Raw genomic sequence first — 271,903 nt, 5'->3', positions numbered from 1 at the left:
ATTAAATATAATAAAGTTTGCTGTATATAAATTATACCTCAATGAATCAATTTTTAAAAATCTACTTTTAAAAATATATTTAAAATCTTAGTAAATAAACTTTTAGTGGATATTTACATTTTATAACTGAACCATCTGTTTCACAAGAGCAGTCTCGGTAACTGGGACACCTGTCATAGTGACTACCAAGTCTAAAACATTGAATTCACTTTTTTTTCTCTGAGACCTTAAAATAAAGAGACCAGGTAAATGGCACAATAACTGGAAATCAGGGCACAGGGAACATGATCAGCAATCTGAATAATGAAATTCGAAAGCAGATCCTCTCTCTCTTTTTTTATTTTTATTTTGTATTTGTTCTAACTTGTTGTACATGACAGTAGAATGCACTTATACATTTTGATAGACTATACATAATGCAGTCTAATCTTTCATTTTTTTGATTATACATATTGTAGGATCACATTGGTCATACAGTATACATGTACATGAGGTAATAATGTCACTATCCTTCTTACCCCCATATTCCTTCCCCTCCCTTCAGTCCCTTCTACCTAATATAAAGTAACTCTATTCTTCCTTATCCCCATCACTTATTGTGAATTAGCATCCACATATCAGAGAAAACATTCAGCCATTGGTTTTTTGGGGTTTTGCTTATTTCACTTAACATGATATTCTCTAACTCTATCCATTTACCAACATATGCCATAATTTTATTCTTCTTTATACCTAAAATATGGAACCAGATCCTCTCTCTTAAAGTAGTTCTTTGCCTGTTAGCTTCCTAAGTCCCCAGATATCATTATCCTGTGATAAAAAGATTGTTGAGATCTTACAGAGTTAGAACGAAAGGAAGTACTAAGGCTAGACTAAAAGAGGCAGAAATATCCTTGAACCCAACCACCATCTGCAATCAGATCACTTACTTGAGCTCCAGAATACAGAGAAAATTTCCTCCCCAGGTCTTTCAAACCATTGCCTCAGTGCCTGCCAGTAGTTCAGCAATGCTGCTAAACCAGCAATAGACACCCACCGCCACTCAAGTCCAAGTCGGCACTTTGTTTACCAGAGTTTACACCTAGTATGTGCCAGCTGAACTTTTCTTCCTACCAGTCCAAAATCAATAGCCTTTGACAGAGAAAACAGCAAACCTTCCACTTTACGCTCTATAAAATCTCACATGCTCAAATATATTTGCACCTTACCTTAGAATCACTTGAAAGATCTCTGTGTTCTGTTTGCAGCAGACCTGTTCCAACATGACATGCCCTAAACTGAGGTTATATCTTAGCCAAGGTGTGTTTCATCACATACTTCCCTTGTATCTTCCGTTGACATCATGCTACTGCTGGAAAAATTTAGGGGAATTCTTGTTCTTATTAGTAGTCATACCCTGCAAATTACCCATATAAATATCATTCAGAATTTTCTTTTTTCACTCCCAACCCTACTGAATATCATCTATTTAATTCACCTATTAGTTCTGTTTTCTTGCTGAGAGTTCTACTATATTCAATTTAGAGAAAGACAAAGGGAATGCACATGGAAATAATTTAAATATAAAACATCTTAATGTATGATCTATTGAAATGTATAAACACATTCTACTGTCAAGTACAACCAATTAGAACAAATAAAAAATTAATTAAATGATTTTAATAGTTTTTAAAGCTTTCTAACTAAATAGACTTTTTTTTAATTGGAGGAAACTAGTCAAGGTTTAGGCATCCTCTTTTGGAAATTATTTATCTATAGGAAATTTTTAGAGAATGTGTTCTTAGAAGGGCACAACTACCACCAAATGCAGAAATAAAATGCAGGTCACAATGTATAAGCTTAGAAGTAGAGGCCACAGACAAACTCCTGAACTGTCCTTATCCCATAGAAAGCTGTGCTTAGTGCAGACACAGCTGGGCACTGTGGTCAATGTTCTGTAAAGAAGGCCCCGTGCTACTGTAATGCCCTATGTATTTACGGGATCAACAGAAACACTTATGTGACCCTAAAACAAAGATAACTCCACTGTTGGTTGTAGCCTGTACTGTTCAGCTAACTGGGACCTACTGAGTCATCTCTCTGCTGAATAAACTGAAAGGAGCCTCAGAAACAAGGACATCCCTATGTTTTCCTTATGAAAACTGACACTTAAGGGATGGATGCATTTTTCTTTCCATGGTTAGTCACTACCTGGGGGAATAGTGAAATACTATTTGAGGCAAGTCTCCATTTTAGTAGCAAGAGATAAAGTTCCTTACTATATGTCTCAAGGCCCTACCCACATTCAAGGGTGGGGCCATTTAAGGCTGAAAGAGTTCTATCACTTCCCTTGGAATTTAGCATGACTAATATTTCCTGCCTCAGAATAATTTGCTTCACAGATGTCCAAAGTTGCTATTCTTTCATTCTTGTAAACTTTTGAGTTATTAATAGTTTCCAGCTAAATAAACCTGCTAGGATTTGGATTGAAAATAACTAACATGTTAAGACTTTCAGCCCACAACCAGAAGTGCTGCTCAGTTTTCTTAGCTTATTTTAATTCAGCTGATTACTCACAAGGATAACAACATCTTTTTGGATGTTAAGGGTTTCCCTTTCTGACAATCACATGGTAAACACTTGTCTTAGTTGAGGACCTTGGGAAACTGACTCTAAGATATAAAACTGTGTGTAGGGTTAATTTGCTGAGGGCATACCCTCAGGATTAACACCAACGGTCAAGTGAAAGAAGTAGATTTAGCAGGAAAAATTCTTGAATTATAATAGAGTCACAACAAAGGTTAATCCTACAAGAAGCTAGAACTGTCCTTCAGGGTTGTTGGGCCTTGAGGCAAGGGTTCCAGTTCTGTGTTCCACCACAATTACCAGCCATTGGTATAAGCTGCCTTTGCACATGAAGAGGGTGCATGAATGATGATGAGGGCGCTTGCCATGACTGAAGACCACTCCCAGAGACACTCTTAGCTGAGAAACGTAACTACCAGTTCTCCCAGCAACATAGAGGATGAGCATCTGAGAACTGAAGGAGGTTCTGGGTGGCTCGTTAGAGCATCTACTGCATACCACTCAGAACACTAGGGTTTTTTAAAAAAGCTTTTGTTAGTGGATTTTAATGTTAAGTAATAATGGGCTCTCTGGGGTTGTAGCTAGTGTTAGAGCACTTGCCTTGCATGTGTGAGGAACTGGGTTTGATCCTCAGCACCACATAAAAATATATGAATAAAATAAAGGTACTCTGTCCATCTACAAAAAAAATTTAAAAATACTTCATTTTAAAAATGGGCTTCATTTTGACATATTCTTACATGCATGTAATATTTGTTTTACTTCAATCTCGAGTATTTCCACTTTCCCTCCTGACTCCAGCCCTGCTCCTTTCCTTTATTCTAGTGATCTTTCTTTAGTTTATTCAATGTTTTTTAATTGGTGCTTCAAAGATATATTTAAAATTGTGATTCATTGCGATATATTCATTTTCCATCTTGATCCCCTTTATCTCCTCCACTGTTCTTCCTTCTGTCTTCATGGAATCACTCCCTTTTAAAAATTATTTCTCTCTAGCTTCTGCATTGACTTTTTGAGTCTGGGTTTTTTCAAGTAGCATGATGTTCTCCAACTCCACCCATTTACCAGCAAATGACAAAATTTCATCTTTATGATTGAGTAAAACTCCATTATTATATATAGCACATTTTCATTATCCTTTCATCTGTTGATGGACACCTGGGCTGATTCCATAATGTCATTATTGTGAATTGTGCTGCTATAAACATTTATATGAATGTATCATTATAGGATGATGATTTGGTTTCTTTTGGATACCAAGGAGTGGAACAGCAGGGTCATATGTTGGTCCCATTTCTAGTCTTTTGAGGAATCTCCATACAGTTTTCCACAGTGATTGTTATTATTTGTAGTCCCATAACAATATTATTATCTCTATCCTTAATGATTTCCATTCTAACTGAAGTGTGTTGAAATCTTGAAATAACATTGATTTGCATTTCCCTGATTCCTAGGAATATTGAATGTTTTTCACATATTTGTTGGTCATTTTTATTTCTTATTTTGAGAAGTGCCTCTTTAGTTATTTTGCCCACTTACTGATCTGGTTATTTATTTATTTTGTGTTTGGTTTTGCTGTCAAGCTCTTTAAGTTCTTTGTATATTCTGAATATTAATCCCTTGTTAGAAGAATACCTGGCAAAGATTTTCTCCTATCGTGCAGACTCTCTTTTGGTGCTCTGGTTTTCTTTGCCATCCTATTTTATTTCTTGTGCTTTAGGAGTCTTGTTAAGGAAGTTGATACCTGTTCCAGTAAGTTGGAATGTTCTCCCTATTTTTTCTTAATTCAGACTTTTTTCTCCTTAACTTGAGTACTGTTCTAATGAGATTCATTCATTCACTCATTCTGATGTTTTTTCATCTCTTTTGTATCTAATATTTCACTAAGTATTTTCTGGAGCACTGGCTTAGTGGTCACAGATTCATTCAGTTTCTGCTCATCTTGGAAGATTTTTTTATTTTATTCTCAATTCTCAGGAATAACTTTGTTGAATATCACAATCTTGGTTGGCACCCACTATGTTTCATAATTTAGTATATGTTATTCCATGTCCTCCTGACTTTTAGAGACTGAGATGAAAGATCAGAAACAAGTCTAATTGGTTCACCTTTCCATGTGTCACGCCATTATTTTTCTTGCAGCTTTTAAAATTCTATGCTTACTCTGTGTATCAAAGATTTTTAATATAATGTGTCTTGGAGAGGATTGTTTATTATTTTACCTCTTATATTTGCGTTCCCACCACATCTCTAAAGTTCAGAATTTTTTCTGACATTTTTTGCACAGAAAAGGTTGTGTATTCTTTTAGCTTGTATCTTGGTGCCTTTTTCTGAGCCAATGATTCTTATGTTTGATTTCTCAATGTTATTGCAGATTTTTTAAATATTTTGGTTGTGGTCTCTGCTCTTCTTTATTGCTGACTTTGTTTTCAAGATTATAGACTTTCTGTTTCTTTGAGGACTGAAAAATCTGTCTCCTATGTGATCTAATCCATAGGGGATGCTTTCAACTGAATCTTTAATTTGTTTTATTGAGTCATTTTTTCCCACCTTTTCTGCTTGATTCCTTTTCAGAATTTCTATCTCCTTATTGAAATGTACTTGTACTTCCTAAATTTTCTCTCTTCGTTCATTCCTTAGAATTTTTTTTTAATTCATTGAGTATTTTGACTATGAACTTTCTATATCAGTGACTAGGGGTCAATAACTCTTATGATAAACATACAATTTAGGCCAAATGAGATTAGATAATGCTTCAAAAATAGACATTTTCTTCTCTGGGACCTAAGATAGACACCATCCCTGCCAGCTTCATTTTCATTTCATATAAAGAAGGGGGAGATGTTGGGGGCTCTGCCATTCGACTATACCAAGATGGCACCAGGCAACCAGCCAGAAGTTGTTTGGATCACATGGGTGGTGAGGAAGTCGGTAAACATAGACACACCCAAGTGCCTGGGAGATATAAACTGGATAAGGCCATATTTAAAATTAACAACTGAAGACCTGTTTCACCTGGAGCACAGAGTAATGGAACTGGGTATCTATAAACTGACACCTCTGAAACCATGAGCACCAAATAAACTTTTCCTTCTCTAAAATCATTCTTGTCAGATGTTTTGGCCATAGTAACAAAAAAGCTAAACAACACACCCCATTATTTATTCAATATTTTTTTCTGAATCCTGTTCTGGGATTCCAATTATGTATTAGACTTCTTGATCTCTTCTCATAAATTGTCGTGTTCCTCGCCCGCAAGAAAGCACGACACAGGAATCTTCCTTCAGCAGTTTAATCAGGACCTTATTATTATAAAACCATGGTTTTTCTTCTTCTCCTCCTTGAGCCGAATTCATACACTTTTATACTCTTGCAATAGCCAATCTCCTCCTGCCACTTGGCCTATGTTCATAGGTGCTCCCATTTGTAACAGTTGGCTCAACCAAATATGGGCTTGTTTACCTAGAAAACACTTCAGGAAACCAGCGCCATCTTATCATGGCGGCATGGCGGCTCGCCACAACTCCCCCTTCTTTATTTTATGAGCACATTTAATATACAACTAGTGACCATTTCACAATTACCTTGACACTTTTATCTTACCCAATTTAGTTTTTAAAGAAAAATTTAGACTCTGTAACATAGTACAATACTCTTAACAGTTGTTTAACCATAATTGGATAAACCCCAATTTTTAAGATTAATTGCTCTAAAGAAAAAAAACTTAATAGACACAAAGTTAAGAGTAAATTAGTGTTTCTAAGAAATCCTTGTCATTTTACCATATAGATTAAGCTTTGGTTTATATCAACACATTAGTATTTCACCTTAGGAAAAACCTTTAATAGCTTTAGCTGTCTCACATACACACAACCAACTTAGTTACACAGACTTGTTGAAACTTGCCCTTTACTTACACACAGACTTTTTTGGCACTTACTTAGACCCTCATGTATTCCATCACACAGGCACTTTCTTACCCAGAAACATTTTCTTTTCCTTTTTATTAAATATATTTCCAAACCCAGAACCTTTTATTCTCTCTTTCCTATCTGTTGATCCCTTTTTGTTTACATTCTGAAACAACTCTTATGAAATTTCTGAATTTAGATAAATTGTTCTATTTTAATAAGATTAAATATTTTGTTGTTTATAGTACTGTAATTGAAACACAGTTGAAACTTTTGGGACCCTTTGTATATAGAATTCCACTTGTTAGGACATAACTCTTAGTAATCTTGTTTTTAGTTTAGTGATGACACAAAGCAAGTTTAAACCCTTTTATTTACCAACCTATGAAAACACCAATAATGTTTAAGTATGATACCCCATGGAATTTGAGGAATTAAGAGTACTTGATGTTATTTAACAATGAGCATTTTAATTTTGCAAATTAATCAGATGTCACCAACAAACACATTTGAGTAATCCCATACATGTTAACTCTAGTTCACTTATTCTGTAAAAACCAAGAAAGCAGACAAGTGTCCTGAACAGTATTTGTTGTCTCTTTCCTGTTGAAGAAAAGTCCTAGGAACAATTGATATTAGACATTTTATTAACATTGATATTTTATTTGCTTGACCACCTAGAGACTTGTGAGTTATTTTCAAAGACATTTTACTTTCATTAGTTTACCCAATTTGAATAGAACCTTTAAATCACGTGAATTAAAAGTATCTGGATCCATTTTTAAATTTTAATTGTAGGAGCGCTCAGTTTTGATACAGACAAAACATGACACCAGACAACACGACATACAAATAACACAAAATCAAAGGCCTTGTAACTTTATAGGTGAATCTCCATTGCAATGTAACAGATATTTAAAAACTCTAGTTGAATAAAAATAGAACTGATCAAAAAGAAAAAAAAAATCATTAACCTAGGTATTCAGGATCAAAATTATGAGCTCAAAAATACAGCATTAGAGAAAAACAAAACAAAACAAGAATCCTAGAGAATGAGTTAGTTCTGTGTAGCAGCCCAGAAGTTTAAAACGGACACCCTTTTTTTTTTTCTTTTTTTTCTTATCTTCAGGTTACCTCCCTTTCCCGCTGAGACCGCTGCAGCCTACATTCCAATGCAGGCTTCAGCAAGGCCAGGCAAGGGGGAGGGAGGATCACCCAGGACTTTTTAACCCTTTTTCTTCCTGCTTGAGAAATCAGGTTAATAGCATTTCTGCATTTTCTTGTACATTGTTCATATACTAATTGTTTAATTAAAGGCATAGCTGCATCAGCATTCCCGAAGATCTTTCCTGCTGCATCTACCATTCTAGCCACGAAATCTGAAAAAGCTTCTGTGGGACCTTGGGCAATTTTTGTTAAGTTACCTCGCACTTCTCCTTTATTAGGAATTGCTTTCCAGGCAGCAATGCAGATCTGATTAATTTGTTCATAAACCTCTAATGGAAAGCCTGTTTGCTGATTGGCAAATCTGCCCTGCCCCAGAAGCATATCCACATCCCAGGCAGGTTTGCCCATAGCTTGGTTGCATGCAGCCTGTTCATTGGCCCCCTCTAACATGAAGGTTATCCAGTCTAAATATTTACCCGGGGAAACACAAGCTTTCACTAAACCGGCCCAGTCTGAGGGGGTCATGCAGAATCTATTGAGCCCCTCTATTTGGGCAATAGTAAAAGCAGCATCCACACCATAAGTGCGGACAGATTCTGCTATATTCTTTATCGTTTTAAAGTCTATGGGTTCTTGATGTCTTCCCCCATCATTGTCCTGGAATACAGGACAGGCAAGGCCCCAACTCTACATGGGTAGCCCTCCAAGCTGCAGAGTTAAAAGTTCTACCCATGCCTGGAACCCCTCCCACATATGGGGGAGGATCATAGGCTAGAGCTGATTCCTGTTCTTTCTTATAGTCCTCCTATCTAAAATCTTTTTGCCTCTTAGTTCCCCCTTCTTTTAACCTCACCTTCCGTAAGTGCTGCGTTAGCTCTTTCACTTCCTCATCACCATCTGATTCTGACTCCCCTGTTTCTTCTGGTGTTCTAAGGGCTTTTAAATCTGGGTATGGTCTCCTCTTTGGAATAGCTCCATAAACCTGCTCTCCTGCACTATGTTTACTGGAAGTACTCATAGAATCCTCAGACTTCTCCTCATGTAGTTGTTCAAGAACTTTCTGTCCTTTATGAATAGCTTCCTGACATCTACCATCAAGAATACATCCTTTTATTAATTTCCATAGTGGTATTACCCCTTTCTCCAATTGTCCCTGCTCCTGAAGGAAATCCAAATCTCTTCCCAACTTATCCCAACTGGCAGGAGTCAAGCTTCCGGAGACAGCAAACCATGGGGCCGCTTTATCAATTCTTACAATGAATGTTTGTAAAGTACTGCGTTTGACCCTGAGCTCTTTGGAGCGCAACAAAAAATCTAAAGGCTGTATTAATGAACTAGATGGAGAATTGTCCATAATGAAAGCAGCGTTCAGAGCAAGCAGAATGAAAGTGAAAACAAGTTATCTTTCTTTGTTGATCGACTATGCAAGGTCGATTATATTTTTCTTTGTTGATCGACTATGCAAGGTCGATTATATTTTTCTTTGTTGATCGACTATGCAAGGTCGATTTTTGCTCTCTCTTTATCTACAGAGGAGCGCCCCACTATGTGTGGACCCCACTTACCTGTGGTACTTACCAGTGCACCCCCTGACCACTGAAAGTTCTGATTCCCGGGTTTCGGCACCACTTGTCGTGTCCCTCACCCGCAAGAAAGCACGACACAGGAATCTTCCTTCAGCAGTTTAATCAGGACCTTATTATTATAAAACCATGGTTTTTCTTCTTCTCCTCCTTGAGCCGAATTCATACACTTTTATACTCTTGCAATAGCCAATCTACTCCTGCCACTTGGCCTATGTTCATAGGTGCTCCCATTTGTAACAGTTGGCTCAACCAAATATGGGCTTGTTTACCTAGAAAACACTTCAGGAAACCAGCGCCATCTTATCAAGGCGGCGTGGCCGCTCGCCACAATAAATCATTTAGTTTATGTTTTCTTTTTTCATATTTTTCTATTTGTACTTGCTTTCAAAGAGATTTGTTCCTGTTTTCTAAAATCTCCAAAATAATCAATTTCACATATTTGTCATATTGATTATTAATATCATATTATGTGTTATCTCATCAATGCTAAAATTATTTTTCTTTAATGTTGGGACTTCTGATACCAAGATAATAACAAGTGAGGAAAGCTGCTACTACTTTGGCAGAGGTAATTTTTATGCTTGTGTCAAGGAGATATAGAGCTAATGTTACATGATGGAAACAGAGAAGAAAATGTCTATTTTTGAAGCATTATCTAATTTCATTTGGTCTAAATTGTATGTTTATCATAAGAGTTACTGACCCCCTAGTCACTGATATAGAAAGGTCATAGTCAAGAATTTAAATTTACTTTGAAAATCAAATCCAATTTTCATAATGACATTTGTAGTGAGCTAGTTTTGTGACTCTTGTGGTAGATAAGCTCTTGATTAGAATCACACTTTCCTTGAAGGCAACCTGTAGCATCTTTTATGAGAACAAAGTGACAATCAGAGTTAAAATAACTATGATAATTAGTACCCGTTCTTGAATGCTTAGAACTTGCTGATGGGATTGTAATGACTTCACAGAATGATCATTTGCCGATGTGAGGACAAAGTCAAATTTTTACAAAGCTGGGATCTACACAGTTTGAACTACTAGTTCAAGGGACAGTTAAGTATCAAAAAAGACCTATGAGAAGAATGCATCTGGGAGAAGGAAAGACAGTGGATTAGAGGAAGGATGCACTCCTCAGCAGTTCCTCAACTCAAAATTTACACATATACTGGTTCTCAGTGAGGTCAGTGCATAAGGGAGTTCACTGAACTCAAACATTGAAGAGTAAAATAGTCATAGAGACACAGAAAGTCAGAAAATTTGAAGGTAAAATTTGAACCTTATGTTAGAGAACCACCAGCTTGACCTTCGGTGGCAGCATGCAAGCTGCCAGCCCACTGCAGAGGGGAGGGGGAAGCACAGGCAGAGAGGAGAGTATGGGGAATAAAATAGGCCTGGGGGAATCTGGGGAATAGAGAGGGAGGCTGATATTAACTGACACAGAGGTGGTGGGGAAGATTGTTGGGCGATAAGTGATCAAAATTTCTTGGTCAACAGGCTGAAAGTCTGGCGGGAACCAGAGAGCCACAGCTGCAGGAAGCATCTTCAAGTGGCTGCACAGCAGTGAGCAGAGTGGGAGATTGGGAATTCATAAAGAAGTTGCCAGCTTGACCCAGCAGTCACCTCCTGTGGCATCCAGAGTGTGCCTGGACCATTAGGATTGAAACAGAAGCAGAGGATTGTGCCTAGGGCAATCCAGGCTGAGGACACCAAGGAAAGAGAGCCCCCTGTGTTGCTGGTGTCCCATACCAGCAACTGGGAACATGCCAGTAACTGGTCAAACAGGTGCCTCTGCACTCCAGGTTGATGCTGGGTAACTTACATTGGGGGACGTGGTATATGTAAGGTCTGAGGAGTTGTAGAACCTCATCCTAAAAGTGGAATATTCTGGAAGCCCCAAAGACCCAGATGTTCAGAAGAGATCAGCATCTGCCCAGCAACAGGGGGATGTGGATCAAATCTCTACCACCTGCAAACAGAGTTCCATAAACATAGTCAAGACTAAACCCCAGCTGCTGGAACTTGCAACTTGGAACTCTGCACCAGTCCTGCTATGGGAGCATGCCATCTGTCAGCATTACCTGGTCTCTCCCGTCTTACCCTGTGGGATGCGAAGCTGAGAGCTACTGCAGCCAGCTTTGGCTCCTGATCAGATGACTGGCACCTTGGTGAGGAACAAAGAAGTAGGACTTCAAAACCCAAAGACTGTGACTCAAGGTTTACAGATTCCAGAAATAAATACCAAAAAATTTTGAAAAGGCATGACAGCATAAGCAATGAGCATCCATTCTTGCCAACAGTTTTGACCACCTCAGTGGAAACAAGCCCTTTATTTTTAAATTAAGACTCTTTTCCTATTACCCCCCTTTTCCTGTTTTCTAATATTTGTTTGATTTAGTTCATTTACTTACTTGTTTTAATTTTTTTTCCATTCTGCATTATTGTGTGTGTTCTTGCTGTACTTGTTGTTCGGATATGTTAGAAATGAATTATATTTATTTCATTCATTGAATTGCTTTCTTCTCACCCATTTATTATTTAGCCTTAATTAGACTTTGTGAGGTACAATTTACATGGGATTGACTTCTTTTTGACTTCTTTTGGACTTGTTTGTTTATATGTTGGTCTTTGTTCCTTTTTTTACCTATTACTCACTTTCTTCCCTAATAGTCAAATTTTTCTGTTCCCTCTTCGTCTTTCTTTGTTTCCTTACTTTTAGTTATATCTCACTCATCCTTCTTTATAGCCATATCTGCTACCTCACTCATGATTCTCCTCTGTTCACTTTTTAATTATTTCAAGCTTTATCTTGCCTCCCTATCCTGTTTTCTCCTCACTTAAGGAATTGTAATTCCATTATCTGATAGAATTATATATTTTTGTATTTCCTAACCCATTTTTCTTGTTGTGATTATTAATACAGGAGATGACATAGCAGACACCTGCTCTTTAATGTCTGATTTAGTTCATTGTTCTTTATCATTGGTGCTGATTTTAAAAGCGAACCCATCATTCCTCTGCAGCTGGCAATAGATGTCAAAGTAGATGCTGAACATTTATTTATAGAGTTGCACATTTGTTGGTAACATTATTGTTAACCCTGGCTCCCTCTTTCTCCAAGAGGGTCTGAGAAGTAATTGGACACTTTAAATACATGGAGTAGATATACTTGAGCAGAGAATACTCACAACTCTGCCAAGTAATAATGAACTTTACCCCACACAAAATTAGCCCCATTCAAATCTCAATAATATTTTGGCACACAGAATAGGGGAGAGAAAATCCCAAACCAATGACTAGACCTCAAGTAGGAACAACTAGAGGATGAACTCACATCCCACTCCTAGACATTTAGTCATACAGCAAAAACAGAAAGAAACCCCTAGAACAAAAAAAGTTAAGTAAACACCAAAGGGCAGTTGTATAAAAGAGGAAGAGAAATCCATCTCAACATATGGGCAAGTCCAAGACCTCTGAAAACATGAGGGAATAGGCAAATGAATCTCTCTGCAAAATTCACAACTTCCAAGAAAAGAAACTATACATAGGTAAATGAATAAAAATCCAGAGAAAGACTATGAAAAACTGATTATTAAGAATTATTTAAGAGAACAAATACAGGTGGTGAAAGACCTGTAAATTTTCAATAAAGAAATACAGATAGTGAAAAGTTAATCAGCACTCTTGGAAATGAAATGCATGATGAGTCAAAGATTGACTTGAAAGCATCACTAACAGTTAAGAAGGCACAGAAAATAAAAACTCGGGCATCAAAACAGAACTTCAGGCCTTGAAGACAGGATATATGAACTTGAACATTCAGTATGCAACAAAAGAAAACAAATTAAAGGCCATGATTACAACATACAAGAACTCTGGGACAATATCAAGAAAACAAAACTGAGAATCATTGAGATAGAAGAGGATATGGAGATACAGGATAAAGACATTAAGAATCTCTTCAGTGAAATAATAGAAGGAAAATTTCCTCAACTTACAATTGAGATAAACATCCACATATAGCATATAGCATGCACATAGAAAACATCAAAATAGAGAACATCATAAAAGAACCTGTCCAAGACACATTATATTCAAAATGCCAAATGTAGAAAATAAGGAAAGAATATTAAAAGCTGCAAGAGAAAGCATCAGGTCACATTTAGAGGCAAACCAATAAGGCTTACTTTTGACTTCTCAAATCAGACTCTAGAGTCATGGAGGGCTTGAAATAAGATATTCTAAACTCTAAAGGAAGCAGTTACCAACCAAGATTGCTATATTCAGTAAGTGTTGTTTCAAAATCAATGGAGGGATAACAATTTTCCAAGATGAGGGTAAACTAAAAGATTTCATGACAACTAAGCCAGTACAAAAGATAATACTTAAAGATATATTATAACATAGAAATAGCCTAAAATAAACCCCAAAGTTCCAAATAGATGAAGTTCATTAGAAAAGCAACTAAGTAAATGAAAATCAAGGCTGAATTAATACAGCAGAAAAACCAAAATGGCATAAAATAACAGTTACCCATAATAACATTGAAAGTAAATGGTTTCAACTCCCCAATAACAGAAATCAATTAGCAGAATGGATTTTTTTAAAAAAGATAGAAGTACATGCTGTTTGCAAGAGATTCATATCATAGGCAAAGATACCACAAGCTAAAAGTAAAAGGGTGGAAAAGACATTGCAGGCAAACAGAGTTCATAACCAAAGAGGAGCATCTATCCTCAAATCTGACAAGTCAGATTGGGACATTATACTCCATGTATGTATAATATGTCAAAATACCTTCTACTGTCATGTAAAACTAAAAAGAACAAATTTTTACAAATTAAAAAGAAAAATAAAATCTGACAAGTCAGATTTGAAACAAAAATTAATCTGAACAAATAAAAGGCCACTACATATTAGTAAAGGCAATAATCCAACAAAAGATATTGTAATAGTAAATATTTATGCCCCAAATATCAGTGCATCAAATTACATTTTCAAATATGCTTCTCGACATTAAATCCTAGATAGACCCCTATATAATTATCCTAGGTGATATCAACATACCTTTTCATGAATAGACAGGTCATCCAAATATAAAATCAATAAAATTATTTCCACCTAAATGATACTATAAATCAAAATAACCTAACTAATAGAAGCAGAATATTTCATGCAGAAAAAGTTGAATTTCACTTTTTTCTCATTAGTTCATGGAACCTTTTCCAAAACAGACCAAGAAGTCATAGAGTAGGTCTTAGAAATTACAAAAATATTGATGGAATCCTGTGCATCCTATCAGATCATACAAAATGAAACTAGATATCAACAGCATGAAAAAAATATAAATATCACATAAACACATGGACATTGAACAATACTATTTAAAATGAGGACAGCATCATAGAAAAAGTGAGAGAAGAAATCACAAAATTTTTGAAAACTAAGGAGAATAGAGATACAACATATCAAAATCTCCTGGACAGTTTGAAGACAGTTCTAAGAGGAATGTTTATAGTATTGAATGCCTACATTAAAAAAAATAGAAAGTTTCCATGACAGTAGAATGAATCAGATATAACATTCCTATGTTCATATATGAATACACAACCAGTGTAACTCCACATAATGTACAACTACAAGAATGGGACGTTATACTCCATGTATGTATAATATGTCAAAATACCTTCTACTGTCATGTAAAACTAAAAATAACAAATTTGTACAAAATAAAAAGAAAAATAATATAAATCTACATTTATTTGTGCAAATTTTAAGAACATGCATCCACTTGCACATATTACTAGAATGCTCCCCAGGGCCTTTGAAGGGACCTGAAAGGGGCCATGAAGCTGAAGGCACAGCATGGCTTGTTGAACCTTTCTCTTTATTCTAAGGGGCCACTTTTTTTTTTTTTCTTGCTCCATCAGCACCTACAAACCAGGCTTCACATTCAGCTCTGCCAGACACTCTACCCACAGTTGCACCACACAGTCAAAACAGGGCTGGAAGTCAGGCCATAATTCCAAAAAGTCATCCTGGAACTTCACCTCATGCCATTCACTCAGGCAATATTAACCGGGTTTCTACACCGGTAAAAGAATTGTAAAAACTAAAGTTCTGCTCATTCTTTATGTATCTCTATATTGTTTACTTAAAACCATGTTTGAATACTTTGAATACTTACATAATATTTGTAATTAATGTCTTAACTTGTGGATAAACTAATAAAAGAAATGATTAAGATGTGAAAAAAGGAAAGAGTCCAAATAAATAATCTAATGTCACTCCTCAAAATCTTGGCAAAGGGAGACCAAAGTAATGCCAAAAGCAATAGAAGACAAGAAAATAATTAAGAACAGAGCTGAAATTAATTAGAAAATTAAAAATGCAAAGGATCAATGCAAAAGAGTTAGCTCTTTGGAAAGATAAGAAAGGTTGATAAATACTTGGCCAAATAAATCAAAAGAGAGAAATGGCCTAATTCATAAAATTAGAGATGAAAAAGGAAATATCACCACAGAAAATTCTGAAATCCAAAGGATCATTAGAAACCATTTTGAAAATTTTTACTTTAGTAAACTGGAAAATCTAGAAGATACTGACAAATTTCTAGAGGCATCTGACTTGTAGAAATTGAACAAAGGAAACAGAGAAAATCTAGGCAGACATCAAGCCATGAAATTGAAAAAGTAATCAAAAACCTCCCAACAAAGAAAAGTTCAGAACCAGATGGATTCTCAGCTGAGTTCTGCCATACATTGAAAGAAGAAATAACACCAGTCTTCTTCAAATTATTCCATAAAATTGACAGGGAGGGAATGCTCCAAAACATATTATATGAATTCAGTGTAACCTAGATACAAAAATCAGAAAAAGATACATTGAGGAAAAAAAAGTACAGATCAATATACCTGATGAACATAGATGCAAAAATACTTAATAAAACATTAGTAAATGCAATCCAAAAAAAAAAAAAATCAAGAAGATAGTACACTATGACGAAGTAGATTTCATCCCTAGGGATGAAATGTTGACTCAACATTCACAAACTGACAAACAAAATATATCACATAAATAGAGTTAAAGACAAGAATCACATAATCACCTCAATAGATTCAGAAAAGACCTTTAATAAAATCTATCACCCATTCATGTCAAAAGTGCTGGAGAAACTAGTCATAGAAAGAAGTTATCTCAACATTATAAAGGTTACATATGACACACCCAAAGTTAACATCATATTGAATGGAGAATAACTGAAAGCATTTATTCTAAAATAGAGTCTTGACAAGGATGTCCACTTCCAACAATCCTATTGCATATAGTTCTTGAGACTCAAATCAGAGAAATCAGGTAAGAGGGGAAAATTTAAGGGAAACAAATAGGAAAAAAAAAAGAAGTCAAACTATCTATTTGCTGATGACATGATCCTATACCTAAAAGATCAAAAAATATACTCCAAAAGAAGTCTTCAAGAACTGATAAATTTAAAAAATAGCAGGATATAAGATCAACATTCATAAATCTATAGGTTTCCTAAATTCCAATAGTAATTTTGCTGGAAAAGAAATAAGAAAAACTATCCCATTTACAGTAACATCAAAAAATATCCTCAGGAATTTATCTAACCGAGGAAAGAGATGAAAGACACTTACAATGAAAATGATAGAATACCAAAGAAAGAAGTTAAAGGAGATCTTAGCAGAATTGAAGACCTCTGAGGTTCTTGAATAGGCAGAATTAATATTGCCAAAATGGTGATATTACCAGAAGCATTCTACATATTCAATACAATCCTCATCAAAATACTAATAACTTTCTTCACAGAACCAGATAAAATAGTCCTAAATTTCATTTCAAAGAATAAAAGACCCAGAATAGCCATACTCATAAATGAGTAGGAAGAGTTATGCTAGAGGAATCATAATACCCAAACTCTAATCATTCTACAGAGTTATGTAAGAAGAATGTATGGTATTGGTATCATAATAGATAGGAAAACCAATTTAATAGAAAAGAAATTATAGAGACAATTCCACATAGTATGATCGTAATCACTCAATACTTGACAAAGATGCCAAAAATATATGTTGGAGAAAAGATAACCTTTTTAACAAATGGTGCTGGGAAAACTGAATACTCATGTAGAAGAATGAAACAAGATCCCTATTTCTCACCTTACACAGAAGTCAAATCAAAATGAATCAAAGACTTAGGAATTTCTAGAAGAAAAAAAAGACTCAATATTCCAAATATATAAGCAGAGGCATCAACTTCCTTATAAAAATCTCTAAAGTTCAAGAAATAAAACAAAGAATCAATAAGTGGGATGGCATCAAATTAAAAAGTTTCTGCTAAGCAAAGAAATTGGTTAAGAACATAAACAGAGATTGGGAGAAAATTTTTGGAAGTTATTCCTCTAATTGGGATTGAAATCCAGAATACATAAAGAACTCAAAAACCTTAGCAACAAAATAAAACAATAAAAGAAATAACCCAATTAATAAATTGGCAAAAGAACTAAACAGACATTTCTCAAAAGTAGAAACACAAATGGCCGACAAATATGAAAAAAATAAAAAAGTTCAATGTCCCTACCAATAGGGAAGTGCAAATTAAAGCTACATGGGAGATTTCATCCCAACTCCAGTCAGAATGGAAATTATCAAGAATTCAAATAATAATGAATTCTGGTAAGGATATGGGGGGAAAATGTAAACTCATATATTGTTGGTAGCACTGAAAATTAGAAACAACTCTGGAAAGTAGAATGGAAAGTCCACTTAAAAAGTAGGAAAGGAACCACCATCTGACCTAGCTATCTGACTACTAACTATTTCTGTGAAAGAATTAAAATCAGAATACTCTAGTGATCCAGTCACCTCAATATTTGTAGCAGCACAATTTACAAAAGCTAAGTTATGAAACCAACTCAGGTGTCCATCAACAGATGAATGGATCAAGAAAATGTGGTGTACATACACATGAAGTGTACATATTTCAAGAATATGTAGTATATATCCAATGGAATGTATATATACCATTTACTGAGACATAAAGAATGAAATTATGGCATTTCCCAATAAATGGATGGAACTGGAGAATATCATGTTAAGTGTAATAAGGCAGACTCAGAAACTCAAGGGTCATATGCAGAAGCTAGATGGAATTAATGGGGGAAAAGGAGGGGTAAGATATCATAGGGTGGAGGGAACAACAATGGAGTAGAAGAAGGAGATTGAGGGGGAGGAAGGAGAGAGGGGAAGGGAAGAAGATATGGAAATAAATTTGACAAGTTATACTAAGTGCATGTAGAAATACAACCCAGTGATTTCCACTTTTATGCGGTATCTATAAAGCACCAACTAAAACTAAATAAATTAAGAAGTATATAAACTAAGGAATAACATTAGAGTGGAGGAAGGCCAATAGGGTGCAAGAAGACAGGAGGGAAAGAGGAGGCATCAGGGACTAAAATGGAGAAAATAAATTTCATTGATGTATGATTATGTCAAAATGAACTCAATGGCACATGCCTGAAATCCCAGAGTCTGATGTATTACACTTAGCAGGAGGCTGAGACTGGAGGATCATGAGTTCAAAGTCTGCCTCAGCAACTTAGCAAGGCTCTAAGCAACTTGGTGAAATCCTGTCTCAAAATAAAAAATAAAAATGGTTGGGGATTATAGGGAGTGGTGATGTGGATCAAGTGTCTGATTGCTGTTGTGATGCACTTGTGCTGGGATCTCCTTGTGTAAAAGTACCAGTTAACATTGCCCAGTTGCTATGATGACACCTGCCCACAGTAACTGTACAAAAGCTTAGAGTTATCAGTTTTTACCTTGAAACTCAGACTCTGGCTTCCAGGAATAGAGGATTCTGAGCATAGCAAGATAACCAAAATGTCTCCCTACCACTGTGACCCTCAAGCCTGCCTGTTATTCCAGGAACTCTCTCACAAATAACTTTTTGATGATAAAAATCTAAATATTAAATGTGCTCACTTAACTCTAGGTCATTGCATCACCATCTGTGTGTAATGTCCCACCTGGGTTCAGTTTTCTCTTTATGTGTGTCTGTTTTTTTTAACACCCATTGCCTCTCTGCTGGTTTCTGAATTAATGGCCATGCAGGTCACAGCAGGGGATGTGGCTCAGTGCTTAAGCACCCTGGATTCAATCCCTGGTACCAAAACTAAATAAATAAATAATCTAAAAAGAACACATGGAGTATTTCAAAAAATAACTATCAACTGAGTAAACTGAGGGTGTCAGATCCCACCATTAGTTAAATTCTTGATGAATGGCATTCTGACCTGTGTGAGATGAAGTATCAGTTTGTTTGGTTTTTGCTTTCCTAATTACTAATGATGTTGAACATGTTTTCATATTTTTTTTTTTTTACTGTGGAAATGAAATAAAACCTTTATTCTTGCTTTTATATAATTAATTTTTTATTGTTCTAATTAGTTATATATGACAGTAGAATGCATTTATGCATTTTGATAAGTCAAAATTATTTGGAGTATAATTTTTCTTGTTTTCATATATTTGTTGTACATTTGTGTTACTTTTGAGAAGAGTCTGTTTGATTCATTTGCCCATTTATTAATTGAATTATTTAGCTTTTTTTGGTGTTAAGTTTTTTGAGTTCTTTATATATTCTAAATATTAACCTTCTGACAAAAGCGTAGCTACCAAAAATTTCCTCCCATTCTCTAAGTTCTCTCTTCGTATTCTTAGTTGCTTTGTTTGCCATACAAATTTTCTATTTTGAAATCTACAGCTTTGGAGGATTTCTAGGAATACCCATCCATCTCAATGGATTAGATATTTGGGGATTAAGAGTAAATGGTATCTGCCTTTGAAGTTGAAAAATATAAATCCAATGATCAACTCTCCCATGTTTTACTGTGATATGAGTTACTTACCAGTATCTAATAAGATCTTTTCCTTTAAGCCTCAAAGATGATTTTTCTCTAATGTCTTTCCAGAAGACCAATTCACCAGGTTTTAGATCATAAAGAAGTTGTTCAGGTGGATGTTTTAGAAACAGATTTGCATCTGCTGAAGTCAAGGTTGGAATTATCATGTGACTCCTGTATTTGTTTGCACTAACTTATTATAGAGTAGAACCTAGAATAGGAGCCTGTAATTAACTCATGAGTTCACATAAGTTATTTCCTTTCTTCTGTTACTTCCAAAGAGAAGTAAACAACCCCAGCCATTTCATTTCCTTCTTTAGGTAAAGGAAGAAAGTCAACTGAAATTACATCAAGCAACAGTGAGTGATATGTGAAGCAGATAGGATGACACAGCATTTTGAAGCATATATACACTGTGGGATGATTAAATCTAACTGATTAACAAATACAATACCTCATGTAGTTATCATCTTGGTGGTGAGAACATTAAATATTGTCTCTTCTCTCATTTAAAAAAATACAACACATTGTCATAGCCAGCAATCCATCTTTGAGTGCTTGAATTTATTCTTCCCATCTAAGTTGAGTTGTTAATTATCAACTTTTCTTAATCAATAGACAGGAATTTATACTCACTACTATATATATATATATATATATATATATATATATATATATATATATAAAATATATATACACTCATATTTATATTTGTTTAATTATTATGTGAAGCATAATATTAACTATTTTAACTATCTTACAAGGAAAATAGCTTCATTTTTATTCCAAGCACAAAAGAAAACCAGAGAACAAAAGCCAGAATGTCACAGAAAGATAAATACCACATAATCTCATGAATGAAATCTTAAAACATGAACTCATAGAAATGGAAAGTAGAACCAGAGGTTGATGGGGTGGGAAATGGAGAGATATTGGTCAAAGGATACAGTTTCCAATACACGGGAGGAAAAAATTTTTGAGATCTATTGTTCAGAAGGTTGAATATATCTAATAATTAATGTATTGTATACTGTATTTCAAAATTACAAAAAGTATATTTTAACTATTCTTACCACAAAGAAATGATACGTTTGAGAGGTGATGGATGTATTAATTAGTTTTATTTAGTCATTCCATAATGTATATATGTCATAACATCTCATTGTACCTTGTAAACATGTACAATTAATATTTGCCAAGTAAAAATAAATTTATTTTTTAAAAAGAATATTGGAGTTGTTTAGCTAATTTTTTACCATAAGCACTTATTTCATATTATTTTAACAATTTTGAGGGAGCAAAGTAATCAAATATATTTTCAAATAAATAGCATATTTATATATTTTGTGCATTATATATTTATTTGCATAAAATGTATATTTTTTATATATTAATTTACCCAAAAATTACATATAGTTATATACATATTTTATGAAACATACTAATACATTTATGTGTAGTTAGCAATATCATCCAAATATATTTACCTATGTTGTTAATCGATTCTCATTTTAAGAAATAAAAATTATGTTGATTAGCCAGTGTTTTGTTTCATTTTTTTTAATTTAGAAGGTATCAAGACATTTAAATTTAATTATACCATGAGATCTAGGGTCTTAAAGTTAGCTAAGAAGATACATTTCAATTAACACCTTAGATCTTTATAATTTGAAATGTTATAAGAATTTCATGAAATCAAATGTTACAACATTCAAAACAGAATCTGTCATTATCATTTGATTTAGTTTAGTGCAATTATTTATAAAAATAAAAATATATATGTATATGCAAATATACGTATTTGTATATGTATATATATGTATATATATATGCATAATATATACATATATACTTTAAATTTTTAAGTAAATTATAAGACAACCTATGGAAAAAGTTGCAAGATATTTAGGAAATTTAAATAATAAGAAATTTAACCCTGGTCTTCAACAAACCATAATATCAGATCTAGACTCAGGTGAGCTTACCTCCTACCTATGAACAGGTATTCAAACAGATAGGGATACAAGGGTCTGAGGAATGTGCACAAAGAAGATCCAGTACAATGCAGTGGGGGCTTCTGCTGGATTTTGAATCTCCACTTCTTTCGGTGCTGTCCAGCTAAAGACCACCAGTTATCCAGTTATACACTTGTAGTTGAACAAGTTTGGTTTATTTTTCTTTGCACTAATGGAGTACTATGGGGCATCTCAGTTAGATGATTTTAGAAAGGACTTACAGAATCTGGATTGTGCTAGTTGATTTGGAGGGATAATTTAAGGATGTAGGGACCTATTTTGGATTTGAAGTGGGAGTAAGTTTATAATCAAAAGTTTAATAAATCTTATCTAAAATAAGGGAATACTAAGCCAAAGCAAATAATTGGTAATAAAGCAGCATTCACTCATTAACCAAGATAAGGAAATGTTTGGAAATATTGTGTCTGGACAATGTTCTTATTTATTGCCTGTGTTCAGCTGTGATTACAGAGAGATCTTTCTCTCTTACTCCATCATGATCATATGGTGGTCTTATTTGATGTGGCTTTTCCTTAAAAGTGTTTATGTTCAACAGAACAACACAAAGGCCCAGACATAGCAGGCCAGAACCTAGATGTCATGGGTAACTTTTATCTTATCTTCAACATTGTACTAGAAATTCTAACCAGTAAAATAGGCAAAATATTTTTTTAAATTAGAAGCATTTATATTGGAACATAACTACTAAACAAGGACAGTAAGTTTGCAAAATATAAGATCGATATGGAAGAACCAATAATTTCCTAATACCAATTAAAATCTTAAGAATCAATAAATGGGACAGATTCAAACTAAAAAGCTTTTTCTCAGCAAAGGGAACAATCAATAAAGTGAAAAGAGAGAGAGCCGACAGAGTGGGAGAAAATCTTTTCCACACACACTTCAGACAGAGCACTAATCTCCAAATTTATAAAGAACTTACAAAAACTTTACACCAAAAATACAAAGAACCCAATCAATAAATGGGCTAAAGAACTGGGCAGACGCTTCACAGAAGAAGATATACAGGTGATCAACAAATATATGAAAAAGTGCTCTTCATCCCTAGTAATTAGAGAAATAACCCTAAGATTTCATCTGACTCCAATTAGAATGACTATTATCAAGAACACAAGCAATAATAAGTGTTAGTGTGGATGTGGTGTAAAAAGAAAGCAATAAAAAATCTATTCACAATATAAAAAAATAGAATACTTGGAATGTTTGAAAATATGCAAGACTTCTACACTGAAAACTATATATAAAACATGACCAAGGTATTTAAGAATCTAAATAATTGGAGATCAATTCCATGTTCATTAATTGACGTATCAAAATTATATGGCAATTCTTCCAATTTGATCTGTTTTTCAATATATTTCACACAAAAATCCCAGCAGACTTTTATTTCAAAAATAACAAAATGATTCTAAATTTAAATGGAAATATAAGGACTTCAGAATAGTGAAAATTTTTTGGAAAACAACAAACATGGGTGACTTACATTGATTTTTCTGCATATTATAATATTTGATTAACTAAGAATGTGTGACACAGGGATACAAACACAGGCATATAGAGCACTAGAACAGAATTTAGAGTCCAGAAACAAACCCTCTTGTGATCAATTGATTATTCACAAAAGGTACCAACGCATTCCACTGGGGATTAGAAGTTTTTAACAAATTGTAGTGGAACAACTTGATATCCTGACACAAACTGTATGCCATACCATTCAAAACCCAAAAAGGATCTTAGACTTAAATGTAAATACAAAGTTTAAAACTTTTTGGCACAAAACTTTTGTATCCTTGGGTTAGGAAAAGGGTTCTTGAATATAACACTAAAAAAAATGATCTAAAGAAATCTTAATAAAGGAAATGTCATCAAATATGTTTTGAAATTTCACATATTAAAAGAAACCCTTAGGGAGAAAAAAAAGAGACAAACCACAGACTGGGAGTAAATATTTATAAGGCCTATATCTGATAAGGACATAAAATATGTATATACAGAACTTTCATAAATCAATAAGAAGGCAAAATTCATATTAAAAGTGGACAAAAGAATTTAGTAAATATTTCACCAAACTGTATACATGAATACCTAGTTAGTACATAGAAGATGTTTAATATTATCAGTCATTAGAAACATTCAAAGTAAAACCAAATTGAGGACTATTTAAAATATTACAAAAATAGCTACATTTTCTGATGAAAAAAATAGCAGATTGGCAGAGATGCCATCGTACATTAATAGTGGGAATATAAACTGATGAAGTTTCTATGAAAAAGTTTGGCAGTTTTTAATAATTAAACAAATTCAAACATGCCATATGACCCAACACTTAGAATGCAACGAAGAGAAATTAAAGTAGGCTCACACAGAAACTAGTACAAAAACATTTGTAAGAAAATGATTTGAAATATTCAAAAGCTGAAGACAACAACTAATATTCAACAAGTAGTGAATCGGTAACCAATAAAAGTATATCTATATAGGGTCATATTATTCAGCATTTAAAGGAGTAAAGAGAACAGGGATCACAGGATGAAACAGAATGTGACAAAACATTCTAACTGCATTATGATTTATATAAATAAAAACCTTATAGAAGTTATTGAGAGAAAAAGTTGCTGAAAATGAATGGAATTTGTAAGACTAAACACAAAAGAATCTCACATAAGCACTGTGCTCTTGTGGATAAAGTTGCTTCCCACAGGGGTGCAGGCTAACAATTCTAATATCATTACTCATGTACAATGCAATTAGTTAAGTAAGTGGAAGGTAGAAGCTGGGAAGCAGGCTTCTCATTATCAGAGTGGGAGTTTTCAGATAAGCAATGGGAAGATCCTAGAATGATCCATGTGATAATGAGAGTTGATGATATCAGTATGATCTCATTTTAGCTTATTATAGCTACTGGAGTTTGCAGATCAAAGTATTTACAAATACGTGTTGTTCACAGGTAGTATACAGACATGTTCCTTGTTCCATCAGCTCACAGGGCCTAGAAGAACAATACCACAGAAGCAACCAGCATGCCTAATAGATGGATCATGGTTTCTATTACAACTTTTTAATAATAGAAAGCAAGGAACCCTGCAAAAATGACTAAATCTAGGGAAGAGGCTAGAAATATACAAGAGAAGCTGCAAGTACCATAAAGTAAGGAAGCACTGAAGAGCAGAAGAACAACAAAAAGATTGGGGCATGTCAAGGGGACTTAGTTGTCACCTTTAAAGAGCTCTTAGTGACCAAAGCAGAACAATTTAAGAACAAAATAAAGTAGCATCATATTGCAACCCAACCATAAAACAAATATCTGCGCATCATCAGTGATACTAATGATCAAGTAAATGTGGAAAAAGAGAACAATCTCCCATGGATTAAAATTCCAAAGTGTAAAGCAAAGTCCAGGACCAGACAGCTTCACTGCTGAATTCCACAGAACATTTAAAGAAGAACGATTAATATTTCTTGTTAAATTATTTCAAAAAATTGAAGAGGAGAGGATTTTTCCAAATTTATTTTATGAGACCAGCATTAGCAAGTTGCCAAAAAGGGAAGGGAGTATGGGGCAGGGGGAGAATACATTACAAACCAAAATATCCTTGATAAACAGAGATGAAAAAATACTCTACAAAATAATAGAAAATCAAATACAACAGCACATTGCAAAGATTATTCCCCATGATCCTGTGGGGTTTATTCTAGGAACACAAGGTTAGCTTAACATATAAATCAATAAACAGGCTATACCCCATCAACAGACTAAAGGACAAAAGCCAAGCATTCATCTCCACAGATGCAGAAAACCTAGCATCTCTTTATGCTTAAAACTCGGAACAAATTAGGTACAGAAGGAATGAGCCTATACAATAAAGAAATGAATAACAAGTTCACAGCTAGCGTCATACCCAATGGGGCAAGTTGAAAGCCCTCTCTCTTAAATCTGGAACAACACAAAGATAAAATGCACCTTCAGCCCCTTTTATTCCCCTTAGTGTTGGAAGTCCTGGCCAGAGAAACCAAGCAAGATAAACAGATAAAGGCTACTCAAAACAGAAGGAAGAAGTGAAGTTTGCAGATGAAATGATTTTATACGTATAAAACCTTGAATACTCTACCACAGAATCTATTAAAACTAATGAAATTGCAGTTTATAAAATCAACATAAAAAATCTGTAGCATTGCTTTATGCCAATAGAAAATTATCTAAAGAAGGAATCAAGAAAACAATATCATCTACAACAGCTAAAACAAAAATTGATCTTAGATCTTTTGTGGTATGTGATAAAAAGCAACACAGAGACTAATGGAACAAAGTTGCCAAGAATGTTCATGGGGTAAAGAAGAGTCTCTTTGGTAAATGGTGCTGGGCAAATTGGATGTACACACGGAGAAGAATCAAACTAGACCCCTGTCTCTCACTACATCTGTGGTTACCGGAGGCTAGAGGGAATAGGCTGGATGTAGGGATGGAGGCAGGTTGATTGCTGGGTACCGAGGTAGAGTTAGATAGGATTAATACTCCTGTTGCTCATCCGGGTGACTACACGTAATGATAATTCTCCATGTGTTTCAAAAAAGCTAGAGAAAAGGATTCTGGATGTTTTCACCACAAAGAAAAGATGAATGTTTGAAGAGATAGATATCCTTCTTACTCTCATTCGAATATTATACAATGTATACATGTATTAAACATCACATGATATCCCACAAAAATGTGCAATTTATGTGTCAACTAAAAACAAATTTTAAAAAATTCTAACAATCTCTGTGAATACTCTCAACTCAAGAAGGTGGAGATTGACTTCATATCTTACCTACAGGCTACTTGTAGTGATTTTTTTACAGGGTATACTATGAACAGAGGAAGGAAGAGTAAATTTGCTGTGTAGAAACCTGCACAACACTATCTGTCAGGAGATTAGAATTTATGTCAACTCTGATATCACAGTGACACTGTCAACCCTTGACAGGCTACAGTGAGAATGGCACGTGACCTCTGTGACAGTTCTAAAAACAAATGAACAAACAAACCCCTATGTCCATGGCCTAATCATGAGAAAAAGGCTTTAAATTTTTAATTGAGGGACGTGGTACAAACTGCCTGACTAGTACCCATAAAGACTTCCAAAACCTAAGAGTCTGAGAAAATGTTAGTTAAGAGGAGTCAAAGTGACAGAAACATTAGATATACTATTGATACTTAAGTGGGGTGTTGAAGCAGAAAAAAGACATCTTCTGTAAATCTACAGGGGTTATAATAAGTTTATGAAGTAAATAAATGATCAAGCTTCTACCTATAAAAATGAATAAACTACCAGTACATAATATACATGAATGAACCACGAACACTTTGCTAAATAAAAGAAGCCAGATGCAAAAGACTACATATTATCTGACTCCACTCACATAAATTTGTGGAAAAGGAAATTCTTTAAGTAGAGAAAGTAAGTTAGTTGGTACCAAGGTTGAGCACAGGGACGGACTTCAAATGGGTGCAAGAGAATTGTGGGAGATTTAAAATTGTTTTAAAACTATTATGATTATTATTATTGCACAAATCTATAAATGTGCTAAAATAACTTAAATGTGCACTTATAATGGGTCCCTTTATGATATGGAACTTATACCTGAACAGAGATGTAACACACACCACGACAAAGTAATGAGGCATAAAAGTAACAACAATGTAACAAGCAATGGGGCAAATGGGAGATGATTAGCTTTCTGATAAAATGCTGTAAAGGACACAACTTCACTTATTATTTTTGCAAAACAAAATCAGAACTCAATATAATCATGAAGCGACACCAAACCAACCCATATTCAGAGATTCTATGACATAAGCAACCTACGTTTCTGAAAAATGACTGTGTCAGGAAAGATAAAGTAAAGCAGAGGAACTAACTTACAGATAATAACAAGATTCAAAAACACAATCAACAAAATGCAGTGAGTATTTTTAAACTAAATCTCAAATGAGAAAAGTAAATTTGAAAAATTTAAAAGACATTCTTAAGGCAACTGACAAAACTGAAATGTGAAGTAGACACCCTGGTTTTGGATCAATGTTTGAAATCCTAAATTTTTTAATTTTTTTTGGTTTTTACAGACTGCCTTTGATTCATTATACACATATGGAGTACATCATTTCGTTTATATGGTTGTGCCCAATGTAGATTCATATCATTCGTGAAATCATACATGTTCATAGGGCAATAATGTCTGTCTCATTCCACCATTTTTCATACCCTTCCTCCCTCTCATTTCCCTCCATGTAATCTGAAGTTCCTCCATTCTTCTCTCACTCCCCATCCCCCCTCCCCCATTATATATCATCATCCACTTATTAGGGAAAACATTTTGTCTTTGGTTTTGGGGGATTGACTTATCTCACTTAGCATTATATTCTCCAATTCCATCCATTTATTTGCAAATGCCACGATATTATTCTTCTTTATGACTGAATAATATTCCATTGTGTATATATACCACAGTTTCTTTATCCATTCACCTGTTGAAGGGCATGGGATGGATTAAACTAAAAAGCGTTTTCTCAGCAAAGGATTCAATCAATAATGTGAAAAGACAGGCTACAAATCAGGAGAAAACCTTTTGTCATGCACTTCAGATACAGCACTAATCTACAAAATTTATAAAGAATTTATAAAACTTGACACCAAAAATACAAAGAACCCAATCAATAAATGGGCCAAGGAACTGGACAGACACTTTACAGAAGAAGATATACAGGCAATTAATAAATATATGAAAAAGTGTTCAACATCTCTAGTAATTAGAGAAATGCAAATTAAAACAGCTCTAAGATTTCATTTTACTCCAATTAGAATGGCTATTATCAAGAATACAACAATAATGGATGTTGGCATGGATGTGGGGAGAAAGGCACCTTTTACATTGCTGGTGGAGTTGCAAATTGGTGCAGCCACTCTGGAAAGCAGTGTGGAGATTCCTCAGAAAACTTGGAATGGACCCACTTTTTGACCCAGTTATCCCACCTCTGTTTATACCCAAAAGACTTAAAATCAGCATATTATAGTAACACTGCCACATCAATGTTCACAGTAGCTCAATTCACAGTAGCTATATTATGGAACCAACCTAGATGCCTTCAACAGACGAATGGATAATGAAATCCTAAATTTGATAACTGTCCTATGATCTAATACATGAGAATGCCCTTTTCTTTTACGAAATTGGTATTGAAGTATTAAAGGTAAGGTAACACCATGTCTGCAATTTATTATCAACTGGCATTCATATACTTGCTTTATTGAACATTAGAGCATTGCATTTTTTCAAATTGAAGGTTTGTGGCTACTATATGTGGGCAGCTATCAGAGCCATTTCCCCAATATCTCAGATAATCATTGACATTTTTAGCAACAAAGTATTTTTAAAATTAAGGCCCCTACATTATTAGACATAATTCTATTACACACATAATAAATTCTATATTGTATAAATGTAGCTTTTATATGTACTACAAAACTATATATCTATATATACTGTAAACAATAGTACATTCATTTTGATGAAATAATTTTTTATTATTATGAAGCATCTTTCTTTATCACTAGTACTGATTGATAAAACCTACTTTATCTGATATTAATATAGCTACAACATGTTTTCTTATATTATTACAGTAAGTAGAATATTGCCCATGGACAGAGATGTTTACCTCTTCATTCTAAAATCTGTGTCACCTTTTATTATAAAAGGAATTTTGTAGATGGATATAGAAAGAGGGAGAGAATCAAAGAGCATACAAATGCTTTTGACTTACCATGGAATGATTTCCCAATAAATCCATCATAAGTTGAAATTATCATAAGTTAAAAATGTGCTTAACTCACTTCACCTACCAAACATGATGGTTTAGCAACACACAACACTGTGGAGGATCAGTTGCTTACTCCTGATTGCATGGCTGACTTGGGAGCTCCAGGCTGCTGCTGCTGCTTAGCAACACAAGAGATTATCGACCCAGATATCACCAGCTCAGGTAAAGATTAAAATTCAAAATTCAATGCTAGAGTTTCGAGCAGATTAAAAGTAAATATGAAAGACATTTGTGATGGAAATAACAATTATTTTAGTTTCATGTTGATGTTGTAACAAAATACAACAAACTGGGTATTTATTTTACAGTCCTGGAAGCCAGAAGTCTGAGGAGGGTCTTTCAAAACTAAAATCAAGGTACAGGTAGGTCTGCATTTTTCAGTTTCTAGGGGAGACTGTATGTTGGCTTTTCCAATGTCAAAAGGTACTGCTCATGGCTGCATCTAATCTTGGCTTCTGTCCTCTCCTTTTTTTCTGACTTGGACCCTCTCAGAATCTGTTTTCTTTTTTTTTATTTATTTATTATTTTTTTTATTTTTGAGGACTGCATTTTGATTCATTGTACACAAATGGCATACAAATTTTTGTTTCTATGGTTGTTCACGATGTAGAGTCACACCATTCGAGTAATCATACATGTACATAGGGCAATGATGTCTGTCTCAGTCCACCATCTTTCATACCCGGGCCCCCTCCTCCCTCTCATTTCCCTCTACGTAATCTAAAGTTCATTTTATTTTTTTTGCATTACTGGGGATTGAACCCAGAGGTGCATAACCACTGGGCAACATCCCCAGCCCTTTTTTCATATGTTTTATTTGGAGACAGGGTCTTGCTAAATTGCTTAGGGATTTGCTAAGGTGCTGAGGCTGGCTTTGAACTTGCACTCAGTCTCCTGAGTCACTGGAATTAGAGGCATGCGCCACCACGCCTGGCTTTAAGAATCTCTTTTGATTACATATAATCCTATATAGATAACCCAGGATAAGATCCTCATATCAAAAGATATAATTTAGTGTTCCCTTTTGTACTAAAAGATAACATATTAACAGATTTCAGAGATTAGTACGTAGATATCTTTACCAATGAGCAACACAGTCTGCCTACCACAGTAATCATAAGAAAACTGTTCTGTCTGCATTAATATTAAGTTAGATTTTATCAATATATATTACTGGTCATAAATAAGGATATTTCACGATAAACATAAAACTCCTAAGAGTGCATTAATAAAATAATAGAACATCAAACCACTTAACAGACTGACAGGGTAAGAGTAGAAATACACCAATTCACTATCAGAATTGGAGAATTTGACTCTATTTCCTCAGTTATTTACAAAACAAGTAGGCAGATCACGTAAAATACAGAAGATATTAACTACGCCAAGGGCTAGCTAACTTCTGAAATGTTCAGATAGTAAATATTTCAGGCTTTCAGGCCAGTCACTGTCAATCACTGAATTCTAATTCCGTCATGTGAAAGCAGGCCGCAATATGAATGTAAATGACTTAAATGAATGTATCTGGTGGTCCATTAACATTTCATTTACATAAAGCAGCTGGCCAGCAGGCCATAGATTGCTCAGCTCTGAACTTCATTATTAATTACACTCACCTGATTGAAATTTAGAAAAAATTATTTTAGAATTTATGCTGTATATTCAACCAAGTGAACCACATTCTGGGTCATAAAATGAGGCAATAAATTTCACAGAAGTGAAATCATACAGAGCATGTCGTTGGATCCCAGCAGAATTAAATGCAAACTCAATAAGAAAAACTTGCAGACAATCCCAGACTATGTGGAAGTTCTGCAATACCTGTTAAAAGTGACTCAGATTAAAAACAAAATCTCCAGGGTAATTAGAAAAGATTTAAACTGAACAATAATAAAAATGCATCATAAAATATTTGTGAGAAGAAACTAAAACAGGGCTAGAACAGAGTTTTAAAAATATAAAGACATATTTAAAAATATAAAATGATAAGGAACTTCAGGTTATCTAAATTCGCAACTTAGCAAAGAAGAAAAAATAAGAATGAACATGGCAAAAGGGTGGAAGATTAATGCAGGAATTAATGAAATAGAACAAACATACTGTTAAGGGGGGAAAAAGTCAAAGATCTGTTCTTTAGAAAAATAAGATATAAAAATCTAAAAAGAAAAAAAAATCACAAAAGTTATTACAATCAAGAAAGAAATATGGACTGGGGACTGGGGATGCAGTTCAGTGGTAGAGCACTTGCCTGGTATGCATGAGGCCTCAGCTTTGATCTCTAGCACAGTCAAAGGAAAAGAGGAGATAGCACTATAGTTCATAAATATAGACAGGACATAATGAGAAATTTTATGCCAAACAATTGGCAAGTGAATAGTGAAACAGAAAAATTATTTAAGACACACAAGTTACAAAAATAAAGACAAGAAGAAATAAAAATCTGAAGCATCCTATACCTATTTTATAAAATTTGAATTCAAAATCGAAACTTTTGAACAAAGAAAATTCTAGCCTTGATGCTTTTATTTGTGAATTCTATCAAATATTTAAGAAAGAAATAGTACTAATTCATTCAGAAATTCCTGGAAAGGGAACATTTCCAATGTGGTCTATGATGACATTATAATCCTGACACCAAAGAGTTGACAAAAATACCACATAAATATGAAAGACCTCCAGGATTAGTAAAATGTCTGCATAGAGGTGCACAGCACTCACCTCCCTCTAAAAAAGAAGACCCAGAACAAGAAATGGCTGCACTTAGCCAGGCAAGGTGGTGTACACCTCTAATCCCAGAGGCTCAGGAGGCTGAGGCAGGAGGATTGCAAGTTCAAAGCCAGCCTCAGCAATGCTGAGGCACTAAGCAACTCGGTGAGACCCTGTCTCTAAATACAATACAAAATAGGACTGGGAATGTGGGTCAGTGGTTGAGTGCCCCTGAGTTCAATTTCTGGTACCCCACCACCACCAAAAATAAATAAATAGCTGCACTTTGAGGTGAGAGACACTGAACCCATCAAGGTAGACTTGGGATCCCTGTAAGATGTGGAGGCCTGGGATAGTGACATAGCGCACTCTCAAAACTGTAGGTCTGGTTCCCCAGAGGAGGAAACTTGCCCTTTCAGGGGGAAAGACGAACAAGAGAAACCCAGTGGGATCCATCTGCAATTGCCAGCAAGCCTAGTGACAGGAGAGTTCCACAGTCACCGCTGTCTTGTAGCCCAGTTGGGGAAGCTACCTGGAGATTGCACAGTAGTTTTACTTCATAAAGGGAACTTGCCTTGTCTCCTTTCCAGGTCCCAGAGCCCAGCTGCTACAGCAGGTGACATGGGGAGCAGAGCTGTGCTGCCAGCTTCTCATCAGTCCTGCACAACACCAGGCCAGAGAGCCACATGTTAATGCTACATGCTCGCCAGAGCCACCGCCTACCACAACCAGTCCACAGCTGGCCCAAGTCACCACTGGACCTGAGGGTGTGCATTACACACACACACACACACACACACACACACACACACATACACACACACACACACACATACAGAGCTTTCCCTGATGCGGATACACTCACTCCAGTCTGTAACCCCAGAGCCAACACTCTCATTACTGGAACAGCCACCAAGTGGTTGTACCACCCCACTGCTGTGTGTACCATGCTGACCTCAGGTTCTAGAGTATTCATCACCCACATGGCCACTGGTGGAGGGAAGGGCTCTTTGACCCTGACACACTACATACTGTGCCCAAAATCTGTAATTAGTTCTGAAAAAGTTAGAGTAACAACTACATTGCAGTACCCAACTGGAACCAAAGCTAATGTAACCTACCAAAGAGACACCCTAAGACACGGTTAGGAGAAATCTATACCCCCAAAAGGGATCTCATGAAATTGGCACAGACAACTGACACCTCAGATGCACAAATCTCAATGTACGGACACAAGAAGTATGAAGAAAACAAAGTCTCATGATGCCTCCAAAGGAGCTCAGTAACTTTCTAGCCAAGAATATCCATGAAATGCCTTATAAAATATTTAAAAGAATGACTATAAAGAAACTGAGATTCAACAGAATACAGAAAATAATTCAGTAAAAGTAGGAAGATAATTTGTGCTATGAATGAGAAATGTGGTGAAAAGACTGAGAAATTAAAAAAGAATCCAAGAGAAATCTTCAAAATCAATACACAATTTAAAAAATAAGTCAAATAAAAAATACATTTGAAAACCTCAACAGGCAAGATCAAGTAGGAAAAATAATCTGAACTTGAAGACAGGTCTTTTTGTCTTTTGAAATATCCTAGCCACACATAGAAAAAGAGAAAAAAATGAATACAGCCTCCAAAAACTATAAGATACCATTAAAGGAATACATATTTAAATTTTTGATGTTTTTGAAAATAAAAGAAAGGGAAAGAAATAGTCAGTGAAATAACACCTGAAAACTTCCTCAGTCTTGGGAAAGACAGGACCATCCACGTGGAGAAGGTCTCTAGGACCCCAAATAGATATTCCTAGAAAAGATTCTAACCACAGCATGTTATAATCAAACTGAAAAACATGATAAAAATAGCAAGAGAAGAACACCAACTCACACTTAAAGGAAATTCCCTCATACTAACGGTATTTTTCTCATCAGAAGACTTACAGGTTAGAAGTAAATGGAGTGATTTACTACAAGTTCTGAAAGAAAAACACTGCCAACCAAGAATGATTTACCCAGCAAAGCTATCTTTCAGAAATGAAGAAGTAATAAATATTTTCCAAGATAAGCAAAAATTGAGAGATGTCAACACTACCAGACTGGTCTTACAAAGGCTGTTTAGGGGAGTCTTATATCCAGAAATGAGAAAGACAAGAACTATCATGAAAACAGGTGAAAGTATAAAATGCACAGAACAGAAGATCCACATGAGAAATAGAGAGGAATCTAACGACCTCAAAACATTAAAACACAGACCATAAAGATGAACAGGAGAGGAAGGAAAAAACAATCAAAACAAATAGGAGAAGATCAACAGGATGACAAGAGCAAATCATAGCTTATCAATAATTACCTTTACTGAAAACGAATTAATTTATCCAACTATGAGATCCAGATTGGCTAAATAAAAGAATAAACTGGTGCAGAGGCACACACCTGCAGTTCTACCAAAACAACAGCAAACAAACAAAAAAAAAATAAGCAAGACCCAATAGCATGCGGCCTAAAAGAGACTCACTTCATGAGTAAAGACACAAACTGAAAGGATGGGAAGAGATAGTCCATGTGCCTAATCCTGAGGCATTTGATAAAATTCAGCATCCTTCGTGATAAAAAATGCTGACCTAATTAAATATACAAGGAGTGTACTGCTACATAATAAAGGTTACATGTGACAAATCCAATGCTAGCATCATACAGAATGGGGGTTAGCTAAAAACATTTCCTCTAAGATCTGGAATAAGACAGGAGGTCCATTCTCACTGTCCTTAGAACAATGAAGTTTTAGCCAGAGTAATTATGCCAGAGGAAAAAGAAAACACAGATAAATAAGGTGGGAAGAAGTCAAATTATCTTTATTTGCAGATGATTGTATTCCATATAGAAAAAAAGGATTCACCAAAAAACTATGAGGACTGATGAATGAATTCAGTTAAAAAAAAAAGCCTGTATTATTTATATTTTCCTATAATGAACTTGATGAGAAAGAAATCATAAAAGTGATCACGTTCACAATACTTAAGAGGAAAAAACAAAACTAGGAGTAAATTTAACCAAGGATGCCCTCTCTTAATGAAAATCACAAACCATTGATGAAAGAAATTAAAGACAAAAACAATGGAAAGACCTCCTATACCCATGAATTGAAAGAATTAATATCGCTAAGATGTCCATACTACTCAAAGTGACAGATTCAATGTAATTTCCATCAAAATAACAAATACATTATTCACAGAAATAGGAAAAAAACATTTTATTCGAAGTACAAAATAATCCAAAATCAAAACAATTTTGAGCAAAAAGTTCCAAGCTGGAACATTATCTAGCTTCAAAATACACCACAAAGCCATAGTTACCAAAAGATCATGGTGAGGGCACTGAAACAAACATACAGATCAATGAAACAAAATAGGGATATAAAAATGAACCCATACATCTTTAGCAAGCTGGTTACTGAAAAAAGTACCAAAAACATACCTCAAAGGAAAGATAACCTCTTCAGTAGATGTTGCAGAGAAAACTACATATCCATATATAGAAGAAGGAAATTAGATCCCTATCTCTTGTTTTGTACAAAAATCAATTCAAAATGGATCAATGACCTGAATATAAGAGATGAAACTATAAAATTGCTAAAAGAAAACATGGGAGAAACACCTCAAGACACTGGTAGGCAATGATATTATTAGTTATGACTCTAAAAGCACAGACAACAAAATTTTAAAAATAGGAAAATGGGATTATATTATCCAGTCAAGATGCTTCTGAGCAGCAAAGGAAACAATCAATAGAGTGAAAAGACGACATGTGAAATGGGATAAAATATTTGGAACTATTTATCTGACAAGGCATTAATATCCAGAATACATGAGGAACCCAAAAAGCTTAACAAGAAAATGCAAATAATCAATCCAATAAAAAGATGAGTAAATTACCTGATTAGATATTTCTCAAAAGAAGAAATGAGAGTGGCCAAGAAATGCATTTAAAATGAGGACTACTATTAGCAAATTGAAACCACCATGAAATATAATCTCACCTCAGAATGGTATCATCAAAAAGACAATAAACAAATAAATAACAAATGCTGGTAAGATTGTGGAGAAAAGGAAACTTATACAATTTTTGTGGGAATGTTAATTAATTAGTATGACCACTATGGAGAACAACATGAAGGTTACTCTAGAATCTTAAAATAGATTTGCCATATGATCCAGCTGTCCTACTATTTGGTATATATCCAAAGGAAGTCAAATCAGCATAGCAAAGAGATGGCTGCACTCCCATCTTATCGAAGCACTTTTCACAGCAACCAAAATATAGGGTCAACTTAGGTGTCCATCACGGAATGAATGGACATTAAAAAAAAGTAAGAGATATGTATCACAGTGGAATATTATTCAGCCATAAAAAGAATGAAATCCTGTCATTTCCATTAAAATGGATGTAAGTGGATTATGTAAATTATTAGGTAAAGAAAAAGACAAATACCACAAGTTCTCTCATATATGTGAACATTTAGAAATAGTCAATATGAATGTGGATCAGGGATGACTGGAAGTTGGGAATGATGGGAAGGGTTATAGAGGGAGTAAGAGGTATCAAAACATGGTTCGGTAGGTAGAATAAGTTCTGGTGTCCACAGCACGATTGGTAACTACAGTTTATGGTTCATAGTACCGTATTATATATTTTACAAAGAAAAATGAGAGAGGAGTTCAAAGTCAACCAACAAGAAATTTGATGAGATGAAAATGCTAACCATCCTGATTCAATCAGTGCCTCTATATGCCTATAGGGGGAAATCTGCAATACCCCAGATCTGCACTGCTAGAGGGGAAGATACAAGAACAACATGAAAAAACAAGGGAAGAAAATGATCCAAACAAATCTAGATTCTATATTAATAGAATTCAATGACAGTATGGTAGAAGAAATATCAGAAAAGGACTTCAGATTATACATGATTAAGAAAATTCATGAAGCAAAGGGTGAGATAAGAGAGCAAATGCAGGCAATGAATGATAATACCAATAAGCTGAAAGAGCAACTGCAAGAAGCAAAAGATCATTTCAACAAAGAGATAGAGATTCTCAAAAAATACCAAATGGAAATTCTTGAAATGAAGGAAACAAAAACCAAATAAAAAACTCAATGGAAAGCATCACCAAAAGACTAGACCACTTGGAAGACAGAACCTCAGAAAATGAAGACAAAATATTGAATCTTGAAAATAAAGTTGCCCAAACAGAGAAGATAGTAATAAATCATGAACAGAATCTCCAAGAACTATGGGACATCATGAAAAGACCAAATTTAAGAATTATTGGGATTAAGAAAGGCACAGAGATAAAAACCAAAGGAATGAACAACCTATTCAGTTATATAATATCAGAAAATTTCCCAAACCTGAAGAATGAAATGGAAAATCAAATACAAGAGACTTACAGACACCCAATAAACAAACTCACAACAGATCCACACCAAGGCACATTATAATGAAAATGCCTAACATTCAAAACAAAGATAGGATTTTGAAGGCCGCGAGAGAAAAGCATCAGATTACATATAAGGGGAAACCAATACAGAGAGCAGCCGACTTCTCAACCCAGACTCTAAAAGCTAGGAGGGCCTGGAACAACGTATTAGAAGCTCTGAAAGAACATGGTTGCCAACCAAGAATCCTATACCCAGCAAAACTAACCTTCAGATTTGAAGATGAAATAAAATCCTTCCATGATAAACAAAAGTTAAAAGAATTTACAACTAGAAAGACTGCACTACAGAATGTTCTGAACAAAATATTCCATGAGGAAGAAATGAAAAACAACAATGTAGGTCAGAAAAGGGTGGAATTACCTTAGAGAAAAACCACTCAAAAGAGAAACCAAGCCAAATTAAAAACCAAAAATAAGCCCAAATGACTGGGAATACAAATCATTTCTCAATAATAATCCTGAACATTAATGGCCTACACTCATCAATCAAAAGACATAGACTGGCAGAATGGATTAAAAAGAAAGACCCAACAATATGCTGCCTGCAAGAGAATCATCTCATAGAATAAGAAATCCCCAGACTAAAGGTGAAAGGATGGGAAAAAAACTACCATGCACATGGACTCAGTAAAAAATCAGGGGTTTCCAACCTTATAACAGATAAAGTGGACTTCATGCCAGTTACTCAGAAGGGATAAAGAAGGACATTTCATACTGCTTAAGGGAACCATAAATCAGGAAGACATAACGATAGTAAATATTTATGCCCAAAACAATGGTGCATCCCTGTACATCAAACAAATCCTTCTCAATTTCAGGAATCAAGTAGACCACAACACAATAATTCTGGGTGACTTCAACACACTGCTGTCACCACTAGATAGACCTTCCAAAGAAAAACGAACCAAAGAAACCATAGAACTCAATAACACAATCAATAATCTAGACTTAATAGACATATATAGAACATTCCATCCATCAACGAGCAGATTCACTTTCTTCTAGCAGCACATGGAACCTTCTCGAAAAGAGACCATATGTTATGCCACAAAGCAGCCCTTAGGAAATACAAAAAAAAAAATAGAGATACTGCCTTGTGTTCTATCAGATCATAATGAACTGAGAATAGAAATCAATGACAAAATAAAAAACAGAAATTACTCCAACACCTGGAGACTAAATAATATGTTATTGAATGAAGCACGGATAACAGAAAACATCAGGGAGGAGATTAAAAAATTCTTAGAGGTCAATGAGAATGATGATACAACATATCTAAATCTCTGAGACACTATGAAAGCAGTACTAAGAGGAAAACTCATTCCATGCAGCGCATTCTAGAAAAGAATGAAAAGTCAACAACTAAATGACCTAACATTACAGCTCAAAGCCCTAGAAAAAGAAGAACAGAATAACAGCAAAAGTAGCACAAGACAGGAAATAATTAAAATCAGAGTTGAAATCAATGAAATTGAAACAAAAGAAACAATTCAAAAAGTTGACAAAACAAAAAGTTGGTTCTTTGAAAAAGTAAACAAAATAGACAAACCCTTAGCCACACTAACAAAGAGAAGGAGAGAGAAAACTCAAATTACTAAAATTCATGATGAAAATGGAAATATCACGACAGACACCACTGAGATACAGAACATAATGAGAAGCTACTTTGAAAATCCAACAAAATAGAAACTCCCGAAGACATTGACAAATTTCTAGAGACATATGCTCCTCCCAAACTCAACCAGGAGGACATACACAATTTAAACAGATCAATATCAAGCAATGAAATAGAAGAAGCCATTAAACACCTACCATCCAAAAAAAGCCCAGGACCAGACAGATTCTCAGCCACGTTCTACAAGACCTTCAAAGATGAACTCATTCCAATACTTCTCAAAGTATTCCAGGAAATAGAAAAGGAAGGTACCCTACCGAACTCATTCTATGAAGCTAATATCACCCTCATACCCAAACCAGGCAAAGATACATCAAGGAAAGAAAATTTTAGACCAATATCCTTGGTGAATATAGATGCAAAGATCCTTAACAAAATATTGGCAAACTGTATCCAAAAACATATTAAGAAACTCTTTTTGGACATTTTCCAAGTGGGGTTCATCCCTGGAAAGCAAGGATGGTTTAACATCTGTAAATCAATAAACATAATCCATCATGTCAATAGACTTAAGGATAAGAATCATATGGTCATTTCAATTGACGCAGAAAAAGTGTTTGACAAAAAAGAACACCCCTTCATGATCAAAACACTAGAAAAAATAGGGATAGTAGGAGCATACCTGAACATTGTAAAAGCTATTTATGCTAAGCCCATGGCCAACATCATTCTTAATGGAGAAAAACCGAAAGCATTTCCTTTAAAAATGGGAACAAGACAGGGATGTCCTCTTTCACCACTTTTATTCAACATTGTCCTCAAAACTCTAGCCAGAGCAATTAGACAGACTAAAGAAATTAAAAGGATATGATAAGGAAAAGAGGAACTTAAGCTGTCACTATTTGCTGATGACATGATTCTACATATACAGGATCCAAAAAACTCCTCCAGAAAACTTCTAGACCTCATCAATGAATTCAGCAAAATAGCAGGCTATAAAATAAACACGTGTAAATCTAAAGCATTTTTATATGCAAGCGATGAAACATCTGAAAGGGAAATGAGGAAAACAACTCCATTTGCAATAGCCTCAAAAAAATAAAATACTTGGGAATCAATCTAACCAAAGAGGTAAAAGATCTCTACAATGAAAAGTACAAAACATTGAAGAAAGAAATTGAGGAAGACCTTAGAAGATGGAAAGATCTCCCAAGTTCTTGGACAGGCAGAATTAATATTGTCAAAATGGCCATACTACCAAAAGTGCTTTACAGATTCAATGTAATTCCAATTAATATCCCAATGAGATACCTTACAGAAATAGAGCAAGCAATCATGAAATTCATCTGGAAGAATAAGAAACCCAGAATAGCTAAAGCAATCCTTAGCAGGAAGAGTGAAACAGGGGGTATCGCAATACCAGACCTTCAACTGTACAACAAAGAAATAATAACAAAAACGATATGGTATTGGCACCAAAATAGACAGGTGGATAAATGGTACAGAATAGAGGACATGGACACAAACCCAAATAAATACAATTATCTCATACTAGACAAAGGGGCCAAAAATATGCAATGGAGAAAAGATAGCCTCTTCAACAAATGGTGCTGGGAAAACTGGAAATCCTCATGCAGCAGAATGAAACTAAACCCCTATCTCTCACCCTGCAGAAAACTCAACTCAAAATGGACCATGGACCTTGGAATCAGACCAGAGCCACTGCATCTTATAGAACATAAAGTAGGTCAAATCTTCAACATGTCAGCTTAGGATCAGACTTCCTTAACAGGACTCCCATAACACAAGAAATAAGAGCAAGAGTCAATAACTGGGATAGATTCAAACTAAAAAGCTTTCTCTCAGCAACAGAAACAATCAGCAATGTGAAAAGAGAACCTACAGAGTGGGAGAAAATCTTTGCCAATCATACTTCAGATAGAGCACTAATCTCCAGAACATATAAAGGACTCAAAATGCTCTACACCAAGAATACAAATAACCTAATCAACAAATGGGCTAAGGAAATGAACAGACGCTTCACAGAAGATCTACAAGCAATCAACAAAGATATGGAAAATGTTCAACATGTCTAGTAATAAGAGAAATGCAAATCAAAACTGCCCTAAGATTCCTTCTCACTCCAATTAGAATGGCGATTATCAAGAATACAAGCAACAATAGGTGTTGGAGAGGATGTGGGGGGAAAAGGTACACTCATACATTGCCGGTGGGGCTGCAAATTAGTGCAGCCACTCTGGAAAGCAGTGTGGAGACTCGTGAGAGAACTTGGAATGGAACCACCATTTGACCCAGCTATCCCACTCCTTGGCCTATACCCAAATGACTATAAATCAGCATACTACAGAGATACAGCCACATCAATGTTCATAGCTGCTCAATTCACAATAGCCAAATTGTGGAACCAAACTAGATGTCCTTCAATTGATGAATGGATAAAGAAACTGTGGTATATATATACAATGGAATATTACTCAGCTATAAAGAATAATAAAATTATGGAATTTGTAGGCAAATGGATAAAATTAGAGAATATCATGTAAGAGAGATAAGCCAATCTCAAAAAACCAAAGGATGAATGATCTCTCTGATAAGTGGATGATGACACATAATGGGGGGTGAGAGGGGGGCAAGAATGGAGGAAGGCGGGACTGTATAGAACGAAAAGAGGGGTGGGAGGGATGGGGGATAGGAAAAAATGATAGAATGAATCAGACACCATTACCCTATGTAAATGTATGATTACACAAATGGTATGCCATTACTCCATGTACAAACAAAAGCAACATGTATACCACTTTTTTCAATAAAAATAAATTTTAAAAAAGAAAAAATAAATTTCCATAATCTATTTTTAAATTTCCACTTTTTGTTGTAGCTCAAAAAGACACCCCCATCTCCCCTTTTTCCTTCAGTCAAATTATAAATTAATTGATAAAATAAAACTAAGTAGTAGTAAGGAGACCAAAATATTACTTTTGTAAAAAAAAAAAAAAAAAAAGGAAACCTGGAAAGTGCACCTAACAGCAATGGGCAGGTGAACTTTCGAAGAGTAAGCAGAGGACCAGGCAGGTGGGGCCATTCCCTCACAAGTCCTGCACTGCCAGATCCACACCCCCCAGAGAGGTGGCCAAGGACCTTGGGGGCACGTGCTGTTTGCAGGCTGCCCAATTCCCAAGGAAGAGCTCTGTGGCTCTCTGCATCGGGGACAGGACAGTTCTCTTCCCACCATCATGACCCTATTTTACAGAATCAAATTTTAGATCTTTTCCTTTGGGTTTCCACCTGGGACAACCAACAAACACAAACCGTCCCCGAGAAAGCTCTTAATCCTAAAGCATGTCCAACAACCAACTCGTTTTCTTACCCAAGATCTAAACTAATTGGGAAGCAATACAAAGATCAGGCGTACTACAGATGGAAATGTCGTCTCTTTAAGTCAATGGTACTGGATGAAGTAACCCATGGGTGTGGGACAAACCCCAGCAGAGCGAGGAGTGTCCTGCCCAGGGACAGGCCGTGATAGCCCCTCTGTAGAGATGGAGACTTGGCTCCTAAACCACCTGTGGCTGAAAGCAACTGAGAGCACATTTCCTCTGTGGGCCGCCGGTTCCTTAGATCATGGGAAGAAGGTTCAGGACCTCACAATTCAGTTCCTGATCTCAACTGCTTGCCGAGGCGACTTGGTGAGGAGCGAAGACAGAGAGGTCGGGCTGCTCCTTTCACAGGGAGGAGAGCTCAGTGCTGAGAACACACAGCCACCACGACCACCCCACTCTTTCCCCTCCCCAGCAACTCTGACCCCCCATATTGCTAAGCACTGGAGTCACTGCTGGGGCTCCTTGTTAACAATGAGTTGTATAACAGATGTCCATACACATCGCTGTCATGCCACACCTCTGATGGTTTCGGTAGAAATACTTTCCACAGGCAGCAATCCTGGGCTCGCACCTTAAGGCTGTTCACACACTGTCTCACCATCCTCAGGAAGGACAGACGTGTATGCAGAACCATTGCATTACGCCTCCCTGTGAGGAAGAAACAGGCCTTGTGAAGCTAAGCCCGTGGGACAAGGGCAGTGTTCAGTGCCAGACCAGCTTTATTTTGCCGTGAACTCAACCGCAGTCCAATGCAGCAGGCGCTGTCAGTAGCCACCTAAGAGGCAAAAGCTGAGGCTTGGCCAGGTGAAGGCACCTGCTTGAAGCCTTGTGGCTGATGACTAGTTCAGACACTCAAATGCAAGCTTTTCTGGCCTCCTTATCATGCTCTGGATCACAATTGTTTAAAAAGAGATTTGCAGGGATCACATCATGGTTTAAGTCCCATGAAGTACAACAGGTAAAGGAGGTGAAGATATCTCACCCCAAAATATGCCGCTCTGGCATATGATTATTTGGAGCTGAGGCACATGATTATTTTGAGGGGAGAAACAGCACATGTGACAGCTCCACTTTACTATCTAGGTAGAGGTCATAAAATTTCCCAGGAGAGAAGTCTCCTCTGTGTACCGTGAGGAGAGTACCCTCACCACAGTGATGCCAAAATGGACCCGTGAGGACTCGCTCACTAAAACAACCCTGATCTTTCCTTGTACTCCTCCACCCCATAGATTCCTGACTCACTGTCCCTCAATTTACTGCCCCTGGCCAAAATCCTTTATCTTATCTCTTCACAAATGCATAATTTCTTTCCTAAAAGGCAAAAACCTTTCTGTGCTTGTCATTTCTTTGGGTCTTCATTCTCTTTCAAAAACCCCCATATACATGTAAAAATTACAAGATATACATGCTGTTCTCCTGTTCATCAATCTTACGTCAGTCTAATCGTTAGACCTGACTGGAGGCCTTAAAAAATTAGAGAGTTTGAACGAGAATCCTGCTTCTCAAGCTGGAGGCTCAGCTCCTTCTTGGCTCTGTGCCTGGAAGTACGGTCTACTTATCATTTATTCATTGAGATAAAATTCTTGGAACCAAGAGTACTGCTGGTGAGAAGGAACAGAGCCATTGGCAAACAGGTGGCACTCAAGGACAGCCTGGGAAAATCCCTTCCTCCCTGAATTGTTACCCACCAAAAACTTTCCCATTCTCCCCATCCACTTAGTGACTCTTTCCCAGTTCCATGGACTTCCCAGTTAAGATTTCACCTCACCCAGTCAGAAGTTAAAAGGAAAGAATAATGAAAATGAATATGACTCATTCTCCTAAAAATGAAATCTGGTGGACAAGTGTGAAGGTCTTGCACCCTTGAAAGAAAATTCAGTCATTCTTTCAAGATTAGTTAATTGTGACTTGCCTGGCACTGTGCTGCGGATAACACAGTGAGCAAGATCAGGTCCATTCCTGCTTTCTGGAGTTATTGGAAAAACACAAATCTCTGAGAGCTCAAAGTAATTGTTGGGTGCTGGAGACCTCACTGAACAAAGTCAACAGTGTGTGCAAAGGTCCTGTGGTGGGAAAGAGCATGGTGGAGTGTCAGGGAAAAAGCACAGTGGGTGGAGCCCAGAGAACAAAGAAGAGGGAGATTTGAGATGAAATGAGGCTGTAGGGGGAGCCCACAAATGGACTAGTAAACTGCTTTCAGGGGTTTTAAATTTATTCAAAACAAGGAAACACTGAAAGGTTTTGAATAGAGTGTAGGATGTGGCAGTGATGTGCACAGGTACCCTTTTGAGAAGGCTATGGTGTTAGCCAGGCCTTTGGTGTTAACCTATATTCCCTCAGGTCTGAAGCCCGGTTGAGAAACCCTAGTTTTCTATGTGGGGGGTCTGCAGTTAGAGGGGAAACACACACACACACACACACACACACACACACACACACACACACGAACCCTCTGTCCCCACTTTTGAACCTTTTAACTTAAAAAGTCTAAACCAATATTTAAAAGTTTTCTTTTTTTCTAGCAGAAAAAAATCACTGGTTTTATTAGAGCCAGGCCTCCCCTCCCACACTGTGACTCAAGTCCCTGGAGTGTTTTCTGTCTCCATATAAGGGGCAAGCGTATCCCAAGGCCTTGTGACAGGAGGACTGTGCGACCCCAAGAGAGGGGCTTCATTTTCTGCAGAATCTCCACAGTCAGGGCAGAAGGAAGAAGAGAAGGAGGGAAGAAGGAAGGAGAAAGAAAGAAAAGAAGGAAGAGAGAGGAAGGGAGGGCGGGAGGGAGGGAGGAAGGAAGAAAGATAAGAAAGATCAGCTGAGACTGATGCTTCCAAATCAGACATTCCTCCCTTTAAATTTGGTTTTGCTGAGGGTACATACTGAGGGTTGACATATTTGACTCCATGTAACTGTTATACGCCAGGCTATATAGGCAATGACTAAACAGACTCCATTTTACCTTGAGATTCCATGTAGGAAATGCTTCTCCCATGGGAACGCCCGCCTCTGTACCCATCAACAGTTGCTTAGCAGGACTTGTTTGGCAATACAAAATGATGAAATGTCAATTCTTGTATAATGAAAAATTGTTCTCTTTTTGATTCCTAGTTTCCTAATCAATGTACCATGTTAATGGTAATGTCAACAGTGATTGTTTAGATGTTAGCAACCATTCTTTAGTTTGTACCTAAGTAAGGTCATTTTGACCTACTGCCCCCTCTGCTAATAATTACAGATCCCATGATGCTAATTTGTCATTTTGAATCATAGCAACAGACACTTATGATTGGTGTACTGACTTATGGTGTAAAAACACCTAGAACCCTATGGTTGGGGTTGTTCTCCCAATAGCCATTTTGGGGGGGCATTGTGTGCAACAGTCGGCCAGCTTAATAAAGACTCTAAATTTGGACTTCTCAGTGGGGATTGGTCTGTTCTTATGTTGCACCCCATAATACTAAAATTATAGCATTGTAATTAGATATGATTTTGCCAGGGCCAAATCAATCATAGCAGATAACCTCTTGAGTTTTGATTCTCTGAATTGCAAATTAGTTCTCTTTGCCAAATCTGATAACTCATTAGCAGGCGTTTTTAATATATTCATTAGGAACATCTAGCCCAGAATAGAACGAAGTGGTCAGGTCTCCGGAGGCCTGATTCCAGGTTGTCATGGTAGCATAAACTAGTACAAGTTCATAAACAAAGGACTCCCTGTACTTCCCCAAGAGATTTTAAATCATGTATTTTTGAAACACTGATAGGAAAAACTTTGTCCTCAGGAGTCACCACATAATTGGTGCCACATAACTAATTAACTGATTGATCAATAAATTGTCCCAGACTGGTGATCAATTAACCCTGAAATACAGGCAAAGCAGGAGTCTGACACTCATGACTTGATTGTACACCCACTGGCTCCTGCTATGCCCACTTCTCTCCCCAGGTATCCGGAGCTCATCCTTCACCGGGCTGAGTCCCCTCTGACATATAAGGGCACATGGGTGGGTGTGCATTTCATTTACTTTTTCCACCTTGAAGGAACCCCTCATGCCTGCCCTTCCCCCTGAGCCCCACAGCCCTCCAGCCCCTGTGGGAACACCGTAGTCTGTCCCCGGGACCAGTGGAGTCTCATCCATGGTCCAGACCCAGTCTATTTTTTGTCCAAGTAGATCTCACCTCTCCAAGAACCAGTCCCCTCTTCTTCACCTAGCCAAACCTGTTGTAAAGGTGACTGATGTTATTCCTGAAATTCTGATTTATTGCAATCTTAATGTGTTGCAGAGGTTCCCAGCATTTCCTACACATTGACTTTGTACTATCCCTCTTCTCAGACCCTGTCTTCTCCCATTTTCTAAGGAAAATTTACTCATTCTTCCTGTCCAGCTCAAATCTAACCTTCTTTAGCAAGCTGTCTACTATAGTTCCACTTGATGCGATGTATTCCTCCTTTATTGCTTAGGTGAGCATCTAAATTCTCCACACAAATAGCAACATTTGACCTGCCATGCCTTGCTTTCTTCATCTGCAAAATTTCATAGAAATGCCATGAAGATTAGATCACATTAGAAAGTTCTTTGCACCTGGTTTATGTTCACAAATAAAGGCAACTATCAGTATCATTCATATCTCTTACTAAAATGAGGCTCACTTGTCATGTTGTTTATGGATTCATCTCTGCTTCTTCCCCCACTTCCTACCCCTCCTCCATTGTGAAAAACTTGGGAGACAAACTGACAATTCATCATCAGAAGCCCAACCTCAAAAAGGGGCTGGGATGAAAAGTGTTAATTATTACTTTAAAATCTGAAGTTTTCTAGAATTCTGGAATCCAGAAGTTCCCAACTATTTGTGGTTTTCTATATTTAAAATTAAAATTGATCCAAGTTAAAATTATGTTCCTCAATCAAACTAGCTGCAGTTCAAGTGTTCAACAGCCACATGTGGTTAATGGCTAACATTTTGGACGACACAGGTTGAGAACATTTTCATCACTGCATAAAGTCTTATTGGGCTGGACTGGTCTAAATGCAAAATACAATGACATACCACCCCGTGGTGGGCCAGACTTCCAGCTGCCCCCAAACAAAGCAAGGTTTCCTCCTGGAAACCCGCACCAGAAGTCAGAAGACCAGGTCTTCCCGTCACTCGCTGCCATCTGACCTGGGACAAGGAACTCAACGCTGAGCTCCAGTTAAAAGAGAACCAAAACATTCTGATTTCAGAGTTTACAATATTAGTGGTACCACAATACCACATCAGGCTTAAATAGTAATGTCTTTCTTTCAAGGTCTTGAACTCAGTCCAAACTCTTCACCCCACCTTCTGCCCCAGGGGGAATAAGGGAGATGGAAGGAAATTAAACTGTCCCATTCCCACCTGGACCACTCATGGGGGCAGAGAACGAACTGTGCTGGCAACTATGACACCTGCTCTGAGAGGTTATGCAAGGATGGGCCACTCCTCAGATGGACTAGGAAATCCATGGGAGACATTAAGTCCTGTTTCCCTCTGAGTCCCCTCCTCACATGCAGTGGGCACCCACTGAATGCTTGTCGAGGTGACGGTGAGGAAGGAACCCAACCCCCAACCTCAAGAAGCTTGGGCACAGGACGATGATGAGAAAGAGCACTGACCTTGTAGCTGGGAGTCTTGGGGGTTCTTAGTCCTGCCATGAAGTCCCCCCCGAGGACCTGGGGAATTGCTGGCCGGGTTCCTTCATCTGTAGAGTGGAGGTCCTGACCCCTCTCCCTCAGTCCCACCCTGGCCCAGTGGGTGAAGACAGTGAGAGAATGGGGTGCTCTTTAGACTATAACTGTGGCCTGGCTGCAGCGCCTGGGATCCACCAGCATCTAATCCTCTCCATTTGTGAGTTTCAAAAAATGTTCAATTATTGACAAGATACTTAAAATAATGATAGCATTTCCCATCCCTTCTTGAAATGAGATAGGACCATACCATTAAGTTCTAAGCAACAGGCTATTAGTGGAAGCGTTGTGTGGCTTCCTAGGAAGCACACCCTGGAGTATGGAAAGAGGCAAGGGCTAGAGCTGAGCGGCCGTGTTGAACAAGGAGCAGGTGAGAGAGCAGCAAGGTCAAAGGTGCCCAGTGCCTTAAAATTTGTGAATCACTCTACAAGTCCTGCTCCATCCATCTCCTGGATTTGGCATGAAAAAATATTCCTTCTTAAACTACTTTTTAAATTTTGTTTATTTTTCTTGATTTATTTTAGTTACATATCATTAGAATATATTTTGACATAATCACAAAAGCATGGAATATAATTTGCTCTAAATCAATCCCCAGACCCTCCCCCTTCTCCCCTCCCTCTACTCTACTGATCTTTCTGCAATTTTTTGATAGTTTTCCTTTCATTTTTAATCAGTATCTTGTGGATATGCTTGATGTTGGGATTCACTGTGCTGTATTCCTGTGTGGACATGGAAAGTTGAGCTAGATTCATTCCACTGTTCTTCCCTTTTCACAACTTACTCCCCCTCAGCTACTGATCTTTCCTCTATTTTGATGAAATTCCCTCTCCCTTTTTTTTCCTTTTTCTCTGTCTCCCCTACCCTCTTTATTTTGGATCAGCCTCCAAATATCAGAGAAAACATTTACTGGTTCTGACTTATTTCACTTAGCATGACAGTCACTTAGCATGACATCCATTTACCAGCAAATGCCATAATTCCATTCTTCCTTGTGGCTGAGAGACCTCCATTGTGTACATATACCACATTTTCTTTATCTATTTGTCTGTTGATGGACACCTTGGTTGTTTCCATAAATTGACAATTGTGAATTGTGCTGCTATAAATGTTGGTAAGCACGTATCCTTATAGCATGTAGATTTTAGTTCTTTAAGATGAATACTACGGAGTGGAATAGTTAGTTATATGGTGGTTCCCTTCTTAGACTTTTGAGGAGTCTCCATACTGATTTCCAAAGCAATTGTATTAATTTGCAGCCCCACCAACAAAGTGTAAGTGTTATTTTCTTCACAGTGAGCGTTAGATGCTCCTTGGACAGCTCTCCAGAGCTTTCCTTGTTGGAGAGGTTACAGATTCTGCTTTCCAAAGAGCTGGTGACAAAGTGGAGTGGTAGAGACTCAGGCCACCTCCCAACATTTCTTGAGGCTTCTTGGGTCTGTGAGATTTGTTGGGACCAAGTGGCTCCACTGTTCCAGGGAAAGCCTGGCTCAGAGCCAGGTGGAGCTGTCTCACCCACACAGAGCAGCTAGGAGAGGGACAGCAGCTTCTGTGGGTGGGGCACTCCTGTGCCACCCCCTGGTCTGAACTTCACTCGTTTTACACCTGTGGGTGACCCTGTCAGGTGGGTTGAGCTGACCCCTCTTCACATACAGAGAAGTTGAGAATGAGGAGTGAAAGTAAGCAGCCCACTCACACGCCTGATGAGTGCAGGGGCCAGGCGTGGGTCCAGGGGTGACTGACTTTAAGGCCCTTGGACTTGAATCCTCATGCCTCTTCCAGCTGTGTCCTAACTCCTGCACGAGTCTGCACCAAAAGACTGCAGGGGGCTTAGGATAACTTAATCTGCTGCACTCTAGAGCTCCAGGCATCTCGTTTCACAGAGGAGGAAAGGCATGGAGACCTGCCCAGGATCCTAGTGAGCCAGGGACAGAGACAAGGCTCAATCTCTGCCCCTTGAGCCTTGGCCAGATCAGTTTTCCCTGTACTTCTGCTGCCTTCTGCCACCCGGGCACAACGGTTCCCATCTGCAGTGAGCTCTGCTCTCTCACAAAAAGTGATGTCGGCAGGAGGACGTCTGACACCAGGCACTCAGCACCTTTCACCTGTCCCTGCTCTGAGTCTTCAAGGAGCCTCCGACTCAGGATCTCAGGTCACAGGGATCCAGCAGAGACACTGCTGCCTGGAAGTGCTCAGCATGGGGACCGGCTGGACCCGTGGTGCCAGTGCTGAGAGGGGGACCCAGCGCCATGTGCAATCAGGTGGGAGCTCACCTCCTGGGCTTCAGGGAGGGCAGCCGACAGCAGCCAGAGGGAGGCAGGAAGGACAGAAACCTCTGCCAGTCAGGGGACACTGGGGTCCTGGGTAGAGAGGGTGAGGGGGTTGCTGGGGCCTTTCATACCCCTGGCTCCCTGCGCAGAGCAGGAGCTCATCTTCAGACTTTCTTGCTCCAGGCCCTGCCTGGCCTTCCAGCCTCCTTTCCAGAATGACCCCAGGCTAGACCATTCTCCCCCTTTAAAGCACTAGGTCTTGGGACACATGAAAAGCCTGCCACAGACCCCCCCAAGCTCTTCTCCTTTGACTTGATATGAGGGTGAAAGAGCCCACCTCCGCCCCAGACAGAGGGGAGCCCCAGAGAGAGGGGAGCGGGAAGGTTTGCCACATCACCTCAACAGTTTTTTCCAAGGCAGAAGCCTCTCTCTGACTCTTAAATGGACACATCTTCCTATGAGACAGCTGTCATTTCCATTTTACAGAAGAGAGGAAGAGGAGAGGGAAACATAAAGTGCCTTGTCTCCTTCACCTGTTGGAGTGTGAAGGGCCCTCAGGGAAGCTGGGCTTGCCTGACTGTAAACTCTACACTCACCATTACTCCACGGTTTCCCCAGACAAGCTCCCAAGACAGACTGCTCCCCTCTCCATGTCTCACACGCACACACCAGGCGTGTGCACACACGTGTGTGTGAGAGACAGCCCATCACGCTTGTGCATGGCTGTAGCCAATGCCAAGACCAAGTCCCTGATCCATCAGCAGCTCAGTTCTCCCACGACTCTGGAATTCAGTGACCTCTTCTAGATTCTGTAAGTTGAGGCCTCACACCTATCAAGGTGGCCTGCTGGTTGAAATCTAAGAAGACCTCCACTGTCCTTTTCATGCATGTGACCCACATCTAGTCTCACACATCAGGAGGGTGTTCGTGTGTGTGTGTGTGTGTGTGTGTGTGTGTGTGTGTGTGTGTGAGCCTCTCTCATCTGTGAATGAACTGTAGTCCAATGCGAAGACCTCCTCTCAACCCACAAACTCCCTAAGCTTCTGTGTTTTACCATCAGACACTACTTCCTCCTGTCTTTGTGTGTGTGTTATTTCATTTTACTTTTTCCCAGCTTTATTAAGGTATAATTAAAAATTAAAAACAAATATATTTAAAATGTGATAATTAGATACACCAATCTTGTGTTGGAAAATGATCATGTCAGTCTACACACTATCCCTGCCTAGTTACCCTGCTATGTATGGTAGAGCGCTTAGGCTCTGCTTTCTTGGCTAATTTCTGATATACAATACAGCATGATTAAGCACAGTGGCCATTGTCCTTGTTCGTCCTGCAGTTAACGTCTGTGCCCTCCTCCTGTCTTGAGAAACCTGTTTGCCCAGGTGTGTGGGAGCATGGTGTCCTGTGGCAGCAGGGACAGAACCTCATTCTGACATTGTCTCCTTTCCCACCTGACCTCTGGGCCTGGGTAACACTGCACTGAGAGCAAACTCTCTTTCCTCCATGACCACACATTGCAGAGTGTCTACTGTCCCTCAGAACCCAAGGCCCAGGGGACTGGAGTGAGATTTCAGGACCTCCCCTCCCTGCTCACCAGGGGTGGAGCCAGGGCTCATCCCAGCCTTACCTGAGCTGTCAGGGCAGTTGTGGGAGGTCAGGCCAAAGCTGCGACGTCCTCGGAGCTGCCCAGGAGCCTGAGACTGGGACACTGAGCCCCAGGTAGTTTTGAACAGCCCAGGTTGTGCAGTCAGGGGTCAGTCAGGTCTGGCAGAGGTAAGTGTTCAGAGAGCAGAGCCTATAACTCTCCTTCATTTTCTTCTCTTTTCTCCACCCCTGGGCCTGGGTGACCACCTTTCTCAGTTTTACCCTTTTGCACAATCCTCCCTCCCTCTTGATAGCAAGCATCCAGCCTGTCTGCACAGGCTGCTTTGATCTTGCTTCTCTGTGCAGCCCCAGTGAGAGAGCACAGGCACTGCCTCATACAATGCTGGGGTGCCACTGGCATTGTGTTCTTGGGGAGTGGTGCCCCTGGAGTTGTGGAGTGGCATGGACTGACACAGCAGAATTACACGGAGCTGTGTTGGGATTTGAACTGAGCTGAACACAGGTATGTGACAAGAATAGCAGGGAAGGAGGGGTGAGTGAGGTTAGGGTGGCAGGAGAGGGGCTGACAAGGGCTCTAGAACTGGGGCTCAGAAACAAGGCTCCTGTCCCAGCCCAGCCACTTCTGCACCCTGCTCAGAGCTCCCATCTGAAGGGGCAACACAGCGCTGATTCCTATACCTCCAGGAGAGATGCCTCTTCCAAATTCTCCCTCCCCCAGGTAAGGCCAGGAGGGAACAGACAGTGGTGTATGGGAGCTTTTAGACTCTGTCGAATTTGACTTTAAAACCCAAACCATGGACACTTGCCAGGGTGGAGGCCAGTTGGAAGTACAGAGAGACTGCCCAAGATTCTTCTTGGGGAGAGAAGCATTGGCAGGAAACAGGGGAGCACACAGGCAGCAGTCAGAAAGAAGCTCCCTTCCATGTAAAAGCCGATTCTGCAGTGTGACTGAGGCTGGCAGGCGAGGACCACTCTGCTTGCTCAGCAGCTGAGGCACTGAGCTCAGGGCCTCACCTTCTCTGGCCAGAGGCTCCCCTCTGACCTATCCTGGTGCCAGTGTCCTTCCTTGCTTCTCACACATGACTCCGTGCAGGGAATGAGCGCTGCCTGCACTGGGAACTGAGGAAGGGGCAGGACCACACAGTGGAGGCAGGACCCCAAGGGAAGGGGCGTGGGGAGCTACCCAGGTCAGTGTGTGCCCAGCCCAGTAAGAACAGCCAGGACCACCCCGCTCCTCCCCTCAGTCGGTGCCCATCCTTACCAATACCATTGCACCAGCTGCCTCCTTCCTCATCATCCCCCATGGCAGCCCCAAGAGGGGTTTATAGAAAGTAGGTCTCACCACCCCGTCACTGACTTTGTCACTGGGGACATAAATTCAAATAAGACTGCAAGGACCTTGGAGGACTCACACCCAAGGCAGAAAAGCCCCAAATCAGCAGTTACAGAGAGATAAGTGGGGAGTAGTTTGGGGTTGTGGGTGTTCCCAGGCTGGGGGTCAGAGAAGGCTGAGGAAGGTCTTGGTGGAGGATGCAGAGCCCACCAGGACCCAGAGGTGGGGGAGACGGCACTTCTGGGAACCCGTGGAGTAGAAACAGTAGCAAGGAAGTGCAAGGAGGGCTCCAACCCCAACCTGAAGGGCATGGGAGAAAGCTGCTGTGGAGGAGGGTGTCGCAGGGCATAAGCTGCAGACACCTGCCAGTGGAGCGCTTGGGAATAGAGAGCCAGGTTCACCTGGCAGAGGAGAGAGGGCGGGGCGGACACAGCATGGAGAGGGTAGGAGAATGGGAAGCACAAGGTGCCCAGTGGGACTGGCATTTGGGGTAATGACCTAAGAGGGCAAGGCTGTGAAGCTAGAGGGCTTTGCTGGTCCTAGGATTCCAAGCAGAACTCTGGTTTCCAGAATCACTGGTAAGGGCAGGGCCCAAACCCCAGGGAATACCCAGGCTGTGGATGCCAGAAATAGGGCCTTGTCCTCCATGTACTGTGAACCACAGGGGGACAAGCTGGACCCAGGTGTGAGCCTACTAGTGATCTTCTTAAGCCACTGGTTCAACGGAGTACGCATTTTCCCTTACCCCTCGATTAAAATTCAAGTAGTTCTGTGAGTTTCCTGCTTACCACTGAGTCAGATTCTTTGGCTCTCTGGTATCACATTGAGTCTGAAAACACACTTTCAATCTACATATTATTCAGAAATTGTAATGTCAAGCACCTTAGATTATTCAGCACTTCAATCTTCACTCTGAGGCAAGCCTTCCCCCAAAGGCCCTACCCCCAGTTGGGGCTGGCTTCAGCTCTCTGCCTCAGGAAAAGGAGACATTGTAGGCTTGCTGTTTTCCATTCACCTCCTTTGCTCTTGAGGAGCCCTACTTCCGACCCCTAGGAGCTGCAGTGTGAGGAGGAGGGAGAGGTTTGGGGGAACAGGAAAGTTCTGACTGGTGTAGGACTCTTCTAAGAAGGTCCTGGCTCATGGACTGGAGGAGGGAAAAGGTTGACCCTTTCCTGATGACACTCCCTGTGGAGTCTCCAGGATCCCTCAGCCCAGCGGGCTCCCCAGTCAGAGCACCAAGTATTCTTCCACAGCCTCTGGAATCCAGGGTTCACTTTCAGATTGTGTAGGCTGAGGCCCTGCTCCATCAAGGTGGCCTATGGACAGGATTTAAGATCCCCCACTGTCTTTTTCATGCACGAAATGCACATCTAGTCATCACACACACACACACACACACACACACACACACACAATCCTTACACTATTTTTGCCCAGCCCAGGTTGCAGGTCAGTTCCAAATCAGCACCTCCCAGTTACACCACAGCTTGAAGTTCCTGCCATTTCCATGTCTCAGGTTGGAGTCAGACCCTGGTCCTTGCGACTGAGGGTCCAGAAGCTCTCCAGGTTTCCCTGCCACAGCTCCTGTGTGCCCAAATCTGCTCGTTTAGAATTAGGCCAAATGTGCAAGTGTTGAGGCTCAGTCTCAAGAACCCATGAGGTGGTAGGTGACAGGGTGCATGCAACCCTGAGGGTCAGGTGGGCCCTTCCTGGTGGGGAAGGCAGAAGGAAGTGCAGATTCAGTGCCTTCTTCTGCTATACTCTTCTTCCTTCTCTTCCCTTCTTTCTTCCTGGGAGGCTTCTCTATGGCATTCTCAGTGATCTGAGCTCAGACCTGTCTTTCTCCCTCCCTGATTAACACCCAAGGATCTGCCAGCCTCATCTCCCTCTGCTCCTCCATACAGCTCACCCCCAATCCCGGGGCTGTCAGAGCAACCCTCTATGACAGCTGGTCCTTCACATTTTCCTGATGTTGCTAACTCTGCTCCTGTTCCCCTTGCTCCTCTCATTTATCTGAAAAACTCTTATTCATCATCAAACAGATGCGAAAGACATTGCCTCTGCAAACACTCTGAGCTACCTTTCTGGCATCTAATGCCAATGGGTGCTGGATTCTGCTGGGCCCTGTCCCAGCTAGAAACTAACCTAACCTTCTCCAAGATCAATGTCCTTGCTCCTTGGAGTATAGCTTGGCCTATGCCTGGAATTCTGGTCAGGGTGTCCTGGGAGTAATGGCCAGTTCCCTGCCTCTCATGTTTTTTATCTTACAAAGGGAAGGAGTCCCCTACCCAGCCCTGGGATTCTCATAGGATGCTGGGGGTCCCATAGGTTCAGGGCCAGCAAGGATCCTTTACCTGCTCCAACCTTGGTCTCTGACCTGTGTATGTAACAGGTGCATGTAAGGCGATACTAGACTGAAATGTCCCAAATGCAGCTATTTTGGAAAGACTAAGTAAACAGGCATGCCTCATGCCAGACCTCTGGGCTCCTTGGCTAGATGGTGGTCCGTGTTAGTTTCTCCATATTAACCCCAAGAGCATGCAGTAGCTCAGGTTTATAGAGGGTCTCAGATGGGCATTGCAAGGCAGACCAGACACAGGTCACATTAATGAGGACACCCAGGCTCAGAGACATTCAGCAATTTGCCCAAGGTGGTCTGCACTTTGGTGAGAGGTGCAGCTGAAACTAGAAGGTAGCTACCTGAGTACTCAAAGCTGGTCTTTCCTGGACCAAGGGAATTCTATGTCCTCCTCAGGGAAGGCCCACCAATTCCATCCATCTGTCACAGCACAGGAGAGGCTGTATGGACCCAGCATCAGAAGATGTGAACTCTGGTCCTGCCTTGTCACAGAAGGTCCTGCTCTGTTCCTTAGAATAACGCTGGTCTCTTCCTGGGGCTCAGCAGCCTACTGTAGGAAAGGGAACATGAGACCCCCACAGGTTACACAGAGAGTTCATGAAGTACTGGCTGCCTTGCAAGGGTCCTGGTGGCCACTTCCACTCTCTTCCCTCATCTCCTTCCCACTGGGTGAAGGGAACGTGCATCAAACAGATGATTAAGAGACCTGGATTCCAGCCCTGCTTTGGCTCTACCTTCCTAGGCCTCAGTTTCCCTCCACACAGTGGGAACTTGAACACCTTGATTTCTGAAATCCCTTCAGGCTCTTGGGTTCTATGACTTTGCTCCTTTTCTCCTCCTCCTCCTGCTCCTGCTTCTCTGAGGGTGGTAAGGGTGTGTGTGCATGTGTGTGTACCTGCGTGTGCATCCGCAGGGGCAGCAGGGAAAGGGAGGGAGGGCAGGAGTCCTGCAGGGGATGGTTGGCAGTTGGGAGAAAAGTGGGCAGTGACTTATGTGCCAGCCTCAGGGCTTTCTCAAAGGCTAATGGAGCCTGGGGTTGATTAATCATTAAAGGAAAGGAATGAAACCAGGAGCACCTCAAAGTCCAGCCCGCGGGGCACTGACTCCAGCAGATGAGGCAGCGCTGACAGCAATGGAGCCTGGAGCTTCAGGGGCCCTGCTCAGGACCGAGGCAGCTCCGCGCTCAGCACCGGGCTCTGAAGTTAGCCTGCACGCCTACGACATCGGGGTGGTGGTCACCTATTTTGTCTTCGTCACTGCTGTGGGGATCTGGGTAAGTGGGGCATGAGGCCAGGGCCTGGCAAGGGAGGCTGGAGCTGGGTGCAGAGGTGGGAAGAAGGAAGAGGATCACAGAGCCATAGGGAAGTGAGGTGGAACTGAGTTCAGGAATCATCCTCCCCAAACCCAACCTTCCAGAAAGAAGGAAACTGAGGCCCAGAAAGGACTTCGGCCTGCCAGAGGTCACACTGCAAGTCAGAGGCTGACCAGGCCTGGAGGGCCTATGTCCATCTTCCCATCTATGCATCTGACATTTTCAGTGTCCATCATCCCTGGACACTGAGCCTCACTCTGCCTCTCCAACTCAAGACCCCCATTGTGGAGAAAGGTTGACTGCAGCCCTCTCTGAATACTATTAATATCTAGGTCAAAGAGCTGGGGCTCGTGTATTCTCAGGGAAGGGCACCAAACATATTCCAAAGTCCCTCTGTTCTCCATTGTTCCCAGGATCTGTGGCCCTGGGCAGGAGCTGGGCTTTGATGTCAGGGATCCCCTAGCTCAGGTCCTAACTCTGGCAATCAGAGTCACGTGACCCTGGGAATGTAGAAGGCTGTGTGATCTTCAGTTGTCTCATGTGAACATGGAGAGTAAGGTCGAGGCTGTAGAAAGTTGTGATCATTCGGCGACAGGACACATCTAAGCATTTGGCACAGTGCCTGATTGCTATCGTCACCATAACATTCTGCAGAGAGGCCAGCACCTTATGACAGCTGCCAGGTAGACTCTGATCCAATCCCATTTAGTCACCTCCTGGGCTGTAGCTATGTCAGGAACACTTTCTGGGTTTCAGTCCCCTCCCATGTAAGGGGAGGTGACAGTCCCTGCCTCCCAGAGCTGAAGCAAGGAACAAGCAGGCAGGCAGGTGCTCAGTGGCTTACAGGAGGCGGCCAGAGGGAAGTGCAGACTCTATTGTGAGTTGGACGAGCTGTTTCCTGCCCCATGGCTGCATTTCCTCATCTGTGAAATAAAATTGTGTGCTTCCTATGGCCTCCAGTAGGATCAGAGGTGACACGGGAAAGCTCAAGTAAAAGCTGAACAAGCACAAGGCCCTCTAGTCACCAATTTCCTTCCCAGTTTCCTTCTTACCATCAAGGATTTTTTGCATCTCAGACCCAGTCAGAGAACCACTGCCCTTTGCATCAGAATACATGCTTTGAGTTCAGCCTTCCCTGCCCAGTGCCTGCCCTGGACCAGGATGCCCAGAGAACATGTTTGCATTCCTCACTCCCCTTCCTTCTACAGAGCACAGCCCAAACAGGCTGGCCACCTGCTGCTTCCCACCATGGTCCTGGACAGGGCTCAGTGTTGCGGTCTGACTTCAGGCCAGGCTAAGGGAAGCCCCCAAACACAGCCTGTCATCCTAGCCGAGGCCAAGAATCCCCATCAGAAGGGGTCAAATGGCTGTCCCTCTCCAGAGTGGGAGCCCAGGAGAGAGGAGAGGAGAGGCAGTCACCATGCACCAAAGACTGAGATTCCAAACCATGTCCTGAAAGCAGACTGGGGGGAGGAGAGGGAAGGGACACTGATTACCAACGGGCACGCCCGCACAGCACTGGCTGTTGGTGAAGACCTTGAACATCCTTTACTTGCTTTGCTCTTCACACCAGATCTGGGGGAAAGGTGCCAAGGCTCACAGAGAGGAAGCAGCTCTCCCAAAGATGCATAACTTAAAATGGCAAAACCTGCCAGTGCTCAGGCAGCTCCACCCTGCCTCACTTCTCACCCTCTTCAACCCCTTAGCGCCTGAAGGAAGGGCAGAGGCCTGGGACAAACTCAAGAAGTCCTTGTCTCTTGCCATTTCCTTTCCAGTCGTCTATACGTGCAAGCCGAGGGACCATTGGTGGCTACTTCCTGGCGGGAAGATCCATGAGCTGGTGGCCTGTGAGTGGACCTCCCTCCTTTCTCTCCCCAGGTGGAGCTTCAAAAACCTGCCTCCTCCCACTGATCAGGAACTCCTCTCAGCCTCTCTTTCTGGGTCAGTGGAACAGCCTCCCACTCTGATCCACCCTGCAAGCAAGTGACCCACTAACACACCCCTCAGACAACTATCCCATGGGCACCTCCTAGTATGGGCACCAGGGCTTTTGAGAGCTCAGAGGAGGCCCCAGAGCTGCAGGCAGTGGCATGGACTGGAGGGGGAGGTAGGAAAAAAATTTTTTCAGGACAGTGACACATCAGCGTCAAGTCAAAGAGCAGGCAAGTGAAGAGAATCAGCAGAAATCCCCAGCCACCTCAAGAAACTGGACACCAAACCTTCACAAAAACCCCAGTCTCTCCCATTAATCCACCCCACATTTCCACCTGTCCTCAGAACCTACTTCCTCCTCCCAGACTGGCAGGGAGGGAGGTAAGCCCTGCCCAGGAAAACTAACAGGAGAACCCTCAGCCCAGTGGAAACTGGAGCTGTCTGCACACCCAGGCAGGTCCCACTCATTCACCTGTGAGCACTCACACCCACAATTACACACTCAGTCACATTCACTCACACATGCACTCCTATCCCTGCTCATACATTTGCACTTTCACACTCACATTCTCACAATAACACACTCAGACACACTCACACACAGCACCAGCCATTGTCCCACCTGTCCTGGTTCTCACCACCTCCCCACCCACCACCTCCACACCTAGAGTGGAGGAAACCCAGGAGGATGCAGGGCTCTCTGCTAGGGTTGGGTGTCTGAGGTAGGAAGAGCTAGAGGCAGGGACCTCTCAAGCTGTCTCACTTGCAGAGGGCAGAGCTCTGGGTCCCTCTGTGGGTATAAGGGAATCCACAGGCCTTCCAGCAGAAGGAGTGTCCCTGGCAGGTTCCTGTGTGCCCACCCCACCCCCCACCTAGTGTGGGAACCCATGAGGAAAAGAGGATGTGCTGCCCAGAGCTGTGAACTGTGCCTTTGGCACCAGAGACCTGGGTTCAGCCTGAGGTGAGGTCCACAACCATCCCTCAGGTCAGGGACGCTCTGTCCACTACTGCTGGAGCTGTGTGTCTGGCTGTCCACCCAGTGCTGAGACTGTGCTCCAAAAAGGGCATGTGGCTGGAAAACCACAAGATCTGAAGGAGCAGCAGCCATCCCTGCTTTAGAAGCTCAAATGTTCATCCTCCCCCATGACCTCATCCAAATCTTCTGGACGGGGTGAGGTGGACATGCCTCACTGCTCATGGGAGACACTCTTCCTCGGAAGCAGGGGGCCCAGTCCTCTCTGCTCTGGTTAGGTGGTCCAGCCCAGCCCTGAGAATGAGAATGAGTGTGTGCCTGAGTGCATGTGAGTGTGTGCATAGGTCCATGCTTTGTGCATATGTGTGCGTGTTTGTGTGCGTGACTGTGTTGTGCACATGTGTGTGCACGAATGTGAGTGTACATGTGAAAATGCACGTGAGCACACCCATGTGTGTGGAAGTGAATGTGTATATGTAAGTGTGCATGTAAGAATGTTTTTATGTGCACACATGTCTGCAAGGTGTGCTCATGTGTGAGCATGAATATGTTCGTGTGTGTGAGTGTACATGCAAGTTTGTGAGTACATATGTGTGTGAGTGTATTACATGTGTTTGAGTGTGTGCCTGTGAGTGTATGAATACAAGTGTGTGCACGTGTGTGTTTGTGCACGTGTGTGTGTGTGACTGCATGCACACATATTGGGGTGGAGGCAGCACCAGGGCCTCAGCCACATCGGGCCGCACATCTCCATGCCTTTACCCTGCGCTGTCACCTCTTCTCTGAATTTCTTGATCCTTTTCCCTTCTTATCACTTTCTATTTCCCAGCACCTCTGGGAACAAGGTGTTGGGAAGAGGTGAGTGTCCAGATTTTATAGCTGAGGCAGATGAGGTTTTATGAGAGAAAGTGATTTTTGTTAAGGTGACATGAGTATGAAACTCTAGATCTTCCCTTCAGCCCCCAGTCTTGTCCCCAAGTTCTCCTCAAGCCTCTTCCCAGGCCTCAGAGGCCCTCCCTCTGCCCTCACCCCCTCCCACCCTCCCAGTCCTGGATCCCATCTAATAATAAGACATAACATTGAACAAATGTTTATTAGGTGTCAAGCACCATTTGTCTAATGGTTATAGGAGACAGAAAGCCAGGATTTGAATCCTCATTCAGTCATTTATTTGTTCTGGGACTTGGGCAACTTACTTATCTATGCCTCAGTTCCCTCATCAGTAAAATGGGGATAATAACTGTGTTAATCAGTTTTGTGTTGCCACAACAAATATAGTACAGAATCAAATTATCAAGGAAAAAGTTTTATTATGGTGCACCTCATGGCCAGGAAGCAAAAAAGAAAGGAGACCAGGGTCTCATAATTCCCTTCAAGGGCATGTTCCCAATGACCTAAGACCTCTCACTAGGCCCGGCTTCTTAAGATTCCACCACTGCCCAATAGTGCCACATGTTGAGGACACATAAACCTCGGGGGGATTTTTATTTGAACCATAGCAATTATAGTACCCACCTCACTGGGTTGTCATGAGGATTAAATGAGAGACTGTATTCATAGAACATGACCTGTTCCTGGCGATGCTGTGCAAGCACCAACTGCTCTGATGATTGGTATCATCACTGCCATTATTATGCCTCTTACTGCCTTAGAGAAACTGGCTGCCCTCCTGAAGAAAGAGGAACTCAGTTCAGAGACTGGCCTGGACTGTGCTCAGCCTCTCGGCCCCTCCCTTCGCCTGGCCTGGCCCTGGAGTCAGCAGGAACTAGGGGTGTGGCAGGGCCTCCTGGCCTCCTGTGGGAGTTTCCTGGGCTTGCAGCCTCCTTCTCCCTGGACACCCTTAGGCTGAAGGTCCTAGTGCCCTTCTTATACACGCCTGCTTCCCCTGGCTTCCCTTCTTTCCTACTTTACCATGTATTCACTGGGTGATCTGGAGCCAGTGATTTCATTTTTCTTGGCATTATTTCTTTCTTTTGCAAATTGGGAAGATTAAAATCCTTCCTCTAAAATTATGGAGATTAACTGTATCGGGACATATGAGGTGCCCAGTGCAGTGCCCAATAAATGTAGCTCCGTGCTTCCTCCTCACTGATCATGGTCCTGGTCCCAGATTGATTCGGATTAGCCCTGACCCTTGACCCCATCTGTGTCTTGCAGATTGGAGCGTCTCTGATGTCCAGCAATGTGGGAAGCGGCTTATTCATCGGCCTGGCTGGGACAGGAGCTGCTGGAGGCCTTGCCGTGGGAGGCTTTGAGTGGAATGTGAGAAGCTGACCTGGATGCTCTGGGATATTGAGGGTCTAAAACTATCTCCATCCCTGGCCTTAGGGCGAGAGAAACAGAGGTGCTTAGAAGTTTGCATGGTAAATTGAGAAAACATTTTATAGATGAGAAAAACAAGACCTGGAGGATGCAGAGGGACTCACCTGAGATCGCCTGGAAGGATGGGTTTGGGCGCCAGGTCCTCTCCCTCCCCGCTCAGGGTTCTCCTTCTGCACACACTGCCTCTGGGTAGCAGGCTGCCCTCCACCTTCCTTCACCATCTGGATCTTCTCTCTGCTCTCCCAGGCAACCTGCCTTCTCCTGGCCCTCGGTTGGATCTTTGTCCCTGTGTACATCGCAGCCGGTGTGGTCACGATGCCTCAGTACCTGAAGAAGAGATTTGGGGGTCAGAGGATCCAGGTGTACATGTCTGTCTTGTCTCTCATCCTCTACATCTTCACCAAGATATCGGTGGGTACCACTCAGGGGCCCAGCTTGACCCTGAAACTGCTGATTTAGGAACTTCTGAGTGTATTACCTTGGGCTTGATGCTGAGAGGAAACTGACAATCACAGATTGAATGGAAGGAAGGGAGTGGTGGAGGAGGAAGGAAGGAAAGAATGACCAGTGGATAGATACAAGGAAGGAAGGGTAAAAGAGAGGAAGGACAGACCCATGTATTTTAACCCTTGTGCTCCCTCAGCAGTGGGGCAATCAGAGATGAATGATGAACGTTTGAATTGAATGGCAGCCCCAACGTTCAAAGAACTCACAATCTAGAGTTCCTCCATTCGGTGATCCTTTCATTGACTGATTCTCCATTTAGAAACTCTTCATTAATTGCCTAGAATGTAAACTCGGGAAACAAACCCAGACAGGTCAAATGACTCACCCAAGTTCACCCAGAAGGCCAGACCTGGAAGTAGAACTAAAGTTTGAGTTCCTTGACCCAGTCCAGGTCCTTCCGCTCTCCATGTCGTAGACCTAGATGGGTTATAAAGCATGGGATGTAGTCAGCGAGCTTGGACTAATGGCGACTAAGTCATTCGGTTGTCAGGTCTGGGGCTGAAAAATCTTTAAGGCCTCTTCTTCCACCAAGCCTGCCAGTCTAGGCACAGGCCACCCCCTCAAGTCCTCTAATAAACCCAAACATGTAGATTACCCAGAGCTCACAGTCACCAGCACTAAGCCTCCTGCCACACTGAGTCACCTATGGGTTCATTCAGCAGCCAAGTGGACCTCTGTTCTTTTAAGGAGCATCAGCAACCTGCTAAGTTCCTACTCTCTCCTCCTAAATGTCCTCTTCTTCTCCTTCCCTAGCTCCCACCCTCACTTCCTCAATCTTCCACTTCATTTCTTACCACTCCCTTCAGGGCCAACAGACCAGCCTATCAGCCAATTAGATTTTTCTTACTTTCAGAGCTTTATGCAGTACTTCTTTGCTTTAAAGTATCTAGAGCTCCTCAGTGTCTACAAAATCAAGCCCATACTCCTTATTGTGGCGCTTCAGGCTCATCTTCATTGTGCAAATGAAGGCTGAGGGTGCCCGGTATGCGGAACTGGTAGGTGGCATACCTACAGCTGTCTTGCCGAGGGCCTTCGGTGGCCTTGACTTGTGGGTCCTGGTTCTGCTCCTGTAGACTGACATCTTCTCTGGAGCCCTCTTCATCCAGATGGCCTTGGGCTGGAATCTCTATCTCTCCACGGCGATCCTGCTGGTGGTGACAGCTGTCTACACCATTGCAGGTAGGGCAGAGAGGTCACGTGGGTGCGCAGAGACTGAGACACACGGATAGAAAGAGAGAGGGACAGAGGACAGAGAAAACCAATCCTGAGAGAATGAAAAAGAGGGAGAGAAAGAGACAAATAGGGGCTGAGACAGAGATGTAGGATAAGAGGGAAACTCAGAGAAACAGACTGAAACACACAGCAGGACACAGGAAGAGGGGATGAGAGGGGAAGAAATGGGGAAACAGAGCCACGTAGATAGTCCAGGAGAGACAGAAAGACTGAAAAGACCACCTGTGTCAGGAAGCAGGGCACAGATTAAGGAGCTCTTGCTGGACCAGAGTCACCATGAGCAAAGGCTTCAGACCCACCCTCTCCTGTTTCCTTCGAGGCATCTCGCACAAGGTTGTGCACCCAGGGACACTGGCATAGGACGAACTGACTTACGGCTAAGTTGGCCTTGAAAGACAGGAGGCATTGAGATGGGCAGTGGGAGGGAAGGAGAGAGTGCTCCTGGTAGAGCTAACAGCACAAGAAGGAATGGAGTGGAATAGTAGCAGCAACAGTAAAAGAAGCTGTGGCACAAAGACCACAGTCAGACTCTGTCAGGTGCAGAAAAGCTCCATATAAATACAAGGTCTGTGATCAGCCTCCATCCTCCCAGGGTGGGACTGAGAGGAGCTTTAGGTGTAGGCAAAGGCAGGTGGCCAGAGTCCATTGCTAAGAGGGCTCTGTGTCTTCTTGGGTCTCCCCAGTGTGGCCAAGCACAGGGAAGCCACCTAAAGAGGAACACTCTGTGTCGCAATGACTAATGAGGCTTCTCCTTGTTCCCCAGGGGGCCTCACAGCTGTGATCTACACAGATGCTCTGCAGACAGTGATCATGGTTGGGGGAGCCCTGGTCCTCATGTTTCTGGGTAAGGAGGAGCCCTAAATACATCCCATTCTCACCCCAGTATTTCTCTCTGATCTGTCTTTGTCAGTTGTATGGAACTTTCCTCAGCATGGAGCCATCTTCATCCATCTAATCCAGGGCTCTCATAAAAGCAGGATTCTCTCTACTCTGAACCAGGAATCTTGATCCTAAAACCCCAATCTCCCTTCCAGCTTCCAATCCTTCCAATCTTCAACCAAGGAGAATGCATGGGTCTGGGAGCTGGGAGTACAAGCTTAGTGGGGTCTCAGGACTGTTTCTCTCACTGTGTCTCTTCCCACAGGTTTTCAGGAGGTGGGCTGGTACCCAGGCCTACAGCAGCGGTACAGGGAGGCCATCCCCAATGCCACAGTGCCCAATACCACCTGTCACCTCCCACGGCCTGATGCCTTCCACATGCTTCGGGACCCTGTGAGCGGAGACATCCCATGGCCAGGTCTCATTTTTGGACTCACGGTACTGGCCACCTGGTGTTGGTGCACAGACCAGGTAAGGGTCCCCACCAGGCTTGGCCTGACCCACCAGGAATTGGGATAGATTCCTGCCAATAAAACCAAAAATCAAAACAACAACAAAAAATGGGTACCTGAATACACAGAGAGCTGGACCTCAATCTGGAACTGAGTGGGGACACAGGCAGTGACCAGTGTCAGGGCTCACCTGTGGCTGACCTGAGCCTCTCCCCAGTGTGAGCAGCACACCTCCATTGCTGCCATTTCAGGTCATCGTGCAGAGGTCTCTATCTGCCAAGAGTCTGTCCCATGCCAAGGGAGGCTCAGTGCTGGGGGGCTACCTGAAGATCCTCCCCATGTTCTTCATTGTCATGCCTGGTATGATCAGCCGGGCCCTGTACCCAGGTAAGAGCTCTCTGGGCTTGGGGATGCAGTTTGCAAGGGGTTTCCAGAGGAGGTGCTCCTGGGTAAGGTGGGGCCAGAGCAAGGACTAGAAAGCCTTTTCTATTTTCTATTCAGATCACACAGTAAGCATTTTAGGTTTTGTGGGTCAAACATGTAGTAAGTACTTCGTCAGAAGAAATTTGTATCCGAGTGCCATTTTTATATCCTGTTTTCCCTTTTTATGGGAATCAAAACCAATCAAGGCATTCTTGGTCCCTTCAATATATAAGACCTAAAACCCAAAGGAGTCTATCATGCATTGCTATGTTGTTCATGGGCAAGAAATTTTCAAGAAACCAGATACCACTTGCCTCTTGACCTTCTAGACAAGGTCAGAGTCTCCAGTGAACCCTACAGTGTCATAAAGCAAATAGTGGTCCAAGCTTAGGAGGCACAGGATCCTACAACTGACTACCATCCATGATTCTTCAGATGAGGTGGGCTGCGTGGACCCTGATGTCTGCCAAAGAGTCTGTGGGGCCCGAGTGGGATGTTCCAACATCGCCTACCCCAAACTGGTCATGGGTCTCATGCCCATTGGTGAGTCCTCTCTCCCTGCCCACCCACTAGCCTCCTCCAATATCCACTGTCTAGTAGAAATTGCCCTTCAAATGAATCAAATGGATAGGAAGAGGGAAGAGAAAGATCAACCTCTGCACCTCACACTCTAATACACACACACACACACACACACACACACGCACACACTTTCACAAATGTTTGTCATGTGCTTCCCCTTGTCCTGGTGTCAAAGATGCAGAGATAAAAGAAAGGAAGGTCTCTGCAGTTCTTAGACTCACTGGGGTTACTAGTGTGGCAACTGCATGAGACTAAGGGAACGCTGAAGAGCCACAGACCCAGCCTGAGGGGGAATGTCAGGAAAGATTCCCTGAGGAAGTCTGGGAAACGGAGCTGAACTCCAAGAAATGCCTCAGGCAAAGATGGAGGGACAGGGCAAATGTTGTAGGGAGGAGAGTTTGCTTGTGCAAATGCCCAGAGGGAGGAGGAGAGAGAGCATGGTCTGAACCCAAAGCAGCCCAGTGTGGACTCAGCAAGGAGAAAGGGGATGGCCAGGTGAGCTCTGCAGCCTGTCCTTTTCTCTGAAGGCAGTGGAGGGCTCTGGGGGGCTAAATTTGTGCTTTAAAAGGATCCTCTCTGTGGAGGATTCGGCATGGAGATAGGACTGGGGGAGGCAAGGAGACGTCAGGGAGGGTCTTCATTGATCCAGGTAAGTGGCACTAATGACTTAACCAAGGCAGAGGTTTTAGAGATAGAGAGAAGCCATTTAAAGACAATGGTGAGGCAGAATTGGAAGATCTTGTTGACTCACTGTATTTTTGGAGCAAGAAAGACAGAGGGATCAAAGAGTCCCAGGTCTTGGTCTTTAGAAAGTGGGTTAATAATGATACTGAGACTGAGGACCTCAAAGGCAATGAACGTGTAGAGGTATTCCCTCCCTCTGGTAAAATGAGAAGTAAGAAATAGTAGGGATGGTGGGAAGCCCAGCTAGGTGCGAGCAGCCAAGGAGGGGCCGATGGATGGAGAGGGAGCGAGAAGTGGAGGTGTCTCATGGGGGAACTAGACAAATATTATTAACTGCAGGGGAAAGCAGAGGGCCCAGAGGAAGATGGACACCTAAATTTGGAACCCTGAGTCCAAGGCACCTGTGAGTCTTCCAGGAAGTGATTAAATATATGGACCTTGGGGTAAAGAGGCCTGAGGTGGGACCAGGGCTGGGAAGTTGTCTCCCCCAGTGAGGAGTAGCTGTATTTCCAGAAGCTTGTCAGAGAGTCAGTGGGTGACTCTCTCTTTGTTCAGGTGGGGGGAAAAAAGCACAGGACACAAAAAGAGTGAGAGAGAAGTCCAAAGACCAATCATTTAGTTAGTTACTTGCTGAGCCAGGAAACAACCCAGGCTTCTATTTCCTGGGCTAGGATTTAGCCCAGCACCACCATGTGGTCATAGAAAACGCTTTCTTTTAAAAAATAAAATAAAAACAAACAATTATAAATATTCACCTTCCTGCCTCCAGTCACAGGGACCCAATAACTGTATACAGCTGTGAAACCCAGGCTGAGACATCAAAGCTCCAGAGAACCTTAAAGATCACCTAGTCTCACACACACCTTATGATATGCATAAGGAAACCCAGGCTCAGGGAGGACAGATGAGTCACCCAAGGCCGAGAGACCCTGTAGAAGCAGAGGCTGGTCAGAACCTGGACTAGGGCATCATGGATATCCTGATTCCATGTGTGCTAGATGGGAACCTCACCAACAGCTTTCCTGTCGCATCCCCAACCCAGACGCCTGACTCTGACACTGCTGCAGCCTCCATGGTCCTGACAGAGCACATACTGGGCCAACTGACCACCAGCGCCTGTCTCTCCCCAGGTCTGCGGGGTCTGATGATCGCTGTGATCATGGCGGCCCTCATGAGCTCGCTCACCTCCATCTTCAACAGCAGCAGCACCCTGTTCACCATCGACGTGTGGCAGCGCTTCCGTAGGAAGGCAACAGAGCAGGAGCTGATGGTGGTGGGCAGGTGTGCCATCCTTCCTTCCACCCTCCCAGGGCACCCCCTTTCTGTAGAAGATTGTCTGGGGCTGGGCCCTGGACTGGCAGCCAGAGCACTAGGTTCTAGGGCTGACTTTCTATGGGACCTCGGGTAAGTCCCTCTCCATCTCTGGACCACTCTTCCCCTTCCAGAATAATGGAGAGAAAAATCTCTTTTCTGCCCATTTGACTTTCTCTTGGAATGGATCAACAGGGTAATTGAGAGAAGATGACAGAGCACTTAAGAAATGAAAAGGAAACTATGTAAGTGGGAGGAAAGTCAGCATGCGGCTCACCCTCCAGGGTCTTTCAGGTCAACTCTGGCTGTCATCCCCAGGTAACAGGAATGCTGTGAATCTAATCCATCAGTCTCCCCGCCCCCCACCCCGAACACCACCACGTGTCACACTAGGATGAGTCATGTGGTGACCCTGGCTTCAGGGTGCTCACCGTTTCATGAGAAGGGCAGAAACAGAGATAACACAGTGAGGGACCTGCATCAAGGGAGATGTTCAGAGGAAAGTTGTCTCCACATGATGCAGAGCCTTGAATGTGGTGCTAAAGAATTTGAACTTTATCTTGTAGGTATCAGCTTGTGCTTTTAAAAGCATAACTTGGTGGAGAATTTTTCTAGTTCTCAATAGGCTGGTGATTTATAGTTTGATAGGAACGGTTAAGGGTCCTTTTTTGAAATCTCTGCTTCATAATTTAAGCCTCCCTTACTCAGGTTTCTGCAGTAAAGTGTGTTCTCCCTCTCTGGTGGATAGGCACATAGGTATGTGAGCTGAGACATCTTGCTCCTGTCTTTGTACTCACTGTTCCTTCTGCCTGGATGCCTTTGCTCTGTTGGAGTCCCAGCCCTGGTACAGGAAGTGATCATTGCTAGATCTGAGAGTAGGGCAGAGGAGGAGGGCGAACAACAGGGAGGTGACTCTGGTAACTGCTACTCTAGTGGGGGCCGAGAGAGGGAAAATGGGAGGAAAAGGAAAGAGAAGGATAAGTACATAGAGCCCTTCCATAAGTGTTCCTTTATCTTTTATTCTCCAACTGCCAAGTTTTGCTGCCATTTATTTAATTCATCAGTGGGGTGTGGGCACCATCTCCTGGTCACATGTATTATTGCATTCAGCACATCCAAAAAATTTTTTTCAGCTTATTTGCACATCTATAGAGAATGCTTTGGGGATTTAAGACTGAGCAGGATTAGTCAAGGGAGAGAGAGGAGAAAAAGGTGGAGTTCTTGCCTTAATCTTAGTGAAAATGTAAAGGGGAGGGTGTGTTAGAGTTGAAGGAGTCTGGAGAAGGGAGAGGTCCTTGGAGGCTGGAATCATCCTGGAGGAGGGAGCTATCCTGCACTGAGGCTGGAAGGCAAAGAGCAGGAAAGGTATGCCACACACACAGAGCCCAGAGTTCTGACTGGGGTGGGTGTGGGTGATCTAAAAGGCATCCAGCCGAGCACTGTGGTGCATGCCTATAATCCTAACAACTCAGGAGGCTGAGGCAGGAGGATTGCAAGTTCAAGCTCAGCTTCAGCAACTTAGCAAGACCATGTTTCAAAATAAAAAGCACTGGAGATACAGCTTAGTGGTAAAGTGCCCCAGGTTTAATCCCAAGTGTCAAAAATAAATTAATTTAAAAAAAGACATCCAATATGCAAATGCTGAGGTTTTGCACTTCTGAGTCTCTTGGATTCTGAAATTCTGATTTATGGAATTTTCACAGTCTAAATTCCAGAATCTTAGTATTTGAGATTCTGACCTACCCTCTGATCCAGAGGTCATGTGTTCCCCTCTCTTCTCCCATCCTGGTGTCTGTGCATCACCTTCACCTGCTGCAGGTCATGCCCACCTGTGAGTGTGCCTCACACACCCTGTGCTCTCCTTGGCAGGCTGTTTGTGGTGTTCCTGGTGGTCATCAGCATCCTCTGGATCCCCATTATCCAGAGCTCCAACAGTGGACAACTCTTTGACTACATTCAAGCTGTCACCAGCTACCTGGCTCCACCTATCACTGCTCTCTTCCTGCTGGCCATCTTCTGCAAGAGGGTCACAGAGCCTGTGAGTGCAGTCCTCCTGTCTCTTCCTGTACAGTGGAGGGTCTAGAGTCCTGTCTGTCAATCTGCTGGTCTCAAAGACCTTGGGCAAACACATGGGCCCTCTAGGTTTCCATTTCCCTGAACATAGCTCCAGGTCTAGATTCATTCATCCACTCCACAGTTATCAAGCTGATTATGACAGTTCCAGGGATGTCATCATGGTTTACAAGGTTCACATAGGTCTGCCTTCGTGGGGCCAGCAGGGAGAAGCTGTATGATGTACTTAAGCAAAAATAATTAAGTACAATAACGTCAGAAAAGAAAAGTGCACATCCTCTAACCAATGGGATTCCTGGAAGAGGGGTAGGGAAGACTTCCTGGAGGAGGGGAAAAGCTGAGACCTAAAGGATTAGTGGGAGGGGATGAGCATTCTGGACTTGAGGAACATGGTTTGTGAGAGCAAAAAACAGACCAGAGGATCTCTAGGCTGTCTTTAGTCTACAACACTGGAACGTTCTACATGTAAGCAAAATAACAGCAATGATAAGAATGATGCCAAAGTGTGGCCTTCCCAGGGTGCCTGCACACACATCACATGTGTGACTGCACTGAAACCTGACAGAGGTTGGGGGAGCTAGAGATACTGGAACTGGAACCTTGGTTACTCCCCAGGGTCGCCTGGAAGAGACAGGCCCAACTCTGCTGGCTGTACCATGGGACATCACGGTAATGATTCCCCAAGACCAATGTGAGAGCTGAAGTCCATCATGAAGGAGATCACAGAGACCCCTCCTTTGGTGGCCTGTGTAAGCACGATGTCTGCTGTTGGCTGAGGCCTCACCTTGCTGATAACCATGGTGCACAGCAGGACAGTTGAATTTAGGGTGTGTCTATTCATTCCTGAGTTTTAAGGTCAGGATTGATGTCTCATTTTAAAATTATACAACATCTGACTGTTTCATACTTGGAACAGGTACAGGGTAGGGACAAATGGAAATATAATAAATGGGTGGTGCCAGAGTTTTTCTTTAAAGAGAGAGAGAGAGAGAGAGAGAGAGAGAGAGAGAGAGAGAGAAAGGGGGAAATCTCTATTCTGATTTCTGATTTATCATAGTGTCAGGTTGAGAAGAGGTTACTAGTGTTCCTGGCATATTACAAAAGCACATCCCATTCTACTTGATTTCCGACCATCTATTACTTAGAATTTATCAATTTCGGTTTTCATATAACACATGGGAAAACTCCAAACCAGCAAGGTGGAGGCATTGGTTCAGAGTCACTCAAAATGGAGCCTCAGTTCAAATCATAGTCCAGCTTTAAGGCCCTAAGCCTCTTCAGTTCACTCCTCTGACTGCCTCTTAAGTCAAGACAAAGTCTCAGCATTAATGGAGAACTCGCTAAGATGGGCTTGCTGAACACTGTAATAAGCCAGTGGGGGAGAGATTCAGAAGCACAGCAGTTTTTAGGTTCCTGGGGCACCCCCTCTGCTGCTCCCCCAATCTCACCCCTGCCCATGTCTGCCGTCTCTCCACAGGGAGCCTTCTGGGGCCTCATGTTTGGCCTGGGAGTGGGGCTTGTGCGCATGAGCCTGGAGTTCTCATTCCCAGCCCCAGTCTGCGGGGAGGTGGACAGGAGGCCCACTGTGCTGAAGGACTTTCACTACCTGTACTTTGCCCTCCTCCTCTGTGGACTCACTGCCATCGTTATTGTCGCCATCAGCCTCTGTACAACCCCCATCCCTGAGGAAAAGGCAAGTGGTATGCTCCTACTGAGGCCCCCAGAAATGCTTCCCTATTCCCATCCCCTGAAATTTCCTGGGTTTTTCCCTGTTAGGTGAGGGTCTCCCCTGCTGCCATACAGATGTCCTTGGGAGGGTGGGAGCTCATTGGGTTATGAATTCCCAAGAGAAAAGTAACTCATCCAATTCAACAGTTACTCAGTGAGTACCCTCCATGTGCCAGATAGTGTGCTGGGGATAGAAACATGAATGGTTGCTATTAGCAACTGTCCACAGGGGGAAGAGAAACCACCACAAACTCACAAACTGCTACTATATAAAGACAAAGTGCAGAAGGACCACAATCGATGGGAGGATCCATGCACGGGAGGGGAGGCAGCCTCCACCAGGATCAGGGCAGGATGCACTGATAAGGCCACTTTGAATTGGACAGAAAGGAGTAGAGATTTTTTTGAATGATCAACAAGTACACGGGAAAATAGAGAACTTTCCAATTAAGAACACAACTTGGAATCCTCAACTCTTCCAAGTTGACTTTTACCAGACCCTGATCATGGATGACCAGTCTTTTGAGGCCTTCTCCTCCTACAGACTGCACTAGCAAGCATGCTAAGGCAGTTGTCCTCAATACCACAGACTGGGTGGCTTAGACAACAGAATTTTTCCCACGGTTCTGTAGTCTGGAAATCTGAGACCAAGGTGCTAGCAGAGCTCCACTTTATGATTTGTAGATGACCGTCTTTTCCCTTTTTACATGGTCATCCCCCTGTGTCTGTCTGTGACTTTATCTCCTCTTCTTTTAAGAACCCTAGTCACATTGATTTAGAGTCCACCCAATCACCTCATTTTACTTTAGTTGCCTCTTTAAAGACTCTACCTCCAATTGCAGATTTTATGGTTGGGATCTGAATTGTCCCCAAAAACTCATGTGTTAAAGACTCAGTCCCCAGTGCAGCAATGTTCAGAGGTGGGGCTTGTGGGAAGCAATAGGATCCTGAGTGCTCTGGCCTTACCAGTGCGTCATTGACAGAGCAGCAGTGACAGCGGGCTTGGAGGTGCTGGAAAGTGTAGGCAGGTGAGGCATGGTTGGAGGAAGTAGGTCCGTGGGACCATGCCCTTGGGGCCCATATATTGTCCCTGGCCCCTTCTCCCACCCCCTGTCCCTCTCTCCTTCCTGGCTGCCATGAGCTGAGCCGCTTTCCTCCACTATACACTTGTGCCATGATGTTTCTGCCTTGGATCCAGCCAAACAAGGATCAAAACCTCTGAGACAATGAACCCAGATAAATCTTTCCTCCTCCAAATTGTTTTTCTTAGGTATTTGTCATAGTAATGAATAACTCACAAATTATGTTAGCAATGGTCCTATTATGAAACACTGGAGTTCAGACTTCAGCATATGAATTTTCAACCTATGACAGAGTCCATGCCAGAAGTTGGTACCTGAAACACTGGATGAAAATCATGACTAACACTTTATAGGTGATTGATTGATTGACTTTTGTGTGCATGGTGCTGGCAATTGAATCCAGTAGTGATCTACCACTGCACTACATATCCAGTTCATTTTAAAATTTTATTTCAAGAGTCTTGCTAAGTTACTCAGGGCCTCACTAAGTTACTGAAGCTGGCCTCAAACTTGTGATTCTCCTGCCTCAGTCCTCCGAGTCACTAAGATTACAGGCATGTGCCACCATAAGCCAGGCCTGTATGGTGCCTTAGAGTTTGCATGACAACTTCACACTACTGGTTTCTATGAGCCCTACAAACAAGCAGGACTCTCACAGATGAGCCTCAGGGATGGGCTCCTCCAGAGTTCCTTCTAGAAGCCACCTACCGCTGAGTCTTCTGCTTCTCCTCTGTCTGTCTTCATACTCTTCACACTGAAGTCTTTCCCAGTTTAGAATCTCTCCCTGGATCCTATAGTTCTGCCTCCCTCTCTTTCCTCCTCTTTTTTCTCCTGCTCTTCTGATCACTCTCTGACTTTTTCATGTTTTTGTCCTTAGGAACACATTTGTGGCTTACAAACCTTTTCACTCTTTATGAATTCAGCAACTTTCTATATTTCAGTTCTCCATCTCCAAGCCAAAACCCCTCTCCCAAGATTCAAACCCCCAAATCCAACTGGGTCCTGGTGACATAAAGTGACTCCATCTACAGGCTCCTAGTGACACACAGTGCAAGTAAGATTTATTGTGAGATGTGTATAAGCAAAGAAGCCACCCAGGCTTATAGAAAGGCACATTTGGACCTGGCACAGCTGAACCCACAGAGGAAAGGAGGAAGCTGGGAGCAGAGCAGGGATACCTGGTTCAGCATTCGAAAAGACTCCTGACCAGGGAAGAACCTGGTTGGAAGAGAGGTGGTTTTGAACTCAGAGAGTCAATGGGTCCAACACCACTGGTATCAGCCAGAGAACTTGCTGTGTGTGTCTGCTGGGCCACCAAAGAGGGAGAAAAAGGAACACCCCCAGGTCATCCAGGGGAGGACATGGGTTTTTGTTCCTCCTCACTGAACTTCTTCACCTGGAAGTTCTACAGACTCTTCAAGCTCAGCATCATATTCATGTCTCTCTCTCTCTCTCTCTCTCTCTCTCTATATATATATATATATATATATATACATACATCACACACACGTTCTCTTCCTTTCTCTCTCTCTGCCCATCTCTCACCAGCATGAAAACCTGATCCTGTTCTGTGTCTTTTATCCCCGAGAAGGAATAAGACCCAATTGATCATCCAAGGCAGGAACCCATGGGGCCGTGGTAGCCTCTCCTCTGTCCCTCATCTGATTCCTTCAACAGGTCACTCTGTCCTGAAGACTTTACCTCCCTAACATCCCTTCAGACTGCTCCCTCCTATCTGATACCGCAGGAAGTCAAGGTTTCTTGTTTCACTTTTGCAACAGCTTCCAGGTTGGGTCCCTTCAATTTACCTCAAGAGATCTTTAAAAATCTCAGAACATACTTTCCTGTCCCTTTGTCTAAAATCTGTGGTGATTCTCCATGGCCTACAAGGAGTTTTGGTGGTTGTTTTAAAGTATCAACTCCTCAGTCTGATCCTTGAATCCTTTTGTGATTAGGCTCCTGCCTCCCTGTCCAGCCTGGTTTCTCTCCATCTGTAAGTTCTCTGGGGTCAGGTTCATGTCTGATTCTGGTCTGTATATCTGCACCCAGCACAGGCCTACTGGAGAGCCTGTGCTCAGATTTGAAGGGGCAGTCAGGGCTGAGATCCAGACTCCTGACCCTTAGTCCTGGCCTTGTTCCTCATGTTCCTTGCTGTTGCTCTGAGGACCTCCCATGAATGGGGCCACTCTTGCTACAGGTGGACTTTCCTTCAAAGGCACTGACTCCAGATTGCATATCCTTTCCCTCCAGCTTGTTCGTCTGACCTGGTGGACAAGGAACTGCACCCCCTCTGAGCTGGATAAGGAGGCCTATGAGAATGAGAAGGAAGGCTCACCAGGGCTGGCAGAGAGGCGAGCTGGGGAGTGCCCTGCAGGAAGTGGAGCAGCAGAGAACCCGATGGAAGGCTTGGAGCAGGTTGGAGGTAGGCTGAGGGCATGCCAGGGATGAACGTCACAGAGAAACAATAGGGACGGATGCCATATCTGGGGCCTCCCAGACATCATTTGGGGGTCATTGAGGATGGGGTCTCTGAGGGAGCCCAATAAATATTGTCTTCTTCCCTTCCTTTGTGACCATCAAACTATTTGAGAAATAAGTCAGATTAGTAAGACAGATGAGACCAAAATATTGCCCTCATTACTGACATAATGTATGTGGCAAGATTTGGTTTATATCCATGGGGAGGTGTGCTCCCTAATATTGAACTCCAGCATTAGACTGAGGTGCTCTCTGGTCACCAAGCAGACATAATCAAATAGCCCAGCCCACCCTCTGAAGGAGAGTGGCTGAGCCAAGTGTGCCCACTTATCTTTCCCAAATCTGCCAACAGGAAGGTCCTTTCACCTCCCTGGGTTGAAGGACTATACAGCAGAAAATCACAAAGAGTACTACACCTACAGAGTTCTCTCCACATGGAAGGGACTATCAGGCACAGCAAAAAAATACCTGCCCAGTTCCCACCAACACTTACCCATTTCCCACTGGGTTTGGCACTTCTGCCTATAGTCACATAGAGGCATGACTGTCCCTGGTGGGAAGAGAGCAGCCATGTGTCCATAGAGTTGTTACTTTCTGCATGAGTTGCCCCAGAACAATCCTCACTCCTGGGGGTTCCCCTTGAAATGCTGATGGGCTTATAAACTGGGCCTCCCAGAGGTCCTGAATTGTGCTAGAATAGTACATTAATTTCAATTATTACAAGAGAAAACACACCTGTTTTAGACATAATGGAGCTCTCTCTTTCCTGTAGTGAGATTAGATAATATTAAGACATTCTCATGACAGAATGACATTATTGAGATTTCTCAATTATAATATTCCCAAGGAAAATTTTAAAATCCAAAAAGTTGTATCAGTTTGCAAGTTAAAATACAAAATCAATCTGTCTTGTTCTTATGAATTAAAAATTCAATGAAATTTAAGTCCCACTCAGAAGGTGTCCCAGTGCCTGGATGGAGTTGGGGTTCCTTCAATAGATGCTTTCCATTGGAATTTCAGAGCTCTGTCCGGCCTCAGAAAAAGTCTTAGTCCTATACCAGACTCCGGGATGCCCAACTTTCCATGATTCTGGCAAGTTTGACATAGACAAGAGCACCAAAGCATAATTTGGTTGGCAATGCTCTGCCACTGGTTCTTGGGCCTTTGCCAGGTTCAGGGGGCCTTATGCTGTCCCTGAAGATCAACCATCAATGTAAGAAGTAGACACTTGCCCAGAATTAATCAAAAGTTCTAGAACCCCACCCAAGGCTAAGGTTCAAAGCTTCTTGCCCAAGCCACAGCAGTTAAATGTCAATGACCCACTATAAAAAACTGTCAATAAAGCCGGATAATCCTTTACAAACCTCCACAAGTCAAAACACACATGGACTCACTTCAGAAAGCACCATCAAAGATCAAAGTCGTACTTCCTGGTCTTAGTGGTTGACCCAAATACTTCAGTTGTATTTTTCTTGGCAAAATGCAACTCCTTGTCTCTTTTTTAAGTTTGTGGCCAAAGCACTAGATGTTGGGGTCTCAAAATCACCTGCCCTCATCACTCACAGGACCAGGTCCTCACTCCTATAAAGCTTCTGACATGGGAAGAACATCGGACAAGGAGGAGCTGTGCATAGGTGAGGCAGCTCCCAGGAGAAGGAGGAAAGGGGAAGGGGATGGAGACACAAAACATCTCCCAGAGGGAGCGAGGAGGAGGCAGCCCACAGCGGAACCCACACCAGGCAGACGGAAGCAGTTAGGCAGACTCATGTGCTCCCTGGATGGCCTCCTGGCCCAGGGTAGAGCCATCCCTGGAAAGCTGTGTGGATGAATGCTCACTCCCAGAGGAGGAAGAGAGGGCTCTGAACAGACACAATACCCAAGGAGAGAAACTGATGCCCTTCCACACAGGCCACTGGGAAGAGGGAAAGGGTAGGGAAGGCCCTGCTGTGTGTGCCGTGTGCAGTCTCCTTCCTGGGAAAGAAAGGAACATCAGGAATCAGGAAGGCCCTTGGAGAGGCCCCCTAGCAGATGTAGGCCACAAAGTATAATTTTGAGTCAAAAATTGAAATTTAAAGAACAATGAATAGATCGGAAAGACATATAGACAACCCAGGTTTTAGCTAGATTTAGGTTTGTTTTTGCACACAGTGTAGTAACTACTTAGGTGAAGTGGACTCTTTGGGACTGTGAATTCACACATGAAACCTTGTGTGTCATCCACCTCAGGGACCACTGAAAAAATCTAAAGAGCGAGTGTAGGGGTCAGCTGGCAGAACGATAAAGCCCAGCACCAATGAAATGTTGAGTTCATCTTGTTCTTAGTGCAGTTCTGCGACTGTGACCTTCAACAGGTCTCTTCCCTTTCCTGAGCACTTTTTCACCTTTATATAATGAAGGAGACAGGCCAGATGACACCCAGGCTCTCAGTGTCTCTGACCCTCTGTGGTTATGCTGAACTCACTGAGGGCTCCATCCCAAAGCCATTTGGATAATAATGTGCTCATTCCTGGTATGTTCTTTGCCACCTCCATGAAAGCCTTTTTATATTATTTTTATATGGTATGCTTTCAAAAGATTTACTTCCTTTATTATTTCTTTTAAACTCGGGCTTTTTAATGAACCATGCTAGCTTTGGCCTCCGAGTGGGCCCTGTACTGGGGAGCGTGTGCCTTGGCCCTGTGCCCTGTGCACTTCGAACATTATAATTCCCCAGAGCCATTTCTCCTTGTTCCAGCGCCAGCACTTTCTAAAGTGCTGCCGAATCTCCATTCTCCTTCCATGCCCAAAACATGGGCATATGTCACTGAGGTATTCCAGGGAGAAAGCACCTGCAGTTCAGAGGAGTGCATCGGCCTCACAATCTGCTAAGGCTGAGCTGACCCTGAGCCAAGAGTTCCTGACCTCTCTGCAGTGCCTGTCTGTCCCCATAGCAGGGGCCACAGTTTGTCTGGCTCAAATGCTTCCTCCTTCCTTGTAAGATAATATTCTTCCTCTGTCCTCATTCCGGACTTAGACTCTGAATTGGGGTGAATTGTGCTGTCCTCCCACCTAACACACCACCCCGCTGTAAGAAGATGGCACATGCAAAGGAGGAAGGCAGACGCCAAGGCAGCAGAGAGGTTGTGGAAAATGAGGATTTAGTTTCAGGAACATTTACTGGGGTCAAAATGTAAGATATAAATTGTAATAAAAAGATGCTTCAGCATCGTGAATGAATGCTGTGGTCAAGGCCAGAGCTCAGCCTGAGATCCCAGCTCAGTACAGCCTGTGGTTTGCACAAAGGGCCCCTCCCCCACTGTCAGGGCACCCACCCACTCCAACTTCTCACCATCTCCCACCCCGACTCTCATAGCTTCCTTTTCTCCAACCTTTCTTTGCCTCCCTCCACCTTGCTCCCCTCCCCCTTCTGGCCTTCTCCTCCCAGCCCCACGCAGGTCCTGGGGAAAGCTGCTCTGGGACTGGTTCTGTGGGCTCTCCAGGGTCCCTGAGCCAGCTTTGAGCCCAGCAGAGAAGGCTGCACTAGAGAAGAAGCTGACCAGCATCGAGGAGGAGCCATTCTGGAGAAGCGTCTGCAATATCAATGCCATCCTCTTGCTGTCCGTCAACATCTTCCTTTGGGGTTATTTTGCATAACTTCACAGATGTCATTTGGCCAAGACAGAGTCAACACAAAAACAGGCTCTCCTTCCACCTGCTATCCAAAATGGAGGCGATAGAGGCTGGGGGCACAGGAACACCTGAAGAGCATCTAATCCAACACACCTGGCAAGTGGAGAAATGGAGGCCCAGAGAGGGCATTGGGTTTGCTCAGGCTGCACAGCAGGACTCACAGTGCCTTTCCAGACTCCAGCTCTTTCCCTTACACTGCCTTACATTCCTACCTCAAAAACACTGGTTCAACCCTCTTGTTGAGTCTATTCGGGAAGGTTTACTGTATGTGAGTCTTGAGGTTAGAAAAGTGCAAAATACAAGAGGAGTAGCAGCGAAAAATTTGCAAAGTCAAGTGTACCTTCCCCAAGTCCCTTTTCTTCTTTCCCCTTCCAGTGCCCCCATGTCTTGGTCTATTCTCAATACCTGGTGATCCATTTGTAGCATGAGTCTACAGAGAAGGGCTTTATATGTCCATCGATAACTCCACAGTTGCAGCTATCAAACCCAAAGGAGTGAGGGGCCGAGGGTGGAATTTAGATATGATGGCAGATGGCACTGGGGGCCATCTTGGAGAAGGCACTCTGCTTGGCATTACCCCAATTCTTTTTTTTTTTTTTTTTTCTACTCTTAAACCTAAACCTGCACACAGTCTCCATGGCTTCAAGGAATTTGAAGTCCAGTTGGAGAGAGGTGACCTGTTGAAAGCAAGAAGAATCAAGACATGTTGCTGTGCGCCTCGGGGTAAGCCCTCAGGGGCAGCACACAGCCCAGGAGCCACTGCCTGTGTGCCTCTGACCCCTCCCTTTGCCTGGCACCCGTGTGCCTACCCTGGAAACACTGTGACTGGTTTAAGTGCCCCTTCTCCAGGAAGCTGCCCTAACACCCAGCACAGTCAAGGCCACCCTCCTATGCTCACAACCCCTGGATCTGCTTCTGTCAGGACACTGATCACAGTTGTTGGTGATATCTCGTCCTAGACGGTGCACTCCAAGGGCAGGGGTCAATGACCATGCCCAAAGTGACTTTGTACTCAGAATAACAGGTGCCAATAAATGCTTGTTGACCTAATAAATCCTCCAAGGTCTGGTGGGCTTTGTGCTGTGACTGGTCAGGCAGAGACTTGGGGAGTCAGCAGGTAGGGAGGTGTCTCCTTAAAGTGGAGCCCACATGACTGGGTGTCAGATGGCAAGAATGAGCTTGCAGCTCCTGCCATTAACAGGAACCAGGTGAGAAGGACCCACCTTCCCCACCTGCAGGGGCTTCCCCACTCTCCTCTAATCTCCTCAGTGCTGCCTTTGGTCATCACTGCATGCCAGTCTCTGATCACAACAGACACAAATACAATCGAGTCTCCAAGGTATAGATACAGCCGAGTCTGTGACTACCTCCTGTTCCTACTGCTTCCACATTTTGACTTCCAACCTTTTGACCTCCCTGGTGAGACGTAAGGGCACTGATTAGCTGTCTGATCGCTGTTTCTCACTGGCCCTGAGAACTCAGCTTTCCCCCCGATTTCCCCCCAAAACATTCACACAAGTCATTTGTGGGCAACAGCTTATAATGAAGGATTGGGCGGGGAAGGACTGTAAATTGCAGAAGCACAATCTAAAATGGAATATTGCTCATCCTATTTTTAAACATTCCTCAGCAGAATTTCTCACAGGTCTCCTCCACCTCTTCTCCAACATGCTACTGCAGGAGGGTTCTCAGTCCTCCCTCCCTGCAATTCTCCCATGTCTCCCCCTTCCTCCATTTCTGGCTCTCCTTCTCAGAACTCTCCTCCTTTATTATGTGGAGCCTCTGCTGGACTCCAGACCCACATCACCTGACCCACGTATCCATGGGCTCACTGTTGAATGCAGTGGGACTGAAGGAAGGACAGCCATCCCTGTGCCTGCTTAAATCCTACTTGTGCCTCACATTTCTGCTCAAGTTACAACCTAAGAGAAGCCATATGTTATGGTTTGGATATGAAGCATCCCCCAAAGATGCATGTGTTGAAGACTTGCTCCCCAGTGCAGCAATATTCAGAGTTTTGGGAATTGAATGATTGGATCATGAGGGCTCTGACCTCATCAATGGATTAATCCATCGAGGGAGTCACAGCTGATGGCATTATTGGTTGGTGATAGAAGCTTCAGGAGGAGGGGCCTAGTTGGAGGAAAGGTCACTGGGGGCATGCTATGGAAGGGTATTGCTTATCCCAGGTTCCTTCCTGTCCCTCTCTGTCTCTGTCTCTATCTGCTTCTGAGTGGTTGTAAGGTGAACAGCTTGCTCTGCCATGTCCTTTTGCCAAGATGTTCTGTCTCATCTCAGGCCCAGAGGAAGGAAGCCAGCCAACCTTGTACTGAGACTGTGAGCCAAAGTAAATCTTTCCTCCCTTAAGATGTTTTTCTCAGGTATTTGTGACAATGAAAAAAATTAACTATCACACCTCACTGTCCCAGTCACAATCCACCAATGCCACCTATATTGCAGAATAGATAAGTCCCCAACACCCAACATATAGTCTTATGGTCCAAGGACATATTTGTGTATGTGTGTGTGTGTGTGTATGTGTGTGTGTGTGTGTGTGTAACAGGATATATAATGAATATATAATATATATAGATATAGATATAGATATTGTGAAAAGAAAAGTAGGAAGGAAGGAAGGAAGGAAGGTAGGTTAATCCTTAGCAGAGAAAACTAAATGATATAAAAATTCTGGAAGGTAGGGTGCACGTAGGAAGGTCCCTGTTAGTCCTTATGGCTTCTTTGTTCAAATGAGCAAAAGGTATCCTTCCTTCTTGGCAGGTATAGCTCCTCTCTGTAGGGCTAGAGGTGGCAGCCAGAGCTCAGGCTCACTGCAGCCCCCACATTGTCCCTAGTCAGGTGTGTGAGTGGCAGAGGTGGGCAGTGGCTGGTGCCGTGACTGGAAGTTAAGTAGGTGCCAGCTAAACTTGGGGCTTCACCCTCTTACCTACTCATCTCAGCAGCCCCGTCTCTTATATTTGTTCCCAGTTTTTCTTTTCCAATTCATCCTACCCAGCTCATAAAATCCCCGTTTTTCATGGAAAGGGAAAACTGGAGACTTCTGGAAGGAATGGGACTTCTCAAGGTCATACAGAGAGTTAGCAACAATTTCCCAGGCCTTTCAAGATGAAAGGTGTTTCACAGGTGGTGTGCAAGCCAGATGTGCGAGAGAAGGGGCTGGAGGAAAGCAGACATTTGAAGCATCTATTCACCACCAGGCCTGGGTTTGGCCTACCATGGCACACAACTCTCACAGCCATTTATATCTTCATAGACGTGTCTGTCGCATTCTCACCAGTTAGAAGGGCCTCCAAGTTCTTGTCCAGTCTTCCTTCACCTATCCAACACCATTGTGCACATGGCTCCTTTTTCCGAGAGCATTCAGCCCTGACTTCCTACATACTGCCCATCTCCTACTCATCTCAGGAGTCATCTCTTCCAAGATACTTCCTGAGGCCTCCCCAGCCACCCAGTTTGCTTTGTCCTTCCTCTGAGTCTCCACAGCTCCCCTCTATCTTTCTGCCATAGCAAGTCTCATGTTAGTGCTCTATTTTTCTCCCAGCCACCAACTGGTGCTCTTTGTAGAGAGTCACTGTGTTCACCCAGGGACTGCACATGATGCCAGGGAATTCAAGAAGTTTTCAGGAAACATCCAATGAATGAGTTTATTAAAAAATGTTAACTTCACTCCATAATATTTTGATTCTGTTAATTCACAACCATAACCGAGAAAAAATAACGAACAGTATCTCTACAGACTTTCAAGTCACAAGGCCCTCCCAGGTATGAAGTCTCATTAAATTCCTATCACTCCCAGAGGCAGGTTGCAAGTATCTCACCTTTTTCAGAGAGGCCACATCTGAGCTGCAGGACAGCACAAGGTCAAGGAAAAGCAAGCCGGCATCTTCTGTCTTTGAGTTCCAACCCCTCCCTCTTCGCATTAGAATGACCAGGGATTTGAGAGGTATCTGAAGGCAATGTCCACCATTTGAGCCTCCGTTGCCCCAGTGTCCAATGCAGCTCATCAGCCTCAGTGCTCCTGTGGCCCTTTTCTGACACTGTCACCTTTATCACACTCTCTCTCCTTCCACCAGGGTGCTGTTTTCAGGCTAATGTCTCAATATCTACCTGCTAAGGGGTAAGAGGTCACCTGGCCTGTTCAATGTATACTTCAGCAGAGTCTTTGGCCCTCTGTGGTGGTGAGGGGGGATGACTTAATTGCAGGATGATGCCAGATACCCAACCAAGCCACTTGAATGGAAACTGCCTTTCCATTGGTCCAGCTGGCAGGTACCGAGTTACACCAACTCTTTATAATTTTTCAGGGTTATGAACCCAATTCACATCTCTGCATGAGGCTGGGATCAAAGCCTTGTATTCTAATTTGAATTCCTAATTTTGCTACTACATGCTTTGTGACCCCTTCCCATACCTCATTTTCTTCAACCTTAATAAAGGGGTGGGATGCAAAGTTTTGACCTTTCTAATGTTGACATCGTGCACTTCGAATTCAACTCCACATTTGTCTTCTTGGGGCAGCGAGTGGTGGGTGGGTTGACGTGCCAGCTTGAGTGGCAACAGCACAAATAGAAAACACTGAAAAGTCGTTTTCAGAGAATTGAAATGGGTTTGCCATGAGCAATAACAACATTAAGAAGTGGCTTTGGACTATGAAAAGACAGTGTTTAAAAACAAATAGTGTTTTTTAAAATACCATGAAGAAATGTATTTTAAAGTGATCCGCAATTGAGTTTGGATCACAAAAGTACTCAATTTAACACATGAGACTTACAACTATGTCCCTGGGTGTGAGAGTTCACATCAGTCAGAGGCGGGTGGAAACTGCTGGAAGCCCAGGCGAAAGTAATGTCAGTTTTCCATTAACCTAAAACGAGTGTCTCTCTAGAATTCTAGCTGTAAGTAAGATGACTATAATTTCTCTTTTTTTCCCTCCAGGGTGAAAAGTTGGAAGAATTTTAAAGGTTATATATAAATATAAATCCTAGAGACTTAAATTGAGGCAGTTACAGTTTACTTTCATATTTCAAAATCAAATCTCAGCTTTAGCACTGATTCACAAAGTAGAAATGTCAGACTTTTACTGTGATATTATATTGCATCTACAGCTCTCACTTCAAGAAGTTTAAGAAGAAACAAACCTTTATACCTTATCTCTTGAGTAGAATTAAAAAAGCTTTGGTCCATCTCTCAGTATGGTTTGTATGTAAATTTTAGAATTACCTATGTTCGGTATGAGAGGAACCCCAGAAGCAGACTCCTGCAGCCTTCCTTTCCTCCTGGGTCCGGGTCAATACTTTCTCATCAGCCTCAGGCAGGTGGGTTAGTCAGCCCTGTCCTTGTACCCCTCCTATGATAGGGAACTGACATCCTCCCAAGACAAGAGTGTCCAACATTAAACCACACTCACAACTGGAAAGTTCTTCATCAGCTAGACTCTGCATCCCTGCAATTTTCAACCACTTATACAAACTGAACAATATGAAAATAACTCAAATGAATCATTTGCTCCAAAATTACACTCTATTTGTGATTTCTTCTTAAAGGAATAATTCACAAAAGTGAAAACTCCCTATAGAAGCACAGGTTCATCTGTGATGACAAGTATAAGAAGACTAATCAAACTGGTATTTTAAAACAGCCTTACTGTTATTGTATAAAGACGTTTCCACATCAACCATTTCATTTAGTCCTCAACACCACTCTAGGATGGCAAGTCGTTTACAAATGAAGAAACAAACTCAGAGAGGTGAAGGACTGTGCCCTAGTCCTGCCACTTAATGGCCAAAGTGGTCCTTGAACTTGGACTTCCGATTCCATATTCAGCTTTACCCCCATTTATGCAGAGTTCTTTTGGAATACTACTCTTGACTAGGCTTATTGAATAAATATGAAAAAGAAATCTACAGTTCAAAAATAGGTCATATAAAAAAGGCCGGCAAGTAAGCAAAATTATTGCAGAGAATTACAATAAAGACTGAAACTAAAGGAAGGAACAAAAATACTTTGGGAAAACAGAGAAAGGAGCAAAGAATTAACTGGTGGGATTGGGGAAGTCTTCTTGGGGAAAAGACATTTATCATGAATTTTAAAATTTAACTCTACTTTGTGAGTAGAAAAAAAATGAATTATTCCAGACCCCCCCCCAAAAAAAAATAGTGCCTCAGAACAAAAAAAGTACAAAGCAAAACAAGTAGGCAAAAGGGCATGGCATTGGGAGGTCAGTGAGGTAGATGGTGAGGCAGATGCATAGGGCATACAGGAGTGTAAAGGAGACAAGCCTGGGGAAGAGAACAAATATTGCAAGATTCCAATTACATGAAGTACGTAAACTAGGTAGATTCAGAGAGACAGAAAGGAGAGTAGGAGTTACCAGAGGGGGAGGGAAGGCTGGGATGGGCACAGAGTTACATTCAGGATGATGAACAGGTTTGGGTGTGAACAGTAGTGATGGTTATGCCTACAGCCAGGGGCAAGGAGGGACCAACTCTCCCACATTATATGTCAGCAAGAGAACATATTATTTTGATTTTTTAAAATTAGTATAATTATAAAATATTATATGTTAACCCATTAACATGTACACCTTTTATTTTATTTTATTTTTTTTGGTACTGAAGATTAAACCCAGGGGCACTTAACCAATGGGCCATTCCCAGCCCCACTTTTTAAAGCATTTTATTTAGAGACAGGGTCTTGCTGTGTTTAGAAGTTTTATGCTTCTATGTACCATTAAAAATAAACTAAAAATAAAAATTAGTACTATTACAAAAACATAAATGTCCTTTGAACTAGGGTCTATAATTAGGACAGACTAATGGTGAAGGTGGGGAAGGATGGGGGAGAACTGAATTTAAAAGGCACTTCTGAAGTAAAATCTACAGACTTTGTGTCTCCAGGGGAAATGAGAGAATCAAGAACAATTCCCTGGCTTCAGACCTGGAGTGTGGATTCCTTAATGCATTCAGAAGCAGAAAATAGATTTGGTCTTGAGAGGGAAGAAAAAATGATGAGTTCATATTTGAGCACATTGATTTTGAGGTACCTTTGGGATATCCCACTGGCATTGCCAAATAGTTATTAGTACATCTATAGCCTGGTGAAGGAATCAGGGCTATATGCCTTCCTTATAATTCCTGCTTGGGAGAAACACTACCTACCCTTGTAGACAGTATTAGAACTATGGTTTTGTGTCGGGTTGGTGATGGTGTCCATGATGTATACAATTTGGGGACTAGTGAGTTACTCAAGACTTTATTTGGGAGAAATTGGAAGACAAAGTGTGAAGCTTCCCTTTGTCTGGTCAGGCTTCTGCAAGTGGGACTGGATCGCATCTGTTATGATAAACTTGGGGGAGAAACAAGGACAGGGTGACATATCCTCAAGGGAAGACATGTTGCCCCAGATGCTGGCTGTTCAGTGGAAAGGCAGCCTCTAATTCTGGCCTTATCAGAGCTTGCCTCACCTTGCCAGGAGAGTGGTACTGGCTACTACAGCCTCATGTGAGAAACTAATGGGCCATTTTAGTGCCAGACCTTCCCACAGGTTTGATCAAAGCTACTGTCAGGCCAGCAGCTCAACTTCAACTTCTCCCTGTGCCCAATTCCTTGTCCTCTTTCCTCCCACTGGTATGGATCCAAAGGTACTCCCTAATCAACATCCTGCACACAAATCCCAGTCCCAGTCTGTGACAGGGGTCTAAATGTCTAACCAAGCTCCTTCAACTTTGCCTATTTGTAATACTTGCTATAATCCCAAGGTATGCCGATGAGATCTCTGCAGACAGACTCTAACTGAATCACAAACCTCTCTATTTTCTCCATGTACTGGGGGGTAACTAATAGCTCTTTTCTGTTTTACAAGATAGAGTAACAGACTTCAATTAATCCAGTTAGACAAGTAACAAAAAGACTATCATGGGTTCAGCAAATAACTTCATCCAACCTGCCCCAAAGACTCCCATAGCAAAAGCTATTAAGTCTTATGTGTTTTATTTTCTTTCTTCTGCAACCCTGAAGTGTTTTCTGACATCTGAAGTCTGGTAATAATCATTGTCCCCCAGCCATGTTTCTGAATCTTCAGCCAAATTCATGGCTGTCCCATTTTCCGAGTCAGATCTTCTAATCAACTAACCCATTCTAAATAGCCTTGCTCCTGGATATAAAAGGGGAAGAAAAAATAAACCTCTGTAAGCTTCAGGGTCACAACACTGTTGGAAAATATTTCCAGTGGAAATACTGGATGGTCACAGAAGAGAGGTCTTAATAAGAATAAATTTATTTGGGACTCCCCTGTTCAATAGCATGAATCAAATGAACCAAGGTTGCGGGGTGGGGGGTGTTCATTTAAAAATGCTGGAAAATTTAGTTTTTTGTTTTATTTTTTCTTTGGTTTGTTTTTGTGTACTTTCTACCCAACAAATTTCGAAGCCAAGGAAATTAAACGAAGTATGTCTTGCTTTCTACTCAAATTAATTTTGGGAACACATAGATTTTTTTAAACAAAGAGACATGCATAAGCTTATAAATAAGAGGAAATTAAAATAAATTCATTCTTTATAATTACAGCTGCCTAACAAACAGTAGCTAATATTCACTGGGCCCTAATATGTGCCAGTCACTATGCTAAATTCTTCTAACCCCCCTGAGTTAGGTAGGGTCTTAGTGCACAACATAAGTGGTGCCTTTCACAGTGGGACAGCATGGCAGCCCTGGGGCTAGGTATTATTTCAGATAAGGAAATAGGTACAGCATAATTCACTATGCCTCCAATTCATATAGTTGCTTCTTAATACTGACAGGACTCAAATCAGACTGATTTGACCAGTCCATGAGTCTTACTACACTACACTGTACCTCCTACTCTGCCATAAGACATAAGAATTGTGGTAAGACAGATAGCATTGAATTGGTAACCTGGTCCCAAGTCTACTATACAACCTAAGTAGCAAATCGGAGGGGGAGAATAAATTCTGAAATAATATGTGCCAATTGGCAGCCAGGAAAAGAAAAGCACCAAGTAAATATTAATGCTAAAAACAAAATTAGACTGAGACATATTAGTATGGAGAAGGCGATCATTACAGACACAAATGACTCTATCCTACCTCAAGAGCCCTGCATTGGTCCTAGCAGATACACTACTGTATTAGTTAGTCAGAATCATCCAATGTATACATGTATGGAAACATCACATTGTATAGCTTAAATATATACCTTTTGTTATTCAATTATACATCAGTAAAGTTTAAAAATAAAACATATTCAGTATGTTTAAGGAGAATAGAAAATGTGATGAATTTAGAAGATATTTGAGTTAATATAGTTAAAAGAACAAATTAAAATAAAACTCAGGACAATTTGAAAAATTCAGATATTCAGAATACTCTTTAGAGATCACATAGGAGAGGTTTCACTGCTTTAGGATTTTGATAGAGAATATAAAGTCATTTTCACTAATATTTTTTAAAAATAAGGCAAACTTTCTGATGACATTAGATATTACCACCTTTTCCAATTCAGATTCAACATAAACATTATTACTTTTTAACTAGCTCACCTCTGAATATAAAATAACATGAAGTATAACATAAATTATCTTAAAAACATTTGAATGGTGTAGATAATCCTGACCAGAGACTTTCTGTTGAGAATATGGTGGGGTGTTGCTAAAAATAACGTGATGATCTGATTTATTTTTCCTCCCCAAACTTTCCACCCAGTCTTTGCATTTGGTTTAATAATCAGTGCTAAAGAATTGCAATTTCTATAATGTGTGGTGTTACCAATAACATCAATACTATCTTAATTATAATTGTTCACATCTAATAAGACTTTGGATGTCATTAGACACGTTTTCTCCTCATACCTCACAAACCTGAGGACTTAAAGGCTAATTCCCTCATAATCATGTATGAGATAACATGACAGAGTGTTATTCAGTGTTTCCAGTTTGCTGTTCTACCTTCTGACAAATTTCATAGAAGAGAAGGGAATAAAACTAACTTGCATTACATACAAGATGTTGCCTCCGTAAATGCCAGAAAGAGAAGCAAAATGAACAGTCGGAACATATGGCAGTTCCGACAGCATAAAGAAACTAGTTATGCCTGAACAACAAGGAACATCTTGAAATGTTCAAGACATATGTGTTTTAGGAAGAAGACTGAAGTGTTTCATAATAGAAGCAGGACAAAGTGAACCATGAGTGCTGAATAAAGTTTTAATTAAAAATGGGTTTTTAGTCTTCAATGAATATACAATATGCTTCACAGATGCATTTTATATTTAAGCCTTATCCAAACCAAAATAGTAAGTGAGACAAATAAAGCTTCTGAAAATGGCACTGAAGCTAAAATATATGTAAACAATGGAAGGTTCTGGCACAAACAAACAAGGAAGGAAGAACAACCCTTCTGTTATCCATTTTCTGCTTGCACACTGCATCAGTAGATCAGATGACCTACCTTTGGTGCAAAATGTTTCTCTCCAACTTAAACACACATGCACACAATATGAAAAAAAAACTATCTGATAGAAGTAGGGTGATTAAATTACTTTATGGTATATCAATGCAATAAGAGATAGTAAGAAATGCATTCATGTATCTTTTTAGAAAACTATGTAGAAATTATCATGTACATTAAAATTATAGGATACAAAATCTTTCAAAAATGTTTAGAATATTGTAGTAAAATACATAAAAATATTACTGAGTTGTCTCAATGCTCATACTTTCAAATTACTATTTCTCTGAACCTTCTAATGGTTATGCAGTGCCATTTTTAAAAAACAGAAAATAACTTGAAAAGTCTAATTAAACTTGAAATACTTATCCAGAAAGACTTACAAAACAAGGATTCTAATTTTATCATCAACTATTTTTATATTAATCTTTGATGATTAAGAAATGGGGGCTCTTTTATGAATATAGCTTCATTCTCGACCCAAGACAAGGAAGAATTATCCTTGCAAATTAGCATTTGCAAACAATGAATGATAAATCTCCACTAAATACACAGGCATCTAGCAGATGAAGATGTGACAGTAATGCTACTTTTGTGCACACAGGGTCAAAGACTTTAATTTCCTATTTTTTGAAAAAAATAAAGTTTAAACCAAATGAAAAAAGCTATCTAAAGCTCTTTCCAATGCATTTAAACAGCATGGGTTTAAGCTGGAAAAATCTCTGGCAATGAGTGTAGTGTCTGAAAGTATATTACTGCCAGGAAATACTTTTATATTAGCTGATTTTTATTTTTAAAAGTTCAGCTGAGGTTTGAGTTTTTCTGAGATCTTTAGGATGGATTTAATCAATTCAGAAACACAAGATTTGTGAAGGTTTCCTTTCTTTAGAGGCCACATTTCCTTACTGTCCACACTCACTGACGGGTGCCTGACACTCCAGCTCTAGCCAGTTATCAACTCATGGTTGCGCCTTTACCTAACCCTTATTTCTTTATGCTGCTGTTCCATCCATCTCTTGAAGTACTTTTCTCTTTTCCACCTGAACCAATAACTCTGCCCACTTTCTGTACTCTCAAAGCCTTTTCAGACAAAGGACTTTAATGGTCTCTATCCTTTGAGTTCATACTACTCATGATTCCTCAGCAAGTAAAGACTCCTTTGATATCTCTTGTTGAATTTTCAAATATTTGTTATCTGACAAACTAGACTGGAAGTTCTGTGAGACCATTTAAGAAGTCACCATTTTTTTATTTATTTACATTATTCAATGCACAAATACTCACTGAATATGCCAACAGATGAAAAATGGTCACATAAGCACAGGCCACAAAACACTCCTTAACCTTAAAATAGTATTTGGGATGTCAGATACATCTGCTTAATGATACTAAGAGAAAGAAATGACTTGAGTATTCAAGGACTGTTTTGGGAAGAGGGAAAAATTCAAATTCTATCATAAAGGATCCAAAGAAGGGCCTTGATGTGACTTTTCAACATACATTTCAATGTTATCTTGGACTGAAATTTCACTATGTATTTTAAACCCTAACCACACTGCACTTCTTACAGTTTTCTGAATAAACTATGCTTCCTTGTGCCTTTATTCAAGCTCTAATACCCTGCCCCTCTTCTAAAAAATACACCTCTTAAGATTAAGATGAAGGGTTGATTCTCTGTGATATCTTCCTTCACTTTTAAGAGGTTTCTTCCACATTCATCCTACTAGGTATCCTGGTAACATCTCCATCATGCACATTTATAGTGTGCATATCCATAATACACCTAATGTTTTACAATACCATGTCATGTGTTTGTGAGAAGTCATGATATAGCTTCTTATTTGTTTTATATTTGCCCAGAGGCACTCATAATTTCTAGTTCTTAGAAGGTAATCATCTTTTGCTTAATGCATAAATGAATGACCTTGTTAACTGCTTAAAGGTGAAGAATTTAAAAGTCAGCCATGGATAACCCAAAATAAAGGTGGAATTTAAAAGTTAGCCATGGATAACCCAAAATACATATAATTCCCATGGAAATCAAGGACCAACCACTTTTTCCTTGAATTCCAAGTCATTTTGTTCCTATTTGTCTAAAAAACAAAAGATCACCCACATGATAAAGAGGCTACGACAATGAAAATGTTTTAAAAGGAGAAATTAAAACCAGGAAAAAAAAATCCTAGACAAGCATTACAACCATTGAGAGAAATTTCTTAAAATATAGATTTAGATTTTCTGCACCAAGATCTCTAGAAGTTGGGATTTTTAACATGGTTCCTGAGTGAGTCTGATCAGTTAGGATTTGGAATCACTAATCTTGATATAAATAACCAAAAGCCTCACAGCTTTGGTCCTGGCTGTTATATAGTCATGCACATTTCACTAAGATTAATATCATATATGTCTCAGATATTCTAGTTCTGAAGCTATTCCTAGAAAAATATTTCCAAATTATTATGATTTCCTATTATTTGTGGTAACCAGATCACTGGATTTTATAAGTCCTGTAGGTTCTTCTGTACTAAACCTTTCTAGTACAGCCACTAAACAAGTTACAAATTTACTAGTTTAATTTCCCTCCCTGTTCAATGTAACAGAGATGGGTTAATAAATAGCAGAACTGACCAAAAGAGGCAGGGTTAGAAGTATAAAAAGCAAACGTTTGGAGTTATTCACAAACATAAACATGTTCTTTTTATAACAATGGAAAACAAACCTCCTCCACTATAGAAATGGATAAATCACTGTGAACCAAATATCAATGCTTAAAATCCAACATTAAATCAAATGCCTAAGGAAAATCAAATGATAGTAGGGGAAAACTAGAATATTTATGATAAATTACTAATATTAGGGTGTAAGCCCTAGTTCAATTCCTTACACTCCCACCATTACCTGTATATAGTACATACTTAACCCAAACTTGAGTATTGCCCCTTGACAAAATGTAAGCTATAATTCCTCCCCTATCTAATTCACAGACTCTGAATCTAGCGGTATGATTGCAGCAGTCAAGTACGTAACATATTGTAGAAGGATACAATGAAATAATGTAAAAACTACTTCAAGATGATAACTGGTTATATAAAACACACACTACTACTTATTATAACAGTTTAGTACAAATAGCCTTTCCAAAGCTTTAAATGTTTGTTAGGTAAAATTCAAAAGTCAAATGTTTTTTTCTTCTACGTTCCCAACACAAAATATGTCTTAACTCAAAAGCTGGCACCTTTTCTCTCATTTGGCAAAAACAATTCCCCGCTGGGTTTCCAGTGGAAGTGAAACGATTTTGACTGTTTTTGTTTAAGATTATCAATACAAATCTCTCCAAATCATGCAGCTTCTATGCCAAAACACATTCTTTATGCAGCACATTTGTAGGAATATATCATATGTGAACAACTGCTGGGCCACAGAGAATAGGATGGCATAATTTTCCCTATATTTTAGAAAAATTCAAAATATTTTTAACATGTCCTTATTGGGTAGAGTGGTAGATTTCTTTTCAATATAACTTTTATTTAGCCACATAATTGATTTAAAATAGGGAAGGAAAGGAATACTAAGTAATTGTTTCAGAACACAAATATTTTAGGTGAATGCAATACATTGTAAACTATATAACAACAACAACAAATGTCATTTCTAGAGCTCTTAGGTGCTAAGCATCGTTTTAAGTACTTGGTAATTGTTTTAAGCACTTGGTAATTTAATCTTTGAAATAACCTATGGAATTGATAATATCTTCATTTTATAATGAGCAAACTGCAACACAAAAACATCAGGTAATTTGTCTAAGGTCACACAGCTAAGTGACTGAACCAGGATCTGATCATGACTATGGATATCATGTATACAACCACTAGGTTACTTTTCTGGGGAGTAAGTGATTCATAATTAATATGATAAAATAGCTAAAATATAATGCTCACATGTGTACACATACACACTTACAATTTAAAAATTCACTAAAAATTCTTAAGTTATAGAAATCTTCATCTAGTTGAGATGGTCCAGGGTCACTTCTGTTAAACTAGGCTGATTAACTTCTAACTCTAACATCCTCTAAGTCAGAAGAATATGGTTAATTTTACAAAACAACAGTGCTAAATGCAAAATAGACAAACTTCCCAGGATTAAAACTGGTTTCAGAGGACATAGTCTCAAAATGAATTACTTTTATTTTAAAAATAAAATTTTAACTAATGAAAAGTCACACATAAAGTTCAAAGGGACAATATTTTCAGAGACTGAATTAATGTTTAGTTTCACTAAGTGAAGTACAAGGTATATAGCTTAACAGAATTAAAAAAAAGAATGACGGTGGAGGAGTTTCCATGCCTGGGTGGATTTATGTGTAAAACACTGAAATTATTGAGAGGAAAAAGGAACTAAATCAATTTTTAGGCATCTACTGTTTGTAAGATACAATGCTAATCACTTTGCATCTTCTACCTCATATAGTTTTTATAGTACTCAGCCTCAGGGGACATTATCCCTCTTTATAAGTAATAAAATTAAGGTTCAATACTTCTAGTTTTACCACAGTACAAAATTCACACATAGGTATAAATTGTCCTTTCCACTATATCATACAGCCTATATAAATTAACAAGAAAACTTACAGAGCATACAAAATACTGAATAATTTGGGCTTATCCCTTAAAATAATTTTGCATGTTTTTCTGTATTTATTCACATGGCTCATCTCCACTATTTTCCTCTACTGAGATCCTTAAGATCCTCTAAAATACTCTCTCCACTGACCTGGAATCTTAGTAATCTCAGTCACCCTTTACTGAGCCTCATTGCATTGCATCAGATGCTCTGCGCATATTATTCTTTAAATGATCACAACAACTCTATGAAATAGCTTTCCTTTTACAAGTGAGAAAACATATTCATAAAAGTTAACTTTTACCTAGATGTGACAAATTCAGAAAGGTAACCACAGTTCTGTTCAGCCCTAGAGAATAGTTTCGCTTCTAGGCAAAATGGAACACTCTGTAACTGCAGACTCAGTTTCCCAGATCATTCATAAAAGAAAGGTATTTTGATGGTGTCTAATATGTGTCTGGGAATGGTCACAGATGCTCATTTAGTTCTAATACTTCTCTGAAGAATGAAGGGCAATAGTTATTAACATTCTATTTCATAAGTAGACAAAAATGAAGTTCAGAAAAGTTGGAAATACTTTTTCCTACTATGCAACATTGCTGTCAATTCCAATGGAAGTACAAATATATTAGTTGAAAAACTGCATATGCTAAATCCTTCTCCAATCTTTTGTTTGCAAAAATCACCAACCGTACTTAAAAAAACAACAAAAACTTGAATAAATTAGTGAAGAATAAGTTTCACTGATAAACAGAAATCACGAATAGGATACACTTGCTTTCAATTCAGTTATAATATGTTCCAAGACACTGTTTTTTCGTTAAGGTTTTTTCTCATATCTTCTGAACTATATCATAAACCCAGAAATTTCTTTACACTTTTACTGTAACAGAAATGTAGTGATGGCTGACTATGTTGCTGCTCATCTAAAGAGCATGACTGGGGCTCTAAAGGAAGCATATCCCAAATCCTGTATGTGGAGTTATCCTATACATTAACCATGGTCTCATGAGCTCTTGGATCAGTTAAAATACATCTTTGGTCAACTTTCTTTTATATACTTCTTCCCTTAGTTCATGAGATGATCCCTTAGTTCAATTTTAGTGTTTAGAAATTTCCCTAGATTTTAATGCATTAATGTGAGTTTTCATTTGAATCCACTTAGTTCTTAAGTTCTTTCTTAGTTCTTAGTTCTTTCAGCTCCAACATTTTGAAACATAAACTACAACAAGCTGAGTTTTTTAACCACTTACCTATTAGAGAGACGGAGTTGGGTTTAGATCAAGTCCAACCTTACCATTTACTATCTGTATTTACCACTGACCAATCACAGTAGTTTGATCTTCAGTTTCTTCATCTATAAAACTGAAACTAAACATACCTTCCCTAGGTCACAGATATGTTGTGAAAATCAAGTCAGATAAGGTATGCAAATCACTGAGTATAGATGGCAGCCCTGAATGAATATTAGTCTAATTTTGTTGGTTTAAGGACTTTAAAAAATATACTAAAGAGGTATGGGTACTAAAACAAAAACAAGCACTTTCTCACTCCCCTCAAACCTGCAAATGTTCAAACACTATACAAATCCAAGCAGAAGGCATCCCCTTCCATCAGGCTCATATACATTACTTAACTCAGCTTGAATACAATATACTAAAATTTAAGATATATAAAAGATTGCATTTCATTGAGACTATTTTACTTAAATATTCACATTATACCTTTTGTGTGTAAGAATGCTAAGCACAGTTTCTAGATTGAGTAGGCTGGTTATGTATGAAGGCAGGAATACAGAATTATAGAATTCTTCATTCAAAAATGAACTGCTTTGTGAATTACAAAAGATAAGACATTGGAAAAATGATTTTTAAGGCTCATCTTGGGAACTAAGAAATTTGCATTTCATAGAAGGGATTTAAATTCCATTGGAATATAAGGTGCCCAGAACAATTGTAAATAATTTCTTCCTTGATCCATTGCCTAACACTATACTTATCACCCCTTGCAGTAGCAGTTTAGGAGCTGGCCCTACTCACATAATAAGCTCTGTGAATCTTGGTTAGCTAAGTAACAAGAGACAGACAGACAAAATGGCAACATTATGCTTTTTTTTTTAATTCAAGAATATTCTTTTGAAAAAATAGACTTTACTACAGAAACATTAACTAACTGAACTGAGGAACTATTGCTTTTTTCTTGGGCATTATGGGACAAACTATATTTTTTCTCTCTTCTTTCCCATTTTTATGTCTCTTGGCTACAAATATAGTTTAACTTGCTGATAGTGAAGTGTTGTCTGCCAGGACTTCTCAACTCTTATATCCAGATAGTTAAACTTTGCATTGCTTTTAATGGCCCTTCATGTATTTTTTTTTTAAATCAGTGATTCAAAAAATATTGAACATCTCCTGTGAGCCATGGGATGCAGAGATAAATGAGGTGTCACATCATTGACATAGAAAGAGATAAGGAATTCACTGATAAATTGGTTTGTTAAGTGCTATGAAAGTGTTATAATAAAGATTTGCCTACTTTGTGGTGCTGGTGATAAAGAAACGCACCTGCAACACAAAAGCCTACACAGAATATGCAAAATTAAGTCAATTCATATGCCTTTTTTTTAACTTATCTGTTCCCCCATCAATACTCAGGGTAGGCTCCTTGAGTTCAGAAACCCATTAGGTCCAGTATACACTGGAAACATTAGACCCTTTTACCAATATCACCTCATTTCCTTCTGCACTCTAATGGCTCTCAATCACCATCTTTATGTCCTCCTCCTCCTATGAGCTTATTTTGGATTTCCATGTAAGTGAGATCATGCAGTATTTTTATTTCTGTCTTGCTTAATTGCTTTGCACACTTGTCTTCCAGCTCCATTCACATGAACACAAATGGCAAGATTTCCTTCTATTTTAAATGGTGAATAGTATTTCATTGTATATAAACAACTTACTTTATTCATTCATCTGTTGATAGATACATAAGTTGATTCCATATCATGTCTATTTTTAATAATGCTATAAGAAACATAGGAGTGCATATATCTCTTTGTGATCCTGATTTCAATTCTTTTGGATATAACTCTCAAACGGGATTGTTGGGTCACATGGTAGTTTTATCCTTCATTTTTTGAGAAAAACTTCAAACTGATTCCCATAGTGATTATGATTTATATTTGCACAGTGCATAGAGGTTCCCTTTTCTATACAGCTTCACCAACAGTTGGTATCTTTTGTCTTTTTGGTAAAAGTCAGTTTAGCACACCATTTTTTAAAGGAATTATTCCACATTTTGCATCATTGACACCCTTGCCAAAGCTTAGTTGACCACATATGCATGTTTTTATTTCTGGGTTCCTTATTCTGTTCTATTCATTTATGTCTATTTTTATGTCAGTACCACAGTGATTTGCTATAGATTTTTAATATCATTTTAAGTCAGGAAGATTAATATTTCCAGCTTAATTCTTGCTCAAGATTGCTTTGGTTATTTGAGGACTTTTAGGGTTCCACATGAATTTTAAGATTGTTTTCTCTAGTTTTATAAAAAGAGCCAGTGGGATTTTGATAAGGACTTCATTGAATATGGAGATGACTTTGGATAGTATGGGCACTTAACCATACTGTCTTCCAATCCATGAACATGGTATAGCCTTCCAACATTTGTGTCTTTTGGAATTTATTTCAACAATGTCTCAAAATTTTCATGTCCAGTCTTCTTCTTTGGTTAATTCCTGAGTCTTTTACTCATTTTTTTTTTTTACTAACATAAATGGTATTGTTTTATTTTTTCTTTCAGATAGTTCACAACTGTTAGTGTCTAGAAATGACACTGAGTTTTATGTGATAATTTTGTATCCTGAAACTTTATTGAATTTATTAATTCTATCAGAGAGAGATAATTTTGCAACTCCTTTATGATTTGGATGCCCTTTAAAGTTTTGCCTAATTATCCAGACTATAACTTCCAGTAATATGTTGAATCATAGTGGAGGCCAGGGATTATCTTGCTATGTCCCATAAAGATTTTCAAATTTATTTTCCATAAATTATGATTTTGTCATAGTTTGAACCTTAAGTCACCCCCAAAGGCCCATGTGTTAAAAGTCTGTTCCTTAGAATGGTGTTTTTGGGAGCTGGTGGAAACTTTCATAGGTGGGACCTAGTAGTGTAAGGCTTTAGGTCACTGGGATCATACCCTTGAAAAGGACTGTGATATTCTGGTCTCTTCTCTTCTTCACACCCAAGCCAGGAAGTAAACATCTTTGCTCCACCACACACTCCCCACCATATTGTATGTCACAAGCTTAAAAGCAGTGAGCCAATAAATCATAGGACTGGAGCCTCCAAATTTTGAGCTAAAATAAACCTGTGTTCTTTTTAAGCTGATTATCTCATGTATTTTGTTACATTAACAGAAGATGGATTAATATAGATGTTAGCTATGAGTCTTTCATTATGTTGAAGTAAGTTCCTTATATACCTGATTTATCATGAAAGGATACTGAATTTTGACAAAGGCTTTCAGCATCTATTTGGATGAGCATTTGGTTTTGTATTTCATCCACTACTGTGGTATATCACATTGATTTTTTTATATTGAACTATCCTTGTATCCCAAGGATAAGTACCATGTGATCCTGGCATATGACCTTTTCAGTGTGCTACTGAATTCATTTTCTAGTATTTTACCAAAAGTTTCTGTATTTTTGCTCATCTGAAATTTGATTAAAGTTTTCTTGTAGTGCTTTCGGTTTTGAAATCAGGGTGATGTTGACATCAAAAAATTAGTTTGAGTGTGCTTCCCTTTCATGTTTTGAAAGAGTTAGGGTTAATTTTCCTTGAATATATGGTATAATTCACCCATGAAGCCATCTGGTGCTGGACTTGGTTGAAAACTTCCTGACTAGTGATTCTCCTTGTTATTGGTCTAGTCAAGGTCTTTCTTCTTGATTTAGTATTGGTAGTCTTTATATGCTTCTAAATGGTTGAATTTATCCTTTTCACATAGATTACTAAATTCACTGGCATAAAATTGTACAATAGCCAATTATGGTCCCTTTTATTTTTCTGTCATCCATTGTAATCTCTCCTCTCTAATTTCTAATTTTACTTGCAATTTATTTTTTCTTGGTTATTCTAAGGGTTTGTCAATTTTTCATTTCAAAAAAAGCAACTTTAGTTCTAATTTATTTTTTACTATTTTTTCTATCTGCTACTTTGTCAACTATTTCCTTCCTTCCACTAAATTTGGGTTGTCAAGTTACTTTGAGATATTTTTCTTTTATAAAATAGGAACTTGACACTATAAACTTTCCTTTTAGTACCACTTTTACTGCATCCCATAAATGCTAAGTTGTCCTCATTTTCACCTGTCTCAAGCTATTTTTAAAATTTTTCTTTATTTCCCATTGAATCCAATGATTACTCAAGAATGTGTTTAGTTTCCATTCGTTTGTGAATTTTTCCGATATCTCTCATCATCAATTTCTAGTTTCATTCCACTATGGTCTCAGCAGTTTTTTTTGTTTTTTTTTTTTTGTTTGTTTTTGTCTTAAATTTGTTAAGACTTAAGATGTCAACTACTTTGGAGAATGCCCCATGTGCATTTAGGAACGTATATTTTGCTGCTCTTAGGTATAAAGCTGTTTATTTCTGTCAGTGCCATTAGATCTGGAGTGGTATTCAAATCACCTGTTTTCTGATTGTGTACCAGGACATTCTATCCACATTAAAAGTGGGGTGTTTTAGGTCTTTAATATTATGGTATTATTATCAATTTCCTTATTTTGATGTCAGTATTTGCTTTATACATTAGGGTGCTCTGATGTTGGATGCAGATATATTTATAATTGTCATATTTTTCCATTGAATCAAATCTTTTTTCATCATACAATAACATTGTCTCTAGTTATACTTTTTAACTTAAAGTTGATTTTGTCTGACGGTATAGTTTGCTCCTGTTGTCTTTGGTTAGCACTTGCATGAAATATCTTTTTTCATCCTTCACTTTTCAGCCCTCATATCTAAAATGTCTCTTGTAGATGGAATATAGCTCGGTTTTGTCTTTTTATCCATTTGGTTATTATATGTCATTTTATTGGGAAGTTTCATCCATTTACTTTTATAGAAATGACTGGTGGCTACTGTCATTTTATTAATTGTTCTCTGATTTGCAACAATTCTATTCTATCTTCCTGTCTTTATTTTTCATAGTGATTTGGTTTGATTACCTTCTCTTTACCTTCTGTGCACTTATACTTAAAATTTTTTCTTTTGTGGTTTGTTGTATGAAACTTCTGGTATTTGTAACCATCTCTTTTAATTTGCTGACTATGTTCAATTACAAACAAAACACTTCACTTTTAGCTTCTTCTATATATTCTTATTTTTGAACTCAAAGTTTACTTCATTTTGTATAGTGCATGGGTTACTGAATTTTTGTCATTATAGTTAATACTTGTTTTTTTACTTTTATACTAGGATTAAAGTTTATTTATACACCACCTTACGGTGTTACATTATCCTACATTTCACTCTATATTTAACCTTATCCGTATCAAGTTGCTTTAGCATGCTTTCTATTTCGCTTGAAGAACTCCCTTAAGCAAGTAGGACAAACAACCTCTGTTTTTATTTGGGAAAGATTTTCATCTCCCCTTCATTTCTAAAGAATAACTTTTCAAGGTACAGGATTACTGATTCACAGTTATTTCAGTGCTTTGATTATATCAATCTCCTGGCCTTCAAGGTTTCTGTTGAGAAATCCACTGACATTTTTGCTCTCAAAATTCTTTGTCTTATCTTGGAAGTTTAATTATAAAGCATTTCATTGTAGACCTCTTTATAGTCAACCATTTTGGGGTCTTTTGAGTGTCTTAAGTTGGTATATCTATTTCCCTTGAGTTTGGATGTCTATTTCCAAGGTTTGGGAAGTTTTCAGTTAATTTTTAAAGTCAGTTTGCTGTCCCTTTATATCTTCTTCAACTTTTATAATACATGTATTGATTATTTGACACTGTTCCACTAATAGTACTATATACTTTTCCTTTTCCCTCCAACTTAAATAACCTATTTGTGAGTTCACTAATTCTTTCTTCTGTTTGTCTGTTGTTGAAGCTCTCTATTGCATTTTTTATTTTATTGAATTCTTTGAACTGAGAATTTATTGTATTTTATTCTCTTTGTTCAGCTTCTCAACATTTTGTTCATGGTTTATGTTTCTGGTTTTGTTAGTTTATCTGTGTTATTTTGTATCTTACTGAGCTTCTTTACAATAATTATTTTGAATTTTTTGTCAGGTGATTCATGATTCACTTATTTCCATTTCTTATTTAAAGTTAGTTAGAGTGTACTGTACATTTTGGATGGCCTCATGGTTTCCCTGCACCCTTGCACTTGAAGTCAACAATTTGGAGGATCAGATTTAACAGACTATCTTTGGTAAAAAAAAAAAAAAAAAAAATCTTCAGTGCTGCCAGGAATGAAGGATCATGCCACAACTTTAGATTTGCAGGAGGATAGGAGTTATGGCACAATAGCTCAGTCAGCTGAGGTCTAAAACACTGACCATTGTGTGGTCCTCCACAGTGAATATTGTGGGGTTCTGTGGGGTTCTTGGGGTTTTGAGGTCAATGACGAGTGCATCTGCATAGGTAAAGGTCAGAGCTAATGATGCAAGTACATGTGTTGGCAAAACCTAGAGCCAGCAGTAGAACAGTGAAAGATGGCACATGTATAATGGTACAAACCAGCAGTGTGTCAACATTAAGTACAAATGCAGTTGGTGAGGGCTGGGTAAAGGCAAGCACACAGCAATGCAAACCAACAGTTCTTGTATGTACTATTGCAGAAGCCAGGGCCAGCTGAGTGCATGTCTACAGTCACAAGAATTGGACACAGGCATACAAGGTAGTTAAAAAGTGGGACTGGTAGTGTGGTCAGGGCCAGCTGCATGCAGTAACTGCACTGGAAAGCAGGGTCAGCATGTCCACAGTGGCACTGACTGAAGCAGCTCCAGTTGGGGGAGGCAGTAAAACATCTGGATCCATGAAGGCAAAAACCTCACGCTATTAAAAGCAAAAGCCCTGGGTGACTGAAGGCAACTGAGAAGGTTTTTGAGGTCCTCAGTGTCAAAGGCTGCTGGGGTCTCTTCTCAAGGGTAGGCCACCTTGGAATGTGGTAGCACATGTGTCTATATGACACAGAAATTCAATTCCTAGGTATGTACTCACAAGAAATTAAACAATATGTCCATACAAAAATTGAATGTGAATGTTCATAGAAACATTTCATAATGACACCAGAGTGAAAATTACCCAAATGTCTATCAAATGAATAGATTTTAAAAAACCAGGCATGTTCATACAATGTATTATTTAGTAATAAAAAGGAGTGAAATATATTACATTTTGAATGAACCCTGAAAGCACGCTAAGTGAAAGAAGGCAGACACAATAGTTCACATATTATATGATTTCATTTATAGGAAATTTCCATAATAGGCAGAGAGATAAGAAAGCAGATTAGTGCTTTCCAAGAGTTGAGGGAGAGAGTAGTGGGAAGTAACTTTCAATTGTTAGAGGATTTTTTGGGGGGTGATATTTTATAATTAGCTAGTGGTTATGTTTGCATAAATCTGTGAAAATGGTAAAAACCACTTAATTATATACTTGATGGCTAATTATATCTTAATAAAGCTATTATTAGAAGTGAACACAATCATAAGATTCTCTATTTGCTCCTAATTTTTAGTCAGGGGCTTAATCTTTGAAATCAAATCATAAGTCTGCTGCCTAGGACTTCCTGATCATACATATTAATCAACTGTACTATTATACAAATGTTAGAATGCCAAAAGATCATTTTAAATTAGTCACTTCTATGCTCTCTATGTGAGAAAACTGAGTATCAAGAAGGATAAATGATTTTGGGCATATAACTAGTAGTAGAACCAGGGAAGACTCTCGGTGCAATGGTACTTTATTTCTTGGCTGAATTAATACATTTTCTTTCCTAAAATTCCTTTTTTATTTTAATTTAAAGAAGATACATAAAAGGATGAAGAAAATCTTACTTAAATTTTATATTAAATCAAATGATTATTACTATATTTATGGGAATAGAGAATAAAGGATGGGAAGAAACAATTGCACCTTTCAGCTTCTATGAATGAGAAAATATAACTATATTTGTACTTAAATGGTTTACTATTTAAAAGCACAACAACACAATAACTCACAATAATAGAACAACAAAGACCAATCCTTCCCTTAGGAAATGGAAAATAATCAGATGCAGGAAAGATGCTATCTATCTAAGAATATGCTCCCATTTTTCATAGATGTGTCAAATTTAATCCATAGGAAAATGGATATCAATTTCTGAATTTTTTTTTTTGAGTCCTACTTTTTGTGGCCCTTGTCATAGCTAATAGCAGGCATAGGTGCAATAGGCAATTTTCATGCTGCTTACTTATTCAGAAGATTTTCTGTGAGAGTATAATAGTCTTTGATAGACTTATTTGTTCTTTGTCGTTAAACAGCAACTTTTAAACTGAAGAATTTTTTATCTTCTTTTCCACAGAAAAAAAAAATAGTAATTTCCACTGAGGATATGCTTTTTTAAATAGAGCAAAACATCATTTAACTTACAGCCAGAGGGTAACTCAGGAATTGTGTAGTGTAGCATTTCATCAGTTGGTGTCTACATGTACCAGATAACAGCACTTGGGTGGAGCAATGGGGAGTTGAGGAAACAGAGTGGTTGTTATAATAATAACACTGTTACATACTCAATTTAGGTTAGGAAATTCTGGGTTAATTCAATAAATATTTAAGGAGCATCAATTATGGGGCAGACTTTCAACTAGATATTGTATAAGGGTTATACCAGGATTTCTTAAAATCTCCAACAGTAGTACTGAGTATGACTATGGAGACCCTAGGTCCTGACTTGCCAGATAGTCCCAGTTTATAAATGCTGCCCCCACAATAATAGTATCCTTTTTCATTCTTGCAATTCTACCTACGACTCCATAAGACACATGCACATACACCCACATGTGTGTGTTAGACTGACTTTCACGAACTTACATGACCAATAAAAAATTATATCTATATTCCTACAATCATCTCTTAGAACCACAGTCCTGGTCCACAGAACATGTTTTGAGAGATATACCATTCTCTTTGACAGCTGAGGAAACTAAGGATCAGGGAATTATTATTTTGATTCAGTCAAAAAACGGCAGAGATGGCATATCTCCAATGCTCTTTTTGATAAATCAAAAAGATTGCTATACTAAAACATTCTTAAACTGAAGTTAAAAAGTTCTATTATTAGATAACAAATGTATATTGTCTCCTAACACAAAAAGTCATCCAATTTCCCATTTTAATGTCAATTTCAATAGACTGCAAGTCATTTCTTTTTCTTTTTAAATCACAGCTGTGGAATTAACCAATGATATAGTCAATGAGAAAACATTTGTAGTCAACTCTTGAAGCTTGTAAAGAAATTTTACTTATTTCATACACTTTGCTTTCCCTCCCTCACTCTTTGGTAAATATGGTAACTGATTTTTTTTCATATCTTCAAAGCGTCACTGGATTTACAGGTTATGTGTTGGATGGGAAACTAGGAGCTCATTTTATTAGTCAACCAACAAAGTTTTGAGTGCCTACTAAAAAGCACTCTGCCATATTATTTTATTCTCCAGTGATTCCAAGTGTCCTTTAAAGTGAGGCTGCTTTAAAATGCCAAAGAGTTTAAATTACAAGTCCCATATTTGTACTGAGTTTCTACATACCTGATAATACAGGCTATTTTTTGAGTCTATTTGCAATAAAAGGTATGGCCCTTCAAAAAAATTGTGCCTAGCATTCTATTTTAAAAATTAGTTGTTCACATTTTGGATCATATATGGCCATTTCTATTTCTAGCTCTTTTACATTTTAGGTGACTTATTGTAGTAGTTTTACCAGAAAAGAACTGAATAATTATATAGGCTTACTACTGTCATGTATAACTAAAAAGACCAAACTTAAAAACTCTACAAAATTTTTTTTTAAAAGCTATTTCTTGTGAGCTAAGAAATATACTTAGAATAAAAGTAGAAACTACTAGTTAAAACATGGTTTAAACTCTTGGAAAATTCATTTTTATATAGCTTATCTTTCTGTTCATTTCTACAAAAAGGGAGTTAATATTAATTAAATCTTACGCAGACAAGATAACCAGTGAAGGAGATGAAGTGAAAGTTACAGGTGATTAGGGCAGAAGAACGTTTTTGGAGAGAATCTGTTCAATTTGTAGGTGTTGATGAGATATATGTGAGAAGCATGCTCTCAAAGATTAAAGTGGTGATTGTGTTGCACAGCTTTGACATGTGAAACAGCACAATCTTCTGTAATAAAAAAGATCCTATGAAAATTTACCATTTGAAGTAATAAACTTGATTCAAGTGTAACTATTTTACTCAATGAACCACCTGTTTAAAAAAAAGGAATACAGATATTGATCACATCAAACGTTTTCATTGAGAGGTTGACACGGACAATCACACAGTTTATCCTGGATGGTCTCAGAAGCTTTCCTGTGTATGAGAAACAGAACTACAGGCCTTTTTGTATAAGTTCCTGTACATCTTGTCCATGCTGTTCTCAAAGACGGGTCGGTGGGATTTTCCCTTATAAGAGGCTGCCCTGTTGGACCAGTATTCGCCATCATCCAAATGGAGAGAGCCATGTGGCCGCTGAAATGAGCTATAAAAAGAAAGGATATAAACAATGGTGAAAATAAATTACAGGTAGTACTATATAAACCTAAAATTGTTTGAGTATTCTATGGGAGTGTGATACTTGGTGGGAGGTGGAGGAACTGTGAGAAATAAAATACAATAAAGGCTGTGCATCAAATACTGACTCTCTACAAAGGAAACAAAACTATTTGTGTGAAACAGTTATAAAACAATAAATGAAAATTTTGTGTTACCAGTTAAAAAGGAATTCAGAAAACAGATAGGTACAGCTTGGTACCAGAGTGCAGATGGTCTGGTATGGCCAGTATGAGAATAACCTCTAAAGTCAGTCTGGAACTGTGGGACCTTGGGTAATTTATTTAACTGTCTAGAGTCTCAGTATTATCAGCTATATTTTTACAGTTGTTTAAAAATTTAAAAGAATACACATAAAGTTCATTTTATAGAGCTTACCTGGAGCACAAAAATTATTGAATTGAGGCACTGAATTAGGTATTCTGTATCAATAAATCTCACAACACTTACAAGTGGATAGAGGTAGAAATTAATACTCAGTGAGGTTAAATGATTTGCCTAAGAGCACTCAGCTAGTAAGTGACAGATGGGAAATGAGACAGGTCTGTAGCTCCATGGTCTTTTCTACTATGCCACACTGCTATTACCCTCAGGAAGACGGAGAAATGTAGACTGAAGATGAACCACTTAGGAAAATAAAAATAACACAGAAGAATCTGAATTTGAAGTAACAGAGATCTACTGTAGTTTTAAGGATCTGGAAAAAAATGTAAAAAGAACAGATACGTAGCTAATGAAAGAGATCAGGACAAAGTTGTAATGGGAAATAAGAAAAGGCAACTTTCTGACAGGTTTATAATATTTTTGATAATATTTTTTGAAGATATTGAAGTTAAAATTCTACTGTCACGGACATTAATTTCTGACTTTAACATGATTGGCTACAGATAAAGCATCAATGTCTTCAAAGATCCTGACTTTTTAAAAATAAATAAAATCAACCTATTTTAATAAGTGAAATACTTATTATAGATTAGACCACTCAAGTCTGTTAGAAATTATGACATTTGTGCCATCTAAACAGTATTTCTTGACCATTAAATGTGACACACACTTTCTTCATATACTTAGATCTTCACACAACCAATTTCTTCCCCTGACTTATCAGTCCTGTAATATTATTGCAAATTTGTTGCAAATAGGAACTCTTGGAGCTCTTTTCCTGTAAAGAAAATTTATTTGGCTTTATGTCAATCTTCACTTGTACATAATGAAAATGATCACACAAAAAGGTATGGAGCATCCAAGTGATCATTCTTAAGCTTGACACTGTCAAGTGAGGATGGAGAATAATAGAAATACTTGCACATTAACTTTGGATAACAAGTTTGGCATGACCCAGTTGAAGGGATTATGCAATCCATTCATTTGACTCCTAGGTACGCAGCAAAACCTTTATACATGTGCAACAGTACATATGCAGAAACATGTTCATAACAATGTTTATAATAGCTAATAACTGAAAACAAATATCTATCTATATTAGAACAGATAAATAAAAATGTGATTTGTGTACTATGCAAGAGTATAGACACAGCAAACTATCCTATACAACAGCAGAGGATATAGCAGGAAAAGTTAATGACCTACAGCTGCATGAATAATTGTGGAGGAAAATAAAAACAAGTAGAAAAAGAAGCAAGCGATGACTACTACATAGTTATAATTACACATATGTAAAGTTTAAAACAAAGACAAGTAAATAATTTATCACTTAAGAATGGGATACATGTGTGGTATAACTCTAAAGAAGAATAACAGCAAGATTAATAGAAAAAAAAGATTAACCAAAAAAGTCATAGTAGCATTTATATCTGTGAAAAGAGATGAAATTTGTTAGGGACATATGGCTTCAAACTTATGGGTTATTTTTTACTTCTTAAGCTAGATAGTGAGTAATGAGTATCCACTGCATTGTTGTTAAGTATGTATGAAACTTAAGTATATTCCTCTGCTATTGTTGCTATTTCACAATAAAAAGTCTGAAAAACTTACTTTCATAAACCATGACAATAGGTCTCTTTACTTCCTGATGGCTTTGCTAAAATGGGATTCCACCATACATTTCTAATAATATTTACTAGATCCTGGTGACTTTTCTTTACATTTAATATCACTTCTTTCACACTCGATAATTTTGAAAACAATAGTCTCTAAATTATTAAAGGTATTTTAAAACATGATTATTATAATATGTATTCATTCCATTTCAAAGTGGTAATTAAAATGATCTCTAATAATATCAATATAGTCTTTACAATTTCCACAGGCCACAGTCACATCTCAATGCTAGTGCTTTAAGATAAAACAGCAAATATTTTTCATTAGCTGTGCACAAAAAACAGTCTAGCCAATTGAATAAAATTTCTTTCATACAATTTCTCTCCAGGTCTAATTGATGTTGTCACTTAAAATACTTTAACAATTTGATTCACATTACAAGGGAAATCACACACACATGAATATTATTACTAGAAAAACCCTGCATGTACCTCATACCTCTGCAAATATATTGGCCAGTCTAAATTTCCAGATATGCCTCTGTCCTCTAACACTTAGGAGTTTCATGTGATGTTTTGTTTAGTTACTTGTTTTCTGTTTTTGTTTGTCTTCTGTAAGCTGTTACTTATTATTTCACAAAAGGCAAATTCATTCCTGTTTTGCTGTCTGTTGTTCACCAATTACCAACTTCTCTGCCTCCTACTGACAAGATAATAATGTACGTCTCTAAACTATGTTTTGTTTAGTTTCCAGACTAATTATAATCTAATAAACCTATTTAACTGAAGTTTGAATTTTTCATACACACCACTACCCAACTCTCTGAAAGGTAATAGGAAGACTACTAACTTTTGTCATGGTATGGCTTTTTCCCAGTTTATAAACCAAGTTCTTAATACCTATCATAAAGTATATTATTATCAGGCACAGATTTATTACTGCTTTGGTTGCATTAGAAAATGAATGTCTTAAAGTTGCTTCAAAATATCATCTTGGTGGCTTGCAATGAATAAATAAAATTCAGAAAATCCTTTAGGACTAACTGAGATTCTGATAAAGTTCTGTAAAGAAGAGCTAAAGTGGACAAAAGAGATAATTCTAATGCTCCTTAGGTCTTAAAAAATTGGGCAGGAAGTTTATTTTTACCTAAAACTTCAAAATTTTGTTATTTTGTGGTTTTCTGGAGTAAATGTGAGAAATGATTCAGCCTAAAAGTCTGAATTGCAAAATGGAGTTATAAACACAGAAAGGGTCCTAATATGTGAGTCTGTGGATTGGTGTAAACAGGACAATAAGAATTGTAAACATAATATTTACTTCTAGACTTGGAAGCATTGGCTCAATAATGAATTCTGAACATTTTGAGACAATTCTGATATTTTTGTTACTGGGTATATTAATAAGTTTAAAATGTATAAGTGACATTATAATAGCAATAGGCTTACTATATGTCTCTCTTTTACCAAGAAGAGCTACAGTTCTCATTCATTTAAGTATTTAGTAAATTCCTACTATACTCTACAAAATATGACTGTATGCTGTAAAATAATTACCTAAAAAGCAGGGATAATATTCTCATTTTGTTTAGTAAATTTTTTCAGGATTGCTATTTCAACAGAAAGCCCTCAATTAAATTATGACAATTCTATTAAGAAAAAGGACAAAAAAGAACAAAGGCCAGGAAAATATGAGAACTGAGCAGTTTCAAGTCCCAAATATTGAAAGATTACAATTTCAATTTGTAATATTACATTATACATAATTTCAATTTGAAATATATATAAGAAATAACTTCAAATAGAAAATTTGTGTTTGTGTGTGTATATATATGTAGAAACACAAATAATAAAAAAGGAGAAAAGGTCTAACAGTCTGCTGAGGTCATAGAAGGTATCTCAGATGAAAAAATAATTAAAGAATGATAAGCATTCCCAAAAAGACAATATGATAAAGATTATTTCAGGGATCACACTGTAATAGAACCAAGGCATATCATGAAATACCAAGTATAGCTGTGGAAGTAAGAACAGATTAAAATTATTAAAGAGTCAAAAGGAGAATTTAATCCTAGAGGAATGAAGAGCTTATAATGGGAGGATATAGAACAGATTTCTACTATAAATAAAATTGAATTAAGATTGTTCTAAAGTTTCTTCAATATTACTTTTTGTGTGCATTTATGAGGACATGTGGTCATGAAACACATAATGAAAAAATGGTATCTTCAACTGATATTTTAAGTCATCCATTTGGTTTTACTAATGTAGGTTAAACTCAGTATCCTTATCAAGTCCACAGAGAATATTCCACTTGTTTTCATTATTCTTTTCTAAACCCCCTCCAGTACTTCAAGGAAAAAGAACTAGTCATAAAACTGACCTAATGTACATGCATTCACATGTCTTAACCAGGTTAAATAAAATAAAGAACTTATGTTTTATTCCTTAAAAGCAACTATTAAAGATTTAAAAATTACAGGTTTGGCAAATAATACCAAGGAAACTTAATTGTGGCTCCAAAGCTATCTTGGATTGCTGCTTATCATTTTCCCCATGTCATCGTATAGTCAGCAGTCCCTCTATCTAATAATAGTTAGTTAAGGCCATAAGTACTTTACTCTGTTTATGAAAACATCATAAAAATCATAATCCTTAATGAAAATTATATTATTTTCTCATGACCAATTTTAAAAATTAAATTAGTATAGCAAGAATTTGTTGTCTCTGAGCCATTCTGTTATCTATTCACATTCTCTGAAGAGGCTACAAATTGACTGAACATGTCCTTGTACTTTTTGGGTACAGGCATTAATGTTAAGTACACTTTTCTAATTACCATGGTTGTATTTTGATTTTTAAGATGAATACTTCTTTATTCTTATCATAAGAAACTTTTCTAGACTTCTGAGCTACAATTTTTATAACACTTTGAAAACATGACATAAGTACATAGCAACTCAAATAGTTATAAATATCAATATATTTTTCTAGACAAAATATTTTTAAAAAGAAAAAGAAAAACTAAACCTTAAATATTTAATAAAAATGACTTTATGATAGTTGATTTGATACTACAGAATCCATTGTATTTAAAATAGAACTAAGCAATATTTTCTCACTTAAAATGAAACTAAACTTTCTGTTGAAGAGAATAGAAATGTGAATTTTTTTTCCCTTTAATACTAATGATAGCCTTCTGGCTATTATTAAATCTTGGTAGAGTCATAAAATTGATCACAAAGTGACCACTGTAGAAGAGATGGAAATTATAATCAATCCTGTGATGTTTGTTTAAAAACATAAATCCAAAATTCAAATTATTTAGGTGTTAGTTTCTGTTATAATTTTATAACTAAAACATTATATTGAACATATTCCTACCATCAGTATCCTGGAAAATATGCGCAATTAATAGAAAACAGTTGTTATCAATAGCAAGTTTTAGGAACAACACTGCTAAAAATTTTAGGTAACAGTCATATTCTAATCTATTCTATTATTTTAATTCTTTTTCTCCTTTCGTGGCCAACTCCTATCTATATAAAGTATTACCTCAACCTTTGTCTTTAAAGTTAGGGCTAATGCTCAAGGAGGATATTAAGGCAAAAAATGTATAATAATGTACAGAACTTTAAATATACTCAAAACTGAAAAACTTCAAGTATATGTAGAATGTACCAAAAAGAAAAAAGAGCATCCTAGGGACCTGGGACTTGACAGGGCTATCATAGCAAATGTCAAAAATGTTGTAAAAAATAAAATATGAAATTGAAAAAGAAGCCTACAAAGGTAGTAGTGTCCTTCTACAAGCTACCTACGACCTATGGAATTAAGAGTAAGGACATTTATTAATGCCTTGATAAAACTCTCTTTCTAATGAGCTTCTTGCACAAAGGTGATAGAAGACATGGGGTAATTATCATGAATGGCCAATGCCTGGAGGATGAAATAACAAATGCTCTGTTTTTCCCCTTCTTCTTTTCTCGCAAAAACCATTGAGTATCTGCTATACTCTGTTGTTGATAATCAATAATGTATACCTAGAGTATAAGACAATGTTAAATCCTGAGCAAAAATATTTTACTGAGGAAAACAAAAGAAATAATTTCTTTTAATTGATTTGATCGATGTGATGAATTATTGTCATTATATTTTTAATTCTTTAAACAAGGTCTCCTTTAGCTCTTTGAACACAGTTGCCTTGCCATCTGCTGAATTCAACATTTATGATTCCTCAGATTCTAGCAATTCATTTTTCATATAATATGGGCCACACTTTTATGTTTCTTAAAATGTCTCAAAATTCTTATTGAAAACAAGACATTTTATATAAAACTTACCTTACCTCAACTCTGGATTCTGATTTCCCTGACAAGATTATTATTACCTTTTCTTTTACTCGTTTAAAGATTTGCCTGGACTGACTCTGGACTTGATTTCCTTCTCCCTGTACAGTTGCTGGTGTCCCTTGCTACTGTTTTTAAAAAATTGTTTCTATTTTTGAGCATGGCTGTCTAGGGACTAGGACTGGGTCAGCATGGCTTAGTGACCAAAAAACAACTGGTCAGAGCCTATAAGTCTATAAGGTTTCTGTCTTTTGTCAGTGCATCTGTAAGTGGCTTGGAGAATATATCATTTATCTAGTTTACAAGTCTGTTCTGAATTTTACTTACTGCCTTCCTCAGGTTTCACACTTAAGTTGTGAATTATTGGCTTGCTAGGGTCCTTTCTGTTACAATTCTAACAGGCTTATGCATACATATAACCTTCCAAACAACCAGAGATAAGTAGAACTTTATTCAAGGCCAACTTTGGTTATCTTATTCCTGGATCTTTAATGTTTGTCCTAAGCATTAAGACTCTAGGCCTTCCCTGACTGCCAGGAGGTTCATTATTGTTTCTGCTCATGCTTGGCACATGGACTTTCCCATGCTCTTCTCCACATAAATTCTGGCAGCACAGCTGCTGGTCTTTCAACTTGACTGCTTTAGTAGTACTTTTGTGCCACAGAGCTAGGGAGTCAGAAGCCGTGGAGGGAGGATGGACATTCCAAGTTAAAATGCCACACTCCCATGGTTCTTACTGAGGTTCAGTAGATTTTCTAAAGAAACGTTTCTCAATCTGTTATATGTCTTTGGACAATTCCCAAGTTTTAAAATTGTTCTTGATATTTCTGGTGAGTTTTACTGTTTCTTTTGGGGGAAGGAATTTGCTGAGCTCCTCACTTCATTCCAGAGGTCCATGCAGACTTCCTCTTAACTACTGTGTCAAATGGGCACCTGCAGAGGGGTAAGTAAAAAGCCAAGACCCAAACTCCTTCTTTACTTCTGCTGTTGGAAATCTCAACAATGGGGTGATTAATGCAGGTTCTCTCATCTTTAATATGAAAGGTTAAATGGGAGTGGATTCTTGGCCTAGTATACAATATGACTTGGGAATAAAACTCGAATAACATCTTGATCGCTAATGTGAAAAGCACTCTTAGGAAAGGTTCTAAAGGACTGACTATTCCATCCTACTGCATATGAGAGAGGTGGCAGGGATTATAAAGTGATCTTAAAGATGCACAAGAAGAACTTTTCTGATACCCTGCTTAACTCTCTCATTTGAGAGGCCTAGGAGATTTAAAATCTTTATTAACATTGGTAAATTGGAAAAAGAATCAATATTGAGTTTTATGGCAAATTTTAAATCAAGAGCATTGCTTTTTAAAATGTGATCCTTATACAACCTATATTAGAATCATGTATGGCATTTCTTAAATGCATATATTTAGATCTCATCTATGTCTAGGAACTAGACTCTATAGGATGGGACGTAGAAATCTGTATTTTTAAGAAGCAACTCAAGCAATTAGTATGTATCCAAAAGTTTGAAAATCAGGCTGTATCATTCCTAGTCTCACCCCTCACACAAATTAGAAATTAATTATATGGATTAAGCACCCCAAAATTGGGATGGTAATTCATTTAACAATCTAGGAAATAAAGTTAAAAGAACAAAGAATTAAAAATAACTTCTTTGAGGTATTGCTCTCTTAGTTTTCCTCTTTAGATAGTTTCTCCTTCAAATTCATCCATAATATAAAACATACTTTGATGATAGTTCCAGATTGGCTCTTGCTTGGGAGGCAGTAACTATTGGAAATGAGGTCACACTCTACTTACACTGTGTGTAAGGAGCAAAAGAAGATGTTCATAGATGGTCTAACCTCATTGATCATGGTAAAGATCAGAGATTTGGGTGCAAAATCCCAATTGCAAGTAATATACACTATTTAGAGCTCTTAAATTTGTATTTTGGGAATCTTAGAAAGGTAACAGCCATATAGTAAACAGTGGTATGATGGCATGCAAGGATTCAGAGAAGCTTTAACAGCATACACCCGCAATTTACAGTTTTTGTTTGTTTTGTTTTGGTACTAGGGATTGAACCCGGAGTGTCTAAGTTGCTGAGGCTGTCTCAAACTTGTGATCCTCCTGCCTCAGCTTCCTGAGTTGCTGGGATTACAGGCATGTACTACCATTCCTAATTTATAGTTTTTAATACAGTATTTTATGTCAAGTGACACTGAATTTTCAAAAGATCTCATGAAATATACTAGCACAAACTTGCAAAACAATTAATAACATTCTTGAAACTTTAGGCTAGGAGAACAGAATTTTTTTCTTATTTATTTAAAAAAGTTTAGTCATTTTCTAAAATTATGGAAATTTTCTTAGGTTAGAATAAACGCATTGTGAAATATGTGAATTTGCAGTACAGTCAAATAAATCTTAAGTGTAGCATAAAAATTACCACCATAAATTAGCTATATGTGTTTTCATTAAAAAATTTCAGTAATGTATGCATATTAAAATATTTTGATAGAAATTTACAAAGTAAAAATAAAAAATTAATCTTTTGAATCAAAATTTCTCAAAAATTCAGCAGTAAAAAAATAGGCTATTTATACATCAATTGTAATAAAGATCGTTATAACACAGAATTGACTAAATCCATACCTATACTCAGGGTCACTGTCGTAGGCAGAGTCTCGGTATAAAAGACCTCTTTTCAGTTCCAGTTCGTCTTCCTTCTCTAGGTCTCTCTCATCCTGAAAAATTTTAAAAATTTTCATTAATTCATTTTCTCATTGCTTTTAATATGGTGGTTATGTTTCTTTGGGAAATGTTCTTCTTCCCCATAATAGGAAATAAAGATATGTTTTTATATATTGTTATGTGAACTTCAAAATGATTATACTTGGCTTTTGAGGCATAAGTATTAGTGAGAACTACATAGATGTAAGCATGTACCTATGCTTTACAAGGGAAATGCCTTAGAATTGTTCATCTAATTTCCAAAATGCAATTAGAAATCAGTAAAGGCAAAAATGAAAGGCAAGTTAACTGGCTTGAAAATACATGTCTCCCCTCCTAGTATGGGCAGCCTGTTTTTAACTTCTAAATTAAGGGCACAAGAAGCAGGAATCTGAGAGATTGCTTTGTAAGTACCTAATCTTAAATAATCCAGTATCAAATATCTGTATCAACTACTTAACCAATACCCTTGGTTCCTTAGACAATCAAGAACAGAAATGAAGAGAACTGGTAACAAAAGGAACTAGTAAGCACAAGTAAATATTTGTATTAAGGAGTCCGTTCATTTATGTAAGAAAAGAGCTAAACACAGATTATGATGAAAAATGATTTAAAAATTTTGCTGATGCCATGAAATGGCAAAATGGTTATTTATTCTAAAAATGTGAGCAATAAATAACGGGGAGCTTAAAAATCATGGAAAACATGCATATAAATTTAGATTCTTATGGTTTCTAGTTTATATCATTATGAAGAAATTTCATTTATTTCTATTGATTTATTTATTTCCCCTGCTTGGTAATATTTTTTGGTTTATTTTTAATATAGTTATATCTTTCTTTTAGTAGTGCTTAAATGGTATATAATTTCCTTTTATTTTCAAATTTTCCTTTAGATCTTTTTCTTGAGTGGTATAAAACCAGATGTGCATTTTTATCAGGTCTGGTAAGTTGAAGAATTTTAGCATTCTTCTTTAACAGCATAGAAAAAATAAAGGACTGTAATAAGCATAATAGATAGACAAAGGAAAATAAAAGAACGGCTGTCTCAAGAGAACAAAAACATAATCACTAAAACTCATGGAAAGCAAGGCCCCCCCCTTTAGATTTAGATCAAGGATATTGTGAAGAAGAATTCTTCTCAGGAAACAAAGAGGACAGATAACCTTCATGGCTTTTATTTTCAAGTTTTTACATCTTATATAAGACTATTACATAAATAAACACACACATATATACATACACACATATACTTTTAAAAACAGGTGTATTCATGTAAAACATCCACCCACACATACACACATATAGGTCTTTTGTGAGTCCTTGGCATAGATTTTTTTTTTTGTGGCAATACATATCACATCTTATAATAAGCTATTAACTGTGTATCAATCTCAATTTCTCCCACTGTACATATTACAATTTTTATTGAAATCTGGAAATTTTAAGTAACATGACATAGCGTATCTAGGAATTTCTTTGTTGATCTGCTGATTGTTTCATCCATTGTTGAACACAGGTACTTTAGGCTCCAAATATTATGTTGCATTATTTTTCCCCTATTTTGGGGACCCCTTTTAGGTACATATATATTTGTAATGGTTATGTGCTCCTGAAAGCTTGGCCTTCTTATCATTATACAATTTTTTGTTCGTTGTTAGTAACGAAAATTAGTTTTAAAGTCTATTTTGTCTGATAGTTGTTTAGTCACTCTAGCTCTCTTACACTGTTTGAATGGTGTATCTTTTTTCTTTCTTGATATATTCAGTTTTTTTATGACTGAATCTAAGTGTGTTTATAAACAGAATATAGTTTGATCATAGTTTTATTTAGCATCCCAATCTCTGCCTCTTAACTGGAGTGTTTAGTTCATTTAAATCTCATATAATTACTAATGAGGCAAGATTTACATATACCACCTTTTTGTTCTGTATCCTTTTTTGGGGCGGGGGGGAAGTACTGGGGATTACACTCAGGAGCACACACTGAGCCACGTCCCTAGTCCTATTTTGTATTTTATTTAGAGACATGGTCTCAATGAATTGCTTAGTGCCTCTTCTTTGCTGAGGCTGGCTTTGAACTCATGATCCTCCTGCCTCGGCCTCCTGAGTTGCTGGGATTATAGCCATGCGACACTGGGTCCCGTGTTTTCTCTTTTTTTTGTCTCTCTATTTTTCCATTACTACCTTCTTTTGTGTTATATTTTCCAGGGTACATGTTTGATTTCCTAAAAATTATATTTTGAATGTATTTTTTTGTAGGTTCCACGGAATTAAATAACATTTTAATATGTTTGTACGTTGCATGGAATTTATAAATAACATTTTATTATGTAACAATCTAGTTTCAATTAATATTAACTGAACTTCAAAAGGATTTGAAAACTTTGCTTTAGATATTCACAATCCCACCTTGTCTTTGTATTGTTATTTTTGCACAAATTAAATATTAATCCAAAACTTACTCAGTGACATAGATTTTTAATTACTGTTTTGTGAGGTCATTTTTTTAAATCAGGGAGGAGAAATAAAGATTTACTGGCAAAAAATTAATTTATGCTTTCTTTTATATTTAACAATTTAGTTATCTAATCCATTGCTCTTTCTTTCTTCATATAAATTTGAATTACTCTCTAGTGACCTTTCATTTCAACCTCTAGGACTCCTTTTAGTATTTCATATTATAATGAAGATCTGCAAGTGACGGATTTTCTGGTTTGCCTGCCTGAGAATATCAGTATCTTCTACATTTCTGACAGATAGTTTTGCTGGATATTTATGGTTGATGGTTATTTTCTTTGAGCACTTTATGTCATTCCAGTGCCTTCTGGACTACATAATTTCTAATCAGTTTTAAAACTTATTGAGGAAGAGGTATATGTGATGAGTCCTTTCTTTCCTGCTGCTTTTAATATTCAAAAGGGTGGGGAGAATCCCATGAAAATAGAAGAGAGATAAATGAAGTAGATGAAGGAGATTAAGGGAGAGGAAGGGAAGGAAGGATGGGAAAAGGGAGGAATGGCAGAATGAAATTGACCAAACTATTCTCTGTACATAAATGAATATACCAGAGTAAATTTCACCTTTATCTATAAAGCACTAATAAAAAAAAACCCTATAAATCAAAAGAAGGAAGACCTACAGAGTAGAGGAAAGAGTCTAGAAAGAAGATAGAGGCAGGGGAGTGAGGCAGAGAGAAAAAAGGGAATCACTGGGGACTTAACTGATGCAAATTATATTCCATGCTTGTATAACTATGTCAAAATGAACCCAGTAGATATATAACTATAATGCACTAATAAAAAATAAAATAAGGTCTATTTTTAAAAAAGAGAAATCAATAACCTCTTGTTTTCAAAAATAGGGAACAGTTAAACTCTGTGTACTTATGTAATGGAATATTTTACAACTATTAATCAGATTGTAGAATTTTAATTATATAAGAAGTTTTTCAAATGTAGTATTAAGTAAAAAATAGGTTAAAATCTATTCAGAGAAATTCTTTAGAAAACTTTAAATGCATAAAAATGATAAATATTTACCAAAATATCAATAAAAACTTTGAAATTTAGAATTATGGAAATCCCAATGATTTTCCCATTCTTTTCTGTCTGTATATATTCTAAAATAACCATACAGTGTTTATGTGAAAGCAAAAAAAAAAAGCCTAAAAGTTATTTTTAATTGTGTACAATTACTAAAAGTAAAGCATGAGCCCCGTAAAAATAAGTAAGGATGACTTAATGCTAGGCAAAACAGAAGTCCTTATTCTAGTAAAATTGCTAAGTTGGCTATAAAATGATGAATCTCCATCTCTCTTTATGCACAATTGTTAAATTCTTAATTAACCAAAAAAATCTCTTTTTGTCTTTTGCTTTTGACTTATACTTTAAGTTGTATCTTAAGTGTGGATTTTGAGTTTACCCTACTTGACATTTGTTGAACTTCTTGGATGATCAATTGTTTTCTTAAAACTTGGGGAATTTTTTACCATTATTTCTCCAAATATTCTTTCTGTCCCTTTCTTTTTCTCTTCTTCTTCTTGAATTCTTATTATAGGTATATTGGTATATTTAGTGGTACTCCACAAATCTTGAGTATCTTTTCATTATATGTTATTTTTTTCCTACATCTCACACTGGATTATTTCAATTATTTGTCTTCAAATTCACTGATTTGATTTTCTGCTTGCTCAAATGTGCTAATGAGTCTTTCTAATGAATTTTCTAATTGTGGAGGTTTTCATTTCAGAAATTTTTCATTTCTTTGTGTTTTTCAGTTTCAGATTCTTTTAAAATAACTGAAAAAAAAATTTTTTTTTTTTTTTTTGCTATTTTTCTATCTGGTGAGACATGTTTCTCACCCTTTCAGTTTCCTTTGGTTACTTGAACATATATGTAATATAAATGACTTATGGTCTTTATCAAGTGAATCCAATATCTAGTTCCTCAGACAGTTTCTATTGACTGCTTTTTTCTCCATTTCCACTATTTACTATTGTTTTTTACTTATAGTTGTTCCTTCACTGATTTTTAGAATTAATACTATAAAATCCATATTCTTTTTTGTGGGTGGATTTCATTATCTATTCTGAAAGTGGAACGGTCAGGTAATAATTGGACACATATTCCTATAAACTCTTAGAACTATTAAGTTTCCTAGTGTTTGCTGAGAAGTTCTGTTGCACATTGGGAATACTTTCAACATTCAGCCCAAGTTTTAACTTCTTGTTTATCCAGAGCCTTACATTCAGCCTGATTACCATAGTGGGGAAAAATGTAAGTGTGTACTTGAAAATAATAAAAACGAATAATAAGGAAACCTATTATTCCATTAAAAATACTTATTAAAATGAAAGCGTATTGAGATATAATTCACCTACTATCATTTTTTTTTTCCCTTAAAGTATATAGTTCAGTGACTTCTGGTTCTTCCTGAGCACATAAGCCCCGGGATATATGCATTGTCCAACAGATATATATACTCTTCTAAAGTCCAGGAATGTGAGGGAACACTTCAAAGCCCCTATGAACATATTCAACTTTTCCTTTTACTCTTTTGCTTAATCTACTGTTTATCCTCACTGCTACCTAGTACCTCAGACTACTGTCAAGTTAAGCAATTGCCTCTAATTGTTTTCAACAAATGTCTTCAGTGCAAACATTTTGGACTAGAACAGCTCTCTGACTCATGTCAAAGTAAGACAAAAGTGTAAGTGGGGTCTTCTAAGTCTGTTCTCTAGCTGAGAAGAAATTATGTTAGCTGTCAATAACAAAGATAAGAGAGAAGTCAAATGATGATGATTGTCTGGGATGGTCTTTAAGGAAAACCCAACTTTATTCTGCCATCACAATGGGATACAGTGACATGACTACAACATGGACATGGCTTTAATACATTATTCTTTATATAAAAGGTTAGTCATAAAGAAATATATGATGCCATTTAATAAGGCATAGCCAAATGGTTATCTATGGAATTCAACTGGTTGTTGCCTATGAGTGGAGGAGAAATGGGGAGGTGGCAGAGTTGTATTCGACTCCTAATGGGTATAGGATATCTTCTGCAGTGATGAAAAAAGCTTTGAAATCAGATGCAGTAATGATTGTACAACTTTTTTAGTATGTGAATTACCTTTCAATAAACCTTCTTAAAATAAGAAATCTTTTTAATGGAATAATAGGTGACCTTAATATTAAGATTTTACTATCTCAGGTAGTTATACATTTCCCCCACTGTCTCATAATCTATAATTTGTTTTTTTTGTTTTTTGTTTTTGTTTTTTTTTTGGAAATCAGGGGCACTTTGACCACTGACTGAGCCACATCCCAGCCCTTTTTAATTTTTTTTTTTTTTTAATTTTAAGACAGGATCATGCTAAGTTGCTGTGGGCCTCACTAAGTTGATGAGGCTGGCTTTAAACTTGTGATCCTCCTGGCTCAACATCCTGAGCCACTGAGATTACAGGCATGCACCACTGCACCTGGTTAATCTAGAACATTTTACAGATGAAAGAAAGAGGGTGAAGAATGCATTAACATTTTTGTAGGGTTTGCTACAAGTATAGAGAAGACTTCAACAATATAATTAAAAAATGTGATATATTAGGACTTAAACAGAATGCTGTACCCTATGATGAAGGAGTATATACTCTACAAGTACACACAAAATAACTAAAACTGTATGCTTGGTCTTAAGGAAATGTTAATAAATCTCAAATAATTCTAAGTCTGTTCTCTAGCTGAGAAGAAATTATGTTAGCTGTCAATAACAAAGATAAGAGAGTATTCAATTAGGTGGAAATTAAGAAATACATTTCTAAATTACCATGGAGTCAATGAAGAAATAACAATGGAAATTAGAAAATAAAGTGACTTATTATATTAAACATAAAATTATGGGATACACCTAAAGCAATGTTTAGAGAGAAAATTATATTCTAAGTGTAAAGATTAGAAAAATCAAAGCTTAAAATTAATAACCTCAGCCTTTCTTTTTAAAAGCCCAGAAGAAAAAACTAGGACATAGACTATTAACATAAGTTAATTTAATAGAAAAAGATCTACCCTAAATGAATAAAAAATTTCACACTGTTCCCTGAAAAAGAAAATGAACAAAAATGAACAATCTCTCAGTCAAACATTGGGGGCAGGGAGAATTAAAGTTGAATTACTATTGTCAGGGTTGAATAGGGAGATGCTTATATAATTAGAGATTATATAGATGTTAAAAATAATATAAAGCTCTTACAAATCTTTCCATAATTCTACTTAATAATATTAATGAAACAAAAATTCTTTGCAAAACTAAACCGACTAAAGTAGGATAAGAAAAACTAAAAATTCTGAATAACTGATGTTAGGGAAATTAAATTAATTCTTGAAAATTGTCCTGCAATGGTGGATTTGTTAAAAATATTTATGAAATAAGTAATCCACACAGACTATTGAGAATGGTTGGGGATCTTTCCCAGCTCATTTTATGAGGCCAGCCAAAACCTGAGAATATTACAAAAGAAACCTCAGACCAATTAATATCATAAACTTGAATTAAAAAATTCTAGCTAAAACATGAAAATATATTTTTAAGAAAATAATGACCAAAGGATTTTTTCCAAGGATGCAAGCATGGTTCAACACTTTTAAATAAAGTAAATAATTCATTACATTAAAAGGAGAACGTGCCCTTGAAAGGGATTATGGGACGCCAGCAGAGGCGCTGTCTCATTGTTTCCAAGCTTGAATGTACTGAATAGCTAGCTCTACCACAAACATGCTCCCTGTCATGAAGTACTGCCTCACCACAGGCCCCAAAGTGATGGGCCAACCAACCTTGGACTGAAATTCCTAAAACACCATGCCAAAATAAACTTTTTTTCTTTTTAAGTTGATTTTCTCAGGTATTTTACAAAAGTAATAAAAAAGCTGACTAACACTGAGTTATAAGGGATACAAAGAACATGTCTAACATAGATAAACTGAAATCCCAGGAGAGACAATTTGCCAAAAGCGAAGAAAAAAAACAAGCTACAGATTTAAGAAACATGACAAATCCTAGATAGAAACAAAGAAAAATCACATTCAAATGTGTGATATAAAACAGCTCAAAATAAAAGACAAAGAAAAATTCTTGAAAATAGCCAGAATAAGAAGATATTAGTAGCAGTGTGGTTATCAATTTTAGGTAGACAGCAAGATTACACTACACAAAAATGTTCATCAAAGAAGATATACAAGAATGTTTATACTAGCACTATTAGTATTAGGCCTGAGTTAAAAGTTCAGAATAGACTAATTATGTTACTATTCTGAAATAATATAAATCAGGGATAGGTAAACTCTTTTGGCAAAGAGAGCAAATGCATTTTGATTTTCAGGGTATGAGACCTCTGTCACAATTCTCATCTCTGCTATTATAATAATAGTGAACAAATGAGCATATCTACGTTCCAATAAAAACTCTGTGTGTGTGTATGTTTAAGAATTTGCTTGTGGGGCATAGATTGCTAACTCCAACTAAATAGCAATAAAAATGAAACCCATGCATGTCACAAGTACAATGAGCAGCCAAAGAAACCAGAGGAAAAAATCATGTAATTTTGAATGTTCAAACCACTCAAAATTGATCTATATGTTATATATTAGAAAAGTGGGGAGATTAGAAACTAAATAGAGATGCCAGATGCATTTTGGGAGTGCTGGTAACGTCAAATCTCTGACCTTGATGTTGTTCATATATGGGTTCATTTTTGAAAATTAATTTTGCTACAAACTTGAGGATTAGTGTACACAATGAAAATTTTTAGAACCACAAAAATACCTAGAAGAGCAGTGCCAAAGACTTACAAAAAATGTCTGCAACAAAATGAAGCAACAAGATTGCCATGAAACACCAAATCATAGGCAATAGGAGTTAAGCCACCGGTAGTTACAAGAGAAGACTGGCCTGTGCATCTGTGAAGAACTCAGAGGAAAACAATATGTAATATCCCGAACCTGATCACTTGAAAATAACAAAATAGAGTCTCACTCCAAAGCTCAGTAAGTCAAATTAAACACAGCTGGTGAAACTGGGAGAGGTTTTCACACTTCTCTAGTAGTGAATACAAAGGGTTTATACTAAATTCTGAAGGAGTTGGAGTCACCTGGGACTTATTAACTCTCTAAACATGTCAAAGTTGCCTTTCAAATTAAAACTTTATACTGAGTAAAAAAAAAACCTAGGAACAGAATCCAAATTAAACAGGAAAAAAGAAAAATTTTATATAAAGGGGAGAGAGAAAATGTCATGAGATCTCAGACACTACCTGCATATCTTAGGACAATTGATAAAAACATCAAAAACAACTCTCAGAAACATTAATCTAAAACATATCTTCTTTCTAAAATGAAAGACCATCATAAATGGGTTAAATTTCATGAAAAGTTATGAGTAAAGAAAAAAAAAAGACCAAAGAAAGAGCAACATAGCCTTCAATGAAAGTATTCCAGACTAGACATTTTCACAAAATAGAATGAAAAATATATTCTGTATGCCCTCATGACATTAGTAGATTCTTTTAAGACCAAAGTCACATTCTGTCATTTCTGCAATAGCCTACTAGTTATAGCAATAAGCCCCATTCACGCATGGTAAAAGGAAAAAGCACAGTGGTGAGAATGCCAATAAGTAACAATCAATGGAGGGTAGGCAGATAAGAAGCATATTATGTTGTAATAATAAAATTTAAAAGCTGAAAATCCTTAAAAATGATGTAAAGAACATGGAAATATTTAAAAATAAACTATTAATCTCAGAAAAACTAGAAATTAAAGAAAAAGAACACCAGTTTCCAACACACAGAAATGATTAACACTGGAGGAGACGGAAATGCTTACTAGTCTGATTTATCATTATACAACATACACATGTATCAAATTATAAACTGCATAAAATTATGACACTATAGACCATGAATCTATACAAATATTATGTCTCAATACAAAATTAAACTTGAATTTAACCCTTTAAAGATGAAAAGAACTATTTAAGGGAAAATAACTTAAGAATGGAAAACTAAACTAGAAGAAATGCAAAAGTGAAAACTTTTGGACTTCTTGGAAAAGAATGAAAGGCCAGGGAATAAAAAAAAAAACAAAAAAACCTGAAAACTGTAATTCAAGAAAATATGCACAAAATGTTAAAAATAAGTAATGAGGGGAAAACAATCAGTGCAGAATAATTAACATCATGATATAGTCCAGTATAATTACTGAACTTTAAAGGTAAAGAAAAATATACAAATACACATTTGAGTTACTAGTATAAAAGACCAACAAACTTGTACAAGGGGGCAAAATGGATTTTCAGCAAATTGGATAGCAACACTCAGTCAGAGACAATCAAGTAACATTTAAAATAAACAAAATGCAAGCTAAGCAATTTCATATTCAGCCAAAGTAAAGGTATGAAAGGCTAAGATGTCACTATCATGCAAAACTCAAGGACTATTAGTCCCATGAATCTTTCCTTAGGAACTTATTAGAGAAAGAGCTTCAGACAGCTAAAGTGATCAGAGAAGACACTGACATAAAAATAAATAAGGAACACAAAATGTTTTTATGCAGACCTCGGAGAATTATAAAGGAGAGAGTAAGGTACGTGGCATAACTGGCATATGCCCTGAAAATGGAGATAAAATTATGAAAACATGGAGGAAGAGAAAATGTGGAATGCTTTTGTCTAAACAATTAAGTGTTTTCAAAAACTTTTTTACCTTTGGTAATGCTATTTTATCCTCAAAATTTTTTATTGATAAAGCAAATGAAGTTACATTGTTAATACTAATCATCTCTGGTATCATTGAGAATCAGGTGAGAAAATGTACAAGGTGAGTCTAGAACTGTTAAATCCCAGTAGGACTATATCCAAAGAATTTGGAGTCAACATGAAGAGCTTCACAATGACTAAAAGTTTAGCTTACTTGAGCACAAATAAGAATAATAGCTGAAATACAACAAAATATAACAAATATGCTAGAATCCGTAAGTTCACAATCATCTAAAAATAGAAAAATGAATTGGTCATCTTTGGAAGGTTGTTAGAGAACAAAATAATGTTCTTTATTGTTGTTCTTTCATGGAAAATAAATGTATTTTTTTGGCTTTTCAAATATGGACAGTGCAAAAGAGACGGGAATAAGGAATATAAAACAGGCAGTATAAATAGAAAATAGTAGATTTCTATCCAAATATATATCAGCAAATACATTAATATGAACAGACTAAATGAACTACAACAAAACTGTTATATTGTATAAGAAATTCAATATACATTATTTAAAATTTCCTTTATAAACAGAAAGGTTAAAAGTACAAAGATGAAAGAAGATATTCCTTCCAAAGCACTAACCAACTAGAGCTATTATAGCTATACTAATACGGAAGTAAAACCTAAAAAATTACTAGATAATGATAACAATTCACAGTTATGTTTTCCATTTAGCTCCAAAAAGGCAACATTTTTAGAACAAGAGTATTAAAAATAGGCTTTTTTTTTAAACCAGGGATTGAACCTAGGGGCACTTAACCATTGAGCCATATCCCCAGTCCTTTATATTTTTTATTTTGAGACACAGTCTTGCTAAAGCTGCTTATGGACTTGATAAGTTGCCTGGCTTTGAACTTGCAATCCTCCTCCTGTGTCAGCCTCCTAATATGCTGGGATTACAGGTATGCTACACCTATCACACCTGGCAAACAGGAAAATCTTAATAGAACATTTAACAAAAACTTATTCCCTTTCTTGGTATCTGATACTCCAACCAGCAGACAAAAACTCAGTAAGGATAAAGAAAAACTGAACTACATTAACAAAACTGACTTAAATGCCAAGTACCTATACTGTACAATGTAACAGACATTACAATATTGTGGAGTACATGTAAAACCAAAAAATAAACACATAAGCTAGGTCATAAATAAAGTGTCAACACATTTCAGAAGACAGAAAAATTAAAATGTATTCTCAAACCACAGTATAATGAAGCCAAGAACAAGTAAAAGAAAACGTATAGAACATCCTTCCCCTAGAGAAGAGAATATTTTGAACCAAATGATACCAAAAATGACATTAAAACTTATGGGACAGAGTTAATACACTGCTTAGAAGGAAATCTATAATTGTAAATGCATGTATATATTACAAAAATGCCTAAAAAATTAATGCTATGAATAGCTACCAAAAGTTTATGAAAGGAAAAATAACAAACTAATTCCAAAGAAGATAATCATACAGAGCAGAAATTAATAATATAAAAATATATACAACACAGCTAAGAAAACCAAAAGTTTTTTTCTGAAAACAGTAGTAAATTTCATAAATCCCTGGTGAGACTGAGTTCTCAGTTACTTACAAAAATATTTCCATTTTACTATCACTAAAGATTAAGTGATTTTTAAGGAATAAATAATATTAAATACTTTTTAATTTATTATTATTCTGTACTTTATATATGCTAAATCTATAAATAGTTATAAGAAACTTACAAGGAAACTAGCGAATAACTTGGGCAAAAGACTGGCTTCAGAGCCTGCATAAAAGAGCACTCAGTCTAGTGAGATGATGTCAATTCAACACAGTTCAGCTAAACTCATTAATCAATTTAAAGATTAAAACCTAACTCTAATGTTCCCCTGGCAATCACATTCCCTTTCTGATTTATTATTTCATCATACTGTCTGGATAATCTTATACTGAATTCTTATTCTTTCCACAAGCCAACTGACCACTTAATGTTACCAAATTAATTTCCTAAATGCAAAATGCTAATAAAAAAATGCTAATGATGCACTTTAAACATCTCAGTAACTCTGTATTTTCTAAAGGAGAAGTTGCCATTAGCAACTGGTCCACCAGAATGTTTTATGTTTTTAATTTGAATTAGTTAACAATAAATTTATACAAAAATTGGTACTTATGAAAATTGGAAGATCTGGTAATGCTGTACCTGATACTCTACAAAGCAACAATTGCCTAGAGCTGAGAGGTTATATACCTTACTGGTCTAACCCCTTGAGTGCATCTGACATCATACAGCTCCTGGATTTCAGAATAAAGTCTAAAACTTCTCACCTTGTTCTCACATGATTTGGCTCAACAAGAACCTTTTGCTTTACTGGATGTTCCTCAGCTTCCACAATGTGTTTTATTTAAAGAAAGATGCATTTCTAGACAGGGTGGGCTGACTGGATTAAGTCACATGTATTCTCTCACTTCTGCTAAAAGGCACCAAAGCCTAGAAATTATAGGTGATAGTGAAATGAACTTAATTGAAGTGCCCATTTTAAATAATTTGAATTTTATTTGATGAATGTGTAAAACAAAGTGTTGGGTGTTTATTCTTTTTTTTAATCTTTGGGTTGTATTTTAAGCAGAATGTTCAATATTTTGCTCAAGATGGGATCTCTTCATTTTTTAATGATCATCAAACTTCTGACATTGCTTTTTTCTCCTCTATCAGTCAAATATTTAATGAGTCATAAATGACCTTTCCACTGTCATACAGGCTGATACTTAAATAAACTCTTCAAGACCTAACAAAAAAGAATCACATCTGAGGTGTGTATAGAGAGGATATACCTTTGTATATGAGTATTCAAGTAGGACCAACATGGATTTCAGTCTGTCCTGTCTCCAGGGAAAATGTGTAACTAGGGCTTACTTTTATGTCTGTTTCTAAACAAATATGGTCCATGAATGTTATGTTTATATATTTTATGCATTTATATTTGGATACATTACTGGGTTTATGTATATCTGGTTGTACTTTGTGTTTATCTCTGTGGAAGTCAGTGGTTAAGATCAAAGAATATAACCTAGATTCAAATCCTGGCTACAATTATTTAATTTATACAATTATTTCATTTGTATAATTATTTAATTTACACAAGTCACTTAAATTTTCTTGGCATTAGTTTCTTCATCTTTAAAATAGTGCTTACTTCTTAATAGCACTGTTATAGTTTAGATATGAGATACCCCTCAAAAGCTTCTGTGTGAAATAATGCAAGAAATTTCAGAGATAAAATTACTGAGTTGTGAGAGCTTTAACCTAATCAAGTTCATTAATCCACTGATATGGATTAATAGAGATGTAACTGTAGGTAGGTAGGGTGTAGTTGGAAGAAGTAGGTCACTAAGGGATTGGCTTTGGGGTTTATATATTATCCCTGGTGAGCAGAGCTCATTGGCTTTCTTATTGCCATGATCTGTATTGCTTTCCTCTGCCATCCTTCTACCATGATGTTCTGCCTCACCTTAGGGAGTTACCATCTATGGACTGAGACCTCTGAAACCGTGAGTCAAAATAAACTTTTCCTCCTCTATACTGTTCTTGTCAGATCTTTTGGTCATCGAGACAAAAAGCAGACTAAAACAAGCACCTACTTTTAAAGATTATTGTAAATAAAATGGAAAAATTCAGGTACAAAGCCTGGCTTATAGCAAACATTAATAAAGAGTTATTACCTGTGAATCAATTTTAGTTTCTCTGTAGAACGATGACAATTTTTGCTTATGCCTTTTATTATACTAAATTATATACTGTTGCACAATGTTTCCTCTTTTTTTTTACTGTTTCACATTAACTTACCCATTTATTAAATAATCATTGGATTATATAAATTCCTATGGGTAGAAAATTTGATATCTTAAAAATATCCCCAGTCCTATACACAGTGCCAAATATAGATCTATGGTTTTTGGATAAAAATTCTCAAAAAATCCTATGAGTGAACACAGGAAGGAAGTTTATGCTCAGATTGCTCTTAGCAGATATTGACATTAGTGTCCAGTATAAGCCAACATGAGCTACCCTACTATTGTTCATTGAAGAAAGTCAAGCCAGGGACAAAAATAAAATTAATCTTAAAAAGTGGTGTGAACATCTTCCACCTCTGAGTATGAAGGAGTAATTTACTTACATTTATAATTTTTATCTTTTTTAAAGGAGTTAGACAGCTACTACTTATATATCAGTATTAATAGTGCCAGGATTCCTGAGAGGAGATAACCTCACAGGTGAACTAACCTGAAACTGGCTTTTCCACTGGGGCATTTTGGACTTTCAGCACAGAATGAATGTCAAGAATATGTGCTTTATTTAGTCACAGGTCCACTGATGGAGGACAAGGAAACCAGTACGGTTTTAGTAGTCTAGTAGGTTAGCCAGACAAAATTAAGTATTTGAGAAGTTGAAACAGTGAAAACATGATGGCTACAAAACTGAGCTCACTGTTCTCTCAAGACACTTGCAAGAAACTGCAGAGCAAGAGGACAAAAGGCTAAGCAAAAAGTCAGAAGGGAGCTTCATGCTGTTTTGCCTCAGAAGGTAAGAATTATACACAATGCCAGCAAAAGGGAATGGGCCTGGAATCATACCAACTCTTACTTAAAAGCCCAAAGGGCTAAAGTTAAGAACAATATTTTATTTTGGAATACAGATTTAGATTCACAGAAAAGTTGGGAAAATAGCAACATAGAGTACCTGTGCATAGAAACTTCACCTTTTATTAAGGTTCTCTTAATGTTAATATCTGATATAAATATGGTATATCCCATGTGTTAGTCAGTTTTTTCACTGCTGTGACTAAAGGATCTGACCAGAACAACTGTAGAGGAGGAAAGGTTTATTGTAGGACTCGCAGTTTCAGAGGTCTTAGTCCATAGAAGGCTAGCTCCCTTCCTTGGGCTCAAGGTGAGGCAGAACATCATGGTGGCACAGGAAAGCAGCTCACATAATGATCAGAAAGCAGAGAGAGCCCACTCTGCCAGATATAAATATATACCCCAAAGCTGTGCCCCAATTCACACCTCCTCCAGTCAAACTTTACCACTTCAGTTACTACTCAGTTAACCCCAGGGGATTAAATCACTGACTGGTTAAGAATCTTACAACTCAATCATTTCTCCTCTGAACCTTCTTGCCCTATTTTACCTGTGAGCTTTTGAGAGACACTTCACATGCAAACCATTGCATTCCACAAACTAAGTAATTAAGATTGGTATCATACTATATTAGTTTGCCATTATTTGAATTTCATAAGTCTTTCCAATAATGCCCTTTCTCTGCTACAAAATTCAACACAGAATATCATTGTTGCATTTAGTTACCATTCCTCCTTAATCTCATCATATCCATGGCAAATTTCTCAGTCCTTTCTTTTGACAGTTGTACAGCAGTACTAGATAGAAGAGTACTGCTCAGATATTTTATAGGAAGCTCCTCAGTCTGGTTTTGTCTGATGTTTTGACCAAGGTTATGGTTTTGGTGGAACAATATCATGGAGAAGAATCTATCATATACCATGACATCAAGATATACATAATTATCAACATGAGTTAGTAGTGTCATTAACCTTCATCAAAGAAACATTTTGTCATGTAAGAATGTTGAGATTAAAAGGGCAAATGACAAAATAGTAAAAAAAAAAATACACAAAGTTAATAAAAAGGAAAAAATATTTAAAATTTTGATTAATTTAAATAAAACTACAACTTACATTAAAATACTAGATTCTTATTCTTAAAAAACAAAACTCATGTGCTACTTGCAAGATAAATGTTTAAATATAGTTATAAAAAGGCAGAATGGAAAAATATACACAATGCATATGCTAGCTGAAAGAAAACCACTATAGCTGTCCTAATACCAGACAAATATACTGTGAAACAAGGCATATTATTAAAGATAAAAAGGGACTTCATGGTAAAACGTTCCTAGTATATCTAAAATCTGTATCCAATCAATGAAATAGCTTAAAAATATACAAAGTTAACAGAACTAGAAAGAAAAATAGATAAATCTACAATCATGAGAGTTAAACCTTTCTTGAAATTGGACACTTAGCAACTGCTGTATAGGAAAAAAATTCAAATAAAGATTAAGAAAGACTCTTATAAGAAAAAAAACAGGGGAAAGGCTGGAAATAGACAAAAAATATAAAAATGAAAGGGAAAAATAATGAACTACAGTCATTAGAATTAAGAACTACTTTTTATCAAAGAATATCAGTAAGAGAGAGAGATTACAAAATATAAGCACTTATTATCAAGAATCTATATGGAAATCTTAACCAAAAATTAAAGGTTGATAATCCAGTAGAAAAATGAGCAGATAACATGAAAGGCATTCACAATAGAGGACATCCAAATCTCTAATAAAAATATTCAGTTGACATTAGGAAACAGCAAATTAAAACCTCTATGTGATAAACTATTTTTCACTTCTCTAAATGACAAAATACACATGCATGCATGCACCCACAATCAATCATGTAGCAATGAAGACATGGAAGAAGTAGAACTGTTCCACTCTGGTAGTGGTAATGCAAACAGAATCACATGCAGAAAATTATTTAGTAGTATCTACTAAAAGTGAGTGTACACATGTCCCTAACTTAGTACTTTCACAGGTGGGTATATGTCCAAATAAAATATCTACAGTGTCACTCAAGGAGATGCACAATCTTCTCATCAAAACTCCATAACAGCCCAAACCAAAATCAATCCAATAACCATCAACAGAGAAATGGAAAAATAAAAAAGCAGGATTTTCATACAATGAAGAATACTACTACAAAAAACAAGATAACTGAATTGTCTGGATGTCAAAAACAAAGTGAGCCAAGTTAGGAAAAAAGGGAATATACACTGTCATTCACATGAAGTTCAAAACAAGGAATGCTAATCTTGCTGTTAGAAGATTCATGATGTTTTGTTTGAAATCAGAAAATGTTTACTCTTAGAGCAGCAGAGGCTGGTAGGAAATGGGCTTGTACAGAACTGATAATGTTCTGTTTCTTGATATGATAAATAGTTTACATGAGTTTCTTGATTTTATTACAGTTCAAAATATTACTAATGCTTTGTGCATTTTCTATATGTCTATACTTTGAAAACAAATTTAATCTTAAAAAGTTACATTCAACATTGTAATAATTATAATGCATCAATAAAAATGGAAAAAAATTTAAATGTAACAATTGATTCCAGGGTCAAATCATAGGCTTACTGCCTCACATGAAACTGATGATAAATGATTGTTTTATAATTGAGAAATGAAATAAGAAATCAAATACAAAATGAACATGCTGTCATTATTTCACAACTGTCAGGCATGTAAAGAAATGCTTATCTTATTATAGAAAATATTCTCATATTTATATTCTATAATATTAAAATGATAGACTTGACCATCTATTTTATTCTTTTGAATATTTAATTAATATATAAATCAGTTGTGAACTTCTCATCCTCCATCCCATATTCTACCACTTAGAATCAAATCTATTTGTAACAAATAGAATTTCTTTACACTGTGCCACAAAACAAGAGTTCCTGTTTTGAAGACTGTGAAATAATTATCAAGAAGTCATGTAGTTACTATTTACTCACTCTTTGTTTTTTGTTTGTTTGTTTGTTTGTTTTGAGTGTAAAAGATTTATTCAAGTGAGAAGAAAAGAGACAGAGTTCCTGCAGGGTGAATGAGGTACCCAATAGGGGTTGCCTACTATTTACTCTTCATAAGATAATGATCACTAACACTGTTTTTAGTTCTGATGATCTATGTCAAAAAATTTGCAAAGCCTAGGTCAAGCAGGAAGTTAGATATGTTGCTTATAACAAGCTCATTAACTTCCCTCAAATGGAGTATACTTTTCCTTCTTCCCAGTGACTAAATACTGTAAGCATTAAGCATCTTAGGTGGTTTTCTTGTCCTGCTTTAAAAAGCCTTGAATAGAAAATTTCAGAAACTAACATATAAATGTCCTGGGTGAGCCTGATGTGATTTCAAGACATTTTTTACCCGGTCATGGATCTCATCACAGTTTGAAGGTGAACACCAATCAGAGTGGAACCTGTAAGCAAAAAAAAAAAGTAACTTGTAGACAAAGGGATAAAAATACAAACTTTTCCAAATTGCCAAACACTAGACACGGTTATTTTTTTCTTATTCCCATGTGCTAAAAATATATGATTAAAAATATATAATGAAAATTACATATTTTCTTCCTCTGATCAAGGATGATGGGAAGACATAAAATCAGGTGCTAGTTCTCAGTTATGCTATTAAGTCTGCACAATATGTTCAATAAATAGTCCTGGTAATTAAGTTTGAAGTGCATTCGGGAGAAAATTCCTATATAACTGATCATCTTAATGATTTCCAGACAAAATTCTTTAGAATTGCATCTCTAAATAAAGATTTTTATATTAGAATAACAATTCCGTGTATAATGCCTTTAAAATTGGTTCTTATTCTCTAGTAATTTAATCATATTCTCTTAAACTATGTGGAACAAATGCCTTTCTGTGTTGAAAACCTTAATTTATGAAATGAAACAAAATGTGTATAATATATGAAATTTTTATTTAGAATCCAATCATGTTTCTATTCTTTCAGAATACAGGTGAATCACCCCTCTAATATTTTCTAGTATATAACTATTTTTAAAAAGAAATAAATATTTAAATAGATGAGAAAAATATGAATTTTATTTGAGTTTTTGAGTTGAAATTAAAAGATGTCACAGAAGATCTAAAGCATCCATGCCTCTTTATTTTGCCCTCAAATTCAAAACTGGAATTAGTATAATTAAGCTATTTTGTTTTACCCAAATAAGAAGAATTTCTGGGTCCTTCTAATTATAAAGCATTTATACAAAGTTTTTTTTTTTGGCAATTCCTTGGTAAATAAGTAGATAAAATGCTAATAAGTTGCTTAATTCTTCCTTTATTCTCCCAGTTTGTTTTTACAAAGTCATAATGCTATACTGTCACACAAGCAAGTTAATTGGTTTACATAACCTACTTTAAAGAACACAAACTAAAGATAATCAATTATATCTAAAACTTAAATCTACTACATATGTGAAAGCAAGTTTACTGCACCTATGCAAATGTATGCACAGAATAGTTACTTTCAGTGCATGTAGTACATCTTGGAAATCTAAGATTCAACTATGCAAGTCCAAGTGAATCTCTTCAATGATACCATTGGATGATCCACTAGTCTGTGCTATGGTATAAGAAATACATGCCTCGTGATCTCTAACTCAAATTTACAAAAATCAAAACTTTAAGCTAATTCAAGATAGTAGAATATGATAATATTTAAGTCTAATTTTAGTAATGGTTGTGAATTCGAATATGAATTTTAAAGTCATCATGTAAGAAGTGTTTCTGAAATACAATTAAAACTGAAACCATTTTATGGTTTGCTAACTATTTCTTGAGGTATTTCTTAAATGGGCACAAAGAAAAATGTGCCTTCACTATAACAAAAATATTCATTTACTTAAAGTCACTGATGAAGTTTTCTAGAAATCTCTTCATGTCCATGACTAAGGAGTTAACATTTCACTGCAGTCTTAGAGGACGATTCTTTACTGCAGTGAATGTCTGTGCACATAAACTCCTACAGCTGCATGTTCTCTCATACAGCTTCCAATTTTGCCTGAGACATAAATCTACATTTACACCAGTTTAAATTGTTTATTGATTTCAGTGGATTGTATAAACAACTTGCAAATATATTGTTCAGTGACCTAGAAAAAAGCAGAGCAAAGAAGGTCTTATATTTAAAAATGTGGTAGTGTGTGTTGAAAAGAAAATGTTTCTGTTACTAAAAGTGTAGGTGGGTTTTTTGTTTGTTTTGTTTTGTTTTCTTTAGAAAATGCACTTGACATAGAGGTGTTCTCCCTTAGTGAAACTAAAAAAAAAAAATGTTTATCTTTCAATCATGCCTTGAAGAGTACAACAAAATATTAATTTATTTAGGTGAGTTCAAACCTAAATTCCTGTATTCTTCTATTTTAAAATTATCTAACTTTATTTTTTTTCCAGGGATTGAACCAGGGGTGCTCAGCCACTGAGCCACATCCTCAGCCCTTTTATTTTATATATTTAGAGACAGGGTCTTGCTAAATTGCTGAGGCTGGCTTTGAACTCTCGATTCTCCTGGCTCAGGCTCTTGAGCTGCTGGGATTACAGTCATGTGCCACTGTGGCCAGTTTAAAATTACCTAAACTTTCTAAAGTTATAGATAAAATGCATAATGTTAAATATTAAAAACACCAATTTTATTCTACCAAAGAATTTAACCACATCTCATATTCAGCATGAAAAGAAGGTATAAATGCCACTAACTAATCTAAGTTATCCCATGCACTGAAATATAAATAAGGGAACAGCTGACTTCAGCTATGATATTTGCTGGAAAATTGATGAAATTGAAGAACAGCATTCCAAGAGAAATAAGCCAGAATCAGAAAGTTAAAAGTTGAATGTTTTCTCTCATGCAGAAGCAATGAAGCAAATATATATTCCATGCAAGTATGATTATGTGAAAATGCATCCCACTATTGTTTATAACTATAATACACTACTCAAAACATAAAAATGTGAAAAAAATTTAACATAGTCTCAATGAAGAATTTATCAATTTGGAAAGGACAGACATTAAAAGATGGAATGAAATTATATACATGGATGATGTAACACAGGACTAAAATTGATACCATACTATAGAGATTTATAATTAGAGAATTCAATAAAATATGTGAAGGGGTGGAAAAACAATATTGATAAAAACATGTCCAAGGAGATACACATATAAAAAATTTCTGAAAACAAATAGATATGATGAGGATCTAACTAATAAAATCACAATAGCATATAATTCAAAAATTAAGCAAAAAGAAAGCTGTAACCACTGTGTGTCTGAGCATCTGGGTAGATATGAAAATCAAAGAAAGTCCCCTGATATTGATATGCAAGTCCACAGACTTCAACAGAAAAATTTGTTCAAGAATTTCTCCTGAACTTCTTTTCTTGTAAATTTGTTTTTTAGATATACATGACAGTGAGTGTATTTTCACATATTATACATGGAGTGTATTTTGACATATTATACATACATGGAGTATAACTTATTCTAATTAGTATCCCATTCTTGTAGTTGTATGTGATGTGGAGTGACCCTGGTTGTATATTCATATATAAGGATAGGAAAATTATGTTGAATTCATTCTACCGTCTTTCCTATTCCCATCGTCTCCCTTCCCTTCATTCTCTTTTGTCTAATCCAATGAACTTCTCTTCTCCCTCTCCCTACCCTCCCTTGTTAAGAGTTAACATTCACATATCAGATAGAACATTTGGTCTTTGGTTTTTTGGGGAGTGGCTTATTTCACTTAGCATAATATTCTCCAACTCCATCCATTTACAAGCAAATGGCATTATTTCATTCTTCTTTATGGCTAATATTCCATTGTGTATATGTACCACATTTTTTATCCAGTCATCTCTTGTAATATGCTGATTTTAAGTCCTTTGTTTATAAACAGAGGAGTGGGATAACTGGGTCAAATGATGGTTCCATTCCAAGTTCTCTAAGGACTCTCCATATTGCTTTCCATAGTGGTTGCACCAATTTGCAATCCTACCAGCCATGTATGAGTGAGTCTTTTTCCCTACATCCTCACCAACATTTACTGATACTTGTATTCCTGATAATTGCCATTCTGACTGAAGTGAGATAGAATCTCAGTGTAGTTTTAATTTGCATTTCTGTAATTGCTAGTTTTGAACATTTTTTCATATATTTTTTGACCATTTGAATTTCATCTTCTGTGAAGTTCCTGCTCAGTTCCTTTGCCCATTTACTGATTGGGTTATTTGGGGGGTTTTTGGTGTTAAGTTTTTTGAGTTCTTTATGTATCCTGCAAATTAATGTTCTATCTGAGGTGCAGGTAGCAAAGTTTTTTTTCCCATGCTGTAGTCTCTCTATTCACATTCTTGTTTCCTTTGCTGTAAAGCTTTTTAGTTTAATACCATCCCATTTATTGATTAATGATTTTACTTCTTGTGCTTTAGGAGTCTTGTTAAATGTTAGTTTCTAAGCTGATATAATGGAGAGTTGTGCCTACTTTTCCTTCCAGTAATCACAGAGTCTCTGATCTAATGCCTAGGTCCTTGATCCACTTTGACATGACTTTTGTGCAGGGTGAGAGATAGGAGTTCAATTTCATTCTACTACGTATGGATTTCCAGTTTTCCCAACACCATTTGTTGAAGAGGCTATCTTTTCTCCAATGTAGGTTTAGGGCACATTGGTCTAGTATGAAATAACTGTATTTATATGGGTATGTCTCTGTGTCTTCTATTATGTTCCATTGGTCTTAATATCTGTTTTAATGCCAATATCATGCAATTTTTGTTACTATACCTCTGTAGTATAATTTAAGGGTCTGGTATTGTGATGCTTCCTGTCACTTTTCTTGCCAAGGACTGCTTTGGCTATTCCTAGGCCTCTTATTTTTCCAATGAAATTCATGACTGTTTATTCTATTTCTATGAACAATGTCATTGGAAATTTAATAGGAATTGCATTAAATCTGTATAGTGCTTTTGGTAGTATGGTCATTTTGACAATATTAATTCTGCCTCTGATTTTAATTTTTTCCTGTCTTCTGCTTTTGGTGTTGATTTGTTCTTTTTCTAGGGCTTTGAGATGTAATGTCAGGTTATTTACTTGGCGACTTTCTGTTCTTTTAAGGAATGAGCTCAATGCAATGAACTTTCTTCTTAGAACTGCCTTCATAGTGTCCCAGAGATTTTGATATGTTCTACCACTGTTGTAGATGAAATTGAACCCCTATTGTTTTTGTTTTGAAGATCTATCGAGTAGTGAGAGTGGCATGTTAAAATCATCCATTACTACTGTGCTGTGATCTATGTGATTCTTGAGATTATGAAGGGTCTGTTTGATGTATGTAGGTGTTCCATTGTTTGGAGCATAAATATTTATAATTGTTATGTCTTATTGATGTATAAGGAGTATGAAATGAACTCTTTTGTCCCTTTCTGATTAACTTTGACTATAAGTTCACTTTATCAGATATGAGGATAGAAACCCAGGCTTGCTTATGAGATTCATGTGAATGATAAGTTTTTTACCCCATCCTTTTACCTTAAGTCTGTGGAAGTCTTTGCCTATGAATTGAGTCTCTTGGAAACAGCATATTATTGCATCTTGATTTTAATCCACTATGCCAGTCTACTTCTTTTGATTAATGAGTTTATATCATTTGCATTCAATGTTATTATTGAGAAATAATTTTTATTCCCTGTCATTTTGATTTATTTCTGGGTTTTAATGTGAATTAGTTTCTCCTTTCATTGCCTATTGTTCTAGTGTAGTTTCTCCCTTTGCTGGTCTTCAATTTTATTTTTCATTTCTTCTTCATGAAATATTTTGTTGAGCATGTTTTGTAGCATAGGCTTTCTAGTTGTGAATTAACTTTTATCATGGAAGGTTTTTATTTCATCATCAATTCCGAAGTTTAATTTTGCTGGGTATTGTATTCTTGGTTGATCCATTTTCTTTCAGAACTTGGTAGATATTATTCCAGGGCCTCCTAGCTTTGAACATCTGGGTTGAAAACTCAGCTGCGATCTAGATTAGTTTCCCTGTAAATTTGACCTGTCATTTTTTCTCTGGAAGTCTTAAAATTCTATCCTTATTCTGTATGTAAGGCATTTTAATAATAATGTGCCTTGGTGTGGGCCTGTTCTAATTTTGTATATTTGCAGTGGTGTATGCCTCCTGCATTTGATTTTCCATTTTATTCTTAAAGTTTGGGAAATTTTCAGGTATTAATTCACTGAAAAGATTGTTCATTCCCTTGGTTTGTATCTCCAAGCCTTCATCTGTCCTCATAAATCTTAAGTTTGTTCTTTTCATGTTATCCCACATTTCTTGGAAGTTCTATTTATGGTTTCTTAACATCCTTTCTGCGTGGTCAAATTTATTTTCAAGATTTTCAAGTTTATTTTCAAAATAGTCTTCACTGCCTGAAATTCTGTGATACTTTCCAGTGAATTTTTAGATTGGTTTATTGAATCCTTCATTTAGAAGATTTCTGCTTATTTTCTTTTTCTGAAGCTTTATCTCTTTATTGAGGTGATCTTTTTTTGCTTCTTGTATTTTCTCCCTTATATCATCCTTTAACTCTCAGATCAATTTAACTATGAACCTTCTAACTCCTTCTCTGACATTTCTTCCACTGTGGTGTCAATGGATTCTGTTATTAAAGTATTTTTGTTGGTTTGTGGTGATTTCTTCCTCCATTTTTTCATGTTGTTTGTGTGTCTACCTATCTAATAGTTGATTTTGAGGCAGCAGAGTTTCTACACTGTGGACTTATAGTGTCCCTGGAGGTTTCCAGTACCTCACACAGTTTAGGGGTAGACAAATAATAACAACAACCAATGCAAACAATTTATATTATTAAACCAAATCTTTCTTGCTATGAAATCTAGAAATTATATGATCAGTTATTCACCACAGTAAAAACAGGTTTACAAAAGAGTTTATAATTTGAAGTGGTGATCAGGGATAGAACAGAAGTGATGTATGATGTGATGATTATGAGGGAGAAGGAGAGAAAGTAGAATTAAAAAATTAATGGAAGAGGGAAAGAAAGAATAATAGAGATTGCCTCTTAGCAGAGGAAAAGAGAGAGATTCAAGGGAAACTGAAAAGTGATAGAAAAAAATGTACAAAAATGTTTAAAGAGAAAAACTAAAAAAAGAAATAAAAGATTACAAGAAAAAATCAATATATATTAATTAAACATCTTAGTCCTGAAAATATTGATCCATGAAAAATAACTCCCTTCAAAAAAATGCTACAAATGAGAACAAATAAACATATAAGGATGTATCCAGTTAAAGAGAGAGTTCATTAAGAGGAAAGAAGAAGATATGGTGGTAGAAAAGGGTGTGTAGATTCCAGAGGTGAACAGGGCCAATGCAGAGGTGACATAGGATGTGCTTATGAGGGGGGAAGAAAAAAATAGAAGTAAAGAATTAAAGGAGAGTAAAAGAGAGAACAATAGAGTTAGCAGTTAGCAAGGAAAAAAAAAAGAGAGAGAAATAGAAACAAAGGAAAACAGAGTTGTAAAACAGACAATAGAAAATTCATCCAAAATATACTAATCAAAAAACCTGACCCTCAAAAAACAGAGCAGGGCTGTCAGAGATAGCCAAGGCTTCAGCAAATCACCAAAGAAGCCAGTGATTTCCCCTCCAGTCCCGTCGATCACCCATGAACTGCAAAGTCAAGGCTTGAAAAACTGTTTGTCAAGGAGTGAAGATGTTTTGAAAGAGAACCCTATCTGGACAAAGTCAAATTAAACATAGCAAGCCATCTTATTATTAAGCAGATCACACGGTAAAACTCTTCACTGTGTTTTTGTACAAAATAAAACTATAATGGAAAAGTGAAAAAACAACAAAAAAAAAGAGCATGGAAAAATAGCTACCTTTAAGAAATGCTGAAATGAAAAAGCAGAAACAAATATGTATGTGTACAAATGTATAAATATCCATCATGTATCAATCAGTACACAATAAAAAAACAAAATAACAGAACACAAACAAAATAACAGAACAGTCAATGCCAAACTGCCTTTCTGTGTCAGCTTCCCTTCTTCAGCAGGATGGTGCAAGCAGCTGTGGAAAATGCTTTTGATTTCACTTCCTGGGTATAGTTGCTGCTAGGTTCTCTGAGCTGTTTCTGTAAGTGAAGCTCCCAGGAGCAGGTATTGCCCAAGATGTTTTATTGTGTGGGAAGTTTTTAGGCCTTAATCAATCAACACACTTCTAAGACTGTATCATACTACTCTCCCCAGGGCACCACTCATGGGAAAGGGTCAGTCTGTCCTTCACTGGTTCTGTAGCCTGGGGATACTGCCCTTTTTTGGCCTCTTAAGGACAGTTTCCAAGCACTGACCTCAGTCACTCCACCTGTTTAGATTCTCTCAGCCACTGGTCCTGCAAGATGCTGGGTTCAAGGGAGTGGGAGGACAGCAGGCCTCTCCGACCTGTATTCCCCCCAGGCAAAATGTACCAGAAATTATCTGTGCCAGAGAGTCTCCTGATTTGCTAGGCTCAGTTTAGATTTCCCAATTGGCATCTGCTGGATTCATGTATTGAACTCAGTCCTGAACTCATGGATAAAAGTTCTAGGTCTGAGTTGGTGCCATTGCCACAAGAGGTACCAAAATGTCTCCAGCTTGGGCTCCTCTTGCACAGCAGGCAGACCTGGGTGACTTTCATGTACCAGTTTAATGAGTTGAATAGTCTCTGGGTCGGCCCAGGGCAGGTTGCCCCTCTGATCCTGGGATTCCCCATGTCGAGGCTTTCCCAGCAGTTTTTCAGTCTTTTATGACCTTGTGTATTAATTTTCCCTGCTCCTGCCAGGATCTTAGCTCCAATTCTCTTCCTTATACTTGTCTGATGTACCACAAATATTCCAGTTTTCAAGGCTCTCTGTCCAACATTGAGTTATCAGTGGAGTGGTTTATTCATTCACCTCACAGAGAAGTCGGTTTTTGTTGTTTGAGTTGCAAGTCACAGAACTGTGAGAAAAGCCACTTACTGCTAATCAGTCATCTTGTTTTCTGTCTCTCTTGAACTTCTGATGTGCATACCTGTGTGTGTGTGTGTGTGTGTGTGTGTGTGTGTGTGTGTGTGCCTGTGCCAATAATTTAACTATCCACTTAGACATGATTCTAATGGACAAGAAGCAACATTAACCAAAATTCTATCTTGTTCCGGGATAGCCAAAATGCCTCCTATGTGTATATGAATGCTTACAAATCCTATACATATTTTTCAAATGCTTATGAGGTTTATAAGGAAACAAATAAATCTATCTGTTCACAACAGGTGTTTTAAAGCAGCAACCTAACTAATAGACTTTTGTTTGAGTCATCAGTTTTAAGTTTAATGTTGGCTATACTGTCTACATTTAATTAAATCTTTGTTAATTATGTCTGATATCTCTAATGCACTGTAGGAAATTAGTGGTTACTTCATCTTTTTTATACCATCTGTAAAGATAAACTGATTTCCAAGCTGCTATAAGTGTATCTTACGTTTTCAAATTTCTGTTTTTAAATAAACGTATTTCTTTAAAAAAAATTCATGACAAAAACATGGTTCTTTAAGTTATGACTTATGACAGAAGTAAGGACTTTCCTATTATGGGAAGAAATGAAAGGAATATAAATAGAAAATGAAGAAGTAAAATTATCCCTGTTTGTAGATGATATGACCTCATGCTTAGAAAACCATACAGGTTCTTCTGTCTTCTAGAAGATTTGTAGGGCTGACAAATTCAGCAAAGTAGTAGGATATAAAGTCAACATATAAAAATCAATAGCTGAATCATCTGGGAAAAAAGTCACTAAAGTAATACCATTAAAAACAGATTCAAATAAAATAAAATACCTAGGAATAACCCTAACCAAGGAAGAGAAAGATCTCTACAATGAAAGTTATAGAAATCTGAACAAAGAATCTGAAAAATAAATTAAAGGATGGAAAGACACCCCCCCTCATCATCCTGGATGGGCACGATTAGAACTGTTAAAATGGTCATACTACAAAAGTAATCTACAAATTCAATGCAATTCCCATCAAAATACCAACAACATATTTCAAAGACCCAGAATAGCCAAACAATCCTGAGCCTAAAAGAACAATGCTGGAGGCATCATTATACATGGTTTCAAATTATACTATAGAATTATGACAAGAAAAATAGCATGATACATGAAAACAGACACATAGACAAACAAAAAAGAATCAGAGATACATAAGCAACCTATGTAGCTACAGTCATCTGGTTCTTGACAAAGGTATCAAAAACATACAATGGAGAAAAGATAGCCTCTTTAACAAATGGCGCTAGGAAAACTGGCTGTCCATATGTAGAAAAATCAAACTAGATTCCTATCTCACCCAGTACAAAAGTCAACTCAAAATAGATTATAAGACCTGAGCAGAAGACCAGAAACTGCAACTATCAGAAGAACAAACAGGGAAAACATTTCAACATAAAGATAGAGGCAAAGACTTCCTGACTAGGACATCTACAGCTAAGGAAATAAGAGAAAGAATCAATAACTGGAATGATATCAAATTTTAAAGTTTATACATAACAAAGGGAACAACAGCATGAACAGACAACTGACAAAAATGGGAAAAAAATCTCGGCCAGCTATTCTAGAGGGTTAATATACAGAATATATAAAGATCTCAAAAAACATGACATTTAAAAAATAATCCAATCAATAAATGGGCAAATGAACTGAACACTTTTCAAAAGAAGAAATACAAATGTCCAACAACTATATGAAAAAATGTTCAACATCTTTACTTAACAGGTAAATGTGAATCAAAACTACATTGAGATTCCATCTCAGTCCAGTTGAAATGGCAAACATCAAGAACATAAATAAAAATATATATTAATGAGGTCTGAAAAGATCCTTTATACACTGTTGGTGGGAATGTAATTTAGTATTGCCACTGTCAAAATCAGTACAGAAGATTCTCAAAAAGTTAAAAAATAGAACTATCATACATTTATCCAAAAGAGTTAAAGTCAGCATATTTTAGAGATATATGCATGCCCATATTTATCACAGCACAATTCACAATAGCCAAGTTATGGAATCAGCCTAGGTGTCTGTCAACAGATGAATGGATAAAGAAAATGTGTTTTATATATATATATGTATATATTTATGTATATATATATATGTATATATTTATGTATATATATATATATATATATACAGTAGAGTTTTATTCAACCATAAGAACAAAATTATGTCATTTGCAGGAAAATGGGTGGAAATAGAGACCATAATTTTGAGCAAAATAAATTAGACTCAGAAAGTAGAGCATGTTTTCTCTTACAAGTAGAAGCTAAAGAGATTGAGAAAAAAGAAGGGTGCCATGAAAGTAGAAGGAAGACCATTAGAACTGAGGAAGAAGATCAGAGGCAGCAAGAAGAGGAGGAGAGGGGAGGTACTGGGGAATGAAACTGATCAAATTATGTATGTATGTGTGTGTGTATATATATATATATATATATATATATATATATACACACACACACACACACATACACATAAATGTGCCAAAATGAAACCTGCCATTCTGTATAGTAAAGAAGCACAAGCAAAAGGAAAAGGAAAAGAAAAGATTCTCTTGGGGAGCTGGGGGAGATGAGCTTATTTGAGAAAATGAGATACCATCTGCCACTAATGCATAAATCACCATTATGACTAATTGGAAAATATAACTGAGGCTATTTTTATACTTAAAGCATGCCTACAACATTAAATCTCTATTAATCTACTAAAAGGATCATATGCTCCAATTTTTATTTTAAAGTAGTACATTAATTACTTAGGTTTAAAGATACCTATATCTGGTGAACTGGGCTACAGAAAACTATCTCTTGGTGTACAATATACTCTAAACAAAAACAATTTAAGTAAGCCTCAAAATCAAAATAAACTTTTACAAATAATCGCTTCACATGCATAAGTTCTGACTTTCATTTCTAATACTGATTATTAAAAAAGATTAGTAAGGAAATAGTACACATTACCTTTCCCTAAGAGAAGCTCTATTTAACACAGGGCTTGGAGAATGCTTCGGCACTGTTGAGGGTGCTGAATGAACTAGTAAGGTCCTTGCTGAATGCTGGGGCTTGCTACATGACCTTGAGCCCAAATACTCTTCACACTTATCCAAAGAGTCATCAAAGTCTCTCCCATGGGGTGTCCTGATAACCTATTTAAAAACATTATATATATTTATTTATACACACACATATATATATATTACAGTATATAATAACATTATATATATAGTAACATTAAACATACAACTCAAAGATTTACACACAACTGAAGTCATAAAACAAGTATATGCCTTGAGCCATATTTGAAAGTAAATTTCAGAATGTATAAGTCATAATCATCACTGTATGTTTACTTCTTAAATAAATCATAATTGTTTATTCCACATGTATAAAATTTATAAGACTTCATTGATTTAAAAGGTTTTTCAATAAGCGTAGGTGTATTTAAAATAAACAATACATATGTATAAACCCAATGACAGCTATGATCTCAAACAGAATTTAATACAAAATGTAGTGCTGAGACTCACTCATTGTTCATTCGGGGATGGATAAATACCAAGTCAGGATAGATGAATGAATATCTGTCCTTGTGGAATTTATATCCTACTAAAATTTATATCTAAGAAGGAGACAGATTTAGAAAACTTGGAATGGAACCAATCATTGGACCAGCTATCCCACTCCTTGCCCTATATACAAAAGACTTAAAATCAGCATATTACAGTGATGTAGTAACATCAATGTTTGTAGCACTTCAATTCACACGATAGCTGGATTGTGGAACCAACCTAGATGCCCTCCAATAGATGAATGGATAAAGAAACTCTGGTGTATATACACAATGGAATATTATTCAGTCATAAAGAAGAATAAAATTATGGCATTTGCAGGTAAATGGATAGATTTAGAGACTATCATGCTAAGTGAAATAAGCCAAGCCCCAAAAACCAAAGGTTGAATATTTTCTCTGATAAGTAGATGATGATACATAGCAGAGGTGAGAAGGGGGTAAGGGAAGAATGGAGGAATGTTGGACTGTATAGAGGGAAATGAGGGGAGGGGAGAGGAGGGGGCTGGAGGAAGAAAATATGGTGGAATGGGACATACATCATTACCCTATGTACATGTATAACTATACAAACAGCGTGACTCTACATCATCTAAAACCAGAGAAATAAGTTTTACCCCATTTATGTAAAATGAATGAAAAAAAATAGGAACAGTCATACTGAAAAGCAAGCACACACACACACACACAGAGTGTTAGAAATAAAAATAAAGTATGTAAAAGGATGTTACATACCATGAGAAGAAGTGAAATAAGAAAGGTGAAAAGAAGTGCTGATGAATGGGATGGGGAGGGAGTATAGGGAACGAGCTGTAATTTTAAATGAGATAGTCTGTGGAGGCTTCATGGAGAAGATAGTATCTCAGTAAAGACTGGAAGGACTTAGTAAGACAAGACCTACGTCATGGAGACACCTGTGGAAAGAGCAGCACATAAAGAGGCAAAAATAAAAACAAAGATCCTGGGGGATAGGGAGGAGCACATGCCTGGTATATTAGCCAGGAAGCCAGTGCAGCCAGACTGAGTAAGAAGTGACATCAAAAGGTAGGCATTAGTAATTTAGCTTTCTATTCTGAGAAGACAAAAATATGCTCTTCTTTTACTTTCCCTTTTTTTTTTAAATAGGACCTCCCTGGCTACTATGTTGAGAGCAGTCTCCAGAAGGAGCCAAGGGCAGTGGGGCAGGAAAATCAGATAGAAAGCAATTTTAACAAAATCTGGAAAAGGATGCTGGTTTGGACCAGAATTACATCAAGAGAGGAAAAGATTCAGAATGCATTGGGAAGACAGAGCCAATGGGATTTGCTAGTGAACTGGATATCAAAGATGATAAGGTTTTTTGGCTTAATCAACTAGAAATTTGTGTGAATTAGTATACACTTTTACCTGGAAGAGTGAAACATTAGGAGACTAGTTTGGGATATATTAAGCTTTATATGCCTAATAATCTATTAATTAATTACCCAATATATTAGAGGGAAATTCAGGGGAAAAGTTCAGGATAAAGATATAAATTAAGTACTAGAGTCTAAGTGGTATTTTAAAAATATGACACTATCACCGAAGAAGTGAATATAAATAGGAAGGAGAAAATATTTGTAGAATGAGTCCTGGAAATAGAACAAAAGATTAGACTGAGGAGTAGCTAGGGATGAAGGGGAAGAAATGGGAAAAAGAGGGGCTTTGGAAGCCAGTAAAAAAAAATATTTTAAGGAAGGATAATAAATAATTGGATCAAATAATGCTGCCATGGTTTCAATATGGTTTGGCTCTTCCAAAAGTCATGTTGAAATTTGATTCCCAGTATTAACAGTGCTGCAAGGTTAGGGCCTTGAAAAGGTGAATAGAGCCTTAACAGAGATTAATGGAGAGAGTTTTCAGCTTTTGGGCCTGAATTAGTCACTGTAAGAGCAGGTAGGTGTAAAGCAATGTCATCCCTCACACTTGCCTTTCCACCTGCGCCTGCTTGTCCTTCCACATTCCCATCAAGTGAGATTGCAGTGCAAGGCTCTTCCCAAATGTAGCCTGGCCTTAAACTTCTAGCCTCCAGAACTATGGGCCAAAATAAACTCTGTTCTTCAAAATCACCCAGGTAGTATGTAACAGCAACAGAAAATGAACTAAGATAACTGCTGACAATTTAGGTAAGAAAAGCATGAAAATGGGCCTTTGGAGGTTTGTAACTTTAACAGAGTGGCTATGATGCAGTGATCAAAGTGAAATTTGAAGTTGCGGTCAAGAGAAAATGAGAAGAGAGGAATTGGATCCATTTAACAAAATTGAGTTGCAGTCACTGTTTTAAATGTTGGGGCCATAACAGTAAATAAAACAAATCTCTACCTTTAACACCATATTGTCTGTAAGTGTTACTTATGAAATATTTGATCTTAAAGAATGCTCCCTGATCTTTCTCAGACTCATTACCCACCTAGGTAGAGTTAAAAATCACTACATTATAGATCTTACATAATGTATTTAAAGAATCTTGCAGAATGTCGTGGTGTATAAAATACACAATGAATTTAAGTCATTTATAATCAAAACATCAGTATACCTCAGTATACCTCAGCTTTTCATCACTCTCATCAGTATACCATAATTTTCATCACTTTTTATAATTATATTATGGTGAGTCAGTGGCAAGTGACAGAATCATGCTTTCATCCCAGAACCAAACAGTACAGAGTTCAAATGACTCACAGTCCCAAATAAATGACCAACAAGAAACAAATTACATTGAAAAAAAGGAAACAAGAAAAATTTCCCCATTGTTCAAAAAGACAAAAGAAAAAACACAATGAACATCAAAAAACATGATCAGGAAGGTCCATGGTCAACTATAAGTGAACTTGTCAGGGGATTTAGGAAAAGCGGGAAAAGTGTTTTAATCTATTGTGCTGTTTCTCCAATTATAATGAAATGTGAGCCATTTGGCCTACAGAAGATTATTTTCTCTTCATTAATTCCAGGGTCAATTTTGTCGTGTTGGTTAGTAGACCACTTCATTTTTTTGTCATTAAGTTTTCTTCTCAAACTATTCAGCAATGTTTTAAATATAGTCTCTTTAAATACTTTTCTCTCTAACAAATCTCTTGAACATGTTAGTTTATGCTCAGATCGAGAGAGGTACAAAAATTTGAACTCGCAATCCAGATGAAACAGGGTGTAAATGAAAAGATAAATGATGTGTCCAAGAGTCCAAAATGTCCCAATGGCATACCTACAAAAAGAATTCAAAGTGGTCTGAAGGATAGAGGTCCCACAGAGAGAGTTACAAATAGAGGAAAGGGAGAAAAAGGGCATTCTGAACAGGGAAGCAGGCAAGTTGAACAAGACTAGGATCATTCTACTATCTCATCAGGAAAGTAACAGAGACTATCATGGAGGTGAAAGGTGTTATGGGTTAGATATGAGGTGTTCCCAATGTGTGAGTCAATGTAAGAATGTTGAGAGGCAAAATGATTAGGTTATTAGAGCTTATCAGTGGGTTAAGTCACTGACATGTATTAACTGGGTGGTAATTATAGGCAAGTAGGATGTGATTGAGGAGAGAGGCCAATGGGGGAGTGCCGATGGGGTTTACATTTTGTCCCTGGCGAGAGGTCTCTCTCTGCTTCCTGGCTATCATGTCCTTAGCTGCTTTCTTTTGCTATGTCCTTTCATCATGACATTCTGCCTCACCTTGGGCTGAGAGCTATGAAGTCAGTCAATCATGGACTGAACCTCTGAAACCATGAGCCAAAATAAACTTGTATTCCTCTCAGTTCTTGTCTTTTGGTCACACTGACACAAAAGCTGAGTAAAACAGAGGGGTACAATGTAAGAAAACTTTAAATTTGATAGTATTCAACACTCAGTAAGTATCTCTATATGTAAACTATAAACAAGGATAGGGGATTACAATCAAAGATAAACACAACAGGAGACTTCAAATAAGTCACAAACCAGAATGGGAGAGATGAAGAACAAGTAATGACAAAATAATGAGAAAGGAAATTAGAACTAAATAAATATACAAATAATTGTATAATGGAAACACAAAAACAATGCATTGTTTTCATATGTGTTTGCTTTGGGAAATATTAAACCCAAATGCAGAGTTAGACAGTGAAATGAGAGGGTAGATCTTTATGGTTTTTTTGTTTTATTCCAGTTTTTTTTGGTTTTGATATCAGGGATTAGACCCAGGGCTTTACCACCAAGTCACATCCCCAGTCCTTTAAAAAAAAAAAAAAAATTTTTTTTTTTTTTTTTCCAGAGAGAGACTCACTAAGTTGCTGAGGCTGGTCTCAAACCTGCAATCCTCCTGCCTCAGCTTCCCAAGTTACTAGAATTACAGGTGTGTGCCACCTCACCCAGCTGAGGGGGTACATCTTTGAAAATATCTACTTCAAATATTTGACCTTAAGCTTTAGCTTTCAGTTTCTGTTAGGTTATTATTTTCTTTCAAATTACCAAATAGGATATATCTTTTTGCCTCCTCACAGAGGAGTTCTATTTCTCGGGTAACTTCTTAAAAACATTGGTTTAGGAGTTCAAAAAACTAGGTTTAAAACTCTTCAAGTTATAAAACCTTGAGCATCATTTACCTTATCCAAACTTTAGTTTCCTTATTTATAAACTGGAATAAAAATGTTACAGGTTTGTCACAAAAATTAAATTAGATACAATTAGTGAAAAGATCTAAAACATGGCTTGCCTCAAGAGATTAATATTTATTTCCACTATTTATAGCATTTATATTTACATAAAGAGGTCTTTTTTGCTCTTATGCAAATATGTCTTTAAACATCTTTCCTATAATCTTACAAATGCAATAGTTTCAATATTTTATCTGCTAAAATGTATCAGGATTAAAAAGTCTAATATTTTAAACCAATCTGAAATGGTTACAGATTTAAAAAAAGATTTCATATATTAAATTCATTGTAATTAATGACATACTATTCAAATCTGTGCTATATGCTAATTTGGTTGTACCACACTTAAGATTCCTGAAAAGTTACTTACACAGTAATTTAATAAATGAAATAATATTACAGTTATCTTTTCCTTATATTTACAGGAACTTCAAGGTGAAATTAATGTAAGTAGTTAATGAAATTAACTACTAAGTATAATGGGAACCAGGAAATTCACTTATCCAAACAAATAGTTACTGAAAGCCTACTTAAAGCCTTGTATAGCATGCTCTAAAATTTCTCCTTTGTCAAGGGCAGGAAAATTAAGAAATACAAATCATTCAAATGAACTCAGAACTATTTAAGATTAGAGTTCATAGGAAAGTAGTATAGTACATGTGCAACTTAAAGAATGGCAAGAAGACAGAAGGATTCTGAAAGGGAGAGAAGTAGATATGGGTAATTAAGATCCATTTCTAATTTTTCTGAGGACATTCCTTAGTGAATCTTATGCATCAACTGAACAATCAATACTATCTTATCTGATTTTAAAAACAAACATGCTCGGGCTGGGGTTGTGTTTCAGTGGTAGAGCGCTTGCCTAGCCCGTGTGAGGCACTGGGTTTGATTCTCAGCACTACATAAATAAATAAAAGCATTGAGTCCATCTACAACTAAAAATATTCTAAAAAAATACACATGCTCACTAACCACCTGGTTTGGCTGAAGGAAGGCACGGTTTCTTTACAACGAAGTAAACTTTAGAATAAATTCTAAAGTAATGCAATAAAAATGATAAGACAATGACTCCATATATTAGTTCTTGGCAGGGGAAGCCCTCCCCTCTTAAACTGCTGTTCTACGTACATCTATATGTAAATCACTTTTTTAGTCCTCAAAACAACCTTATGAGGTAGGTACCCTTTACACAAAAGGAAAATGAAGCAAAGCCTAACAGCTATTAAACAGTAGGGGGGGTCTCAGGCCTGTGACACATGAGGAATCGATGGAAGATACAAATGGAAAATTCTTATAGACCAAGCCTCATGGGATTTATGTAAGGAAAGTTCCACAGAAGATGGTCTCAGTCCAATTTACCAGTGATCCAATACGCAGAAGTAAGGTACAAACTGATAAACTGCTCCTAAGAAAGAAACATACTCACTAAGGTTCTGATGTCACCATAACAATGCCATCAGATCACTCAAGGAAAGTAGAAGAAAGGCCCTCATTTAGCCCCATATGGAAAAAATAAAATACTAAGTAAATTAAATACTTAAAAATTAAAAGCGGTAATATTAAAAAAAAATAAATGAACAATGTAACCAAGTTGGGCTTATTCAAATAATTCAGGGGTGAGTTACCACAAAATCTATTAATTCACTCAAAAAATGTTAAGAAATGCTGAAAAAAGAGAAAGTGAAGATATTGGACATCTCAGGATTCTAATGTGTGTGTGTGTGTGTGTGTGTGTGTGTGTGTGTGTGTGTATGTGTATTTTACAAATAAGGAATTTCAAAGGGAACTGCCTAAACTTGCTCAAGACTGTCTAACAAAACTCTACCACAAATAACATTTCATACATGATTTCATCAAAGGCAAGAAGCCCTGGTAACAACAGGAACAAACTGTAAGGTTTCTAGGAATAACCCTAACAAAACATGTGCAATGCATTAATCAAGAAGCATATGTAATTTAGTGAGACATGAGAACTGAGACCACCTGCATTCATATGGCTTAACTATCAGAACAAAGAATTGAGGCACACCCATTTCAGCATGAGTTTCTCTCTCTCTCTCTCTCTCTCTCTCTCTCTCTCTCTCTCTAATAGTACTGGGGATTGAACCCAGGGGTGCTTTATCACTGAGCTACATTCTCACTTCTTTTTTTTATTTTTTATTTTGAGACAGGGATTTACTAAGTTGCTGAGGTTGGCCTTAAACTTGTGATCCTCCTCCCTTAGTCTCATGAATGGTTAGGATTACAGACAGGTACTACTGCATCCAGCATCAATGTGACTTTCCGTGAGTTCCTAAAGAAATGCTTGTCCACCAATAAATAGAAAAATCAAAAAAAGAGAAGAAAAAAAAAAAAAAAAACAAAGAAGTTCTTGCCCAAGTGTTCTAGTCATCCCCCCACCCCCACCCACCCCAAACCACTGTGACCAAAATACCTGATAAAAACAGTCTAGAGGAGGAGAAAAAGTTTTATTTGGGGTTCACAGATTGTGGACTCCAATGCCCGAACCCAGAGTGTTCCTCTCATGGCAGCAAGGACACAGAGGGAGTGGGAGGGGGGACTACAGGGAAGACGTATCCTTTGAGGCACCCCAAGTGACCCACCTCCTCTAGTCATCCCCCACCAACCTACAGTTTTTTCTCAGTCCACCCAAAGTGGGACGAACTGATCGGTTACCATTCTCATAATCTCATCTTTTTTACCTCTGAACATTCCTGAATTAATAGGAGTTTTGGGGGACACCTCACATCTATACCATAACACCAGAAAAATATAGTTATAATCCAGCAAGTAACTTCATTATTTCCTTCAGGACTCTGTGATACATCATTTGCCAATCATTAGCTATGTTCTCAAAACAACACTGATTCTTAATCTGAGCAAACAGTTGCCTTAGGATAGGGGACTACTCAACGATGAATCCCTTCCTTTTCACTGTTTACTTATCAAAACTTTAAGCCCCTGGTTTTATATCCAATAATCCTAAACTTATATATCACACACTTTGCCAACTAGATGCCCACATTGAAAGTCTTTCATTAAAACACCCAGTTTCCAGTTCCATAAATATCTACCCTTAACCTCCCATCTGGAGAGACTACTAGGAGTCAAGTTTGCACTCTCCCTTACGCCATTGTCATTAACTGAGATTCAGCTGGTATCAACAGTGCATTAGGCTATGGTGGACTCTGGCAAGCCTGAAAGTCCACTAAGATTTACACACATCTCCTTAACCCCAGTGCACAACTAAGTCCCTCAACTTAGAGAGTATTCCTGAGACACTGTGAGACTCTTCTCAGAGGTCTGACTACAATGGTAAAGGGAGTCCTGATGTTGAATCTGAGCTCTGATTTCCTATTGTTAAACTCCCAAATGCTGAGGTACTTCATCTTCTGTGAAAGCAGATCTCTTTTCATTGCTGTGAGTCTATAACAGGAAGTTACTAGGGAAGTGAGCAGGCATAAGCCACTAAATCCAACTTGGAGCCAGGTCCAAGAACTGACAGGTGAATCTGTCCTCACTTCACCCACATCCTTAAAAACTCTGCTTTGGATCACCTCAAAATATCATGAAAACTTCTCTCCATTTTTGTTTGTTTGTTTGTTTTCTTACTTTCTGCCTGGGATGAATTGCCTCTGACAAAGCTCACCTCCAGACCTTGTATCCTTCTAGAATTTGCAGACCTGTCAAGTCTCCAATTTGAGACAATCAACTATTAGGTTGAACCCCAAGATTCAAGGTGCACAAATAATATATCTGACCAACACTGCTAGACTTTTAAGGGTTTGTTTCATTTCAGGCCCATGCTCCTTCCATGTTAGATTCAAGCTTCTTACATGTATTCATGCTTTTATATTGTAATTTTAAATTCATAATTCACAATTTTAAAATGTATACCTATTTTTCTACATGATATAATTTCACCAAGGATATATTAGAACCACAGTATTTAGTCTGAACATTTTCTTTTATCAACAAAACTCTTCATTTGAAAGGTATCTTACAATGGAAAAAGGTAAAATCCTATACATCCAATGGTAAACATTTTCTAACAGCTATGACAAAAATTCCTTTAAAAAAATTCAGACCAGGCCAGGCACAGTGGTGCATGCCTATAATCCCAGTGGCTTGGGAGGCTGAGGCAGGAGGACCATGAGTTCAAAGTCATCCTCAGTGAAAGAGAGGTGGCTAAGCAACTCAGTGAGACCCTGTCTCTAAATAAGATATAAAATAGGACTGGGGATGTGGCTCAGTGGTTGAGTGACCCTGAGTTCAATCCCCAGTACCAAAAAAAAGAAAATCAGATTCCAAAAATTTGTTAGCTAAAATTCGTTGGTTAAGGTAAATAAAAAAATGTATAACTATCTCTCTTACATGCCTTCACATTCCAACTTGAAAGATAAGGCATTTATTCCACTTTTTCTTGTCTTCTGTCCCCTGCTCCTCAGGTCCCTGGTCCTTCTTCTCCTGCCTGTTTTCCTTCCCATTGGACCAGTATCAAAAGATCAATAACTTCTCAACATTAAGTTCCCTTCAGAATACATAAGTACCATATGGCTGCTTTTAAAGTTTCTAATGTATTACTCAGTTTTCAGCCATCATCAGAATCTCTACAAAGCCTAAATAAGATAAACAGGGATTTGTAGAAGACTTTAGAATTCTGTGAACTATGAACAAGTTCTTATACATTTTTCCATGTCAATAAATAGTTTCGTAAAACACTGAGTTATACAAATAAAAAATATAAGAATTGTAAGCTAATGTTTACAATTAAGTTCCTCTTTCAATGCTCCCTACTTTCAAAGTTTTCCTATTTTTTTTTTCTATTTCCTGCAGTGGGGGGAAAAAAAAGCTTAGAGAGATTTTTTTGTGGATGTTGTTGACTTAAATTGCTGTAGGTAGAACATCTTTACATATTGTAAAGGTGTTTATCTATGAGAACATAGTGTATTTTCCCACTTGTCAAGATTACTTTTCTATTTCTATTAATTTTAATTATTTTTCTAATATCTTCTACTGCTATCAACCTCTTACCACCACCCCAATCCAAGCTATCATTATGTCTCACCTTGACTATTCAACACAATATTAACTAGTCCACCAGTTTTCAGCCTTTTCCCAATCCAATCCATTTTCCATAATGTAATACGAATACTAATCTAAACTGTTACCTTTGATATTTAAAACAATTTCATTTGCTTCTCATTGTATTTAGGATAATTTCCAAAATTCCTAACACAGCCTAAAATTGTTGATATCTACCTACTTCTCCAGCTTCCACTTATACAATGTACCCCACCTTATGTATTTACATCTTTCGACACTGTCTTTTCGACTTTTAGTCACTGAACCCTTAAAAATATTTTCCCCCTTTTCCCAGTACATGTTCTTCTCTCCCCATTTCATAAAATAAATAACTATTCATCTTCAGAACTCAGGGTCCTTAAGATATCTTTTCCATTCTCCTTGACCAGGTTGAATCCTTTTAGCATACAACTCTCATAGTCTGGATCTTAAGTGTCTCCCAAGGGCTCAGGTAGGAAAAATGTGTTACTAGTGGGGTGCTACTGAGAGCTGGTGGAACTTTAAGAGATAGGGCCTAGTGGGAGATATTTAGGTCAAGGGAAGTGTACCCTCAAAAGAGATTGTTGGACCCTGGCCTCCTCCTCTTCTTCCCTTTTGCTCCTTGGCACACGATGTAAGAGGGGCTTACTCTATAACATGCTTCCACCCATGATGTACTGACTCCTTGCCATAGGCCCTAAGCAGTGGGGTTCATCAATCACAGACTCAAATCTCCAAAACAAGGAGCCAAAAATAAACCTTTCTTCTTTACAAGTTGATTATCTCAGGCTTTTATTACAGTAATGGAAAGCTAACACAGTAATGTCAAATACTATGTATGTGCTACATGATATTTACAATTCCAAGTACATATGGATTTTGTTGATATCTTCCTGCCCTACACACACACACACACACACACACACACACACACTCCAGTACAAAGAAGTATCCATAAGAGCAGAGATGATTTCTAGTTTTGCTAAATTTTTATTTCCAGCATAGTAGTTTTAATCACTGAGTGTTTTTTTGGAGGATTGCGGGGGGCAGGGCATCCTAGGTATGATAGAATTTGTTAGCTGTCTACCACAATTCATCTACTCCTCTTGTGGAGTATAAATGCTGCTAAGAAGCAATCTCTGGATGGGTGAGGGAATGTGATTAGTTCTTGGCAACAAAATTTAGGTAAGAATGTTAAGTGTCAATTCTAGGCCCAGGCTTTCAAGAAACAGATATGCTTTCTCTGAATTCTCCTTCATCTTCTACCATAAGAAAAGGGAGGCAAGGCCACAGGGTTAAGCAAAACCACAGAATAGATCACTGCATAGAGAAAACAGCATCATCAAGTGAACTGTTATGTGAGTAAAATTAAATTTCTATTTTATTTAGCTTCTGAAGTTTGGAGGTTCATTTATACAACAAATAACATTCTCCTGAGCAGTTCAGAAACTGGTATCTTAAGGTACTGGCTTAAACAGAAATCTAAATATATACTGGTATATTTGTTGAGGGCAGGCATCAAGAGAACATGTTTTGGGATGGAAATTTTAAGATCTTGAGTTCAAAGCCAGCCTCAGCAATAGTGAGGCACTAAGCCATTCAGTGAGACCAGTCTCTAAATAAAATACAAAATAGGGCTGGGGATGTGGCTCAGTGGTCAAATGCCCCTGAGTTCAATACCTGCTACAAAAAAGAGAAAATTTAAGATCCATGAAAACAATAGCAAAATATTTAATAAAACTGTGGTCAGCAAAAGCTTGGAAAACTAACCATATAATTTCCAAGCTCACATCTCTAGGGACATAGCTGGAGAGAAAAATAGCAGTACTGTGTGTTGGGTTTTATTTGTACTTAGAGGTTTCAAGAAAGTAATGAACTCATATGGAATCACCTAAGTATCCATCAATTGGCGAATGGATGGAGAAAATCTAATATATGTAATGGAATACATTTGGCCTTAAAAATCAAGGAAATTCTGTCATTTGCAACAACATGCATAAACTTGAAAGTCATTATGCTAAGTCAAACAAACCAGGAACAAAAAGATAACTGCAGCATGATTTTACTTTTTTGTGGAATCTAAAACAGTCAAGCTCATAGAAGCAGAGAGTAGAATGGTGGTTGCCAAGAGATAGGATAGGCAGTAGGTAATAGGAAAATGTTGGTCATAGGGTACAAAATTTCATTAGAATGAATAAAATTTGGTGATCTATCATAAAACATAGTAACTATAATATATAATGATGATGCATTGTACACTTGAAAACTGCTGAGAGTAGATCTTCAATGTTCTAACCACACAAAAAAATAAGTATATTAGATAATACAAATAATACATTAGTTGGATTTAATCATTTAACAAAATATATATATATATATATATATATATATCAAAACATCAAATTGTACCATAAGATAGAATTTTTACTTGTCAATTATACTTAATAAAGCTGGCAACAGAGAAATGAGGACCTAAGAAAAGAATTGGTTTGAGAACAGAGATGAAAGGGTATAGAAAGATTATAGTTAACTGAGGGACTGAGGGTCAGGAAAAGTGAAAGTCGACTGCTTCTGAACCCCAAAAGGTATAAGGTTAAGATCGAAAAAGACTTTGAGCAAAAATGTGATGAAGACTTTTGAGTTAAACAAAAGGTCAATATCCTAAAACAAATGTCAAATTAAGGGGGTAACTTCTAGTCCCTGATTCCTTCAGATGGTCTCAAGGGCTAGCCTGCAGTGAAATAAGTAATGCTAAGTATGTGAGAAAACTAAGGATACCAGAAATCAATCACTTAATATTCCATATATCTTTTAAATTTTTGCCTAAAGCCAGTATGCTTCTCAATTCCACTGAGATGATTTCCTTTCTCTTTTAAAGAGATATATGGGAGCTAGTTACAGTGGCGCACACCTGTAATCCCAGCAGCTCAGGAGGCTGAGGTAGGAAGATCACAAGTTCAAAGCCAGCCTCAGCAATTTAGTGAAGCCCTAAGCAACTCAGCAAGACCCTGGCTCTAAACAAAATATAAAAAGGGCTAGACATGTGTTCTCAATGGTTAAGCTCCCCTGGGTTCAATCCCCAGTAAACCCCACCACCACAGAGAGACAGAGAGAGAGAAGGATTCTTCAATTCTGAACATTCTCATTTCTCCCAAATATTTTAGGAGTAATGAATAGAAAAAAAGGAACAATGTTTATTTGAATGTTTAACACTGAAAGGAAGGAGAAAGTGGAGATAATAGAGACAAAGAAAGATGGATTGAGTGGCATATTTTTGTTTTTGTTTTTTCAGAGAGCTTTCCAAACTCTAAGATGGGGATAAAAATTTCAATTCAATTTATAAAGTTATACCTAACCCAGTGATATAATCAATATGTAAAAGCAACTGAAATCCATTATATAAATATAAATTTATGATGTTTATGCCCAAAAGAGATGGAGCTAATAAAATTAGAAAACCAAAGAAGGTATTAGCCTTATTAATTAAGGTTAAATGAGGTCAGTGGTTGAGGCCTGATCTTATAGGATAAATGTCTTCATAAGAATACATCAGAGAGCTCAATCTCTCTATCATCTTAGGACACAGAGAAAAGAAGGTTGCTTGCATGCTAGGAAGATTCCCTAATCAGGAACCAGATTGGCTAGCACCCTGATCTTAGTATTCTAGGCCTCCACAGCTATGATAAAATAAATTTCTATTGTTTTTGCCATCCAGGCTATGGTCTTGTTATGGTAGCCTGAACTGAGTAAGGTAGGCTACACATTTTATATTGCCCTGCCTGCGTCCTAAAATGCATTGAAATTGTTACCTACACTTATAAAACAATTAATACATACTTTCCAAAAAATCAATGTATTTTTCTAGCTGTAATAAAAAGAAAAGTGAAAGGTAAGCAACTTAATAATATGTACTTCAATATATATAAATGTCCTAGGCATGACTACTCTAGAAAACATATTGGATGCTTGTTCTTGCTTATATACATAAGTTTGAAGTTAGTCATTCCATACAAGAAAACTGGGAAAACAAAAGAAGTTACTTTTGATCATGGTAAAAAGTTTCTAAGAAAACAATATTCTTCATACTATAATTACATTCCTATAATTTATGGTGTATCTTAATGCAATATAAAAATTCTCTATTATATGTAGACTTATACTCTATGATTTTATAATTATTAATGTTTTTCACTTTAATAATATTCAGTGAGACAGCCAGATGGGACATGAAATAATTCTTAATTGCTTGGAACTGTCTCACTCTTTAAAGAATATCTATAATTTCAACTCACTATATTCCAAAAGCATGTCCCTAAGTAAATGTAATAACACCTTCACAAAAGTCTAAAATGCCCCTAAGAGTATGATGCAGTCCTTGCTGAAAACCAATGTATTAAATAGATACTTACTATGCCCAAGACATACAGAATACACAAAGGAGAAGTCAATGATTCAGGTTGAAGGAAATGGTAGAACAGAAATGAGGTTAAAAGAATCTCCGAATTTATGAGAGAAGCTGATTAGTATGCCTCCAGGGTAAGGAGAGTTGAGTTTAGCTTAAAGGACAGATAAATACTGAGAAACTAGAAATCTTAAAAACGGCAGCAGAAAGTATAACAGACATGGAAAAATAGGAAACATAAAAAGTAAGGATGCTAGGGAGACATTATCCTTAACATATACCCTCTATTCAAACCAAACTAATAGTTTCTTTTTTCTCCTAGGAGAAAATTCCAAGATTTCTACATATTCCTTTCCTTCTGAATTCCTCCTGTCTTTCATCTGTTGACTGAATTTCTCCGGAGAACTCAGACAAGACTCCACTTTGCCATAAAATTTTCTGTAAGTACTCCCAGTTTCATGGTTCTCTTCCTTGTAGCAATCCTACAAGGATCCTGCTCTATTACATGAATATTTATTAACCAGCTACTAATGTGCTTATAAGAAAATAATCCTTTATTTTTTCCATGTGCAATGCCGTAGATATACTTATATGAAAATCTACCTTTCAGATGCAAAAATAATCTGTGAGCTTAGTCACACATTCACTGCCCTCCAAGTGAAACCCTAAAAGTAAAGAATCCACAGACAGAAGTGGAAGGTATTAAAGACAGATTGAAGGGCACAGATGGGACCACTACATTTGGAAAAAAAGATTCTTAATAGCTATGTTTAAGTGAACAGTCAATATACAGCTGGATTATAGTAACCTTAAGGTAAAGATAACCTTATTGCTTTCTTTCTATATTTTGTTTACTTGTTTTCTCCTAATCCACTCACACAATTCACATACATCAGGAATATATACATATATATTTTAGTCAATATGATAGATACTAGAAATTATCGATAAAAAGATCAATAAGGTCCTAGCTATCCTGGTACTTACATTTTTAAAAAGATGCAAATAAGGGAGTAAAAATAAATGTTTGACAATAAATTAAATAAATGTTTAACTATAAATTATTTGAACGAAAGAGATAAAGAAAAGTTTGTCTCTTAGAACAACTAAGAAAGCCATGGACCCATGCAGGACACTGAACACCATACTCACTTGATGTATGTGTGCATGCATACACATCAGTGTGCCCATGTGCAGGAGTATACACATTCATATTATATGTATTAATGCATCTGTGTGTTGTTCATGTATGATTGAATAATTCTACAAAATAAAGATAGGCCTGGACTAGGTTAATTAAGCCAGGTCCACATTCCTCTAAGGACAACCTGGAGCAAGGCAAATACATTTGCACAGACAGCCCTTTCTATATTTGCTATATTTATAGTCTATACCAATGGTTCTCAAGTACAAATTCTTAGATACAGGCGGAAAGAGAATTCCATAAGAATCACTCAGAGCTTATTAAAAATAGGAAATTCCAGTCTCCATGCTCAGCAATCTCAATTTAGAAGACCTCAAATGAATCATTAAGAAGTTCCACCTCGATGATCTGACACTGGTAGATTTTGGCCCCTTGTCAGGCAGGGCCTTGGTTCATTAACTGCTCAATATTTATTCACAGCCAAAGCATGACACAGTAATATGCTATTCAGTACCAAGAAGCACAAAATCGTTTTCAGATAAATAAATATGGCTATTAAAAGGAAATCTGTATTTTTTGTTTTGTTTCCCCAAGTATAATGGCACTTATTATTAAAAAGTTTTTACTTAGGGACAGAAAAGAATCTATAATGAAGTACTTCTCAAAGTGTAAGACATGGACTTACAGTGCTATGGCAGGTAACTTTAAATGGTACCCAAAGTGTTTTTGAATAGAACATAGGGTTATTTGAAGTGGTAAATGGACATACATTAAATAACACTGAATCACAGGAAAAACTGCATTGCCTTTTCAATTCTCTTTCAATCAGAAATCCTCTGTTAGCTATTGATATATCCCTTAAACCTCTATATTATTGCCTGTCTCCTTTTAAGAAATAGAAAGCATGCCTTTGAGTGTTTAGCAAACACTAATAACTAGCCAGAATTGAGCAAACACTGTTTGTTCCACTGCATTTTTTTAAAGGCTATCATCCATTTAAATCATCATACTAATTTTACTTGTAATAGTAAATAAAAAGAAAGTAAATTTAAACCAAATAGTATAAATTGAATATAGATGTTACAAAAACTAGGGGGTTTTCTTCACTGACTGAGGTTTGAAAATTCTTCTATATGAGGTAGGAAAAAGTAACAACCAATTTCTCTCTCTCCCTCTCCCTCTCTCTGTGTCACACATAATAATTAATTCAAATGAATAATCAAAAGCACAAATATTGGTAGGAAGACATTCAGTGAAAGGCCTACTATACCACTTGACAGAGCTGCCAAAATAATAACTTTCCATTAAATGATAATGATTGAGTTTGCAGTTTTTACTAAATGGAAATGATAATCCATGTCTGGCTATATAGATCAGAAATATGCTGTTGTTTGAATGACAAGACAATTATTATTCTGTAATTTATTCTACACACCTTATAATCCTTGGATCTGCAGCAGCCAAGATGGGAATGATCTGAAAAAAAAAGGCACAAAAAGTTAAAATATGACACAACAAAAGGAAAATTTGGTTTTACCTTTGATTTTTACTATTATCATTGTTTATAGAATTCATAGAGAAGACTTAAAATTCATAGAGAAGATTTAAAATCCTTCAACAACAACAAAAAATCTTCCAACAAAGTTATATAAATAAAGATGACAAGGTAAAAAGTAAAAAAATCTGTACCAAGTGATTTCATAAATGCTATTTCTTAAATCTGAAATTTAAGTGAAATTCTTCGTCACTCCTTGTCTCAGGATTCAAGCAGAGGAAATACTGTTTCTCTGCAAGGCAGTCCTCGCTGCCCACCAATTCTTTGCAGTTTTCTCCCCATTCCTCCCTTGCGATCACCCAACCTCTACCAGCATATCACCCCCCTTTTGAGTGCAGATCACTCACTGACAACTGCCCATTTGCCCATTTGCCTGCCTCTTGCCTGCCCATCACTGTCCTTTTACCTACCTATCACCCACCACTCAATGTCCACCCTGCCAATTATCCGCCATTAGCCTGCAGACTGCCACTGGATCACCTGCTGCCCACTGTTGTCTGAAAGTTCATTGCCAAAATACCCACAGGTTTGGTTATACCTGGCCACTGCCAACTTGGGACACCAGCCAGGGCCTGCAGGTTTGCTGCTGCCAGTGCTGCCATCTCAGGGCACAGCCACATAGGTCTGGAGACACAGGCCAGGGTCTGGAGATATATTAGGGTACCTGCAGGTCTGGATGCACCTGAGGTCTTTCTGCTTGGTGTGGTAGTGGCTGCCATCTGGCTGCCTCTTTGCAGGGTCACTCCTTTATGTGACCACATCCCTGGTGGTCTCTCTGCAGGTTGAAAGGGCATTGCGATCTTAGGAGTGCAGTAAGACAGGGCCTGGGGAAGCTGAAGCCCAGGTCCATCAGACTGCAGCTGGGTTTCAGAGATGGAAGAGACCAGGTACAAGAGGTGAGAAGACCAGAAGAGGGTGTGAGGGCATCTTGCTATCGGCTCAACCCCCCAACTAGTCTGGCACCCACTGGACTAGAGCTAACATCGAACTTCGGGCAACCCCACCAATCAGCAAAGAAGGGAAGCTGAGAAAATTTTGGAAAGCCAACAGAAGCAATCATTCCATTTTCCAATGACTTTCCTTTTTTTCTTTTCTTTTTTTTTATCCTTCCTTCTCACATCTCTACCATCTTTGAATCCAAATAGTTTTCATGGTAAGAAACCATGAACAGAACTTCCAAGATATATGGGATAACATGAAAAGACCAAATTTAAGATTTATCAGAATAGATGAAGGCATGGAAATCCAAACCAAAGGAATGTTCATTCTTTTAAAAGACATGAAGTGGAAAATCAACTACAAGAGGTTTACAGGATCTGCAATGTACAAAATTATAGCAGACCCACACTAAGGCACATTACAATGAGAATTAATAACATACAGAATAAGGATAGATATTTAAGGACTTGGAGAGAAAAAAAAAATCAAATTACTATGAGGGAAACCAATTTGGATTTCAGCTAATTTCTCAACCCAGACCCTCAACACTAGGAGGTACTGGAATAACATATATCAAAACCCTGAAAGAAACTGGATACCAACAGAGAATTTTACATCTAGCAAAACTAAGCTTCAGATTTGAAGATGAAATAAAACCTTCCATGATAAACAAAAGTTAAAAGAATTCACACCTACAAAGCCTGCACCACAGAACATTTTCAGCAACATATTTCATGAGGAGGAAATAATAAAAAACAATGAAAACCAGCAAAGGGAGGAACTACACTAAAGAAAAGGTCAATCAAAGGAGCAACTGAGTCAAGTTTAAAACTAAAAACAAACCAAAATCACCAGGAATACACATCATATCTCAATAATAACCCTGAATGTTAAGGGCCTAAACTCATCTATCAAAAGACAAAGACTGGCAGATTGGGTTTAAAAAAAAAAAAGATGCAATAATATGCAGCCTTCAAGAGACTCACCTCCTAGGAAAAGACATCCATAGACTGAAGGTGAAAGATTGAGAAAAAACATATCACTCACATGAACTACTTAAAGAAGCAGGGGTTTCTAACTTCAAATCACATAAAGTGGACTTCAATCCAAAGTCCATCAGAAGAGACAAAGAAGGACATTTTATTCTGCTTAAGGGAATCAAACATTAACAAGACATAACAATCATAAATTTGTCCTAAACAAAGAAGATGTATGCACATCAAGCAAACCCTTCTCAATTTTAAGAATCAAATAAAACACAACACAATAATACTAGATGACTTTAACACATCTCTCTTACTACTGGATGGATCTACCAACAAAAACTACACAAAGAAACTATAGAATTAAATAATACAATCAATGATTTAGACTTAATGGACATATATAGAGTATTTCATCCATCATGGGGTGAATACACTTTCTTCTCAGCAGCACATGGATCCTTCTCTAAAATAGAAGGATGTGGCATAATACATGTTATGCCACAAAGTAACTCTCAGCAAATACAAAAAACACAGGAATCCTACCCTGCATTCTATCAGATCAAAACAGAATGAAACTAGAAATCAACATAAAATTAAAAAAGAAGCTACTCCAACACCTGGATATTAAACAGCATGCTATTAAATGATGAATGGATACAAGGAGAAATCAGGGAGGAAATAAAAAAATACTTAGAGGTAAATGAGAACAGAGATACAATATATCAAAATCTCTGGGACACTATAAAGACAGTGGTAAGAGGAAAGTTCACTGCATTGAGCTCATATATTAAAGAAAAGTCAACAAATGACCTAATATTATACCTCGAAGTCCTAGAAAAAGAACAACAAATCAGCACCAAGAGCAGCAGAAGACAGGAAATAATTAAAATCAGAGATGAAATCAATGAAATTGAAACAAAAGAAATAATTCAAAAAATCAACAAAACAAAAAGTTGGTTCTTTGAAAAAATAAATTGATAAACCCTTAGCCACATTAACAGAGAGGAAACTCAAATTATTAAAATTCATGATGAAAAAGGAAAAATCACAATGAACACTAATGAATTATAGAAGATAATTAGAAACTATTTTGAAAATTCATACCCTAATAGAAAATCTCAAAGACATCAACAAATTTCTAGAGATATATGGTCTACCCAAACTGAAATAGGAGGACATACACAATTTAAGCAGATCAATTTCAAGTAATGAAATAGAAGATGCCATCAAACCCCTACCAACCAAGAAAAGCCCAGGACCAGAGAGATTCTCAGCTGAGTTCCGCAAGACCTTTGAAGAAGAATTAACACCAATACTCCTCAAATTATTCCATTAAATAGAAAAGGAGAGAACCTTTCCAAACTCATTCTTTGAGGTTAGTATCATCCTGATACCAAAACCAGACAAAGACACATGAAGGAAAGAAAACTTCAGACCAATATCCCTGATGAACACAGACATAAAAATTCACAATAAAATTCTGGCAAATGGCATACAAAAACATACTAAAAAGGTAGTGTACCACAATCAAGTGGCATGCAAGGTTGGTTCAACATATGGAAATCAATAAACATAATACATCCTATTAATACACTTAAACACAAGAATCATAAGATTATCTCAATAGATGCAGAAAAAGCATTTGACAAAATACAGCACCTCTTCATGTTCAAAACACTAGAAAAACTAGGGATAGTAGAGACATACCTCAATATTTAAAAGTTATCTAAGCTAAGCCCAAGGCCAACATCATTCTAAATGGAGAAAAATTAAAAGCATTCCCTCTAAAAACTGGAACAAGACAGGAATGCCCTCTTTCACCACTTGTATTCAACGTTGTCCTTGAAACTCTAGCCAGAGCAATCAGACAGAAGAAACTAAAGGGATAAGAGTAGGAAAAGAAGAACTCTACCACTATTTGCCAACAGTATGATTCTATATTTAGAAGATCCAAAAAATTTCATCAGAAAACTTGTAGAACTCATAAATGAATTCAGCAAAGTAGCAGGATATAAAATCAATGCCCATAAATCCAATGCTTCTTATACATAAGTGATGAATTCACTGAAAGAGAAATTAGGGAAACTACCCCATTCACAATAGACTCAAAAAAAAAAAAAAAAAAACCACTTAGGAATCAATCTAACAAAAGAGGTGAAAGACCTCTACAATGAAAAGTACAGAACACTAAAGAAAGAAATTAAAGAAGATCTTAGAAGATGATTGCAATTCCTATTTAAATCCCAATGACATTCTTCATGGAACCGAAAAGACAATCATGAAATTCATTTGGAAAAATAAGAGACCGAGAATAGCCAAGGCAATCCTTAATAAGAAGAGTAAAGCAGGAGGCATCACAACATCAGACCTTAAACTATACAACAGTATACAGTATACAACAGCAACAGTAATAAAAACAGCATGGTATTGGCACCAAAATAGACAGGTAGATCTATGGTACAAAAGAGAAGACATGGAGACAAACCCACATAAATATGGTTATCTCATACTAGACAAAGGTGCCAAAAACATACATTAGAGAAAAGATAAGCCTCTTCAACAAATGGTGCTGGCAAAACTGGAAATCCATATGGAGCAAAATGAAATTAAACTTCTCTCACCCTGCACAAAAATCAGCTCAAAGTAGATCAAAGATTGGATACTAGAACAGAAATCCTGTGCCTACTAGAAGAAAAAGTAGGCCCAAATCTTCATGTCAGCTTAGGACCTGACTTCCTTAACAAGACTTCCAAAGGCCTTAAAGTGAATATACTACAGTGACAAAGGCATATCAATATTTATAGTAGCTCAATTCACAATAGCTAAACTACGAACCAACCTAGATGCCTTTCAACAGATGAATGGGTAAGTAAAATGTGGTACATATATACAATGGAATATTACTCAGTTTTAAAGAATAATAAAATGGCATTTGTTGGTAAATGGATGGAACTAGAGAATATTGTGCTAAGTGAAATAAGCCAATCCCCAAAATCCAAAGGCCAAATGTTTTCTCTGATAAGTGGATGCTGATCCATAGTGGGGTGGGTAGGGAAAAATGAAGGAACTTTGGATTATGCAGAGGGGAGTGAGCGGAGGTGAGGATGGGAAAAAAAATCTTCAATAAAAATAAATAAATTTTAAAAACCCAGGAGGATAAATGTCTTTAGACTCTAAAATGACATCAGAATGTAATTTTTTAACCATATAACTAAAGGAACTGAAAGCTAAGTAGTGACTAGCAGTTTTCATTCAAAACAAATGAGACAATCAGTCATGAAAACATTTCCTTAGCAAACATCTTTAAAAATCTGGAACCACCTTCTCCTAAAGGACCATACACAGTGAAACTACTCCAATAATTTAGAGTCTCTGTATCCTACCTCTCTCCATAGTTGACCTTCACCCACAGTCTCAGATATGATTCACTTCCTGGGGACAAATCCTAAATAAGCAAGGATTTAAGGAGTTTTAATCTAAAACTTACCACCTTCTCTAGCAACTCATTCTTTTTATCAAATTAATTCTTAAGCTCCATTCTGACAATTATAGCCAACATGTGTTTCCTATGTGTGAATCTGTATCTTGGCAAGTTCCATGGGATTCTGATAAAAAGGGTACTATTACCTTCCTTTCCATAATTTCCAAGAACTAAACCCTCTTCTGGTAGGTTGTACTACTAATTACAAAAATTTCCTGATGCTGAATGTGTGTGCCTACTTCAAACTTCAAAGAGATCTACCCCCACAATCCTTTTCCAGCACTTGTCCACTCTTATTTATCTAATGCCCACAAAACATTCTAAGGTTGGCCTCTACTCTCCTGTGGATCTTCATCATCCAAAGGGCAAGGTGTTTACCATTAAGTCAATTCCTATAAGGACAAGCAAGTATAGGATATCTAGCTTTTTTTTTTTTTTAATATTATTTTAGTTGTTGATGGACCTTTGTCTCACACATTCTAGGCAAGCATTCTACCACTGAATAGCAATCCCAGACCCCGGATATCCAGCTTTTTTATAAAATAAAGTCAATGCTGATATAAACTTCTAAAAAGGAAAAATTTATAACAAAGTATTTCCTATCTCTTGCTCACTTGTGCTTCATTCACCCAAAACTGCTTATTCCAAATTCTAATAGAGTCATCTCTCAGTATTCAATAGGAATTGATTCCCGGAACCACTGTTGATAACACAATTTGTGGACACTCAAGCATCTTACATACAATGGCACAGTATTTGCATATAATTTATGCATATCCTCCTAAATCCATCTTATCAAAATGACTTAAACTATCTAAAACTATGTGAAAATAGTTCCTACGTTATTGAGAGAATGATGACAAAGAAAGTCTGTACATATTGTTATGTATTGTTATAGACACAATTTTTTTTCTGCCAAATATTTTGGGTCTATGGCTTTTTGAAACCATTGATGAAGAACCCCTAGGTTCTTCAGAGAAGACTGACAGAGGACTGACTATATTTTTATCATTCTCAATCCTGTGGCTATCAAAGTCTCAGTAACAAAAATCTCACTTTTCCCCTTTCTTTCTTGTCTGAAATAAGGCACAAAGCAGGTTCCCTGCTTACCATTAACTAGAAGAGTAATATCAGAGAACATACAGAAATGGTTTATAAATTAAAAAAAAAATTAATGCTATTAGTTATTAGGAAAACCAATTAAAATCATGAGATAAGACTACTCACCCATTAGAATGGTTTTAAAAAGACAAAACAAACTTTTTCAAGGATATGGTGAAACAAAATCTCATATACTGATGTTGGGAAAGTAAAATATGCAGCCACTCTGAAAAAGTTGGCAACTTCTTAAAAAGTTAAACATAAATTCACCATATGTATCAGTAATTTCATTCTCAGTTATGTATCCAAAAGAATGAACATATATGTACACAAAAACTCTAAAGAAAATGTGCAGCATAGCTTCATTAGTAATAGCCAAAAGGCAGAAACAAACAATCCAGAAGCACAAGGAGGGAATGCAGACTGACTGTAAATGGGTATGAGGAAGTTCTTGGGATGATAGAAATGTTCTATAAATGGATTGCTGTGGTGGTTTCCAACTGTGCAAATTTATTAAAAGTCATTTAATTGCATACTTAAAACAGGTGAATTTTATGGTATTCAAATTACACCTAAATGAAGCTATTAAAAATGTGAATAAAAAATAAAGAAATAAACCAAAGAAGGAGTCCTTAATAAATGATACTGTTTAGCTGCTTCTGCTTAAATAAGAAATCCAAAGAAGAACACATTTAAATGAACGCTGTGACAAATGAGATATTTTGTTAATAAGTACCTACATGATAACAACATGCTCTTCGATTCTAAAAAAGTAACATATTACCATTGATTGTTTTCCAGTCAAGATGTAACACGTTAGGATTTAGAATGCTATTTCTAATTCATTTTATTTTACAACAGTAACAAAGGGATTCAGTGCCAGTTTGCAAAGGATTACAATCACATTAGAAATAAAACTCTATTAAAGAATCCTAAAGACTAAGAGACATAGAATCCTCAAGGAGAGGAGTCATAGTCTCACATCTTAAATTCCTAAGCAAAAAAAAAAAAAAAAAAAAGAGGGCAGGATGATGTCCTTGCTTCAAACACAAAAGTGAAAGGATGAAACTTCTAAACCAAATATTCTTGCATTATAAGAGACACTGAGTTTCTTCAAAAGGACTATAAAAATTACAAGTCCATATGTACCATAACATCTGGGTGTGGTGGCCCACGCCTGTAATCCCAGTGGCTCAGAAGGCTGAGGCAGGAGGATTGCGAGTTCAAAGCCAGCCTCAGCAAAAGCAAGGCATTAAGCAACTCAGTGTCTCTAAATAAAATACAAAATGGGGTTGGGGATGTGATTCAGCGGCTGAGTACCCCTGAGTTCAATCCGCAGTTCCTCCCCCACCCTGCCAAAGAAAAGAATATGTACCATAACAATTCCAGATACAGACAATGTACTTTATAAAAGTAGAGAAAGTATTAGAATACTGTTGAAATAGGAAGGAACTTGGGTTAGAAGACCTAGTCTAGACAGCATGCTCATTTTGTAACTCTTCGACAAGTCACTTAACTTCTCTAGGCCTCTAAGTTTTCTTGGTTATATTTAATTAAATACATCTTCAGATGATTATTATGAGGACTCAATGGATCACTGTCCATGAAAATAGCATCCTATGAAAACTGAAGAATTATTAAATAAGACAATTTGGCAAGAAATTGTTCAGGAAGAATTTTTTTGGTACCAGGGATTTAACCCAGGTTCAATCACTGAGTCACATGCCCAGCCCTTTTTAGTTTTTATTTTGAGACAGGGTCTTGTTAAGTTGCTTAGGGTCTCATTAAGTTACTGAGGCTGGTTTTGAACTTGCAATCCTCCTGCCTCAACCTCCCAAACCAATGGGATTATAGGCATGCACCATTAGTATCTGGCAAAGAGAAATTCTTTTAGAGTAAAATCATAAGTGAAAACTCACTATGTTTACAAGATCTGATCTTAAGAAAGCCCCACATGTATTTAAACAGCTGAGAAGAATTCAAGACAGAAATTGCTCAGCTGCCATACCTAGGACCAAAAAAAAAAAAAAGTAGTCAAAAAATATAAGAACTAAAATAAGAGAAACAAGAAAGGAAAACTCTTCACAGTACAAAACAAATATGCACAGAGGAATGGAATTTTTTTAAAAAATTATTGTTTTCAGGCAACAATCATCAAAAGAGGTGAATATAGAGGTTAATATAGAGGTATAAAAGGATATTGCCTAGTCTTCAAAGTATCTCTCCATAATTACAAAGGAAAGAAATAGCACTTTTATGCTGAAAACATAGCAGAACCATCGAAATCTAGTGAGCAAAATTTACATTGGCAGGAACAAAGCAATACCACATACTTCCCTGATTCAATGCAATGAGAATGACATATCACTTTTGCTACATTCTGGGGAAAAATAACTGAAATCTAACCATGAGGAAAAAATTCAAACAAACCAAATTGAAGTACATCCTACAAAGTAATTGGCCCATGTTCTTCAAAATTATCACTATCATTAAACACAAAGGAAGACTAAAGAATGGATCCATAGTAAAGAAAATTAAAGAGACATGACAGCAGAATGTGGCCATGGGATTTCTTTTGCTATGAAAACACAGGACAACTGATAAAATCTAGTTTTAGGTTGATGGACAAGTTAATATCATTATATCACTGTTATTTTCTTCCTTTTGGTAATTGCATCACAGAAGCTAATGTCTGTATTAATCTGTTCAGGTTGCCATAACAAAACACCAGATTGGGTGACTTAAACAATAGAAATTTATCTCCCATAGTTCAAGAGGCTGGAAGTTGGAGATTAAAGTGCCAACATGATCAGGCTCTGTTGCAAGGACTCTTCCTGGCTGGTGGATGGTTGCTTCTTGCTGAGTCCTCACAGGGCATTCAGAGAGAAAAAATAATATCCCTGGTCTTTTCTTCTAAGTACACTAATCTCATCATGAGGGTACCACTCTCATCATCTCACCTAGATCTAATCACCTTCCAAAGGCTTAGTTTCTGAATACCATGACTTTGGGTGTTAGGGCTTCAACATGCAAATTATTAGGGGATACAAATGAGTCCAACTTTATGTCCCTATCAAAAAGAATTATATACAGACACATATTGATGGGGGAGGAGGAGAAAGAGAAAAAAGAGAAAGGGCAAGGAAAGCAAGTATTACTATTTGTGGATCCTGAAAAGTATGTAGGAATTCTTTGAATTACTTCTACTTTTCTATAAGTCTGAAATGATTACAAAATGAAAGCTAATAGAAAAAAAAAAAAAAAAGGAACTCATCAGTGACCTCTCTAATCATACCTCTATATAGGCAGCTGGCTGCTTTAGTTAAAAGTTATTAGAAACTTCCAACAGTTTTGCTGGCAAATATATAATAGTCAAGAACTTAAGTACTCCAAAAAAAATTCTTCCAAAGAAACATTCTGTTTTGAAGTTACTTTCCATTGGTTTGTTCTAACCATTTTCCAAGTCCATAAGTTCCTTCCAAGAAGGGAAACAGTGTAACATCTGCTTCTAATTTCACATAATCTGCTATTCTGGATATAAAAGATTTATTGATTACCACATTTATTTCCTGTTAGTGCTAAAGAACAAACAAACAAAAAAAATGCATACACTGCATGTTCTCAGAAAAGAATGTCTCATTTTGTCATTAAAAAAAAAGATTATATACTTTAGTTCAGAAAGTCAGAAAGTCAGAGCTCTCTGCATGTTATGATACTATTTTTCTTTCACTCTCATTTTTATTCTATTACTTTCTCAGTGAGTAATAAATTAACTTTATCTATCTATTTATTTTTGGTATTGGGGATTGAACCCAGGGGCACTTTACCACTGAGCTATATCCCCAGTTCTTTTTACTTCTTTATTTTGAGACAGGGTCTCACTAAGTTGCTTAGGGCCTTACTGAATCACCCAGGCTGGCCTCAAAATTTGCAATTCTTCTGCCTCAACCTCCTGAGTTGCTGGGATTATAGACATGAGTCACTGCTTCTTGTAAGTAGTAAATTAACCTTAAGGGCTGCTAGTAAATACTTGAATGAATTCACTAGCCACTGTCTCCAGATAGTAATAGTCAAATATCCCTCATAATAATACAGTGCTAATTATACTTCTTCATAAAAATCATCTTTATATTGAACTTAAGGAAAAAGCTGCCTAACTTTAAGGCCTGGGGCAAAAGATTTTAAAACATTCTTATAAATTAAACCTAAAGGACATTATAGAAAACAGAGTTAACACTCCAACATAGTGGTGCAGGCATGGACTTCCTTAACAAGCCCCCTAATGCTCAAGGAGTAAAACTAAGGTTCAATAAATGGGACAGCATCAAATTAAAAAGTTTCTTCTCCACAGCAAAGGAAACAAGAATGTGAAGAGGGAGGCTACAGAATGGGATAAATTCTTTGCCAGCTACTCTTCCATGAAGGGACTGATGTACAGAACATAGAAAGAACTCAAAAAACTTAGTACCAAAAAAGGGAAAGACCAACCAAATCATCATGAAATGGATAAAAGATCTAAATAGGTATTTCTCAAAAAAAGAAATACAAATGGCCAAAAAACATGAAAAAAAAATGTTCAACATCATTAGCAATCAGAAAAATGTAACTCAAAACTGCACAGATTTCATCTTCTTAGGAATATAAATTATTATAGTTGTATTGAAAGCTGATGCCTAAACTTACATGCAAGGCATTTAGCATGGCAGCATTTTCCAAGTTCCCTTCCTTCTTCATATAATATACTGATTATCAAAAAGAGTTAAAATTACTTTTTCAAAAATGCCAAGTTTATAAGTGGTAGAACAAATATTCAAATATCTAAATACAGGTTCGAAACCCATAAACCTGATCTTCCCACTAGGCTGTTTCCAACTCGTCTAGTTCTATTTAACTCATGAGAGGGAGAGAAAGTGTTCCATAGTCAAATAAGTTTAGAAAATGTTGACTAGGGGTTGGGTATATAGCTCAATTGGTAGAGTGCTTGCCTGTCAAGCACAAGGCCCTGGGTTCAATCCCCAGCACCACCAAAAAAAAGAAAAGAAAATGTTGACTAGAACAAAATTAACTAAGTTATTTTTCACTAGAAGATGTCATAATTTTTTAAATGCTAAAAACATTTTGAATCTCAAAGAAGGACATGGTTTGTAGTAACACAGAAATTCTATTATTTTTAGGGAGTACCAATATGGATGCTCCACCAGTCGTAAAAAGGCATACTTCAACACATTATACAATAATACAGCAAAGAATCTGTTTTCAGTAACAGATGCCAAGGTAAAGGCTCAGTTGTACCCCAGGCAACTAAATTAATGAAGAAAGATAACTCCTAGCTTACCATTGTGCATCCTGGACCACCCATCTCTTTCACAGTCTCTACCAGAGGATCCAAATAAAGCATCAGTCCTGGGACTTGGGGGATCAACCTAAAGGAAGAAAGACTTCCAATGTAAAAAAGAAAAGAGCTTAACCGTTCCCAGTCTTCCCATTTCATGATATCAGGAAAACAACTAGAGTACACACACCACAAGTTAGTCAAGTGTTTTGCTATACATTTTTAAACAAATTGAAATTAAACTCTTGAAAATTTTATTTGTACATATGTATATGTATACAGAGAGAGGCTTTATTTGAACAGATTTGCACTTAAAATGTCCACTAACTCACTGCTTTGTTTTCCATTACAAAGTTTTAAAAAAGACCAATCTACTTTATTTAAAAAACAATTTTATCCATTTGCTGTTTATCTCCTTAGCATATACAATTTTTTGTTGTTGTTGTTTTTTTGGGAGTACCAGGGATTGAACTCAGGGGCACTCAACCACTAAGCCACATCCCCAGTCCTATTTTGTATTTTATTTAGAGACAGGATCTCATTGAGCTGCTTAGCGCCTTGCCATTGCTGAGGCTGGCTTTGAGCTCGTTTTCCTCCTGCCTCAGCCTCCCAAGCTACTGGGATTACAGGCATGCACCACTGCATCCAGCAGCATATACATTTTTAATTCAAACTGTTTCTACTTGGCTGTGTAATTTACAGATTACTTGTTTCTACTTGGTTTTAAAATTTGCAGATAATAATTGTCAACCACATTTTTTAACCAAAAATAGAATGATAAAAATGTGTAAAAAAAATACCTATTCAGTAAAATTAAAAACTTTCTTGCATCAAAACAAAAGAAAAAAAAGGCATGGAAAAGCAACCCATGGATTCAGAGTAAGCATCTGTGAATCCTACAACTGAACAACAAAGAAAGTATAACAAAAATGAGCAAAAGTCTTGAGTAGATATATCTCCAAAGAAGATATATGAACACAGGAAAAGATGCTCAACATCTTTAGTCATAAGGGAAATGCAAAGCAAAACCACAGTGAGACACCATACACACTAAGATGGCAACCACAAAAACGAAACAGGGCTTGAGGTATAGTGTAGTGTGGTAGAGTGTTGGCCTAGCATGCAAGTGGCCCTGGGTTAGATTCTAGCATGCAAGTGGCCCTGGGTTAGATCCTTAGCACCAGAAAAGAAAAGAAAAAAAAGAAAAAAACATACACACAAAAAATAAAAACAGAAAACACACACACACACACACACACACACAAACAAACAAACCCAGAGAATGTGGAGAGACACATTGCTGGTAGGAATGTAAAATGATACAGCCACTGTGGAAAACACTGTGCCAATTCCTCAACAAGTTAAGAACAGAATTACCGTATGATACACAAATCTACCATGAGATATTGAACATACTGAAAAATTTGTGCACAAATGATTCATGGAAGCACTACATACTTTCACCAAAAGGTGAAATCAACTCAAATGCCCATCAACAGAGAATGGATAAAACAATATGTTGCATATATTCTTCAACAGAGTATTATTCAGTCACAAAAAAAGGAACAAAGAGGAATACATGCAACACAGATAAACACAAAAAGCACTGTGCTAAGATAAAAATATCAGATATAAAAAGTCAATAGTGTTTGAGTACATGCACATGGAATGATTGAATAGGTAAATTCATAGAGAGAAAGCAGACTGGTGGTGAATACTTCATGAGTACAAGGTTTCTATTTATACTGATGAACAAGTTCTGAAACCAGATTGCACAACATTGTGAATATCCTTAATACCACTGACTAGAACACTTTAAAATAGTTGAAATTATAAATTTTATATTAGGTATATTTTAACAATAGAAAAAAGACATGCATAAATGAAAAATAAAAAGAATGCATAAATCTTCTAGAATTGTGACAGTTGGTTGGAAGCAGCTAATTGATTGCTTAAATCAGCTTCTTCTAAGCCTGTTTTTCATACCACGAACTATTAGTCTTTCCTAAAAGTGTTAACATTTTACACATGCATATGTCAAGCTAAAGTTTGGTTACCAATTTGCTAGTGTTTTTTAAACAATGAATGGTCAAAGAAGCAAAAGTAACTCTTGTTAATACACACATTTGGAAAAATCCAGTTTTCTATTTAATAATGTAAGCAATTGTCTAAATGTAGCCTTAGAAGAATGTATTTCTGGTTCATAGAAAATTTGAGGGAAAAACCATTTAAATAAAAATTTCGAAGTCTATACCAAACCATATTAGAATTCCATTTTTAACACTGCCATGAATAGTAATTATAAAATAAACATTTTATGAGCAGACATTTCTCTTATTTTTTTTATGTTTAATCCCCATAAACTTGTTTACCTTTGTACAGGTACTTTAAGATGCTGTTATTTATTCATATTAGAATATAACACATTCTTTAAAATTAATTTATAATTGTGGACAGACATAAAATTAAAGTCATTCTAAAATTGCCACCAAACGTACAGAAAAACACTATCATAGTAAATTGCAAAAAAAAAAAAAAATTGGATTATTTTTCAAATGATAATAAAAAATGTGACCAGAACATATACTCAAAATTTATAAAGATCAGACAAATATAATCATAATAACCTTAATATTACCTTTTATAATAAAAATTTTATCTTTATATTTAAAAATCTATTACTTTGGTTTAAAAGAATAAAGAATTGATAGTTGAAATATAAAGATGGAATAAAATGTTGCTTAAGGCACATTTAAAAGGTATAATAAAGAAAAATCTGAACTTTCAGATGGTGAATGCTCTAAAAGTTATTAGGTCACCAAAGGCATACATTTATACATTGGATTAACTCATTTTAGAATTTAGAAAAAATAGAGACTTTAAAATATTTTCTACCTATCCAAAATGATGTTTTGCTTTTATAGAAAAATCTTTAGGTTTAGAATTATATATATTAATGTATTAATTAGTATTTTTTATTAATTTGAAAGCTTTTGGTAAAGAACTGCTTTTAAGATAAAAATACTTTATAAAAATTCAGGAATCTATGAAGATTCTGATAGTCCCTCACTGAATATTCCAATTTATATCCTTAAATTTAACCAAAGTCATTTGATTATTACATAGGCACAAGGTTCTAAACTTCAGCCATATGAAAAGCAGGCTTCTGTAGAGAAAGATTAGTATATCCTGCCCTTAAGTTAATTCTCTTTACTTTTATAGGCCTTCCTATGCATCCCCATCAAACACTGATTTGCTTCAAAGATTCATTATACAAAGCTTTCTTAAAGGACATAATTTCAAAGGACACCTACTTTTCCATTACAAAATTTTTAAAAAGTCAGAGTAGGTGCAGGTCTTCCTTTTCTTAAAGAATATTTGGTTCTCTTTTAAAATCATACTCTGCCATTTTGGTGTTAATGTCAATGACAACCAAGTTCAATTTGTAGAGTTATTAAACCATCCACTATAGTATAAGAAGGAAGGAAGTGGGAACTTAGAGGATTTAACATGGCATTCATAATGGAGCTTGATCTCTGTCAGGTTTAAAGACTGAAAAAAGCATGTTCTTTTATATTAATTTTACATTTTAGATTGCTGTAATAGTTCAGGAAAGAATTATTAATATAAACTAGAAACTTTCATGAAAGACATTTTAGAAAAACATTTTAGTGGCACAACAGATTTGATCAGTTTCAAATGGAAATGTTTGAGAGAGCACATACATGTCTAATCACAAATGGAGGTTTATCTGTTTCTTTTTTGAATTCATAGGGCCCCAGATTTAAATGGGCCAGCCGCCGCCTGGTGTCTTCAGATAGCTCACACATGCGTCTTTTTGTGTAGGGAGATGGAGAGTGTGATTTTGAAGAAATTGTAGGCTGTTCGTAGCTTTTTGCGTTTATGCAATATTTATTTCTCTCAGGTGACTTTGATTTTTTCTTCTGTGATCTTGATGTTCTATTTTGCAGTCTGCCGTGTGATTTTTCAACTGGAGCCGAATGGTAAATAAATTTATCCTAAAAACAAAACATAAAATTTAAATTGGACAGAAGATATTTTTTTTAAATTCTACAGGTAGAAAAACTTTTAAAGTAATTTAACTAAGACCCAAAAAAATCTATCAAAGTCAACTGGATCATTAGTCCTTCCTATTTGTGCTAATCCTGGAGAGATGTCAAGTCAGTATTGTCAAACATAACTCTTCATATATAGTAGTTGATCAAACTTCCTTCTTAATTCTAAGAAGAACTTTATGAAAATTAAAGCCCAATATTTCATCATTTTAAAAATTCAAGAAAGAAAGCCAGAAAATAGTTGTTCAGTATGCTAAAATACTAGTGCAAACATTGGGTATCATTTATATTTAACTATTCAAATATACTGGCTACACAATTTAGGAAAACTATGTTTAATAATGCTAAAAGTATACATATCCAATTAGTTGATTATGAAATTGTTATGAATAAAACTGGAAAAATATGTTTCATTCATTCTCCTATAATCATATAAGTATGCACAACATGAATCTGAAGAACAATTTTATACCTATTTTAATGGAATGTATTATTTTGGTTATATAAGATAAAGAAGATTTTAAGATTCCTTCCAAGCTATAATTTTACAGATAATGACAGGTAACCATACCATTTTAATTATAGTTCTATATTTTGATAAAAGTAAAAAATATATAAAAACATATCATAAACTTTAATAACTAGCAGTTTGTCTTGTTGTAAACTGGGAAGCTGTCAGTTTTTTTTGAAGTTATAAAGCAAACTTCAGTAGTCGGGCTTGGTGGCAAGTGCCTATAGTGAACTCAGGAATTTGAGACTAGTGTGGACAACACAATTTTGTTGTGTTATTAGAAAAACATTTTATTTTAAAAGATTCTGTCTTTATAAATGACTTAATAGTTGGATTATAAGTAATGCCAGATTGCTTCATGCATTATCTACTGTTACAAGAAGCTTTTTAATAAGAAAAAATGAACAACTGAGAATCTTCAAATGTTTTCCTAACTTTAATCACTTGTAAAAACCAGAAATCCTACCTCCTTCTGTACTTCCTCAATTGCCCTCCATATTTGCTAAGAGTGTCTAAGTAAATAAAATACTAATGTGAATAGAAGGGAGAAGGATAAACTTTCTAAAGCAGATAATACGGCCAAGTGTGGTACAGCACGCCTATGATCCCAGCAACTCAGGAGGCTGAGACAGGATGATTACAAGTTCAATCACCCTGGATCATCAGTAATCATCAGGATGATTACTTAGTGAGGCCCTAAGCAACTGAACAAGACTCTGTCTCTAAATAAAAAGGGCTGGAGTGTAGTTCAGTTGTTGAGTGCCCCTAGTTCAATTCCCAGCACCAAAATTAAATAAATAAACGAACAAATAAATAAATAAAATTATTTTTTAAATGTTTAACTAAAAAAATAAAATAGCATACTGGAAGGAAAATATACTCTTCTAATTAGAAAAATAAGTGTTATGAATTTCATATAGACCAGCTGCATTGAATGGTTTCATATTTCTTTCTTCTATAGTTCTTGAAAATTCTTTGACCTTCTCCCATTTTGTTCAGTACCCTTGAATATTCAGAATTTTTCTCTGTACCTTCATCTACCTCTATGACATCACCTTGACTCAGAAGAAAGGAATTCTAGCAGTAGAAAGAATCTTTGAGATTTACTAAAACATTCACTCAATAATCTTTGGAAGATAATGGAATTAGATTTCCTGTTTCTCTGCTTTATCTTCTATGGCATCCTGGATTTCATCAATATACAGACCCAAAGCATCCCCCAGTGTGAAAATCTCTTGCTCACCTAAAGCTCTTTTCCTCAACCTACTTCTTTCACTTGGTCTAGCCCTCCTAACCTCCTCAGTACCTAGACCTCTTTCCCGTGGAGCTTTATACATTTTTAGTATCCAGATCCAGCTGACCTCATAATTATACCTGTTAGCAATGCTTAAAGCTCCTTCTTACTCAACTTTGATTATACCAAATCTTCAATAACTAACCATATCTTCTTTCTTCATTAAAGTTTTTTAATACTGCAAACTACTAGAGGAAGTTTTAAACTACATAGTATCTACCAAAAATGCATGCCATCTAACCCTACTCCTTCCTGAATGCACTCTGTTCATGCCTAATAAAATTAAAATTAGTGCTATACTCTTTACAAAATGACTGACTTATTTCTCTTCCTATATCTACACCTAAGATAGCTCTTCCTCCTATGATGTCCTTGTTTGGTCATGTATCTTCCTTTGGCCGGAAGGGTCACTAGCACATTTGGTATAAGGGGAGACATGAAGAGTGGTTGTCCACTCTTACTCCTGTGAACCTTCCTGCCTTTACATGAATGAGTTAGATGGTAAGAGTCATAATGACCTCAGCTGAAATCAAGCTCATTACCAGAAATGAAAGCCCTGCCTCAACCCAAATATCTGCCAATTGCCAGACATGTGAGTAAAGTCATCCTAGGTCATTCAGCCCTACCCAAACAATAGAGACAAAAAAATTTCCCAGCAGATCAGATCCAAAGAACCATGAAAAACAATCACTATATTAAGCCACTAAGTTAGTGAGACTTGCCACACTGCAAAAACTTGCATGAAATAACAGATTAACGAGCTAATAATGTTTTCCTTTTTTAATATAAGTTTTAATATAATTTTATCTATTTATATGCGGTGCTGAGAACTGAACCCAGTTCCTTCACACATGCTAGGCAAGCACTCTGCCATTGAGCCACAACCCCAACCCAACATGTTAATAAGGATACTACATTTATTTAATTATAACTATTTAATTATTAAATAATTATCTAATTATCATAACAAATTTAATAAATTTTCACTTTGCAGTATGTAAAAAAAAAAAAAATAACTGAAGAGAAAACTACTCTTAACCAAGAAAAAATTCACAATATGCTTAACTTTTGGTCCATTAAATTGGTGACAAAACATTCAATTTGAACATAATTGCAAAAGGAATAAAGATCATTTTAAGTGTCTGTATACCTACATAATTTTATAAAGTTTATTTCATTTCTACCAAAAGTCAATGTAATTTGTGTTAGTCTTATCCTTGAAACTAAAAATCCTACTTTAGGGCCATTAAAATGTTAACTGTAACTAATACTCACTTGGGAAAAGAAGTTACTTTATTATCACCTTCTTAAATCTTAAGATTGAGGACTATTAGCATCAGAATTTTAATGTAACAATGAACACTCTATTGTGACTACTGTACAGCATTCTCTGCTTTATATTTCAATTACTGCCTTCTATATCTTCCTTAAGTAGCTTTAGCAACAGTCACAAACTTCATTAATGATATGTTATATGCCAGGAACATTGCATATATTCCCTAACTTAATCTTTAGGGAAGTTTTATGAAGAATTGAAACTCAGAATATCTATTTCTGAAGCATATTTTCATGCTCTACCCTTGAGTTACATCTATAGACCTAAAGCATATTTTCTTAAACAATGTCTTATACTGAAGTCTATTCTCTCACATATTTGTACAACAAAAATCCAAACATTGAAATTTCAAGTCAAAAAAAGGAAGATTGCCAATAATTTTCAATGAAAAATGTGAGCTATTTGGTGGAAAGAAACTACTAATGGGTGTGAGCTTCACATTTAGAAAGGGCTCTTCCAGTGAGCAAGCTATATACTTAAAATGTCTATACTTTTCTGTGTGGATAATACACTTCAAACAAAATGTTAAAAAAATAAAAAAGGCTTTCCTACCCATCTATTAGATGGAGAACCTCAGCAATTTAGAAAGGCCCTGTCTCAAAACAAAAAAATTATAAGGACTGGGGGGTAAAGTGCCCTTGGGTTCAATACCCAGCAACAAAACAAATAAAAAATCAAGTAAACAAAAAAAAAAAAAATATATATATATATGATATGTTATATGCCAGACAAAATTATATATATTCCCTAACTTAATCTTTAGAGCAGTTTTATGAAGAACTCAAACTCAGAGATCTATTTCTAAAGCATATATATATGTGTGTGTGTGTGTGTGTGCATATCTCAAAAAAAAGTCAGTAAAACATCTCTGCTATTGGCAAACATTTTTAGGTATCTAACATATATTTCAGCTTGCATGTAAGAGATAAGTAACTATAGTGTGACTCTGAAATACTAAATATCTTACTAAACAAAATAAATCTATAACTGAAGCCCAGTGTGGAAATACACACTTGTAGTCCCAGCTACTTTAGAGGGTAAGGTGTGAAGATTGCTTGAGTCCAGGAGTCTGAGATAAGCCTAAGCAACATGATGAGACCCCACTCTCAAAAAATTAAATAATAACAATTCTATAAGTATATTTTACCTTTCTTGGCTTAGATGACAGTTACCATTCTCAGCAAACTTGACTCAAAAACTTGTACTACAGTAAATGAACATCCTACTCCTCCATGATAGCCCAGTCCTAACTTGCTGAATCCTCTGGGCTTTATGTATTACTGGTCTTTCATCACAGATATGTCATTGTTACCTAGTCATAATGCAAGCACAAGTGGTTGCCTAGATACAGGTGGTATGTCCCTCACCAGACCACCCTCTGACTCAGTCAGAAGTTAGACCAGAATGGATATTTTAGCTTATCAAAGGCAGTTTTCACAAACAGAAGGTATTTAGGCTAGAATGTCTAAGAATTCATTCCTTGAAGCACCAGTATGGCCACCAAACTGAGTAACAGTCCCTTAGGGAACAAGACATTCAAAAAACCACCTGCACTGAACACCCATATCCCAGTGTGAGAGCTTCTGTCACACTTGCTAAAAGGTATCCTTGGAACTTCATATAAAAGGCATAAGAAGTCTCCAATCTAATATTCTATAGGACATCTTTATCCAACATCTTTCTGGCAGTCTGAACCTTGCATTAAAAAAAAAAAAAAAAAAAAAAAGCCATTAAGTGAAATCAGAGAAGGCAAAGACATCATGGCACCCTCTATAAACCAAGCTTTTCATTCTCACATTTAATAAGATGCAACCAAACTGTTAAATACTTTAGGTAATTGTTTTAAACTAAAGATTAAAAAAGAAAGTGAAAAGAACTGCAGCCAAAAAGTGGGATAAAGCATGCTAAATAGCCATAAATATGAACAAATGAATTATTCAATACTTAAAAAATAATTTTAACCTGAGTGCGGCACTTCCTTGAACTTATCAGACATTCAGTAATCACTGAAGTTGTAGAAAATTCCAGCTTTGGAGCAATTCCCTGGGAGGGAAAAGAGGATTCTGTTAGACTTTCCATTTAAAAAGAGATAATTGCTAGTGATGAGAACATGGCCTAAAGTAACAACTACTTGTCAAGTCCAGCACTTTGTTAGTTTGAACTTCTTATTAAAGATCAAAATGACACAAGAAATGCTAAATTTTAGCTAGAAAATGTTTCATCCATGATGATTTAGTTCCAAGTGATTATATTTCTTATGGAATAATTAAGATGTTTTTACCAATTTCAAGTATTTCCCTGTCGAAATATTTTAAGATTTGTAAATTATATTAAGGTAAAAATATGATTACACATAATGGATTTTGGCTCTTTTTAATTTTAAGACATGTTAAACTATATAATCAAGAAATTGAACTAATGTATAATTATAACACACTAATAAAATTAAAATAAACTGAAGAAAACTACTCTAAAAATCTAATAAACAAAAAAATGTATAAATTATGTATACATGTATCAAACATCATACTATACAACATAAATACATACAATATTTGTCATTTAAAACTTTAAAAATACAAATACTTTGGACTCAGAAGGCTAAGGCAGGAGAATGGTAAGTTCAAGATAAGCCTGGGTAACTTAACAATACCCTGTCTCAAAATAAAAAATAAAAGGGGCTAGGGATAAAGCTCAGTGGTAGAGTGCTCCCAGGTTCAATAGCCTGTATCACAGAATGAATGAATTAATGAATTAATGAATGAAAGACTCTGACTAGTCTTTAAAAAGCTATAAAAAAATCACAGCTCCTGGGTATGCAGGTTTTGAAAATAAGAGATAAAACTCTACCAATTCTTCCAACCTTTTTTCTTATAATATAGCTGACATAGAATTCATTCTATAGAATTTGGCTTCTATTACTAACTACACTTCAATCATCAGCTTGAACACAGTTCTAAGGAAAGTGGAGACAAAGGAATAGTCACAATTACCTGAGAAAATATTTGGAAGCACACATTATGTATGCAATCAAACATTAAAGAACAACATCTGTGCCCAGAGCAGTTTCACTCTAATATAGTGGAAGAGAAGTCATTTACCATGGTTTCTACCTTTTGACTATATAAATCACACCTGTGACAAACCAAGGTTAAAGTTTGGATAACCTATAACAGAAAAGGTAAATATGAGTTGCCTACAAATTAAGAGTATTGTTTTCTGCAAACATCTTTTATTAATAATATGTACTCCACCAGCTTGTAAGTTATCTTTTACTATACATTACTCCAAAACTTGGCAGTATAAAACTTCAGTAAATACTTATTATCTCACAGATTTTCTAAGGGCCAGGAATGTGGCAGATTGTTTTGGGATGTGTCTCTCACTGAAAATCTCTTCTGAAATTGCAGTTAGGATGTCATTGGAGGTGCAGTTTCTGAAGGTTTGGTGCTTGAGAATTGACTTCCCAAGAAGGTTTGTTCACATGGCTACTGGGTAGAAGCTTCAGATCCTTGAAGTTTTTTGGCAAGATTCACCTTTTCATCATATATGTCTCTACAGTACTGCTGAGCATCCTTATGAGACAGTGACTGGTTTCCCCAAGAAGCCATAATGTTACCGTCTCAGAAGGCAAACACTGTCACTTCCACCACATTTTACTCTTTAGATTCACTAAGTACAGTTCATACTCAAGGACAGAGGAGCTGGCTACCTTTTTAGTGGAGGAGTTATCAAAAAATTGTGCACAAGTTTGTGAGGCATGGTGGTGCAAACGTGTAATCCCAGTGACTCCAGAAGTTGAAGCTGGAGAATCTCAAGTTTGAGGTCAGCCTCAGCAATTTAGCAAGATCCTAAAAATTTAGTGAGACCCTGTCTCAAAATTAAAAAATAAGTAAGTAAAAAGGACTGGGGATGTTGTTTAGTCATAAAGTGCCCCAGTATTAAAAAAAATATATATGCACAGATTTAAAATCACCAGTTTGTCCTCTAGCCACAAAATACATTCATTCATGGCCTAACAAAAAAAAAAAAATGTGGACAGAAGGATTTCTTATCATATTACAATGTCAACTTGAAATTCATAAATCATATCCTGGTATAGGTATTTTAGGACAACTTCTAAAATATAGTTCTTCACAATCAGAAGACTTATGAACTAAAGAGAAAAGTTAACTACAACACAAATATCCAATGCACACAAGTGCAGCAAGCACAAGACAATCACTCTAGATATTCTTGTTCAAAAAGGAAGAAAACAAGGTAAAAAGGGATCACTAGTCCATAACAATTCTGAAATCCAGTCAGAAATTTTGGAAGTTCCTTGATTAGGACTTAATCCTACGACTTAATCCTGCTCAGAAATATCCATGGTACTTGGCATGATATTCTTGCCCCTTCCATTCTCTGAATCATAATTAATTTGAAACAGGCAATATACTGAAGTTACATAGTGTTCTGAGCTTGGGTTCAGTCAACAGAATACTGAGGTTACAAAAGCCTTTACATCTTGTAATGTCTCTCTTCATTTCAGGTCAAACTAGTGGTGTTTCTGACAACACAATGCTCATATTTTTTACATTTTCATTTTAAAGCAATCATGTGAATGTTACTGGAGTTCAGTGCTTTAAATGCCATACCCTTCTATGTTGGACTCCTTCTGAGGCTGCTGGGAGACAAAGCTCTCAAGCATCTTAGAAAATCTGTTTTCCTGATGGTTCTTTTTAGTTACATAAAACATTAGTATTCATTTTGACACACTATAAAATCATGGAATATAATTTGTTTTAATTCAGTCCTAGTCCCTCCCTTTTCCCTCTCCTTATTCCCTTCCCTTTACTGATTTTTCTGCCACGTGCTTATAGTTGTTTTTATTTTTTTTTTAATTAGTATCTTGTGGATATACATGATGGTGAGATTCACTGTGGTACATTCACATAAGTACATAGGAAAGTCAGGTCAGATTCATTACATTGTGCTGTCCTTATCCCCCAGTCACCTCCCTCCCTTTCATTCCCTTTCATCTACTCCACTGGTCTTTCTTCTGTTTTTCCCCCCACCTCAGCTAGGGCATTAATATCCAGAATATACAAAGAACTCAAAAAACTTAACACCAAAAAATCAAATAGCCCAATAAATAAGTGGGCAAAAAAACTAAACAGATACTTCTCAAAAGAAATACAAACAGTCAACAAATATATTTTTAAAAGTTTAATATTCTAGAATAGGGAAATGCTAATTAAAACTGCATTGAGATTTCATCTCATTCCAAAATGGCAATTATTAATAATGCAAATAACAATAAATGTTGGCAAGGATGTGGGTGGGACTGAAAATTAGTGCAACTACTCTGGAAAACAGTATGGAGATTTCTCAAAACACTGAATGAAACCACCATATGATGCAGCTATCCCATCCCTTGGTATATATCCAAAGGATTTAAAATCAGCATACTACACTGAGGCAGCCACATCAGTATTTATAGCAGCACAATTCACAAAAGCCAAGTTATGGAACAAACCTAGGTTGTCCTTAAACAGATGAATGTATAAAGGAAACATGGTATATATACATAATGGAGTATTACTCAGCCATAAAGAAAAAATGACATTACTGCATTTGATCATAAATGGACAGAACTGGAGACTATCATGCTAAGTGAAATAAGCCAGACTCTGAAGGTCAAAGGTCAAATATTTTCTCTAATAGGCAGTAGTTAATCCAAAATAAAGGGGGAGTTTTAAAAAAATAGAAAATCTGTGTTTGATTAAGTGATTTTCTAAGGCAATATGCTGGATCTTTCTGGAGTTTTAATTATGGATTTTAACAATGACACCTTCAGATTTATTACTAGAACATATTTTTCTGAAAGTGGCCTGAAATAATTTCTACTCAGCAATCATTTCTTAATTTTAGTATTGTCTTCCAGTGAGAAAGTTAGTGAAATCACTGGAAATATTAAATTACATCTTTTTTAAAACAGCTTTTCCTTTTGCTTCTCTCTCTCTCCTCTCATATTATGCTTTAAACAGCAAAAAGAAAACCAGGAAACCCTTCTAACAGTCTGTATAAAACACTCTTTGGAAAGATACCTATCTCATTAAATACCTTTAACACATAACACATTATTGCAGGTGACAAATGTGTTGTTAAATGTTCTGTCATTACAAAACAAGAATTCCTTTTTTTGTTAGTTTAAAATAACATTTTCCTCACTTTCCTGCAAATGCTTATCTGACAGTTTCTTCAAGGACCCTCAGGTTTTCAAACACTCTAGCAAAGTCCTTTCAGCTTCTGTCTTTTCCATAGAGCTGCTTGAGTATCTTTGCATACCACAGTTGGCTTCCACCAGAGTGGGTGATCCAAGACAGCAAGGAGGAGGTCCCAGTGCATTTAATGAGCTGGTCTCAAAGTCCAACACTCCAATTACTCCACCATATTATATCTCTTAGTCACCAGGTTCAATGACTTAATATGAGTGGGACTAGTTCTGTCTTCAGAAGACAAGAGTAACAAAGACTTTATGGATACATAGTCATTTGCTACTATGATGGTGCTTCATTCTCAGAAATGTGCATTAGGCAATTTTATAGACTGAAAAATAACAGTGTACTTACACAAACCTGGAAGGTATGACCTACTACACACCTAGTAATATGGTATGGCCAACATTGTGTATGCTGTCTGTCATTGCCTGAAGTATTACTATGAATGACCATATCTTATATTATCACTGCCTGGATTGTGATTTATCACTTTAACCCTACCCACAGATTGTTGGTCACTATAATGTACTCAATTGATATTTTAGCATTATTTTTTACTGATCTCTCAAAGCCAGTTCTATCAGTAGCTCTAGAAAAATGGAACTAAAATAACTATTATGGTTGGGATCTAGACTGTCCCCCCAAAGTCTCATGTGCTTAGATGCAGGGCTTTGGGGAATAGATTAGATCATGAGGACTAATTCATTGATGCCTAGGCAGGTAGCATCTAGTTGGAAGAATTAGGTCACTGGCAATGAGCCCTGGAAGGGTTTATCATCTCTCTGGGTATCTGCTTCCTGGCTGCCAGAAACTGAACATCTTTCTTAAGCCACACCCTTCTACCACAATGTTCTGCCTCACCTCAGGCCAGAGCAATGGAGTCTAATGACCATGAACTGAGACCTCTGAAATCATGAGCCAAAATAAACTTTAAACATTTGCTCTTCTAAGTTTTTCTTGGCAGATATTTTGAACTCAGTGATGAAAAGCTAACTAACATAAGGACTATATATGTGTATAATTCATAGGGAGATAAAGAGGAAGAGAAACTGATGTATCTTAAGAAATTAGTTCATGCAATTGTGGGAGACAGCAAATCCAAAATTTATAGGGAAGGTTGACAAGATGAAAAAGGTGATATGCAATCTTCAGTGTGCCATTTGCAGGGCAGGCTGGCAGAGTAGAAATTCAGGTATTATTTTTGTTATAGTCTTGAGACAGAATCCCTCCTTCAGAAAAACCAGTTTTTACTCTGCAGATCTTCAACTGATTGAATAAAACCCACCCACATTATCAAAAGTAATATCCTTTATTTAAAGTCCACTGATTATAAATACAAGTCACATCTACCAAATGTCTTTACAGTAATATATAGAATAGTGTTTTTTCAAACAACTGGTCACCATTACATAGCCAAAATAATAAACAAAATGAAATATTATACTATCTCAAATGTCATATCCTCTATGAAGTCTACAACAAAGTGCAATGCATTCATTCAGTTCAATTTAGAGGCATTTATTAAGTACCTAATACATACAAGAGACAGTGGTAAGTTAAAACTTAAAAATGGGAAAATCGCAGATTCTTTTTTTATGGAGTACAGTTTAGGGAAAAGATATCATGATTATCATCACCACTGCATCACTATTGCCATGATATCCATAGCTATCAACTCCATAACTAATATTAAGAGTTTTCTATGTGCCAGACTCTGCTATAACCATTTGCAAGGTTACCTTAGTCCACCCAAGAATCCAATAACACCTACATGTTACAGTGCTTAGCCCAAGGTTTCTAAAATAGTTCATGACAGTGCCCGGATTTAATCCCAGAGGTGGTCTTAAGACCCCAGATTAAAATCCTAGCCACACTGATGAGTTCAGAGGACAACCTGGGTCTCACAGACAATGGTGCAGAATCACAAGAATTCTGAAAAAGGATGCATGGTGCCTGAAGGGCAATTAACTATGGATTGGGACATTTTTTATTTCTTACTTAAGTATAATTATTAATGTGGCTGGATTTATAACTGTCATGTTACTGTTTATAAATGTACCTTTTCATATTTTTATATCCTTTCTAGGAGTCTTAACTGCATATGCATAACTAAGTGGTAGTCATCCAAAGAACCCACAGGCTTTCACCCTGTTGGTTTTCTGTATGTAGGTTAGGGAATGCATTCAAAGGAACAGCCAGTTTCCCTTGGCTGACACTTGTTGTTCTACTGTCTCCCTGTACAACTGGAGTTTCACAGCCATCCTCCTATTGGTTCCTTGTTTCTAGGATCTCCCTGTTAACTTCCTAAAGGTGTGCAGTGCTCCTCAATTAGAATTGCAAGTGGCCTACAAAGCTGTGGAGTTCTTCATCTGCTTCCAACTGAATTCACCATGCTTAGTTGACAACACCATTCTAATAATCTCATTGACCAAAATTGATTCCAATCCCTCTGGCAGCAAAACTGCTGGGTTTTGTGCTCATCCCTAGACAGGGAATTTATAGTTCTCACTGACAAGCAATGTATATGAGTATCCCAGGCAAGAAGGCCACAAACTCCTGCCATTTTTACCTAAGACTTTAACATTTTTCCAGCATGAAAATGTCCTACTTGTTAGTTTTCTGTGCCTTGAAGTTGTTGGCAACAATTTGTTCAGTTTTATGTTTATTTTATGTGGAAGGAAGAACTGTCAAACTTACATTGCCATTATTAGAGTCCTAATTTTTATATACTTTTTGCCTCAGTAATACAACAACTTCCAAATATATGCAAAAGTAACTTGAATTAAGTGAGGAAAGATAAATCCATGTTATTAGTCTATATGCTTAAGTTTATATTACTATATTAGTATAATAATTACTTTGAAGAGATCATAAATTTACAATATACTGATATTTTTTCCTTGTGGATTTCACCATGGTTTTAGAAACACTGTTCAAAGCTGTTATAGTACAGAAGCTGACTAACAGACACTGAAAATATCCCAAAGGATGCATATATTCATAGACTTGCTCATAGATCAACTTTTATGCTTTCAGTAAGGTGATGTTGACATTTCTTTGGATAAAGCATATCATAAACCTAGACTTACAGAAAATATTACTTAATTCATTGTATTGGCTCATATATCACCCAGGTTTCCTTTTTCAGACTAGTAAAAAATTAGTACAAAAAATACCAGTCCAAATAATTTCAAGCCAAACAATTTCTTTTATCCTCATTTGAACAGTATGCTTCTTCTCTCAGTTTCTGTGTAGACTTATTTTCAGTGATAAAAATATTTTTAAATCATCCAACAGAACTTAAAGGAAGTTATAGGAAAGGACAGGAGGGTAAGCTGTGATTTAACCCAGTTTTTAATTTTATGTGTATATATATATATTTCCATTTCATGAACATTTTGCAATTAATCTATCCAAATTCCTATGAATAGACATTTTAATTATTTCCATTTTTCACTATCATGAACAATACAAGTGAAAATTCTTAAGAATGCTCTTATATATTTAAGATATAAACCTAGAAGGTTATATGCTATGAGAATTCTTGTCTTTATTACATAATTCTGAATTCTGATTTGTTCAATATTCAGGGCATAGCACAACACGAAAGTTTCCAATTTTTTATACTTCTGATATCAGATTTATTAATTTTGCCAATCTTATAGCTATAAGAATAAACTCATGGTTGTTTTAATTTGGATTTCTCTGAATGCTAATGAGATTGGGTATATTTTCAAAAGTTTGTTGATCATTTATTAGGGAGGAAAATAAAAGAAAGGGAGACAGAAGGGATGGGGATAATGGGAGGGGAGTAGAGATCAGAAGAATATAAGGTAATATAAAACTTGGAAATATAAGGATATAAGCCTAAGTTTTGTTAAATTATTTTTATTATACTTCATGATGTTTAAAATAACAATTTTATAAAAAAATAAGGTTTAAGCAAAATTAGACTTTGAATTAGTTCTTCACATTTAAGATGGTATAGGCTATATGTTTGTTCTTTTTTAATTTTTATTAGTGCATTATAGCAACACATAATATTGGTGCTCCCTTTGACATAACTGTACAACATGTATTGGATACACTTCAGTTGTCTGCACTGCCTTCCCCTCTTCTCTCCTTTCTTTTCTCCCTCATTCCCTTTCCTCTCTTCTACTAGTCTTCTATTTATTTTGTAAAATTAATGCATTATACATATATATCAAAACTGATTCAGAAAATAGTTAGTACTTACTCGTAGACCAGAAATCCTCCTCATGGTAACCTGGCGGTTTGAATCATGGTGTCCAGAAATTTGGTTTGGACCCGGGAACATGAAATCTCGTGTATTTTCATCATATGTAGACAGTGTTTCACCCACTACAAGAAAGATATCCTATGATTCAAATTATAACAAAATATTCTATTTAGAAACCAAATCATCAAGTATAATATATATATATATTGCCTGATGTCTTATTAGATACCTGCTCCAGGACCATAGTTATCTTCTATGAAAGAAAAATTAAAGACATATTAAATATTTTTACCTGTTTTCAATTTCAGAAATATACTAGATATTAGTATTTCTTTGCACCTCCCACATTTGAAGAAAATGGGGATATTCACGTAAACTCGGTGAGTACCTACTTGTTCCTAGAAAAAAAATCTATTTGAAAATAAAAAGTTGGTATGACACTTACACATCTAAAATGTAATTACTATCTCTACAATTTTTGTCTTCCATCTTTTCCCTTTCTGTGTATATGTTTAAAAATAATTGAGATATTTGATAGAATTTGTGAATACCCGAATTAGGTATATATGTAACATTTAAACTCTTCAGGTTACTACCATTAAATAATATACAGTTCTGATTTTCACATAAAATAAGAATTTGATTATACAGATTTCTTCTCAGAATCAGAAATAAAACTAGCATCTATATTTTAATGGTCTACTTCTTCAGGAATCTATGTTTACCATATAACTAAGGATATATTCCCCTTTATTCTCAATAATAATCAATAAACAAAAATAGGGTTAATTGACTATCAAAAAAAATATTTTAGAAAAATCTCAAAAACATAATCAATTAATATGATTGACACAAAATATCCTAGAATCTTATCAGGTTTCATTCCATTTCTAATTATTGATATTTATCCAAGTTCAGAACAATGTGATCAAGTACCATTTATGTCTATCTTTCTCTATATATTATTTTGGCCCACTGACATTTTATACATAGTGAACCAATTAAGAAAAAATGAGATTTTTAAAAAACACTTCATTGAAATGATTTCCCATATCAAGTACTTTACCAAATAAGTCATACAGTACCTGGTGGAACTAGCTGTATCAACTCGAACACTGCTGTATCATCTGAGAGTTTAAAGAAAAATTTCCTTCAGTAAACAAATCAATAATAAACAAAAACAAATTATCTTAATCTAAAACCCAAAGTAATCACTGCATAGACAGCAGGTATGTTTGCATCTTAGTAGACTATACAATTTTTATAAATATAAATTGTCTATTACTTAATTGGAGTGGTAAGTATATTTAGGTACATTACAAACTCCTTATGCTTTTAATGTATCAGAAATATCTTATAATAATATTGTAAAAATAAAAATAAATAAATTATGCCCTTTTTACCTTCTGAGGACCCATGCAAATGGTATCTCCTCCTTCCTTTCTGACATTTTCAAACAATGAGAATCTCAGTCCTTCAATGTTCTACCCATACATTTAATTATAAAGAAATGTATCACAAGGTAATAAATATTCCCTTTATGTCATAACTTGGGGCTATAATAAGAAAAAAAAATAGACATGATCTTCCTTCTTAAGAACCTTGAATTCACCGGGCCTGGTGGTGTACTCCTGTAATCCCAGCAGTTGGAGAGGTTGAGGCAGGAGATCTCGAGTTCAAAGCCAGTCTCAGAAAAAGCAAGGCACTAAGCAACTCAGTGACACCCTGTCTCTAAATAAAATACAAAATAGAGCTAGGGATGTGGCTCAATGGTTGACTACCTCCGAGTTCAATCCCTGGTACCTCCCCACAAAAAAGGATCTTGAATTCCACTGAGAAAACAAGCATTAAATAAAATGGCAACACAAATGAATATACAATTATAAATTATAAGTAAAACAAAGGCATTGTAGATAGTGCTATTAGAGAATATAACAGGACCTATTCTAGTCAGGAAGGCAATGAAAGCCTCTCTGAGAAAGTGCACCTGATGTAAAGCATGAGTAAATTATATACTGGGAAATAAGTAATATACTAGTACTAGGGAAGTAATTTTTTCCAAGCAGAGGAAATGGCACAAAGATCCTAAATATAATATTGCAAGGCAATCTGGGAGATTAGGTAGCTCAAAAACAAACCTCCTTCTAAAATCAAGTGGAAAAAGTAGAAAGTTTAAAGAAAAAAAAAAAATGCTTCAAGGCATAGGAGACCAAACAAGACACAGAAAAAAACTACAAGTCTGAAACTCTGTGTAGGAAGGAAATCCAGACAGATGAGCCTGCCATTTGAGGTTATTTTCCCTATTGGTATCTGACAAGCAGTTAAGAGGATGGAAACTGAGAACAACTTCTGATAAGCTCATGAGGATGATGAATAAACACTGGAGTTTCATGGCCTTGGGAAGAGAAGGGGGGAAAAAAGAACTAGAAATAAAGAACACTGTTAAACTGGCTGAACTATGTTTGGATCACTGAAAACATAAACCCTAAGAACAAAGAATAAATAGCCAAATAGGAATTAAGGCCCCATTTTGAAATACAAATCCTGTCTGAATTAAGATAATCCAGAATTGTGAACATCCCCTACCAATCTGCTAAAATAATCATAAATCCTATCTGAAGGAGAATATCTTCACACAAGACTTTAATTATTTTTGAAATTTTTATAATGTCTAGGATTTAAGGAAAACTTGATATATAGGAAAACAGATAATTGGGATCCAAAAATAAAAAGAGAGAAATAACAGGATATAAAAAGACATCAAAAGATTCAGAAAACCAAGTTAGCAGACAGGGACTTAAAATATGCCTAATAGGACCTTCCAATTAGTAATTTGGCATGTATCAAGCTTAGAAGTCTTTGCCCTTGTCATAGGCAAATGATTGATAATCATTGCTTCAAACTATGTGAAATCCTGGACAGAGAAAACATGCTTTGGGGAACTCTGTGGTGGGAGGGTGCCCAGGGAATATCCATTTGCACAGTGATTTCTGTTGATAGGGGAAGTTCTGTTGTCATGGAACTTATTAGTTCAAAAACCTTGACTTCAAATCCCAGCTGTCCTGAGATAGAGGAGGTGGGTGTAACCTGCTAAGCCCCAACCAAGTTGTTTTTCCCATCTTCTTCCTGTTTTCCTCAGGAAGTTCTTCACAATGAATCCCATTGGTGTTCCCACCAATTTAAATAAAGCGTGAGGGCTCCATTTTGTTGTTGGATCCAGCCTCCATCAGAGGTGGTCCCCATTAGATCCTGCTGTTTCACTTATTTCCATGTCTTGTCTTTACTTCTTAAATTTCTCATACCTATAATATTTCTAATCTGACTCACTGCCCTAGTTCAGGGAAACTAAGTTAATGATACGTGGAGTCATGACACACCCTAACGAGTAAAAAGCTGAAATTCACAACTCTTCTTAGATCCATCAGAAAAGTGAGGTGACAGGAAAAACAACTTTCCCAAAAATCAGAGACAGGTTTATATAGAGAATCAAAACTTAACACAGCATAAACCCACAAGCAAAAATCTTCTGTGGGACTCAGGGGAGAAAAACCTAAATTATAACTGACAAATTGCTGCAGGCTTGGTGTGGACAAGCCTGAGAGATCTTGGAAAGACCTTCATGGGGAAGAGGGTCATATTTTGTGAGTTTTACCTTCAGTACTCTACTGGGTCCTCACTAGTAGGAAAATCCCCTTATACCTCCAAGGCAAAAGGAAGCATTATTAAGTATACCAGAGCATTCTGTTCAGGAAAAAAAAAAATATTGAACTACAGTTCAGCCTTCTGGGGTCATATCAAATCAAACTTATATAGGGGAAAGGAAATATCCATGGGGGATGGAAACTACCCACCTATATCCCCCACCTAGCCTTCTTAGTCTTATACATGGGATCAGGAAAGTAACCAAGAGTAACAATAATAATCAGGCTGTATTAAACGTCTACTATGCACCACTTATATTATGCGTGCTATTTCACTTTATTCAAACAAGACCCAAATGCAGAATCCTGTGCTTAGAGAAGGAAAGCCATTTGCACAGCTAGCATTCAACTGGTTATGGAGTCTTCAGAGGATAGGACTTTGGACTACTATCTCTTTGAGTGATGATATTATGTTTGGACAGTCCTATAATTTTATCATGCATTGTTGAAATAATATAAGTGGCCCCATTAAAAGATACACATTGAATTTTTAAAACTCCACATGGTAGTCATAAGCCATATATGTAAACTGTAAGGGCACAGGAAAACAGAAAATAAGAACATAGACAAAGGTATAACATGTAAAAATTAAAAGACAGCCAGCTTGACTGTGCTATAAAAGAAGTAGTCTTAAACCAAAGGCATTGCTAGTATAAGATATCTATCTCATCACTTCATAAATTCCTGGCAAGAGCAGCCAAGAGAAAAAAGCAAACAAACAAAAATTACAAATATCAGGAATGGAGAGACGCAAAGATGTTTAAAACTACTAGGAGGATATTATGAATAATTCCATGCTATTGAATTATTGGACATACCTTATTTGCATCTCAATTCCAATAAAAAAATAGTATGCAATCATAGCACAATTAGGAAAATGTGACCTAATGAGATATTTGTTATTAAAAAATTGCTCATATTTTAGTTGTTACCAAGTCCTGTGTTTTAGATATCCATATCTATAGATGAAAGGATATGACAGTTAAGAGTTACTTAAAAATAAGGATATATGAATAAGATCAAATTCCTACACAAAGAAAGAAAACATTAATCCAGACAACTTTACTGGTAAATTATAATTTTTTAAAAAAATACCAATTATATACTCTTCCAAGAAACAGTAAAAGAAGGAACATTTTCCAATTTGTTTTATGATAGCCCAGCAAAACCTTAATACTAAAACCTGACAAAAAACTCAAGAAAATAAAATAACATTCTATACGTAAAAATCCTAACTCAAGTATTATCAAATCTATCAATATATAAATGGGATTCAATATTTTAAAATAAAGCAATATGAGTTACCACATTAACAGAATAAAGTAGAAAATAATGGTTCATAAAATTTAGCCATCATTCCTTAAAAAGGAAAAATAGCAAACTAAACACAGAAGGAAAATTTCTTAATCTGATAAAAACTTTCAACCAAAACCCTAAAGTAAATAAAACACCAAGTGGTGAAAGTTGAAACTTTCCTTCTGAGGTCAAGAATAAGACATTTACTTCACACATTGCTATTACAACTATCATTGACTTCAACATTTTACTGGAGTTCTAAGCAATGTAATAAAGCAATAAAAATTAATCAAAGATACTATAATAAGATATATATATATATTTCTTATTACTTAAGAAGGCATGTGGTAAAAATGAAAGAATCTTAAGCCACAATTTTTTAAATTAGTGCACATAGTATGTTTGCAGGAAACAAGATCAATATGCTGAAGTCAAGCGAATATATTTTCTGTACCAGCAATAGTTAGAAATGGCATTATAATCTAAATTAAATGAGATTACAATCTGGTTAAAGTATAAGGTATCTAGGAAAGTACTGGAAAATATTAAGATTGTTACACCGAAAATCACAAACATTATCAAGTGTGATTAAAGAAGAGATAAATATTAATAGAGGAATACATATGCTTATAAGATATCAACCAATCACAAGGTATGGAGATATATATATATATATATAATCAATTCAAGAAAAATTATAAAATAGGAAAATGAAAAATGAATGGATATTTGTTGAAATCAAGAAACTTCATTTTAGGTGTGATGTAGTATTGTTCCTATAGGTTAGATATCCTTATTAAAAATAAAGGAATAAGATATTTGAGATTTACTTCAAAATTATCTGAAAAGGGGAGATGAAATAAGGAGATATAATTAGAAAAAAAATTAGCCATGAATTGATAATTACTGAACTACGTGGTGGATACATGTTCATTATTCTCTTTTGTATACTTCTAAACTATTTTCCAATAAAAGTTTTTCCCTGCTTTTAAGAGAGAAAGCTGTGTTTGCGTGCATGTGAGTGCACACACCCATGCTTTATAAATATCACCAAGAGTGGTACATTGTGCAAGACAAAACTAAAATGAGATACCACCTCACACCCATTAAGATGTCTCAAAAAAGCTCTCTGTAAAAATTAAAAAAGATTTTAATTTAAAAAAAACTAAATTAAAAAAAAAAAAAAAAAAACAGAAAATAACAGGAAATTGAAACCCTTGTGCAATTGATGGGAATGTAAAATGGTATAGCTATTACAGAAAACAGTATGATAGTTCCTCAAAAAAAAAATTAATTCCCATATGATCCAGCAATTCTACATCTCAATATATGTGCAAAACAACTGAAAGTAGGACCTCAAATAATATTTGCATGCTATTATAGTCTGGATCTGGAATATACCCCAAATGCTCATGTGTTAAAGGCTTAATCCCAGCTGATGGTGTTAATGGGAAGTGGTGTGAGCTGTAGAAGTGGGGCCTAATTGGAGGAAGTAGGTCACTAAGGTTGTGACTTTAAAGTATTTATTTTGTCCCCATCCCCCTCCTCTCTCTACTTGGAGCCACCATGAGGTAAACAGCTTTGATTCACCATGACCTTCCGCCATGCCCTTCCACCTTACCACAGGTGAAGAAATAATTGACCATGGACTGAAATCTCTGAAACCATGAGCCAAAATAAATGTCTTTCCTCCTTTGTTTCGCTCAGGTATTTTGTCATGGCAATGAAAAGATGACTAACACCCATGTTGATAGCACCATTATTTACAATAGCTAAAAGATAGAAGCAACCCCAGTACTCATGGACAGATAGGCAAAATGTGGTATGAACATACAATGGAATATTATGCATCCTTAAAGACAATCAAACTCTAATATATGCTACAACAGGAACCTTAAGAACACTTTGCAATGAGAAATAAGTGAGTCACAAAAGAACAAATACTTGGTATGACTCCACAGATGATAAGAACAGTTAAATCATAGAGCTAGGAAGTAGAATGGTGGTTGCTAAGGAGTTTGGGGTAGGGAAAATTAAGGGGTTACTGCTTAATGGGTATGGAGTTACATACAATTTTACAAGATGAAGAGAATTATGGGAATGCATGATGATGATGTTTGGACATTATAAATATATTTAATACCACTGAACTGTACACTTACAATGATTAAGATAGCAAATTTATGTTGTTTATACTTTACTGCAGTAAAAAACTACTTCAGGGGCAAGACCTTAAATTATTAAAGAAAAAAATCTTTATAGAAAACTAATGCTGCTGTAAACCAAATACTAAGTTAACATGAATTACATCTACTGGAGCATATAGTATAACTAAACTCATTTTACAGCTGTTCTTTATCTTCTAACTGAATACAATTTTCCTCCTTCCTCTGCGAAAATTCATATTAACATACACTTGTAGTGTGAGTTACAAATTAAATGTACTATAATACCCCAGAAATTCTAGTCACATATAGTAAATCAAAAAGATACAGAAACTACCTTAAGAGAAATTGCCAGAGTACTGTTAGCCTTACTAGCAAAAACAATTGCTATAATAATTTCCTCTAAATGCCTATTTACATGCTCTGACTGTAAAGATAAATTAGATGGAATGTATTTGTTATTGTGGATTTAAAACATGAATTTGGAGTCCTACAAGCTCTCCTGAGGACTGAGTCAGAGATACTCTCATCCATAGACTTTTAAGAATTTATTCTCAGCCTTCAAATCCTCACCTGAATGTATTTTAAATATCCCAGACACCAGGTAATTACTAATTCCTACAAGCTCAGAAGCAGGGCCTCTAATGAAAATGCTGTTTTTCCCTATAGGCAAGAGAACTCAATAGTGACACCTAGAAATCTACTGCCATATAAAGAATGATGAAATCTTCTCTTCATCAAAATGTGGAAGGGAAGGAAACCCAAACAGCTACTCTATTATAAATTCGCAAATACAAAATATGTTTCTAATCAAAGGATTGTAACATTATAAATAGGTATCTCTCAATAGGATAGTTCTAAAAGTCACAAAATAGTAATTAGAGGCAGTTACATAATGAGTTTATATTTTATTTAATGCCTTAGATATCAAATGCCCCATATGTTCCAGGTTCTGCTATACTAGGGATATAACAGTGAATGAGAGAGAAAAGTTTCTGTCCTTATAAAAACTATCACTCTAATTAAGACACAAAATAAAAAATAAATAATATATCAGTTCTAGGAAGAAAAACAGTTAATTTCATTCATTCATATTTTTGCCCTGAGCAGTATCCTTTTTACAGGTCCTATTTTAGCAGAAATTTAAACAGCATATCTGTGGTAGCCAATCACTATAATAAAACACCTGAGGTATTTAACTAATACAAAGAGAAGATTTATTTTGGCTCATAGGTCTGGAGTTCCAGTTCAAGATTGTGAGGGTAGCACATCATGGCAGGAGTCAATAATGAAAAACACTGCTCACCTCATGAGCCAGAAGAAAACCAGAGGGAGGAGGTCCCACTATCCCCAAAGAGGAAACATCCCTAATAACCTAAGGACTTCTGTCCACAATGCCCTACCTCTTAAAGATACTCTCACCTCCCAACAGCACCACCCGGGGGACCAACCCCTTAACACACATACCTTGGGGGGACATTAAATATCCAAACTATGGCAATACCCTAAACACAAAAAGCATCCTGGTATGGAAGTTATAATGCTAAAAATAATGAGACAGAGATTGAGATATTGACCAAAGGGGGTGCTATTGTATATGTTATAAGAGAGGCTTTTCTAATTATGATAACTTTAAGTAGTAACTGGAAATAAGTGAGGCAGCAAGTTCTGGAGACAGAACTTTTTAAGAAGGCTATGAAAGGATGGATAGAAGTCTATAAAGTAGAAAATATTTCCATTCTTCCTTGAGTACAAATGGTTCCCAGTATATAGTTTAGGCATAACTGATATAATTCTAGCAGACTACAGGACTGGAAAATATTTTTCAAGAGAATATCTTGCACATGAATGAATGTAAAATTGCCCTATTATGGCTTTAATTATCACTTGTATTCAATATTTTATATAAATATATATACATATGTGTATATACATATATATATAACTTATTTTTCTCAAAATCCTGAAGTGACTCCAAAATGTGGTGTTTCCTTAGAGGTGCAGATAGGATGTGAAACGGCATCGGTAAGTTCTACAATATACCAATAGAAATAACAATAATCATAATATAAAATTACCAACAATAATAAACATAGGACATTTTAAGTGATATTGTATCCAAAGACTATTGTAATCATTTTATCTAAGGTCATTCACGGATCTGACCATTTATGAGACTGTCCATGTAAGAGAATACTAAGATCATTCTGAGTATTTCAATCATGTTCAATTTACTTTTAGATAACATATTATTAATTACTGAACTTTGGATTTTCGACTGACAGAAAAGCACACATTAATTTTGTATTTTAAACAATGGGAAATGATACAAGCAGTTCTCAATTCCAATAAGAGAATAGGTAAGTAGAAATTTTGGAAGAGCAGAATCAGTAACTTCCCTTGTCTGAAATACTTCTATTTGCTTCCATTGGCATAAAGTCAAATTGTTTACTTCTTTGGGTTCAATTTTACATTTTATTTCAGTTGGCTGATTCTATCATTTCTGTTACACTCTGTTCACATTTAAAGGTTCAACAGTTTGGAGGCTCACTGCAGGTTCATCCATGAGCTGCCTCGTCAGCACCCATTCCTTTCCTTTCCTGTTTCATTAGAGATCTATACAGTTCTTAGAACTGCAGAACCTGTGCAGGCTAAACTGTCAGCATACTGCATCCCCCTTCCTACCCTGACTAGAATAAATCTCAAGATCTGATGAAAAGTATGAAACACTCTAGAGACTCTGATAGGAAATATTAGAAATCTGAAACAACACAATTTTGCTACCATGAATTCTGTCAACATAAATGTAGTTAAGATTCAGTGGATAAACTGTGGTATGTATACACAATGGTATATTATTCAGCCATAAAGAATAATAAAATTAAGGCATTTGCAGGTAAATGGATGGAGTTGGAGAATATCATGCTAAGTGAAATAAGCCAATCCCAAAAAGTCAAAGGCCAAATGTATTATCTGATAAGTGGATGATAATACATAATGGGGGGGTGGTTAGGGAAAAATGGAGGAACTTTGGAATGTGTAGCGGGAAATGGGGGGAGAAGGTGGGGGACAGAAAGATAGTGGACTGAGACAGACATCATTAACCTATGCACATGTATGATTACATGAATGGTGAGAATTTACATCATGTACAACCATAAAAGTGAAAAGTTGTGCCCCATTTGTGTACAATGAATGAATCAAAATGCAGTCTGTAAAAATAAACATCAATAAATGAATAAAAAAATTTTTTAAAAGATTCAAGAAGATATAACAATTATAAATATATATGAAATCAGAACAAATTCAACATAAATATATCAGTCTGGTCCAATTAAAAGAGATAAGTCACACAGACAAACTTTAATATAAAGACTCTTAACTACAACAAGGTATTCAAGTAATGAGGGATAATATAGAAAGATGTAGCCAGTAGAGAAAAAGCCATTATCCCTACAGTTCAAACAAAACACCTAAGGAAAAGCTCCCCAACCTCTTCTCCTGTTTTGGGGGAGAAAGGACCTTGGGGGAGGAGGGACCATCTTGGTTCATTGAAAGAAATGTCATTATAGTGCCATGTCAGTGGCACTTATTAGAAATCTACCTTCTGAAACTTGTCAAAAATCCTCCCTCTTGGTTATCCAGGAAGCTATTTGAAGGGAGGTGTCTCATCAGAAGTATTTCACTACAGAACCACTCCAAAGGTGGTCAGCTGAGGGAAGCTATGGTTGGCTAGAAGATACCTGGGCTTCAGAAGTCTGATACTGAGAAAAGTCAAGTGAACACACCAGTACCTGGTGTATTTCCCCCAGCAATATTTCTCAATGGTCCTCTAATGTACAAAGCTTCAGTGCCAACTGAAGAGAAAAGAAATATCTGAAGGGCCCAAATTCATTTCTATAGAACAGACAAGACTGAATTTGGTACTGAGGGGCAATAAGTTAATATCCATCACGTTATATGATTCAAAATCTAATATAAATGAAAAGAGAAGCAAATAATTATCATTAAGTATTTAAATATCCTTCTCTTAGTAATTGATAAAATAACAAAACACTTCCAAAATAAGATCAGAATACAGAGAACTATTATCAACCCACTTGACCTAATTATTTGAAATAGTACTACATGGCATAATGATATTGTGGTTAACAAAAAACTACAAATAAGACAGTGATCCTCATAAGATTTTAATGCAGTTGAAAAATCCCTATCCCCTAGTACTTTGCTACTGTAGATTTTTTATATTTAGATATATTCAGATACACAATATTGACTATTGTGCTACAGTTGCCTACTGTTCAGAACTATAGCATGCTATGTAAGTTTGTAGCCTAGAAGAAAATGCCACAGACTATATATAGCCTCAGTGTGTAGTAGGCATAATATCAGAGTTTGTGTAAGTACTCTCTGTGATGTTCACAGGACAATGAATTCACCTAACAACACATTTCTGAGAATGGATCCCTGTCATTAAGCAATGCATGACTTTAGACAGATATAGAATATTTCAATCAACATCAGCAAAGCATTTTGTTTTAAATACACTTGTATAACATTTTCAAAGAGAGATCTTAAGATAGGCCATAAATAAGTCTCCAATGAGGTAGTAGGAGGAGAAGATGGCAGAACAGAGAGATTACTTCCCCAGATACGCCCTCATAAGAAACCAAGAAAAACAGACAGGCAGCTTCTCTGCAAGGTGGGTGAATGGACAAAAATGAGGGGGGACTTTGCTGGAAATTAATACAAAACAGATCGGGGACTCAGGAGATCAAATATAATAGGGAAGGAATCTCCAGTGGCATAGCCATTGAAGCTGAAGCAGCAGCCAGAGGCACAAGCCAGAAATGTCCCTCAGTGAACACAATAAAGTGATAAGGGAATCAAAAAATCCCGAATCACAGGGAAAACTGAGGCATGTCTGGGTACGAAGAGTTTAGAGATTAAAGACACTGCCCGGTTCACTGCACAATATCCTTGTATAGGAAAGAAATTGCATTACTCCCAGTGGCATATGGAGGACAAAGGGAGGAACCATTTTACAGCCCCAGTAGGGACGCCATGACAGCTGAGGGAGCTGATTTCTGGAAGACCTGAGTCTGGTCCAATAAACAAGCCTGGTAAATCCACACATGACAGCGAGTGGGCCTAAGTGATCAGGAGAAAAGCAAGCTTGGAGAGAGGTTTATAAAGGGGACATCTGATTATGGAAACCCATCTGGCTTTCCTCCCTGTTCCAATCTGGCTGCTTGATGGACCTGTTGGGAGAAAAGCTCCTGGCCAGGAATTTGAAAGGGCAGGGGCAGAAGAGTTAAGTTTGGAGAATGAACCTGAGACCAGGAATGGTGGGTTCTGTAGGTGACATAGTGAACTAAGAATTGGCTCCTACACCACCAATGAGAGGAACCCAAAGGAGATCCTTGGGTTACAGCCTTCCAGCATAGATTGGCAATTGCAGGGCCCTGGAAGTACACCAATTTAAAATCTCCAGGCCAAATGGCATTCAGTAAAGAGACTGGAGCCTGCCTAAGCCTAAATCCCACTTCCACCTCCAGAATTAACCCTCTCACCCTAGGAACTCCATCTTGAGAGTGGAGCAAACATCATACTCCACACTAGGGAGAAGAATGGAAGCTGAAAATCTTTCAATCTCCAAGAGAAACCATTTCCCAACTTTTCATCAACATTTCTTCCTTTTTTTAAATTTTTTCTTTCTTTTTTTTCCCCCTTACATTTCTACCATTATTGAAACCAATTATTTTTCATGGATCGGTTTATTGAGGACTAGGAAATCTGATAAGTATATTTTGATTCTGTTTCTACTCTCTTATTTTTACTATTTTTCTTTCCTTTTTTTTTCTTTTTTCTTTTTTTAATTTTTAATTTTTACTTCTCCCACTTATACATTTCCCTTGATTCTCTTTCTTTTACTCCTGCTGACAGCCAACCTCTATTGCTCTCTCTTCTCTTCCTTTAATTTTTTACCTTTAACTTCTATCCTCCTTACTCATAACCATCACAATCTACACCACTTCTGTTCTCCTCTTGTCCACCACTCAAAATTGTAAACATCCAGCAAACTTACTGTTTTTATTTTAGGCAATAACTGTACATATCATTTCTGTTTATTGTGATAAAACTGTAAGTGTATTAGCAGAAGCTATTTGGTTTAAGGCTGTATATGTTTGCATTGGTTGCTATTATCATTTGTCTCCCCCTTCATGACAAGGTACTAGAAACCTGTAGGGCCATAATAAGTCTACAGAGTAGAAACTGCTGACTCAGATACATATTGCTAGCTGGGTAGACACACAAACAACATAAAACAACAAGGGAAGAAATCACCCCAAAAAAAGCAAGATGCTCCAATAATAGAATCCACTGACACTACATTAGAAGAAATGTCAGAGAAAAAGTTTAGAATGTACATAGTTAAACTGATCCATGAGGTAAAGGATGACTTAAAGAGTGACATCAGAGAGAAAATACAGGAAGGGTAAGATCATTTTAATAAAGATATAGAGATTCTGAAAATAAATCAAGCAGAAATCCTTGAAATAAAGGAATCAATAAATCAACTTAAAATTCAATGACCAACAGACTATACCACTTGGAAGACAGAGTTTCAGGCAATGAAGACAAACATATAATCTTGAAAATAAAGTTGACCATGGAGAAAGGATATTAAGAGACCATGAACAGAACTTCCAAAAAAAATGGGATAACACAAAAAGACCAAATTTAACATTTATTGGGATAGATGAAGGCACTGAGATACAAACCAAAGGAAAGCACAATCTTTTCAATGAAATAATATCAAAAAATTCCCACCTAAGGAGAATATCTTTGCCACTCATACTTCAGATAGAGTGCTAATTTCCAGAATATATAAAGAACTCAAAAAACTCTACACCAAGAATACAAATAATCCAATCAACAAATGGGCTAAGGAAATGAACAGACACTTCACAGAAAAAGATCTACAAGCAATCAACAGATAAATGAAAAAATGTTCAACATCTCTAGTAATAAGAGAAATGCAAATCAAAACTACCCTAAGATTCCATCTCACCCCAATTAGAATGGCGATTATCAAGAATACAAGCAACAATAGATGTTGGCAAGGATGTGGGGAAAAAGGTACACTCATACATTGCTGGTGGGGTCACAAATTAGTGCAGCCACTCTGGAAAGCAGTATGGAGATTCCTCAGAAAGTTTGGAATGGAACCACCATTTGACCCAGCTATCCCACTCCTTGGCCTATACCCAAAGGACTTAAAATCAGCATACTACAGAGATACAGCCACATCAATGTTCATTGCTGCTCAATTCACCATAGCCAGATTGTGGAACCAACCTAGATGTCCTTCAATTGATGAATGGATAAAGAAACTGTGGCATATATATACAATGGAATATTACTCAGCCATAAAGAATGATAAAATTATGGCATTTGCAGGCAAATGGATGAAATTGGAGAATATCATGCTAAGTGAGATAAGCCAATCTCAAAAAACTAAAGGATGAATGATCTTGCTGATAAGTGGATGAGGACATATAATGGAGGGTGGGAGGGGTTAGCATTAGGGTTAGCATTAGGTTTAGGGTTAGGGTTAATGAGGGTGGTAAGAAAAGAGGAAGGAAGGACTGTATAGAGGGGAAAGAGGGGTGGGAGGAGTGGGAGGGGTGGGGGAAGGGAAAAAATAACAGAATGAATCAAACAACATTACCCTATGTAAATTTATGATTACACAATGGTATGCCTTGACTCCATGTACAAACAGAGAAACAACATGTATCCCATTTGCTTACAATAAAAAAAATTTTTAAACATAAAAAAAAAATTCCCACCTAAAGAATGAAATGGAAAATAAAATATAAAAGGCAGACAGCACCCCAAATATACAAAATTAAAACAGACCCAAGGCACATTATTATGAAAATGCCTAACATACAGAATAAGGATAGAATTTTAAAGATTGTCAGAGAAAAAGGTCAGACAGGTTACATTTAGAGGGAAACAAATACGGATCTCAGTTGATTTCTCAACGCAGATGCTCAAAGCCAGGTGGTCTTGGAATAATATATACCAAGCTCTAAAGAAAATGGATGCCAACCAAGAATGCTATACCCAGCAAAATTAAGCTTCAGATTTGATGATGAAACAAAAATCTTCTTAAAAAAAAAGTTAAAAGAATTCAGAACTAGAAAGTCTTCACACAGAACGTTCTCACCAAAATAAATAAAAATGAAAACCAGCAGAGGGAAGAACTGCACTGAAGGACTAGTCAATCAAAGGAGAAACTAATTAAAATGAAAAACCATAAATAAGCCAAAATGACTGGAAATACAAATGATACTTCCATAATAATTTTGAATGTAAATGGTCTAAACTTATCAATCAAAAAACATGGACTGGCAGTTTGGATTAAAAAACAACACCCATCAATATGCTGTGTCCAAGAAACTCACTTCACAAGCAAAAACATCCGCAGACTGAAGGTGAGAGAATGGGGAAAACCATAACATTCACATGGATCTCATAAACACGGAGGGGTTTCTATGCTCATATCTAAAAATGTGAAGTTGAAGTCACAAGAGACTGACAATATCAAGTCTGAGGGATGAACAGAGAAACTGAAGCCTTCATACACTGCTGGTGGGAATGTGTTTAAGTCAGCTTTTTCAATGCTATGACTGAAAGAACTGACAAGAAAAATGTAGAGGAATAAAAGTTTATTGGGTGCTCATAGTTTCAGAGGTGTCAGTACATACATGGCCAACTCCATTATTGTTCTGGGCCTGAGATGAGGCACAACATCATGGCAGAAGGGTTTGGCAGAGCAAATCAGAAGACATGGCACCAGGAAGCATAGAGAACTTTCTCATCAGGAACAAACTACACATACCCCAAAGGCACATCCCCAGTGACCTATTTCCTCCAGCCACACCCTACCTGCCTACAGTTAACCCCTCCTTAATCCCTATCAGTGGATTAATGTACTGATTAGGTTTAGGTTCTCATAATGCAATCATTATGAACTTTCTTGCATCATCTCATACATGAACTTTTGGTGGATATCTCATATCTAAAACATAACAGAATGTAAAATGGTGCAATAACTTTTAAAAATGTTAATAGTTTCTAAAAAACCTAAACATAACATACAACCCAGTATATTTCCACATATATACACAAACATTATTAATAGCAGTCAAAAACTGGAAATAGTCCAAATGTCCATTGAAAGATTAGTGGAGGAAAAAGGGTCCCATACCATAGAATACTGTTTAGCTGTAGAAAGAAATGAACTACTTAGATGTGGAGCAATATGTATGATACTCAAAAACATTATTCTAAATTAAAGAAGCCATATTACATGAACTCTTTATATGAAATTTGTAGGAAAGGCAAATCTACAGACAGAAAACAGATCAGAGGTAGCTGGATTTGGGACACAGGCATAGGAATTGAATGTAAATAGGTATCAGGAAATGGTTTTGGGGGACAGAAATGTTCTAAATTGGGTAGTAATGATGGCTCACAATTGTATTTTTTTTTAGAAATAATTAAACTATAGTTACAATGGATAAACTTTATTATATATATATATATATATATATATATATATATATATATATAAAATATAACTCACTGAAGTGTTAAGTAAAGGGAAAGAGGGAACAAAGCACTTATCCTGACTTTTCAGGAGGAATTGAACTTCAAAAGAATCAAATTGCTGATAAGGAAAAAATTTTAATATAAAAAAATCCTAGCTAATAAATTCAAAAGAATGAAAATATTATAGAAATAACAATTGTATAACCCCTAATGAAAAGATGGATCTCAATGGATGCTAAAGCTATCAGATTAAAGGCTGATGAAAAATTTATAATGGAGGAATCAGACTGATGCTGCCTGTAGCCAAATGACCAATCTTAGCATCCCTAAAAACAATCAGAAATGTTATGCCACTTGACATGATGCAATAATTACAAAGGACCACCCATAAAATAGTCTTGCTAAATAATTAAATAAATTAAGTCTAAATATAATCAAACCTCTAGGTCCAATTAATAAGGGGATAAATAATCTACACAAAACTTAATAAAAGACCTAGTTTTCTAACAAATTAATAACACTAAAACAAAGTATAGGCCACTGCCAGAGGGGGAAAAAAATAAAAAGAAAAGAGATAAAGATCAATATATAAATTGTGCACCATACCTTGACTAGATCCTGATTTCAAGAAACTAGCTGGGGGGTAGGGAGATAGCTCAGTCGGTAGAGTGCTTGCCTTGCAAGCACAAGGCCCTGGGTTCGATCCCCAGCACCCCAAAAAAAAAAAAAAAAAAGAAAGAAACTAGCTGTAAAAAGATGGTTTGGAGACAACTGGTGAAATATGAATAATAACTAAGTATTTGATTTTATTGAAGAATTGTCAATTTTATTAGGTATGATACCAGCAGGTTGTTATACTTTTTTTTTTCACTTTTTATAATGAAATGATATAATGTACACAAATTCTTGTAGCTATCCCAACAATTCTTTAAAGTGAACAGAATAAAAAAGTAATGAGATTAGCAAAAGATTAGTTTCAAAAATCATTGAAACTAGATGATAAGTACATTGAGCTTCATCATTCCATACTATCTACTTTTAGTGCATTTTTAACTTTTCATACTAGGAAAGATTAAGAGATGAAGAAAGATTGCAAAACAGGAAGTGAGGAATTTAAAATACAGGCTCACAAGAGAGGTTGAGGACAAACACTGATGTGGAAGTTATCGAGGAAAGATAATACTTGAAACCAAGTTTTTAGAGCACATAATGTAAGGAGAGAGCAGAAATAAAGTAAAAAGAGACCAATGAAGTGAAGTAGTGGGATACCAATATTTAAATATTTGGCAGAGAAAGATGAATTTGAGAATGATATCAAAAGGTGGAATATCAGAAAGAGAAGATGGTGGATTAGAAGGGTGCACTTCTCAGCAGTTTCTCAGCTCAAGATTTTAAAAGCAGGAAGACTGCTCCTCAGCAAGGTAGGTAACTAAAGGGAATTCACTAAAATTCAATACTGAATAGTAAAAGAAACCATACAGACATAGAAAGTTAGACACTTTGACCATAGTATAAGAAATAGTATGAGCCAGCTTGTCTGGTGGTGGCAGCAGTGGTCATGGGTGCTGAGGGAAAATAGAGTACAGACAGACAAAGAGGAAACTATGATGAAAAAAACTGCCTTGGGGAAACCTGTGGAATAGAGTGAGGCTGATATTAATAAATGTAGAAATGGTAGAGGAAGTTGTTGAGTGAAAAGCACCCAAAATTGCTGGGTGCACAGGAAGACAGTTCAGTGGGAACCAGGGTGGCTAGTGGTGGGAACCACTGATAAGCAATCATGCAGCAGCAAGCAGAGGCAGGAGATTGGGAAGTCATAAAGGAAGCTGCCTGGATGATCCAACAGTTGCCTATTGTGGGGTCCAGAGTATGACTGGAGCAGTATGACTGAAACAGGTGCGAAGAAAATTGTGCCTAGGGTGATCCAGGTTCCTTTGTTGCTGACGTCCCATTAGAGCTATTTGAAAGACAACAATAATTGGTCAGACAGGAGCATCTGCAGTCCAGGTCTAACCCTGGGTAATTCATATCCACAGCAGTGAATCTGAGATCCGTGGAGGTTTAGACTCTGAACTATAAAAGTAGAATTTATAGGAGGCCTCTGAGATCCAGGCATCCAGCAGAGATTAGCATCTCCCCAGCAACAGGAGTGTGGATTAAATCTCAAATGCCCATCAACAGAGTTTCAAAGTTCAGCCAAGACTAACTCCCAACTACAGAATTTCCATGTAGAACTCTGCACCAGTTCCGAGATTGGAGTACACCACTTGCCAGCACTCCCCAGTCCACCCCACCCTGCACTGGGAGATGGGAAACTGAGATCTGTTGCGGCTTTGGCTCCTAGCTGTAACAGTTGGCAGCTTGATGAGGAACACACCAAAATATTGGACTTAACAACCCCCAGCCCTTGACCCATGGGATACAGAGCCTAAAAATAATACAAAGAATGAAAATTCATCCTTACCAACAGTTTTGTCCACTTCAACAGAAATAAGTCTTAAATTTCTCATTAAAGTTTTGATTTTCCTAGTCACTCCCCATTTTTTATTTTTTAATTTAATTTTTTTAGTTTTTTATTTCAGTTTATTTTATCTTTTATTTTTTATTTTTTTCATTCTGCATGATTGAGCATGTTAGTGTGACTGGGTGAGTGTGTTATCCCAGCATGGACAGGTTTGAAAAAAAATATTTTTTTCATATAATTTTATTTTAATTTTAATTGATTCTTCACCATGAATTATTTAGCTGTGGTTTGACTGGGTGGGAGTAAAATTACACATGGGTTTGAATTGTTTTGATCTTATATTTGTTGGTTTGTTTGTACCTTGGATTTTCTTCTTTTTATTGCCACTTCTTCACTCCCTTCCCCCACTAATCACCAAATTGCCCTGTTTTCTTTTCCTTTTTATTACATTTCATTATTTTTTTTTTACTCCTCCTTCTTTCTAGCTAAAATCTCTGCCTATCTCCTGCTATTCTGCTATTCACTTTGTAAATATCTCACTTTCTCTTGCCTCCCGACCCTATATTCTCTTTACTTAGGAAACTGTAATTACACTATCTGAATAGTTTATGTAATACACACCCTATTCGTATTGTTGTAATTATTAGGATAACATAATAGATGCCTGCTGTCAAGTGTCTGATCAAGTTCACGGCTATTTATTGTTGGTACTGATGTAAAATGCTAACTGCACCATTCCTATATAGGTAGTAATTAGTGACACACATGTCAAAATAAATACCAGAGACTTATTATTTTAAGATTGTATATCTGTCATTAACATTATTACTATTTTGGTTTCCCCCTTCTTTAAGAAGGGCTGGAAAGTGGGATACTTCGAGTTCAACAGAGTAGAGACTCCTGCTGAGTAATACACACAACTCAACCAAGTACCAGCAAACTTCACTCCACACAGGATCTAGCACTGCTTGAGCTTCAAGAATGCTTTAACATATTCAAAAGGGAAGAAAAAAACCCAAAACCAATAGCCAGACCCCAAAGAGGAACAACAAGAGAAGAACTTCAGGCCCCACTTCATACTATCATTCTGGATAGTATGATCTTGTCACATTAAAATGAGAGAGAAGTTTGGGGTGGGCAGATAACTACATTCAAAAGGACACCTGTATATAAAAGGGAGAGGAAGCCAAGTCAATTGATGCACAAGATCACATGAAGAAACAGGCAAAGGAATCTCCCCCCAAAATTCAAAATCTCCCAACAGAACCCACAGATATGGAAGGGGATAAAATTCCAGATAAAGACTATAAAAATATTAAACAAACTAAAAGAAAATGTAAGGAATGGATTAAGAGAACAAATATAGGAGGCTCAAACAATAAAGATAAAAGATATTGAAAATAAACCAATCAAAACCTAATGGAAATAAAAGAAACAATGAATCAAATAAAAAATTCACTGTAAAACATCACCCACTAATTATATTGCACAGAAAATAGAACTTCAAGTCCTAAAGACAGGATATGTAATCTTGAATACGCAGTATGCAATAAATGAAAAAAAAAAAAAAAGACCATGATTAAATATACAAGATCTCTGGGACAACATCAAGAGGTCAAAACTGTGAGTCACTGGAATAGAAAAAAAAAAACATGGAGTTACAGGATAAAGGCATTAAGAACATCTTCAATGAGATAGCAGCAGAAAACATTCCCCACTTTAGAAAAGAGATAGACATTCACATACAAGGGGCATACATGACCCCAAATAGAGAAGATCAAAGAAGAATCTCTCCAAGACACATCACAATCAAAATGCCTAACATGGAAAATAAGGAAAGAATACTGAAAGTTGAAAAAAGAAAAATGCCAGATCCCATTTAAAGGCAAGCCAGTAAGGCTTACTTCTGACTTCTCAAATCTGACCCTAAACAAATAAAATTATTCCATGAAGAGGATAAACTAAAAAAATTAATGACAATTAAGTCACCACTATAAAGAATACTTAAAGATGTACTGCATACAAAGAAACCCAAAAACAAACTCCAAAGCTGCCAAATACATGAAGATAAACAGAAAAGGAATCAACTCAATGAAAATCAAGACAGAATTCAATATAGCAAACAAACCACTCCTATTCAATATAGTTCTTGAAACTCTAGCCAAAGTAATCAGGCAAGAGAAAGAAATTAAAGGGACATAAATAGGCAAAGGAGAAGTCAAATTATCTACTTGCTAATGACATGATCCTATTCTAGAAGATCCAAAACCTCTACCACAAGACTTCTAGAGCTAATAAATAATTCAGCAAAGCAGCCGGATACAAGCTCAGCATTCACAAATCAATAGCTTTCCTGTACTCTAACAATGATTCAGATGAGGGGAAAAACAAATCAGGAAAACTATTACATCGTAATAACCTCAGAAAAAACCTTGGGAATTAATCAAATTAAGGAGGTGAAAGATCTCTATAATGAAAATTATAACACTGAAGAAAGAAATTGAAGAAGACCTTAGAAGATGGAACCTCTCATGTTCTCATTTTTTTTTCCCCAAGTTATCTAGTATCCCAACTAATGAGCATAATGTCCAGGAAAAATTAAAATTTCACTCACTGGCCCTAGACTATTACCTAACGAGTGTGACACAGTGGAAAATACAAAACCAAGTGCTATAAATGGCTATAAAATGAATAAAACACTGGCACATGCCAAAAAGAGTTCTCTGAAGAATAGTTGCTGAACTAAAATTTCCATGAAAACAGACAATAGGTTGACCTGTTTTCTCCACAGATACTCAGATTCTAGCATGGTGCCAGATTCCATATTTCTGCACTGTTGGAGTTCAATGGGGCAGGAAGGGAAGAAAGTATGAAGTAGATAGCTGATGATGGGGATGCCCAATATGGTTGGCCTTTTGAGTCACAGTTACATGTTTAACCAATCTGGTTATTCCAGAGTTCCATCTAAATATAAGGATAATAACAGTATTTCCTTTCATATAGAGTTTGAGTAACTTTTCCCAAAGTATACACTTCTACAGTGCTACTTTCACAAATAGATCTTTTGTAGTTGATTCCTAGTACTATGAAAGATGTACTGTTATCCTCAGCCTTAAAAAAAAATCTCATGCTAATAATTTATTTATATAATGAATATAATACAAAATTAAAAGGCATATGTATTTTAAGTTACCATTACTCTTATCCTCTATTATTTACTCCCTTAATTTGTAATTCACTGAGATTACAGACAGATTTGTTTGCAGGGCAGAGACTCAACTAATATAAATTTCTATCCTTAGGTCACAAACACTCCATACCATCTTGTCCAATAGAAGGTTTAAATAATTCTTTTCTTTGTTTTTCATAGGCAAAAACAGGAAGAGGAATAATTCTTAGATTCACTACATTAAACTTTTTTTTTTTATCAGCAGGGATAACATGAAATTCTAAAAAGTATTAAAAAAAAATCAGCTCAAGATTTTTGAAATTGTTATATCTTTTCAAATTTTTACTTAACCCAGGATTAAAAAAACATAAGAATGTTACTTTCTAAAATGTCTAAGAATAAAGAATTTAAAAGTCAAGAACTTACACTCAAGCTGTGCAACCACATCTCCAGGGTCTACTGCTTCAGGGAACACCTAGAGTGGGAGGGACATAAGGGGAAGCAGGATGGGGACGAAGAAGTGAAAGGAAGTTATACATAAGAACGTTTTTGATTTTTCCCTCCCATTCTCAAAACATTCCTTTCTCAAGAAATGTTTGACATTCATGGTAACTGTCCATTCCTCTCTGCTTTCCATGTCTATTATGATTTTATAAATCAACGAATTTTATAGATGGCTCTGACTCTGTCTCCAACAGCATCTATTAGTACTCTTCCCCTTATGTTACCATGATCAGATCCGCCTTCTTGGTGCTCCTCCACCTCAGCAAGTGTATACCCAATAGGAAAGGAAGCCTTTAAATTTATGATTCCATTACCTAGCATGCTTTCCCCCTGGACCTTCAAATAACTGACCTGATGTCATAACTCAGGCTCAAGTTAAATGTTATTGTTTTCTTTGACCACCCTTTAAAATATATAACCCCTCTAATCCCCTCACCTTGTATTCATTCTCTTATTAAGCTCCAAAGGGGAGGACTTTGCCTTGTTTACCAAGGGTCTCCAGTGGCTTAAACAGTTTATGGAAAAGAGCAGATACCAGGTAATGGAGAGAGGGAAGTAGGGAAGATGAAAGGAAGACAGACCAATGGGAGCCAGAAATAGTGGCACATGCCTATATTCCCAGCTATTCAAAAGGTTGAGGCAGCTGGATTGCAAGTTCAAAGCCTACCTGGTTAACCTAGAAAAATCCTGTCTCAAAACAGAAAAAGGGCTAGAAATGTAACTCAGTAGTAGAGTACCCCTAGACTCAATACCTAGCACTACCAAAATAAAAGAAAAAAGAAAAAAGAAAGAATTGCAATTGGTAATAATGAATCAAAAGCATTATTTAAGTCACAGCTGTCATTCTAAATCAAATCAAAGCACATAGTCAGCAATAATAATTTGTTGTGGACTTTTATTCAAAAATTGGAACCACTTCTTTTTCATACTTGATCTGATATTTGAACTCACCTTTTCAAACACCATTCTGGCATTGAAGACCAGTGGGAAAGTGGCTGGGACACATTGTGTCTTTTTGTATTGGCCAAACACACAGATGCTAAGATAGATGTCCTCCTTGTCTTTCAGCACCACTCCTGGACAAGTTACCTGAAAGAAATTAGATAAATGGATATGTAAATTATAAATTCTGTGACCTATTCTCTAAATGCCTTATCAGCTATTACATAAAAAGAGTAGTCTGGTAACCTAATAAAAGTACTCACAAGTAAAGAGAGAGAAAATCTAATAATATTTACTAACTAAATGAAATTAAATGCCTTTCTATTTTCCATCACTGAGAAATCTATGATTTTCCATTTGATTATTTGTGCCACATTTGAAGCACTGTGTACTGGCTCTTAAGACAGACACTAATAGTTTTAAAAAGCAAGCCTTCGGCTCCCACTTTATATTGAATGCTGACATAAAGTTATTGAGCATCATTTAATCACAAAGAATTAACATTCAGCAAAAATGAAACATACTAGAGGATAAAAAAAAATGCTGACAAAAAGCACAAACTGATTTTTATCACCCTAAATAGCAGTCCAGAGATACTCTTATCGAAAACATTATACTTTCAAAGCTAAAGTTTCTAGTTCAATGAGGTATTTTTAAAGATTAAATTGCATTTAATTATACTCATTATAATTTACAGAAAGTATTAGGCAGAAAATGTTGAGTTTCTGAATAATAGATAGCACAGTCTATCCAGTCCCTGCCATACTCCATTGCTAGTGATCAACCATACTCTTAATAGGATATCAAAGGTCTCTGCAATCTTTCATTGCTTACATAATACAAGTAACATAACATAAGGAGTGGAAACTCCTTACTACTCCATTCCATCTCCTCCTCATTAACTCCTACTACCCACCCAGGAACATATCTCAACGCCATCTCCACACAAATTTTCCTTGACTTGCCAGCTACCAATATTCAATGCAATCTATTTGAACAGTTATTGTGAATTTATTATACACATGAAAATGTTTTAAATTCTAATTAGCCTTTGAAATTCTCTTAAGGTAAGATTATTACCTATGTCTTTTTAATGAAGTGGGTATGCCTTATTCCTTTTACTTGATTATAAACTCCATGAGGACAGAAATTTTATTTTCTTTCTCATTTGTATCAAAAGAAATGGACCTTCAGTATTAAGATGTTTATAGATTATCTAGTCCAGCTTTAGACATTTTATGTATGAAAACAACAGAAATCCAAGAAAGTTTAAGTGATTTACTAACTAAAAGTCACCAAGTAGACGAGTCATAAGGTTGATACATCCAAAATACTTAGAGCAGAGCCTGACCATATTCATCTATGCTAGCTACTGTTATTATTAGCTTAAAACCCATATCATCTGTCATAAAAACACACTCTGTTACACTGAATAAATAATTAAGACTTCATGTTCCCTTGTACACAGCAGTCAAGATTATTTTGGGGGCCAGCTATTTTGTCTCCATTTCTCCCTTACTCTATTTCCTACTTTTGTCCTAATTTATTCACAAGTGATCACTAAAATTAAGGTTTTCAGAAAATATTCTGCAGCATCATTTCCTACTCTACCTCATTATAATCAAAATTGTCATAAAGTCCCTCCAAATCTCTCCTATTCAACATAGAAGTGACTATCCACTTAGGCCTATAGATGTGGACAGCCCAATTTGAGATGGATTGTAGGTTTAAAATATATACTGGGTTTTTAAGACTTAATACAAAACATATGTAAAATGTCTCAATAAATTTTATTTTAGTTACATGTTGAAAAAATAATAGTATAATGTATTGGTATACATAAAACATACTATTAACACTAATTTTAACTGCTACTTTTACTTTTTTAATGCAGTCACTAAAACTTTTAAAAGTAGATCTTTGGCTTGAATTTGAGGTTCATGTTGTATTTCTATTGTACAGCACTGCTGTAATTGTGCTGACTGGAACTGTTGAGTCTCTTTCCAATTTGTAACAAATGCAAGGAGGCATGACTTCTTTTCTCAAGTACAATGCTACAAATTCTGCCGTTTTTTTAAAAAACAATATTCGAAAGCTATCCAAAAAGAAAGTAGGAAAAGGGAGATTAACAAAAATCAGATGGGACAAATAGAAAATAATAAGCAATAATTCTTGAAGATTTAAAAGGTCGTAAACATGTTCATGGCTGTACTTATGCTCAGAAATGAGCTGAGAAAGCTGTAATCTCTCATTCTTTGGCTGACCTTGAAGCTCTGGTAAAGTTAGAAATGAAGGCTAAAGCCAACTTGCAAACTGCTTGCCAAGGCATAGAAAGTGCACCCCAATATGCCCACAGAGATCCTTAGCAAAAGCTAGAGATATTTATTGTTTCAAATCGTATAAGGAAATAGAAGTCACATCATTAATAGAACATAAGCTAACTGAGCAAAGACTTCAGTGGTCACACATGACTAAGAATACATTCACACAATTCTTTCAGGAAAACAAACCAAAAAAAAAAGCAATGAGACAATAAACCTGAGGAATGAGAAAGTCTGATTTACAGAATTCTGCACTATATTATTTAAAATGTTCAGTTTTCAACAAAAATTACAATATGCAAAGAAATATAAAGCTTGGCTCACACACAGAAAAAGTAGTCAATGGTAATGTCCCTGAGGAAGCCCAGAATTTGGGCTTATTAAACAAGGATTTTAAATCTATTGTAAACATGTCCAAAGGAATAAAGGTAATCTTGACTAAAGAGCAAAAGGAAAGTATCTCAATGCTGTTTCATCAGGTAAGGAATACCAATAGATACTAATTAAACATTTGAAAAGAACCAAATAGTTGAAATCTATCAAACAGAAAGGAAAAATTCACTAGAGAAGTTTAAGAACAGTCATGAGCTGTTGGAAGAAAAGATAAACCTGAAAGTGTGTCAGTTATTATTATTTTTTAGATATGAGGTGTGTCCCCTCAAAAGCTCATGTGTGAGACAATGCAAGAATTTTCAGAGGTGAAATGACAAGATTACGAGAGGTATGACTTAATCAGTGGATTAATCCACTAGTGAGGATTGACTGGGTAGTAACCATAGGCAGGTAGGAGATAGCTGGAGGAAGCAGATGGGGTCAGGAGAAGTTATATTTTGTCTTGGTGAATGGAACTTTCTCTCTACTTCCTGGCTTTCATGTCCTGAGTTGCTTTCTTCTCTCATGCCCTTCCACCATGATGTTCTGCCTCACTTTGAGCAGAGAGCTATGAAGTTGGGGACCACGGACTGAACCTCTGAAACTGTAAAATAAAACAAATTTTCCCTTTATTTGTTCTTGTCAGGTCTTATGGTCACAGTGATGAAAAAGCTGACTAAAACAATTATGGTTACCCAGACTGAGGAACAAAAAAGAAGAATGAAAACAAAATGAACAGTCTCAGAGACCTGTGAGCATCATCAAGCACAGCACAATAAATAGAGTGGGAACCCTGAATGGAGAGCAGAAAGGGCCAAAAAGAATATTGCAGGAAATAATAGATGAAAACTCCTAAAGTTTAAAGAAAAATAATCAACACATCCAATAAGATCAAAGAACCCCATGTTACACACATAATCAAATTTTCAACAGAACATAGTCAAAAGAATTCCCAAGAACAGAGAATTTGAAAGCAAAAAGAAAAAAGTGATTCATCAGGTTCCATAAATGCTTAATAAGAATGAACATGACACCAGATGTATGATGACTTATTTAAAGGAAGAAAATTTTTAAGCAATAATATCCAAAACAATGTATTCAAAAAGGAAGGACAATTAAGAGAGTCTCAGATAAACCACAACTGAAATAATTTACCACTAGCAGAACTTTCCTAAAGTAAATATTAAAGAGAGTCCCTCAGGTGAAATTGAAAGGATTCTAGATAGTACCTCATAATCACATGAAAAAATAAGGAGCACCAGAAACCATAAAGGGTAAATATAAAAAGTAAATAAATATATATTCTCTAACTTCTCTTATGTAAAGGAGACTTACATAAAGCAACAATTATTATACTATGCTGATAGGATTATATGAACAAAGAGACAATTTGTGAATAATATTATGAAGATGGTGAGGGAGGACAGAATAAAACAGAAGCATTTCAAAAGTGTGCTACTGAAATTAAATTGGTATTAATCCACACTCATTATAAATTAAGATGCTAACTGTAAACATCAGAACAACATTAAAATAATAAAAAAGAAAGAAAAAATTAAAATGGCAAATAGAAAAATAAGCCACTAATGGAGGAATGGAGAAATAAAAAAGATTCATAGAAAAATGGTAAAATGATAGAATTAAATCTATCTTTATGATAATATTAAAGGCAAGTTAATTAAATACTCTAATCAAAAGATAGAGGCAAACTTCATATTATCCAGCTGGACGATTTTTCTTTTTTACATATTAATAAAATGTGTGTCTTTTCAAAAAACAACTACTGTCTGATTCCATGCTGCTATATGAAACACACCTCAGATTCAAGGATGCAAATGGGTTCATAGTAAAAACACAGGGGAAATGTAGTACACAAACTTTAACTGAATTAAGCTCCAGCGATTACTAATATCAGACAAAACAGACATTAAAACAAAGATTGTTATAAGAGACAAAGAAAGACAGCTTATGATTATTTAACAATTAGAAGCACATGGAAGACATATGTGAAGATGACATAATGGTTATAAACATACATGCATTAACAGATCCCCCAAAAACACAAGAGAAAAAAACAGACAAGTGTCTCTACAAACAAATAGCCAATAAGCACATGAAAATATGTTCATTCAATTAACATGATTTGTCATTAGAAAAATACAAATCAAAACCATAATGAGATATTGCTTCCTATAAAATAAAAATAAAAACAAAACACAAGATATGGGGATTCTCATACATTGCTGATAAAAACATAAAATGGTGTAGCCACTATGGCAAAATGTTTGACAGTTCCTCAAAAAAATTAAACAAGATTACCATAAAATTCAGCAATTCCACTCCAAGGTATGTCCCCAATAGTATTGAAAGCACAGATCCACACTAAAAGGTATTTACAGGTATGGCAGCATTATTCACAATATCCAAAGAGTAAATATAACCCAACTGTTCATCAACTGATGAATGGATAAGCAAAATGTGGTATATCCACACAATGGAATATTATTTAGCTATATAAAAGAAAAAGAGAACTGATGCATACCACAACATGGATAAATCTTAAAAACTGCATGCTAAGTAAAAGATGTCAGACAGAAAAAAACTGTATATTATGTGATTCTATTATAAAAATATCCAGAATAGTCAAATCCTTAAAATAAAATAAAAACAAGATCAGTGGGATTCAGAAGGAACAGACGGGAAGGGGAAAATGAGAAAGTTAATGGACACAGAATTTCCTTATTTGGAGATGAAAAGTTGTGAAATTAGTAGCAACTATTGCAAAACTTTGAAAATGTAATAAAATTTACTGAATTGTACACTTTATTACATGCCATTTGAATTATATCTCAAATAAAAAAGATAAGACTAAATAAAAAGTAAAAGGATGAAAAAGATATACTATAAAATCACTAATCATAAAATAGCTGAAGAGGACATCAGATATAAAGTAGATATCAGAAAAGGAAAGATTACCAAGCAGAAAGTGGAACATTTCTGATTGGATTAAAAATTTGATTGATAACACAAAACAAAATGAATTCTATAAGCACCTAATTACAAAGTATTAAAGTAAATGAAGCAAAAAATTACACAATTAAATTTAAGTACTTCTTGCTCAGTAATTGATAAAATAAGCAGTCAAACAATCATTAAAGATATAGAAGATATAAACAACAACATTCAGTAATTTGCCCTAATTAACATTTACAATACTTCATGCAACAGAAGGATACATATTTTTTCCAAGTTCACATGAAAGCACTCACCATGACAGATAATACTATGGGCCATAAAAAAAATTTCAATTAACATAAAGGACTAAAACCATGCATCGTATATTCCTTAACCATAATGGAATTAAATTAGAAATCAATAATATCAAAGTATCTGAAAAATACATAAATATTTAGAAATTAAACAATACAGTACTAAATCACTCAATGTTCAAAGAAGAAATTATATGACAAATTAGAAAATACTTCCAACCACATCAAAATGAAGAGACAAAATATCAATATGATGGGATGTTATTAATTCACTTCTAAAAGGAATATTATAGCATACAATTTTAGAAATTCACTTAATTTTTTTTTTTCCTGCAGGAAGGAACTTGACAAAATATAAGCTACATTCATGACAAAAATTCACAGGAAACTAGGAACTGAAGGCAATATCTTCAACTGATAAAACATTATCTATGACAAAGCCTAAGTCTGGCATCAAGCATATTTAATATTGAAACTGAATGTTTTCTCCTAATATCAGCATAAGGCTAAGATCAGCCACTCTCAACACCTCTATTCCACAGTTCCACAGTGTAAGTTCTAGCCACGGAAAAAGGACAAAAAAGAAAAAGAAGTCTTTAATTGATAAAAGGCATACCAATTGAAAATGAGGAAGTAAAACTATATTTTCAGACAACATATTTGTTGCCTATTACAAGTATGCTACTTGAAATAAGAAAGAAGGAAAATGAAGTCACAGGATCATACACAAAATTCAATTTTACATCGGGCAAAAACACTAAAAAATGTTTTAAATACCAGTAGTAAAAGGATCAAAAATGTGAACTACTTAGGTATAAATTTAACAAAATATGTGTAAAACATGCATACTGAAAACTATGAACATTATTGAAAGATGAAAATCTAAACAAATGGAAATATGTTACAAGTTTATGAATTTAAAAATTAAATATTGTTAAGATATCAATTCTTCCAAAATTGATGTATAGTTTCAATGTGATCACAAACCCTAAGCAAACCTACAAAATTGACTCTATATAAATTTGCTTCAAATGAAAATTACTGTAACAGAATCTGAAATTTTGCAAAAACAAAAATATTGAAATTAAAACAGGTGAAAATGAAAAGAATTGGCAGATATTTAAAAAGATAAAATAAGAATCTTGGAAAATTAAGTTAATAAAGTTGAAAATCCAATAAAGGAGATAAAAATTTGAATCAATAAATAATTTAATACTGAAGAATTCTTTAAGAACAAGAAGATACCAGAACAAAGGTCTCTCTCTCTCTCTCTCTCTCTCTCTCTCTCTCTCACACACACACACACACACAAAGGAAGCACTTAGGAACACAGAGAATAGATAAAAGTTCCAACTCATATCTAATGGCACTGTTAGAAGAAAAGCAAAGACAGAACATCAGGAACACTATTCAAATGTATGATAACCAAGAATTTTTCAGAGCTAAAATCCATAAATTCTCAGATGGAAAATATACACCCAGGCAAAAAAAAAAAAAAATGGAAATAAATCTGTATCTCTATATATCACAGTGTACTGAAATACATAAGAGATAAAGGGAAAATACATTACCACAGTAATTTTAATATATCTCCCCATTACAAACTGGTAGATCATACAAGCAAAACTATTTAATATGAAATAAAAGGTATTTCAGAGTAAATCAGCTTGATGTGAGGGTGACAGAACAAATAATACTATATTTTATTTTCAAGTAAATAGTATTTATAACAATTGGTTAAGTATTCAGAAGCAATGGAAATAAAAATAATATCATGCAGACCTTTTTTGTTACCTGTCATAGTTTTTTACATGTGCTTGTCTGAGATAAGAAAGATTCATCTGGTAAAATATTATTTCTGGGTGTACCTGTGGTGTTTCCAGAAGAATTTAGCATTTGAATCAACAGACTGAGGAAAGATAAGCAGCCCTTACCAATGTGGGCAGGCATCAATCTGTTGTGGGTCAGGACAGAACAAAAAGAGAAAAAAGAGAAATTGTTCTCCTCGAGCTGGGACAGTCATCTTATACCCTTCTGGACTCCAAGACTTATACCACTGGCTCTACTGGTTCTGGACCTTTGGACTCAAACTGAATTATACCACTAAATTGCCTAGTTCTCCAGGCTGTAGAATGTGTATTATGGGACTACTCGGGCCTCCATAATCAAGTGAGGAAATTTCCATAATAAACTCTCAATATCTGAGGTTCTGTCTTCCAGGTGTTCTATCCTATTGGTTATGCTTTCTATGGAGTTCTTAATTTGGTTTATTGTTTCCTTCATTTCAAGGATTTGTTTGGTTTTTTTTAATATCTCTAACTCTTTATTGAAATGATCTTTTGTTTCCTGTATTTGCTCTTTTAACTGTCGATTGGTGCGATCATTCAATGCCTGCATTTGCTCTTTCATCTCATCATTCAATGCCTGCATTTGCTCTTTCATCTCCTTTGCTTCCCTGATCATTTTAATTATGTACATTCTGAACTCCCTTTCTGTCATTTCTTCTGCCATGCTGTCGTTGGATTTTATTGATGTAACATCTAGATTTGTTTGGGGCATTTTCTTCCCTTGTTTTCTCATATTGTTCAGGAATCAGTGGGTCATTAAGATATTGCAGATTTCCTCTATTGACTTATAATGTCCCTGAAGATCGCTAGTATATCCCCTCTTATCCTTCAGTAGCCTGCAGTCTTGGAGGAAGTTGATAATGCGGTGGCCACAAGGAAGCTGCCTCTCTAGGGTTGGTGACCCTCAGGTGGGGTATATTCCCTGATAGTGGGCAGAGGTGCCTCCACTTGTTGACCAATGGTCATCCAAAGGGGAACTAGGCTGCGGGCTGAGGCAAGGCCTGTTTGTGCCTGTGTCTCTGGTTTTACCGTCCTTGTGGGAAAACCTCACCCGGCAGGGAAGACTCACCCGGTGGGGAGGTCTCGCTGGTCAGTTCCCCTCCTAGAGGTTCCCCTCAATCTACAACTACTGCCTGGCTGGGTTGTCTTCCTCTGCAATGTTCTCAGGGGCCCGGACCTACCTCCTGGGCCTGGGAGCCTCACCCTTTGCAGACAAGTCTCCTTAGGCTGCCTCTCCTCAGAGAATCTGCCCGCAGTCCTGGAAACTTCGCTCCACCCCTAGGCGTGTCTCTGTGCGGCTCTTCCACCAAGAAGCCGCCTAGGTCCTGGGACCCTGCTCTGCACCTAATTGCCTGGCTATGCGGCCCCTCCTCTGAGCCGAAACCTGGAGCCCCGTACAATAGCTCCGAGACCCAGAGACCCGCCACACACCTCTTCCTCTGGACAGCCGCCCAGTTTCCGACACAGTCACTAGGAGTCCAAGCAACTCACTTCGAGTCTCCTCCTCCCGCCAACCGCCCGTAGCCCTAGGCAGTCACTCCGAGTCCAAGTGACCCACCTTGTTCCTCCTCCTCCTCGGGGTAGCCCCCCGGGTGTTCAGGAGCGGTCGCTTGGAGACCAAGTGACCCACCGCACTCCTCCTCCAGGCAGGCCACCGATGTTCAGGAGTGGTCACTTTGAGTCCAAACAACTCACCACTCGCCTCCTCCTCTGGCAACCGCCTGTGGCTCTGATGCTGTCACTCCTAGACCAAGCGACCCACCACGTTCCTCCTCTTCCTCTGGGCAACCCCCGGTGTTCAGAAGCGATCGCTCTGAGTCTAAACAGCTCGCCACGCATCTCCTCCTCAGGCAGCCGCCTGTGGCTCTGATGCAGTCACTCCTAGACCAAGCGACCTGCCGCGCTTCTCCTCTTCCTCCGGGCAACCCCCTAGTGTTCAGAAGCGGTCGCTCTGAGTCCAAACAGCTCGCCACACAGCTCCTCCTCAGGCAGCCGACCGGAGCCCCAGTGGTTGCTCCGAGTCCAAGTGCTGTGCTGAGCTGCCTCCTCTACGATGATCCCGGTTGTCCGCGTTTACCGCTCCAGCGGGGGGGAGGGGCATCTCGCCGAGCAACTCTACTTCACAAAGTTCCCTGCGTTCTGGGGCTACCGCCCCATCCGGGGCGCCTCCCCAACGGGAGAGACTCACCCGGCGGCTTTGAGTTGGTCCCAAGTTTCTCACTATCTCCTCTTTTGAATCCTGCGTCCTGGAGCAACATGAAATGCAGCCGCCCTCTAGTCTGCCATCTTGAAAACCTCCATAATAAACTCTGAATATACCCTATTTGTTCTGTTTCTCAGGACCCTAATACACTACCTAAATGCAATCATTAAAATATCACAAAAAGATGGCACGTATATGTCTATATAGGTGTACAGATATCTTTGTAGTATTTGGGAGGTAGAATGGGAGCACATATATACACACAAACTATGCAAGTAGGGACTAACACAAATTCTTAAATAGCTTATGTAGTACAGTAGAAATCACAATCAATCAAAATTATAAACTACAGAAAGTCAAATAATTTTAAAACAATATTATCACTACTTTTGTGGTGCTAATTAAGCAGCACTTGGAAGTAAATCAAGTGCCTTAAAGCAGATATTACAGTGAGGCTAATATGGAGAAATGCAAAGGAATGACAAATACAAAACTCAGAAGAGTGATTAGGCAAAAGGAAGAAAAATCATTTTATTAGGGAGAGATATACAGGAGGCTTCACCTTTATCTGTAATGCTTTACTTCCTAAGCTGGTAAGCAGGTACGTGGTTATTCATTATGTTATTTTTTTATAACCTTTTATCTGAAAAATTTTAAAAGAAATGATTTAGGGATAGAAATAAATAAAACTTTATAAATAAATACATTATTCAAATATGAAAATCTCAGGGCTGAGGATATGGCTCAGTTGGTAGAGTGCTTGTCTCCCATGCACAAGGCCCTGGGTTCGATCCCCAGCACCACAAAAAAAAAAAAAGAAAATCTCATCTATAAACCCAAACAAAAGAGACTAAATTTTTTAAAAAGCCAATTAAATCCAATTAAACAAAGTGAAAGACTAAAAAAGAATTTATCAAAGAAACGGAAATGTTCAAAATCAAAGTTTTTTTTTTAAAGAAAATGAAAGCAATATTTCATTAGATTGAAAATATATTCAAAATAATTCAACACTGAAGATATTTTTGAAATTTAAAAATAAAGGGTACTATATTAACTCAATTCATGAAAATCCTACAGTCAATATTTTATTATGTTGAACTACATATGAAATTTCAGAGATTTTTTTAAATACAACGTGGTCCATTATCAGCAATCCCATACGTTTCTGGTGAAAACTTCAGAAGCATAATTTAAAGTCAGAAAAAAAAAACACTAAGATGCCAACTTTTCTCCTTGTTATTAAACAAACTGTTGAAGACAGTGGACAATGGCATAAGTAAGGACAAAGAAAAGAAAAGGATTATATAGGAGAAGCCAAAACTGTCTATATTTGCAGAGAACATGATTTTCCACATAAAAATCAAGGTAACTATTAGAACTAATGTGAAATGTTATCAATGTTGCTGAATCCAAAATTAAAATACAAAATATGCAACAAAGATGCACAAAGATGCAACCAAAATTTTCATAGGAGCACAATTTGTAATATCCCCAAACTGCAAATAATGGAAATATTCATCAACAATAGAATGGATAAATAAATGATGGCATATTCATATAAGGGGATTACAATTACTTTCAATTCACAAAATCACATGTAAACAAAGAAGTTAGATATAAAAGAGTTTATACGAGATAGGTAAATAGAGTGAGCAAGTCAGCTAGATTTCAGTTCAAAGCATACTATGATAGAAGAAGGACAGGAAGGAAGGTAGGCAGTGTAGCTGAGAAGGATAAATCCCAACGGGGCAATCTGGGTTGTCGATAGTATTCTAATTCTAATTATTAGTGTTTATCCACTAAAGATTTGTACACTTCCTGAATATATATGCTACACTTTCATAAAATGTTAACTTAAAAAAATCAATAGCACACAATAAATATATGTAATTTTATTTGTCAATTTAAATAAATATGCTAAATTTTTTAAAAATCTACAGCACTCTTTATTGCCAGCAACAAAAAGAATACAAAATGAAAAAAAGCATTACCAAAATAAAGCAAAAAAAAAAAGTAGAAAAATAAGCTTAAGTTGTAAGATTTTTGAAAAATACACTGCATATAACCAATAGAGGTTTAGTGTCCAAATGCATTCAACAAGGAAAAAAAAAAAAAAACTCCCACATTTCTTAAGAGCAGAAAATGTGATTTCTGGCTAGTCAAAAGAAAAAGAAATTATTAGAACCAGAGATTGGAGTTATACAGCCACAATGCAAGGAATACCTAAGACACAAGCTAGAAGACACAAGAGAATCCTCCGCTAGTCTCTTCAGAGGATCGGGGCCCTGCTGCCATGTTTACTCTGCACTTCTGGCTTCCAGAATTTTAAGAGAATAAATTTATGCAGTTTTAAGACACCGATTTTTCACAGCAGTCCTAGAAAACTAATATGACACCCTAAACTTTCATTTCTAAATCTACTCCTTATGAGCACTGGGTCTCCATTGTAAAAGATCCAAAACACTCCATTTACAACAACTGTTTTGTAAACTACTTATACACATACCAAAAACTAAGCCAACCATCTAATTGAAATTTAAAAGAAAAATAAAGAAATAATTTATAATAAAATACATATTTCTGCATGTAAATGCTAGGGCAGGACTAAGTTGAAATGTATATTTGTATCTACATAGAATCTATATGAAATGGAGAGTTTCAAATATGGGATGATAGATGTCACTAACTGATAACTCAATATGCAGAACAGACACTGATGCTGTGATTTTACAAAAATTTAAAAAAAGTAGTTTTAACAGAATTCCAAATAAAACAAAGGACAATATTTCCTCAATTTACAGGGCAACTTCTGAAGAATTCACTATTTTATACCTAAAAGTTAGATTATTATATTATCTATCTCTAACAACTGTAAACAGATTTCTCATCTACATACAATATCCCTCCCTGTTTTTACTTTCTGTGGTTTCAATTACCCCTCTTCAATCCCAGTCCAAAAAGATTAAATGGAAATAAGCAACCTGTAAGTTTCAAATTGTATGCCATTCTGAGTAACATAATGAAATATCATGTGGTCATGACCCATCCTGCCTGGGATAAGATTCATTCGTTTGTCTAGAGTATCCATGCTATGTACACTACCCACTGATTAGTCTCTTAGTATCCATCTTGGTTATCAAATTGACACAAACAGTGCTTATGTTCAAGTAACTTTTATTTTACTTAATAATGACTCCAAAACTCAAGAGTAGTGATGCTGGCAATTCAAAAGGCCAAAGAAAAGTCACAAAGTGATTTCTTTAAGTGAAAAAGTAAAAGTTCTTGATGCAATTAAGAACAAAATTGTATGCTAAGGTTGCTAAAATCTATGGTAAGAATGAATCTTCTCTCTGTGAAATTGTGAAGAAGGAAAAAGAAATTTGTCCTAGTTTTGTAGTCACATTTCACACTGCAGAAGTTCCAGACAAAGTCCATCATAAGGGTTTAGTTAACATTGAAAAGACATTCAATTATAGGGTTTGATACTACTGCAATTTCAGGCATCCAAAGGGGTCTTAGACCATGTCTTCTGCCAATAAGGGTAGACTACTGCATTAAAGTGGGAAACCAAGTCATGCAATCACACCATTAATACTAATAAGACTTCCCAAACACCATGACCAACAATGGGGGCCAATAAATGTCCAAAATGTTCCCTACAGCTCAGTACACACTCTTGAGAACAACTGATACATGGACACTAGGAGATGTGTACAAACACACTCACTGGAACATTGTAAAATAAAAAAGGGGAAAGTACTGGTATTTAAAAGTCCACCAATAGAGCCAGGAGCAGAGATGAATGCCTATAATCCCAGCAATTTAGGAAGCTGAGGCAGGAGGGTTGCAAGTTAGAGGCCAGACTTGGCACTTAGCAAGAATCAGTCTCAAACTAAAAAAAGAAAAAAAAAAAAAGTCTGGGAATGTATCTCAGTGGCAGAGCACCCCTGGGTTCTAGATCTGCAAGAATCAAATCTCAAAAATAACAAAGACAAAAAAAAAAAAAAAAAACAAATCTCAAAAATAACAAAGAAAAAGCAAGCTGCAGAAGGAAACATGCAGTGAGAAACTGCTGGTGCAAAAATTTTAAACACAACAATAGGAAAGGTAGTATATAAACACAAATATGTAGTGAAGTACAAAAGCCTGAATGAAGAATGTAAGACTCCAACTTCAGAATACTGGTTACCTTAACTCTAGGAAGGAAGAAAGGAAAATGGGGTCAGAAGGAAGTACAAAAGAGGCCTCAACTATATCTGTAACATTTTATTTCTTAAAAGCAAAAATCTGCACCAAACAAAATGCATCATTGTTAAATGGGGGGTAGGGCATAGTATTCAGTATTCACATTTTTTCTGTAAATCCTAAGTATTTTATAATTAAAGTTTCTAAGTCTACATTTCAGGACAATTTGCCACCAACTGTAGCATGCTTGTGACTGAGATACTGTACAGCATCCTGAGTAAGGATCATAAAGATAAATAAGCGTTCAGAAGAGTAGTGACTGAAGAGGACAGCTGCCTGTCTGCCTCAATGCTATCATTAATTTGAGTTAGATAATGTGGTGAAGTGAGCATTAAGTACTAATAAATAAATAAATAGAATTATATATAACCAATTTCAAACTGATACTCATATAGCATAGAAAATGGACCAGTTTCATTGCCTAGGTATTGGCATTGAACTTTACCTCCCTTTCTCCCTTCTATTTTTCCAAATAATCTCAGGAACATTGATACCCTAAATAATAAGAATAAGGTAGAGAGATGAAGCAGCAAAAAAGTACTTCTTCCAATAAAAGATAATAATTATATTTCATTAAAAATGTTAAGTGTTGAGAAATGTAAATCTTTTGATGCTCTTAACAAATAAGTTACTTAGCATATCTTATTATTCTCCAAAGATTCATTGAGAAAAGTCACAGTTTCCTCCCAGCAATATATTTTCTCTCAAGTCAGGTGGTTCTGTTGGCAACACAAAATGTTGCATGATACATCAAATCTTTCATATTTACTGTCTTTTTGCTCTCATATTAGCATAGTATCACATACATTGCAATATGAGATTACTAATATAAGATAGCATCAACAGCAACAAAACAAAACAGGTAAGGGAGAGAGTATAGCGGGGTGCTACACTTTCAACAGACAAGTAGAGAAAGAACTTTTAATTTCCAGTTTACAGGAATTGGGGAAAAGTCACATTTTGCCACAAAAGAAAAAATCAGGCATTAACACAACATGGGATATTCTACATCTGAGTCTGGTCTCTTCAAAAAATAATGTCCATAAAAGATTTTTAGAAGAATGAATGCTCATAGTAGCTTTATCCATGACAATCACAACCTGCAAACAACTCAAATACAATGGATAGTATCAAACTTAAAAGCTTCTGCACAACAAAGGAAGCAATCAACTGAGTAAAGAGACAAGCTCTGGAATGGAAAAAGCATTTCCAAATCCTATATCTGATGAAGATTTAATTCCAAAGCACATATGGATCAAAAGAACTCAATAGCAAGAACACAAAAACCTGATTTAAAAACGGGCAAAGGGCCTGAACAGACATTTCTCAAAAAAAGACATACAAATGGCCAACAGGCATATCAGAGGTGCTCCCATCTCTAATCATCAGAGAAATGCAAATCAAAACCACACTAAGATATCACCTCACACATTGGAATGGCTGTTATCAAAAGACAAAAGATAGCATGTGTTGGCAAGAGTGTAGAGAAAAGGAAACCCTTGTATTCTACTGGTGGAAATATAAATTAGTATAGCCATTACAAAAAACCATGTGGGGGGTCTTCAAATAATTAAAAATAGGATCTTGCAATCCCACTTCTCTATATATATTCAAAGGAAATCAAATCATTTCCTTTGAAAGGAAGAGTATAGAAGAGGTATCCCAAGTTCAATGCAGCTTTATTTCCAAGAGCCAAGATGCAGATTCAGCCTTATTTTCCACCCATGGATGAATGGATTTTTTTTAAATGTGGTGTACACTTTTTGCCTAACACACTGTTGAACCTTAAAAAAAAGGAGGAGGCACTGTCATTTGCAACAACATGCATAAAGCTGAAGGACATCATACAAAGTAAAATAAGCCAGGTACAGAAAAACAAATAGTGCATTATTTCACTTATAAGCAGAATCTAAAAAAGTTCAAACTCACAGGAGCATAGAGTAGAATGGTAGTTGTCAGGGTCTGGTAAGTGGGAATGAAGAGATATTGGGGTGCAAAGTTTCTGTTAAGGTGAATAAGCTCTGAAGGTATATTGTACAACATAGGATTATAGATAATAATAATGAATTATATACTTTAAAAATCCAAAGAGAACAGATCTTAAGATCTACTTAAGATGATATACAAAAAAGTATGTGAGATGAAAGATATGTTAATTATCTTTAATCATTTCATAAGGTATACATATGTCAAAAAATCATTTTGTACACTGAATATATTCATTTTTATTTGTCCTTTAAAAAAGAATGGGTTAATGTGTACATAGACAAGAGAATGTAATTCAATGGAACAAATCACAGATATACTACAATATAGCGGAATCTTAAAAACATGCTGAGCAAAAGAAGCCAGACACAAAATATTGCATACTACACTTTTCAACGAAGCTCAAGTACTGGCAATCTAATCTAGAGTGAAAGAAATCAGAATAGTAGTTCTTTTTGCATGGGACTTGAGAGAAGCATGAGGGAATTTTGTGGAGTGACAGAAGAGTTCTAAATCTCTATATTTGATGGAAGGAAAAAGAGCCAACATCATAGAAATGAAAAAAATATAGAACTGCTTATATTAAAATGGTCTATAAAGACCTAGCAAATTGTCAAATTCAACATGTAAACTCTGATTGGAAATTAGTTTGAAAAATCCACTATAAAAATCATTTTTGTGATAATTGAGAAAACCTGAATATGGATTAGATATTAGGAAATCATTAATTGTTACATGTGTGATAATGCTGAAGTGTCAAGGAGTGGAATATCATAATGTCAACAATTTGCTGTGAAATTTTCAGCAAAAAATATTTTATTTTTATGCATATGTACAGTTAAATCAAACAAATGTACATAGATCATAGGATATAAGTTATTCATTGAACTATATTCTTCCAACTCCAGGTCTGAAAAATTTCACTTAAAAATTTGGGAAGAAAAGAAGGTACCAATGTTCATAGATACAGGTGATCTCCAGGATATATTAAATGAAGGCAAAAAATCAAGATACAGAATAGTTTATATAATACACTGCCTATTGCCTAAGGAAAAGTTAAGAAAAGGGGGGGGAATATGTGTGTATCTGTTTATACTACCACCAATGAAAGTGGTTACCTTTTAGAAGATAGAAGACAGAGATTGGAAGTAAAACTTTTCTGAGTATATCATTTTATAGTTTTGACCTTTATGTCATGTAAATATAAACAAATAAATTGAAAAGGAAAAACTAAATCAAAAGATTTTTAATAAAACCTCTAGTAATATGATTCCTCTGTTCAATAAAAGTCAAATTAATCAAGCTTGTTTAACTTATATGATTGCTAACAGTCTTGCTACTTCTGAGCATCAGAGCCATTTTAAAAAGGCTTCTAATGAAAAGAAAACTTGGCATCTTGTTGAGATCTCTCCCCCAAAGAGTTGTGCAACCCTAGACAAATAACAGCCTCAATTTTCTCACCTGTAAAAGGGACTACATGCAATGACTTCAAAGATTTCTTAGAACTATAAAATTCTGTAGCTCAATGTTTATTTTTTAAAATAAGAATATTTTCACTTACATAGTTTTCTTTAGCCTTGATGAATAACAAAGCTTCATTATACATTATTCATATTCTGCAGTACAACTAACTAATACAGAGAAGTCAAAATAGTGAAATAAATTGTATTTTTTCTGACTCCTCTGGGCAATAGTCAGTTACAACAGAGTTCTTCCTCTTAGCAAGTTTGTATGGGCAAGTGAGTGAAGTGGCAGCTAGCCTGTCAGACAGTTGCACGTCCTGGCTGCTAAACTCCATTGGTTACAAAAAGGGGAAGAAGCAGCCAATAACAAAGTCTACTGAGTTTTACTAACTGTCCAGACCAAGAGGTTTAGGAAGCTTCATGTATTCTTCTGCTAAACTACTTACTTTACAAAAAATTAATAAATAAATAACCATTATGGGATGTAAACATAATGCTAGAGTTTCCAAGTAAAATTGCTGAAAGCTCGAACAGAAACCAGAAATTTCTGAGTAAAACTGCTGTAGGCTTGAACAGAAACCAAGAGCCCCAGAAATTTTCTTCATACTTTGCCCCACCCAAGTTTCCTTTTAAAGACCTAACAAAAGACCTAAAACAGTTCTGTGACTTCCCTGCAGGATTAAGATCTGTTCTGGGGGGCTGGGGAGATAGCTCAGTTGGTAGAGTGCTTGCCTTGTAAGCACAAGGCCCTGGGTTCGATACTCAGCACCCCCCAAAAAAAAAAAAAAAAAACAAACAAACAAACAAAAAAAAAAAAAAGATCTTTTCTGCAGTAGTCCCATTCAAAGTGAGGAAGGATAGCCAGGAAAGAGGGGGATGCTACAAGCATAGACTAGGAGAAGAGAAAACTTTGCCTGCAGGGCATGAAGGAAGGAACTGCAGATGGGCCCCTGGGGCAACACCCAAGAAAGTGGTGGTGTATATATAAGCACCCTCATTTCATCTTGTAGTTATGCTGGGAGATGAAAGAGAAGGTTGTGTAGGGATGAGAGGGTTAGGAAGAAGGAAAAGAAATGGAGTTTGGTTCCAAACTGCTTAAAGGTCAGTATCTGCAGAACTAGAAAGGAGAGTGTGAGGCTCTTGGGGGAATTTCCTCTAAAAAGTAGGCTGGATCTTTGTCGAAAGAGGAAAATAAGAGAATGCAGGGGAAAGAATTTAAAAAACTCTTGCAAAGATCTGCACCATCAAACTGGATGAAGTTTTCTCATAGAATGTGGTAGGCCTAGCCCCTTCACTGGAGGCTTTCTGCCCTCAGCTGGATTTCCACAGAAGGCTGGGGAAAGGGTCCTTTTAAATAAGTCTAGAGATGACTGCGTGGTATTGCAAGTTTGGAGAATGAGGATTTCCCTTCTGAACGCTAACGGGACCTTTTGTAAAATAATTGGAGAGATGAGAAAGGATCCCTCGCAAAGTTGGGAAGAGTCTGGAGACTCCAGAGGCCTGAAATGATTTCTGAAGAGTTCAGTTTCTCCGGTGAGGCCTCAGGAGGACAAAGCAAGGCACTTTGTGCAACAATGCCACATTTCACTAGTTGGATGTAGGGAATCCCCACTTTAAGACTGAGAATAAAGGCCCCATCACTAACTGGAAGCTTGGAAATGTGTCTAAAAGGGTGTGCCTGCAGCAATTTGGGAGGAAATGCCACGCGCACCCAGACTAGGGGACAAAGGGCAGTAATACTTTCTCACTAAGCGAACAAGAGAAGCAGAGAAGAATCTAAAGAGAACAACACCGCCCCAAACTCACTGGAAAGTTGGAGGCAAGAAACTCTGGAGAGGTTTGGAAATGATTTGAAAGCATACAAACTGGAAGTTGGGATGAAACAAGTAGAACTGAGGAGGGGGTCGAGGCCTCTGCGTTTTCGGGGAGGGAGGGTGTTCCTCACTTCGAGGTGGTGAAGGACAGAAGTGACACGGGGGCATGGCTCCCCAGGGATGACCCGGAGGGTGAAGGGGATTTTGAGGGATTTGGGCTCTCGGAAGTGACGGGAGGGAGGCATCCCTGAGTCAGTTGCTGCGGGGGTTAGGGGCTCCGCCGTACTCACAGAGCGGATCTCCAGCGCCAGGGCGCATTGCAGCGCCTTCACCTTCGGCATCCGCGCGCGATCGGGCGGCGGGGAGGGACCCCGGCCACGGGCCCGAATGAGGCGGGGAGACGCGGGGCGGGACGGGGACGGGGAGGAGACAAGGTGGCGGCGGCGGTGGCAGCTGTGGCCCCCAGGCCGGGGCCCGCGGTCCAGCCTGGGTCCCGCCCGAATAGCAGCAGAGCGCGGGGCGCGGACTCGTTGTCATGGCAGCCAGGAGGGCGGGGCCGGAAGAGAGGCCGGGCGGGACGCGCGAGGGTCAGCGGCAGGGGGCGGGGCTCGGCGAAAGCCGGACGGGGCGTGGCCGAGAGGAGGAGGGGCTTCCGAAGGGGCGGGGTGGGTGAGGCCCGGCTGTTCTTCTGTGACCTCAAGCTTTGGGCCCAAAGCCAGACCAAAGAGAGTAGCTGTACAATGGGACAGTGTGCAGGTCAGGGAGTTGGACTCAGGAGCCCTAAGTTCCAACATGGTGATGGCCACTTGAGCTAGTGGCGACCCTTGTGGCCTCAGTTTCCCCTACTGTAAAATAATAATTATTAGTCCTCCTATTTGAATTTCAGGGTACAATTTACAAAACCAGCATGAAGAAACTGAGGATTAGAGCTTTGCCAACACAAAGCAGAACTGAGATTGGAACGTGGGGACGCTCAAGTAAAATCCCGGTAGCCTCCCGGAGAAGAGGGACTTGAATCATCATGATCTTCTTCCTGGTCTGCTGTTCTCTGATTCTTTGTTACTTCAATTCACTTTTGATTTGGGGTTTTCTAATTCACCAGTGTATCAGTGCATTCTGCTTAAAGTGAAGAGCTAACAATACATCCAGGTGGGAAGGGCCTAGCCACAGTGTATCAAAGATAAAAGAACCTAGAGATTTGTCTAATTCGGTCATATTAAAAATAATTTTATTGCGAAATAAGTTATACATACAGACTTGTATTAAAAATGTTAGTGACGTGAGCAGTATCTGTTCAACTAGCACACGGTTGAGAACTGTAACATTAGCCATGCTTAACAATGTTCTAACTATCCTATGCCTTCCTTGTCCTGAAAGAAAGCCCTTCCTCGACTTTTGTTAAAATAATTTAGTCCTTTAAAAATGCCCTAACAGTTGTAGTGTCTTCCTTGATCTGTAAATAAATACTACATTGACTTTGTTACAATGTTTCCCTCACTTTCAAGTATGAACTTCCAAAAAAGATATTGTTCATTTGTTCTGCTACTGACATTATTTAAATGGAATTAATGCTGTCTCCTTTCTATTCATCAAATGTTGATGCTGTGTAGCTGATGGTTTTTCCATTGTTGGAAAACACTCCAATTTAGAAATATGTATTAATTTATCTTTTCTGCTATTAATGGTCATTCTACTCTTTTCCATTTTTAGCAACTAACAATATCATTATGAACATTCCAGCACATGTCTATTGCACTGTGTGCTAGAGTAGGAGTGAATTGACTGGATAGTAGGTCTTGCACATATGGGACTTTATAGGTAATGCTACATCATTTTCCATAGAAGTTCCAAATTATGTTTCTGCCAGAAGTGTATGAATTCTTTTCTACACCATTGCCAACATTGATGTCGTTTGGATTTTTAATTTTTGTATGTTTGATTATGTGTAATACAGACTTCTCATTGTGGTTTTATTTTGTATCCCTGATTACTATTGAGGTTGAGCACCTTTGATTGGTTTCATTAGCATTTTCATTTTTCTCTTTATAAACTGCTTACTTGTTTTTTGAACCATTTTTTCACTAAATTCTCTTAATTTGTAACAGCAGTTTTTTATATATTTAGATAATTCTTCATCTGTCCTATATGTTTCAAAATTCCTTTTTGTGCTTGATCTTTTAATTTTACATATGGTATATGAAGAACAGAAGAGAAGTTGTTACATCATTGAATATGAGTATTCTGTTTGACCAAATAATTCTAAATTGCTGTCCTTAATACTATACCAGTATACCCTCCTCCCACCAATGTTTGAAGGTATTATGCCCCCACATTCTTCCCAACCTCAGCATTATTGAGCACTTTATTTTTCACCCAGATGTAACTACCATCTAACTACTGATTTTCTCAGGTTACTGAAGAGTCTGAGCACATCTTTATATGCTCATAAGATTTTCTGCTTTCTCTACTATAAATTGTCTGCTCATGTCCTTTGCCCATTTTTCCTACTGGAACTTTTGTCTTTCTTACAAGAGTTCTGTATATTCTAAATATTAATTCCTAAACAAATTCAGTTTTATATATTGCACATATTTTCTCCCTTTTTCATCTATGTTTAAACTTTGTTCATTGTGTACTTAATTGAAATACCAAACTTCAACATAAATTAATCAATTTTTGCCTCATATTTTTTCTGACATTTTAATTTTTTTTTCTCCATTCTTAGGTAAAAAATATATTTCCCATTTTTTTTCTATTAGTGCTGTAGTTTTACCTTTCAAATTCTGATAGTATGTCGAGATTGTAAGTGACATTAAATAATAATTCAAGATCCAGTTTCTCCCCTTCTCCCCCACCCAGGTTAGATTTTCCAACCATATCTGTTAAGCATTGTAGGCCTCCCCCTTGTTGATGTGTGGTGACACCTTTATTGTACATTAGTTACCCAAAATTTTGTGTTCAGGCTTTCTATTCTGTTCCAGTGTTCTATTTATCTATTCTTGCAACAGTACCACACTGCTTTTTTATTATGTCTTCCTGATGCCATATTTAGCAAGTTTACTTTTTTATGAAATAGACTTAGTTGTAATCCTTCATTGCTTCTTTTTATTTTAGAATAATTAGGTCATGTTCCTCACACAGTGCTACTGGAATTGATTGTGAAACATACAGATTACTTCAAGTAGTTAGCATCTTTGTAATACTCATCATTCCATCCAACAGCATGGAATGTGTCTTCATTTATCAGAACATATTCTATGTTCTATATTAGGGTTTACAAGTTTTCACCATAGGAATCTTATTTGATTTCTAAGTATTCCTAGGTATTTAATTATAATTTTTTTCTTTATGCTATCAAGAATAGCTTCTTAATTTTTCCTTATATTTACTGGTTTGTTAATGAAACTGCAGAAATTTTGTCTTTATGGGTTGATCTGGAAAATCCATTATGCTCTTACTGATTGGAATAATTTCTCCATTTGTTCCTTTGTTATTATCTGTTTTCTCACAGAAATGATAAGCACTGTACTGACTTCCTGTTGCTGCCATAACAAATCACCACAAACCTGGTGGTTTGAAAACAACACAAATTTATGATCTTACAACTCTATAACTCACAAGTCTGACATAGGCCTCATGGACTAAAATCAAAGGGTCAATAGGGATGGGTTCCTTCCTGAAGGCTGAAGAAAAGAATCCATTACTTTGCCTTTTTCAGCTTCTAGAGGACACCAGCATTCCTCAGATCATGGTCTCTTTTCTCTGTCTTCAAAGCCAGTAATTTAAAATCAAGTCTTTCTCACATTTCATCATTCTGACCTACTTCCTACCTCTCTTCCGCTTTTAAAGACCTTGTGGTTGTATCAGCCTACCTAGATAAGTAGAATAATCTTCTTATTTAAAAGTCAGCTGATTACCAATATTAATTCTGTCCATAACCTTAATTCTTCCTTTGGTATGTAAATAAACCTTCAGAGATGGAGTTTCAGAGATAAACACTGGTAAATTCCATGTCCATGTAGAATGTGAACATTTCGGGGGGTTCATTGAACATTTCTAAGTTAGTGATGTTACTGAAAGGGGAGAAAAGATATTGGTCAGCTTTAAATGACTTTAAGAACCAAGTAATTCTGAATCTTACTCATAAAAAGAATCAAGTATCTGTTTTGAGAATCTTGTTTGAATTCTGCCCCGGGGAGAGCAGAGAGTTGTTGAGAAATTTCTTTATAGAAAACTCCCAGCTACTGAGCAAAAAGAGCCATCCAGGAAGCATCACAATACCAAATCTTAAATTATACTACAGAACTATAGAAACAAAAACAGCATGGTATTGGCATCAAAATAGACATGAAGACCAATTGAATAGAAGAGAAACACAGAGACAAACCCACATACTTAACAACCATCTGATACTTGACAAAGTTGCCCAAAAAATGTATTAAGAAATGTTAGAGGAAAGAGAGCCTTTTTAACAAATGGTGTTGGGAAAACTGGATATCCATATGTAGACAAATGAAATTAAAGCCTTCTCACCCTGCAAAAATTCAAAATGAATCAAAGTCTTAGGAATTAGAACAGAAACTTTATAACAGCTAGAAGAAAACATTGGGTCAACACTTCGTCATATAGTTGCAGGAACTGACTTCTTCACAAGACTCCTAAAGCTCAAAAAATGAAACCAAGAATCAATAAGTGGGATGTCATCAAATTGAAAAGTTTCTTTCTGCACAGCAAAGGAAATGATTAAGAGTGTGAAGGGAAAGACTACAGAATGGAAAAAAAAAACCTGCCCCTCTGACAGAATTAATATCGAGAATATATAAAGAATTCAAAAAACTCAATGCCAAAACAAAAATAAGATTTACAAATGGGCCAAAGAACTAAACAGAAATTTCTCAAAAGAAGAAATACAAGTGGCCAAAGAATATATGAAAAAATGTTCAACATCTCTAGCAATCAAGGAAATGCAAATCAAAACTATACTAAGATTTCATGTTCCCCCAACCAGAATGACAATCATCAAGAATATAGATAATAATAAATTCTGGGAAGGAGGTGGGGGAAAAGGTACACTGATACAATGTTGATGGTTCTGTAGACTAGTAAAATCATTCTGGAAAGCAGTATGGATATGTTTCAAGACACTAGGAATGGAACTACCATATGATCCAACTATCCTATTCCTTGGTATATATAAAAAAGAAATTAAATCAGTATACTATAGTGATACAGAAATTTCAATGTTTATAGCAGCATAACTCACAATAACCCAATTACGAAATCATCCCAGATGCCCCCCAATTCATTGGTTTGAATAGATCAAGAAAACATGCTATATATACACAATGGAGTTTTACTCAGCCATTAAGAAGAAGGAAGTAATGACATTTGCTGATAAATAGATGGGACTGGAGAACATCACACTAAGTGAAATAAGCTAGACTAAAAAATTAAGGGTTAAATGTTTTCTCAAATATGTGGAAACTAGAGCAAAAAAGGAAAGAAGGCAGGGGCAGGCGGAAGCAATTGGATATCATAAAATTATAGGGAATATCAGCAGAGTAAATTGGAGATGAAGAAGGAGGGAGGAAGAACAGGAAAGGGGAGGAAGGATTAATGAGTTTAACAAAATCACATTATATGCATATATAAATGTACCACAGGGAATTTCATCTTTATGTATATGTAGAAAGTACCATTCAAAAGCAAATAAATAAGTGAATGAAAGAAAGATCAGTAAAGTAGAGGAAAGTGAAAAGGGGGAGGTAGAAGAGGAGAGAAAAAGGGGAGAACCAGGATTGAAACCAAATTTCATGCTTGAATGATTTTGTCAAAATGAACCCAACTACTATGTATAAATATGCTCTAATAAAAAGGAAAAGAAAACTCCCAGCTGTAAGTAAATAGGAATGAAGAATTAGAACACCCATGACTGCTAAAACCATTATTAAAAAACTGATAAGGAGTAGTGTAACGCCTAGATCTCATGTTCACGCTCCAATGTACCATCTAATCTTAATCTCACAAAGAAAGAGCCAATTAGCAGAATGTCCCTTCTGAAGTGATGCAATTAGGAATACACAGTACGTCTTTTATGTCCCCAAATCAAGCTAGAATCTGACCAGGCACCCAAATCAATCACCAATGAACATGGAATACAAAATTCACAGTAACTTGTTAGACAAAACTATAGGGATGGAAGCAGCAAAATAAACGTAATATGATTTTTTTCAACCAATAAATTATGAGAAATAACCTACAACAAGAGTACTGATGTTTTAGAAAGTAATACACATTGAATTGTTTATGGATGAAATGGGATTTGCTTCCAAATACTCCAGTGAAAATGACAAGTACCCTTTCTATACTGATTAAGATAATCACAGGAGCCTTCAGCTTTAGCCTATCTGTGACATGAATTACACTGATAGATTTTCCTGATGGTTTACCTTTCTTCTAATTTTACTCTATTTTATAATCATACTTTTATATTATGTTGGCTACTATTTTGTATAGACTTTTGAATCTATATTCATAAGAAAACTGGCCCTGTAATTCTCTTTTATTTCTCTTTCCTAATTTTAGAATCTATATTTTACCATATGTATATACCTAATAAAATAAGGTCATCTCTTAGAGCATCTGCTCTTACTCTCACAGATTCCCAATGTTCTCTTCATTTTTCTTCAATCTTTTTTCCTTAGATTCTTCAAATGATATAATTTTACTAATCTGTCCTCAAAGTAAGTGACTCTTTCTTCTAATATCTCTAAACTATTATTAAACCCATCCAATGAATTTTCATTTCAGTTAACATATTATTCAGTTCTAAAATTTCCATTTGGTCCCCCTTTGTTTTTATTTTATTTTTTTTTTTTTTAGTTCCCTTGTGTTTAAGGAGATCCCTGATTTTTCATTCATTAGGAGACCCCCTTTTTCCTTTCCTCTTTGTACATATTTTCCTTTAATTCCTGAAACACATTTACAGTAGCTGTTTCCAAGTATTTTTATGTTCTGTCCAACATCTGTGCCATGTCAAGTTGTTTGTACTAACTGCATGCTTTTGTGACTGTGAGCTCTGCTCTTCTACTTCTTTGTATAGCTATTGATTCTTTCAATTGAATTCTGAATTTTCAGTCATTCATTGTATAACATGATTCTATTATCTGTCTTTGAACAGAGTGTTGATTCTCATTTTATCAAGCAGTTTAGTTACTTGCTGATTACCTTAAATCTGTGTATTTAAGGTATAGTGGTGATACCTTAAATTTATACCTAAGGTATAACAAAATTAAACCTTTTTTGTTGAATCTGTGTTATACTTTGTTAGTGCAGATATGTGGAAAGTCTGAGATGTTTCTAGAAACCCTCTAACTTGTTGAGATTCACCCTCCAAATCCTGTGTCCCTTAGGTGTTTTGTCAGGCTTGCTTAAGGACTTTGCAGAAGTGAGTCTAGTATAGGCCTTACTTTAGGGCATGGCCCCTACTGCCAAAGTGCAGCCCTTTTGGTGAATCAGCTGGATTCCAGAAGTACGACTGTAGAAGGAGAGATCTATAGATGACCTTGGCTTACCCAGCTTGCTTATAGTTCTTGGGTAGAATGCTGCAAAGAGTGCCATGTCCTGAGAGGGGGAAGAAGTGTACTGAAGAGCCCAGGCTATACTTTTCTTCATCCTGGGGCAGGGTGTTCTGCAATACTCCTGCTCAGGGAGCTGAGTAATGTCCAGGATAAATAAACTCAATAGAGTGCTTTTGGGGGGTCAGCTGAAGTGCAAAGTGGGGCATGTGTAGATAACCCTGGACCAGCTTTCCTGAGCTTTGGAGGACATGTATCACCGTGAAACCTAAGCTTCTGTTTGAACTTGATGCCTATCTATGAGTAATAAATAGGTTTTGCCTGGTGTTATATGAACATTGTGTCTCACAGGACTGGTACTGTAACAGCTCGGTTCCTGCAAAACCTCATGCCAAATCTAGGAACTTTTGCATTAACAAAAAGTGTTTTAAAAAATCTCTGTATGCTGGAAGATTAGAACTCCAATGACACTTAGTCTTAAGTGCCTCTGTCAATTCCATAGCAATTGCTGATAGGCAAGCCTCAGGTGGTCTCATTCTGAAAGTTAAATTCATCCCTCAACCTAGAACTTTTTTAAAGTAACCGCTCTTAGCTTTCTGGGGCTATATGAGCTCCCTTTTCTCATATTCTCTGAACTGCAGATTACAACCGCTTTGACTACCAAACTGATCTTGCCTCATTAGTTCAGTGGGCCTTCATACTCTGCTCTGCTTAGGCGCCAACTTTCTGCATTGTAGGTGGTATTGTCCCCAAAGAGCTTAATGATCTTACGCATCACCTTATGAGGTTCCTTTATCTCAGGGATTGCAAACTTGTGCTGCCAATTTTCCACTGTCTACTTTTTTTTTTTTTTTTTAGTTTTACAATATGTAAACCAAGAGGGATATTTTGATACTGCTAATTCCATTGTGAGTAGATGGTAAAGGACCAATCCCATTCTTTTTGAATAATAAATATCCTTAGTCTTAAAAACTTAGTAATAGGTGGTATGATGTTGTGAAAAATTAGTGTGCATGTTTCATAGGTGGTGTTTAAAGTTAGTGTTTGAATTAATCTTTCTTTGGTAATACTTCATGCTATCAAAAGCATTCAGAACGCCTAGAATTGAACATCTTCTCTAAATGGTTGATTCTATCTTCCTAACCTTTTCTAACACCTCTTTTTTTTTTTTTAATTGAGCATCTAGTTTGGCAAATTCTAAATTAGGACAATCATAAAATGTTTCATGTAAGCTAGGCCATGTAAGAAATCGTATCAAATTACAAAAATCATTAAGTATTTCCTTCCTGACTAAAGTGTGGAATACATGCCTCTTCTCTGTGCTCCCTTATCATCCTGCTTTATCTGTTTTTCTATATATTGTGGAGTTTTCCAAATAGCCATGGAGAAAATTATGCTGAAAAAATATTTTTTAAATATTCTAATTATTTCACTTTACAGATAAGGAAAAAAAAGATACTTCAAGCAAGTTGGCCTAGTTCTTTCCCCAACATTGTGAATGCCTAGTAGGCAGTAACTATATCTTAGTTTTCTTTGTAGAGACTAGCATGCAAAAATTGCTCAATGACAAATGTGTTGGATTTAAAAGAAGACTCCTCCCTCTAGGGGATTCTGTACCTCAAGACCTCTTTCCTCTGGCAAAACTAAAAACTGTCCAGGGAAGAAAGTTCAGCCCTTAAAATCAAGCCAACTTGAGGCTAATACCACCTTACTACTTGCCAGTCGTGTGACCTAGGACATTTTGTTTCAGCTCTTCGAATTTCACTCTCCCTTTATATATGTGATCCATTCCATCTCACACATTTGTTAAAAAAAAAAAAAAGTGAAGTACTTAACAGATAGCTCAATATAACAAGTCTAATGGTAGCAGTTTCCTGTTTGTTTTTTTCCTATATGTTTTCATATAAGCACTGCCCAAGTTGGAGGTCTTTCAAGATCCCACCTAATTTGAAAATTTTGGATCCTTGTCGGGGTTGCATACGGACCCCTGGCCCTAGGTGGAGCCTGGCCAAGATGGCGCCTGGCAAGCTGCCAGTGCAGTTGAAAAACTGCTATTCTGCACGTATACAACTAACTTCACCTTGAGGAAGTCTCAGTAATTGGTCAAGGCCTCTGCATGATTCTTGCGTGATTCTTAGGTGCTTCAAGTTATACCCATATACGTCTATCTTTTCCCCACATATCGTGAATATTCTAATTAGTTGATATAACCTATAAGTGACAATAACTTCCCAGAAAGGGAGAAATAAAAAGAAGAATCAGCTGTTAATAGGGAAGTTTGCCACCCATCACGTCTCCGGGTCGTTCTTGCTGGCGGGAGCGACAGATCCTAACCTATTCTTAGGTTTCTTTGAGCTATTCTGAAGCTGTGTGCCAAGAACCAAACATCACTAGTTCTCTCCAAATCCCTGGGTTACGTCATTCTCATTCCATGTCATGACTGGTTTGAAGGTATTTCTTCTGCAATAGACTTCAGTTTTGTCTTCATACAAAAATTAAACTGCCAGTTTTTAAATCCCAGGCATAGAATTTTGGGTGAAAATTTGCCTGACTAGGCAGCATCATGAATGGCACCACTATAATTAATGATATCTCAGGAAGATTTAGCACAGGTTGCAAATAAAATAGAAAGAATACTGCTTCTGTATTCCTCGCCTTTTATCCTCTATGAAATTTTATGGGAAGCTAAGTCCAATGAAAGATGTAAGCTCTTAATCTTTTCCAGAAATCCTACCTCATTTGATGAATACTTTGGGGGAATGAACTAGAGCATTTTTTTTTCTTTTATACAGTCTACTTTGCATTTATGAAGTGAAGACTAATTCAGACTCTCTGACCAAATGATCAGAAGGTCAGAAGCACTTTAAAAGACCTCCATCATCTTTCATTTGTGTTCAGTCTTCCTAAGGAAACTGATTTCCAACAAAGCCAGTGTCTTCATTGGTAGTAAGACTATTAACAATTTATTTTTGTTGACCATAGAAACTATTCAGTGAAATTACACTATCAGGCATTGTACAAGGAACTTTATATACATAATTGTATACCTCGCTCAACTCTAGCAGGCAAGTATCTGTATTCCTATTTAACAAGCAAGGAAACCAGATGGTAATAAATTAACTTGCCCTAGGACAATGGTAGTACCTGGAAGAAAAATAATTAAAGTTTAAAACTGTCCTACTTCAAAGGTAGCCCTCTTTTTGCTATAAAGTGATAACTTTCATTCTTTGGCATAATTTTAGTATTATTAGTAGCAAACATACCAATTAGTTTAAGAAAAAATAGCACCAAACAATCATGATGACAATAGTAATTGTCTTATTACAACAGAATGGATGTTATATATAAAATGTTATGATGACTTGCATTTGAATAGAAATTTGTGTTTCTGAAAGCATGTTCCTGTCATTTAAATTGATGATTCTGTATATTTTGAAGTAGAACTATTTCTAAACCTCTAACACTACACTTATTTATCACTGAGAATAGTATGGATGGTTTAAGAAAAACAAGACACTTCAAGTATCTGATATAGTTAGGAAAGAAAAGATAAAGCAGGGATCACCCTGTGGTAAGAATTTTCTTTATAAAACAATATAAATTTCACTGCTTGGAAAAATGTATTTGGGTTTAAAAATCTATGTAATAAATATCCCCAGAAGAATGTTTTGTTTTATTAATCTTATCTTCCTAAGTGAGATATGCTAGCTCAGTCAATAATAATTAGATTGTCATTCCTCTGGCTGAGTTTTAGAGAGTAATAAGCCAATGAGGAATCACTTCCAAGTTCTCACATAACAGCCCTAGGGAAAATGGGTGTGTAATAGGCCAGTTTGCTTTTGGAAAATAAATGGTGGGAGTTAAAGAACACACTATGATATTTCGAGCCCTAGTTATAAACTATCTGCTGGAATTAGGCCTTACTTCCAACATGGGGTAGGGTCTCCAGAAACTCAACCCTATTTTTTCCATTACAGGAAAGATAAAGATCCAGATAAATACACAATGGTTCTCAAAGGGTTATTAACATTGTATTGATTGTAAGTTGTATTCATTCCAGGGAAGAGTTTCTAGATGAGAAAGGGTCTTTTGGTTTGGGAGCTAATTTTGGGAGGTACCAAAGGTTCTGAGGTAAAAAAAAAAAAAAAAAAAAAAAAAAAAAAAAAAAAAATTTGTCCACAACTAGAAAGCTTTAAATATCTGGGACTTGTTGTAAACAGAATAATGGCCTCCCAAAGATGTCTGAATCCTAATCCTAATCCTTTTTCCTTTTTATTGGAAAAGCAAAGCTTTTCCAGAAGCCCCCTAGCAGGACTCCATTGGTAGCCTCCCATATGTATAAAGGAAACCAAAAGAGGACTATCTCATACATGGGAAAAAGATGTTCATGGTTGGCCTAAAGAAGTGGCCCGATTCTGGCAAGAATTACCTGGGAAATTTTAAAAATATAGATTCCTACCCAAAGATTCTGATTTTACCTATATATATATTTTTTAAATCGTGACCAAGATACTACTGTGTAACCGGGTTGAGAACTATTGACATAGCCTAATTTGGACCACCTGGAACAAAACCAGGGCTCAAATAGCAAACAAGACAGGAAAAGTAATAGGATATGGTACAGGAATTAATATGTTGTGTCAGACCCAGCTAGATATTATTTGCTTGTAAAACATGATCATTCACCTGTATTTGGACATATCTGAATATAAGATTAAAATAATCAATCAATCTCTCCCCTTTCCTCTCTCTCACACACATCTATCTTCCTCTAACTCTCTTTTTCTTATTCCATTTTTCTTCCTCTGTTGGTCTCTCTTTCCCTCTGTTTCTAGCACATTTTCATAGCTAGAATTAGATGATCATAAACAGAACTATAAGAAATGCCTATACAAAACCAAAACATAAAACCACCTAGTCATTAGTTGAATGCTTCTAGTGACAGAAATCACAGCATTCTATAGATTTGGTATGTAACAGAGTGTAGGTTATGCCCTGCCCAACATAGCAAGTGGGTGAGCCCTCGGTGCTATTGGGTCTGGCTTTGACGGGCTAGAGAAAGAAGTACCTTTTCCTAATTCACATGAAGATGTCCTATAGGCTATTGGGGCACTGGTATTATGTGGCTCAGTGTCCCTCTGTTAGGTGGCTGTGCTCATTATGGAGTTCTTTTCCACAATGAGACAAAACTTAGCTCCTCAAATGTTCCACTCAGTGGCCCACTTAATGGTTTGGCACTGCTTAGAACCTGTTGGTTCCCTCCTCTCCAGTCTCCATGATGTCTTTTCTCCTCAGGGCACCTCAGCCCTGATTCCTTCAGACACCCTGATTCAACATGACTCAGACTCTCCCCCGCCACCCATTCTTTGGATACAACATTTAGTGATCAGGGTTCCCACCATTGTAATAGAGAGAGACTGTCAGAGATGGGGTAATTTTATTTCCTTTGAAATATGTGTAAAGCGAAAGTCCGTGCTCACAAAAATCACCTTGCTGCCATCAGTGAGATCAATACTGAAAGTGCCTAACATATTTGGAAATTGGTCACTGCTGACCTTCATCAGATGAGTTTCAGTTAGTGGGTGAATATGAATCAATGCCAAATAAGGCAGTAGAGGGAACAAATACAGAAGAAAGGTGAACTTGTACATGACTGCTACAAAGAACAGAGGCCAGAGGTGGTGGTCAGGGTGTGTATTGGGGAGGGTACATATGTAAGAACAGAAGACACCTGAGTGAGGTTATTGACTGAGAAGAAAAGAGGCAATAGTTAAGAGAGAGGCTGCAAGTGGAAATCAGGAAGATGATTATTGAAGCTGAATTCTAAAAGACTCAGGAGGATCTGGGATCAAGGGCAAAGGTGGAGGGGTTGACCTTGAACAAACACATCTTCCTTGGAGCCTGAGGAAAGAAATAACATGTAAAATATTATATAATCATAGGATAATTCTTTGAGATGCAGACATGGAAAGATTTGGGGGAATTTCCTTTGCAAAATGAAGTAATTTAAGAATGAATAAATCCCTCCATCCATATTTCTCTCTCTTTCTCTCTCTCTCTCTCTCTCCTTCCTTTTCTCCCTCCCTCTCTCCCCCTCTCTCTTTTTATCAATGTGTATTGAATCTATGCCATCAACATGGTAAATACAGAAAAGGATAAGATAAAACCTTTGACCTGGAAGAGCTCCCAGTCTGGTATGGTTGGCCTAAATCCTGGTCTTTCCTCTCCATCCCACCAACAGGACCCAGACCCAACAGCGCACATAGGCAGGATCAGGGAGAGCTACCTTTTCTCATAGTCCTAGAAGTCATATTTCTTCAAAATTTTTCTAAGTGTTCTCAATTTCCTAATCATTTTGTCAAAGCTATGCATGCAAACACAGTTCACAGGGTGAATGAGGGAAGGGAAAAAGCAGCAGCAGCAGGGATGGATGAAGTGGGGAAGAAATCAACTATTATTTTGAAGTCAATGTCCTAATTCCTCTTTTGGAAAGAACTATGTTTGGAAAAATAATTTTATGACTTCTCTATAAGTATGAACAGGAAAATCCAAAGGACAAAACCAGAATTCCCTAGTACAGTCAAAAAGAGGTCAGAAGTGTTTTACATGATGAAGTGGAATAAGTTCTGAGATTTGGGTGTAGGCAGGAGGGAAATCTGAGAATGTCTCCAATGTGAGAGGGAAAAGTGGAGCTGGAGACTCTGAGAGCAAACAGGGGTGCACTGAGCTCCCCAAAATGTCATATCCAAACCAAAAAAAAAAAAAAAATGAGTCTGAAGTAGGGAGAGATGAAGGTCCTGCACTTCCTGGTGACACTCTGTGTAACTGCTGGTTTGTATCAATGCCTGTGAGATCCTTATAGTCAAGGGCCAGCTCTTACCGTTCTATTCCCAGTATCTACCATTGTCCCTGAGGGGTTCCTGCTTTTGTGAAGCCAGAAGCTTATTTAATTTGGGAAGTCTCCTTTAAAAACTATGAAATTTATTAATGGATAGTTAAGTAAGAAAGTGAACATGTATTTATAATGAGGAACTGAATCATAAATTAAAAATTTGAAAATACAGAAAAATTATATTGTGCTTATTAATTAACTGCCTGATAATTATATTGTACTTATTAATTAACTGTTTCTTCTTGCATTTCTTGTGTTCATTCTTTCACCACCTCTTTATTTGACAATAATTGCTATAAAATCATTTTCTTTTGGGGGAACAGAATGATTGAGTCTTTCTTTTAGAATGATGGATCAAAATTGGGTTTTTACTTTATAAAATTCAGAAAAGTTTATTTTAGCTTCACAGCTCCATATTGGTCATGTCTTGTAAAATTTTTAGACTTTTTTTTTAAACCTCTATCAGGCTCCTCTTTTTATATGCTATAAGTCTTCTTGGCATTTTGCAGTTCCATGTGCAGTACTAATCTTACAAACTTGACAGTACTCCTTAAGTAGGCTGTTACCCAGTGTCTTCATTTAGACATCCTACCCTTATGAGTTATGATGCTGGGCGAGTTAGTGCAGTGGGTGTGTTAGTCAACTTTTTGTTGCTGGAAATGAGGTACCTGACGAGAACAGCTTGGAGGAGGAGAAGTTTATTTTGGGGCTCATGGTTTCAGAGGTTCAGTCCATGGTTGATCAACTCCATTACTTTGGGCCCAAGTGATGATGGAACATCTTGGTGGAAGAACACAATAGAGAAAAGTTGTCCACACAGGGCAGCCAGGAAGCAGAGAAAGAACACCAGGAGCTAGGGACAAGATATATATTTACCCCAGTGACCTACTCTCACTACCCATACCCGACTATCCTATAGTTACCACACAGTAATCCAAATTATTAATCCACACAGTAATCCATTCAAATTATTAATCCATCAAAAGAATTAATCCACTGATTAGGTAGAAGCTCTCAAAATCTAATCATTTCACTTTTGGACATTACTACCTTGTCTCATAAGATTTTTTTTTTTTTTAGGGGGAGGAGTATACCCCATATCCAAACCATAACAGTAAGTAGCAGCTGTAATTGTGGGAGTCGTAGCTATACTGAAGATGGCTAGCAGTGACTGAATTTTACCTGGCAAGTGACTGTGAATCACATGAACATAGCACACTAAACCCAAACTTCAGTTCAACTTCCAACATATGTTGGGGCAAATGAGGAAGAAGGAGAGTTGAACTGAAAAACAACAACAAGCCTCAGAAAGCTGCCATTATAGTACCTTCCTTTTGCAAGTTACAGAAGCATATTATCAGGTGAACACCTTCAAGAAAAGGGACTAATGCAAGCTAGGGTCCCTGAGACCTCTTGAACCTACTCTAAATCCATGGTCTATCATTTAGGGGTACTATTACATAGCAGGTGCTTAATGAATGTTGACTGAATGAATAAATATGTAAGTGAGGGAAAAGTGGGAGACGGAATGAGTGGAAACAATAGCATTGACGCCTCTAAGGAAGAGTTGGTGAGGTATCATCTCTCACCTGACCTCAGTCCGGAAATTTGCGGCTTGTCACTGGGGCTTTGGACCTCCCAGAGAAGCTGTCTCTGTTCCTCCCTCCTCCTCCCCACTTGCTATTCTAGCCACACAAAAGGCTATATTCTCATCACTATGGTGGGAAGTTTGCCAATCACCAAGCCTCCCTGTAAGCCTCTTTGATCTGCAACATTTAAAGGGCATGAAGAGATGCATTCAGAGGCAGGCTTTTAAACCTGGAGTCACCCTAGTGTGAGTCCCAGCTGAAACATCCTTGCTGGCAGTAACTGCTGAGCATAGCTGGGCGGATGGCAGCATTTGCCCTATAAAACAGTTGATACTTTGCCAATAAACTGTAAAGAGGAAAAGAAATCCCTGGTCTACTTTGCAGTCACAGGGTAGCTTTGGAATGCACAAACCAAAGAAAAACGTGACCCTTGCTCCATCAGATCTTAGTACTCCAGCCCTGCTGCTGAGTGAGAGTGTAGTTATCAGAACCGCAGGCCTCCCGCTCAGGTCCCCACTGCCTAAGCTGGCATTTCGGAGCCCACCACCAGATCCCTCCCTTCCCTTCTAGTGTTGGTGGTTAGGGGTGTTCTGAGGAACCATCAAATCCATCTGACTGTGGGTGCCATGGTTACTTTGCCTCTTCATGGTCTTGTTTGTCAACTGGTCCTACTACCGTGACAAATGAAGAGAGATCTACATCTCTACTGCCATTACTATAACCCTTTAGAGCTATTTCTTCACCTGTACTTATGCTTCTCTGTTCTCCCCAGAGCAAGGGTCATTGAAGGGAGAGTCACTCCTGTCAGTGAAAACAGCACCCCCCCCCCCAGTCAGACTTCAGAGAGTCTGGCAACCTGCATAAATCAGCTATTTAAAAAGTTACTAAATCCAATAGTATCCATTCCAGAAGAGTGTGGGTCATGTCCTCCAGGACTGAATTGGAAGACAACTGAATGGTAGGTAACTTCTAGTATCAAGGGCAAAATATGATTCCCCCAAGACAAGAGTTATGGGCCTCCTCCCTTGGAATGAGTTCCTCAAAAACCTATGGATCCTGCTTGAAGATATTCTGTGACGATAACCTGCACGTTCAACCCTTAGGCACCTAAGTCCCTCTCCCTCTTTTTTCCCAGAAGTTCTACAGGTCCTTATAGAGAAAGAATTATTGAAATATTTGTTCTCCTAGAGCTCTGTCTGCGTTTAGGATCCCCCAGAATACTCAATGGTTATTTGAGGCAACTAATCTACTGAAAAGACGATCCTAGGAAACACCAATCAGAGAAGGAAGGAAGCCAATCAGGGGCACATTATCAAGCAAGCTTGCCCATGGGCAACTGGAGCTTAATCCCACTCAGGAACTCTGAGAGTCAGTAAAGAACATAAACTTCAGGGTTACCCTGCCCAAGAGATGAGGAATCTGGGATTTGTAGCTACCCATCCCCAAAGTCATTGGTGACGTGTTAATTCTGGTCTTTCTGACTTGCCATGTGGGCAGAGTGGGCCCCAGAAAGTCAAGGTCAAGAAAGCAGAGAATCCCAGGTGCTGGCTCTTGGAAGTCAGAATTGTGAGTATAGATATGGTGAGTGCCAGATTATAGGGGTGGGACACGGTCACAGGGGGCTACAGTTCAAAGAGTAGACAGGCAAGACCCTCTGTGATCCATAAAGAAGGCCAGAACTGTGGAAGAGTACTTTTCATGATCCTCTGAGAGTGATGATACTCTGTATGGCAGCCCGTTGCAATCATCCTGTAAGGAACAACTGAGAACGTGGAACAGGGTCAGTGCCCCATCCAAACGCCACTGGGTACTGACATGAGTAAAGAAGGAAGTTAGTGTTCAGGACAGAAATCCTAGGTCAAAGGGAACAAGGTTTCCAAGGAAGGAAAACAGAGGCATAACATCACTGCTCTAGGCAATGACTGTCTGTGAGGATGATTTCGTTCGCCCTCTAGTGTTTCAGAAATTTGTGGGCCATTTGGAAATGGTGGTCACAAGAACTGAGTGATACTCCTTGACTGTATGTATATATGTGAGTGAATATATGTATAATGTATGTGTGTGTGTGTGTGTGTGTGTATGTATGTATTTTTATTTTTATTTTTTGCAGTGATGGGTATTGGACCCAGGGCTATGTGCATGCTAGGCAAGTGCTTTACCACTGAGCTACATCCATTCTGTTCCTGGCCTTCAATGAGTAAGATTCACAAATGCCAGTTATTCCTATACAATGAAGGATCATCCAGCATCCCCAAATCCTATACTTCACCTACTCTTATAGGTGAAAATCTTTTTTAAAATATCTGAGTTTACAGACTAACTTTATTTCACATATAAACTCAAAACCTTGTTTTGCATGGATTTAATATGCAGAAAATTTCCCAGAGATGCACCTTCTTTTTAAACCAACAGACTATATTTTGTTTTGTGTAGCACTCTATCAAGAGTTGCACAAGAGTTTAGAACAGTATTTCACTTGCAGCCAGTGGTAGTATTTGAATCACTAATTCAGCATTTTTGATTGAGTCAGCATTTGCAGTTCTCATATTCAGGGAATTACAGGAAGAGATGAAAGCATGTTCTACTTCATTAAATCTTTTTATGCAGTCATGCCAGAGCATTTAGATGTGGAAATCATTATCCTATTGCACATTACTTTCCTTTGATTTCTCCTTTTTTTATAGTTAGAATATTATATATAACATATTACTGTATTATATCTATATGTTATTAAAAGTTGAGTGTGCATGCAAGTTATATTTTCTGGGAATTTCATACAGAAAATAAAGTGTTATAAAATATTTATTATTAAAAAGGAGGGTTGGGTCTGGTAGGACTGAGATCCACTGCTCTTATCTTTTAAGACACATAGCAGGAAAAACAAGAGTGAACGTTCCAGACATCCCCTGAGGATAAGGACCTGACCCTGTCATCCTGACAGCCTTCTTTACCCTACCAAGTTGTGTTCACCAATTCTGCAGTTCCCCTTCAGATTTTAGTAACTATTTTTAAAAGGCTATCAATAAATCTGATAACTTCCAGATTAGAGTGGCTAAGGTATCAATGGATCTGACAATGGTTCAGAAAACCTAAGGAAAAAAAGAAAGAAGGTTGGTGGCGGGAGGAAAAAAAACAGCAAAGCAGCGATTGAGAAGGACTAGAGGTATTCACCTTGTAAATGCGATTTAGGAATGAGCAAAGGTGGAATGCGGAAAGAAACACTCTAATTTAGATTCTGATGGGCTAATGGGGAGCTGGCAGGTTGTGAGTGGGAGATAGAGGAAGGCTGGGATACGTGGTCATGTACTTGGAAAGACACTTCCAAAATACCAGGGCGCAAATAAGGCCCCTTTTTTCCAACTCAATAATCAAGTTCCCCTTTGCTTTACCTTCATGTGAGCCATTTTCTGGAAGTTCGGTATCTCTTTTTTGAGTCCTCCCTTCTTTCCCATGATTGTCTAACAATCAAATCCTAAAGGGTCCCTTAAGTGTTTTCAGTCAACTGGAGAAAGAACCTGGACGGGGAGTTCCACTCCTGCTGTTGCGTCTTGCTCCCACATGGTGGCACTGTTGGAGATGCTCAAAGAGTAAACGGATGCTGCAGGCTGACTGCAGAGCTGCCAAATCACTGCCAAGGTTCTTTGAGCAAGGATAACCCTAGCCCAAAGAACCGACCGTTTTGGTCCTAAAGTTTTCAGTTCTTAGTACTTGAGCTTTCACATCTTTTCCAGGAAGCAGCTTTCTGCAAAACACATGGTCACCTCTTAAGGCATAAGCCAGCCCATTTGCCCTGTGACCCTGAGTCTGACTCTTTACACAGCCAAACCTCGGTCCCTTCCCCCTCCCTAGTAGTCACCATGGTGTATGGCAGCTTTTCCTCTTGAACTCTCAAAATACAGAACCTCATTCCTCCCATTCCCCCAGACTGCTTTCCCCTTCTACCACTGTTCTATGGCTGCCCATTCTGAGACATAGCTGTCAGTATCTCCTACCGCTCCATTATGATTACATAAAAATTATACCTCTGGCGAAACATCTTCTCTACTAGGTACTTGCTACTCTTAGAAGGACAGAAAAAAATTTAAAACCCAGAGCTCCATAATGTCTGCCTCAGGAGGTATATAGGTTCCTCATCTCTAGAAATATTTAAAATAGACTGAGTACCCCTCAAACCAACCAATATCCTAACAGGTGTGCAGGACAATGTACTTTATCTCATCCTGATGGTATGACTCAGAAAGGACAAAGTTTGCCTGTACTAACAGTCAAACTCCCAGCCCCCTAAATGTGCCCACTATCACAGTTTCCCCTCTTTTGTTGAAACTAATGAGTCACGATTGGAGTAATGTTTTTCTGTGACTCCAAAACCATTTTGCTTAATGAGGTACTAAGTCTTTATAATTAGGCCCAGAAGGAAACGAGGACGTGGCCCTTAAGAGCAATAATTATTTCAGTTATTTATGGTAATAAAAAATTGAAAATAGGAATTCTTCCTCAGAATGCGACTATTTATTCTTTTACATATTGCCTAACAGGCAATTACCCTATTAAGGCGGCGTTTTGTTGCTAAAGACATTAATTGAAATGTAAATTAAATGTAAATCAGCTAATTAAATTGATATGTAATGAACTTGTCAGGCGGGCCTCTCTGATCAGATGCATTTCACTAATAAACAAGCATTGCAGCCGGCCCAACACACAACTGGGGCGAAGGGTGCCTGAGCTTTTCCCGCAAGACACACGGAGGAAGGAGGGAGGGTCCAGGCCGCCCAGAACTTCAGGAAGAAAGGGAAACATTTTGGTCAGGTCCTTGGAAACATGCTTTCCTTATGACACCTCGCTGGGCCTCATTTTCATTTTGTCAGATATGATGTTTCAGATGCAAAAGCAAGAAAATTCAACTCAAACTGGGTCATGTAAATGGAACATCCAGAAGTAGGATGAGCCTTGGGAGTGACTCCAGGGAGGCAGCCCCGTCACTCTGATTCTGTCTGCAGTGTGCTCCTCCCTCCCTGGTTGTCTTCATCGTTAGGCTGGTATCTTATGGACTACCCACTAATCACACTACGGGCAGGGCACCGTTTCCATAATCACTGATGTGAAATGCTGAGGTTCGTGCCAATTGCACCAGGATGGCTCTGCAGCTAGAATGCTCCGATAGAGCTGAACCAGGGGCCCACACAGTGAAACACTTGGATATGGTAGCAAACGGCTACTTCTCTGCATTTTCCTCAGATGTCTCTCCCCTACTCTGGCCGCTCAGGCTTCTCCCCCAGAACCCTGCAGACAACTTCATGTTTCAGCAAGGAAAGGATCAATGCCTGGTGTAAAAGTGGCCTTTAGAACCCTGTTCTGGGGCCATGGTTGGCACCCATTCTGCTTGGTGGGGGCCTGGGGATGCTGGATGCCAAGAAGTTTGAAACTTTCCCCTTTATTAGATTATTTCTAAACTGATTCCTGTGATCAGGGAAATTCAAATTATAGATTAGCTACGCTCTTAAATTTACCTTGGGCAAGTGGGAAGAAATGTTCTTAATTACTCCAGACTCCAGACTCAGTTTAGTGCAGTGACTCTCAAACTTGAATGTGCATCAGAATCACCTGGAGGTCTTGCTAAAAACAGATCTCTGAGCACCACTCCTGGAGTTTCTGATTCAGGGGTGAGTCCTGAACCTCTGCAGTTCTATCAATGGCTAGGTGATGCTTAGGCTGCAGGTCTCCAGAGTACACTTAGAACCACTGCTTTGGGGTCTTTGCCACTCCTGAGAAAATTGAAAAGGCTATCATTCAAACCATTTTCTGTGTTGGGTAGTTCGAACATGGAAACTGGTCGAAAAAGGCTGTTTTGAGCCAAGGGTCAGCAAACCATGGTCTATGGGTCAAATCTAATCTGCCATATGTTTTTGTAAAGTTATTTCAGAACTCAGCCCTGTTCATTTGTGTATGGATTATTTATAGCTGCTTTCATACTACGGCTGGCAGAGCTGAGTAATTGGGAAAGAGATCTTATGGCCTGCAAAGCCTAAAATATTTACTGAGTTGAAAAAAAAAATGTTTTTCCAACTTCTGTAACTCAATCAAATCCACCTTTGGAGTTTAAAATAAAATTTTATCTATCATCCTGGCTGTTTTGTAACTAAAAATGAGAAGAATTATTATAAATAGAATAATGTATTACATGGGTATAATAATCTCTGCCACAAAGAAGGCTTATTATTTTCTGACTAAAGTCTTAGTTAACACAAGAACTAGAAGAAACAAACCAAAAGGTTTCTTTAGCATCATGGATATGGGGAGAATGCACAGCCACTCTTAGTTCAGTTCGCTTGGGCTGCCTCAGAGACCTGTTGATCAGAAGACTGGATGCTCAGTCAAGTCTAAAAATCTAAGGAGTCCCCAAAATCCGGGGAACCTAAGGCTTCTACCAGCCTTCCTGTGTATACTTCCAAGCCAGTTTGGCACTGGTTCTTATCAATATAAGACATATCTGAAAACATTCATTCATCTATTTAAAAGACATTCACCAAACACCTTCTATAAGTAAGAACTGTCCAAGACACTATTCATTTAGTAGTGAACAAAACTGATCATTTTATAGTAAAGTTCAACAGTAGTTAAGCCTTATCTATGCTTACAGAGCTTTTAATAAGTCTTTTAGTAGTTACCCTTTAAAATTTTTTTTCTTTATTTGTAAAATGTGACACATTCACATAAAGAAATAGAACATTTCTGGCATCCTAAGACGGTTCCCAGCACCTCCCACACCAAACTCTCTTCTCTCCTCAGAGGAAACCACTTCCCTGGCTTATGAAATGACTTTCTTGCTTTGTTTTATACTTTTACCACCTAAGTAAGCATACCTAAATAATTTAATTTAGATTCTCCTGTTTTGTAATTTTATGCCATTTTGATCACACATTATGTATTCATTTTATCATGCTGTTTTTAATCAACAATGTATTAAGATTTATTCATATTATTATGAGTAGCAGCATCATTGATGTTGAGTAGCAGTTTGTCTTGTACCATATTTTATTTATCCACTCCATAGCTGGTAGACAGTCGATTTGTTTCTAGTTAGAAACTATTCCAAACAATAGTGCTCCAAGCATGCTTATACATGTCTCCTGGTACACAGGGGCATGACTTTCTGTAGGATATATGCCCAGGAATGGAACTGCAGGGTCATAAGCATAAAAGTGCTCTCAACTGTATTACATAATGTCAAATTACTTTCAAAATCACACAATCATACCAACTAACAGGAAACTAGCAGGAGAGTCCTAGTTTTTCCATAGCCTTGCCAACACTTGCTACTATTAGGATGTTCAATTTTGCCAATCTAATTTTTTAAATTATTTAATTTAATTATGACAAGAGCACATAACATGTGATTTACTCTCTCAACAATTTTTAAGGATATAACATTATTTTCAACTAGATATACAATATTGTACAGCAAATCTCTACAGCTTGTTCATTTACTTAACTGAAACTTTCTGCCTATTATGAGTAATTTCTACTTCCCCTCCCCACAAACTCCAGTGACCACCTCTCTACTCTTTCATTATATGAATCTAATGTAGATACCTCTTATAAGTGTGATCACGCACTGTTTTTTTTCACTTCGCGTAATGCCATCAAGGTTTATCCATGTTGTTACATATGCAAAATTTCCTTCTGTTTTAAGGCTGAAGAGTATTCCATTGCATGTATGTGCCACATTTATTTATTCATCTGTCAATGGACATTTAGGTTTTTCCACACCACAGCTATTATAGTAGTGTGCAATGAATACAAGAGTGCCCATATGGTTTCTCTTTTAGGCTGGAGGCTAAGGAAGCCAGGACACATTGAGTTCCAGTCCATGTCCACATCACAGTAGATCCAGTCTGGTTATTTCTTTGGGACCCAAGTATCTAACTGAGATGGATATACATTTGTTCCTTAAAATGACACAAATCTTTTGTTTGTTTCATGTGGACATAGTCATTATGGTGGGAAAGGGAATGTGCATGCTTACCAAATTTTACTCCATCCCAGCAAGGTAATAAGTTAAAATAAAAAATGACTATGGAATTAGAAGACGTAATGGTGATAATTCCCATTATATTCCTATTTAATTCATCATTCTGAAATGTGAATAAGAACATATGATTATGGTGGGAGATGGTGTACTGCTGTGAATGTATCCAAATGATCACCTCACTGTAATTATACATGATGAGATCTATGTACCAGAATACATCAGAACAACTTCTGAAACTTGGGCTATTGGTCTGCTAAATGTATTCTTTTAATCCCCACCACAGAAAAGAACCAGAAGCAAGTACACTCAGGATAGCAGTACCTATTCCATCGTGCCCAAGAGTTACATCAACTCTTACACTCTCTACATTTTGGTCTAGAGGCTTTGATTGCTTGGATAGTCCATAGAACATCATATTGGTCCACCATATTTCTGAAATTGTGGTAATTGGATCTGATAAATATCAAGTAGTCTGAATGAACTGGTCAGACACATGTATGCTGGAGTAGACCAGGTAGTCACAGTGCTGGCAGAGTAGATGGGACAGCCACAATCAGTTGGTAGTGGGTGTTCAGGGAAAAGGCATTGAAGACAATATACAAGAAAAGCATCCAGGGAGGGGAAAGCTAGTATAATAAGTCCAGAGTAAATAAGGTGTGCTTGAGAAACAGGTAGAAGGCCAATGTGACTGGAGTATAAGGGGAAAGGGAGAGTGTGGTAGGAGTAAAGATTTGAGAGGTAGTGAAGGACCAGTGTATGTAGAGTTATGGATGCCAAGCTAAAACATGCAATCTTCAATGGACCCACTTTGATCTAAGCACAATGGCCTGCTCTAAAGTGTCTATGCTAAAGAGAAGTGGATGGATTTAGGGTTTATTTTCTAGGTCTTCTATTAATGCATTAGATAGAAAGGATCAAATGGAGCCATCAAGAATAACAAAACAGTTGGCCTGAGAAACTGGAGAGATTGTAGTGTCATTTGCAGATAGGACAGACTGATGCAGGGATAAAACAAAATGTGGAAATCAAGAATTCTGTTTAAATCTGAGATATCTGGTAACCAATTGACTATAAGAATCTGAATTTGTGGATGGTGTTAGGCCGGAGATAAGGATCTGGAGTCCTTAGCACATTGTGGCTTTTCAAGCTGTGTTTTGAGACTGGGGGACATCTAGATGGTTAGAGGCAATGTCATAGTATTAAAGAGCTTGGGCCTTGAAGTCAGACTGAAGTGAGTTTGAATCCCTATTCTTAGTAGCAATGTGGGTGGTCATGGGCATGCTGCTCTCGTGTTTCCAGCTTCTTATTTCTAAGGGAACTTTAGTCTCCTCCTCTTGGGGTTATTGGGAGACTTAAGAATATGTAAATATTCGACAATAGTAATAGAAATTGAGGGATTGACAATACCATTCATCCAGTGAAAACCATTTGAATTATAGCTATAGTGCCTAGGAAAAAGCATTCTAGTTAAAAAAAAAAAATTCTTTGCAGTATTAACTCATGTACCACACTACCAATAAATAAAATCTAGATAAATGTTTATACAGTCATGGACCAGGGTGTCCATAACCCCATGCAACCAGTTCACATTAGCTTTTCAGTGGTTGATGAAACTAAAACATCTTCAACAGAAGAGAACAAGAGGTGGCCTTAGGGAATAAACATGGATTTTAGAGTCATATCTGTTGATCTTGACCTTACCTTACAGGTGAACTTAAGTTAGGTGGGAGGACTGCAGCAGTGCCCACTTCCATCTGAAATCTTGTTGGCATGAGCAGCCACATTGACTCCTTCAGAATCTGAATATTTAATAAATATGTCAATTGGTATTTTTGTCATTTTTACTTTAATGCAGTTCGTCAGGAGCTTAGCATTGAGGAGCCCTTGAATTTGAAGCTTACGGAGCAATTAAACTCCCTCCTTGGGGAATCCAGACCTGGCGACCGTCAGTGAATAGAGATGAGCAATTGTGTGTTTGTCTCCCACTTGCCAGAAAAATGAAATGCTCCAAAGTTCATCAAGGACTTAGACTGTATTTCAATGAGCCATGTGTATATTACATATTATCTAATTAATCTAGAAAACTATTCATCTCATAAACTCAGGGAACTGGTTCATCTTCTATTAATGTCTTTTAATTAGGTATGACTAGGAAAGCACTGAATGTCTGCCTGATGGGATTCCTACCCATCTGATGGGAACAGTCAGTAAAGCTGAGCAGACAATGGCCTTGCTGAGAATCACAGTGTGGACACCCCATTCTGTCCTCTCTTAACAGGGTTTTGAGTCAGAAATGGCTGATAGCATTATCCCCATCAGATCCTGGGTGAGCCCACTAAGGGCATGAGCCTGGAATTAGGCACATCTGTGTTCAAATCTCAGTTCTGATGGTGCCTGTTCTGTGATCATAGTGTCCCCTCTTCATGCCGCCCTTGCCCTCACTGCTGCAGGAAGTGCTGCCTGACTTCTGACTGCCAGCACCTGTATGTATGTGGCTACCAGAGGCCTGCTTTGCCACCCCCATACTTGCTCCTAACAGACAGTGGTCGGCAGTGACGTGAATCAACACCCAGTGACCTCAACCAGATTGACAGGGGTGGTGAAAAAGACCCAGCTCCCTCACTGCTCCCGTGGGATAATTCTGAGACGTGAGCTCTACACTGGCTCCCAGAGTTCCCCTGCACGCTCGCGCTCTGCTTATCCACAATGGGAACTTGTTTGGTAATCAGCATGTCATTGGTTGCCTGCCTTCCTCATCTAACTTTTCCATTTTACTACTAGTTTTTCTTGAGCTCTCTTCTTAAATAAGTTCCTTGTACTTGGGTCCCTATTCGAGATCTGTTCAAACTAAGATAGTGACCTTTGATAAATCCTCTCTGTTCCTCCGTTTCCTAATCTATAGAAAGAGAATATATATAGGGAATCACCTCACGGGTTTGTAGAACAATTAAAAGGAAATATTGCATGTAAGAGTTTTGCACAGCTGTGTTCATACCAGCATGATTCTTTTTTATAATGCTCTAAAATATGTTTTTAGTTGCAGAAGGACTCAATAACTTTATTTTATTTATTTATTTTTATGTTGTGCTGAGGATAGAATCCAGTGCCTCACATGTGTGAGGCAAGTGCTCCACCACTACATCCCCACCCATACCAACAAAATTCTTAAGGGCCAAAAGTTGGAAGTGATCGAAATGTCCAACAAGAGCAAATGAGTAAATAAATTAGGTTTTATCTGTATAAAAGAATACTACACGATTAGTAAAAATTAACATGTTCAAATATATTCAGTGGCATAAAGAAATGTCCAGGATAATTACCCTACACAATCCAACTAAGGAACTCTGTGAAGGAAACTATCCAAAAATAAAAAGTTGCTTTGCTAAAAACATGAAAATGCAGAAAACTTATCTATTTCTTGATAGTGGTGAGTTTTTTATGCTTTTCCCATTTTTCTAATTTCAAAAATTTCCCCTAAACAGCATTATGTTTATAATCAGAAAAAAAAAATGTTACTCATAGAAATTGGTCCTAAGATTTAAATTACAAAATAAATAAATAAATAAAAATGACTAAACACAAAATATGTACTAAGCCTCAAACACTTCATTTTTAATCTTCCTTTTTTGTTGGTCAAATGCATTAATAATTAAAAGGAAAGTTAGCTTTGATACAGTATCAGAGTGGACGGTAAGCAGGGCAAGGCTTCATGGAGGCCTAAAGAGTATCTAAATCCAAGGTCCTTTGAGTCCCAGTTTCTGGCTCCTGGCCCTCCTGGGCTTTTCTGATTCCACTCTGAAACTATTTTCTTCACGATCTATGTTCAGCTGCTCTTCCGGCCCATTTGTGGTGTCAGTTCCAAGCTTGAGTGCCATCTCGAGTCAACTCTAAACAGGCTCAGCACTGATGACCCCTTTGACCCAGCTCTAGATCAATTTCTTCTGAGGACTTCTTGACTTACCTGTCCAAGTTGAGTACCCTATACATGAAACCTCAACAAATAATCTCAAATAACCTCAGCAAATAATCACAGGGTACTTACCATTGTGCAGGCACTGTGCTAGATTCTTGGGGTGCAGAGTTGGCTCAGACATTGTCCTTCCCAAACTTTCCAGACATGGGAGGGCAAAGATTCATGCTCACTGGACCTTGTGTGCCTGTGGAAAGCAGTCCCTTGTGCTACATGCCCCACATGGTGTCAGCCTACCTGGTTTCAGCACAGCATGGTGGACAGTTCCAGGGGCTTGGCCAGCATCTCTTACCATGTGGATCTCAGATGTCCCAGAGATCAGCCTTGCAGGAAAGCAACCCAGAAGTAAAGGGGAATTTCCGTCCAAGGAGACAACACTCAACTCTGAGGAATGCTTTTTACACAATTGCTAAGAAAGTTCCTTGTGAGTGGAGCCCCTTTTCCCCTCAGTGGTCATTGGCTCATTAAGACACACTTTACTGGTTTTCTCCCTGTTCTCACTTCTACCACTCCCTTACCTCTGTTTCCTGCTATCACCTGGGGAACTATTTGCCCTCAGTTCCTTATCCCACTCTCTACTTGTGTAAAATTCCAAACTAAGATACCAGATTAGATTCCAAACTAATGAAAGTGTGAATGCAATGATGATATTAGGAGAAGAGGATACTTCTGCAGGCAGAGAAATGACCTGCTGTTGATGAAGAAAGACATTGTCAACTCATTATCCATTTAAAACGAGAGACCACAGCTTCCAAGTGTGTGTCAGGGTGTTAGTTTGACTGACTACCTCAGAAATACTAAGCATCGGAGTAATGTGTCTGTGACTGGGAATAATAGCTACCTTCTGTGAGACACGACTTTATTCATGTGATCTCATTTATTCTTCACAACCCTCCTGTGGTCCAGGCATTAATTAAATCCCATCTTACAAAGATACTTAGGTCTGTAGAGATGGCTCAAGGTGGCATGATGGCAGAGCAGCACTCTCAGCTGGGTGTGTCAGACACAGAGTCCATGCTCTTGGATCGCATCTGTATGTGAATCTATTACAATATCCATGGAGGGTCCCTATTCTCCCCAAAATTTCTCTGAAACCCATGAGAGGGGTGCGGGGTGGCCCTGGCTATCTGTGCAGTGAAGGTATAGTAAATAACGCACAAGACTTTTACCAACTATTAACCAACACATAAGATAAAACACAGCTTTATTTATTCTGTCTGGCAGATCCAATGTGTTCCATGGTACCTACTATATTGTGATGTTAATTAGGTCGGAAGCGTTGCACCTCTTGTATGCAAATTTCGCCATGTCACCTGCTGGTCTCATCTCTCCAGAGGTCTCTGGTTCAGCATCAGGTCTGAGGACAGAGAAAATCTTTGGAAGGCAGGAATCAGCACCCGTATTGCTGAGCTGAGGATGACACTCTATCTCCAGGAAAACTGAGACAGAGAGAAACTTTTCTAAAGTTACATTAATGCCAGGAACAGAGTAGGATTAGTTTCCAGATATTTTTCCCTCTACTTTGGACTTTTTGTTTTCTGACTCTTGCTGGGAATAAACCCAGGGCCTTGCACATAGGCATGTGCTCTACTGCTTAGCTATATCCCCAGGCTTCAGTTGGGGGCTTTTCTTAATAGATTATTTCTAGGCTTCAAATCTCTGTCCCTTCCCCTACTGTGTGATTGTACAATGGACACATGCAAAGTGCCTGCTTCTAGGAGGAACCCAGAGAACTTTAGTTCTTTCTCCCTACTACATTCATTTTTTCTAAAGTTTCTTAAAGTAATCCTATGATTTAGGAAGAGCAATCTTCCTTAATTCCATTCTACAGGTGAGGAAATTGAGGTTCAAAGAGGGGAGATGACAGCAACTAATTAGGCTTCAATCCAGGCTTCTAAATTGTACTTTTTTGAACAAATCACATGGCATCCCTAAGGATGAATGAATAAAAAAATAAAAGAAGGAATGAATTAATATTAAATTTACTAAAGAATGAATTAAATCTTGTGCTATGGATAAGGCTAAATGTCTGAAAGTTCCCACCCCATGCATTCATTTTTCAATAACGTCAGACTCTCAAGTTCCTTGGAGCTACTCTCTGGGCCAAGGCATTGCAGTATTCACTTCACGATCATGCATGCTCCACTTTCAACCACCAACCAGCACTCAGCCTAGCTTCGATCAGGGTCTCAGTAAGTGTTTCTGAAATTGAGCAGCAACAAATACCCTGGAACCCTGGATTTCAGCTCTCGGGGAGTGGTTTGGAGGATGATTGGGAATGTTACCAGCAGCATCTTCCTTCTTCCTAACACTACACCAGCCATTGTTTAGCAGCCTGTAGTCGAGGCAAGCGTAAAGGAGAGAGAGGAAAACAGGAACACAAGGCTGAAATACAGGTAAGAGGCCTCTACAGGGGAACACCTGGGGAATCAAAACAGAAAACGGGGCTCGTGGTGAGCTCCCCATCTCAGAGGGCCTAGCCCAGCAAGGATCAGCCTTCACTGACATTGGGAAGGAGGAAAGGTGGCCCTGACGTCCTGCCAGGCACAGTCCCAGGGAGACTGGGGCAGAGGGGGTGATCCATTAATATGGATGATATGTCAAGAAAGTAGACAGAATTTCAAATAGAAACTTAACCCAGGACCTCTGACTATGAGTTGATGTAAAAATGTGCTTAGAATCAATAATGATCTGTCATCTAAGACTCAGTAATGCACATACACAAACATCACAACCATGAAAACTTACGCTTTTTCACACACAAACATAAAGAAGTTACTCATAAAAGATGCACAAATAATGCAAAAATACTAGTACACACACACACACACACATGCTCGAGTCCACCATAGCCAATTAATCTTTTTCATCTCTTCTAGTCTCCTCCCCTTCTCTCCTTTTACTTTTCTTTTTTTCTTTTTTTCCTCCCACAGAAGCTCTTTGCCTTAAAATTCCATGATTTCTTACATGGGCCTTTTCTTTTCCTAGAAGTTCAAGGGGTTGCTTTCATTCGTGAACTCTTGGAGAAAGAGAGGGCTGTCACCATTGCAGAAGTGCTCTGCTCAGAGCAGTCATCCCGTCCCCGCCTTCACCCCCATCCTCACCAGCAGCAGCAGCAATGGCTGCAAACTCTCAGTGCAGGGCTACTTTCTCCCTGGTCTTGGGCTGGACCTTAGGGCCCTGGAAATGAACAAGACTCCTTTTTCCTTTTTTGAAGCAACTCAGCCTCAGAACACCGCAACACTGAGTTGGGAAGACAGAGCTGATACACGGGGAAAGTGAAGTAGCACAGCCCTATCCAAGTACCAAATGCCATGTTTAGACAATGGTTCTCTAGAAGCTCAGAGGAAGTGCTGTCCGGGAGGACCAGAGTGCTAGGGAAGACTTCTTGGAGGAGGGGTCTTGAAGGCTAGGAATCAGAGCAGCAGAGAGAAATGGGCAAATGCCTGGCAAACACAAATGTTTAATAAACTTTATTCAATTAATTAATGACAAGATACACTAGAGTAAAAGCAAGGCATGAATGAATTGGGGACCTTTATGGGATCTCAGAAGAAGGGGAGAAAACACTGGGAAATATTTTTCAAAATACTGTACTTTCTCATTCATCCTCTTCTTTGATTTCACAATACTCTTGGTCAAGGATTATGTCCCATATCAAAGAGTAAGACACTGAAGCCATTCGAAGCTCTAGGGTAGCTCCACACAGGGCAAGATATTTATTTAAAGTCACGTGGCCATGAGTTTTCACCCATGAATATAAAGGAATTACTCATAAAAGATGTGCCTATAATGCAAAATAATGCTAGTAGCAAGTGCACGCGTGCACACACACATGCTCAAATTCATCATAGCTGATTTATCTCTTTCATTTTTCTTAGTATCCCTCCACCCTGCTTCCCTTCTTTATTCTCTACCATGGATGCTCTTGGCTTTAAAAATTGAGAACCTTCTATATGGGTCTATAAGCGAGGTTTACTTCACTTTCCCCAGAAGTTTGAGGGGTTGTTTTCATTGTGTGTCAGGGTTGGCAGCAGAACCCACTTTCCTAAAGTCTCATCTTCAAATTTGACTGTACAATCTGGATCTCAGGAGTTAGGGGTAGGAAGTGGCTTGGAGTAGAAAAGAGGAAGTTTTGCGATATTTAGTGGGGAATAAGCTCTGTAGCTACTCTGCTTTATAATGCAGGAACAGGAGGGGGCAGGCCAATATTTATTCAGATAATCACCTGAGTAAATAATGGATAAATAGATTAACGAGCCAAGTGCTGGCGCACACAGGAAGGAAGGCTGGGCCTCCTCAGTCCTGCTCATCCTTATCCCTTGGAACGACAGCTCTCTAGTTGCCACAACGGAGGGAAGCCCCAACGCTGCCTGTTAAGGCAGTCCTTTCAGGCACTTGTTTCAAAGGCAGAAACTCAGGCATGGAGGACGTGCGGGGACATCCAGCCTCACAGGAGAACGCCTAAAGCCAGACTCAGGAGAATAGGGCAAAATGAGGTCGTGTACAGGAACAAAAATGAGCCACTGAGCTTCCTGAGGCAGAGGCTTTTTATAACCAGCATTAAATATTTATTGTACTGTCAATCTTAGGACTGTACACAAAAAGGTAGAGGGGAGAATGGAAAGAACGTGAGCACTGGAGTCTGATGACAGCCTGGCTGCCCCACTCTCAGGCTGACTTTGGACAGATTCCTTAGCTTCTCGATGCTTCTATGTTCTGATCAAGAAAATAAAGAGAATAATGCCCATTTTATAGGGTTGTGGTGGAGACTGTAGGGAATCACATAAAACAAAGCAACCAGTACAGGGCCTGGAGCCACCACGTAGGCGCTCCTTCGGGGCTGAGCCGCAGCAGCCCAGCAGCAGTGCAGAGGTCGCAGAAGTAGATCAGCAGCTGTAGCAGGAGTTGTAGCTTCGGATTAGCAAGAAGCCACCGCAGAGGTGATAGTGGTGGAGCGAGTGGTGGAGCAATGGTAGTATCAGTACGTCGGCCATCCTAACAATACCAGAAATAGCGGTAGCAGCAGTGCTCATAGTAGTAGTAGCAATACGCTGGCCGTGGTAACAGGAGCAGCAGCAGAATTGATAGCAGTCGTGAGGAGCAGCAGAGGAAGAAGTGATAGCCACGCCAGCAACAGTAGTTGTCCTTTCCGTTGCAGGTGAAATATTTGAACCGCCCTGGGCTCTGAGAAAGAATTTGGCCTTCATAAAGGGGCTGGAGGATTAAGTAAACCCATCTCCTCCATGTCTCCATGGAGACTGCAGCCTTGAAGACCATCCAGGACTTCTGACTCGCAGTCCAAGGCACACTGCCACCCCACGCTGCTTTCACACTGTGTTGAAACTTACGCCTATAGGTAAGGGGAGCTGTGGAAGAAGACTGAGCCGTGGAATGTCCCCGAGAGGGCCGTGCTTTAGTGGGGAATAAGCTCTGTAGCTACTCTGCTACAGAGCTTATTCCCCACTAAATATCCCAAAACTTCCTCTTTTCTACTCCAAGCCACTTCCTACCCCTGAGATCCAGATTGTACAGTCAAATTTGAAGATGAGACTTTAGGAAACTGGCTTCTGCTGCCAACCCTGACACACAATGAAAACAACTCCTCAAACTTCTGGGGAAAGTGAAGCAAACCTCACATTAAGGAGTTATAATTACGGATCTGTAATTAGGATTCAGATATCAGGGTGAGGTCAGGATGAAATTTGGGGTTTGGGATTTATTTATTTTTATTTATTTATTTTTATTCTGCTCTATTTACTGAGTGCCTTTGACCTGTCTGAAACTGTGATAGGTGCTATGAGATATGGAGATTGGTAAAACTCAGTAGTCGGGGCTCTCATCTAAGTTAAATGAGAGCAGAGGAGGTGATAATCACCTGAGTAAATAATGGGCAAATAGATTGATAAGCAAAGAGCTGGGACACAAAAGAAAAGGAAGCGATTAATTACAACTGCTGAGGTGGGGAGGATGTCATGGAGCTGGGATATGTGAGCTGAGTCTTGGGTGATGAGAAGGACTTTATTTTAAGAGGAGTAGAGATGGTGGATGGAGAGGAGATAGACTGAGCAGGCAGGAACCGTGAGATTTGGAAGAGTCTGAAAGATACAGAAGTGGGGTGACGCCCAGGCTCCTGACCTGAACAATTGCTTTGAAAGAGGTACCGAAACATAGAGTCCTGTGTTGCAGATATTCTTGTGGATTTCAAGGAGAGAATGGGTTACTGGGAGGATATCTGGAGGCAGGGAGGTCAATTTGGGGTATTTCAGCAATCGATATAGCAGATGATGGTGGGAGTAGATAGGAGGGAGAACATAGGAAAGGTAGAGGAAGGGAAATGAACAGCAATCCTATAGGCATTACTGTCCCATTTCAGAGGTCGGGGAGGTAAACTTTGCTCTAAATGAGTCATAAGATGATTAACCCATAGGGAGGCTGAGATTAAAACTCAGGTCTGAATGACTCCAGAGTCTCTCCATAACACTGCTTGAGGGCAGACACATCACAGAGATAGAAGCAATGGGCCAGTTGTTTGAGAAGATGGTGAGAAATGAATTAAGACAGTGGCAAGATTTGAAGCCTGGTCAGCTAGTGTGGAAAAGAGGACATTAACCAAGACAGGTGATGCTGAGGAAGGAAGCAGATTTGGACTTAAGATTGGCATGGGGTCAGCCAAAAATAGGTCCCGGGTCTTTGGGGGACAAGTACATTTTAAGCATTAAGGAGTTATAACAGGCATCAGAGGGATGAGATTCTGAATTGGTCAGGTTTCCAGCTGAGGTTTGAGGTTAAACCAAGAGAGAGGCAAGAGAGGCAGTGGGCTGTGGCAGGGTGGAGCTTGTGCCCAGGTCCTGTCCTAGTTACTTACTGGCTGTGAACCATGGGCAAGGAACTTAATTGCACCCATCTGAGCTTCTTCTGCAGAGTGGGGAAATCAATCCCTGACGTCCACACATCTTGAGTTTGGGGAGAATGGGATTGCTGATAGTGGTGAGGATTCTTTGGGGAGATCTGGAGTTTTAGCTGGTGGAGCACTTCAGTATGAGTCCTTTATAACCACTGTCCCTGAGATGTTGCAAGCCCATAGAAAACAGCATTGAAAGAACCTGGTGTGTACACTAGTAAGATTTGTTTGCTGCTGTTTCAGTGAAACACAATATCTCGTGGAACGTATCCCACTTTGTCTTTTTAGTCTTGTCAATTCTGCTTGACTTGAGGCTGGGCCAATACTGTATCCAACACTGTCTTCCCATCTTTTCCAAGTTC

At 37.2% G+C, this 271,903-nt stretch overlaps 3 protein-coding genes and 1 non-coding gene across 11 annotated transcripts in view; 2 read left to right on the top strand and 2 right to left on the bottom strand.

Annotated features, from left to right (window-relative positions):
- LOC124986112 (selection and upkeep of intraepithelial T-cells protein 8-like) overlaps window positions 1–1,281 on the bottom strand; it is a 262,170-nt gene extending 260,889 nt beyond the window's left edge. The window contains exon 1 of the mRNA XM_047554647.1: window positions 1,209–1,281. Within this exon, the coding sequence (XP_047410603.1) occupies window positions 1,209–1,264 (56 nt within the window). The 5' untranslated portion in view covers window positions 1,265–1,281. The remainder of the gene's footprint in view (window positions 1–1,208) is intronic.
- A 51,615-nt stretch (window positions 1,282–52,896) lies between these two features.
- Window positions 52,897–81,253, top strand: Slc5a9 (solute carrier family 5 member 9). 7 transcript variants are annotated; one of them, XM_047561878.1, is made up of 16 exons: window positions 52,897–53,017; window positions 57,595–57,814; window positions 59,629–59,700; window positions 62,916–63,020; window positions 63,327–63,491; window positions 64,661–64,766; window positions 65,584–65,664; window positions 65,965–66,170; window positions 66,403–66,538; window positions 67,010–67,117; window positions 68,971–69,121; window positions 71,021–71,189; window positions 72,702–72,917; window positions 76,285–76,456; window positions 78,078–78,146; window positions 79,937–81,253. In XM_047561878.1, exons 2-16 carry the CDS (start codon window positions 57,602–57,604, stop codon window positions 80,143–80,145), a joined length of 2,178 nt encoding a protein of 725 aa, XP_047417834.1. In that variant the 5' UTR covers window positions 52,897–53,017; window positions 57,595–57,601; the 3' UTR covers window positions 80,146–81,253. The 7 variants fall into 7 exon arrangements, 6 of the variants coding, with proteins under 6 accessions (XP_047417834.1, XP_047417858.1, XP_047417840.1 ...); XM_047561884.1 differs by lacking the exon at window positions 52,897–53,017 and adding an exon at window positions 56,960–57,036; XM_047561894.1 differs by lacking the exon at window positions 52,897–53,017 and adding an exon at window positions 57,337–57,408.
- A 23,369-nt stretch (window positions 81,254–104,622) lies between these two features.
- Window positions 104,623–237,123, bottom strand: Spata6 (spermatogenesis associated 6). 2 transcript variants are annotated; one of them, XM_047519826.1, is made up of 13 exons: window positions 236,871–237,123; window positions 217,070–217,207; window positions 216,041–216,089; window positions 194,278–194,319; window positions 193,190–193,314; window positions 184,652–184,732; window positions 179,198–179,491; window positions 175,476–175,563; window positions 163,514–163,554; window positions 146,222–146,406; window positions 134,504–134,603; window positions 116,130–116,221; window positions 104,623–107,054 (listed from the first exon to the last, which is right to left on the bottom strand). In XM_047519826.1, exons 1-13 carry the CDS (start codon window positions 236,919–236,921, stop codon window positions 106,874–106,876), a joined length of 1,467 nt encoding a protein of 488 aa, XP_047375782.1. In that variant the 5' UTR covers window positions 236,922–237,123; the 3' UTR covers window positions 104,623–106,873. The 2 variants fall into 2 exon arrangements, with proteins under 2 accessions (XP_047375782.1, XP_047375789.1); XM_047519833.1 differs by having other exon boundaries at window positions 134,552–134,603.
- Trnad-guc (transfer RNA aspartic acid (anticodon GUC)) lies at window positions 175,091–175,167 on the top strand. The gene has a single exon. It is a non-coding gene; the product is annotated as a tRNA-Asp (tRNA).
- Window positions 237,124–271,903: the final 34,780 nt, after the last annotated feature.

This window comes from Sciurus carolinensis, chromosome 1 (assembly GCF_902686445.1).
Source record: "Sciurus carolinensis chromosome 1, mSciCar1.2, whole genome shotgun sequence".
Lineage (NCBI taxonomy): Eukaryota > Metazoa > Chordata > Mammalia > Rodentia > Sciuridae > Sciurus > Sciurus carolinensis.
Note: the sequence above shows the minus strand (reverse complement) of the source record. Positions and strands in the feature narration are given on the sequence as shown.

Coding starts and splice junctions, on each gene's coding strand:
- Spata6 (XM_047519826.1), bottom strand. CDS start 236,921: ATGCCGAAGGTGAAGGCGCTGCAATGCGCCCTGGCGCTGGAGATCCGC. Junction 216,090..217,069: donor CCAGAATGGTGTTTGAAAAG/GTGAGTTCAAAT, acceptor CTCCCACTCTAG/GTGTTCCCTGAAGCAGTAGA. Junction 194,320..216,040: donor TGTGGTTGCACAGCTTGAGT/GTAAGTTCTTGA, acceptor TTAAACTCTCAG/ATGATACAGCAGTGTTCGAG.
- Slc5a9 (XM_047561878.1), top strand. CDS start 57,602: ATGAAACCAGGAGCACCTCAAAGTCCAGCCCGCGGGGCACTGACTCCA. Junction 59,701..62,915: donor GATCCATGAGCTGGTGGCCT/GTGAGTGGACCT, acceptor TGTGTCTTGCAG/ATTGGAGCGTCTCTGATGTC. Junction 66,171..66,402: donor GGTGTTGGTGCACAGACCAG/GTAAGGGTCCCC, acceptor CTGCCATTTCAG/GTCATCGTGCAGAGGTCTCT.